This window comes from Lycium ferocissimum, chromosome 8 (genome assembly GCF_029784015.1).
Source record: "Lycium ferocissimum isolate CSIRO_LF1 chromosome 8, AGI_CSIRO_Lferr_CH_V1, whole genome shotgun sequence".
In the NCBI taxonomy this organism is placed as follows: Eukaryota; Viridiplantae; Streptophyta; class Magnoliopsida; order Solanales; family Solanaceae; genus Lycium; species Lycium ferocissimum.
In genome coordinates, this window is record NC_081349.1 from 16,677,532 (window position 1) to 16,956,554 (window position 279,023).

Genomic DNA, 279,023 nt, shown 5'->3' on the forward strand with positions numbered 1-279,023 from the left:
CAGTCCCTTACTAAAGGGCCAATAATATACATGCTATGATGTTATGATTATAAATACCGAGTCCTTACTAAAGGGTCAGACACGTTATATATGTTATATACGTAATGATTATGCTTTGATTATAAAGCATCGTATTGACATCGATATGAGAATATAAACGGCGCATGTTTAAAGGTAAGTTTTATGAAACTCGTTGTTGTATTGAGTCCTATACACCTTGTCTCGTATATGATTCTATTTACTATGTTTCACGCTTTACATACTCAGGGGCACATACATTCGTACCGACCCCTTTTCTTCGGGGGCTGCTTTCATACGCTCTCGCAGTACACACGCTCTGAGATCCGCCGCCTAGGGATATCTACCTGCCTATTCCGCAGTGCTCCTTTGTTCCCGAGCATAGTTTCGTGGGTATAACCTTTTGATATGTATATATATGTTGTTGTTCGTGGCACCCGCCGGCCCCCGTCCCGCCATATGATGTCATGTTGTCACCCAGAGGTCCGTGGGTCACACGCGCGTGTCCCGTGTAGTTGATGTTTGTTGTACGAACATGACTTGTGTTTGGGGCGTTCCCATTTAGGTGCGAGCCTTGCCGGGCTTGTGTAGACATATGTTCATTATATGTACTGTATGCCGAAGGTAGCCTTCTCGCTTGTGTTTTGTCGGACGTTCCCCTATATATATATATATGAGCGCCTTGCCGGGCTCTTACGCGATATTAATCGTTATAGGTCGTAGCTCTTCAGAGATAAGTAGCTTCGACTTACATATGTTTTGCCCTTATACTTATATCCCTCGATCATGCGCGTTGTATGACTATAGATAACAAGTATATACGAGTGGCCCGCCGGCACCGCCATGGTTTACGGGTCGGGGTCGTGACACAATACTTACCGTCACCTATATGTATGTATATATAATTCCGTGACAGCCCCACAAAATTTAAATTTGTATTCCACAAATTCCATCTTCAATTAGTCGACGAGAACTCGATAAAATGTATCAGAAGGCGCTCTCCAACCACCACAGTAAGGAAACAGAGCCCGACAAACATCACAAACTCCTTAGTACTTAATTCACATAATTACCTCCATCTTTATATATTTTTGAGTCGTGAGCGTAACTATTTAATTCCCAACTACTTGTCATACGCTTTATATTTTTCCAATGAGGTGAAACTTAATCAGCCGGACATTTTTGCCCCTTAACATAGGCTTTTCTAAAGCAACGTGTGGTTGGAACATGTTCGGTCCGTTTAAAATGTATTAAGAATTTCCGTTGTCATATATACTTTGAAATAAAAATTTCAAATAAGGATGGTGCTTCTCATTTAATGATATGGAGGGTATCTCTTAAGCCTTTAATCCAACATAATAGATTTACCCTATCGCATTGGCTTTCAAGATATATTAAGAACTTATATCTTATTTTCCTTTATAATTGAAAAAAAAATTTGCGTAGGTTCGTACTTCTTACTATCCCAACACTCGCACGCGTAAATACTAACTATACCGACAGGGTCAACATATATACGTACGTATCATATCGTATCATAGCCACACAAGGCTAATGATTTCAAGTAAAAGTATGAAGATGTCGAGACTTACCTCACATACATAACTCAAACGGCACCGGTGGCATTTTCCTATTTATTTTCCTTTTCGATCTTCAACTTTATATTTCAATCATACTTCAAGTGGTTTCCCCAACATACATATTTCATACCATTGCTTCCCCTCGTGTCTTTGTGTAGCCTAATATCATCGATCCACCGTTCGTCGATACCGTTCTTCAAATCGAAATTAAAGGTTAGTAAAAAGGAATTCATTTCCTACTTGGCTCTATCGCACGATCTAAGATTCAAAGAAAGGTAACGCCCCCAAATGTCCGTAGCCTCCACGTTTATAGATGTGAGTGCACAACACACCGATAAACAAGACTTCTACGAGACACGACTCGTAGACATTCCGAGGACAAACCGCTCGATACCACTTTTGTCACGACCCGGCCCCCGTGGGCGGCCGGTGACTTATTCGGACACCCCAAACGTACGTGCATACCAAATCGTCGTATTTTTAGCGTAAATACGATTTCATATTCATCATTTTAAACGGGCCGAAGCAAATATTATCTTTAAGCGGTCGCACGTACGTAAATATCATATCAAATCAAAAGGGCGGCGGAATACACATCGCCGAATATATACACACATACAACATATGGGCCATCACGGCCGCCATAGCAGACGGGACCGCATTAAGACACAATCACGAATAAAACGAACACGCATAGGACCCACGACCCACATATATGACTACGAGCTCTACAAATCATATCGGAAACATATGACGGGACGGGGTCCGCCGTAACCCAAATAATCAAATATACGAAGCATATGCATGACAAAGGTATATACCAAATGCGGGCTCCGATCGAGGAGCGCTACGTAATAACGAAATGTGTGGCCTCACACCGGCGGATCACGAATCTCGGTACTGCGGGCATGAAACGCACCCCCGAAGAAAGGGGGTCGGTACGAAAGATGTCCGAGTATGTAAAGCATAGAGCAATGTAAATCCAAATCATGACTGGACAAAAGTATAGAGAGAGAAGATACCGAATCGGTGTATCAAAAACATCGAAACCGTATGTATAATGCAACAAAATCATGCATAAGGCTCAGGAACGTGGTCACCACTCCAACGCTGGTGCCACAACACAAGCATACTCCAGAAGGTTTCAAATCTCCGTACACCCCGAACACAGCATATCATATCATCAGAACATATCATAAGCCATATCACAAAGATAACTCCATAAACGGAACCCGGCCCTATGGCGAGCTCTCGGGAACCGTAACACATCATACTCGAATATATCATAGTGCGCACGATCACAAACCGGCCCGGGAACCGGCGAACGATATCATAGTAATAGGCACGAGCAGAGTAGTGCGGAAACCATATGCATATACACAATTAAATTCCAAGACTCGACAAATAAATACACATATATAAATATATATATATGCATATATATTGAGATCAGAAAGTCCAAAATAAGTATCGAGTCTGTCAGAATTAGTATACAAAAAAAATATGAGCCTTTAAATTTACAAAAACTTTCGAAAAATACCTCATAAGCCATTTTCGAAAATTTAGTATCATTCACATTAAGGAGCTTTATAACTTACGTAGGGCAAATCAAACGAGCCTTAGATTCATAGGCAAAATTCCTTTTTATATCATACAAAAATAGATCAAGTAAGATGAATAAAGGAAGTCTCGGGACTAGTGGGCCCACCTCGGGTCAAGTCGAGGTGGCGGACATAAATTACGAACATTAGACTACATGGAGTCATCCATGAAAGTTTCAAATGACGATTCTATCACGTTTGTGCAAGTTATGGATGTTTGGACAGTTTTCCAACAAACATAAGGATTATAGTTCGATTACATTGAATGAATAGTATCCAAATCAAATCTCGGATTTTTATGAACGAATTACCCCCGAGGCTTAAATCCAAACCTAATACACCTAAGACATGCCAAGAGAAGGAAAGGGGTAGCTTTACATACCTTTTCCGCTTCCTACAAATCGTCTCCAAAATCAAGTCTCAAGTTCGCCAAAATCTACGATTTGGTCACAATTACCAAATGTTAATTGTAAGGCTTTAAGATTTCGATCTCAACCAATACTTGTCTACAAAAATTTGGGCAGAATCTCCCCTATACATATAACATCCCGAGATTTAAACTCGGTCAAAATAGCAAAGAACCATACCAACAAAGCAATCTCAACAACATCAACAATCGGCTAGAAATGCATTCTAACGTAAATAGTCTTTTCAAATAATGCTACAACTCCCCAATCTAACTTTGCACTTTCAAATCACTATCAACATTTCCATATTCATACACTAACTTAAGATCATTCAAACATAGGCCAAGAACATTCCAAGCAATCTATACAATATTCAAACAATTGTATAATATCATAAAATCATACTAAAATGACTTAACCTTCTACAACCAATTTCAATGCCAACTTAAACCATTTAACCCTCCATTTACATTATAAGGATCACAACAACACAACTAACATATTAAACAAAAATTAATTCATTTTCATTTCTATCTCCACCCCACACGGCCATAATCCCCACTTCCAACTTCAACCAATTAATTCAACTTTCATTTCCAATATAAAGTCCACCACAACTACAACTAGAATACAACATAAAATTCAACTCATCTTATTTATACAACATTACACACACACGGCCACATGCACACATGCACACCCACTTTGCAAACTTCCATATTTCCATAAATTCTACTCATTTCTACATACTACAACATAAACAAACCTTCATAACATAATAAAAAGGATTAATTCTTACCTTTTCTCCTAAGTTCTTCACTTGTCCAAGGTACTAAATTGATGAAACAAGTGCCCTTTCCTCCGAAATAACCACACTACGTTGTAGAGGACCCCTTGAATTAGTAGGAGTACAACAAGAAAATAATTTTTTGGAACAAGATTTTAAGGGGCTAAAATTTGAAGGGCATGGCCGAATGGCCTCTTTTTGTTTGGTCTTCTTGTTTTTGTTTTCTCTCTTTCTCAATTTGTCTTGAAACTTCTATGTGTTTCATGACAATTAAATGGTCCCTTTTATTTAATTATCACATGGATAATTAAAACTTCATGGGTTGGGGACATGTATGGCCGGCCACCTCCTCACCTTGGGCCTCATTTTTCTCTTATTTTTTTTTAGCCCAATTAATTATGAAGCTTGTTTTGTAATTCCCGAAATAAATTTTCAAAATTCCAATTTTGCCCTTAGCCTTCCTTCGTATTTCCGCATCAATAATTTTCATGAATAACAACATACATCAAATAAAATGAAACATAGCCTTATTTCCCACAAGTCGAGATTATTCCCAATTTTCCAAATGCGCAAAAATGCGGGATATAACACACAGGTTCATTAAAACATTAGTAGGGCCTCAAAGTAGTTCATACTCAGTCGATTCTGCAGAATTTGCACAGAAAATACATAGGTAGCCAGTAAGGGCTTCAAACAAAGATAGATTGGGGGGGGGGGTAAATGACGAACGCATCCGGGTTTCGCGGATATGGATTCCAAAGGCAAGAACGTAGACATCATACTTACCTTTTTTTCAAGTTGAAATTAAGCCACTACGGGTATTCTACTTAGCTCTAAGTGAATTAGGTGCACTAATGAGTCTTTAACGAAAGAAAGTAGTGCTCAGCACAAATGACACATAAAATAATGTTCAAATCAACGTAGACAATAAAGGAAGTGACAGATCTCAGAATAAGGATCACAACCAGTTCTTCCAAGGGGCAGTTTGACCTTATTCTTTAGTCTTTTATACTGGTTTTAATGACTTATGTGAAGCAGGAGACTTCAACCACACTATAGCCTTATACTAGTATAAAAGCATAAGTTATAAATAGCAAGTTCCATGGACAAAAAGTGAGTGAGACACGGGGAAATTTCAGAAATTCAGAGTGAAATGCAGGCAAACCAATTATAGATCTATCTCCAACTTCGCTGTCTCAAATTTTACACATAAAGGCCAAGTTTTTTATAAACTTCTTACCCTTATCCTTTTTGGCAATTCTCAGAAATGAAGGCAACAAACACACACACAAAATCTAGGACACTTAAACTCTTCCAAGATCAAAATTTTAACTGCAAATCTTACAGCTTTCCTATTTTTACTAACTTTCCATCTAGACAGTCTCAAATATATCAAACAGGTTTTAGGAAAGATCACTTTTATCTTCATATACCTACCAAAGTTCAAAATAACAGGGCAAGACAAATAGGCAAGCAAACTAGTGACTAATCTGGTCTCAACCAAAGCAAATAATGTCACATGATTTTTCAGAAAATTCATCTTTTGATCATTCTTAAACTAACTAAATGGAAATGAATCATTTTATTTTCATTTATGTCATAACAAAGTGTCACAGAATCAAGTATCAAGTCTAAAGTTGTGTCTTCTAAATCAATTTTAATTTAAGTAAACTTAGGGTCATATCACAGGTTTGTTGCTATTTTCCAGGCCTCTAAGCTTCTGATTTTAGCCCATTTTTTAAGTCATAGGGGTTTCATCTAATCACTAAAATCATTTTAGTTCAAAGTTAGTTTCATGAAGCATCAACAGGATTCCCAAATGATGGTTTACACTTGGTCTTATTTAGAATTTATATACAAAGGTCCAAAACAAAGTATAGCAATCAGCAGTGGTCTTATTCAGTTACAAAGAGTGATTAAGACAAGATCAAACAAGTTCACAACAATCAGGGGAGCATCAATCTACCCTAAGTGTAAATATGGGTCAGTTAAGGTCACAGTAAGTCATAGACAGAAGGGAATTCACATGGAAACACTTATAAGTTCAGAGAAAACTAAACCATGGTCATAAAGGATCATGATTCTATTCCTAGGTCACAAAACATCACTTAGGCTATACAACATGAGAAAGAGTAAAAACCATATGCACATATGGGTCTGAAATTATAAACAACTAGCAATGCAAGTATAAGCAAGCAAGCACCCTGTTTGTTTTTTTTTTTTTTTTTTTAAAAAAAGCAAATTTTTGTCCTATGTTTTCGCATGATAATAATCTCAACAAGGTTCAAATCTTAATTAACTCATAGCACTATTTTTGGAAAGGAAATTTTAATCAAAGATCAAATCTCCAAGAATCAAGCACATAGAGGGAAAGAACAAGAAACTGAGTGTAACAACTCGTAAAATTTCATGTGCATAGTAAATAGACTAATGCATGGTAAGAAGTATATGATGTTTCTATAAGTAAGAAAGGCTATTCAACGATTCTAATTAAGATACCAAAGACGTTGGAAGTAAGAGGAGAAAGTTCCTTAAGAAAGGCAAAGTATATGTTGTGTCTTGGAAAAGTCCCGCAAAGTACCGAGTTAATGTTGACTTAATGATGTCTTAAAAAAGGGTTATAATGCTCTTTAGATTGGTAATGAAGTGTTAAAGAAGTGCTAAGAAGGTCCCATAAGGATTGGAGATCAAACGAATGGCACAAATAATTTCTGAGAGGTGGGGTTATACGACCGCTTATACGATCCGTATAACATTATACGATCCGTATAAGGGTCCATATAACACCCAACAGGACGATGTTTTCCCTGATGGTGAACCACAGACACTTATACGGATCGTACAATGTTATACGGACCATATAAGTGGTCCGTATAATACCCGACGGGCTGAGTAAGTTGCAAGTATAAATACATGTTCCCACTCTTATTATCTCATTCTTTCCACTTCTCCATCTCTCTCGAGACTTCTATAGGGTTCTTCACATTTCATCTTCAAGAATACAAAGGAATCAAAGGTTCATATCATAAATCCAAGAGAATCAAGTGCAAGAAACTCATTAGGGTTCATCCAAGACAAGAAATCTCATTGGAAGTGGAACTAAGGTTTTGCTCAAGTGAAGTATTTTCACTCAAAGCTTATTCCCACACTATCAAAGGTAAGTTTTATGATCATTTCACATTATTTGGGCTATGGAGGGATTGAAAGACTTGGATTATAGAAGGAAATAGAAAATGGGTTACACACATGAAAATAGTGACCTTGTTGGGTAGTAGCTTAATATGAATCATGATTCTTGAGATGTTGTGATTATAATTACGTAATGAATGATATTAAGAACATGGGAGAAACATTATATGAGGATGAATGCAATGTTGTATTATGGCCATGGTTATGGATGATTTGGAATGGAAATTAAGAAACTTGAATAACGTAGGGCGTATGAAGATTATTAATTATGATATGATGAATGTTATTATTGACATTGGGAGTTGATATATAATATGGAGTAAAGTTGCATAAACAAAGGAGATGCTGCATAATTTTCTCTAGCTTTAGTTCAAACACGCTTATGTTATCGGTTATCTAATATTAGTATGAACACTCTTGAAGGTAGAGACGGGAATATCGAAGAGGAACATTCAAGTGATAGAATAGCTAAACGAAAAGGTATGTAAGGCTAGTCCTTTCTTTCTTAAGGCATGAATCCCATGACATGACCTCTTTTATTCTCCATGACTTTCTTACATTCCGGCAAGTATGAGTCTATGACTATAAAGAGCTTCTTATGAGATAGAGAAAAGAGATATGTTACGAACATGATAACGAAGATGATGAGTTTAAGTCTAAAGAATTCTAAAGCCTATGATATGATGTTTTCATAAAGCTAATGATCCTATTTATGATTCTTTGGTGTTGTTCATTGTGTTACACTCACTTTATTATGTTAGTTCCGTCAAGGTGAGGCAGAATGTTTATGAAACTCCATAATGGAATAGGGGGTTCATGACCTTACGTCACCCCGATAGAGTATAGTCTGTCTTGAGTTCTTATCCATGATTCATGATGAGTATATGATGATGATATTACACCGCGCCTATATGGCCGGGTAGACACCGCTAAGGCGGGCAGCGTATACACCATGTCTAGATGGCATGGGCAGACACCACTAGTGGGCGGCATGAGATGGTTACCCCGGACGCGGGACACCTGGATGCGGGCTAATGATTATCATATCGTACCTATATGGTCGGGCAGCTTATACATATATGCCTACATGATATGATGATGTTTATGAAGTAAGTTAGCATGCATTATTTCAGTTCTTAAGTGACAGTCAGATACAGGTTATGCCATGCTTGATGTCTCCTTGTTTCATTGATACGGTATTATTGTTTATGCCATACATACTCAGTATAATGTTTGTGCGCGTCTACCTTTCGGGCCCAGCGTGTTCATGCCCGCGGGTAGAACGGGGAGATGGTGCGGATCCGTAGGAGCTACCGAGCCCAGTTATAGGAGCACTCCACATTGTTACGGAGGTCTTTATTCTAAGATATTCTTTTGTGTACATACTTGGGCGCGACGGGGTCCTGTCCCGTCCTTATGTCTAGTACTCTAGTAGAGGCTCGTAAATGCGTATGTGTGGGTTGATTACTGAGGTTGTTGCCAGAATCGTGAGGTAGTGATTGCCAAGGTTGTTGCCGGAATCGTAAGGTACATGGACTTCGTGGGTCCCTCATGGGTTGTGCTGCTCAGATGTGATGTTCCATCATCAGAGGACGTGTGTACGGTGCATATGCATTGCATTCTCATTCCATACATTATTGCATTGCATTATACTATGGCTTCTTTTGTGATATTCTTGTGATGTACTTGTGATATACGAATTCGAATTGGATGTATTGAGACTTGGCACAGTTGGGCTTAGTTGCTATAACCATAGGCCATGATCTTGAAATTACTTATGTTTGACACTCGTTGGCTCAGTTGTACATCTTGGGTTTCCTAAATGTAAGCGAATAATGAATATCTAAATGATGAGATGACTTCCCGATACTAAGACAGGATAGTGTAATGGTAGTTGACTTGTGATACTTGAGCCAAATTGTCTATTGTATGTTACATAAGTTAGAAGGGAGTATAATGTAAGTTAGGCAAACGGATCACTAGGAGGAATTGATGAGAATAAGAATCTTTATTTGTTGAGCCTAGCGGTAGGTAATGTGCACTGTCGACCTAGTTTTACCTACCATGCTTATTTGTGAATTCTAATACTGATATGTTAACTTCAACCGTTGTCGACCCTATGATGCCTACTAGTGCTGGTGTAATCGTGATGCTACTCTTGCTACGTCACTTTTTGGGGTGTAGAGTTTTTTCGAAATTGATTGTTGGAGTTTTCCAGAAGATGCACGGTGCCTATCTTGAAGTCCTCCATCATTTTCATTCCGAGATGGAGGTTGGGTCTTAGATTTATTATTGTATTCCAGTTCAATCTTAGTCGCTCTTGTACTAGTTTAGACCAGGTCATGGGAAATTGAGTTTGTGTATTTAGTAAATAGTTGTAAACCCTTCCGCTAATTTATTTGAATATATCGGTTTGATTTCTGTTTTTCGATTATACTATATCTTGAAGATTACCAAAGCTCATTCCTTACTTGTAAATGTTTTGTGTTGGGTTGGGGGTTCATCTACCGAGGTGGGAATGGTAGGTGTCTGCGCGATCCTAAAATGGGTCGTGACAAAAACTCAGTATGTTTACACTCCATAATCAGTTCAGAAATACATGTCTCGGTCGGTCGACCGAGTTCGGCATCGTGTATTACGGTATGATTCTACGTTCACGATTTTAAATTCACGAATGTTGAACACATGTATTTGGCCCCCGAGCGATAGTTTATGCTTTATGCATCTTTGGGCACAGGGCATAGTTATGTATACGTATACTTGGGCCGTAGGGGCGTAACTTTTGCACTTATATATTGGGCCTAAGGCCATAGCTTATTTACTCAGATAAACAGGTGGTTTCTCATTCAGAACGGGGAGTACTTATGTTCAGTTTCAGTTACATTTTCACTTTCAACACTTATTACATGTTTATTGATTCGGGCTGCCCTTTCCCCGAGCACACCACTTACAGTTCTTTCATTCAGTTGTTTTACATACCAGTGCAATTCAAATGTACTGACATCCCTTTCGCCCGGGGCCTGCATCTCACGACGCAGGTAACGGTTTACAAGTTGACGATTGAGAGCGCTAGGACTCTCGTACCAGCTATCTGGTGAGCCCCAATTCTTTCGAGGCATTTTTATTACTTTACAGACTTTTAGTATTTACAGACAGTCAGTGTTTTCAGTACTTTATTAGAGGCTTCATAGACTAGAGTAACAATTAGACAGAGTCGCAGGCTTTTCATGTTAAGCTATATTGGCTACAGTTATGCTTCAGACTTATATTAGTGTTTCCGCACTTTGATTATGTATCATTCAGACTTTCAGTATATCAGCATGTGTTAGTTTATTTTTCGCATTCAGTATGTTATGATACCACATGTTGATTCAGTCAGCCAGTTGGTTTGCTCGGTCACACGTGGTCAGCTATCGGGTGTCGTGTTACGTCCAGGCCTAGGTTCGGGGCTTGACAATAGACTTTACTATATTGTTGCTAAGAGATAAATACAAAGTAAATACAAATAACTACAAACTAGTTTCAATCTTATCCAAATACCCTCCCTCAATCTGAATGGGAGTTTCGAACATGATGATTGGAGAGAAGAAGCTTGAACCGTGATGTATGAGAGCTTTAATAAAAATATCAGGTAACTGTTGAGATGTATGAACATGCGAAATGTTAAGATCACCATGATTAATTTTCTTACGGATAAAATGAAAATCCAAAGCATCATGCTTTGATCTAGAATGAAATACTGGATTATGAGCCAAGTGAATTGCTCCAATATTATCACATTTAGCTACCACATGGGAGGAGAGAACAACACCAAACTTAACAAGAACTCTAACCAAGTCGCTTCAGCTGTGGCAATAGCGAGCGCTCGATACTCGGCTTCTGTATTAGAATGAGCCACAGTTGGTTTCTTCTTAGTAGATCAAGAGATCAAATTGTTACCAAGAAATATGCAAAATCCAGTTGTTGAACACCTACCTGCAGTGCACCCAGCCCAATTAGAGTCGGAAAATATTGCGAGTGTTGAACAGGTTTCCTTCAAAAGTTGTAAACCGAAATCTGAGGTACCTTTGAGATAACAAAGGATTTGTTTTGCAGCTTGGAGATGATGTTGACGAGGCTGAAGGAAATGCGAACACATATTAACCGCAAATTGGATATCTTGTCTCTTAAAAGACAAGTATTTCAGGAAACCAACCATTTGTCAATACATAACAGGATTATCCAACAAGGGTGAAGTAAGGAAATGCTAATCAAACTTACTATGAATAGGTGTAAGAACAGGTTTCACCTGTGTAAGATCAAATTAGATTAGAAGGTCCGAAATTTATTTGTGTTGAAGCAAGAGAAGTCCATTTGAGTTGGGTAACAATTGAAGATCCAAGAAATAACGAAGAGGTCCCAAATATTTCATCGAAAACTCAAATTTCATAGAGGAAATGAAATGGTCAATTAACACTTGCGAAGAACCATATATAACTATGTCATCAACATATATAAGGAGGACCAAAATATTGCTGCCAAACTTATAAATAAAAATCCACGACTTAGCCCGGAGGCCATGACGAAAAATATTAGTTTTAGTTAACCCGATCTGGACTGATAACAATATGTTCATTTTCAACAATATATGGCATCATTTAATAAATTTTACTTTCTATATTTATAATAAATTATAGATATTTCAAAGGAGATATATAAAAATATTGTTCATAATTTTTTTATTCAGTTAAAATTATATTCTTAATTTTTAACTAAAAGGATAATTTAACTAAATTACCTTATATATATATTATTCTCAATTGATATTAATCTGTCTTTCACCACATTAATCTCTCTCTATATTTATAGAGTAAGGGTAAAGGCAAAAAGAACAATTAATTCTATCTTGATTTTCTAACATAACAAATATTTTAGATAAAATAGCCAAAAAGACTAAATAATTTTTTAAACTATATCTGAAAATGATCTTAGCATAAAATGTATATGGATTCATTAAAGTATAAATATAAAGTAAAAGAAATACCTACATGCAAGTTAATGAACTTTCAGAATTCTCAGACTTCATAATACAAATATACAACAATGAACAACAACAACGACGTACCCAGTGAAATCCCACAAAGTACGGTCTGGGGAGGGTAGAGCGTACACAGACCTTACCCCTACCTTGGGCAGGGAGCCTGTTTCCGATAGACCCTCGGCATAAGAAACAAGCAATTCAAAGCAGGATGAAACAGAAATAACGAATATACCATGAAAACAACGTAATAAAACAATCAAAGGACAAGAAACAACAAATAGTAACAGAAATCGAAGGGCAAGAAACTACAAGAGTAGTACTACGACCACTAGTATGGAGGGCTGAGTGAGACAATACTCAACTACCTACTACCCTTTTACTCTAATCTGTGACCTCCAAAACCTCCTATCTACTGTCATGCCCTCAGTAAGCTGGGACTGCGCCATGTCCTATCTAATCACCTCTTCCTAATACTTCTTCAGTCCACCTCTACTTCTTCTCAAACCGTCTATAGCCAACCTCTCACACCTCTCACTGGGTCACCTAGGAATCTCCTCTTCACATGTCCGAACCACCTCATTCTCGCTTCTCGCATCTTGTCCTCCACTGATGCCACCCCTACTGTATCCCGGATATCGTCATTTCTAATCCTATCTCTGCTAGTATAACCACACATCCATCACAAACATCCTCATTTCGGCTACTTTCATCTTCTGAACGCAAGAGTTCTTAACTAGCCAACACTCTGCCCCATATAACATAGTCGATCTAACAACCACTTTGTAGAACTTGCCTTTAAGTTTCGGTGGCCTTTTCTTGTCATCTAAGACTCCTTATGCGAGTCTCCACTTCATAATACAAATATAAAGTAAAAGAAATGCCGAAGTGTCAGAATCTATAACAAACGAACCAACAACATGAGAAAAAAAAATGTTGGAGAATAATAAGCTTCATATGAAAAAGGAGAAAACGAGAGAGCAACAAGAAGCAAGAATATCTAGCAAAAAAAAATGATTGTCTTTTAGATTTATAGATAAGATCAATAAAAGAAAGAAACATGGGAAATAAGGTAGGAGGTCCTACGACTTTTGAAAAGTAGACAATAAGAAAAAAAAGTAAATTTAACTTTAAATAATAAATTTAGGATGTAGAAGTAATTAATTGAAATGTTTGACATTAAATTGGAAACTTTTGAGAGGACTATAAATACTCTTTGATTGTCCCTTATATATAGTAGTAATATATATCAAAAAGACATTTATGATCTTCAATATGTCATGACATTCCTATGAGTGCAAATCACTGACGATATTATGAAAAAATTAAAATTAAAGTCGAATAGCCAAACAAACATTCGTACTTACACCAATTTGTGTTCCTAATCTTTACTCCACGGTATTTTATCAAAATGCCACAACTTAAGTAAAACGCGATTTCACAACAATGTGTTTATAAGATTTGCTATGCACGAAACAAAAGGAGAAAAAAAAAAAAAAAAAGGTAGATAAAAGAAAAGATAGTAGGAAATATGAATAAATAAGAACAGAGAAAAATAATGAAATACAAAACGAGGAGGACGGAGATAAAGGGTTATTGAAAAGTTAGAATTTTAAAAAAAAAAAAAATAACTATGGTGCTTTGGTTAATTTGTGTGTGCCTATTAATATTACGGGTACTTATTACCTTCCTTTAGCGTAAGTATCGAGTAATTTTATTTACTAAAGCTTGAAGATTCAAACAAAATTACCTAATATTTTACTTCACCCGAAACATCATAATTTTCAGTCCTCTTTATTGACTACTAGACCAATTAATACTTGACCCATTTTTGGGGTTTGCTTTTGGCAAAGAATTAAAACACATTTGCTAGTTCTGTTTTATGAAAACGACAATTCTAGGACCAGCCAACCCTTCAACATTTGGCAAACCTTGGATAGGAATAATTATTTAATCACACAGCAACGTAACGTAACGGAGTATTTTAGAATTGCGAGAACCAAACAATAATTAAATGAGACTAAAAAACAAGTTTAATGTCAATTCAGTATCTTCTCACGAAATTAGTGAATCAAACAGAATTATCTTAATTGTAATAAGATATGATGAGCTAGTTTTCATAAATTTCAACGTGAATGTGACAACAACAATGATTACGCTTCAGTCTCAAACAAGTTAAGATCGATCGGCTATATCAATGTTTACTAACCATGTTTCTCCATCCTAAAATGTGAATTGATCATGACTGATTCAATTAAGATATTAGTGTTTGTTCTACTATATAACATAGATCGTATTTTTTCCACTTATCAAATAGTCAAATTCAAAAGAAGAACTAATTTTACAATAAAATCTGATAATTAACGTACTATTACCGGCATCTTATATGTGTATGAATACAAATATTTTCAAAAAAGACTAGCGCTCACTGACCACTTTTCGATCACACCTTTGAAACATAACAACTGTTTTAGTGTTACACACTTATAAATTCCACAAGTAAAACTCGGACCACATTATGAGCTTCACTTATAACATTTAAGATTTTAGGATAATGAGGTACTATTTTTTTAATCACAGGAGTTGAAAAGAGGCTATTTGTTAAAAAAAAAAAAATCCTTTATTTTGACGTGCCTAACGCTGTTCCAGAATGAGTGACACTTTGAAGAATGTCATTGGCTTGGAAGTCCTTTTCCTACTTTTCCCTTTATCTTAAATGATGTTTGAAATCATAGTCTCTGAACTGCACAAATTGCAAACTAGTAGAATAGAGAAGAGGGGGAAAAAGAAAAAAAAAAAGAGATGGGGAATTCAGCAATAATATCAGTGTTATTGATAATTGTTTGCTGCTTAGAAGTTGGATTAAATACACTGAACAAAGCAGCTACAAACAAAGGAATGAGCAATTTTGTCTTTGTTCTTTATTCTAATGCCTTGGCCTTACTTATCCTTGTTCCTGCCACATTCATCTATCACAGGTTAATTCTGTCTACTAATTAGTTTTATCAGTTTTTCAGTTTCTTGAGTTTTTACAAAATTAAACGTTTTTTTTCCATTGCATATGCAGAATAAAGCCATGTGGTATGCTCTCATTTCCTATTCTGTGTAGAATCTTTCTTCTTGCTCTTCTCGGGTAATTATAAAAACTTATGGTCTTTTGTTATACGATTTTCTTGGAATTATGATTCTTCATCTAAATGGTTTTTTTGGTCTTAATTGGGTGATCAAATAAAGCTGTTCTGGGCAAACTTTGTTGTATGTGGGGATACAGTATAGTTCACCAACTTTAGCTTCTGCCATAGTAGATCTTGTTCCAGCTTTCACTTTCATAGTTGCTGTCATTCTTGGGTATGCAACTCTTTCTTTTTGCTCCTGCAATTTTCTGTTACGGTATTCAGTTTTCAAATTAATTTCGCTTATGATCAGGAAGTTTATTCAATATAACAGTAAAGTCACAAAATTATTTTTTGTCACGCTAAAGTAATTGAATTTTGTTTTTATAACAGTAAGTCACTAAAGTTTACCTGCTTTAATAGTAGAATACAAAACTACTTTTTGCCACATTAAAGTAACTAAACTTTGCTCATGATAACAGTAAAGTCACTAAAAATTTTACCCATTGTAACGATAAAACCTTTGTATAAGGTGGTTTTACTATTACAGTGGGTAAAGTTTGTGACTTTACTGACTTTAATGCAACAAATTAATAATTTTGTGACTTTATCGTTATAGTGAATGGAGTTCAGTGAGGACACATTAATAATATTATAGTACGTAAAGTTCAGTTACTTTAATGCTATAAAATAATAATTTTGTGACTTTATTGATAAAACCTATAGGAGATAAAATTCAGTGATCATAAGTGGAATTAACGCTTCAAAGATCCTTTGATTCTCTAAGTTTTTTCAATTGTAAGAAGTTATGTCACAAACTTAGTTCTTGAACAATAGTCGATTTTTCAATTATTAGGATGGAAAAGTTAGCATTGAAAGCAAAGAGCAGTCTGGCAAAGTCTATTGGAACAATGATACTGATAACAGGAGCATTTGTGATGACATTTTACAAAGGACCTGCAATCTTTTCTCATGAATCAGTAGTGTATAATAGAAATATTGATCAGCCCCTTTTGACAACACATGAATCAAATTGGATCATTGGAAGTTCACTCCTTACAACTGCTAGCTTCTTGGTTGGTCTGCTTTACATAGTTCAGGTACCCCTTGCCTTCATTTTGTTGTCCATTTCACTTCTTTCTGCTCGGATCCTTCAAAAATCCCGGAATGTGTGTCGGATCCTCCAAGAATGAATAATACTCCCTCCTTCCCAAATTAATAATCACTTTAGCTCAAAATAATTTTCACTTTAGGAATTCAAGACTAAATTTCGCAATTATTTCCAACTATACCCTTAATGGCACAGTATTTAAGAAGAAGAAATCAATCTAATTTTATTAAATAGGGGCAACTTAGTAAACTATACCTTGTATTTATTGTTTTTCTTAATGGGTGTGAAATGAGCTAATTAAAGCGATAGTTAAAGTGGGACCGAGGGAGTAGCTGAAACATCCGACATAGGTGCAACGGCATTTTTGGAGGATTCAAGCAACATAGAGACTGGCTAGTTTGAGATTAAAGAGAAGTTAATTGATTAACTCACTAATATATGTTTCACTCTACACATATGCATTTTAGAAAATATGTTAAGGAAGATTGAAGAATTCAATAACAGGATATAGCTGAAAAGTAAGATAAAGTGGTGTAAAGTAAAGACAGAAAATTTAAGCTGCAATTTCCCTTTTATTTTGTAACTATTATTTTCTTAAAAAGAGTTATCCTTCTTTAGTTTATCAAGTTGTTCCTTAGTAAAAGTCTACTAAATTCTGCTTCTGTTATTTATTAATGATTTTAGGCATGGATAATGAAGGACTATCCAGAGGAGTTGATGGTAACTGTGATTGCTTGTGGCTTTGTGACTATGTTGTCAGCTGTGGTTGCTTTTATAGCAGAAAAGGATCCAAATGCTTGGAAGATCAGACCAGATATAAAGTTGCTAACCATCTGTTACTCAGTAAGTATCAAGAATGAGCAATTTTGGCTAGGAAAAAACTTATAATTGTCTTGTAATTAGTACTAAGATTAATGAATTGAGGCAATTTTGACAGGGGATTTTGATGGTTAGTGCTAGAAGTTTGGTCCAAACGTGGGCTGTCAAGAAAAAAGGGCCTGTATTTGTGGCAATGTTTATGCCTCTTGGTATGGTTGTTGCAGTTCTAATGGGGGTTGCCTTTCTTCATGACATTGTTTATATTGGAAGGTGAGTTTAAGTTCTTTGCACTGCACAATGATGTTACTTATACAGTAATTACAGATAAAATTTCTATAATGAGCATTAATTGGTAACCTTATATGATATGTTAATTCAACTATGTTGATCGCGTAGCATATATATAACTTAAATTCATAGTACTATTCAGGTAAATATTTACCACACCGGGTGTTTACACCAAATCGATGCAACTTACCCTAGCTAAGAGACTTAATGGAGTGAATGTATACATTAATTAACCATGGTTAAGTGATAGTTGTGTATATTCAAACACATGTCATCCATCCATTCTTGTGGTGTAAACATCCACAATTAAGTTTTTACCGTTTTCCTCCGACAACGACGAAACTTCAATTCTTTTGTTTTAAGTTAAAATCATTTTAGAACAGAGAAAAGAAAAAGAAATGAGAATAAACTCAATCTTAAATTGGTTTGTGAAATTATTTATGGGGTTGCATGAATCAGAATTCACTTATTAGGACAGACAATAATAAAGAAACAAAAGAGTGAAGTATATATATGAGTTTTAAGTAAATAAAGTGATGAAATTGTATTGATTGCAGTGTAATTGGAGCAACCATCATAACATTGGGATTTTATGCTGTCATGTGGGGAAAGGCTTGTGAAGAAAGAGTCATCCAGATTTCAGAAACAAGCTTTAATCAGAACCAACAGAGATTGCCACTTCTGTGCAATAAAAATGACAATGTTTAGAAATTTTGATGGCTGTATATAAAACCTAAGTTGCAATAAAGGGGTTATAAATCTACTTCCTCTATGTTAATTGAAGTCTCTTAGGCCGATTTTTCTTCATAGCGAACATTCAACATGAACTTTGTAAGTTTCAAATTAATATGCATATTAGAACTTGTTTTCCTAGAAAAAAATATTATGATCAATTAAATATGAAAATTTTGAAAAATAATTTCTCAACCGAATCAAACACACCTGAAGTGTTACTCCATTATCTATTACTTAAGGTTGGGTCAGTGACGTTCCATATCTTATAAAGATTTCTACATCTGTGCCAAATATATAGTTGATTTAGGTGCTCTAGCCAAAACCAATACTATTTTGTCTATTACCCTCTCCACTAATATGTTCTTATACGCAGAAATGCCTCTGTTATACATCTGATTTTAATAGTATATTTTATTTGTTCTTCGCCGCTTTGAGTTGTGGGTTTGGGTTGTGGCGTTTACTTACTAGTCCCACTAGGAATAGTACTGACTAGAGTTATAGGTGGTGGGTATGTTGCGAACCAAGCAGACGAAAAGGGCCAATGCGCTAGAAGTGTTAATCTGTTGGAGAGTTTTATTTGGGATCTAGGCCCAATTAGTAATCAGTTAAAAGGGATTAGGGGTTAGATAGAACTGTTTATGCGTATTATGATATTCAGTTATCTCTCATCTCCCTGCTTCATAACTTCCTCATCCCAATTCTGTATCAGTCTAATTCTCATCCCTTTCTTCTTAGGTTCTGTTGGATTTAATTACTATCATGTGTAATTACTTTGTAATCCCAGTTTAGTGTTCAATATAAGCAGTCTATTTTCAGTTTGTTTCATTGGTGCTTTCATCCAGAGGTCTTCAATGGAGGACGAAATATCTCGAACCATCGAAGATTCAATTAAGGTCGTGAAAGATTTGTGGTCGAACGAACTTGCTGAAATTCGTTCAATGTTACAAGAGTTGGTTGGAAACTTTACAACGAATAAACCTACCCCGGTGGAATTCCAACGATTCTGTAGCGAGAATCCAGAGTCGTGGATTTTTCAGGCTGAACGCTTCTTTAAATTCTACGGAATTGCAGAAAGTGAAAAATTATCTCTTGCCTCATTCTATCTCGATGGGGAAGCTTCGGTGTGGTATCAATGGCTTTTCCAGAACAAGCAATTGAAGGATTGGAAACATTTTACTGCGAAAGTGTTGATTCGCTTTCGTAAACAACATCTCGCATCACAGGAAAGTCACTTGGCCAGTCTCCGGCAGATAACCTCCGTGACTGAATGCCCAAGTCATTTTGAAGCTATCTCGTCGGGCTTCACACGCTATGACTACAATAACCAGACCTCTGGCCACAAGGTGTTTGGGGAAAATCCGGATAGGAAAACTGAAAATGTTGTGGATATTGAAACAATGCTACAAACACCGGATGCTATGAAAACAAAGGGTGCGGACAAGGATACATCAGTACAAGTTAAAATTGAGGGTGCTGACAATGAAAAGGATCCCCCGCCTCTTGTTATTGAACTGGCAGATACAAATGGCCAAAGAGATAGAGCGGCCTTGCAATGCCTATCTGAAATTGAGGAATCCACGCAAAATAAGGTAATTACTTCTTTTTTCATAGGCGAGCCATTGCAGATCACAGAAACATGTGCGGAATTTATATAAAACAAGGTGCAAAAGCTGTTTGATATTTATTCTCAGAAAGCCGGGCAACCTTTGGTTGACCATGAAGTGGTCGACTCACTTTGGGAAAGGAGTAATTGATTTTGGATGGAACCAGATTGATGCACAAGCACATATTAATTCATTTTCCATTTGATCTCGGTGAGTCTGTTCCTCCATCCATTATTTTCGAGAGCTTGAATATACATATGGATATATCACACTACTTATCTATCTCACTGTATTCTTGTGTATTTGGCCTTGATGGTACTATGAAAGGTGGCAAGTTGTTTAATGAAATGTTCAGTGGCAAAATGGGTGTACAAATTCAACATCGGCTACCACGACCACTTCCAAAACCACCTTTCTCAGCTTTACTATTGAATTTCCTTGTCCAAGTTGTGCAATCTGTTGAAATAGCCAAGGAATCCGACTTCGATGGGCTTATCATAATTGGTGGGGTTGATTCCAAGACAAATTCTCGTTTTCTCGCTGCAAACTTCAGTGTTAAAACACAACCTTCATCAGCTGCACTAGCTTCCATGTTACAGGAGAGGAAAGTATTAGAATTAAGAAGTGACTACAAGGTGAAGCTTCAAGTTGTGCACCCTACTGGTTACACATTCTATGGTGTCATTGAGACGGTAGATTTGGTTCTGCGGCATAGATTTAGTCATGGATTAGTTGCAATGAAGAGATTTGGTGGAGAGGGAGCTTCTAAAACCATACATCAGTACTTGAAGGTGGATAATTTGAGCTTCGATTGTCTGTATCATATTTCAAGTTCTTCCGAAACTTCTTTTGATCCTAGTAGTACTCTTGATGAAATTCTTTGCATCTCATTATCTGATACTAATACCTATATTTTGGCCTATTATGTGAATATATCATTTGATAGAGAAGGAATTGATGCTAAGCAAGAATGGAGGGAGAAGGGCATTGCAGATCATGTTGGCTATATCCATGAGTTGCTGTTGGCAAATATGACAATTGTTCTTCGTGCTGCTGCATGTAATGCTATGATATATGGAAGTTTGAGTGACATCATTAGGTGCTTTACTCTTTTGGACTCATTTCAAATTATTACACATCTTTTCCATGTTATCTCGTATAAAGTGGTTGTTCAGAAGCTAGGCAAGAATGATGAAGCCAAGTCTGGAATACTCCAAGCTGCGAACCAAATCATGATTAAGTGACTACAGTGAAGCTTCAAGTTGTGCACCCTACTGGTTACACATTCTATGGTGTCATTGAGGCGGTAGATTTGGTTGTGCGGCATAGATTTAGTCATGGATTAGTTGCAATGGAGAGATTTGGCGGAGAGGGATCTTCTAAAACCATACATCAGTACTTGAAGGTGGATAATTTTTAGCTTCGATGAGTCTGAGGGTGTTAAGGAGTATTGTCTGTATCATATTTCAAGTGCTTCCGAAACTTCTTTTGATCCTAGTAGTACTCTTGATTAAATTCTCTGCATCTCATTATCTGATACTAATACCTATATTTTGGCCTATTATGTGAATATATCATTTGATAGAGAAGGAATTGATGCTAAGCAAGAATGGAGTGAGAAGGGCATTGCAGATCATGTTGGCTATATCCATGAGTTGCTGTTGGCAAATATGACATTTGTTCTTCGTGCTGCTGCATGTAATGCTATGATATATGGAAGTTTGAGTGACATCATTAGGTGCTTTACTCTTTTGGACTCATTTCAAATTATTACACATCTTTTCCATGTTAGCTCGTATAAAGTGGTTGTTCAGAAGCTAGGCAAGAATGATGAAGCCAAGTCTGGAATAGTCCAAGCTGCGACCCAAATCATGATATTGTTCCCAAAGGTTTTCGCCCGTTGTAGCCAAGGAATTTATAATACTCCAGGTTGCCGGATGAAGTTTATTGACGTGAACCTTGAGGACAAGGTTCTTTTTGAGGGTGGGAGTATTGTTGTGAACCAAGCGGACGATATAAGGGCCAATGGGCTAGAAGTGTTAAATAGGACTGATCTAGTTGAAATTATTGGGCTAAGTAATCTGTTAGAGAGTTTTATTCGGGATCTAGGCCCAATTAGTAATCAGTTAAAAGGGATTAGGGGTTAGATAGAACGGTTTATGCGTATTATGATATTCAGTTATCTCTCATCTCCCTGCTTCGTAACTTCCTCATCCCAATTCTGTATCAGTCTAATTCTCATCCCTTTCTTCTTAGGTTCTGTTGGATTTAATTACTATCATGTGTAATTACTTTGTAATCCCAGTTTAGTGTTCAATATAAGCAGTCTATTTTTAGTTTGTTTTAGGGTAGGCCGGAAGGTTGCCTCATCTAAGGCCCCGTTTGGACATGGTTTGAAACCATGTTTGGACATGCAATTTGGATATTTTAAGGAGTATTTTCTCTTATAAACATAAAAAACCCACAAGTTGTGAAAACTATCAAAATATTCTCAATTCTTATACAATCTTACCAAATGAGCAAGTCATAGTTCATAACAAAATTAATACGCTAATTCATAACAACCGGCTCAAAATTAATACTAGAAGATCTTTCTAAAAATACAACATCAATTGATCAAATATTAGTTCAACAAATAAAATTGGTAGACATATATAAATTAAAAGGTTGGTAGACATAAATAAAATTTGGTGGAAGTTAATGAGATTGGTAAATGATTGATAGGGGTAATTGTTAAAAATATCTACCAACTTATGGGTCTTTTTTTACAAAATATAAACTTATGGGTTAAACTTTATATTTAAAAAAGTTAAAACCATGGTTTCAAACCCCAAATCATGCCTTTTTGGATGATTTGGGGTTCCAAATCACGACTGAAAACGCATATCCAAACGCTGGTTTGAAACCATGGTTTGAAAATTGATGGCCAAACGCCTACTAAGTAAGTTTAGGGGACTGAAGATCGTATTCCCCGTGCACTACTAAAAAATCACTATTTTCTCATTGAATTTGTCACTGAAAAATGTTCAGTGGAATTTTCCACTAAATGTCTGTGGGAAAAATCTAAATAATAGTTTTTTTCACACAGAAATATTTGGAAATTCTCCAGTGTTTCAATGGGAATCTGCCCACAATTTGTTTTCTTAGTGAGCTGGTTCGGCCGGTAAATCATGTTTTATAGCGCAAATTTGCCACTGAATATTGATGGGAAAAATCTATGTTTCTAGTAGCGGTGCATCAGACACATAGCTTACCAAATTAATCAGTTGTGACACAGATGGAAATGCATGATGCTTCTAATGATAGGGTCGAGTTTGATAAATCAACTGCCTACTCAATAGTCTTGACAAGTCCTCCTTTTAAGGTTGGTAACCTAGCCCAAAACCATGCTCATGGGAAAAAAAAGTATGGGGAAATTAAAAGAGACCTTGATGTCTTCGCCCTAAGCGCATGCCGGAAACTCATTCCTCTCATGATTTCCATGACACGAATCTTACTCTAGGGATCGAAATAAAAGGTAAAAGACTCCTTACTCGTAATTAAACCCACTAATCATCATATCTTTTTTACCATGTTCGATTTGCAGAATGAGGATATTCGAATCCGGTCATATAATTACGACACGAGATGAACCTTAATTATATTTGGTAAATTAAAATTGACCTTAGGCGTAAAAGGACTCCTAGTAGAGTCTTCTTATATTTTTGAAGTGAAGCGGATCAAAACAGTTAGGAACAAGCAGAATGGGATAGTAGTTCCAAAAGGTCGATCCCTTTATTAACTGCAGTGGTGTTCATTATTGTAATAAATAGTCGATTAGGAGAACTTCTATTCCAATAGAGACGCTACCAAGTATGCGAAGAAACATCTAATAATGTGAAAAATAAAAAGGAAAGCCAACATCGCTCTTATCTTAGTAACTTTCTCAACGTCAAATTTTCCAAGTCCAAACGAAAACTAAAATTCAGACATTGGTGTTTCTTAAAGTGATTTATTTACTCCAGAACCAGAATCTCTTTTACCTTGGGAACGAAGTGATGTAATAGTAAAATAGATCAACAAGAAAATCAATAAAATAATTAAAAAGAACAGAGAATAAATGGAGATTAGTACTGCGTTCCTAGTGATGAAACACATTTGAAATATGGTACATTAGATATTATTAACACCCTGTGATCTGTCTCGCTTTGACTATAATACACCTTTCGAATTTATTTGAACCTATTTTAATTAAATCCGCTAAAAATGAATGACCTTTTTCCTAATTTGAAAACAAATTCACTTTTATGAATGATTCTGGTACACAAATTTTAAGAGCTTATTTTTGAACCATAAGTTTCAAAAGTCTTTCCTCTTTCTTAAATGTCGTGTCCAATCAAATGGGTTCAAACAAATTGAAACAGAGGGAGTATTAAAAAACAGTACCCATATCGAAGTAAATAAAATAAAACAAGAAAGTAGGTAAGAAACTAAATTTTTAATCATGTAGACCATCGACAAGTTGATTGAAGCTAACAAAAACAAACCAAAAAATGCACCAAAAAAGTCAATAAAAAAATTGTGCCAATGTTCTTATCAATACGTTCAACCAGCGAGCCAAGAACTGTATTCATTTATTCTTTCAAGAAAAACCAATTGGTCCTTACTGTGACAGTGTGGGCCGAATCCAACCACGTGTTCACAAATTCCACAGAAATCAGAATCATATCTTATTGTAGTATACTATATATATTTGACAAAATATAAATAAAGTTTAAACTCACAGTATCTAAATTTTGAATTCGTTTTAGTTACCGGATAGCTTCACATACATTCATATGTAAAGCATCAAATATCATAGTTGATGGTCATTTAGCGAGAGGTAAAGAAAATGAAGATGGAAAGTGCACTTCCATTTGTAGCAATGGTAATTCAGCAGTTAGCACAGGTTGGATTAATGGTAGCATCTAAAGCTGTTACCTCAGCTGGGCTTACTACCTTCACCTTTACATTCTACTCAAGTGCCCTTTCAACTCTCATTCTTATTCCACTTTCCTTCTTGGTCCACAGGTATATATCATCTTGTCTTCCTTTTTGCTTATAGTATTAGTACAACAACATACCAAGTGTAATCGCACAAGTGAGGTTTGAGGAGAGTAGTGTGTACGTAGACCTTATCCCTCCTTGGGAGATAGAGAGATTGCTTCCAATAGACCCTCTCGGCTCAAGGAGCTTACATTATCAGCCAATTCATTTAATATGTTTTGGTTTCCACCCGGCATTCAATATGTCGCCGAATTCTCACTATAGAAAGTCTATTAGAGGAGAAAGACAGTCTTTCCATACTCAAGACTCAAACTCGAAACATCTTATTAAGGGTGTAGGAATCGTATTTTTTACCAAAATCCTCGGTGGTATTTGTCAAAGAATTCATTTTTGTAGAAAGCAAATTCTTCATTTAACATCTCAACTAGAGTTATGATCTATTGAGCACCTTATGTGGTTGGATATCTGCTTATTCAATAAAATTTCAAAATTTTAATCAATATTGAATTTTAGTAGGCACATTTTGGATAAATATTGAGTGGTTAATAGGCACATTTTGGATAAATGTTCGAATGACCAATAAGTCGGGGCTCAGTTTAAGTGTTTTTTTTTTTTTTTTTTTTTTTTTTGTGGTTGGATTTGCAGATCAGCTCTTCCACCTCTTTGGCCCACTTTTCTCCATGGATTTTTCTTGCTTGGCCTAATGGGGTATGTAAATTAATTTGTGGCTCAACTCAGCAATTAATTAATTCTAATATAAGAAATGACTATTAATGGTGCAATATTGTAGTTTCTTGATGCAAGTGCTTACATTGCAAGGACTTGTATATTCCTCTCCATTGCTTTCCTCAGCAATACTCCAACTAATTCCAGGTTTCACCTTCATTCTTGCCGTTATTCTCAGGTTTAAAATTCACCTTTCTCCTAACTAATAGTTTGTACTCCCTCAGTCCCAATCTATGTGACACTTTTTTTTAGTCTGTCCAGAAAGAATATCATCTTTCTGTAATTAGAAATAACTTCACTTTAAAATTCCTCTTGTACCCCTAATAAAATGACTTATAGTCATACAAATATCTAAGGTTTGTTTTAACTACAAATTTCAAAAGTCTTCTTTCTATTCTTAAATTTTGTACCTAGTCAAACGGTGCCACATAAATTGAACGCTGGGAGTATTAAACTTGTCAAAATTATATATACATATTTTGATTTTGTGCTCTTCACTAATTTTTTCTAGGATGGAAACCTTTGCGTACAAGAGTTTGAGCACAGTGGCTAAAACTATTGGTACCTTGGTATCAATAATAGGTGCACTTGTTGCAACTCTATATAAAGGTCCTGATGTTTTTCAAAGACCATTGAATTCAATATTAGCAACTCCTCATTCGCTCAACCAATCTTTTGCTTGGGTCATTGGAGGGTTGCTTACAATGATTAGCTCTCTAATTGCTTCCGTATTTATCATTTCACAGGTAATTAGAATTGTCAATACATGTTTTTCCAACTTTTTAGACTTGTTTGGTATGATGAAAGTTGAAGGTTGTGGAGGACCGACCGAGGATTAGGTGGGGGAGTTTGACTCCGTCTAGTGCCCTAGAGATGGGGGAGAAGTTGATGGCTATGGGAGCGTGGGATAGTAGGGGGGACGTGAGCAGTATGTGGGAGAGGACGGCCAGCTACATCCGGGAAGCAGCTAGAGAGGTTTTGGGGGTCTCACGAGGCCGCCGTGGTGGGCATCGAAGGGATTGGTGGTGGAATGGAGAAGTCCAAGGGAAGGTAGAAGCAAAAGCGAGGCATATATGAAGGCGGTAGATAGCAAGGATGATGAAGAGAAGCGGACGAACGGGGAAAAGTATAAGATGGCGAGAAAGGAGGCGAAGTTGGCGGTTTCGACGACTAAAACGGCGACCTTTGAACGCCTTTATGCGGAACTAGAGGACGGACGTGGGGATAAGAAGCTATTTAAGCTCGCGAGGAGAGAGAGGAAGGCACGCGACTTGGATCAAGTGAAGTGCGTCGAGGACGAGGATGGCCAAGTGTTGGTACGGGAAGCCGCGTTAGACGAGAGATAGCGATCGTACTTTCGCCGAACTCTTGAACGAAGGAGCGGACGGAGACATTGTGTTGGGAGGCTTGGAGCACTGCGATAGGCGTCGCGACTTTGGTTGTTGTAGGAGTATAAAGGTGGAGGAGGTTAAGGGAGGGCATTCGTAGGATGCGCGGGGGGGAAGAGCGGCGGACTGACGAGATTCTGAAGAATTTTGGAAGAATGCGGGCGAGGGTAGGCTTGGGTGTGACTAGATTGTTTAATGTCATTTTCAAGGCGGCGAAGATCTTAGGAAGAATGGAGATGGAGTACGAATGATTCTAGTGTACAGAACAAGGGAGACATTCAAAGGCCGACAACTATAGAGGTATCGAGTACTTTGCTAAGTCACGCTGTGAAAGTGTGGGAAAGGGTGGTAGAAATGAGGGTGAGGAGAGGTGTGTCTATTTCGGGAGAACCGAGTTTGGATTAAATGCGGGGCGCTCGACTACGAAGCCATTCATATTGTAAGGAGATTTGTGGAGCGGTATAGGGAGCGGAAGAGGGACTTGCGCATGGTATTCATTGACCAGAAAAGGCCTACGACAAGGTACCCGAGATGTCTATGGAGATGCTTGGAGGCTAAAGGTGTACACTGGTGTACATTAGAGCGATAAAGAACATGTATAATGGAGCTAAGACCGGGGTAAGGACGGTAGGAGGAGACTCGGAGCACTTTCTGTTCGATGGGGTTGCGTCGGGGATCGGCTCTTAGCCGTTTCTATTCGCCTTGGTGATGGATGAATTGCCGCGACAAATACAAGGTGAGGTGCCTTGGTGTATGTTGTTCGCAGAGATGACATAGACACGATTGACGAGACCCGCCTTGACGGAGTTAACGATAAGCGGAGGGGTGGAGACGGACGTTGGAGTCTAAAGGATTTAAATTGAGTAGGACCAGACGAGAATACTTGGATGCAAGTTCGGTGGCGTACCCCGAAGACGAGTGATGAGAAAGTGAGGCTTGGTACCCGGGCCGTTCAAAGAAAGGAAGTTTCGAAGTATCTTGGATCTATTATACGGGGAGATGGGGATATCGACGACGATGTTTCACGTCGTATTGGTGCGAGGTGGATGAAATGGAGACTCGCCTCAGATCTTGTGTGATAAGAAAGTGCCCCCAAACTAAAAGGCAAGTTACTACAAAGTGGTGGTTAGACAGACTTTATTGTACGGAGCGGAGTGTTGGCCGATCGAAATGTCACATTCGGAAGATGAAAGTCGCGGAAATGCGAATGCTGCGGTGGATGTGTGGACACACTAGGAGGGATAGAATTAGGAATGAAGATATCCGAGATAAGGTGGGAGTGGCATCGGTGGAGGACAAGATGAGGGAAGCGAGGCTGAGATGGTTTGAGCATGTGAAGAGAAGAGACACGAGATGCTCCGGTCTCGGAGGTGTGAGAGGTTGGCTATGGATGGTTTCGGGAGAGAGGTAAAGGGAGGCCCAGAAGAAGTATTGGGGAGAGGTGATTAGACGGGATATGGCACGGTTGACTCGTCGAGGACATGACCGTAGATAGGAGGTTGTGGAGGACTCGGATTAGGATAGAAGGCTAGGTGGCTTACCTTCACCATAGTAGTTGCGGTTTCGCTCATTTGTTTATTGCCTTTTGGTTTATGCATTTGATTCTTTGCTTATATTTGTTGGTAGTTATACTTGGATTATTTTATTTATCTATGGTAGTTAGTCTTTCCTTCTTTCCAGGACTTCTTACGTGACTTTCTCGCTTTTGGTATTCGTGTTATCATATTGTTTTCCATATGCTTGGACCTATTTGACCTTTTGTCTTGTCTTGTTTTCCTCTTGTCTTCCTCTCTCTTCCTCTAACGGCGAGGTCTTTCGGAAACAATAGCCCCTTTCGAGGTGGGGGTTAGGTACTGCGTACGCTCTCTTGCTCCTCCCGGACCACATGGTGGGATTATACTGGGCTTGTTGTTGTTGTTGTTGGTATGATGAAAGTCATTTTTTCATGATAGACAATATTTTCCGGTGTTTGGTTAGCGAGTGAAAAAATATTTTTTGAAAAAGCAAATATTATATTACCAAATGGGATATATAATGTTCATTGAAATTTTTGAGCATAAAAGATTGATATTGATATTTAAGTATTGGTTGGAGCAAGTGATATGAAATTACGAGTAATATTTAAGATATTCATAAGAAAAAATATTTTCGTTCATACGTGAAGAAAGTCATTTTCTATGTTATGGTGAAACTGTGTTCATTTACGTAACCAAATACTGAAAGAAAAATTTTCTAGAGCAATTATGATCTGGAAATCGGCCAGGGACAAGTGTTCGAATCTATTAATTATGACATAGCCTTGAGGCTCTCAACAGACCTTTTAACCTTTCTCTACCCCTTCTTACACCCTAAAGAAGCAGGGACACCTAATATCTTTAGACTAACCTAGCTCTTCCGTAACATTTTTCTAAAGAATGACATCGTCGGACCAAACGCATAAAAAATCAATGAGAAGATAAAGTGAAATGACCAATTTTCATTTGTTTCATGTTTTGCAGGCATTTGTCCTTAGGAAGTACCCAGCAGAGCTTATTGTAATGCTATTTTATAGCTGTGGTGTTACAGTTCTATGTGTTTCTTTCTCTTTAGCTACTGAAAGAGACTTGAGTTCCTGGATCATAAACTCTCGGAGCGCAATACTGGCTCTCATGTACTCGGTAACTAATTAAGAATGCTTATTTGTAGACTGTAGATAGCAATGGATGATCTAACAGTATAATTTTTTTTAACAATAACAGTGTTAAAAATTAAACTGGTTTTTATTATTTTTTTCCCTTGAAAAACTTCTCTTTTTTGGGTTAGTGCAGGCCGTGTTTGGAAATGTATTCCAAGTGAGTATAAACTCATGGTGTGTGAAGAAAAGAGGACCACTCTTTGTTGTCATGTTTCATCCACTTGGTGTTGTGTTTGCAATGGCTGCCAGCTTATTCATGGGTGAAACTATCCATGTTGGAAGGTAAATCACACATGTTTAATACTATTTCCTTCATTTTTTACTCTTTTTGTGGCATTTTGTGAGTCTTTTCTAGTGACTCAGTCATGTTGAATAATTACCTTCTTTTTAAAGTTATATTTGTCTGACTTATGGACCTTTAGACTATACAAATGAAAAAATTGATGAGAAAATAATAGATCGCGATCTAAAAGTTTGAAGACGTTAGAGGACAATCTAATTTATTTATCAAACCCAAGAGCTATAATTACATTTTTAAAGCTAGGGATAAAATCTAAATGGTGAACTAAAATAGACACATTTGCCTCAATCAGCCAGATAAATCATTGACCATCTTGTACATTATTGTGGTGCAGTTTGGTGGGGTCAGCCATAATTGTACTTGGATTTTACTCGGTGGTATGGGGAAAAGCTAAAGAATGGAAAATGGAAGAGAAGAGGTTGTCACCAAACGGCAACAATATGCCACTATTACAAGACACCGCTGATGATCCTGAGGTTAATCTTTGAAGGCTCACACTTTGCTAGTGGGCCTAACGGAAGATTTGTGCACTTTCTTCCCTATTTTGTGCAGGTCTTTAATTTTTGTCCCTAAATGCAAATAACTTTTCGGGGGAAGAAGTTTATATTTTTGCATCATAATATCCCGACAAATCATGTCCCTCGCTCTTAAAAAACTTATACCCCGCTAGGCATAAGTTCAATTTTGAAGGACAAAACTAAAGACCAGCCCATTTGAAGGGAAACCGTGCAATTTGTTTGGTTTGGTTTGATTCCATCATGGGCCGCTACACTACAAAGATTGCATCTGTATGGAGTCCAAAAAAGATCTATTATATGGATTTCATTCGATTCTTTTTTCTTTTTTTTTGTACGGATTGTCTTTCAAATGTGTTGGTCTTTAATTTTTGTCCCTCAAATTACTGGTCTTTAATTTTTGCTTTTCGCTTAAAAAAATGATCAAAAATACCCCGAGGTTCTGGGTTTAAACCCCCCGCTTAGTAAAAAAAAAAAAAAAATTCGCAAGGCAAAGCTTCGCGAAAATTTAGTTATGTCTTGTGAAATTTCGCAAGATATATTTTTTTTTTTTTTACTTTGCTAGGATTCTACAGAAGTTAGTTAAGCCTTAAGGCCTAACTTTTGCCCGAATAAGCATAATTTGCTACAAAATTCTGCCTTGCTAATTTTTTTTTATACTCTGCTGGGGTTCGAACCCAAAATCTCCGCGGTATTTTCAGTCACTTAAAGTGCCGAAGGGCAAATATTAAAGACCAGCAATTTGAGGGACAAAAATTAAAGACCATCCCCGAATAAGGGCATTTGTGAGAATGACCCTATTCGATTTGTTATTCTTTGGCTGAATTGGGCTTGTTTAGTTCATGCCATCTCCTATCTTTCGCTAAGGATTGAGGTTTGGTTCTATGCCGGCGCCACACAGGAAAATTAAGTGGATATGAGGATTTAACTGAGTAGGAATAAATATGACTTTTTTTAGAGTACAAGGGCAATTACGGCCCTAAAGTTGGATGACTAGGGCAAATATGTTGAAAAAGTATAACGAAGGACAAATATAGCTTATTCGTGAGATTATACCGGCAAATCTGACCCTTTTCTGTTTTAACAAACATGTCAATGACTATTTTCGTATTTAGTATTTTTGTCTAAACATCAAACATTCTATGCTTAAAAACTTGTGAAATTGATATTAATAAGCCATCCACCAAAATAATATTCAGCAAATGTAAATTAACGTATAACATACATAATAATATATACATTTTGTATATTTGGCTAGCGATGGTAATTATTTTTTGCCGACCAGCAAAGTGTAACCTGTCTTTAACCCAAACGTGCAATGAATCGAGTTTACAGCTCGATGGATATCTGTCTAGTAACTATTGCCAAATCGCTTTTAGTATTATTTCTAACACAAGCTTCTTTTTTTTCAAAATTTTGAACAAAACTTTAGTAATCAAATATTGTACGCTCCCTTTTTTTTTTTTTTTTTTGTTATTTTCTTACTAGTATACTTACCCGCGGGATGCGCGGATTGTTTTAAAGAAAAAAAATCCGAGAGAGATAATAAAAACGTGTATGTATATATATATATATACATTGCACAATTAATATTCTCATTTTTTGGTATCAGTGTTGCCTTGGACTAACATTTTATATGTTATGAGAAGTTGCACGCTACTCCTTCATTATTGGCCATTTCTTCAAACAGTACAAATATTTCATACTCCACATGTCAACATCACTCTCAAAGAAAAAGACTCAGTGCTTAATTAAAAACACCATTCAAATCCTAGATGCAAGCCCAACAACGAATCTCATAGCTGCAAGCCCTGTCTATTTTATTGTTTTATTTATGTTCTTAATTTTAGCTTTATCTATTATGATTTTAGTTATGTGATTTTATTCATATTGTATGGCTATTTTCATTATAACTCAAAAACTTTTTCATAAGCATTAAAAACTTCTATGATTGACTCAATTATAGAACGATACACCAAACAAATTGATATTTGATTAATATACTGACAATAAAAAAATAAATTATATTGATATAGTATGTTTAAATTCACGGCTTATCTTTCTTGAAATTTTTCATTTTTCGATTATTAAAATGCGTATTAACTTTATCAAAATACTATGATGTGACTTTATATATATATATTTTTGGTTTTGATTTTGTGTATTAAACCGTCAATTATGCGGTCTTATTAAAATGTGTATCAACTTTATCAAAATACTATTATGTGACTTTTTCTTAAAGCGACTTGACTAAATATCCCACTTATTATCCTTGTAATATTCATAATATCGATTTTATTTTAATATTCAATACATTTGATTTTGGCTTTATATATTGAAATTTTATTACATGGTGTTACCCACAGTAGAATTAATCATATCATAATTCAAGAAATTTTCTGATCTCAAATTTAGATATTTTTACATTCGATTCACAAGTTAAAATTCAAATAATTTTGTCTTTCAGTACAAATCAAAGTTCAATTTTTTTTTATCTCAAGTAAAAATTTCATGTTTCAATTCAAATTCAACTTACTTTTACCTCAACTCCAAAAAAAAAAAATCAATTTAAATATAGATAATTCATCTTTCAATTCAGACTTTAATTAAAAACTTCCAAATGTTTGTATCTTTCGATTCGAATCCATTTTGAATTTAAGTGGTCAAAGTATTTATAAATGAATTTATTTTTTATTTTGTAACTTTGTCGTTTGTTTGGGCAAACCGATTTGTTTATACAGTAATGTAACTCCAAAATATTAGGGCTACATTTTTATAGTTAAATTTTAATTCGTACTTTATATTTCAATCAAATTAGACAAATTATGTATAAAATACTTGACTTTCAATTCAAATTAAATTTTTTAGCTTTCAATTAAACACTTTTCTTATATCAGGATCTTATCTCGTGATATCTTGATATACACATACTAAGTTATGTTTCAGTTCAAGTTTTTACTCACTTCAAAACATTTTTATGTTTCAATTTCAAATTCGACTTTTTTTTAATATCAAATCAAATACATTTATCTTTTTATTCAAATAGTATAATTTTATTATCTCAAACCATTTGATACAATATTTCTCTAGGACTTTTTCAGTAGTTCTTATTGATTATCACTGGTCAACCTAAACACAAGCATATAAAATAGGTATATGTATTAAGATAACCACTTTTAAGTGATATATTTTAGGATCCTCATGTGTAATAGAAAAATAAATTATAATAAGTGAAAATGTGAATTTAGATGAGATATATAGCCATACTCAATAACTTACAGAAACTCAACTATATATCTATAATAAAAAAAAGTTAGTGAGATTAAAACAACTAACTAAACTTGTACATTTACACTAATCTAACTAATACTTAAAGCAAGTAGTCACCAACTGGTACATCATTGCTTGAGATATCGATTCATCACCTTCAATCCTTTTCTGGAGCATAAGTCTTTGAATATAATCTATGAAAATAACTTTTAATTAAGTAATATCATTCAATTATTAACTTTCAATTTATATGTCCTGCAAAATATAAGATATGACAAACTCCATAATATGCTAATTGTATGTTTACATTATCACATAAAGTAGACGTTCTCCATACTACTTTCTGTCATTAGTTAAACTACCACAGCAGATAGTACATTATATTATAAAAAATGAAGATATTTCGAGTCGTATTTTCTTACCATTTGGATCTCTAGGCTTCTCTACTAAAGAGAATTTATTACTCTTGATTAGCTATGTTATACCCTATTTCAACCCAAGTCAAAATAGTTTACAACATCCCGGTAATTCCAGGGTTATTTAAAGTTAAAGAGTCGCCACCTAATTATTTATGGTGAATTAGGACACCTAAAGTTCATTAAAGTTATTATCTAAAGTTGATTTTATTAAAGTCTACGAAACCAAATGATTCTAGATACGGGTTCAACTAACCTAGAGGGAAGGTATTAGGCATCCTCTAAATTCCATTAATAATGGTTAATCCGACCGGACTCAAATTTAATTAGGCTAAGAATGTGAGGATAATATGTTATAATATTTAAGAAAATACTGTTAAAATTTATAGATAGACATATAGTAATGCTACTTAAAATAGGGCGGATGGAAAAAAATAATAATTGGTATAAAATAGCTTAATTAATAAATAAACTGAGAAAGTGCTGGATGTATAACGCTTTGTAAATACTTGAAGAAAATAAATTATAATGACTAACAAATTAGAAGAATCATTATAAGATTGACATCGACAAAGTTTTAAAGTTTTACATTATTAAAATACGACGAAATCGTCGGAAATAAGAGAGAGGATTTTAACGTACAAAAGGGAATGATTCAAGCCTTTACTATTTTAAAATGTTTGAAATCAACATGATTTGTTTGGAAAATGTTATTACCGTTCAGCTTTTAACTCGAAATATGTGGTTACGCTATTTCAAAAATCAATTATTTCTAATGAAAATAAATATTTTAGATATTATGAATGTCTTAACAAAAGGAAGAGAGACAGAAATCTTATAGAATTAATTATGGGTTTCCCTTAAATTAACTACCCAAAACTATACTAAATTCCATACTAATCTACTGATTCCGCTAAGGTTCACCTTGATCTAAGCAAATAAAACAAGTAAAGTGTTAGTCATGCAATACAAATTAAATGCACAAAGTAAAATAAAATGGACGAGTAAATGATTTAACGGGGCTCAGCCCATTGTAAAACTGCTACTGTTCACCGCCATGTTATGGGCCTCAGCCCAGAATTTATCTTCGGCTGCGGGTGGGCTGACTCGACAGGAGGATTTTGTTGGGCTTTGCCCAATACCAAATGCGGGAGGTGACGAGTTGTTCGGACTCACGCGTGGTGGTCATGCAAAAAGACGAAAAGGAAAAGGATTAGTAGACCTCTAAGCGCACAATTTCATCATTTAAACAAAATAAGATGTGCAAATTAGGCAAACACACACGAAATAAACAATCTAGAACAAACGAGCCATATTCTGACCCATACGAAACAAGACTAGACCAAAACAAATACATTTCTTTTAACAGCAAAGCAACAATTGATGGTCAACATACAACAGCGAACAACAAACGATAGTGGTAATAAGCTGTCCCGATGGCGACTGCTAGACAACGGCAAAATGAAATAACAAAGGGCAGCCGTAGGCAGTCATGAGCGACAACACGTATAGCAGTAAATGGCAATATCCTTCCAAACAGAAACCCAACTTTAGTAGCAGTAAATTCCAGCAAAATGCAATGAGTGATTCGTTGAAACATAGCAACTAAAGACACGGCCTACTGCTGGCCAAACAGGGGAACAGGAATTAAAATTTAAAACAAGAGGGAAACTCAATTACCATCCCGAAACTTCCATCTTTGACAGCACAGACAAACAAGTTTCAATTCGAGAAACGATCCATTCTATCTTTACCATTTTTTTTTATTATTTCAACGACGATACGAGGCATTTCAAAGAAAGAGCGAAATAACTCAAAGAAGCATAACGATTCGAGAATACAGAAGAATCAGTTATTAAACAAAGGGCTGTTTGAACTAAACTCCTAGCATTATTCGATTCGTTACACGAAACTCATTTAAACTTCTTTCAAACATCATGCAATTGCTACAATAAGATCTCATAATCTCAGATACTCGACAAGATTAGAGGGGAACAGAGATGTAATACTATAGAAGGGTCCAAACATTCAAGCGAAAACCAATCTTTTAGAAGATGAAACATGCTGGGCATTAAGTGAACCAAATAGACTCATACCAATACCAAGACCTTCAGTTACAAACTAGCACAGAACATTAACAATACCATATTGGCCAGGTTGGACCATTTTATCCCTTAACGTTATTAATCCTATTAGCTAGCCCTTTGAACCATGCTAAGGGTAAGTTTATGTCTAAATAGGTTCAAACCATATACCTAGAGGTTAGTATTTCCATTGGAACAAGGTGAAACGCACAGATAGACTCCTATACTCATAAATTTAGAATAAGTTGACAGTGAACTGGAGCAGCATTTAGCATCCGCAACAAATTATTAACAGCGAACTCAGCAAACTACACCAGTAGACGAATGACCGAATAACACGGCGAACAGAACACACTTAACCATCTGATATCATCACTACTAAACTGAAACCAGACGCAACTAAATCAAAGCACGAGCACATAAATATTATTAACCGAAACTAAATTAACTGAAACGACATAAACATACGCAGATGTTACTGAGCTACTCTACTAGAGCTAAATCAACTAAACAACAAAGCATACGTGAACACATAAGTGCTGCTAAGCTACCTAAACTGAAACTAAAACTAACTAAAAGAGGGATTGTTACCTCTTTCGAGTGCAGCGAACAGGGCTTTAAGTCTCGAATCTACACTTCCGAACCCGATTAAAGTAACTAAAATTTCAGCTCGAAAAATGGAAATAGAGTAATATGTGGCTGTTTTTTTTTTTAGACTGAGGCTGTATTTCGACGATAATTTTCCATCCCAAAATCTTATATTTTTCAGAAGTGTTTCTGATTTAAAAAAAAAGGAAATCGAGACCCGACTAAAAGAAGCTTCAGACCTCCCCTTCGGCTGAAGATTTCAGGCGTATTTATAGGAGAAGGATGTAAGGGTTAGGGTTTTGAAAAATTCAAAACCTGGACCAGAGGAGGGTGATTACGGAATTTGGCTTCAAAAAGAGCCGCTTCAACACTGAACCTCTGCACAAGAATCAAAAGTCCGAAAGTTCATTGGCCTGTTGTGTTGACCGAATCATTGACGATAGAAAAAAGAAGAGTTTTCAGCATCTCATACGCCGAAGTAGGTAAGGAGAAAAACAAAATTTGTACAAAAATGGACGAACCATTACTGTTGGGATGGAGAGAGTCGTCTGTATCTTGTGTAGAATAGGAAAGTTGGAAGAGGACAAGAACGGATGTCTGGAGACTATCTGAAATGGAAAAACAAAAGGTCACTTTTGGGTCAAGGTTTTGGCCAATTTCTGAGAAAGGAAATGGGAAAGGGAGAAATGAAGAAGGAGGCGTGGAGAGAGAGAGAGAGAAGAGAGAAGCGGCTGAAGAGAAAAATGATGAAAACCTAATGTTTTCATCTTGTTTCAACAATCGGGTCGGGTCGGGTGAGTTCGGTTGGGCTGGATCGGGTAGGGGAATGGGTAGTGATAGTGGGCTGAACTGAATTGAAATGGTAGTGGGCTGGTCGGGTTAGTGGGATAATGGGCTGGTCCGTTTGGGCCATTCATTTTGGCTGAAATATGGATCCTTTCTCCTCCATTTTAAATCACTTTTGGGCTTCTAATTTAGTAACTAATATAATATATGCTATGTGAAATTGAATAGTAATTAGTAAGTGTTTTAACAAAGTAAAAATTAATTTAACGAGTACAAATCCTAAATGAACGATGACGAGTCCTTTAAAAAAAAAAAGTGATAAAGTACTGCTAGTAATGTTTGAAAATAAAAGTAGCGAAAATAAAGTATTTAGCTCGTCGATAAATTTAGAAGCCCGAGTATATAAAATTAAATGAAGGAAGGACAAAATTGGGTGTCAACAAGCTACACGCAAATCAACATAAACAAATCGAATCTCGAAATTTAAGAATTCAAAATTTCAATTTATACTACATTCAAGCGAAGAGATAAAACGACAAAACTATAAAAAGAATACACTGAATTATTTCTGAGATAAATATCATTAATTCATTAACATACCACCAAAAGCTACTAAATATCAATAACATGTACTATCAGAATATGTACTATTCATAATTGAGTAACTCAACTTATATGTTGCACGTTTTATTCTCTTTTAAAATTTATAATAAAGAATGAGTCGTAATTTCCTGTTTTGTTATTTGAGTGGAGAGACATGGATTAGTGTTGGCCTATGACTTGGGAGCAATTTTTCAAGAAGACTATAACATGGACGATAAACTACCTCGTAGCAGTTAGAATGCTGATTTTTTTTTTTTTTAATATATTTGAAGATATAGAGAAAATTGAGTTGAACTTATATTTCATTTATTTTAAATTTTTTATTTTTAACTCAAAATTCAAAATTTACCCATAGGTTGTAAGTGTGCATTAGTGATAACTTGATACCGTGTGTTTACACTTTGTTTGGATCGTTGTTACCCATCGTTTCATAATGTACTGTACCGTGCTGTATTGTATCGTACTGTACTGTTTTGTAAATATAATGTTTGGATAGACTGTATCATTTGCTGCTGTATAATAACATTTTTTTTTATTTTTGGATTATTGTATCAAATCTTCAGTATTGTATCGGTAAGTTTACTAAAATGCCCTAAACTATTGTAAGTATTGAATTTATTAATACAATGCGGATGGGTAGCATATGAGAGCGGTTGACAACAATGTTCATATTTTTTTTTTCTATCAATACATGCCCCAAATTTCAGCCAAGATAAGCAATATCATCATTGCCTACAATGTTCATATGTTTGTTGAAGCTGGCAATATGGATCAACAGTACAGTAGGGATAATCCATAATTTCCTTCTACTAACATCAATTTTTTTTAAAAAAACTTTATAGTGAAAATGTATTCAAGAATAATAACCAAACACCGATGGTTTTCATCAGGGAAAACAACAATGTTTCGTCTTATCCTTTTTCTTGGATAAATTTTGTAGAGTCTGTTTTGAAGTCATCAGAAATTGAGTTTGCAAATTTATTTCTTAAAATAAGTAAAGCCAAAACGTAGAAGGAGATAGAAGAAGGAGGAAGATGTAGGGAGCAGATAAACCAAACGTAGAAGGAGACAGAGGAACGTAGAAGACGTAGGGTAGGATATTTGAGTGGAGTTAAATAATATAGGATAAAGGGTAAAATAAAATTATGAAATATTAAGTAAGGACATAATTGGAAAGAGAAATTAGGTAACAATGGGATAATACCAAATCGATTGTTACATAAAATGGGGCTTTTCATTGTTACGTAACGACGAAATTTAACAATACAATACAATGGGTTTTAACTAACAATCAAAACAAACATTGTATTTGTAGTAACGATACAATACAATACGATGGGTAACAACGTTCCAAACATAGTGTTAGGTATATTTCAAGTGCTACTTTATTGAAGAGTGCTCCAACTAAATACCTTGCTTTTGCAGTCTTAAATGCAAATTGCAGTGTTAATGACATGCTTTGAGCTTAGAGTTTAATTAACGCAACACACCTGTAACAAAAAACAAACACAAATACAAATAACACAAATAAGTGATAGATTTACCCTCATTCCATAATCATTTGCAACAAAATGAGAAATTAAAAAAATACATAAAACATAACATACTTTTTTAGAACCAATATCTACCATTCTTAACATATATAGTTTTTTTTTTCCCGGAAACTTTGGGTAAAAAGAAAGAATAAAAAGATGACTTCTGATGATACTAAAGGCAAGATTATGCCTCGACAAACATACACCAATGTACTTACATATAGAAGTCTTTAATTTCCTTGTTGCTGTCATTATATCATAAAATGAAGAGAACATTTTACTTCCTTCACAGTACCTGATATCCATGGCATATGTGACTTGTGCAGAATCAGCGCAGTTGATTTTTCTTTTTCTCTTTTAAATGTGAAATGGCTACATGGATTTGTCAAAGGAACGACATGAAATTTTCTATACTCCAAACAAATTAAAACTGGATCATTGGAAACAATTTTAATTTGAGTGTTGTGCATATATAAATATGGAGAACATGGTTAGAAGAAAAAGGAAAGACGGAGAACGTGGGTTGATTATGCAAGTATTGGAAGTTGTCTTAATTATCAAACGTGCATTAGATGAACACGATTACCACGATTCAATTTAAAACTTTTACAGTGAAAATTTAAAATCTACGTATAAAGGCAGTTAGTTCCAAAAATATACATAACATTTGGCTTCTCTTTGAGATGCCACTTAAAACACAACTGTTCAGTTTTTTTTCCCCATTTTAATCAAGATTGATTCCTTTAAAATATATAAATATTTAATTACCTTTAAATTCAAAAACAATAACTAATGGAGTAACTAATTAATAACCAATCTAACCACTTTTTGTCTTAAAACTATCCTCGATATAGAATATAGATTCCGGAAAATAATTGTCTTAGTCTTTAAGAACGTTTAATTGCCGAACCCCCCAATAATTGCCATGGGAAAATTGATTCCTTCCTCGTCAATGATTAAAGGCCTTTAAGCAGACTGTGTCAGCAACCTAATTTAATTATTTTTATTTGTTTTCTGACGCAATAAACTGACAATAAGAAAATGATAATATAGAATAATTGCCAACTGTCCCGCACCAATATTATCTTTTCTTCTCTTGTGCCCCATTATATTGTGTCGTGCACTCTTAATAAGGTTATTTAATATTTGGTTGAAATTGCAAAAAAATATTTAAGTTAGAAGCTGAAAACTAGTATAAGTTTTATTTGGAGTTGGACATGAATTTCATTTGAAAACAAAATTATTAAAAATTATTATTTCACTTGAAATATGTCAAAGCGTCCCACATCAGTTAATCGAGTGATCTTTTTATATGGCTTGGACAATCCTATTCATTGAACTAGCTTTTGAGTTTGAGTTAGGTCCAAAATTTCATTTGTTTAATAAAATAGTTGTCAAACAAGATTTTGCAAATATTGATGACCAGACGTCAACTTGCAAAAAAAGACTTTAGTAATAAAAAAATACAAAAGAAAGACAAAACCCTGCTAATCACCTTCAATTAATTAACATAACCAGAAATTAAACTCCAACTCAAAGAAATTAGACATTCAGTAGAGGTTGACAAAAATGGGATTAAGGGTGGGATCATCATGGAAGGAGATGTTGATGCCTTCTATGGGAATGGTGCTTGCAATATTAGCCATAGTTACAACAATGATTGTCAGCAAATTGGCTATGTCTAAAGGCCTTAGCAGTTTCATCATTGTTGTCTACTCAAATGCTGCTGCTACTCTCATCCTTTTCCCTGCTTGCATCTTCATCTATGTAGCCAGGTTCTCTTTCATTCATTGATCTACTCTGCTTGTCCACATTTAAAGTTTTCTGTAACTGCTGGGAATCCTTATTTATTTCATGTAACTAGAATTCTTGTTGTATTGATTGGAGTAAATTACCACCGACGGTTGTTATAATGTTATGGAATGGTAAGTACTCATGATGTATTCATTTTTAGTCAGAGATCTCAGGTTCAAGTCATAGGTATGAAATTGCCTTTGGTAAAGACCACTTGATTTATTATCCAAAGTGAGACTTTTTGGCGTGAATTTGAATTAGTCAGGTCCCAAAACAAGTACTAAACACAGAATGAGAAACAAAAAACAAAAATTGAAGTAAATTAATTTAGTCTTTGATTTGTTGAGTGTCTCGCATTGGTTGATAAAGCAATTAGTTTTCTTTTTATATGCCCTTTACCTACAAAGCAGAATTTTTTGGCGCGAATCCAAATTAATCGAGCCCCAAAACATGTACTAACATCGGGTCCAAATAAAAAAAAAATTAGAGGAAGTTAAGGTGTCTTTGTTAGGTATAACTTTATAAGTTCATGAAATAATTAGTTTTGTTATATAGTCTCGGGCAGTTCTTTTAGCTTTAGCGATTAAAAATTAAGTCTAAGATTCACTTTTTTAGTACCGTATCAGAGCCAAACTCATCCTTATCATTATTTATCCAATATTGAGCCCTCACAGCATCAAATGTTCAATCTTAATCGTTTGATAGAGCAAATGTTCATTTTCCTAACAGGCTAATATAATTTTCCTTTGTATGTAGATCAGGGAGCCGGCCATTGACCTTCTCTGTGATTTGGAGAATCCTTCTACTTGCTTTAAACGGGTAATTGGTATTAATTAGAACCAATGTTTCTTTATTCAATTCACTCATAATAGAAGGGATCGTTAATTAAGATCAGAATCTTGTACTTCTTTAATCTTTTAACTAAAAGCTAAGTAATTTATACTTCTTTAATCTTTTAACTAAAAGCTAAGTAATTTAATTTATTAAAGAGTAATTAATCTTATTCTTTGATGTTTAGATGCTTTGGCCAGATATGTGATTACGTTGGTATAAGTTATAGCTCTCCAACACTTGCCACAGCCATGCTCAATCTTATTCCAGGTTTTACTTTCATCCTAGCCATTACTTTCAGGTATAGTTGTAGTATACTCTCTACGCTTTGTCAAGTTTAGTTTCTCGTCTTTTTTCTTTTTTCCTACCAAATATGAAAAAAAAAAAAAAATCATGTACACTTTCATGTTAAACTGTTACTCTCGTTGTTTCAATTTTATGTGAATCTATTTGATTGAGGACATTCTTAAACACGTGAAGGTTTTGTCGCTATAAGTTTTAAAATTTATGGTATTAAACGTGTCAAAAAAAAATATGTTGCTATAAAAGCTTGTGATTAAGAATAAAATAGAAAGCTTAAATTAATTATTCTTAAATTGACTAAAAGTCATTTTTTCCCGAACTAAAATGAAAAAATTATCACCTAAACTGAAACAAAGAGCGTACATATTGTATCTGAAGTAATAGAAGAGGATCTGAAAACTTAAAAAAATACATCATCACAAGTGTTTGTAGATAGTCTGGTCGAAAAGTAAATGCAATGGGGATAATATTTGTTTAAATTACTTGATTAGTAAGGCTTGGTAAAATTCGCCTAACCTGTTCAAATAACTCACTCATTTAGTAACTCTACCAATTTTAATCCGTCCATTGAATAAACTGAATAGATATGTTGATTGCCATTTCATAGGATGGAAGTGATAAATTGGAGAAGTTGGAGTAGCTATGCCAAAGCCTTTGGCACTGCTGTTTCAATATCAGGAGCATTTATTTTAACATTTTATAGGGGCCCTCAAATCATTAACCAACACCTAACTTCTGCTTTCTCATCTCAACAAAACTGGATTCTTGGAGGAGTTATACTTGCTTGTGAATCTCTGTCTACTTCACTATGGTACATTATTCAGGTCTGATTTGATCTATAACAATTTCAAACTCTATTAGGTCCTTAATAATTGATTGTGTTTGCATACTGAGAGTCATTTTTTGAAATAATGAATTTTAAAAATTATATTTGGTTGAGGAGTGGCGAATATTTCTCAGACAACATATCTTAAGAGATTGATAATGATATTTGCAAATCGAGTGTTGTTTTGATAAAAGCTTTTGAATGTTAATATTGATATTAATGTTAAGTGTTATTGACATAGTGATATGAACTTAAGAGTTGAGATAATTGTGAAAGAAAGTGAGCAAAATGATTTTTTTTTTCCCTTTTGGAAATGCTTTTTTTTTTTTTTTTTTTTTTTTTTTACAAAAAAAAAAAAATTATTTCTAAAAAACAAAACGCAAGAAAGTGACTTGATTTCTAAAAGACTGAAAGCCATTTTCCCAAAAATAAATTTAATCATACCAAACACATTCAATATGGATTTGGGGTATGTTTTGATTAACCACGATATTTTTTTTTTTTTTTCTATGGTGTTTCAGGCTTCAATTCTTAAGATATACCAAGAAGAAATTATGATAGTGTGTTTGTACTGCTTCTTCGTGACCATCATATCTGCATTGATATCCCTAGTGGTGGAGAGAAATCCAAGTGCTTGGACGCTATATCCAGACATTCGTCTCATCGCTATACTCTATTCGGTAGGAACAATAAAAACTCCTTTATTTTTCTTTCTATATTTAACCTACAAATAGAAAACAAGAAAGGGATATCGACATCTATATATAGAAGGATTCCAATCGATATTGGTATACTTTTTTCCCCATCAATTAATAGGTTTAGCAACTAAAGCCAAAACAACTTGGCATTGTATAGCCATATCCAACTATAACTAACAAAATAATAAGACTCAATATTTTCTTCCTGATTTCACACTTCAAAATACATATCCCTTAGAAATGGTAAGACATCCATTTCTACCAACTAAGTATCAGTTTGTTAAACCCAGAATCAATAATTATAAGGTTTCGTCCAGGAAAATTACAATTAACGCATCCAACTTTGTTTGTTTTGGTTGTTGGATTGAACAACTATAGTGGGTACGGTTGGAATTGGCCGGAGACACCAGGATGATGCTATATTCCAAATTTGAGGAAGGCTATAGGTGATTTGAACTGGTTTAGATTAAAAAAACAAAACTTAAAACGTCACTACAATGTGTGATATCACATTGTATATCATGAATATCATTATATATCACCCATACATATATTCATGGACGTCACTACGACACATGTATATCATGTATATCCGCATATATATCAAATAGATTTCATGGAGATGTACATATATACATGATATACAGGAGATAAACAAATATATAGTGTGATATACGTTGAAATATACATGGGATACAATAAGGCTACACAAATGGTCATCTTTAACCTCAAGTTTTCAATTTGAAATCTCCGACTTAAATCGTCTTCAAACACTCCAAACTTGATATTCCAGTTCCTTAAGATGTTTCCAACAAAACTCTATATCACCCAATTAAAATCGCAATCCTTAGCTAATGAATATTTGACAAGCTTCTTCGATGCATGCCTCCATCCCATTTTTAATTCGAATTTTCACGAAACAACTCTGAGAAATTCTCCCACTACAATATCTGAAAATTGTACAACTACTTTAACGGATGAAGTTTCAGGTTATAAAATACCAATAGTTTAGCCTGAAACATATCCATGGGCCCCTCTGTGTCAATTTTTATTAAGTTGGGTTTATTTGTGCTGTTTAGCGAACCAAGTTATCATACAGTGTCAAATTTTCCAAAAAAAAAAAAAAGAAGAAGAAGAAGAAGGAGGAGGAGGAGGAGGTAAACTTCTTTTTTTTGCACGGATTTTCCTTCATTTGGGGTGGTCTTTAATTTTTGCCCTTCAAAATGGTGGTCTTTAATTTTTGTGGTTCAAATTGCCCTTCGCCTAATACCCCGAGGTTGTGGGTTCGAACCCCAACTTAGTATAAAAAGAAAAAAAAATTCACAAGGCAGAATTTTGTAAATCTGTCCATGCAAGGCAGAAATTGCAAATGTGCAAATTCTACCTTTAAGGAACAAATTCTACCTGAAGGAGACCACCATTTTGAGGGATAAAAATTAAAGACCACCCCCAGCGATGGGCAATCCTGCAAATTGCTCGGTAAACTTGTCTAATGGGCCTAAAAAAGCAATTGATGAGTGGTAAAGCCAACAAGCGTGACATTTGCATTTAGATTCACACAGCATATTTAATTGGGAAAACAACATAAAATATTTATCCGCTCATGCTCTCTTCTAAATTAATTTCGCTTTTACCCAGCCGGTTGAAAATATTTACCCGAGTACCCTCTCATTCAAAACCCTTCCTTTATGATCTATCTCAGTATATTTATATACCATGATGGAATCATGGAGGATTAAAAGGAGTGTCTCATTGAAGCACTGAAGCAGTCCACCATGATACCACCTCAGCTTATGGTATATATCATGATGGTATCATGAAAGACTGAGGAGTATCTCATTGAAGGATTGAAGTAATCCTCCATGATGCCATCTCACTATAAGCATATAAGATGATGATATCATAGAGGTTTTTTTTTTTTAAAGAAAGTGTGCTTTTTGAATAAATGAACATGATTCTCTATGATGCCCTATTAGTATATTATATATATCATATGGGTTTCATAGAGGGCTAATGAGTGTTTTTAAATAAATGAAAGAAGTCCTCTATGATACCATCATACTATAAAGAAATAGGGTGACACCATGTTGGTATCATAATTTTGGGGGCATTTCGGATAAATAATTTGGCGGCATAATATAAGGGGAATATGAACGGATAATTATTTTGTTTTCAGGGGGAATCGACGTTCTTTCTCCTATTTAATTTGATCAAATTTTAACAAACGAGCTAGTAGAATGTAGGAACAATTATACGGTTACAACATATTGTATAGGAAGAAGAAGAGTATCATTAGATAAAGTCATCAATGGTTGACAACAGGAAATTTTGTTTTTTTGAGACAACAATTTACTTTAAAATTTGTGAATTCAGGGTATAATTGGTATAGCATTCAGGAGTTGCATGACAACATGGTGCCTCAAGAAGACAGATCCTCTCTTTGTTTCGATGTTCAAGCCTTTGGGCGTCGTTTTTGCTGTTGTCATTGGTACCTTTTGCTTCAAAGACGTTTTCTACATTGGAAGGTACTATTTCTTACACTCCTTTTTACCCTAAATATTTAGTGATTTTGTCAAAATGAATTTATTTTAGAATGTTTTAAAAAAACATTTATTAATCCTTACCGCTCCAATGAATAGAGTGTAATTAAGTGAAAAGTTTAAGAAAGATAAGGGTATTTTAGATTCACACAATATTTTTATAATTAAAACTGTCTGATATCGGCCTTTTTAAGGGGTGTACAAACACCTTAAAAGTATATATGGACGAGAGGTAGTAATACTTAAATTATGAACTTGTAACAATAATCTTATTACTTATCCCTCTCTTCTATTTTAGGTGCCACTACTTCCTTACTATAATTCATTGAAAATAAGAACATCACCGTTCTAAATTTAGAAATTAAACTTTAAACTTCAAATTTAAACTTTAATGACATGCTATTATAGATGCAGAGATGTAATGGCATATTTAACATTACTAATGTCATACCCCATTTTAACTGAAGTCAAAATGGTTTACAACATTCTGGTAATTCCGGTGTTAATTAAAATTAAGGAGTCGCCACCTAATTATTTATGGTGAATTAGGGCACCTAAAGTAATTAAAGTAATTATCTAAAGTTGATTTTATTTTAAAGTCTACGAAACCAAAAAGATCTAGGTAAGGGTTCAACTAACCTAGAGGAAAGGTATTAGGCATCCTCTAAGTTCCATTAATAATGGTTAATCCGACCAGACTTAGAGTTAATTAGGCTAAGTGTAGATATAATATTCTAAATGTTTAGACAATAACTTATAAATATTGCTAAAGTTTTTAAAGTAAATGTAATAATGCAATAATGTTATTAAAAATAAGATTTGCCAAAAAAAAGGGAATAATTTGTATAAAAGAGTTTAGTTATAAATAAACTGAAGAAAACCCAAAATGGTGCAATATTTTATAAATATTAAAAAGAAAAATTTACACGGATTAACAAATTAAAACAGGGGTTTGTAAGGTTAATTTTGATAAATGTCTAAAGGTTTTATAGAAAGAATATTAGGTCGATATAAACTGTACAAAAGTTGTTTTAACGAATACGTATTTCAAATGTTGGAAAGGAGTTAAAATGGAACTGTTATCCATGGAAAGTAGTTCGTTTTCCTTATTTCTCAAAATAAGTTAACTTAGTGTAAAATCTATGACGTTTCCAATTTCTAAGATAGTAAAAGTGAATCTTGGTTCTTTTAGCTCAAGATGTGTAGTCAGGCTGTTTGGAAATTAATCACTATAATAAAGAATATTTTAGGTGCTATAAATAATTTATCATATATATTAAAAAAAAAAAAAAAAAAAGATGAAACCTATAGAAATAATTGTTAGTTCTTCTTTTAGATTAACTCTCATCATACTAAACTAACCCGCTAATTTCACTAAGGTTCATTCTAGCTAAGACAAACAAACAGAATGAAATACTAGTTGCACAACACAAATTAAAGGCACAAGAAAATAACTTAGAAGAGTAAATATGATTTAAATGGGCTCAGCCCATTTTTTGACTGTTGCTGTCCCCTGCTGTTGGGCTTCGGCCCAGCGAAATTTTAATAGATTCCGCTGCGAATGGGCTGTTGGGCTGACTCGATAGAGAAATTACGTTGGGCTTTAGCCCGGCATCGGATGTGAAGAGAACGAGTCCCTCGGACTCGTATGCGGTGGTCATGCATAAGAGATGAAAAGAAAAAGGATTAGTAAGCGATCCATAAATAAGACTAAGCATATACAATGTAAATTCAAAAGAGAGAATAGATTTGTATTGTTACGACCAATTCCTCTAATGAAAGAGATCAACTGAAGACACACCACAATTTAGGAAACCAAAACATACATGCGGACAGAATAGACATTATGGCAAAGTCAAGACAAGATGATACTTTAGCAGTTGGTTGATATTAATTCCTACTGAGAATATCGAGAGGGTTGAAGATGCTCTCATTCACACTAAAAGAAGACAATCAAGAACAGCGTACTTGTATATGTAACAACATGATAAATGGGAATTATTATTTTGACCGGCCCTCGCGAGATCGGAACGAAAATGATGGTCAGCCTAAATTTGTCCTTTAATTCTAAATTATCACGTCGCTGATCATACAATTTTCGGATAAAAAATACTAATGACTGCATTCTGCCGAACAGCAACTGTTACCACATTTTCGCTAAGCGAAATTCCAAAATACCACGACGACAGGGGGCAGGATAGAAGCATTTTTACTAAATGGGACAATCCTAACCAAACAAGGAACATGCAATCAAATACTAAAATAGCAGGGCAGAACTAAATTGAACCAGGAAAAGGAAAACAAAACATGATGGTAACAGATTGCAACTTATTTGAAAGAGAAAAGAGGTCCACTTTTAGATGCAGCTGAGACAAAGAGGTATAGTTTTTATTTATGTGGTCTGTCTAATTTCCAGTATAATAGACGTAAGGAATTTAAGGGTTCCAATGTAAACGTATTCGTGAAAATATGATAATATACAGTATGAGCAGATCAAAAACCAGCAAAAGAAGGGAAGCAGTTCAGACCATATATTTTCGACAATAAAGACAAGCTGCCTGATCACACAATGAAGGGAAGGAGCTAAGCTGAGTTAACCAAGGTGTATCAAACATACATGGGTAGTTAGGCATATCAGACAAGACACACTAAAAGACTTCGAGAAGCAGATTGACAGGAAACTTAAACCTTAACAGAATCTCCAGCTCATGGGTGCTAGTACACTCACGCATTTAACAGACTTGCAACGCGAATTTAGACTATTCTATTACATAACGCAGAATAAGGTTTTGACCAGTAAATACACGAAGGGAATGTGAATTAATCTCATAATGCACACGGCAAAATTCTAGAACATATAGAACACTCACAAACATTTGTCGAATACCCATACTTTGGACGATACGCAACCAGAAATATGACCTTGAATCTAAACAAGCGAATATGATTCTTACAACATCCCAGAATACAAATCGCATAAGCAAAACCTCCTCATAACACTTCGACAACATGATTCAAACGTGACAAGAAACAGAATTCCAAATTAACCAAACTAAAGGCAGTAGTCATGTTTCCTCATCGTTTATTTCATATATTCCATTTTTTGCCACAATCTCAAACGGAAGAAAGGGCGAATAAAGAGATTGGGTTTACCTCTTGCGGGTGCAGTGAACGAGGCGTCGACGCCGCGGATCTATCCTCGACTCCAAAGTAAAAGTTGAATTGATAGGCGTAAATGATTTAACACTCCAAAATGAGTGTTTCAAGATGTAATGAAAATAAATGTATTTCGAATGGGGTTTGAGATGACTGATCCAACTCTAACAGAGCAGAATCCTAACAAGTTTAGATTTAGAATAAATAACGAAAAATAGAAAATATTCCGTCCTCCCAAAAATCTCTCCCTTCGGCTGAGCACTTAGCGATGTATTTATAGGCTTAAGGCTGGGGTTTCGATTTTAGCGGGATCTTTTTGAATCGATTCAAAGTTGAGTCGAAAATAGCCCGTTCAAATCTGAACGTTGAAAGTGTTTTTGAGCAGATGGTCACGTGATTCGGCTCAGACATGGTTGAAAAGGCAGAGATTTACGCAGGTATCGTCTTTCACGAAAGTGGGCGAACAAAACCTGAATAGAGAAAGGTGATTAAGGCTTTGCTAAGAAGGGAATGAAGAGGAAAGGAGGCTGCGAATTGCATAAAAATGGCATCTGCTAGCGTCTGCCATGGCTGAAGAAAAAACGATCTTTGTCGAAAGAGGAAACGATGAGAGAGATGAAAGAGAGGGGAAAGGGAAGGAGGAGGAGTGCATGGCTGTTTAATCCGAAAATGGGGATGGCAAAATCTGCCATTGCTAAGGGGCAGTTGGTTCTTAGCTGGAAGAGGGAAAGAGTGAGAGAGATTAGAGAGAGAGAAGGTATCGTTTGTTGAAGAAAGAGAGAGAGAAAAGGAAAGAGGTGCGGCTGAGAGGAGAAGGGATTAGGGAAAGTTTTTAGGAAATAAAGATTGGGTCGGGTCGGATAATGAATGGTCATTTGGGCTGCTCCGAATCACTGAGGGATGTGGGCTGGTCGGTGTTGGTCCGAAAATGGGCTGGTGACGGGTGAGTGGTAATGGGCTACTAAAATTGGGCCATTCATTTGGCTGAAATTTTGTGGCCTTTTCTCCTTCAATTTAATTCTTTTTGGGTTTCTAATTTAGCAACTAGTACAATGAAGACAATTAATAATTAGTATGTAGAAAGTAAAGATTTAATAAAGTATAATTAATTTAACGAGTACAAAATCCGAAAATGAAACGGTGACGAGTCATTTAAAATTTGTGATAAAGTAACGAAAGTAATGTTGATAGAAAATAGTGAAGACGAAAGTAATGATATTAATAGCAGTAAAAATAGTAGCGAAAATAAAATATTTAGATTTAATTAATTGAAAAGCCCAAGGAAATAAATTGGAATAAAGGAGGGACAAAATTGGGTGTCAACAACTAATTCCAAAAGTCTTTCGATCACTGTTTCAAATAATTTATATTCAGTAAAAAAACGTCACATAAATTAAAACGGAGGGGTTACTTTAACATTAGGGCGTGATATGTGTATTAATATGGACATTTCTTGCAGTTTGGTGGGATCGGTAACCACAGTTGTTGGGTTTTATGCTGTGATGTGGGGAAAAGCACAGGAAAAATACTGTGAGAGGAAGAACTCAGAAACACTTGGCGAAAATGTCGCTCTACTGCAAAATGAGGCACAGCAAGTCTAATATTATATAAAGTAATTGTTATGTGAGTTTACTTTAAATAATCTGTGATCCATTTTTAACTTCTTTCGTTTTCTTTTTATTATCACGGTGACCGAGTTAGCTTTTTATGGGCACATCAATTAATTTCACGAGATATCTACTTCCTATCACCAACACAAGTATATAATCAATTCCTTTTGAGAAAAGGAATAATTGTATGCTGTAAAGATAAATAGTGCTGTAAATATATATGAAAAATTGGTGGATATGTATAGGTGAAAATACATTACATTTGTTTCAGGGGAAAATGAGATGAGAATCAATATTCAGATTTTAATATTGAGTGTACCATTACAGTTGTGTTCCACCAATATCCGCACACTACATGATTTTGTGATGTTCTGTAATGGTAATTAACCTTTCTATAGGTTAAAGAGAAAAAATGGTAGTAAGATTATATTGCTCTTTTTTCTCAAATTCATTTTCTAAATCTTTTTCAACACCTAATTTGACCAAAACTAATATTCAAATGTTGGTGTTTCTAAAGTGATCTAATTCTGTAACAAGATTTTTTTTTTCATTTAATTTAGTAGTGTCATAACCTTTGAAAAGAAGTGAGTATAAGATGATCAGTGACATATAGTCCAGGAACACTAAATAACATTCTTTTCCTCTCCAAAAATACAGTAGAAATATTTTATACTAGTAAATAATATTTTTTAAAAAGGCAATAAAGAGAAAAGATAATAATGGAGATTAGTGCTATTGATGACATACTTGAAATATACATGCATTAATACAAACACACTGTGACCTTCCTCAATACTTTTAAATTATTAAAACGCCACGCATGCACATACGGAAGTGAATAATAAAGTAAAATAAGCAAGTAGGCATGATACTAAATTTTAGAATCATGTAGATCATCGTTAATTTGATTAAGAACCTGACAAAAACTAAGCAAAATATACTAAAAAGGACGATCAATAATTAAAAAAATTAGGATGTTCCCTTCAATACTTAGTTTTAACGAGCGAGCCAACAAGGAAGAGATTCCTTTGATTAGAGAACTTCAAGGAAACCCCATTGGTCCAGGCTATGCATCTGAGTTAAAATTTATACTAAATAAATACCCATTGGTCCAGGCTATGCATTTGAGTTAAAATTTATACTAAATAAATACTTCATCAGTCTCAATTTAAGTGTCTTACTTTTTTTTTTGTCTGTCTCAAAAAGTGTGTCTCTTTCTGAATTTAGTAAGTTAACAATTCAAACATCCTACATGGCAGGTTTAAAATCGTAAGATTCAAGGGTACATTTTAGTACATTACATACATTTTTAATTTAGATTAACAAGATTCAAAAGTCTCTTTTTATTCCTTAAATTTTTTGCCCCAATCAAACTAAGACACTTAAATTGAGACCGATGGAGTAAAAGTATATTTTGAGATTTTCAAGATTTGCCGATAAAATTATAAAACATTTTTGTCATAAAACATTTTGTCTTTTAGGAGGAGAACCATGTTGGATTATTTTAGCAGATACAGATAAAAAAGGTTCGGTTTGTGACTTCGAAGATTTGCTGATATTTCAACCTTGAGAAAAGGCCATAAATAGTCCCTGAACTATGGGAGTAGGTCTAAAATGGTCCCTGAACTATACATTTACCGGTTTTAGTCCTTTAACTATTCAAAAACTTATCAAATTTGGTCTCCGTCTATTTTTTTATACAAACAGCGAACAAACTCATAAACCTTCGTGAGTTTATGAGACCGTCGGTTTTTTAAAATGAGACCGTCAATTTTTTAATTTTTTTTTTTAACAAAACCGACCTACTAGGTCGGTTTTCAATCACGGCTTTAACCAACGCATCCGTCGGTTACAAAACGCGAGAGAGATCTTGAGAAAAAAGTTGAGGTTAGAGAACAAACTTGAGGAAAAGGAAGCGAGGAGAGAGAGAATATAGGTGCCGAGGAATGGTTTAACGATTAATCTCACGATGGTTTATGAATTTGTACGTTGTTTGTATAAAAAAATAGACGGAGACCAAATTTAATAAGTTTTTGAATAGTTAAAGGACTAAAACCGGTAAGTGTATAGTTCAGGGACCATTTTAGACCTATTCCCATAGTTCAGGGACTATTTATGGCCTTTTCTCTTTCAACCTTCATATATACTACTTCATGGTCAGTTAGAAGAAGGAAAAGAGAGGTGAAGACTTTGAAGATGGAAATGACTGCAGTGCTTCCATTTATGGCGATGATAGTTCAGCAATTAGCACAAGTTGGATCGGTTGTGGCAGCTAAAGAGGCAATGTCAACTGGGATGACTACTTTCACTTTTACCTTCTATTCAAGTGCCTTTTCAACTCTCCTTCTTATTCCCCTTTCCTTCATCCTCCATAGGTATCATTTTTAATCCAACATCTACTTGACTTCTCTTCTTTCCCTGCTTATATTAGTCATTAGTGTTACAACAACAACGACAACATACCCAGTTAAATCCCACAATGTGAGGTCTGGGGAGGGTAAAGTGTACGCAGACCTTATCATGTGTAGATTAATGAGGATTCAACAATGGTGGATCTAAGAATAGAAAGAGAGAAGAGAGGAGATTGAGGAAGAAGGAGAGGAAATTATATTACTCAACTTAACAAGAATGACACACTGTTGGGGTATTTATAGTCCTTGTCATGATTAATTTAACTACCTAATCATACACTTAATGACTAACTAACTACTTCATAACTATAACTAACTATTACACTGTATTTATAGAATTGCCCTTTACATCATTACTCAACACTCCCCTTCAAACTTGGTGGTATGAAAATGTTGAATACGCCAAGTTTGGAACATAGATATTCATGTTGTACTCTGTTCAAACTCTTGGTTAGTACATCTGCTGGCTAATCATGAGTTGAGATATACTCAGTCTTCATCATCCCTTGTTGTAGTATTTCCCTTATAAAGTGACAGTCTATCTCTATATGCTTTGTCCTTTCATGATAGACTGGGTTGGCAGCAATTTGCAAGGCTGCTTTGCTATCACTGTGTATGCAAGCAGGTAGCTTCACATGAACTCCAAGATCTTTAGTTAAACCAATTAACCATGTTAACTCAGTAACAGTTGAAGCTAAGCTTCTATACTCAGCTTTTGCTAAGCTTCTAGACACAGTAGCTTGCTTCTTTGATTTCCAGGAAATTAATGAATCTCCAAGTTTGATTGCAAAACCTGTAACTGACTTTCTTGAGAAAAGGCATGAGGCCCAATCTGCATCACAATATGCAGTTAGAACATCCTGTCTGTTGCTTGAAAGTAACACTCTTTGGCCTGGTTTTCCTTTGACATATCTGATGATTCTTATAGCTGCATCTAGATGTGACTTCTTAGGTCTTTGAAGAAACTAACTTAATGTTTGTATACTATATGTTATGTCTGGCCTTGTGACAGTGAGATATAATAGTTTTCCTATGATCCTTTGGTATGTGCCTTGATCTGCTATTTCTTCATCATCATTTGACCTTGTGACTTCATTTGAACCTGTGATCTCTTTTTTGTGATCATCATACTTTTTGGTTGTCATTTTTGTACTAGTATCCATGGGAGTATTTGCTGGTTTTGCAGCACTATTCCAAGGAAATATTTCAACTCTCCAAGATCTTTTATCCTAAAGGCTTTATGTAGAGCAATTTTAGTGTCTAATATCTGATCAAGATTGTCACCTGTTATGAGCATGTCATCCACATACACTATGACTATGATTATTCCATTTCCTGTCCTCTTTATGAATAAAGAGTGATTATATTGATTCTGATGAAATTCACACTTCAGTAAGGCCTCACTTAGCTTTGCATTCCATTGTCTTGGTGCTTGTTTCAATCCATACAAGAATTTAGAGAGTCTACATACTTGCTTACACTCCCCTTGCCTCTGAAATCCTTGTGGAAAATCCATATAGATTTCATCATGTAAATCCCCCTGTAAGAATGCATTATATACATCCATTTGGTGAATATGCCATTTCCTTGTTGCTGCAATGGCTAGGACTGTTCTTATAGTAACCATCTTCACTACTGGACTAAAAGTTTCTTGATACTCAATTCCTTCAGTTTAGTTGTATCCTTTTGCAACTAGTTTTGCCTTGAACCTCTCTATTTCTCCTGTGGCCTTGTACTTTACTTTGTAAATCCATTTGCAGCCAATTGGTTTCTTTCTTTGTGGAAGAGGAACTACTTGCCAAGTTTGGTTATTCTGCAATGCTTATATCTCAGCTTGCATAGCATCTATCCATCTTGGGTTCTTGACTGCTTCTACATAAGAGCTAGGTTCAACAATGTTAGAGAAAGCAGCTAGATAAATTTAGTACTTAGGAGACAAATGTTCATAGGATATGTATTTAGACAGTGCATATGGAATATCATCATGAACATTCAAGGTGATGAAATCCTTATCCATCCAGGATGGTGTTTTCCTCTACTGGATTTTCTGGTGTTGATAGTGCTTTGTACAGCTGGTATTTGAGCCTGTTCTACAGGTTGCACTTTTGGTGCTTGAGGTTGGATTCTTGATGCTTCATGTTCCATTATAGGTGGTGGCACATCTGATGCTTGAGATTACTCTATAGGCAATGTTGTTGTTGCTTGATGCTCTACCACTGATTGACTTTGTGTGCTCTCGGAGTGTGGTAAGAATTCATGAAACTAAACTTCAGTGGATATGGACTCATCATCAGTAAAACTCAAATCAGGACTTGTAAACAGACTTGATGACTGATTTGATCCAGATGACATGAATAGGAATATGTTTTCTCTGAAGGATATAACCCTATTGACAAAAAATATCTTATCAGTAATATCATAAAGTTTTTAACCTTTTTTGGTTTCAAAATAGCCCATATGGACTACTTGTTTGGTTCTAGGCATTAGTTTGTCACTGTTTTGGCATGACAAAGACAACCTAAGGTTCTTAAGTGAGTAAGTGAAGGTTTTTTTCCATGTAACTTCTCATAAGGAGATATGTTGCCTATCACAGTAGATGGAATCCTATTTATAAGATAAGTTGCAGCTTTCACACAATGACCCCAAAACCTTAAAGGAATGTTAGCCTGAAATGATATTGCTCTGGTTAATTCCAAAATATGTCTATGTTTCCTTTCAGCTATACCATTTTGTTGAGAAGTATATGAACAAGATGTTTGATGTACAATTACCATATTCTTAAACTAGTCACTACAAGCTGAGTTTAAGAACTCAATTCCATTGTCTGTTCTCACAGTTTTCACACAAGTATCATATTGAGTCTTAACAAAGATCATAAAGCGCTTGAGAACAACAATAACATTAGATTTAAGCTTGAGTAAAACTATCCATGTCATTCTAGAAAAATAATCCACAACAGTTAGAAATGATTTAAAACCATCATAGGTGGTAACCTTATAAGATCCCCACAAATCCATATGAATCAATTCAAATGCTTTTACAGTAGAAGATGAACTACTAGGAAAAGGTAGTCTAGCTTGTCTAGCCTTAGGACACACACTACATTTATTTGTTATGTCAATTACATGAGCTTTATGTCCAGGAGACAGCTCGAGTATGATGTTGGATGGAACATGTCCAAGCCTCCTATGGCACATGCTGATACCTCCTTTATTTAGTCTCATAGTAGCTGATGTAGCAGCATTAGTAGCAGATATATTAAAACTATTTTTCTTAGTTCCAGGTAGCCTTGAGTTGACTAGGAAGTATAATCCATCCCATTCTCTACTAATCTCCTTCCCCTTTCCATTGTAGAGATCCTAAAAAACACAAAAATCAGGAAAAAAATCTAGCAAAACACTGTAATTGTCTAGTAGCTTTTAACACTGAAAGTAGATTGTATTTAAACTGAGGCACATGTAAAACATTTTGTAAAGTGCTTCTAGATGATATATCACTTGTGCCAGTATGAGTGACTTGTGATATATCACCATTAGGTAAGAAAACTTTTCTAGGATTATCAGTTTTGAAAATACTATTTTTGTTTAACAGTTCAACATTTGAAGCCATATGGTTAGTAGCCCCTGTATCAATAATCCAAATACAAGAATTATTGGTTTCAGTCAGGGTACTACTATTACCTGATACATTCACTGAATTAGCAAAAATCATGGTGCCTTGATTCTGCTCCACCATTTTGTAGATCTACTCACACTGTTCTTGTGTAACTTAGGTGGCAAAACAATGCTTCCTGCATTGGTTGGTAAGACTATGTTTCCTGCTTTTGTGTTAGACACATTATGAGCATGCATTTTCCCTTGCTGTATGTTGTAGTTGTTCATTTGTCCTTGTTGACTCTGAGGATATCCACTAGTTTGAGACAGAGTTTGACCATTCCACTCTTCTTCAGCTATCACATTGTGTGCACTAGGACCTGTTCTTCTCTGCTTGTCCCTGTGATCATAGTTTCTACCATCTTGATTCCTATATGTGTACCCTTTGTTGTCATTACCTCCTCTGTGCTCATTGTATCTAGGGAGATCTGGAGGGTACCTTACTAGTTTGTAGCAATCTTTCTTAAAGTGTCCTTTAAGCTTGCAATGATCACAGAAGGCATTTGGGTTGTAGTTAGGATTGTAGTAATTTCTTTTTCCTTTCTGAGGGACAACTTTAGAGTACATAACAATTGAGTCCTGCACACCAGATGGTGCTATACTAAGTAAACCTGCATTGCTCACTACTTGTGCAACTGCCTTTTGGCTCTCATCACTCATAATCATAGAGTATACTTGGTTTACTGAGGGTAATGGTGTCATCATTAAAATATGACTCCTAGCTTGTGCATAAGTATCATTAAGCCCCATTAGAAATTGATACACTTTTAATCTTTGTAAATATATCACAAAATCTTTTGACTTCTCACAGTTACACCCAGGTGAAGGGACCATAGACTCAAACTCAACCCACAAGCCTTTCAACTTTGAGAAATATGTTGACATAGACTCAACATCTTGAGTTAAAGAAGCAATTTAAAGAAACAATTTCTTGATGTAAATTGTATGTCCTAGAACCATCAATTTTGTTAAATCTTTCTTGTAAATCTATCCACAACCCTGCACACCAGATGGTGCTATACCAAGTAAACCTGCATTGCTCACTACTTGTGCAACTGCCTTTTGGCTCTCATCACTCATAATCATAGAGTATACTTGGTTTACTGAGGATAATGGTGTCATCATTAAAATATGACTCCTAGCTTGTGCATAAGCGTCATTAAGCCCCATTAGAAATTGATACACTTTTAATCTTTGTAAATATATCACAAAATCTTTTGACTTCTCACAGTTACACCCAGGTGAAGGGACCATAGACTCAAACTCAACCCACAAGCCTTTCAACTTTGAGAAATATGTTGACATAGACTTAACACCTTGAGTTAAAGAAGCAATTTAAAGAAACAATTTCTTGATGTAAATTGTATGTCCTAGAACCATCAATTTTGTTAAATCTTTCTTGTAAATCTATCCATAACTCATAAGCATCTGTAGCATATGGTATACCAGACATCAAGGTGCTGGAAACAACATTCATTATCCATGACAATACTATAGCATTAACTCTTTCCCACAAATTCCAGTGTTCTTCCGGAAAACTTTCTTTCTTACACAGTCCATCAACAAAACCAATTTTATTCCTTCCTAACAATGCAATTCTCATGGATTTACTCCATGCTACATATTTTTCACTTCCTTTTAATTGAAAAGAGATTATAGTAATACCACTCACATCTGTTGAAGCCAAATAAAGAGGATGATTATGATTCATTGCTTGTGAATTTGTAGCAGGTGCAGCATTGTTCTGCGTATCATGTGTTGATGTTCCATTTGTAGTATTGTTAGTCGAATTGTTCATTGTCATGATTACAAATTGTTTGAAGTTATTAGCAATACTTTGTCAATCACCAATAATTGCTCGAGATTGCAGTTTACGATCGAACTTGGAACCCTAAATTGCCAGAATTGGACTTTGAATTGATTTACAAGATTCGTCAAGAACTTGTCAAGAATTCGGATCGAAATTCTACTAAATTAATTCAGTACGCTCTGATACCGTCTAGATTAATGAGGATTCAAAAATGGTGAATCTAAGAATAGAAAGAGAGATTGAGAAGAAAGGAGATTCAGGAAGAAGGAGCGGAAATTATATTACTCAACTTAACAAGAATGATACACGGTTGGGGTATTTATAGTCCTTCTCATGATTAGTTTAACCAACTAATCATACACTTAATGACTAACTAACTACTTCATAACTATAACTAACTATTACACTGTATTTACATAACTGCTCTTTACTTCATTACTCAACATCATGGCTTTTTTTTCCCGCTTTCGTTAGTTTCATTTTCATACTACTTTGAGAAGACACTTGAATAGAAGGAGAGTTAAGCAGTATGATTAGTCATTAGTGTTAAATCGTGGCAAATTAACGAGTTGAATTGGTTTGGCCCTATCAAAACATGTCCAATTATCATGACACAATTCATCCTAAGTTTGCTTGAGTCAAAATAAATTGAGCCACGATGCATCAAAAAAGGGACCGTAACTCATCCCATCAACATGAGCCAATCTCTCCTCTCTTTTTTTTTTTTTCATTTCTGGAAAACAAAAAAGTGAAAGTTAATGTATTTTTAAAAAAATTATAGGTGTTCCAAAGTTTACATATTTCCCCATTACCAAATTTTGATTTTGTATGTTAAGCTAGGTTCGTGTTTGCATTTTGACCTGTTGGGATGATTTGCACAAAAGGAATAATTTGGGGCCGATAATTTTTTGTCCTTGCTTTTCATGTCTGTGCGGAACTGATAATTTAAGATTTAGTAAATTTAAAGATTGCATGTCTATGTATTCTTCCATTTATTTATGTATTCTCTTTTTGGATATGCAGATCAGCTCTTCCACCTTTTTGGCCTACTTTTCTCTATGGTTTTTTCTTGCTTGGCATAATAGGGTACGTAATGTAAATTTGTGGCCCAATTCAACAATTGTATTAGAGAAGAAATTGACTACTAATATTACTGCAATTTTGTAGTTTCTTGATGCTAGTACTTGGATTTCTAGGACTTCAATATTCCTCTCCATTACTTTCCACAGCAATATTGCAATTAGTTCCAGGTTTCACCTTCATTCTTGCCGTCATTCTCAGGTCTAAAATTAAATCATTTTCTTTACTAACCAAATGTTTCTCTTATATTACACTTGTTATATAATTTGTGAACTTCATTGTTTTTCTTAGGATGGAAAACTTTGAGTACAAGAGTTTGAGCACAATGGCTAAATCTATTGGGACATTAGTATCAATAATAGGTGCAGTTGTTGCAACTCTATATAAAGGCCCTCAAGTTTTTGGAATTAGCTCTTTGAATTCAATATTAACAAGTAACCCTTCTGCTTGGGTCATTGGAGGTTTGCTTACAATGATTAGCTCACTAACTGCTTCTGTATTTATCATTTCACAGGTAATTAGGATTGCCAATAAATAATTTTTTCAGGCAGAAATAACGTGAACCCATGATCATTTTTCCTTTGTTTTATGTTTTGCAGGCATTTGTCCTCAAGAAATACCCTGCAGAGCTGGTTTTAATGTTGTTTTATAGCTGTTGTGTTACGATTCTCTGTGTTGTTTTCTCTTTAATTACTGATAGAGACTTGAATTCTTGGAGCTTAAGCCCTAATAGAAGATTACTAGCTCTCATATACTCGGTAAGACGGTAACTAAGAGATACATATATATATATATATATATATATATATATATATATATATATATATATATATATATATATATTTCTTGACGGGTGATTACTTTAGTCTGTCTAAATGGGGATTCAAGTTTTAAATTTGATGGGTTTAATTTTTAAGGTTTTTAACACTAAACATGTTAGTACTTTTGAATTAATGAGTTCAAAATTTAACATCTGTTGACTAATGCAGGGTTTATTTGGACATGTATTCCAAGTGAGTATAAGCTCATGGTGTGTGAGGAAAAGAGGACCTCTCTTTGTTGTCATGTTTCATCCAATAGGCATTGTGATTGCCATGGCTGCCAGCATATTCATGGGTGAACCTATCCGTGTTGGAAGGTAAATGACATATGTTTAAGCTCCATTTCCTTACTGCTTTTTTTTTTTTTTTTTTGGTTGTATTTTGTGAGTCCTCTAATAAATGCAGATAGAGTCTGATTCAAAATTTTGAATTAGTAAATGCAGTAATCGATGTGACAGTATTCGTTGCTATCGTTGTTAGCAAGAATAATGCAGTTAGCTATGTTCCGTGACCCGAGGGTTGTAGTACAACTTGACACTTTTCTTTGTGACAATTGGTGTATATTAGTATAAAAATTTGTAGCCTTTTACAATTTGTCAACTAAAAAAAAGTAATTGTGCCTCCACTACATGTCGGGAGAAATGGCTTTTTTGCAAAGATAAATCTGCCTCTGATGAATGAAGTAATTAGTGTAATTATTAAATTTTGGTCAAAGAAAAATCATTGACCATCTTGTTAATTGTTTGGTTGCAGTTTGGTGGGATCAGCCATAATTGTAGTTGGCTTTTATTCAGTGATATGGGGAAAAGCTAAAGAATGGAAAATGGGAGACAAGAGCTTGGAATCAAACAGCAACAATATGCCTTTATTACAAAATAAAGCTGATGATCTTGAAGTGAATCCATGATACAAAATCTTTGAAGGTTCAAACTATGCTACTGGGCCTAATGGAAGATATTTTGGGCTGGCCTATTTTTGAACAATTAGATTGCATATTTATGGAGCTCGAAAGATTTCATTCAGGGCCATTTGCACTTTTTTCCTTGTTTTGTGCTGGTCTTTAATTTTTGTCCCTCAAGACAAACAATTTTTCGTGGGGAATAAGTTTATATTTTCGCTTTATAACATCTAACAAGTTATGCTGGATCTCTTAAAAAACTTATATCTCGCTAGGCATAAATTCGATTTTAAAGGACAAAAAAATTAACGAAAAAGGCTCATAAATACCCTAACCTATGGGAAAAGACTCATAAATACCCTCCTTCCACCTTTGGATTTAAAAATACCTTTAAAGTTTATTTTTAGCTCAAAAATACCCCCTCAAACTAAAATTTGACTGTTTAAAAAGACACGTGTCATTTTCTAATTGGTGCCATGTTTTAATTCAAAATAATTAAAATCCACCCAAATTTTAAAACCCAGACCCGTACTGACCGACCCATTTTCACTTTGTAGAACATCGATAAAACAAATTTCAAAGACTCAACGCCTCTACATTCCATTAGCTTCACCAGCCCATCCAAACAAGCAGTAAACGAAGCATAATTCTCAGAAAATATAATTATCACGAATTTCGACTCTTCAACTGCTTTCAAATGCTCCTCTGGAATTGATTTTCCTTTTTTTTAGACTACGATCATCTTTAAAAGTGGTGATTTCTTTCTTTTTTAAAGCTTTGCACAGATGACTAATGAAAGATGGACCTACATCTGTCTCGTTGAAGCTTATATAAGCATCAAAACTGAGGTGTGTTTGGATAGAAGTGGATGATGATGATGAGAAAGATGCCATTTGTTGGTTTGATAGTTGAAAACTCACCGGAAAATCAAGAAATGTAGAGTCACCTAGATCCTACTAATGTCTCGGTTCTGTTATAAGTTGGAGGTGAAAACGGGTCAGCCAGTACGGATTTGGGTTTTAAAACTTGGGTGGACTTTAATTATTTTGAATTAAAACGTGGCACCAATTAGAAAATGACACGTGTCTTTTTAAACAGTCAAATTTTTTCTATTAGTTTGAGGGGTATTTTTGAGCCAAAAATAAACCTTAAAGATATTTTTAAAGGTGGAAGGAAGATATTTATGAGCCTTTTCTGAAAAATTAAAGACCAACTCATTTGAAGGGAAAAAAGTTAAAGACCAGCCCATTTGAAGGAAAATCGTTCAATTTCTTCATTTCCATAGTCATGTTGATGATTGAGCTTAGCGAAAAAGCTCATACTTTCAAGATTACACGATAAACCAGCCGAATGCTTTGGTCCAGTGATAAAAGCAAAAATATATAATATGTGAGTTAGGTGCACGTCCCGAGTTCAAATCTTATTGCACATAAAAGCTTCATAATTAAGTTTAAAAAATTAAAGAACTCATTATGTACTGAGTTTCGCACCGTATGGAGTATATGTTACCGAGCCGTAAAAAGGTTTCTTGATTATCAAAAAAATTTACACTATGAACCAGACAGTGGGATGAAAAAAGTACTGCATACCATGGAGAGACATAGATAGTTGTCTCATTTCATTTGGTTGAGACAACATATTTGAAGTATCACTAGTTTCAAACTAGTAATAATTGTTTCCTAATTAATTTTCTCCTTACCATATTAAATTGACCCCTAAACTATACCCCAAATGTCGATATCACACTTAAACTATATAGGCGACCTATTACACACCTGAACATTTCAAAAGTGAATTTAATACCACCCCGATGCACACATAACCGCCTTACAAGGGGCGTGTAATACACTCGCCCGCCACGTCAGCACCACGTCAGCGCCACATCAGATTTCTTTTAAATTTTAAATTTTAAATTCTTTTTCTTTTCTTTTAGTTAAAATTTTATTTATAACCCCTCAAACCCCCCCCCCCCCCCCCCCTCTTTCTTCTTCATCTTCTCTATCCACCACCGAACCACCACTGTAACACCACCACCACCACTCCTCCAATAATTATATCTTCTGCATTACTAAATAGCCCCACCCACCCCCATCTCTTTTATCCCACCGGAAACACCATATCCTTCCCCACACACCAGTCCATTTGAAGGGCAATTCATGCAATTTCTTCATTGTTGAGCAATTTCTAAATGTTATTTATCCATTCCATTTGAAGGGCAGTTCATGCAATTTCTTCATTGTTGTTCTCCAGTCCATTTGAAGGGCAGTTCGTGTAATTTCTTCATTGTTGTTAAAAGTCCATCTGAAGGGCAATTCGTGCAATTTCTTCATTGTAGTTACGTATTGTTTCTTAAACTTGGACGAATTTGAGTGTAAGTGGGACGAATTTGAGGAGGAATTGGATGATTTGTTCCTCGGTTCGGCTTTTCCGATGGGGTGGTCTTTGGGTGTCGGTGTGGATGGTTGGGGTTGGGGATGAAGAAAAGAAGGCGGAGGAGAAGAGAATTAAGGGGGTGGGAATTAGTTTTTTATTGTAATTAAAATTATTTTTTGCTTTAATTTTATTCTCACTCCCCTATTATTTAATTATAATTTTTTTTTGTGCCACATCAGCTCAGAAGGTGGTATTAAATTCACTTTTGAGATGTTCATGTATGTAATAGGCTGCCTGTATAGTTTAAATGTGATATCGACATTTAGGGTATAGTTTAGGGGTCAATTTATGTCTTTTGCCCATTTCAAATGGTTAAGATTACATATTTGAAGTATCACTAGTTTCAAACTAGTAATAACTGTTTCCTAATTAATTTTCTCCTTACCATATTAATATGTGAAACGAAGGAGAAAAAATATTTATTTAATACTTTAGGGGTCGTTTGGTAGCTGGTTAGACTTTTGCAGATATTAGTAATATATGGATTAATTATGAGGGAATCTATGTATATTTTATATATGTATTAGTTATGCAGGGTTTAGTTATTCATACAATAGTTTTTTCACCTTTTGCCTTGCATAAAATGATACATAGATTCCTTCATAACTTATACATATTAGTTATGCGGGTTTCTAATTAAATTGTCAACCAAATACCATACTAATTTTATAAATGAATGACTTACCTCATAACTAGCTACAAAACACAGTATTACTTATGTAGAATTTTAATACATGAATAACTTACTCTTAACCAGCTACGAAACGACCCCTTAGTGTTGTAAACAAAGGCGGAGCCAGGATTCGAAGCTTGTGGGTTCGGGGTTCTAATTCTTTAAAGTTATTAGGTTCTTAATTAATAATTATACATATTTGACAAAAAATTTAATACTAATATATAATTCGGACAAAAGCTACTGAGTCAAGCCCATGCTCGAAGGGCTAGCTCCGCCCCTGGTTGTAAATGGAAATGTTTTCGTCTAATCAAGAACTATGAGCTTTTGAGATACAAGCAACTATTTATGAAAAATAAAATATACAAACATAATAAGTACGTCCGCGTTTTATATTCATCTTTTAAAACTCAAAGTGTTATTTCAATTGGGATTAACCTCCAAACAGTTTGAGACCAGATTATTTGAAGGATGTTATGAAACAATAAACTAAAGCAAGAATATATGTAGAACAAGAGAGAAGAGAGTTCTTATTTCTTATGAGGGATGAAATACAATGAAGAGAACCTCTCTATTTATAGGAGAGAATTGACTTGGTGCCAAAGTCACAAACCCTAGCAAAACCCTAAAATTCCTCCTAAAGATAGACATCACAATATTATAATAATATTTATAACACTCCCCACTTGATGTCTATTTCGATAGATAATATGCCTCATTAAAACCTTACTAGAAAAAACCCAGTGGGAAAAATTCTAGTGAAGGAAAAAGAGTACATATTTCTAATAATACGCTATTTGGTTGCCTCATTAAAAACCTTACAAGGAAAAACCAATTGGGACAAAAACCTTGAAAGGGAAAAAGAGTACAGCGCGTATTAACTCCCCCTGATGAGAACTTCAATCCAAATATTTGAGTCTTCGCATTCCAATCTTGTGCACCATCTTTTCGAAAGTTGCGGTTGGTAGAGACTTGGTGAACAAATCAGCCATATTATCACTTGAACGAATTTGTTGCACGTTGATATCACCATTCTTTTGGAGCTCGTGTGTGAAGAACAACTTTGGTGAAATGTGCTTTGTCCTATCTCCTTTTATGAATCCTCCCTTCAATTGGGCAATGCATGCTGCATTATCTTCATATAAGATTGTGGGTATTTTATCACATTTCAAACCACACTTTTCTCGAATGAGAGATGTATCATTGACCGCGGCACACAACTTCACGGCTCGCTTCATGAATAGCTATTATCTCGAAAGATGATTTGATGAGGTAGCCACAATAGACTGCTTTGTAGATCGCCAAGATATGGCGGCAAAGACCCCCACAAATAAATACATAGCCTCGTTTGAGATCTAGCTTTGTGTGGGTCGATAAATACCCCGGCATAACCAACAAGATCGGATCGCAATTGCTAGAATAAAATAAGCCCAAATCGATAGTCCCCTTTAGATACCTCAATATGTGTTTAACTCCGTTCCAAGGTCTCAGTGGGAGCACAACTATATCTTGCTAACACATTAACTGAAAATGCTATGTTAGGCCTTGTGGTATTGGCAAGATACATTAGTGCATCAATTGCACTAAGATATGGTACTTCAGGACCAAGAATTTCCTCATTCTTTTCTTGAGGTCGGAACGGATCTTTATTCGCATCAAGTGATCGAACAACCATCGGAGTACTTAATGGATGTGCTTCATCCATATAAAACCGTTTCAACACTTTCTCTGTATAGGCAGATTGATGGATAAAAATGCCATTTGTCAAATGTTCAATTCGCAAACCAAGGCATAATTTTGTCTTTCCAAGATCTTTCATCTCAAATTCCTTCTTTAAATAATCAATTGCCTTTTTGAGCTGCGGCAGAGTTCCAATAAGGTTTATGTCGTCAACATATACAGCAAGTACAACAAACTCCGATATTACTTTCTTTATAAAAACACATGGGCAAATTGCATCATTTGTATAGCCTTCCTTCAACAAATATTCACTAAGGCGGTTATACCACGCGCCGGATTGCTTGGAACACCATATAATGATCTTTGTAATCGATTGAATACATTTCCCGAGACTTTGAACTACATGCTTCGTGCATCTTAAATCCTTCGGGGATTTTCATGTATATTTCATTTTCAAGTGATCCATATAGATAGGTCAGAACCACATCCATCAAATGCATCTCAAGTCTCTCATGGACAACGAACTAATGAGATAACGTAACGTTATTGCATCCATAACAGGGGAGTATGTCTCTTCATAATCAACACCAGGCCTTTGTGAAAATCCTTGTGCAACAAGGCGTGCCTTATATCTTTGTATCTCATTTTTCTCATTTCTTTTTCGCACAAAAACCCATTTATAACCAACAGGTTTAATGCCATTAGGTGTTTGGACTACAGGTCCAAAAACTTCCCGTTTGGTAAGCGAGTTTAACTCAGATTAAATTACCTCTTGCCACTTTGGCCAATCACATCTTTCTTGGCATTCTTTAACAGATTGGGGTTCAAGATCCTCACTATCTTGCATAATTCTTGTTGCAACATTATAGGCAAAGACATAATCCACATTTATTTCCAATCGATTCAAATTAGTCCCAACATTAATTGGATTAATTGATATTTCCTCATTTTCTTGAGTATCAGGCTCATTGATTTCTTCAAGAATATCAGTATTGTTCAAATCTTGAATTTCTTTATGAGGTTCTTTTGTAGTGTCATCTTGACCATTTATTTTTCTTTTTCTAGATTTCGATCCTTAGAACCCAATGGTCTACCACGCTTCGGTGTGCCTTGGACTCATTTGCTATGACACTAGTAGATGTTCCTACGGGGACATCAATCCGAATTGGGACATTCTCTCGGGGATATGTGATTTGGTAATCCTTTTCAAATCAGAAATGCGTACGGCATTTGATTTGCTATTTTACGCAAGTGAATAATCTTTTGAACCTCTTGCTCACAAATAGAAGCACGTGGATCAAGATGAGACAATGATGAATTATTCCACAAAATTTCCCTTTTATTTCATTATTCTCTCCCTAATTTTGGGAAAATTGTCTCATCAAATTGACAATACGCAAATCGAGCGATGAACAAATCTCGGTTAATGGTTCAAGGTAGCGAATAATGGAGGGCGATTCAAACCCAACATATATTCCTAATCTTCTTTGGGGACCCGTCTTGGTGCGATGTGGTGGTGCTACGGGCACATATACGGCACATCCAAAAATTCTTAGATGGGATATATTAGGTTCTTGACCCAAAACCAATTGCAACGGAGAAAATTTATGATAGTTTGTCGGTGCGAGACGAACAAGTGTTGCTGCGTACAAAATGGCGTGACCCCAAACGGTCGTGGGCAACCTCGTTTTCATGAGTAATGGTCTTGCAATCAGCTGAGGCGTTTTATTAATGACTCTGCAAGGCCATTTTGAGTGTGAACATGAGCTACAGGATGTTCAACTCTTATCCCAATTGATAAACAATAGTCATTAAATGTTTGGGATGAAAACTACAAAGATTATCAAGGCGAATAGACTTTATCGGATTATCGAAATTGTGCCCGTAATCGAATTATTTGTGCCAATAATTTCGCAAAACGCCAAAAGTTGAGAGATGACGAGAGGCACGCATGAGACCATCTAGAAGAAGCATCTATTAGGACCATAAAATATCTAAACGACCCACTAGTGGGGTGAATTGGTCCACAAATATCCCCATGTATACGTTCCAAAAATTCAGGGGATTCAAACTCAACCTTTGTAGTGATGGCCTAATAATTAACTTGCCTTGATAACAAGAAGGGCACGAAAATTCATTGTTTAAAAGAATCTTCGGGTTCTTTTAATGGGTGCCCATTTGAATTTTCTATAATTCTGTCTCATCATTATAGATCCGGGGTGTCGGTCGATCATGCCACGGTACAAACGTATTGAGTCGGTAAACTTACGGTTTCACTTACGGAATGTGTCTCAATTACACCAATTTTTGTCCAATATAAGCGGAAGACAAAGCGGAAACTTTTCTATAACAACTTTTTGTCCGAGACATCCTTAGTGATACCAATATATTCAAGATTCATCTCATCCATTGTTTTGATATGGTATCCATTTTGACGGATATCTTTAAAACTTAATAAATTCCTTCGGGACTTAGGAGAGAACATAGCATCGCTTATAATGAGTTTTGTTCCCTTAGGCAAAATTATGGTGGCTCTTCCAGAGCCTTCAATCAAACTAGTACTACCAGATATGGTATTAACATTCGCCTTACCCATAAGTAAATGAAAAAATATTTCTTGTCTTTGAATATCGTGTGTGTAGTAGCGAGAATCAATCAAACAAATATCTTCATTATTGGATTTTTAATCCAAACTTGCTTTGAGAGTTATCCATATCTTCGAATGGAATGACACAAACAAAGCAAAATAAATATTAAATATTAGTGCTTCCAGTGAAAGTAGATACAGACCAAGTACAAACAAATTGAACTTATATCAATACAAAATTTCAATATAATAATCCAAACCAATAATCGTGTAGGATATTTAATTAACTTATATGATCTATATATACTAATTTAATAACATATTACTGTGGATAAATATCTTATACACGAAACAAGGACTCAGTAATTATCATTAAAAGAGTTGCTGTGAATAATTGTACTATACCCATATCACCTTTAGTTTAGGAAAAATAAAGGCTTACAAATTGTAGAGCAAGTAGGATAACATAGAGTACTAGCATACCTATTACTACTAGGCTCGTGTAAAGAGAGAAAAAAAAAATGCATGCATCTTTATTCTTTTATGCAGTAATACTTATTTTCTCTGCAGGCTCATTTTTCCATGCATGTCATTAGCTTTCTTTGTATAGAGAATATTTGGACTTCAAGCAATGGAATTTAAAAGCTTTGCTAAGCTTTTCTACAATTGCAGTAAACGAAAAATCCAACGCCAACCATATCAAGACGAATCAGATTAATATTTTATTAATAACTAACTATAACAAACTGACTAAATCTAGACTAATTAAAAATAGTACTCATGTAAACAACTACTGTTACATGGTCTTTTATTCATCAATTACTACGACTAGCAAAAATTAAACTAAACAACTCAATCATCTCTAATCACAGAACCATCACCAATCAAGTGATCTATCTTTCCTTCAGGGTGCTCAAAGAAATCTGCTACATCCAAGTGTGTGATGTCAATTTGATTTTCGAGAGATAAAATTAACTTGGGATTTTCTCTTTTCTTTTAATTGATGCACGATAAAGCTCAACCAAGTGCTTCGCCGTACGACGGTGCACGTGCCAAAGTGTCCACTTCCACCACATCGATAGCATTTATTTTTCGAGCCACGTGCTTCGGCACTTCATGCCTATCATCCTTCTTTTTCCCCTTTTGGTGGTGATTTTTCTTTGAAGAGTGATTAACACCCGAAAGTAATTTCTTCTTTGACCATTATCACGACCACGACTATTATCACGACCCGACTATTATCATGACCACGGCGGGGCCACGACCTTTTCCACGCACAGGAGTAGTGGGCATACACCTCATTCACTTCGGGGAGTGGTGCGAGCGCCGTAGGTCGATTCTCGTGATTTTTCATCAAAAATCATTATTTTGTTCGGCCCACAAGAAGATGAGCAATCAAATCACAATACTTTGAAACCTTTCTCTCGATATTGTCTTCTGAGCACATTCGAGGCATGAAAAGTGGAGAACGTCTTTTCCAACTTATCGTAATCACTAATTTTTTCTCCACATAGTGTCAATATAGAAGTAATTCTGAACATCTCAGAGTTATACTTCATAACTGATTTGAAATCTTGTAGCCTTAGATTGATCCATTCGTGTCGTGCTTTTGGGAGGAAGACCATCTTCAGGTGGTCATACCTTTCTTTCAAGTTTTTCCATAAAACGAGTGGATCCTTAATAGTAAGATATTCATTTTCGGTCCTCATCAAAGATGATAGCGAGGAATATCATAACCTTGGCATTTTCTTGGTTGGATGCTTTATTATTTTCTTTAATGGTGTCTCCAAGACCCATAGCATCAAAGATGGATTTCGTATCTGCACCCGCTGATAGGTAGTTCTTGCTGAAATATCAAGGGCAACGAACTCGAGTTTTGTAAGGTTAGCCATAAAATAGAGAGAATAAAAATAGTACCTTAGCCTTAAAAAATTTCTTGAGACGGTAGAGTCTCGTCTTGATAACGTGTTATGAAACAATAAATTAAAGCAAGAATATATGTAGAACAAGAGAAGAGAGTTCTTATTTCTTGTGAGGGATCAAATACTGATAAGAAAATCTCTATTTATAGGAGAGAATTGAAAAGTCACATCATGGCCTGTAAACCCTAAAATTCCTCTTAAAGATAGACATCACAATATTATAATAATATTTATAACAAAGGATACTTTTTTGAAGAATTTTGACTAATTTTATTATGACAATTCTGTTGACTGTTATCTACTTCAAGCCCTTAGGACTCTGCACCACCTACATAAAAAGTGATTAAAAGACGATAACAGTTTTTCATTTTCTGTCATTTCCTTTTCAAAGAGAATGAAGAAAGTTAGGGGTAATTTTCAGTTAGGCCTCTTGAAGTTTTGGAAAGTGGTACTTAACCCCTCGAGCATTGAGAAAGTGAGAAATAGATTTCATAGAGATCCAAATGATGATCAAAGATCCAGAGTACTTGGATTGCCCTCTGTATTATGTATGATTTATAGCAAGAATTTACATGAAATGATCATAATAACTTTTGATAAATGATCATAAAAGAATTACATGATGCACTTGGTATTTACATCAAATTCAGTTAAGTTAATGCATGTCATGCATATAACACTTTTATATAATGTATTTTAGTTGATGAATAACACTTGATATTTATATAAACATATAAATAAATAGTTATAAGAGAAATGATAAAAATGGTTGATTTTATTTTGGGAAGGTTCAAAATGGTCACTTAATTATATATTTGAGTAGTTTTGGTTCTTTGAATCTGACAGAAATGAATAGCTTTAGTCTCCATCAAATATTTAATACATTCTGTTGTTAAATTTAATCTAAATTGTGGAACAAAAAAAAGTTCATAATGAGCTCATATTTGAAGGTGCAATTTTTATATTTTTTTGCTTTTTTTTGAAGTCTGATGTTATTTTCTGAGGTACAATTTCTGCTATTTTATCTTTTTCTTGGCATCAGTATAATGATGTTGCGCTTCTTAAAATTTGATGGGACTTTCTTAATGTTTTTGGTAATGTATAATGTTTTATTAAATCTAATAGCTAGAGTTGGTTCAATATTTGATGGAAAATAAAAAAGGATATTCATTTTAACAAACTTAAAGGACTAAACTTATTCAAGAATATACTTAGGGTACCATTTTGCTCCTACCCCCAAAACATAAGGCACCATTCTTTTGAACTTTTTACAAAATGAACTCAAAAAAGATAGCAAAAACTATTACTTTCTAAAATCACAAAAAGATTATTCTTTTTTAATTTGACATAAAGTTTAAAAAATGAGGGAAAATTTTCAAAATATATAATCTAAAATAAATCTTAGATATCTTTATGACTGTAAATGATCTCATAAAATTAAATTATTTTTAAATATAGGAAGATATGAATTATAATAATCTTTTGGACAGAGGGAGTAGATTCCTGTTTCCCTTGTGGCCCCAGTATCCAAACAGTTGACCATACCCACAGCATTCTTGGAAACTGCACTTTTCCACTGGTGAAGTCCAAGTTCAGATACACTTGAAAAAATGGCTATGGAGATGAACATAAAGATGAAGGAAGCTTTGCCATATATAGGAATGGCTTCAACTCAATTTGCACAAGTTGGTCTAATGATAGTTGGCAAAAAAGCCATGTCTACTGGAATGACTAACTTCACTTTTGTCTTCTATTCCAATGCTCTTGCTTCCCTTATTCTCCTCCCTTCTTTCTTCTTCTACAGGTACTGCTCTTTGACTTCAATTTAAAATACCCACAAATAAAGTTGTGATCTTTAATTGATTTGAATTGATTTTGTAGGTCAACTCGTCCTCCACTCAATTTCTCACTCATATCTGGATTTTTCTTGCTTGGAGTTCTTGGGTATGTGATTCTCATATTTCAATTGGCTTATGTGTGAAATATTAGCTGTTTCTTTACAGCTTGTTTGGATGGTTGTTACCTATTGTATTGTGCTGTTAGTTTAAATACAGTGTTTTGTTTTGGTTGTTACTTAATTTTATTGTATCGTATCATTAAATCCATCGTTGCCTAACGACAAAAAGTTCCATTTTGTGTAAAGACTGATTTGGTGTGATCCTGTCGTTACATTATTTTTTCCCTCATTTTTTTATCTTTACTTATTATCTTATAATCTTATTTTATCTTTTACCCTATATTTTTATAGTAGCTCTACCCCATAACCTACTTTCTGGAGGCTTATGCTTCAAATTGTTGATGTGTGACACAATGTAACGATGGAAAATGACACAATCTATTTAAACGTTGTATTCATCAAAACACTACAGTACAATACAACACAATATAGTATAATGCGATACATTATGAAACAATATGTAACAACCATCCAAACAGAGTGTTAATCAGTGACTATTAAAGGTCTAATTTTGGGGTTTATGGGTTTTCATGGTTTTGTAGTTGTTCAGCGCAGCTAACAGGGTATACTGGGATTAATTATACTTCTGCTTCATTTGCCTCAGCAATGCTCAACCTCATCCCAGGTTTTACTTTCATACTTGCCGTCATTTTCAGGTTTTGACCCTCTTCTCACTTTTGCTTTAGTTGATTTTAGAGTAGAAGGAGAACTAATACACCCTTCATCATATGATGGTGTTTGACTGAGTATTAAGTTTAAGAAATAACAAATGCCAAAAGAACTCTTAACACGTGTGGTCTTAAACATAACATGGCATTTTATGGTGAGCATGTCATTAAGGGGTAAAGTGAGAAGTTTAATGTTAAGTAGTTTCCAGATATAAAAATGTGTCATTCCATTTGGAACAAGACTAAAAAGAGAAGAATGCCATATAAAATGGAACAGATGCAGTATTAAGTAAGCCAGTTTATTCAATTTCAAGTATATGTAAACAGATTCCTCTGAACTGGAGTTGTTCGTAATATGCCTTTTCTACTTTGTGTAGTTATCTTTTCGATGTTACAAATGTTGCAGTCAGTGTGTGACTGTTTCCTTCATGGTTTCTTCTTATCAGTAGCTGCATAATTGTTTTCTAATTCGATTGAATGCTTCATTTCCGTCCTTTAGAGATCATGTGAGAACAGAAGAAAATGAGAAGAAAATGTAATGGGATGATTCTCGGGAAGTTCAGGAACCATGAAAGGATAAGAAAGAACAAAAAGATGAAAAGAAAACTATATTGTACAAAACATGAGTTTAGCCATCTATGATTATACATCTGTTAAACTGGAAAATTATACATTGAACTGGAAAAAATGTAACTATACAAAGGTGCATCAATTTCCTTTGTTGGGATGTTGTGTTTTCAAGTTCCTTTCTCTCTGCCTTTTGGGTTCGAAGATTAAAAAAGTATCTATAAAGTAAAAAAGGAAATACGTACACATGCTTAAATAACACAAGCAAGCGCCAAAGTTAATGGGTCATATCATTTTGATAAGCAGATAAACCTGCTAAAGAAGCATAATTGGATACTATCGATCTCTTTGATCACAAGAGACTGGAACAAATAACACAAATACACTTCTTGTTTGCTTTATTTTAGGATGGAGAAATTAGATTGTCGAAGTACAAGTACCCTGATTAAATCTGTTGGAACAATCGTCTCAATTGCCGGAGCATTCACCGCCACTCTTTACAAGGGACCACAAATTTTGTTGACTTCCTCATCTTTGAAGCCTCGAAATTATCTTCATTTCCAGGAAACAGACTGGGTGATTGGAGGACTATATCTTGTCGTGGATTGTGTAGCGGCTTCATTATACTTAATTGTACAGGTATGAGAATAACTCTTTGAAAGCGATGCCTTTATTAGTTGAGAATCAGCACCAGAACTGATATATTTATATTTTTTACAGGCTTCCATCCTTAAGAAATATCCAGTTGAGCTGATTGTGGTCTTCTTTTACTGCTTCTTTTCATCCATTCTATCAGCAATTGTCTCTCTGTTTATGGACAGGAACTTAAATGCCTGGATGCTACAACCTGGTACGAGATTGTTAGCTGTTCTATACTCAGTAAGTAAGTAAATTGTGTGCGTTTACATTCTGTCTGCTCATATCGTGAGTTGGTGACCATGCTAAGATAAACATGGACGAAGTATTTGTAAGGCTCTGTTTGGGTACTTCTATATTAAGGTAGTGGATCTAGGATTTCTAGAACATGGGTGCACTACTAAAGTAAGGAGGAAAAAAATGCATTAAGTGGGAATTGATCCTTGTTACTCTAGGTAAATGACTCAGCTTTCAACCAAATGCACCATTAAGCCTTTTTGTACCATGGTGCCAGCAGGTAATATTATATCAAGTCTAGAAAATATGTACATAAAATACCTAGTTTTGCGGAAAGACCATGTCTCACGTGCACCATAAATTGCATAGTAAATTTGCCCCAATAAGTAGATGATTCCTATTCAACTGAGGCTGGTAAGAATTTATGCAACCTGATTCTAGATCTCCACCTTCTTGGTATCACTTATCAGTAGTAAATTTTAGCTCAATTTGATTCTTTTAGACCTAGACTTTATCATTTGCAAACTAAGGTACATTCCCCTTTTATGTTTCTGCCCTTGCTTAATCTCCAGAATTTTTTTGCAAAGGTGGGATCAAGTTAGGTACTAAACTAGAGCAAGGAGGTTGTTCTAAAGCATGAACCTCAAAGGCTAGAAACAACATAAAGATAAAGAGGGATAAGGGGCCATTATGAGGCTGATATGTACTGATTTTAGTGGCTGTTCCAAGAGTGTTCTGGTTGGAAAGTATGTGTTGAACATTCAGTTAGCATGTATGAGAGGAAAGTGAAAAGGAGAAGAAGATATTGGCAAAGTGATCAATAAGTAAATAAATATTTCTAACTTTTGAAGAGTTTCTTTCTTAATGAAATCTTCTTAAAAGTGAAAGAGGGGGGACCTAAATTTTTTGCCAACAAATTGCTTGAACCGTGAAAACGTCTTGATGTAATGTGCCTTATGAACAAGCACAACTTTCATGGGCCTGGTGCCACATTCAATTGACAAACTACATTGGACAATCATGTTGAACGCTTTAGTGGTGGTTAGAATATATATTTTCTCTGTATAACTGCTCTTTTGACATTGTTTCCTTTTTAGTTTGTTCCAAAAAGCATGACATCTTTCTATATTTGAAATTATTTAACTTTTAAACTTTCCATTTTATCCTTAATGATATGGTACAATGACATTTTGGAAACTTCAATTCTTTTAAATTCTCACAAAGTTTCTCAAAAGAGAACCAAGACAATCAAAACAGTCATCAAAATTACTTGCTAAAACAAAAGATTTGCTTACATAACTTCTAAAGGTATTCATGTGTTAAAACATAAAACCTGCTAAAAAGTAATTATGTTAGCTTTGAATTTGGTTTCTCTTTCTTTTGTTCAGAACATTATTTCAAATTACCTAGGCTAACAGTTGGTCATTTACGTTGGTTTAGCTTTCCACTTCTTCTACTCTAGCTATCAACATTACTTCCCAGCGCTTATCCTCGAGAATACATTTCTTTGTTTTGCTAAGTTGAAGCTTGGCTGATCAGTAATTATAAGAAAGCTATAATCTTTTGAGTTTTGTCAATAGAGAATACTGAATGTATGTTTTCATATTTACTCAGCATCTTGTGGTACGTCAGTTGCATTCTGCATATCTCAAACATCTGGCATGTATTTTGCTTTCCTTAGGGAATTTTTGGCTCAGCATTTCAAGTCAGTGTGATGTTTTGGTGCATTCGTAGAAAGGGACCTCTCTTTGTTGCGATGTTTCATCCTCTGGGAATTGTAATCGCTGTGGCATTGGGTATCATCTTCTTAGGAGATATTTTCTACCTTGGAAGGTATGGTTATATTTTTACTATCTTACATATCTGTCAAGTTGTTGGCAATCCAAATTGAAAAAAAATTCTGTTATGTACTCTTTTCTCTATCTCGATTCATAGTTGTTGTAAAGTACTGTTTGCATGTGCCTAATCATCAACTTTGTTGAGTACAGCTTGGTAGGGTCAATTATAATCGTTGTTGGCTTTTACGCTGTGATGTGGGGAAAAACAAAAGAAGAAAAGGTGGATGAAGACAAGCTCGCAAGAAATATCAGTTCAAAGGCCCCGCTCTTGCAAGTAAAGGATGGTGAGACAAGAATTTAAGCATAAATTATAGGTACGTCTTCCTTTTAGCAGTTAGCCTTTTAAAGCCTATAGGGAATACAATTTATGCATATCTTGTGTGTTGTAACTATACATCTATAGTTAGCTTAGCGAGTATCTCAGTGCAGTGTGCATCACTGGTGAAAGATGGTAAAATGTATGCGTAAATCTCCAAGGTCTTGGTAGCTTATACCGTGTCCAAGACCATTAGGTAATTAGTCCATGCACCTTTATAAACGTTTAGTAGGCGGAGAAAATGATAAAGTTTGGGCTGGTCGGGGTGCGGTTTGGCAGTTGTGACTCTTGCTCCTTCTGCATATGTTTTCTTTGTATAGGGTTAGTTTAGGTGCACCTTCATGGCTCAAGTTGGGTGGGGTGGGGGTTAAACTGGGTCGTACCAAGTTTTTGTCACTCTTAAAATTGGCCTAACTCGACTATAGAATTTGGTTCGTATGAGTATTCAGTTTAGAATACAAAAACAATAAAGTGCGGAAGAGTAAGAACATAGGACTTAACGTGGAAAAACACTATGCTCAAAAGGTACAAAAACCAAGTCCTACCTAGTAGGATTTTACTACAATCTCCACTAAACAAAGCGACGAAAAATTCAGATTACAAATCCTTGCAATCTAATATTTAACTCCAAGCCTTGAAATCAACTACCACCTGATTGCTATAATCTCCTCAAGTCACACTGACTTGAAAACAACAAAAATGTTCTGCATAACAAAACAAACAGCAACCTAACATTACTTCATAAGTAGAAGGTTACAACTCAAAATCTATTACAAGTGAACTGGCATTGACTCAATGAATTGAATTAACGACTCAAGGACCAGAGTCTTCATCCTGGTTCTTTTTTTTTTTTTTTTTGGATAGGTAATTGAAAGAATTTTATTGAAGTAAAGAGGGGGCCAACTTTAAGAAAAAGCTGGATAGAAGTACATCTAAAAGATAAACTTTACAGTGAGTGTGAAGAACTAAGAAACTCAGCCAACGCCTCCAGCTCTAAAACATTTGCCGAGGTTATGCTGCACCAAAAATTAAGCAAAATATACATTTGTGTTTTAGATAAATTACGTTGTCCTTTTTGTTATCAAAAACTCTAGCATTTCTCTCTTTCCATACGACCCACCAAACTACTGCTGGGATAGACTTCCAGATGTAACCCGACGCTTTATGCAAATCCTGTTTGTGCCATGAGAGGAGAAAATCAACCGTCCTCCCAGGCATGCACCATTTGACACCATTTGAGTCTTCATCCTGGTTCTTCACTCTCAGATGATCAGTGTTCGTACTTTCAAGAACGACGGGTGGCTTGAAAGCTCTAAAACTGTTGCTCAATCTCTCAATTTGTGTGAATGTATGATATCCTGCAAAGTAAGAATACAATATATACTATTCACATTAGTAAGCTCGTGAAAAAAGAAACCACTTATTTCAAAGATTCTATCAAGTAAGGAAACCGAATCAATTAGAGTCCTTTATCAAGAAGGATTCTCAAACCGTCTCTTACGAAAAATAACTCCAATTCGGTCATAAACGAAATCCTTTTAGAACTCAGATACTTTTGAAAGATCTTGTGAATATTTAGAATATATTGCATGAATAATAATGAAGATATACAAAAGTATTTTCCCTAAAATATCGCAACATGGTCACACCTTTCAGATCCATCAGCATTAAGGACCTGAGTCTTAACACAATTCCTTCACAGAGTACATTGTGTTTTTTAATCATCAAAATAGATCAATCTCAACATATAGACACACATGTATGGACATCCTTGAATCACATATTATTCTGCAACATGTCAGTCCTTCTCAGTAGAAATGTTGCTGTCTTCTTAAGAAGTTGTAGAATTTTATTTACAGTTTGTAACCTAAAAGCAAGTGCACTGTAGGAATTTTTCCTTTCTGTTATGTCTCTGCTTTTGGCATGTCAATGATTAGTATGATAACCATTCCCCTACTTTTTAGTTCATTCTCAAAAAAAAAAAAAAAAAAAAAAAAAAAAAAACGAATGAATTTGGTTTTGAAGTTGTGACTTTTCATTTGTAAGGGGTTCTCTTCTTGTCTTGTACCAAAAGATAGAAAGATGAAATTCTTACATGGATGAAACGGTGAGGAGGCAATGCTTAAATGCCCATAGGTGCCTTTGGGGATGGCAGAGAGATCAATTAGGGGATTAAAAGTAGATCAATAGTTTGCTATTTTGATTAAACAAATATATAGATCAGTGTTTTAAAAGGCGAGGGCGTAAGGCGGGGCGTTTTACATCTGCCTCAGTGAGGCGTAAGCCCCATGGGGTTTTAATTTTTAGTATTTTATAAAATGATATAATTATAATAAATACTTTTAAATAGGTGAAATAGCGTAAAAAATTGAAAAAAATTATAAATAAGTGATATATATATATATATATATGCTCCACCCCCCCCCCCCCCCCCCAAAAAAAAAAAAAAAAAACTAATTAGAACAATCTATTATACGCTACTTACAAGTACAAGTGACTGCTCGTTACTTTTTTGAGATAGTAGAAGACAAGATAAATAATTGAAAAAGAATATATATATATATATATGCTCCACCCCCACAAAAAAACTAATTAGAACAATCTATTATACGCTACTTACAAGTACAAGTGACTGCTCGTTACTTTTTTGAGATAGTAGAAGACAAGATAAATAATTGGAAAAGAATATATATTAGGCATTCTAGCAATAAAAAAAGGTCTTGACTTTTAAATTTAATGTTTCAGTTCCTTTTTAAAACATTTGAGTAATTACATGTTGACTTTTGAGAATTTGGGCATTAGATTAAGGACTTATTTAACAAATTTCGTTTTAGTTCGAAGAAGTTTTCTGGGCTTACGCCCCAACAAAAAAAACTCGCCCCAAATGCCTGGGCGTACGCCCCAAATGCCTGGGCGTACGCCTTTGGAGACTTTCGCCCCGACCCATCGCCCCGGGGCATTTTTGGTACGCCCCGCCCCAGGGCTCGCCCCGAAAACGCCTTTTAAAACACTGATATAGATTAGGTACTGAGCAGGCTTGGGGGTTTTTGGGGGGTGCGAAAATTATGATCTAAATATGGAAACAGTTCTTCCGGTTACAAATCCAATTATTTTTTAATGTTATATAAGCATTTCCTAGTATATCGGCTACTGCTCTGTGTTTTGGCAGCTTGTAGCATGTTAGCGGCAGCTGAACCAGTCCATTTAGAGTTTGTTTAATTTAGAACTGACGTCCACCATAATTGAATCTCATCATTTTAAGCTGTGTTAATCTTTCTGCGCAAACCCTTCCCGATACAAACTCTATTGACTTCAATCCACTGCGTGAGCTAGGCAAGCTCGCGTATTCAGTATTATACAATGTAACAGGTCATAAGAATAAGATGTCAAAAGATGGGTTGAACAGAAAAGGTCATTTGCCCCACAGTGCAGAATTGGACTTGGTATAGATAGTGCCTGCCATCCCGAGGAATTACTTTATGTTTTTATTAAAATATTATAACTTGTTATAAGTTCCACATATTGGCTTGCAATAATCTTACATGTATGCATATTTTAGGATCTAAATTTAACCCTTGACTTTTTCCGAGCACAATTGGTCTTCAATGTTTGGCACGTCCTTATCTTCTTTTATTTCAAGGATCTGTTCTGTTAGCGGAGGGAGCATCAAGTAAAATGAACTAGCTGTGCTTTACCAAATGGATCACCAATAAATAATATATTTTGGAACAGAATTAAATCAGTTTTTAGCGGACAGACTATTAGTAATCAGAAAGAATATGCGGCTCATAAATCTTTTATCTTGATGGAACTTATGATTAAGCTAATTATAAGAATAGTGCTTTAAATTAAATGGGACGAACAAGAACTGTAGAAGCATATTCTTTCTGATAAATAAATGAATGATAGATACCACAAATTCTTTTATCTATGAAGACAATGAAAACATTTATTCTTTTCTGTGTTTAAAAAGTTGACATTGTTTGTGATAGTGTGGAATATATACATTTTAGTATTTTCGATTATGAATTGAATCTAAATATTGACGTAACATGTAATTGATCTTTCAAAATGCAGTTGTCCTTGACTTTATTGTTTAATAATCTGAATTGAAACAAAGAACTGATAAGAGTCCTTTCCCGTAGAATTGATAGAGCTTGTCTTTTGATATTACTCAAAGCAGCATCGATTATTAGAAAGTCAAACATGTCTGATATATTCAGATCTTCAATCTTTGCCTCTAAAAAGAAAATTCGACAACTCACTGTGAAATGTTCAACGCCTCTTTGGAGGAAGAGGCACTTTAAATGGTTGTATGCCTCTTTTCATGTCAATGAAAGTATTATCATGACTTGTTCACATGTCATTTTCTTTCTAATATCATCTTCTGAAATGTCAATGGAAGTATTTTGTTCTCGATAACTTTCTACATGCATGACTTTGCTTATTTGGGTGATACCAGTGTAAGCTATAAGCTCTGGCCTGACTTTGCATTGGTTTTTTTCAAAGTCATACATGACTGAAATTATAAGATATCTCATTCTTTAGCATAAAAAGCAATTAGATAACTCATTGTGAAATGCTCGACGCCTCTGTGCTGGGGGAGGCACTTTAGATGGTTGTATCCTCTCTTTTCATGTCAACAGAAGTATGATCATGACTTTTTCTCACGTCATTTTCTTTCTAATAACATCATGAAAGTGTAATTAAAAGTCTGTCATTCTCAATAAGTATCTATTTGCATGACTGTGCTGGTGAGAGGTAGCAGGTACTCGTGGACCATTCGAGGTGTGCACAACTGGCACGGATACCACCTTATAAGAAAAATATATTTGCATAACTTTGTTTATTGATAGATGCCGGTGGGACTGACTATAAGCTCTTGCCTGCCTGCAGAATGGAAGAAGTCAAAGCAAGTTGACAGGGCATGTTGTGGAAGTTGCAGACATGGAAGCCACTACCAATTACTGAAATTTGCATATAATTGTTGAAACATTCATACAAATGCTCTCACCATTGCTGTAAATGCAGAGCAGATAAACCTATGAAATGTAAAATAAGTCCCTGTATGACTTGGTTTGCCACTCTTTTAATCAGTGTATATAATTTTATTACTCCGGTCAGCATTGTGATACTATGCTTTGCAAAGATTCTCAAAACTGCAGAGTGATAAGGGAAAGGATGATGTTATTTTTTTTATACAAATGGGATATCGTTTTCTCATTTCTTCCAACTAAAATGCTCTGAATGTGAAATAATTCCCATTCATATGGGTCATATTATAACCATAATAAATAACATAATACGCACCTATCAGAAATGTTATAGTTATCTATATGGTGGGCTAAGGTTATATCCTAAGAAATTAACATGTCTCATCCGGTAGGATTATTAAATTGTTCTATTATAAAAATAAGGAGCTAATGCAGTTTTGAGATTAGCTTAGTCTTACAGATGGCTTTGGCACGTCATTACCAGAGATTTGGAGGTCAAACCAAAAGATATAAAATTAAAGAAAGATGGATTTCATCGAAGATGGGGCTTGTGGATAATACTTAAGCTTAACTGTCCCAAGAGGAAGAGAGAAGAACACCCATCATCAGAAAATAATTAAAAACAAATAACAATAATAATAACCACGATGAGTGAATTTATGAAGTATTTACTGTTAACATTTTATTACCTTAATATCCAAGCTATATTTCAAGAGAAATTCTAGAGAATTGAAAGAAGAACTCACGAAAGAAATTTCTAAAACTATTCTTGATAGTTGATAAGTAATTGGCAAAATGGAGCAATATATTAACCCAACATATGTTGTTTAACAAGAACCTTCAAAATATCGATGTGTACGGTTTTAGTGCTCCAAAAGTAGTGCATTTTTGGAGAATCCAACATGAATGCAGCAATAATTTTAAAGAGTCCGAGTAACATAGATTCAACTACTCCATTTTGGATGCTTCTTACATTACCATCAGGTGATCATTTGAGTTATCTGTAGGTAAGCAAGAAGTGAGAAACAAGTGAAAAGAAAATGAGGCGCTAGATGTAGGTGCTAGAGTGAATGGGGGACGGATAACTTAAGTTTGAGAGTTCGTAAGAATATGATTAGTTTAAGGCGGCCATATTAATTCAAGTTGTTAGCAACCATTTGTATTTAACATGCATTTGGTATCAGAGTCAGGTTAGTCGAGACATGTAACAACTTAGAGGAAATCCTTCAAGTTATTTTCAGATACTACATTGGTTAATACTCTTTATTCAATGGCAAACACTGTAAGCATCCTCAATAGCATTGAGAGCAAAATAACTATGGATCATGAAGCGCGAGATCATGCAAAATTGTTTTTTCAGCTGCGGATTATGGGATATTTTCTGACTACACCACAAATAGACGTTGAAGCAATATGAGGTGGAAGGTTAAGGTCGAGAAAACAAGTGTGTTTCATTGTAAGGGTCGAGGATGATATATAAGCACTGAATAAATTAGAGACACCTAAAGAAACTTTGAGACATATTGACAACAGCTTTTACAAATTAAAGGAGGACGACATAAAATCAAAGCCTCGCAAATCAGCTTCTATTATTCTCACTATCGAACATGAAATAGTAAGCTAAATGAAATATCAAGATCCAGAGGATGTAATAACAGAGACAAAGATGAGGAAAAATTATCATTGTTAATGGTTTAAAGCCAGAGTATAAACTATAAACTAAGGACATGCGTAATACACAACCAACTTTAGTTTAGTTGAAAAATCTACCGAGGTGTATGTTAATAATTCATCACCAACTTAATATATTCTAGATATCGAACTGTCGCATCTAGAATGTTCAAGTATAAGAGTTCGTAAAATCGAAATTAGTCTTTAATTAATTAAATGTTGTAACAGCCACACATCACATTATGGTGTTCAGCATCTTACAAATGCCGGCTGCTTACAGCTTCCTACTTTATTGAAATGAAATATATACTAAGAAATATTATACCACAGCACTCTCTAATTGACTCCAGTTGCCCAAAAAATGCCTTTACGTATACAAGAAAGGTTGCATAAATAGTAGTATGACGCCTTTTAACGAAAAGGGTTTCTTATATTTGTTGAACTTATTTAATTTAATAGTGAAGAGAGATAAGGTAATTTAGAAATAGCAATTGTTAACTGGAGGATAATCTGTTCAACATAATAGAATCCGATAAAGTACTGTAGACTTAAGAGATTATTTAACATCAAATGGTTTTTTTCTTCCTTTGTAGATTAAGAGGACCCTGGAAATGTTTTTCTTTCATGTGGTTGTGTTTTAATAGTAAATCTAAATTATACATTATTATTATAATACTGTTATAATATTAAAGAATGAAAAGTAAGACAACTAATTCCCCCGGTTTTTTCTTTGTCTCGGTGGGTAAATTCTTGAAATTAACCAAATTAATTGTATTATTTTAACTAGCATAAAGTAACTTCACTGGAATTTGTATTGGCAAAGGGTATACAAATAATGAGTTACTTCTGGGCTAAAAGGGCGAAAAGAAGGGGAAAATGAGTTATGTATGATGAATAAACTCCCAACATTAAGACTAGCGCATATTCGCCATATTAACAAATAACCCGAATGACAAAAAAATTAAATATAAAAGAAAAATAAATAAACAACGTTTAAGAAACACCTAAAATAAGGTGTGGACAAACAAACATTTGACAAGTATGAGAAAAGCAGTTGGTCCCAAGACGACAAATGGCTCTCACCTATTTATTTAAAAAAAAAAAAAAAAAAAAGGTCTGCTGACGTTTTACTAATAATAGAGTAATAGTTTTATGTCTTTTTCTTCCACATTTTATTGCTTACGTACTATAATTTAAACACAAATGAAATTGGAATTGCTGATGTCTTAAATTCTTCTAATTTCTTTATCACTTGCTATAGCAACTACCACTTAACGTATCACTACCTGCCAATCAGTGATACCATGTTAACATTAGATTCGTATGCTTGACTGATATTATCTCTATTTTCTTAAAATAGATTATGGAGAAGGACTCAATCTTGATCCTTTTTGTATCTTAGTTTCGATTTTAACAGACTAAAGCACATAACCTCGCTGCCCAAACTAACGATAATTTCAATTTTCAGAAAAAAATAAATTTTAAAAATAAAATGTGTAGTATCCGAAATTGTTCATCGTTTCGTGCCTATATTGGTAGTAAATTTAATGAATACTCAAAGCAAAATTCGATATGGAGCTAGTATATGTGTTATTTACAAATGACTTGGATATTAAAAATGGTACAAAGGTACTTTAGAAACTACTTCAGCTAAAAATATTTCAATTCTTCATAATTTAGCTTGATTTTCACTTTTAGATCGACTAATATTTGTTTAACATATATAGTTGGACGATTTAAGGTGGCATTATCCACGGAAAACTCACGCCAAGCCAAGTTACTATGGCATTAGTTCGATATTTTTCTCTATAGTGGACTATAAGTAAACCTGTTAATCCTTAACTTTAACGAGACCGGAACCTGTTAGGGAACCTACCTGGAGCTTCATTAAAAAACCGGAACCGTTTAACAGGTTCGGCACGGCTTGAAACCTCAAACCGAAACCGGTCCGGTTAAAAACGTTCAAAACCTTTTTTTTTTATTTTTTGTATTATATATATATATTATAGTATTTATTAGTATATTGTAGGTATAAATACATATGTTATACAAGTTTATAAGTAAAGTTTAAATATTTATTAACTAATGCGCTAACAAGAAGTCGAAATACGACGAATATACGTGTATACATATATATATATTAAGTTATATATATATATATACCTAAAATATAGTAAGAATATACTTATATATATATCAATATATGTATCTGTCACGACCCAACTCCGTAGGCCGCGACACGTGCCCTAGTTGGGCACTCATACGTACCTTAGCCTAAATTAGCGAAACATTAAAAGTAAGCAGAAGTACTGGTTTAATGATGTCAAGTGAATATGGCGCACGATGGCCGATAAGGCCGTCACAAAATACGGACAAGCCCTAAGCGTACGCGAAACTCGCAAACATATACAAAACCCACACCACATGTCTACAGACCTCTACAGACCAAAACATAATCATATGACGGGACAGGGCCCCGTCGTACCCAGAATAAATATGTGCATATGAAATAAAAAGTCTATACCAAAATACAGGCTCCGGACAAGGGAGCGCTTCAGACGGGCGAGCGTATAACCTAGGCGTCGAATCGGCCAAATCAAACGTCCGTACTGCGTGGCACGAAACGCGACCCCGAAGCGGGGGTCGGTACGAAAAATGTACCGAATATGTAAAGCGTAGACCCGTACTAAATTAAAATCAAAATCGGAATGCGCGGAGAATGAACAAGGTACATAGGAAATCAAAAATGCATATCAAAAGTCATAAATAATGCATGCGTAAAACATATGCCAAAACCGCCCCGCTATGGGACTCGGTGAACGTAACATGCGCGCCCCGTCTCCGGCGCCATAACACATCATACTTCGCAGTAGGGAATATCTCCGAACCACATCATACATACCAAATGGCCATATCACATCACACCATCGGATATCGGAATATATGTACATGGCACAAGATACTTCCGGACCCATGTACATGTCATACCGCCCCGACACCGAGGCACGGCGAACAATGCAGAGGAAAGCGCTTGATAACAAATCCTGGCCCGGGCTCAGTGAAAGAAGCATTGAAGCATCCACGAGTAGAGTAGTGAGAAACTAAATGCAAAATATAAAATATATACACAGACTCGATCGAATAGTCCAAATGACAAATCATTAGAAATAAGTCGCACGATAACCATAGAACGTACCTTTCAGACATCACGGCGGATTATGTCGGAACAGAATATTCGGATTCGTGGTACATATCAAAACACGTCATAGGACTTAATGGAATATTTCAAACAGTTGACATTTAGGAATTAGAAGAGCAACTCAAAACGTTTCCTTTAAATATTGTTCGAAAACAAATCATTAGCACAATAGTAATGGGTTCGGGAATAGTGGGCCCACCTCGGGTCAAATGAGGTGGCGTACTTAAATCACGCTCGTTGAACTTCATAATATCATTAGTAAGTGTTTTAGAGTGATCGGATTAGATTTGTACAAATTTTAGAAGTCTAAAATCAATTTAGTCAATTGTGGCCTAATTGGGTTCAATACCATTGAATGAAAAAGGCTCAACTTTAGATGTAGATTCCGAGAGATAGGAGCGAGTCCAAGGGTCGAATCCGAAGCTAACACACCTATGTCGTGCCATGAAAAGGAAATAGAAAGCTTTACATACCTTACGGATGACTTGCGCTCGCTTAAACTCAAATCCCGTTTCGTCAGAAATCTGCAAATGGTCACCTTTACCAGTTACTATTCATGAGGCTTGAAAATTCCAACTTTGGTTTAGTATTTGCCTACCGAAATTTCGGCAGCATCTCCCTTATAAATACGACACCCCGAGAATTAAACTCGGCTCAAAACAATCAACAACAACCTAACAACATCAACAATTACAACAAAACACAATATAATACAACTAGCCCACTTTCCAACATAATGCAATAGTTTCCATTCCGACTTCACATTTTCAAATCAATATCAACATGCTCTCATTCATTACGGACCAAGATCATCACAATATAATCCGGAAGCATTTCATAGCATTTCTACAATATATCCTCAAAATATACAAAACGTACAAACTTTCCACCAAAACCATAACTCATCCGACACTTCTAATTATTAGCATACTTATTCATAACATGTTTCCATCTTCTAGTTCCATCAACTATAATCACAATTCACATTCTAACAACTTAGTTTCCATAAGGTCATAAAATCCTACTTAAACAACATAAGCTCCTACATCCCATTTCAATGCAATCTTACTTCATTTTACCTTCATTTACATTACAAGACTCGCAACGACGCAACTAACATGATAAACAAAATAAATTCAACATGTTTCCTCCTACCCTATACCACACGGCCATAGGCCAATTTTCCATCTTATCAAATTTTCATCCACCTTCCACTTCCAACACAAATTCCACAATAGCCACAACTATAATACAACACAAAATTCAACATAACCACACTACATGTATTCGGCCACATGCATACATTCACATTCACCATGCAAACTTCCATATTCTCATAATTTCTACTCATTTACATATACTACTATGCAAACAAACCTTCATAACATAATTAGAAGGGATGAATTCTTACCTTCCTCTTCAAGTTTCTTCACACCACCAAATTATCCAAACGACGAAACCAATGGGTTATCTTCCGAAATAATCGCACCACGTTGTAGAGGGACCTTGAATTGGTATAAATATCACAAGAAAATAATTTTTGGAATCAAAATTTGGAGGGTTGGTTTTCCTTCAACTTGGCCGAATGGCCTTTATGTTGCTCCCAAGTTTTTCTCTTGTTTTCTCCTTCTTGCCTTGTCTTGAAAATTCTAGAGAGCTAATGAATTCTTGCTCCTTTAAACAAGTTGCCACATGACCAAGTCACATGACTAATTAGCTTGGGCTTGGATCTTTTTTTTTCTTTAAATTTCCAAGCATGGCCGGCCACCCTATGGGTTGGGCCAAGCTTGCTCCTTTTATTTTTTTCTCAATTTTCCAAGCCCAATTTCCTTAGCCCATACTTTGGTAATTCATGAAACCATTTTCCAAAATTCCAATTTTGCCCTTAGACTTTTCCAATACTTCCACGTCTAAATTTTCCATAACCAACTTATGAACCAAACAAGATCAATACACTACATTGTCCTTAACTTGTCTCGAAAACCCCGAGATTCCCAAAGGCAAAAAATACGGGTTATAACAGTATCAGTATACTTAGGTTATATAACTTAATATATATAAATATGTTTAAGTTATATATAACTTATATATATGTATAACTTAATATATATATATATATATGTGTGTGTGTGTGTTTAAGTTATATACTATATATACTTATAACTTATATATATATATATATATATATATGTTTAAGTTATATATGTACTATATATTATAAGTATATTCTTAGTATATTTTAGTTATTTTTCAAGTATATAACTTTCTAGTTTTTAATTTAAGTATATTCTTAGTATATTTTAGGTATAGTCCTAACTTTATAAAAGTAAAAATATGAACACAAGTAAATAGAAGAAAGCTCAATGAGCCATATATTTTATTCATTCTTGGATAACATTTATTTGTAAGTTGTAGTTTTTTTTAACTTACAAATAATACATGAGTAGTATAGAAAATTAGAAATAGTCGAATAATAAAATCACCAATTTTGAACCATTTCGTTAATTTCCTCCACATTATATTCGATCATGGAAATATCTTCAAAGTCTTCCATTTGGTCCGGTCCACTAGCTATCAAATCTTCAATTTCTTCCTCTTCGCCTTCCTCCGCTTCTAAGTTTTGGTTGCGTCGCTCCGATCTAATCCAATCGCGAATGCACACTAGTACTTGCAAGCTAAAGCCGGATAATGAATGTCTATGGTCTCCAATTTGCCGTCTTCCTTGGCTAAATGCGCTCTCCGAAGCCACGGTTGATACTTGAACCGTAAGGATATCTCGAGCCATTCTTGAGAGTATCGGATAACTTGCCTTGTACTTCTTCCACCATGCTAAGACGTCCAAGTCATCCGGTTCCTTGATATCCACATTTGGCCGCATCAAATAAAAGTTATATTCATCAAAGTTTGCACTAGAAGAAGAAGTTGGCTGTGAATGTAAAACTTTTAGACCCGACAAGCCCTTTTTGCTACTCTGAGAAGTAGTAGGGCGTGGAGCAACGGGTGTAGCACGTTCTTCCAAACTACAATAATGAGTAAATTTTTTTCTAAACTCATCATCAATAGCGAGTTCGGCTTCAGCTAAAGATGGTTGAACTCCCGCTTCAATTTCTAAAAATGTATAAATTTGACCAACCAAATTTTTAGTATAAGACATTTTTAAACAAGGATTTAAAAGAGAACCCAATATAAATAAAGTTGGGATGGGAAAAAAATACTTCTTAAATTTGATTATCATTTCAAAAATAGACACTTGATAACCGGGTTTATGTTTATACTCTTGTAAAACTCTAGCTATTTCCGCTAAGTAGGCTAAAATTTCGGTTACCGTGGGATAGAATTGTCTAGAAAAAGCAAGAGTTGCATTATAAAAATTTTCTAAGAGCTCAACACATTCTTTAACATCTTCCCAATGCGAAAAATTTAACCAATCATCACTATCAGTATTATATTTGTTGTGAATTTGTTGTATGGGAATCCTATACTCATATGCTTGTTGTAGCATAATGTAAGTGTAGTTCCACCTAGTCTCAATTTCTACTTGAATTTTCCTAGGTCTAAGGTTATTTTCCACACAAGCATTCTTAAAATCTCTAATTCTTCCCCTATTAGCATTACAAAAAGAAACACAACCGCATTTCTAACTTTTTGAATAGAATCGTCAAAAAAGTCAAGACCATCTTTAACAATTAAATTTAAAATGTGACAACTACATCTCACATGAAAAATATTTTTTAGCGGAGGGTTTAATTCTCTCTTTAAAAGACCAATCGCCTTTGTATTATTAGAAGCATTATCTAAAGCATTACAAAGTGTTTTTCTATAAATGTTAAAAAATCTCATAATAGTAGTCATTGAATCCGCTAGAAATTTTCCATCGTGACGACCTTTTCCTTCATCATATAAAAAAGTTATAATTCTTTTTTTGCATAACCCAGTTGCCATCAACCCAATGACATGTAATAGCAAAAAAATCTAACTTGTTAAGACTAAGACCCAAATCAGCGGTAAGACAAACATTACAATTTAAAGAATTAAATACATGGCACAAATAAAATCTATATTTTTTAAACAAATCTATAACATCGGCTCTACAAGTACTTCTAGGAATACCCTCAAATAACGGATTATAACAACGTTGAATGTAAGTAACAAACCCCATACCCGATGGAAAGGAAAATGGTAAACAATCATAAGCTACCATTTTAGCTATTTCTACACGCTCTTTTTTTCTTGTCATACTTAAAATTCCTACGGGTTCGTGGGTCTATCGTCATTTGAATCCCCCCTACATTTGAACCCGTTTGCTCTCCCCAAACATCCATATGTTTGGTTCTCATATGACCATTTAGTGTACCCGTTCCACCATCCTTACCAGCTCCTTGCTTAAAACTAAATACTTGTCCACATAGGGTACATGTAGGTGATTGGTTTTCCTATTCTTAGTCATAAATTTCCAAACTTTAGTGTTGGCTTACGAGGTCTAGGCGGTTTGTCTTGTGTATGTGATTGTGCAGGACATGTATCTCCTATGGGATTTTCGGGGGGTTGTGTTTCATCATCATCATCTAAGTCTTCATTAAAAGTGTCGGTAAAATGTTGTTGCATTGCCTCATGACCTAAAAGTGGATTATTTCCTCCAACATCAATACCTAAATTAGGTGTTTCTTCCACAAATGTTTCCTCATTAAGCCCACGCCTAACAATACCACTACTACTACCGGCACCACGTCTTAATCTCTTTGACATTATTAAATAGAATTAATTTAAATCACAATCAAATAAATCACAACAAATTAAATTGCTAGAATTAAATTGCGAAAAATAAATTGCTAGAATTAAATTGCGAAAAATAAAGATAGAGTTGGAACGAAGGTACCAAATTGTCGGATTAATTTCCAACAAAGTGAAGGCGGCTAGAATTGCAAATCCACCAAAGTTACTTCGGATTGTTGCAAAAATCACCAACTCCACCAACAATATTATAATTGCAAAATTAATAATTGAAACTATAATAAGACTTTAATATTTATTTGAGAGAAATATAAAGTGACTAATTATTGCAAAGTAACTATAATTGAGAGATTGAGATTTGAGAGAAAGAGAAGAGTGAATTGGTGTGAATTAAAATGAAAATGAAGAAGGGTTTATATAGGGGTGAGGGATGGGTTAAAGTGTTAAAAAAAAAAGTTTGGGGGGTTGGGGGGGCCAAAAATTAAGTATTTGACCGTTTGGCAACGGCCATTTTTGCAAATGGACCGTTGCCAACGGTCCAATTTTGCCCAGCCCAACGGCTATTAATTTTTTTTTTTTTTTTTTTTTTAATTTAACCGGTTAAACCGGTCCGGTTCCGGTTTCAAAAAAATGGGAACCGGACCGGTAAAAAAATTAACGGTTAACCGGAACCGGTTAACCGGTTCTACCGGTTCCGGTTTTTACCGGTCCGGTTCCGGTTTTAACCGGTTCAACCGAACCGGTTGACGGGCTTAACTATAAGTAAGTCATAAAGTCAACAACAACATAAAAGAACAATTAATCAGGATTTGAACGCTGTTCTTAGCTACATGTTCACTTCAATTAGGAAGAATGGGAAGATTTTCCATTAACCTACACACCTGATGACTTATGTAGTTGTTCGCATTTCCTCACTAATTCATAATGCAAAAGGAATTTGAAGTTTCAAAAATTTGAAATTATATTTTTAGATTATTTCAAATAAGTGTTTGTTTATCAAAATGATCCATTATTTGAACCTCAAATTTGAATATGATTTTTTTCAAAGACTATTCCCCAAAAAAAGACTATTCCCCAAAGAAACTCTTCTTTAACCATTGCAAAAAAAAAAAAAGAAAAAAAAAAAAGAAAAAGAAAAAACAACAACATTACATTGTATAAATGAGGACAAATGGATTATAAAGTAAAATATATATATTTCTCGATAAATTATTACTACAATCATCATATCCTTTCTCATTCCTGGGTGAAAAAAAGGCTTTGTAATAAAGAATTATGTTGGAATCGTGAGGTGTAACTGAAGATGCCTAATGGAGTTGGGAAAAAATATCTTGTAGGACCATGATTAATGTGAACCACAAAGACAAACCTTGCGGGTCCATAATAACTTTGGACAATATGATCATGGTTTAATACGTGTAAAAATAGTCCACGTAGGACCAATAGCAAGAGACTATAGTATTATTATATTATTAATTGTTGTGTCCTTCATGGGTCACTATTCGAGTTGCTCGTTCCCTTCTAAAGTAGCTTAACCTTTATATGAAACGTTAACTTGTTATGTTTGTATATAGAATAATTCTCATTGCCTTTTCTTCATAAATGAGAGACACCTATAAACACTAATCTAATAAGCTAAATAAATACAGAGAGATAGAGAGAAAGAAGAGGATAAGAGATAATAATATGGGTGTAAAGGCTATAGTAGAAGATATTTTGCCATGCACAGGCATGGTGATAACAGAAATTGTAACTATTTTCTTGACTATTATGGCAAGTACAGCCATGTCAAGATTAGGGATGAGTTCTTTTGTGTTTGTGGTTTATACCAATGCTCTTAGCTCAATTATTCTTCTTCCTTATTCATATCTCTACCATCGAAGAGACAAGTAAGATTTCATCACCATCTTTTTTATTTTTGATGTTATTTCTTCTACAAAGCTAAACACGTTGTAGAGAATATGTATAATTTGTGTTAATTTACTTTTTTACTTGTTGCAGGATACAAGCGCCATTGTTTACTTTCCCGATACTTATCCGGGTATTTCTCCTTGGTCTTGTTGGGTTAGTTCTTCTTTCTTTCTTTCTCTTTTCTCTTTGCTAGGTCAATTATTTTGCATAAGAACTAATTACAATGATTATTATAGTAGAGGCAGATTCAACATTTAAACTTCATGAGTTCAATATTTGAGGACTGAATTTATCGCACTTTTGAAATTATGGACTTTGACGTTAGTTTTTTTTACAAATTTTATGTTTTTTGTGAATGAGCGTGCACATATATATACACATGTATAGTGTCAAAAAGACTCAGGTCAATAACCCATTGTAGAAAGGTGCATCACCATCTGATTAATAACATTACTTACTTTCCGTTTGATCAATTTATGTAGCGTGTTTGAGTGTTTCTGTCTGATCAATTTATGTGGCGTGTTTGAGTGTTCTTCTTATATGGACTTCCTTTCTTTCTGAGTTAGTTTTTAGGGTTAAGTTAGACCCAATTTTTTTTTAATATGATATCAGAGTAGGACCCATCTCAATTATCATTTCTCGATGTTGGGGGCCTCATATTAAAATTGTCCACACGTCAGATGTTCAAAGACTGTGCGTGAGGGGGTGTTTGGAGAGTCCCACATCGGCGTTATAAGGGATAAGTGGTCTCCTTATATGATCTTGACAATCCTCCCCTCGTGAGATAGCTTTTAGGGTTGGGTTGAGTTAGGCCTCAAGATCCATTCTTTACATGGTATCGAGTAGGACCATCTCGATTCTTGTTTACCGATGTTGGGTCCCCCATATTAAACTGTCCACGCTCCAGATGTCCAGCGCTAGATGTGAGGTGGGGTGTTAAGAATCTTACATCGGATGAAAAAGAGTTGTGTGGTCTCCTTATATGAACTTGGACAATCCTTCCCTCATGAGCTAGTTTTTGGGGTTGAGTTAGGCCCTAGACAATGGCGGAGTCAGGATTTTCACTAAGGGGGTTCAAAATATGAAAAAGTAAACACACGAAGAAGTGAAAGGGAGTTCAACGTCTACTATGTATACATAAAATAAAAAATTAACCATGTATAAGCAGTGTAATTTTCCACCAAAGATGAACTCCTTGGCCCTTCCTCCCTCCGCCCCTGGCCCTAGATCCATTTTATTTTATAATTGGACACAAAATTTAAGAAAAAAAAAAGTTTTTTGAAACTTATAATCTAAAACAAGCCTTAAATATTTATGGGGATATAGAAATATTCTCATTAAAGGTAAAAATGGAAAGTTTAAACGTAAATTGTTTCTTAATATAAAAAGTTATTTTTCTTTTAGAAACATAATAACAAAAACATTTCATATAATTAAGTTGGAACATAAGGATTAATATTTAGCCACTTATCTTGATATGTTGAATATAACATCACTTGAATAATGTGATAACAACTTTGATTTACGTTGTGTTTACAGGGTTTCAATTGCTCAGAACCTTGCATTTGCTGGACTAAGTTACAGTTCACCAATTGTAGCATGTGGAGCAGCCAACATGATTCCAGCTTTCACTTTTATTCTCGCTATATTCCTCAGGTTCTTTCTTAAACCTTCTTTATTATTTAATTATTTTATATGGCTTGTGTGGATTGGAATCTTGGAAACTAGATACTAGAGTCTTGGACAAAAGAAAATGATTTGCTCCCACCTTTGTTAATATTTTCTAGTGAGAATATCCTTTAATTTCTTGCCACTTGAAGATGGAAAAAGAATAGGAGAATTGACAAAAGATGATGTAGAAAGAGAGAGAGAGAAAGAAACTTGTGGATGATGTTAGAAGTGGGGCATCAATCGGTTAGATTCAGAAACCGTGTGTGTATATATCTAAGGCGTCAATATATTTGACTCCAACTTGATATATGGGCCATATATATACCAAAGGAGAGAGGGAAATTTGATTTCCCTTCTCTAAAATTGACACTATTCTCTTACTACTATTAGTCTTCAAAAGAATGGGACCTCTTTTTTAAATTTAGAAAAATAATTTAACTTTAACTTCCTATTTTACAATTTTATCATTAATAACATATTTTTATTGTTACAAAACTGTTATGACATATTCAAAATCAAAAGTTTTAAATATTTATAGACACCAAACAAATGTTATGAAAATTTTTCAGGACTATAAAACTTTAATTATTTTTAAAAAATGTTGTGTTCAGTCAAACTAATGTAAATTGAGGGAGTATTATATTTAGAGGTAGCAATTAATTAGTTGATGTAATAGGTTGGTATGACGTGCCGCTAGTTTTGCAGATAGATCCTTCTAAATATTTTTGGCTAGAAATAGAAAAAACACCAATAATTTCAGCCTCTCAATCTCGAAATATTTGGTAGCGTGATTATGATCCACTAGTAAACTCATCATTATTAAATAGATATATGCTAAAAATTTCTTATTCTCCGAAAAAGTCCAGATGTTAGATTGTTGAGAAACTTTTTCAACACCACAGCGCGAACAGACAGGGGCGGACCCATGTATTAATTTTTGGTGCTCGAGCACTTATTAAGCGTAGCAGATACTTTATGTAGACATATAAAAAATATTAAAATTTGATGCAAAATAATAAATAACACTCAGGAAGCAATAAAAGATCTTATTGCTCTGGTTAAAAGGTTGTAGGCTTTAGGCTAAGTCATGAAGGAGCCGAATTTGAATCCTACCCAAAGCAATATATTTTTTATTGATTTTAAGATGAGCATCCAATAAAATTGAATCTTGAGTCTGCCACTGCGAACAAAGTAGATAATATTTCCTAGTAGATGCAAATTGCAATATGTTCTATATCTAAAACATGTGTCCCGTAATATGTCACTACAAACGCTTGGGCGTTGGCCCCATGATTGCAACTAATATATCCTGAAAACGATTTACCGTCTTTAAACGAATTTTAATTATATTATCAGACCAACCAAAAAATATCTATAAGTAGACATCCATAATGAACAGTGAGATAAGTAAATATCTTTTACTTTTTTGCATTCATTCTCCACTTTATATTTTTTGTATCTAAGTTATATGCACCGTTAAGATAATGAATCTACTAGTACTTGTCACTTATTTTAGATTACCAATCAATGTTATTAAATAGAATTTCTCGCTTTTAAGTGATGCGTAAACATTCATTGCATCATCAATATTTGACATTTTTAGGAAATTATACATTATTAATCACTATGCTTAATTAGCAACATCATTTTTTTCAGGAAAACAAGAATTAATTTGAAGAGCCAAGAAAGCCAAGCAAGAATTATTGGAACAGTAATATCAATAATGGGTGGAATGGCAATGACTTACTATAAAGGTCCAGTGGTGAAGCAATACTCCCCCTTATTCCTTCAGCTAGCCAGGCCACGCCTTCTTGTCTTCACTTCAACACATGAGAATTGGGTTCTTGGTTGCTACTTATTTGCAGCAGCTTCATTTACTCTTTGTATATGGAATATTATTCAGGTAATTAATTATACTCTATCATTCTTTAATTTTACTTGTTTTCTTTCCTCATTTTTGCCTATTTCTTTAGCCATCGAATGAAAATTTGTATAGTTATTAGTACGACAAAAGCCATTTTTCAAGAAAATATTTTTTTTCCAGCCGAAAAATTATTTTCTGATGTCTAAATTTTTTTTTTCATTAAGTCGGAGAAAATGACGTTCCTCGCTTATAGGTGGAAGTCATTTTCGGTACAACTATCTAATTAACTTTTAACTTGATAGTACTTGCTTTAATTAACAAATAGATACCATCATTAATCTTTACTGCTCAAATTTTTTATCAAAACACTCTTCGATTTGCTAATAGCATTATAGTATTAATTTTTAATATGTTCTTTTATTGTAAAATATTTTCCACTAACAAACTGAACATTGAATAATATTTTTCGGTAAATTAGTTTCTATAGAACTTGTTTTTGTTTTTATGAAAAAATGACTTCTCGTCATATCAAACACACTTTGTATTGCAGTGTATATTTACTTGTATATATATTTTTTTTGGTCAGGCTGGAACTATCAGAAAGTATCCACAGATGATGAAAATAGTGTTTCTTTATACTTTATTTGGGACGATACAATCAGCAATATTTGCTCTGTGGATGGAAAAAGATCTCAACGCTTGGAGACTCAAGCTTAACACGGAGCTTCTTGTTATTGTTTTAACCGTAAGCTACACAAATTTTCAAAATCTTATGTATTTTTTAGTCAATAACAACCGAGGCTAAACTATAGTATATTAATTACTAACATGCAAGTTCTTTTTCTTCTTAAAAAATAGGCAATTTTCAGCAGTTTAATACGTACCAGCGTCCAGATGTGGTGCACGCGATTGAAAGGACCTTCATATCCTCTATATTTCAAGCCAGTGGGAATTCCAACAGCTAGCACTTGTGGCTGTTTACTTTTTGCTGATACTTTTCACTATGGAAGGCAGGTTTCATCCCTTTTTTCTTGTTCTTTGATTTCCCTCTTTAATTTTATAGTGAAAGAGATAGCAAGAGATTAAATAAAATAGTTTTACTTCTAAGAATTCACACTATCAGGTCATATAAAAGATAATTGCAAGTAATCGTCCATAATAAGTGAGACTAGTAATCTGAATGATAAGACAAGTAATTACCTATTACGAAGCACATGTTAAAAAGACCGTCAAGGAAAAAAGTTAGCATGATTAGTTTACCACCAAGGCCATCTTTAACTATTAATGTTGCAGGTATGAGGTAACATATCTTAAAACAATTAGCATGATCAGTTTACCTGTAGATACCCTTTGGTTGATGTGACTCACTTGTATAAAACTTAAACTCATGTTAAGTTAAACCAAGGATATACAAGCTTGGAAATGGCAAATAAACAATATTATATTATTGTTCTTTCCTAACACGGTTGTAATGATGAATATTGCAGCATGTTTAGTGCAATTGTATGTGGAATGGGTTATTACACTACACTCTGGGGACAACTCAAAGAAGATGAAACAAGTAAAAACATTAAGGGTAGCACGTTACCAACTACAACTTCTGATGAGAAAGTTCCACTTTTGCAAGAAAAAGAAGAGGAAGAAGAAGGAGATTCAAAAGTCTAAGATGAAAATTAAGATGATGAAGATAAATGTAAGTGCATGCTAGGAATTTTAAATTAGTTGTATATATGTGTTGGGAGGATTTATTTTTTCAAGCCTTCCATCGCAAGTTGAACAATGAAATTGTTGTTCAACTATATTAATTTTCTCTCTAGTTAGGGGTTAAGTACGCGCTCTTGTTGATAAGTTTGATTGAGATATTTTGTGTATGTTTTTCTTAAAGAAGTCGTTTGTAAATAGTAAGAATTGATTTTGAGATCAATATTAAGAGTTTGTGATTGTATAAGACTACCTTTTGATCTAACTCTTTTGATCAAGTATGGAAAATAACGATTGCCTGCAGGCAGTGGTGTACGCAGGATTTTTCATAAGTAGTGTCACGATGTAACAACTCAAATCATATTAATAAATTTAGTGTAGAATTAGAGTAGGAAATGATATAGGATTTAAATTAAAATTTGCTTTTAGGATTTAAATTATAAATGTAAGCAAAAAAGTGAGTTTGAGGGAGTTTGAACTTGCGACCTCAGCCCCAAAATTGGAGCACCTAACCAACACATAGCACAACTTTGTGTAGAAGCAGTGTCACTTTATTAATTTGACCTTTAAGTTTGTTTTATTTATTTTTTATATATGGATATCTAGTTAAAAAATTCGACGAAGCAGTATCACGTGACACCCCTCGGACCTACTTAAATCCGCCCCTGCCTGCAGGCTATATTATGTCAAAAGACCAACGTGGAGAAAAAATCTGGCTTGCAACCTCAAGAAAAATTTAGGAAAGTGAAAAAAAAAAACGATGACTAGCTATCATGCAATTTTGTTTGATTACGACAATTCTATTTTCTTCAAAGATAGAAACCAATCAACTTCGGAAGATAAAATCAAAGAAGGCATTAGAGTAATACCATATCATTATATCTTACTTTCTCAAATTAATCAAATGGTGAGTGGTGTCGTCGCATGGCTGAGAAGCTTATAAGCATTTCTTTGACTTATCAACTCATTAATTGTTAAGTACCAAAAGTTCATATAAGTCAAAAGTCCCTAAAAATTCAAAAGTTGGTTACTCTTAACTTATAATTTTTTTTCGCAATCTCAAAAATTGGTTAACTTATATTTTCGTTGCATTTATGCCATTTATCATTTTTCATGTAAAAAAGACTTTCAAATTTATATTTTGCGTAAATAGCTTTTAAGCACTTTTCAATCATTTTAACAGAAAAATTGCTAATTAACGCATTTTACCAAAACACCCAACAGCTTATCAATTTCAACACTTCTATCCAAATATGTAAACACTTGTTTTTGAAATCAGTTCTTGAAATGCTTTTCAACTATTTTCAATGAGCAAATGGACTCATTTTTATCAATATATGATTATATCTATCCAAAACATAAGGCACCATTTTAGTCATTTCTCATTTTTGTTATCAATAAATTATTATACTATTTAAAGAAGGGAAAAGGCGCAAATGTACACTTCAACTTTGCGAATTAGAGCAGATATACTTCTCATTAAAAAAGTGATGCATATATACTCCTGACGTTACACAAATGGTACAAATACATCCTTTTTGCTAACAATTTTTTAAAAAAAATATATTTAACTTATGTTTTAATTTAAAAAATGTCACGTTGCTTTGAAAAAATAAGACTGGCCATTTTTTTGAGTAGATTTATTTGTCTAAGGCCACGTGGTAAATTTTTTTCTGGTGGGTCGGGTCTGGTTCTTTTAAAAAAACTAGGTAGACTTATTTTTTTAAAGTCACAAAATATTTTCACAAACGAACTGGACCAGACCACTAGAAAAGAAAATTACCATGTTGCTTTTAAAAAAAGGAAAAATTACTTGGTATAGCTTATTCTAAGAGGTAATTATTGATAATAACTACCTTTTGCAACAATTACATTTCGTAGCTATGTGATACATCAAGCGTCCGTGGTTGGAGTGGTTATTGGGTGAGGGCTCTGCCCCTGCCCGCGCAAGTTCGAACGCATCTGACCACATTAATTTTCTTACATATTTTTCACAGCTTTTTTTCCTTGTATTTGAGTGTATTTTGTCATATGTATTTGGCTCATGTGTCTTGTATCTCATATGTATTTAGCTTCTTGCCATACATTTAATTAGCATATCTCATATGTATTTGGCTTCTTGTCATACATTCAATTAGCTCAAATACATTCAAATACAGTCAAAATCAAATACAGTCAAAATACATGTTAAAGGTAGTTAATTGCTCCTAAAAGGTAGTTATTTATGTAAGTTGCCCTTAAAAAACTAAGTCTACTAAAAATAAATGGGTAGGCTTATTCTTTTGAAGCCACCTGACATTTTTTTTAATAAAAAATAAGCTAAATATTTTTTTTTGAAAAAAAAATCTTTAGTGAAAAGGGTATATTCGCACTATTTGTATAACGACAGACATATATATGCACCACTTTTTTAACGAGGTGTATATCTGTTCTAAATTGCAAAGTAGAGGGATATATTTGCACCTTTGACCTTCAAAGAATACATTTTTTTTTTTTGGGTTTCCCACCTGGTGTCCGATACCCGCATTGGAGCCCGATTATATCTAGATTGGAGCCGTGTAGGGCCCATTTTGGGGAAGCGCTCATTATTTTCAAGTTGAACTCAAATACATCTTTTAGTTGAACTCAAAATGGTACCGTATATTACGAATGGCAATATTTTGTTTGGGTAAATATTATTTTCTTCCTCCATTATATGTAGGTTCCTACTATTATTGAACAATTAGAAATCCTTGTAGCAATACGCAATTGATATTTAGGTTAATTTCTTCTTCTTAGCAGCAACGGGAACGAATCACTAAAAAGATGTGCAGTTTGAAATTACTACCACAAAAAGATCAAGACTTCAACTTGGAGATGATATAGTATTCGAGATACTCACATGGCTCCCCGCCAAGTCTCTGATGCAATTCAAGTGTGTTCTTAAGGCTTGGAATGCTTTGATACGACACGATGCCAACTTTGTCAAGTCCCACATTGTTCATTCGCATGCCCGCGGTCCCTCAGCCATCCACCTTTTATTTGAACTGTGTGTTGTTCGGACCATTCACCCAAGAGCATGTGAACTAGAATTTTTTTCTTTACAACTCGCGCCTCATCATGATTCAGACACAAGATTGAAGATCAATATCTGCTCAAATCATTGCAACGGCCTTGTTGTTTGTTTTTGTGAAGATATGTCTCAGGTTTACTTGTACAATGTCACCACTGGGGAGACCAAAGCTTTGCCGTCCTCTCTGACAAATTGGTATGGGCACAATCATTATTGGTTTCTCGGATTTGATTCAGTCATGGAAAAATACAAATTGCTTCATGTTTTTAACTTCAGTGGTCGGCTAAAGATGGAGATTCTAACGCTAGGAACCAACTCCTGGAGAGAAATAGAATCAATCCCTCAAACATCTTCTCCCGGTAATTTTAGTAGGGACTGTGTTTCCCTCAATGGGATACTTTATTGGAGGGCAAATTCAATTACCAATTGTATCAAGTACTTCGACTTCATAGAGGAGAAGATTGGGATTAATACAGGAATATTATGAAGCCAGCTACATTGCGGAAAAAGCTGGTTCAGTATTTGCCCTTCGGCGAGAGATATGAAAAGTGCCACTTGAAATCAGATGAGGTCAAAAAGATTTTTATGAAATATAACTCTGATGATCCAAATTCGGAGAAGGTTTCCACCTTGAAAGTTGAAGCAGAAAGGAGTTACAAGAGAGAACATGTAGTGTTAGCAACAACTAGCTTTATTAGTGCCCCATCTACTTTGGTGTTCCCTAATCATTTTATATTAATACATGTTAGCAGTTTTGTTGAGAACATTATCCCATTATCGTTTGTTGATGAGGATTAAGTTTGAAAATCGAATGAAAGAATTAATCGGTATTTTGTTCGTTTGGTGTTCACCAATCTTTTTCGACCGTTTTTATTGTGCATTGATATACATATGTAGACTTATTAACAGAGAAAGATACATGGCTTAAAACAACAAGAAACTTATAGCATAACATAGCAGAACTTGTGGTGATAAATTGTTGTTCCATCCCGACTCTTGAATTTGTAATGAGAAGGGTCTCTTCTATTACAGAGCAAACTCTCAATTACATTCGTGTTTGCAGTTGGAGGCGTCTCTTGTTCTAGTCGTTTCTACGCGGAACTTCAGTGCTAGGCATTGGTTTAAAGGTTCTATTATGAATATTGACAGTTCTAAAACACTACTGTTGAGGTATATCATAATTCTACATTTTTTTATTGGTTGAAATTTGGTGCAAGTTCAACATCACATCCACTTAGCTGATAGTGTAGAGTTGAGAGTCAGTTAGTATTGGTAAGCATTGTCACCTTCCTTTTAGATATAGCCATTTGCTATCATCAAAAGACATAGGATATTATGCAAAATGAGATCCTTTTCCTGTCAAATATTATCATTATCAAGTACTGTATTTTTATAAGATGTTAATTTCCAGAATAACATTGATGAGTGAACTTTTTGCTGTATGAATCAGCAGTTTCGTCTAACGAGTTGATAATTCGGAAGGCGGCCTCTCTCAAAAAAGATGATGCAGTTTCTCTCCTTTCTTTTTGATTTCATACTTTCTTTTCATGGGTCGAGAGGGCTAAAAGGTGGGGGAGAAGGAAGTTGGACCCCTAAGCGACCCGTGAACATAAATAATTATCGGCGTCAAGAGGGATTTTGAGATTATGAAATCGCTTTCATTGAGAAGCAAGTAGCAGCAGAGTTAGAAATTCTACAAGAGATTTTTCTTTTTTTACCAAAAAGCAACCTTTAACAATACACTCGAAGCTTCTCTTATGTCAAGGGGATTTAACAATGTAAAGTGATTATTTTAACCTTATTTATAAGGTGTAACTTTTTAACGAAGGAAATTCAATTGAACCCCTTTCCCCATAAGTAACTCGGAAAGCAAATCAATGATGTCATAAGTTTAACGGACAAGCGGCGCTAGAGTACTTAATTGCACCCGCTGGCAGAGAGTATAACATATTATATAGTAATAAGGTGTTATCCAATTATTGGTAGACGAACTAAATGCCCAGAGGCAACAAAAAGATACGAAAACGCCAAGCATTCTCCACTTGATTAGCATGTGAAATATCATTCTGTATCCATGTGAAACCAAATCCAGGTAAATGAAACACATAATGCCATAACTAGCACCATACTTCCATAGCTGGCTTTTACTTATTTCGATTTGTTACACTTTTTTACTAGAAAAGTAAAGACTACTTAGACTTTCTGCTGGATGAGAACATTCCTGGTTTTATTTAGTAAACTATATAGTATTTGATAATTATGTCTCTCACATCAGGTCTTAATTATGCCCCTATGAGATAAGCATCAAGGTCCTTGAAGTTCTTCACAGCAAAATCTTTGATGATTTGTGGCTCAGGAACTTCATCACTTGCCTTTTCAAATTCACAGCACCACTTCACCAAACTTCCATCTCCCTTTGGAGTTACATTGAGGCTCCCCTTGAAACTCTTGTAGTATTTCATTGTTTCACCATCAATAACAGAGTACTCCAATGTTTTGTTTCCATCATCAACTGACTCAATTTTCTCTTTTGCGTATGTGATCAATGGCGACCCTGTGAAAAAAAAAAATATATATCGAAAGTTAAAAACTGAAAAAAATAACAGAGCTAACATGTCATATCAGTTATTTTCCATGACAAATTTAATTCATGATTCTAGGATGGAATCCATATGGAGTTATGCGGTGGCGAAGCCAGAAACTTGGTTTGGGTGTTTAAGACTTAATATATACGTAGAAGAAGTATTTTTCAATCAGAAGGATAACCGACTGTCCCTAATAGTATATGGCTACGCCACTGGAGTCATGAATGAAAGTTACTATCTCGAAAGGATTTCACTTACTGTGTGAGATAAAGTTACAACCTTTATTTCCGGGTTATTATTTCATACTATAGTCAATGTATAAAACTTAAACTCTTCAGGGATCAATTGTGCTCCTGTCCTTAAAAGTATTTAAGGACTACCTAGAACTTTTGTCCTTAACAACTTTTTAGAGTAAAACAAATGTGAAAAATCTATTGGCACCAAAATATTGTCCCAAACCTGAAATGTAGTCCTAAAATTGTTTTAGGGGCCATAATACTGCTGGTAGCTAAGACCCTTCAAGGGCCAGTTATTAAACCTCATTGCTATTGACTTAGTGGCAGAGCCAATAGACAGGTGGCGACCAGATTTTTTCTGTCGGTATCTTTTAGTGACCGAATTAGACTCTGGGGAATAGTTTTCCGTTGCTAATGACCATTTGAGCACTACATGTAACCATCATAAAGTAAGTTATATGTTACAAAATATTAAAATACACGGAAACAATCTGTGAAGTAGCTTATTTTTTGTTTACCTTCAGCATACTTGATCAAGCGAATAGAGCCAACAGACTTGCCATCACCTTCAACAACTTCAATGCTCTTGTATTGATCAGGAAAAGCCTTAGGGAACAGATTAGTGGAGTCCCTAATGCTATTCCAGAACTTGTCTACTGGAGTTTTCACCTCAATTTCAACATCAATCTTTCCTAAGTTTGATGCCATTCTTTTTAACAAGCTGGAATTAACTAATTTGCAAAGAAATTGAGAGGACTATTGCTTGATGTGATGGAGTAAAAATACTTTCAGAATCAGTTATATATATAGTAAGTGACCTCTCGGTGAACATTGTCTTGTTTTCATTTAAATCTAGCTAGCTACCTTCTGCTACCTGTATTGTGTTGTCCACATTACTACTTGGTTAATTACAAACATACGAATATAGTTGAATGTTAAATGCATTTACGGTGAATTGGAAAGAGGTAGTTGGTGAATGCATTAAACATGGTCTCTCCATTGAAGATGAAGATGTACTAATCAAAATCATTTTCACATGGATTGTTGTTTGTGCCTACTTATGAAAAAGTGGAATACAATACATGATATGAAGGTTTTTTTTTTTTTTTTTTTTTTTCCTTCATTCTGTTTTATATTTCGTCCCGTCATTTATTTACCACCTTAGCCAAAAACGTTGAACCAAAATAATTGCGGCTCTAGAAAACAAATAAGTTATTAATCTTTCTTCCAATTGCACTCTTACTATTCAAGAAGGCATATAACCATTAGTTACTCATTTAAAGGTGAGATAAATTTTGTTAAAATTTTGTTACATATCACTTATGGTATGTCAAAACTTCAAATGACAAATAAAAATGACCAAAGGTGGTGTTACTTTATGGAGCCTCGATGGCTGCAACTGATGAATTTGTTCTACGCTTAGTGTATTTTGGTGGATGTTTGTTGGAACTTTATCATATAAAGGGGTTGGCCATTTTCAATGGGTGGCAGGTTGCTGTTAATGATGCCGTAGAAGCAGTTACAAGTTATTGCCAGTAAATGCGGTAGAATTTTGCAGTTGGAAGGTGTACCCTTTTTATTTTTTATTTTTTATTTTTTTATTTAATTAAAGGATTTATCAAGCAAATCAGTTTTATTCTTTTGATCTATTGCTAACAAGTCACAACTCACAATGATCGTTTGAAGTACCGCCCTCTAATGCGCTAGCCGGTAAAATGTATAGGATTCCTTCATCCATGAATGGAGCCCCGGGTTCAAGTCCTGTGAATGAAAATATTTCTAGTAAGAAGCATCCCCTCCCCTCCCCCCCTTAAATAAGCGTTACTTAAACTGAATTGGTCGGGCCAATGATTGAAAAGTTGGGTGTTTCTAGCGGTAGAAAAAAATTGAGATTTTACACTTTAAACAGAAAAGAACCCCTAATTACCTATTTTAAAGACACTTTACCTTAATTACCAACATAATAACACTTTCAAAAAATTGCAACTTAAGAAAATAGTGTAGGAAAATAGGGGGTCGGCAAAACATCACAGGCGAGTAGACGTGAAACACATCTATACACTTCCTCTCTCTCTCTCCTTCCTTTGTCGTGCCCATCAACTTGTTAGGGCGAAATAGATTTGAACAAATCTGGATAGATCCAACTCCGACAAAACTCTCTTCTTCTCCTTCTCTCTCTCTCTCTCTCTCTTGTTTTGCAATGGAAATGATTTTTGCGTTGTTATAGTGACATGGGTGGTGGTTATGCTAACTTTGTGGTGGTGGTAGTTTGAATGTGGAAATTGATGCATGTATTGTATTTCACGATATGTTTGGTGTTATTATTGGTGTATGTTTGCTATATCCTATATATTGATACACATACAAGATATGCACACGAAAGACAACGAACATACAATTATGTATATCACTATATGCCATGTATATGTTTTGTATATCTTGTGTATGTCAACGTGTATAACTGTATGTCATATGTATACATTAACATATAATTGCATATACTGATATACATGAACATGTAGAAAATAAGTTATGAAAGTCGAGAGAAGTCGGATTAAAAACAAAAATCCCAATCAAGATAAAGATGAACAGAGATTTGATTTTTTGTGAAGCTATTCCCTAGCTAAGCAACGACAGTCGGCAGGTAGCTGCTACCGCCTACAGACGAAGCAGCTAGATTTTGGGTGAAAGAGAAGAGAAAATTTCTAATGTTATGGAATTTCTTGACGGTTTTATATGTTTTGTCAAGAACAATTGCTATGTTTTTAAAATGAAAGAGTATTACTAAGGTCCTATTTCAATACATCTAAGAAATTATCTCCTAAAAGAATAAAAGCCACCAAAAAGTGAGAAATTGATTTCTATCAGTGGTTAATTAACAGAAGCTATTATCCTTTACAAAATATCACGAACTCTTAATTCATGTCACTTAATTTAATTAATACATGGATGTTGTTGTCTAGTTCTAATACTTAAAATCATTTACCAAAGTATTAGGGTTATATTCTATGATTGTACGATTATCACGTTTCACTTACTTTTATATTCAACTAAACAACAAAAACTAATCCAATAAAAATTATTTTACATGATAAAATATTTTTCCTAAATAAACATTTCTTCATATATCAAATGCACTCAAATGAAAAGTCGTTTCTGAAAATCAAACCGAGGAAAGAGAAAATAAAGTATCGAAAAATTCAATTCAATCTCTTCATTGAAATATTCATTCACCTTTGTTGCTGCCCCAAAATTCAAGAGATCTTCATTTTTACATATAAGAGATCTCAAATCATTTTCTTTTATTTAATTTGTAAGTGATTGCAAGAGATCATTTCCCCGATAAAAAAGAGGGATATTGGAATTGAAATGAAGAAATTTCTATATTATGAAATTAATAGAAAAGAGTAAAGTTGGAATTATGACATTTTAGTGAAATTAAATTTATTTTCTTTTTGAAGAAAATATTTCCAAACCGGGGCTCCACATTAGGAAACCATGTAGAAAACAAGAACAACTCTATTCCCTATCCAGTTTCCCCAAAGGGATAAGAAATAAGCCAGGGAAAGGCTCTATCTTCTTCACTTTGCTTTCGTTTCTTCAACAATTTCAAGGATGGCACAAACACTAGCAACTCCTGTACTACCTTCACTTTCCCTTATCTCCAACACTTCTTCCTTCTCCAAGCACAATTCCTTCTCTTTACCCACATCTTTTCCCAAGGTACACTTTACTCCCTTTTCTTTTTCTTGTAATTTTCCAGTAATTAAACTTGGGTTTTTTTGGTAAAGTTTCCACTTTTTTTAACCTTTTTGAAGTTGTAATTATAATGGGTTTTGTTTCTTTTCACCCCTACTTCATTCCCTTTTCTTTTCTTGAAATTTTCTCAGTAGCCAAAGATGAATTTTTTTGCTAAAGTTTCCATTTTTTTGACCTTTTTGGAGTTGTAATTGAAATGGGTTTTGTTCCTTACATTATTTCCTTAAGTAAACTTCATTCATTTTTCTTTTCTTGAAATTTTCTTAGTAACCAAACATGGGGTTTCTGCTAAAGTTTCCATTTTTTTAAAACCTTTTGAGCTGGAATTGAATTGGGTTTGCTGAATTTTCAAAGGACTTGAGTTGTAATTGATTTGGGCTTGCTTAGGTTTCTATTTTTGACCTTTTTGAGCTAGAATTGTACTCCCTCCGTCCATTTTTACTTGTCCGGTATACTAAAAATAGATGTCCACTTTTACTTGTGAAGTTTGGAAAACCAAGAGCTAATTTACCATTTTATACATATTTTACCTTTATTATTAATTATTGGGTTGAAAACTTCAAGGATTTGTTAGTGGTTGCACAGGTTTTAAAGTATATTCAATTGATTTCAATTATTTAGATGATTTATAGTATGATTAGGGGTGATATAGTAAAATTATCATTTTATTTATTGCTCCTTAAGGGGTGTGCCAAGTCAAACACGGACAAGTAAAAATTGACGGAGGGAGTATTGGGTTTGCTGAATTTTCCATTTTTCTGACTGTTTTTTGAGTTTGAACTGAAATGAGTTTTTGTGTAGATTGGAGGTTTGAGTATAAAGTGTGTGCGTGTGGGAGGAGTGGAGGTTCCAAACAACAAAAGGGTTGAGTTTTCTCTGCAATACATTCATGGGATTGGCCGCACGAGCGCAAAGCAGATTTTGGTAGACCTTCAAATGGAGAACAAAGTCATGAAAGACTTATCGGAAGAGGAGCTTATCACTCTTCGTGATGAAGTCTCCAAGTACATGATTGAAGGAGACCTCGTGAGTTTCCTTGCTTTAATTTACACTCTTTGTGTTTGTTTGTTTTCATGCCAATGTGAATATGCTTATTGAAACTTGTATGCTTAGGTAATTTGATTTGGGTTCTCTGTTTCATATTATCTTGGTGGGATTGAAGTCTCTTTGTGCTTTATATTTTGGCTTCTTGTCATTATACCATTTGGGCTTTAGCCTTTAAGTAAGTGGATTTGATTTGTCTCAAGATGGGAATTGAACAGAAAAAAAAAAAAAAGTTTCACTTGAGGGGTAGCTTGAACAAAACCGTTTGGTCCAATTTTTTCATGAAAAGTAGCATATATTGGAGCTGAAAACGATATCTTAAAATTATTTTCATCAGACCAAGTCTTATATTAGTCATCTTGCTTTTAATTGGAGTACATTTTCTTGATACCTTGTACCTAATAGTTTGGTCAACTTTTCAAGGAGTTAGAACATTGCTTCAAGGGGACAATAAGTCCCTATACATTTTTTGAAGCCCAAATTTTAGAAATGTAACTTGTATATAGGAGCTGTAGAACCTAGTTTAACATATTTTTCCTCAAACCAACATTTTGTTGAGAAGTGTCTACTACTTATCCACAGAAAAAGAAAAAAGAACATAAAGTAGCATTGGAGGGAACTGTCTAGCTTGCATGGACTCACTTAGAGGATGGGTCAACTCAATCATCATTATTTGTAACTTCAATCAGATAACGTGGCCATATACTTCTTTGTAAAGGCGCTAATAAATAAAAATTGATTACAAAATATAGCAAAGAATGGATAACAGGTGACTTGCTTTCTTATTATCCAATTGCTCTGGCTTTTCCTCTGGCGGTTTGCTGCTATGATTAGCACGCTTTAAGGTTAACTGATTTAGGAATGCCTCCCTTTATTCAGTGGAAGGATAAGAGCTAAAACTATGAAATGGTGGAAATCTATGAAATGGTGTTTGTCTAAGGCGAATTTTAATGCTTAGTTTTCTATTAGTAGAGATGTTACTTTGTAGTAGTGACTGCCTTCCTAAAGGATCCGTTCAAAAAGGTGTTCTTGAGGAGCTACAATTTCGGTTTCTGTATTCTTGTTATACTTATTTTGCTTAAAAAAATACTAGCGGAAGGATAGTCGTGTAAGTAAAATTGTTTGGTGGGAATGCAAATGTTCTCTTTCACCCTCGCCTGTCCTTTTTCAGATATTTATTGTGTTTCAAATTGTGAAACCTTCTTATCCTTGTATATTTGTGTATTCTTTCCCGTCTTCTATGGTTGGAATTTTACAAATGAAGTTAGTGACGTACTTTGCGTGATATCATTTTGGTGTCTTTATGTAAATGTACTATGTATTTGACAAATGTACTTCGGATATGTAGGATAATGGCCTCTATAGCCACCACCGTACCCCTATTTAAAATAACTCTCATACAAAAACCGTTCTTTTGGAAATATTTGCGCGCACAGAAAGAAATCGATTGCTTATTTTTAGCAATTGACAACGTCCACTGAGATTCTTATGTACTGTATATAGTTGGTTTTTTAATGCTTCCTGATTGAAATGGGAAAATGATTGTATACTTATGGTGTTGGCTTCAGAGGAGATTCAACGCTCTTGCCATTAGGAGATTGAAAGAAATTCAGTGCTACAGAGGAGTAAGGCACATCCAAGGATTGCCATGCAGAGGACAACGAACAAAGAACAATTGCCGTACTTTGAAGGGCAAGAAAGTTGCAATTGCAGGGAAGAAGAAGGCACCTCGTTAAATCAAAGATCAATTTTTCATTTCTTTTGGTAATTAACTTGTAAAAGCTACACCAATGCCTATGGCAAACCATGCATTTGTTTGTTACTGAATAGTATTTCCATTGAAATCATTTTTCTACATTTTGAGATATAGTTTTTTTTCTCCATGGTGTCTTCGATGAGTGTTGATGGTTGTTTTCTGGTTCTTGAGGGAGATGACACATGAAACAAGCATCATCTCTTTCTCAAATCTTGTTAAATATGTTATAATGTGGAGTAATTGCAAATTTACTTTTGATTTCATGATTTGGTTTATAGAAGATAGGGTTGTTAAGTAACGTATTGTCATTATAATTGTTGTTGATCTACCGACCTATGGAATGCAGTCCCTTTCTTTAAGCCTAGGTTGAAGCTCAAATTTAAGGAGATATGCTTCTTAGAGTTCCTTCTTTGCATCTTCCTTTTGTTGATGTGCTTTACATATTTGCATCATTATGATACCTAAGTGATTACAATTTGAGTCATAGTATTATGAGTTTGAATTTAGTGACAAAATCCTTGTTAGGTCTTCCCATGTACACTTGTGCGTTAGTTCTATGCAAACTGTAAATTTTTAAACAAAAATAGTCATTTATATGGTAACTCCAAGTCCAAGGCATGCCTTAATTTGGTAAGAATGGTAAAAAAAAAAAAAAAAAAAAAAAAAGATTTATATCACATGTAAAAATTCATTGATATTATTTACAATATTCACACTTCAATAATGAATATAATTTAATTTTAAATAGGAATATAGATAGTCAAGTCCTACAAGAAAGTCAAATAGAACCTAATATGTCAAATAAGAAATTAAATTTTTACATGAAAATTGTTAAGGCATTGGAAATATTTAACTTTAGGCTAAAGATTGTTTCCAGCTACATCTGTTTTTGACAGATGACTCAGTAACACCCTGAAATAAGTGTAGCCAAACAAAATCCCACTCCCATTTCCTTTACTTTCACGACATGGACATTTTATACACCACTATATCAAGATTTTTAGTATTTCTTGTTGTGGGATTTTAAATTTCTACAAACGGAAACAAGAAGAGGACAATGTCAAATTAACACTTACTCATTAGTGAAACCAGCACCAAGAATTTCCTGATACATAATTTAAGCAAAATTTATTGAGTTCGTCTGAAACCATAGCTAATATATTGACTTGTCTGCCTGGACATAAAATACGTAAAAAAGAAGAAAGAAAAAGGTCAAATAACTTCCTTAAGTCAGTAGATAACGTATAGATCTCTAATGCTCCCGCAAACGGTGATGTCTCGTTTCCCATTGGTCAGTCTGCTATCCGGAACAAAGCTCTTTCTTTTTTAGCAATACAGCCCCTACTATTAGTCGTCCATGGAGATCTGGGATTCGGTATTAAATCAATCCAACATTTCCCTCAATCGCTTCAACAGTCTGTACTTCATTTTGTACTCCGAGATTCTAAGGTTTTTTTATTCTCGTATCATGTCATCATTATTTGTTAACTTTGCTTTTCATTAAACGAGATTTGGCTTGCCTTTTAGCTCACATGCAAGACCATAAAAGATGTGTCCCACTCCTTTAATACACAAGAAGTTCACCTTTCAATCACAGGTCTCTTAAGGTTATGATTTTTTTTAATGAAGGTGGTGTTCGAGTCAGCTTACACACACTTTAACTATATAATACTTGCTAAGTCGCACCAGCTCTAATACCAGGTTAGATTATGCATTTAGCTTAAACAAAACCTTTAATAGAGTTCAAAATCACAACCTCAAAATGAGAGCCCTTTATGTTATCCTTTCTAAGGTTTCTTTAAGGCTATGCATTTATCATAACAATCTTTCGTAGAGTTCCTCATTTTCAAGATCAGGGCCCTCTTAATTTATCCTCTTAACAAAATGATGGCCCCAACAAATTAGATATTGACATTTTTGGCCCTAAACTAATGGAATATCTGTTACCACACAACTTTCTGCAATGTTGATTGCCAAGTTGATTCTCCTTTTGTCATACTTATTGTCCACGCTTTTATCAATACAACAAATTTTGAGCAATATGATTAGGGGTACTAAAAAAGAATTGGAAGTATTTAACTTTTCACAATTATGACTGCTTTGGTTGTATCATTTAGATACGCAACATCTTTGTGAAAAAATGAAAGTTAGAAATAATGTTTTGGATTTTAAAATTCAGACAACCTTTACCTTTCTAAGTATACATAAAACTGAAATAAAACATACCAAACATTCCGAAGTTGCAACTTTTCAGTTTGTAATACTTTCATACAGTCAATGAATATTAATATTTCTTTATCCTAGAGAATTAAGTGACAATATGCTTTGGATAGAAAAGTACTAATAATTCTTTTTGTAGACAATGCAAAAATACAGAATCACCAAGACTACGAAATTGAAAAATACACAGAACGACCAACACTAAAGAATGGAAATATAGTAAAGTAGCAAATGTTTCACCAGCCGTAAAAATAAGAATGAAAACCATACCAAGTTACCAGCAACACAAAATATGGATTCATGAACACTCAAAATTGAAGTGTTACATCAATGAAACAGGGAAACCAGAATTTTCAGGGAAAAAGATTATAGAAATACAAGAAAATGACCACCCAACAAGAGCCTTTTGCAATACAAACAGAAAATGATAAAGAAAAAAGAGAATGTTATGTTAAATTGCAGCTTCTCTATCATTTTCAAGGCATACCCTCACCTACTTCATTTGAAGGTAAGCAACTTTTTTTCCCATCTCTTGCTTTTTCTTACCCTTCAAGTGAGAATGAGAAGCCTTAGGTTGTTGTGTGATAACAGAGCTTAGAGTGTCAAGTATTTGTCATAAGCTAACTTCTCATTTGCTTTATACATACTCCAACAGGATTCTCCTACAACTCTATCTCGTCCTTCCAATATACTTCTATATCTATTTTCTCCTTCTCCTTCTTCAGCTGGTTTTGTGTTTCAACACCTACTATTCTGTAGTATCTGAGTTTGTTTTTATTTTTATCACGAATTTCTCTACAGCTTAGAAAATTGTATACTTTTCTATATTAATGTTTTACTGTTTTATCAAATGTAATACATCATTGAACCCACAAGCAAGCATCTGAATCTATTGAAAGAACAGTCATGCCTTTTGGTTTGGTGTCAGCGTGGAACAAACGTCGGAGAAGCAAGTCCGAGGATCAGCTAAATCCGTGTATGTTTGCTTCCTCTTCTTAACATAGCAGCAATACTTCTCATGCTATTGTGATTGCCTGTGCTGCATCATATTACTTCAGAGAGTTGCATATAGCTTCTGCATGTAATAAAATCCAAAATATGATTGTTTTCAGGGATATATAAACCTGCGGAATATTGGCAAATCGAAGACCAGAAACCACCTGCAGCAAAGAGACGCCATGGATCATCAGTTTTCACACTCAAAGAAATGGAGGAGGCAACAAATTCTTTTAGTGATGAAAATCTACTAGGAAAAGGAGGATTCGGTCGAGTTTATAAGGGCACACTGCGGTCTGGAGAGGTAAGACAAACAATTTAAGGGAGAAAGAATTTCACATTGGTGGTTTATTTTCTTCATAGTTCATGTATCAACTAATATAAAATTTGATTGTATTGTCCGTTGGAAGATTGTCGCAATCAAGAAAATGGATCTACCTTCATTCAAGGAGGCAGAAGGCGAGCGCGAGTTTCGTGTGGAAGTCGATATTTTGAGCAGGCTGGATCATCCAAATCTGGTATCACTAATAGGCTATTGTGCAGACGGGAAGCACAGATTTCTAGTTTATGAATATATGCACAAGGGGAACCTTCAAGATCATTTAAATGGTTGGTTAATAAGCCGAACTTTCCTTTATTCCAAGACTTATATTTGGATAAATTTGGATAGTTAACTATGTCTCGATGAAACTGCAGGGATTGCAGAAGTGAAGATGGATTGGCCCTTAAGGCTAAAGGTAGCTCTTGGGGCAGCAACAGGACTTGCATATCTCCATTCAAGTTCAGCTGTTGGAATTCCTATAATTCATAGGGACTTCAAATCCACCAATATTCTTTTGAACACTAATTATGACGCAAAGGTACTCCAATACTTCATCCATGTTAATTTTCTTCTGATTTCTAATGGGAGGGGATCTCTTCATAGAACTAATATATAATCAATACTCATCCACTGCACAGATATCAGATTTTGGTCTTGCAAAGTTGATGCCAGAAGGCCAGCAATCATGTGTGACATCAAGGGTACTTGGTACTTTTGGCTATTTTGATCCTGAATACACACTGGTAAGTTGCTTGCATATCAAAACTAAGTCTGAAGTTTCTATAAAGTTGGATATCATATTGTTATTTAGTACTATTCATTTTCTTCATTACGACAAACCAACAATGTGCTGTCTAGCTTTCTGACATTTCCCCTCCCAAAGCTCTCTCTGTGAGCAAAGAAAAAGGAGAAAGAGGAAACAAACAAAATAAAGCACTAACACAAGTTCTGACTAGGTAGTGGCTGCTGACTTACAATACTTCTGCTAAGCACATTAAGAAACGCTACGAAAAAATGAGTATATTAGAATAAGCTAAGCAGGAAATCACATACATAATCCATCTTCCCTTTAAATATCTATAGTGCTCTTTGTTCTTCTAGATTCCTTTCACTAAGAATTAAACGTGGCATGCAAAAGAGTTGTCTGAATGTTTTTTCCATTATTCAAGGAGAAAATTTAATGTGGTTTTGTTGTTTCCTTGTATCTAAAATTATAAAGCTCCTAACGATGTTTAGCCGACCATTATAGTTTTGACACTCTGCTACATAAAGAGAAAAAGCAGTTTCAGGTTGAGAACAGAAGATCTTCAATCAAACCATCCTATCCCTATAAGATGCGAATTTCATGTTTATCAAAACTGAATCCACCAGGAGAACTTTAAACAAAGTATGTTCCATTCCAATGGCCACAGAACTGCAATGCAAGATTAGCGATCAAGCTTGAGTAAATCCAACTTGAATGCCTTCTTTTTATTTTATTTAAACTTTAAAGTGAAGGCAATTGCATTTATCTAAGTTAGTCAACATTTCAAACAATCTAACATTGACATATCAACTATTAAGCATTTTTCCTCCATTAACAAAATCTAACTATAATGAAGACATTCTTATTATAGACCCTTGCAAAAATGCAGCGTAAGGCAGCGTACAATAGACCCTCGTGGTCCGGCCCTTCCTTGGACCCTGCGCATAGTGGGAGCTTAGTAGGCCGACCTTTTAATGAAGACATTCTTAGACAGATGTTCACCCCCAAATCAAGAAACTATACTACAGTAAGAGGAGATAATGAATTGATACAGTCCTAATTATTTGGCTCAGAAATTTCTTAGCTCATCCTTTGTTCTTGTGATATAAATATTCAATTGATAGAAAAAAAGAAAAAAAGTTATGGCTCATTAAGCTTTCTTTCAGAAAGACCTTCCTAATACTATTTTCGGACAGACCGGAAAACTCACTCTACAAAGTGATGTTTATGCATTTGGTGTTGTTATGCTGGAGCTTTTAACCGGACGCAGGGCTGTGGACCTCACACTTGGACCAAATGATCAGAATTTAGTACTACAGGTAAGGACCAAAACAATAATCCTAGCATCATATAGGAAAATTGTTCAAAAAATTGAAAAGTGGCTCGAAGATTTTTCACTATGTGAATCCACTGCTTTGAGGATACTGCAGGTGAGGCATATATTGAATGATAAAAAGAAGCTGCGTAAGGTGATTGACCCTGAGATTAGCAGGAGTTCATACACAATGGAGTCTATCAACATGTTTGCTAACCTAGCATCTCGCTGTGTGAGGGCCGACAGTAGCGAAAGACCCTCAATGGTAGACTGCATCAAAGAACTTCAGCTGATCCTCCACACGAATACGAAAGGGCTAAGTATGACTATGCATACATTCAGAATGATCTGAGACCTTCAGAGATTGACATGGATGACACAAAATCTGATCAATATGTGCCAAGAAGGATTCTTTCAATTCAGAAGTTGCAGTATCAGCTAAAAGTTTCAAATGTACATTGGAAAGAGCAATGAGGATGGTAGGATGTTGTAAGTTGTCAAAGTAATAAAAGAACACCCAGGTTCAATCAGAAGATGTCAAGTTTTCTTAATAATTTAATAATAGCCTGGACAAGTCTGAGTAAAACAAGGAGGTATTAAAGATTAGGAAGACAGTATTTTCATGAATGTCTTCTATTAATTTTCTGGCAAGCCTGCTTCTATTCAAACACATTAGTGCAGAGATCTGATTATGTACGCATTTATTTTCCAATTAATAGAATCAATGGTGAGAATTTCTGGTCACTTGAACTGAATTTTATCAGAAAATTACTCAAGTTTCTTGTTAAATTAAGTTGTTATGTATAACCTTCATAATGTTTTGTCCTCACATCATAGAATGAAAACTAAGCCTTCACTTCTGCTTTGCTTTTAAAACAGATATGTTTAAGTTTGACATATTCCCCGGAAAAGTTAATCTCTGACAATACGAAATACATGTGCAGAAAGCTGAAGACAGCTATCACCCTGGTGTGAAAACAGACACATTTTTGCTTAGCATTATGGAAGACTAGTAAGTAATGGTTCATTACAAATACAATAGTAAAGTTTAATTTAAGTTTCAGCTCCAATTCAGGTTATAAAAGGAGAACAGAAGGTTAGATCAAGTTTGATTATGTACATAGACAAGCAAAGCAGAAATCTGAAGACAACTATCACCCTGGTGTTCAAACAGACACGTTTTTGCTTAAGATTATGGAAGTTTAAGAAGTAATGGTTATCAGTTCATCACGAATACAATAGTAAAGTTTAATTTAAATTTCAGCTCCAATTCAGCTTATAAAAAGGAAAACAAAAAAGCTAGATCAAGTTTGATTATGTACATGTACAAACAAAGCGGAACGATAGACTACAGATAGAGCCCAAAGAACACAAATTTCATGTAAAGAGATGAAAAAGGCTTGACAATGGAAAATAATGTACCTCAAAAGTTGTCAATGTTTACACGTGTATCCACTGAAGAAGTACATTCATCAACTTCAAAAGGGCTTTCTGAATCTGGAAGAACTTTGCACATCAAATGCTTGCGTCGCTGCAACGTCAACAAGATAAAAAGGTTGTCTGTCTCAACAATGGTATACCCTGCTTTTTTATACATGTTGAGTGGAGCAGTATCGATCATTCGACAGTGCAAGTAAACCTCTCTAGAAGAACTCATTTGAGAAATTAGTTCCTCGCTTGCTTTCAACAGATGCCAACCTATACCCCTTCTGGAAAATGATAATAACAAACACCAAAACTCAATACTAGTCCAACATCCATTTACTCTTCCAATAAGAATGACATTATATTCATCAACTTTTCCTATATAAGTATACATTTCCATTTATTCAGACTTAGTTATACCTCAAAGTATTTTTATAAGTTACCAAGTATATGTTAAAAGTTCAAACAGAAAATAACATTGGACAGGAGATATATACAGGCGGAGAAGGGAAAGGGTCAAATTTGCCCCTCTACTATACGAAAAGGATCGATTTTACTCTTCGTTATACTATTTCTACAAAAATTACAATCCCCCCTCCCCCCTCCCCCCCCCCCCCACACACACACCCTCCCACACCTTTTTTTAAATGGTTCAAAACCTATCCCCCATTAAGGCTGTCAAAGGTGGACACCCAATCCTACGTGTCATTGACATTTTGATGAGGTGGATGCCACTTGGCAAGCCACTTCAGCGCCCCAACCCATTTTACCCCTCTCCTCCACTTGTTCTTCCACCAATAGCACTTCCATTTGCTTAGTAAAAGAGCAAATCTCTTGCGAATCCAAGTCGAATCTTGAATTGCTTCTACACTCTTACGGCATATAGTTACAAATTAATTACATACATATATAAGAACACACACACAAAAACACACATATCTAACAAGTCAACCACAACTAGTTAGTTGAATAGGTACCCCAGAGTCAGATTTGGCCTTATACCTTACCTCTTGTCTTTTACAACCAACTTGATTAACTATATTTTTCCATCATCAATATGATGATTGGTATAGAGAACTGGACAACAATTGGGGTCTATTTTATCAGTTGAGAATTAACACAAGAAACAAAGTATACTAAGAAAGAAACATTTAGAAACCAAACCTCCTAAGCAGCTTATCTACTGTCATATTGCAAATATATGGAGAGTTCTTGGGTGGAGTAGGTGTAGGAGGATTAGCATTAGCACCCCTTTTATCAAAACACACTTCAACAGTTCCAGCCAATTGCAAATCCACATCTTCACCATTTTCTTTATAGAATCCAAGAAGTGTTGCAGCATGTGGCATCATTGTTCTTCTCTCAATCATGTATTGCTTCACTAAATATGCCAAGAATTTCACATAACCTTTAGGCATCAACATTGACTCAGCAAAAGACTCAGCTAATAACCAAACAGTAACATCCATTTCTTCTTCCTTCATCAAACGAATCCACAATGAACCAGATTCCAGTTCTTGAAAATACCTATATTTCTCTAAAGATTGAAGCTTTTCAAGTTCTTGGTTTGTGAGAAATCTACCTGTTTGAAGTGGGGTTTGAGATGAAGATTGGGAAGTTGAAAGTGGGATAATTAGATTGGAAGTGGGTGATTTTGATGAGATGAGAAAAGGGAATGTATATTTTGGGGTAAAGATTGAAACTTTATGTGAATTGAAGTTCATATTATTATGGTGAAAATGGTGATGGTAAGATTGAGGGTCTAAAGAAAATGATAAAGAAATTGCAGTAGCCATGAAAATGCTTGGTTGAACTGAAAGTTGGGATGTGGTGAAGAGAGTTTTGTGTGTCTTTAAGATTTGGCTTTGAGAAATGGACAGTGTGTGATCATTAACTAAGATATATGTGGAAAGTCAAAAAATGGGTGTATTTTTATATTTTTGTAAATTAGTTAGTCTTTTGTAAAGCCTCCAAGAGAGTTAAAATTTGTTTGAATCTGAGTATTGGGGAAGAAGCTAATGTTTGTCTTCATCTGGTTAAGTTACTTTCATTCTTTGTACCTTTTGATCCATTTTCTATGTTCACTTTCTTTACTTTTTTAGTTTTTTTCTCTATTTTTTGGGGAGGGGTTCATATCTTTTTCTGGTTCGGGTATAGTGAAAAAACAAACTATATAAAGATATTAAAATTGTGTTGGGAGGGGTTCATAATTTCAAATCGTCTTTTTTTGGTATAGTGAAAAAATATATAAAGATATATTAAAGTCGTTCATAAGCAGCATGGTTGAAGTCCGTTTGAAAAAAAAAATTCTATGTTGTAAAAACATTATTCCAAAGTGCATACATCAACATATCCAGTGTAATCCCAGAGTGCATGTATGAGCTAAAATGTGGATATTATGACAAACTACAACACTCTAACTTTTGGGTATTTTAGAGAAATGCTAATTTTGGGGTCGATCTATTAAGAATAAAATTACATGTTTGGCTCTTATATTCTTTATCCATTCTTCTCATTTGAACACTAAAATAGTAATTAAATGTTAATTTAATAGAAAAACACAAACGTTATATCAAATTCTTGATTTAATAAGTTAAATCAATTAAATTTATAAAATGCATAGAAACTACTATATAAATAATGTGGCGATGATTGAATCCGATACTTAAAATGTGTTAAATAGAATCTGCATTGCATGATGATTATAACAGAGAAGTATGTTTTCCAAGAAACTTAAACTATTAAAAAAAGATATTACTCTTATTAATAGAATGTCAATAGAGATTCAGTCAACTGAATAGATGAGTCATATGCATCAAATAACAACAATTGGGAAAAGAAACTTCTCATGAGAAGTCTCCAACTAAAACTGTGTTAAGCAATTATCACGTCTTCATAGATTTGTTTGTATATCCCACGACACTTTTTGCTCCTTATTAAGCATTTCGAATTACTATACTTGTTTTGCATCAGAAATCTGCACGGATTTCAAGTCCTCAGATAAAGTTATTTCTATTTTTATTTTTTTTAGATTTAGACTAGTTGTAATGAGTCGGACAAAATCCATTGCGTGTAAGTAGGACTATATATATATATGTGTGTGAGAGAGAGTCAATGAAGTTGAAAAATAAAGTGTGACATGATAAATGTGACATCAACTCTTTTTTGGGGAATAGTTTCTTTAAAGCGTAGTTGGGGGACAGGGGGAGACCCTTACAATAGTAAAGAAGGTGAGTATAAGGGAAGGAAAAAAAAGAAGAGCAAGAATCCATCTATTTGTCAGGAAAATGGATAAAGTAAGAGGAGTCACCATCCCTAAATAATACAGGCATATTCTTTTTTATTGTTGTTTTAATGGCACTTTTGATTCATTAAATAACTCTAATAAGGTTTTTATTTTGTCATTCTCATCACCATTTTCAAGTTACTCTAGAAGAAAAGGGTTCCCAAATTATATCTTTAAGAATTTGAAGGATAAAGAGGCAACTTACTTCACACTGATACCATTTCCTCCAGCCTCCAATTGGCAAAAACAATGTGTTAAAACTAAGGAATCCAAAACATATGTTCACATTTCTGTCAGCGAAAATTCATAAAACACATTAAGAAATGTAGAGGTCTAAACATATACAAACACCTAATTAGCTAACATAGTAGTATATTATTCAGCAATACAGTGCAACATATCATCAAGATTCAGGTAAAAGCCTGTAATCACATTGTTTCTCTGCTGCCTCAAGAGATAACCTACTGCTCCCATCATTTTCATAAAACCGACAGACGACCAGAAAATAGAAGAAGTTGAGCAAACTCAAAAAAGTAAGTAACCAGAAATAGAAATCCAGGTGACCCCGATTAATATTGCTCGAAAGCCAGCTCATTTTACCTCCAGTTGATGAAAGCCAATCCACCCCCCTCACCAGAACACTTCCAATCAAACCTGACACAGCATTCCCAAGAGTGTACATAGCTGATGCGATGCTGGACATGCTTTTGGGTAAAAGAGAGTAGAAAAACTCAATTTGTCCAACTACATGGGCAGCCTCAGCCACTCCGAGTAACGCATACTGTGGCACAAACCACATAGCAGACATGTTCACTAAAGCACTTGGATCATCCTCATGCCCTTCCTCTATTGCCCTTTGTCGTCTTATGCTTTCTGTTATTGCTGACAATGCCATAGACATACAGGAGACTATTAGGCCAATCCCCATTCGGATTACAGGAGTTAGCCCTCTTGGCTGTCCAGTATATTTTGATAGCAAAGGGACCAAAAGACGATCGTAGAAGATAATCCAGACTGTTAAAGCAATAACCAGGAACACACTGAACGATGCTGCTGGTACTTTGAGTTGAGGGAAGATATGTCTATCCATCGTCCTTGTTTGAAGTACAGAAAATGAGAACTGATTCATGGCCACAAAGATCATAAAACCGGTGGACCACATGGGAAGTACTCTAAAAAGAGCCTTCAGTGATTCAACTTGTCCCAAACTGCAGAGATTCCACGGATTTGAAGCTGATCCATCAGGATTCAAATCTCTTTGAGGATCTTGAATCACACAAGCTCTGTTTAGGCACCTGTAACGTATAGTAATATCTTACGCTAATGAACTGCAATATATTATATAGCACTGGAAAAGGTGAAAGAGTAGCGACAAGAAATTGTAGCTACAGTTCTGTGATTAACAGATCATAAACTTTCAAATCATATCAGATTGTTTTAATCAAAGTGCATGTCATATTGACAATCTCAGTGCCATTGAAGAAAAGATGGAGGCACTGACCTGAAGTCATTCGATGGTGCCAAGAGCTCTGATTCGAGTGGCCAATGATAATAGTTATCACAATCAGTTGATGGAAGATTGGTCTTTCTTTTCCTAAAAGCTGCTACAACTACTTGAAGCAATCCTAGGAACAAGCTTTCTTTAGCTTTCACTTTGGTATAAAGAGGAGACCCCATTAGGAGCATTGAGACAGACAGAAACATGAGGATAACAGGGATACCAAATCCAACTTGCCAACCATAACGATCTTGTATATAAACGATTATGCTGACTGCAAGAATGGTTGAAATCCCTGTGCTAGCATAGTACCAGTTGAAATAGCTATCAATAAGCCTCTGGTTCTCAGGGTTCTCTTTTTTGTCCAATTGATCGGCACCAAATATTATAGAACAAGGTCTAACAAAACCAGTTCCAAGGGACATAAATCCAAAAGATGAAAAAAGAACAGCAAGCTGGAGTGCTGTCGTTCCATTACAAGCATGTTGGAACTGAGAGCAAAGTGAAGATTTGAGTTGTGGAATCATGGCAGTGAGCCAAAGAATAATCATTCCCTGTTGCAGAAGAATGTTAAAACTCAATTATCTTTAACATTATCTTCCCTTTTATTAGTCAAGCACCAAGGTAATTGAGTTTTATGAGAACTCAAGCAGCAGTTACTCACAGCAGAAAGCTAAGGATACAATGCATTAGAATGTTGAAGAGATGAACTTAGAAGCAAATCACATTACCTTGAATGCTAACTGAATGATTATACCAATGCAGATTTAGTTTAGCAAAGAGAAGAAACTGGACTGAGATATTTGTTTCTCCTACAATGACAAACTTTCTGCTAGATGGGTGGAGCAAAGTATTGACACCACTCGAGATCAAATCTTGGCTCAAACACAATTTTTTTCGCCTATATACTTGTATTTTCGCCACTGTTACGCCATTAGTGACCGGTCCGACACGGTATTATCCCTCAGTCGTCATTAAAAATTTTGTCGCCGTGTATGAAGATAATGGTGCCCCCGCTGTCTTAAAATCCTGGGTCCGCCTCTGTCTGCAAAGTCTCCTTCGAATGGTATGATGGGATTACTAGCATAACAAACTTGAACACCCAACCATGCTCCTTTAAAACAGAATCTTTAACACCAATTAAACTTCACCGCTTTCCCCTTTAGAGTCAAATCATGAGTATGCTCCATATAATCCTCTGTCTCATTACTATTAACATCATTTTGGTAAGTGTTTGATCATTATCTACGCAACAAACTGCAGATTTCAACTAACTTCGACTATTTCAGAAGTTTTATGCTTAAAATAAGGTTTCATGTTTTGAACTATGTCAAGAACACTAAATCAAGAAGCTGATAATTTGAAGAAAACAGTAAGCAATGAATTGGTTACTACTTGCAAAGAACTCCCGATGGTATGTACTCTTGCAGCTGTTAGACTGGGCATCTAAGGGGGGGAAAAGTTATTTTTCTGACTCTTTGACTTGTGCATAGTTTCATTTTGATTTTACCTACACTCAAGATGCTAACTCTTATGACAAATTCTCGATTCTCGAACTATCAACATTTGACATTCACAAAGAATTTAATAAGAGAAGACAGGGCCTCACTCTGAATATCTCTTAAGGCATGAATTCATCACTTTCACCTAAGAAGATGCTAATTCGTTTACCTTACAGATTTCCAGTACCATGCAATCACGTGATCTTAACGCACATGTTAATTTCTCATATGGTCACTGAGCTTTACTCACTAAAGTCATCAAACTATTTTTTTTTTTTAACCCACTCTAACATAAGTCACAAAACTATTTTTTGTCACGTTAAAATATAAATTGTTGAAGGGGAGCCTGGCCTAACTGGTAAAGTTGTGCTCCTGTGAGTAGGAGGTCACGTGTTCGAGCCGTGAAAACAGCCTCTTGCAGAAATTCTAGTTAAGGCTAAGTACGATAGATCCTTGTGGTCCAGCCTTTCCTCGGACCCACGCATAGCAAGAGCTAAGTGCACTGCGCTGCCCTTTTTAAAAAAATATAAATTGCTCAGAAAGTACTTTAAAAGAGTTGCAAGATTGGGGATGCAACTCACAATAAGGGTGGAGATGGATCCAAAGGCAACAGCCCTAAACCTTCCCAAGTAAGAATCAGAAACAAAGGCCCCAACAATGGCCAACCCATTTGAAACTGCAGACCATATTCCAACAATGATAGCTCCTGTGGCAGCACTCATATGATAAAATGTCATCAAGTAGATTATCATGTTTGGTTGTAAACCATAACTTGCCACCCTCTCAAATGATTCATTCACTGGAAGAAAAAACAATTTTTTTTTAAAAAAAAAAAATTAGTAATGCATGCAAACAATTTAAAGAAAATAAAATAATTAGTAATGCATGCAAACAATTTAAAGAAAATAAAAGAGCAAAAAATGAAAGAGAAGTAGTACCAATGATGAAAGGCATAGTTCTAAGACCACCCTTTCTTGGGTTCTCTTCAACTTCTGTTTGGGTGCCCATTTCACTTCAACCTTTTTTTTTTTTTTTTTTTTCTTCTTCTTCAGTTCACCCTTTGGCTTAATATAACCAAAAAGAATGAGAGAAGAAAAGTAGAAACATAGGTGAAGTGACCCACGCTATCACTATTCCTCGCCATAAATTCGATGCTTCCAAAATACATGTCGTATTCAGACTTCTCTCTAAATCACTAAAAGCAAAGTTGTGATGAATTTAAGGGCCGTTTGGCAGCTGGTTAGAGTTATGTAAGTATTAGTAATATAATGATTAGTTATGAGGGAATTTATATATTACTTTATGCTGAAATTAGTCAATTCAGGTATTAGTTATTCCATCTTTTATTGTGCATAAACTTATATATGTATTTGTTATGCAGGTTTCTAAATTATAAATCAAACACAGTATTAATTTTATATGAATAACTTACTTCGTAACCAGCTACCAAAGGCAGCTGGTTAGAGTTATGTAAGTACTAGTAATACAATGATTAGTTATGAGGAAATTTATATATTACTTTATACTGAAATTAGTCAATTCAGGTATTAGTTATTCCATCTTTTATCGTGCATAAACTTATATATGTATTTGTTATGCAGGTTTCTAAATTATAAATCAAACACAGTATTAATTTTATATGAATAACTTACTTCGTAACCAGCTACCAAACGCGATATTATTTATGCAGGTTTAGTCTAACTCACCTTCAAATTAAACCAGCTATCAAATGCCCTCTTAGTATTGCCTTATCTTGTTTGGTTATTAATCCTGAGATAAATTATATCAGGATTTTGAACTAGTAATGAGATAATTTATTCGTGCCATGGTGGAATAAAAGTACTGAAATAAGTTATCTCTGGATAAAACAATGAAAATGACAAAAATACCGTTCCTCAAACCCTTTTTCCACAAAATAAGATGGAAGGAAATTTTATAAACAAACATCTTTCTTCTTAGAAATTATGCAATGCATGTTAATAAAAAATAATACTAAAATAACTAATCCCAAAGATAACTTGTCTTCAAACCGTAACACCCCTAATGAAATAAGGTTCACGAATTGTTTGTAATTACACTGTAATTATGTTATAACAAACAAATAGATCGTCGTAATTACTAGGCTGTGTAATTACTAGGCTGTGAAATTACGAACCTAGTAATTACACCAATTCCAATTACCAGATGGCTTTCCAAACAGACCCTTAAGGTTGTTGGTTTGAGTGCCAACTGTTGTCGTTCTTGCCTTTTTAAGACAAAAATTAACTCTGACACTGTAATGTCAACTCAATATCACCACAAGGAACAAACTCATTTACTCAACTAGCTATAGAAAATGACAATGGGACAGGATATAGTGGCTGAGTGGGGGCTAAGTATTTGCTTTTCTGTTATCTTTACATGGAAATAGGTGTTTTTACATGAACAGTGTTACCTTCTTTTGCATTTGCCTTGTTCATTTTTGTTCTTAAATTAGATTTTTCAATACTTAAATTCTTAACTTATTGACGTCAGTTTGAGCTTTATAGATGTAGATCTTTATGATAAATTTCCCACTTGCATCATTAGTCACACTTCTTTATTGGAAAGTCTTCAAATAACATCCAGCAACTTTAATGTATAAAAAACAGTTTTCCAGTTGTAAGAGTGACTAAATAGTACTGTGAGAAATTTTAGTTATTCTAATGATTAAAAAAGATAAGATTCAGTTATTTTATATCTTTAATGGGACAAAATAGACTTGTGATTTTACTGTTATGTATAGGGAATACAGTTCAGGACCATAGCCAAAATTCACTCCGCTAATACATAAAGTAGATAAATGAATATAAAAGGAATAGGCAAGAATCCATCTACTAGGACACTACTAAAAAATCAATATTTTTCCATTGAAATTTCTCAAAAATGTCAGTGGCTATTCCCACAGATATTTTGATTGAATCAGTGAGAGAAAAAATAGCAGTGTTTTCACATGGAAAAATTAAAAATTTCCCAGCGTTTTAGTGGGAACCTATTTCCCACCATGTATTTTCCCAGTGAACTGGTTCGGCAGGAATGAGGTGGGAAAATCATGTTTTATAAAGACAAACTTTTCATTAAATGTCGGTGGTAAAAACCTCTGTTTGTAGTAGTGGGAAAATTGATCATGACAGGAAATTACCATGCCAAAATAATATAGGCATATCCTTATGTATTGTAGTTTTTACAGAACTTCTGATGCATAAATTACTCCAGTAAGATGATTTTCACTTTGCCCCTCTCATCACCATACATTGAAGTTACTCTCTAGAAGAAAACAGTTAAATTAGATCTTTAAGATTTTGAAGGATGAAGCTCTAAAAATTGAATCAAAAAGATTCACCCCTATAGGCTACTTTGACACACTGATACCATTTCGTTAAGCTTCCATTTGACAAAAGAAACTGTGTTAGAACAAAGGAATCCAAATGCATGTTTACATTTTTGTCAACATATAAAACACTTCATAAGCTAACTTAGTAGATCATTCAACAAGGCAGTACAATATATCATCAAGATTCAGGTAAAAGCCTATAATCAGATTGTTTTTCTTCTGCCTCATGAGATAACCTACTGCTCCCATCATAAAACCGGCACACGGCCAGGAAATAGAAGAAGTTGAGCAAACTCAAAAAAGTAAGTAGCCAGTAATAGTAATCCAGGTGGCCCTTATTAATGTTGCTCGAAAGCCAGCTCGTTTTACCTCTGGTTGATGAAAGCCAATCCACCCCGCTCACCAGAACACTTGCAGCCAAACACGACACAGCAGTCCCAGTTGTTGACATAGCCGATGCAATGCTGGACATGCTGTTGGGTAACAGAGAATAGAAGAACTCAATCTGTCCAACTGAATGTGCTGCCTCCGCCAGCCCTAGTAGTGCATATTGTGGCACGAACCACATAGCAGACATGTTCACTATAGCACTTGGGTTGTCCTCATGACCTTCCTCTATTGCCCTTTGTCGTCTTATGCTTTCTGTTATTGCTGACAATGCCATAGACACACAGGAGACTATTAAGCCAATCCCCATTCGGACAACAGGACTAAGCCCTCTTGGCCGTCCAGTATAGTTTGATAGCAAAGGGACCAAAACACGATCATAGAAGATAATCCAGATTGTTAAAGCAATAACCAGGAACACACTGAACGATGCTGCTGGTACTTCGACTCGAGGGAAGATATGTCTATCCATGGTCCTTGTTTGAAGTACGGAAAATGGGAATTGACGCGTCATCACAAAGATCACAATACCAGTGGACCACATTGGAAGTACTCTAAGAAGAGCCTTCAATGATTCCACCTGTTCCACACTACAAAGACTCCACGGATTTGAAGCTGATCCATCTGGATTTAAATCACGTTGAGGATCTTGAATCAGGCAAGCTCTATTTAAACACCTATAACATACACTGAAATTTTACGCCAATGAACTGTGATATCATTTAGCACAGGAAAAGGTGAAAGAGTTGTCACAAAAAATTATAGTGACAGTTCTCTGATCAACACAATCATAAAGCTTCTTGAACTCATATTTGATTGTTTTACACAAATTGCATCTGCGCATGACATATTCGAGGAATACTGACAACCGCAGTGCCATTGAGGAAAAGATGGAAGCATGCACTGACCTGAAGTCATTTGACGGTGCCATGAGCTCTGATTCATGTGGCTGATAATAGCAGTCATCAATATATATCAATGGAATATTGCTAAATCTTTTCCTAAAAGCTGCTACAACTGCTTGAACCAATCCTATGAACAAGCTTTCATTAGCTTCGACTTTGACATAAAGGGGAGAACCGATTAGGAACATCAAGACAGAGAAAAACATGAGGATAACAGGGATGCCAAAGCCGACTTGCCAACCGTAACGATCTTGAATATAAATGATAACGGTAACTGCAAAAATAGTTGAAATCCCTATGCTAGCATAGTACCAGTTGAAATAGCTATCAATAAGCCTCTGGTTCTCAGGGTTCTCTCTTTTTTTCAATTGATCGGCACCAAATATTATTGAACAAGGTCTAACAAAACCAGCTCCAAGGGACATAAACCCAAAACATGAAAATAGAACGGCAAGTTGGAATGCTGTTGGTCCATTACAAACATGTCGGAACTGAGAGCAGGGTGAAGATGTGAGTTGCGGAATCATGGCAGTGAGCCAAAGAATAATCATTCCCTGTTGAAAAGGAATGTTAAGCTCTCTTGAAATGTACTAGAAAGAGAACGAAGAGATGCTAATAGTCAAGCACCAACATAATTGAATTTATGAGGATTCGTACAACTGGTAGTCGCAACAGAAAACAAAGGATATATACAATGCACAAGAAATTGCAGAATAAACTTAGGAACAAATGACATCATCTTGAATGTTGACTGATTAATAATGATTATTGCAGTTTAACGAACTAGATGGACTGCAACTTAGAGATAGATACTCGTTTCCCCAAACTTGCTGCTAGATGGATGGAGCAAAGTGTTACAAATACAGATACAGGAATGAAAATGCTGACCAAGGAATCTTTATTTGTTTGTCAAGGGGAAACCAGATCCTATGTAGCAACCAATGATAGAGAAAACTACAATTTAATACGATGGTACCAGACGAGTCTTTTTTTCTAATCAGTAGAAGCAGGAAATGACAAAAATATTTAGAATGTGCAACATTTACTTGGAACTAGAGGTCAAGTCCTGAAATGAAGACAGTTGTTAGATGTTCGAAAGTGCACATGGTCAGGTAACAGTTTGTCAAAGTGACATAACTTAGAAAGTAACAGTTAGAAGAACTTCAAATGGCAAACATAAGAGAAATAGTAAGCAGGGACCATTGGCTAGTACTTGGAAAGAAATCCTGATGGTCTTTACTCTTAGAAGCTAGCTGGAATCTAAGGGGGGAAAAGCATTTTTGGACTTCTTTCGCTTGTGCATAATGTCATTTTGATTCTACCTACTTCCAGTAGGCTCCCTGCTATGACAAATTTTCTAACTGTCAACATTTGACTTCACAAAGAGCTTTCTTAGGGAAAGGACTCAATCTAAATATCTTTAAGACATGAATCCGTCTCTTTCGCCTAGAAGGTGCTAATTCACTTACCATTGCAGATGGGCTGCTTCGTACCTTCAGTGAAGGGTGGTCAGTTGACCACTTCCTCATAGAAATACAGTGTATGTCCGTCAAATATTATTTTTATACGTATATATTGAATCTTGAACACCCTTAGTGAAATTCCTCGCTTCGCACCAATGTTTGTGATACTCAAACTAACTACACTCTCCGTCCCAATTAAGTGTTTTACTTTCCTTTTTTGTCTGTCTCAAAAAGAGTGCCTCTTTCTATATTTAGTAAGTTGACAATTCAAACATCCTAGATGGCAAGCTATGTTGCTAGGACTCAGGTGCGGGTGTCGGATACAGGTACGGATCTAGAGGTCGGATTCGTCATGATTTAAATTTTAAGATTCGTGGATACGGATACGGGTGCGAGGATTCGGTAAAAATTAATTCAAAATACTAAAAATAGAGTTATAAACCCTAACTTATAAGATATTATGTGGAAATCGGAAAACTTGAGGAGAAAATATTGATTAAGAGGAGAATCTTGGAAGGAGATAAAGGAAAAGGAGTGATATAGAAATTTCTATATACAAGATATCCCATTTTCTTCAATTTCACCGTAGCTTTTGTTTTGATTACATAAATCATTGGACCTGTATTTCTCCCTCGATTTTGGTCAAAGTATCCAAAATTGGTTGACCGGATCGGGTATGGATCCCACACCCTTGTCGTGTCGACACGGGTGCGGCACCGAAAGTGAAGCGTCCGAACAACATAGATGATAAGTTTTCAAAGGGCATTTTAGTATATTATAAACATCTTTAAGTTACGACCACAAGATTAAAAAATGTCTCTTTATTTCTTAAACCTCATGCCTAGTCAAACTAAGACTCCGCCTCTGCTAAATAGAACAATTGAAGCAAAACATATACTACTAAAATAAATCTTGAACACCCTTAACGGCATTCCTGGCTTTGCATTGTTACGTGAAACTCAAATCAACTACTAACTAGAACATCTGTAGCAAAACGTATATGTTAAATCTTGAACACCCTTAGCGAAATTCCTAGCTTCGCACCATTGTTAGGTGAAGCTCAAACCAACTACTACTAAATAGAACAACTGAAACAAAATGTGTATATTAAATCTTGAATACCCTTAGCGCAATTCCTGATTCTGCCGCTGCAATGGTGTTACGCGGAACTCAAACCAACTACTAACTACACCAACTGAAGCTAACAATGAAATCCAGATCAATTTCAACTGGTGAACAATTTAGTATATATTCCAAACAAATCACAGTATTGAAATTATGAAATGGCAGGATTTAACATGCAACTTACTATAAGGGTGGATATGGATCCAATGGCAACAACCCTGAACCGACCCAAGTAAGAATCAGCAACGGAGGCCCCAACAATGGCCAGCCCATTTGAAAGTGCATTCCATATTCCAAGAATGCTAGCTCCAGTGGCAGCACTCATTTGATAAAATGTCATCAAATAGATTATCATGTTGGGCTGTAAACCGAAACTTGCCACCTTCTCAAATGATTCATTCACTGGAAGAAAAAGAAAACAAAATAGTTAGTAATGCATGCAAACAATTTAAAGAAAATAATAGAAAAACATGAAAAAGAAGTAGTACCAATTATGAAAGGCATGGTTTTTAGACCACCCTTTCTTGATTTCTCTTCAACTTCTGTTTCTGTCACCATTTTTACTAACATACTGTTTGTTTCTTCTTCAGTTCACTTTTTGACTTAATATGAACAAAAAGAAAGGGAAAGAGTATATATAAACGTTAACCCCATGTTACCTTAATTCTCTCGCATTAAATTCGATACTTCCAAAATCTAATAAATTATTCAGTAAATTAATGTGCTACTCTACTATTAGTTCAGTTGTTGACTTCTATTCAACATTGATAATCTTTCCTTTCAAATTTAATATATTTTCTATAGTTACTGCTGAAATAGTATACATTATCTTAATTGCTTAAACCCTTACACTTCTCTTAAATTAGTAGTAACTGCAAAATTGTGAGATTCCTAATTAGGAAGGAAAATTAAACAATTAGCAGAGGCAGAGCTAGAATTTTAAATTACGTGTTCTAAATTCTACCAAAAGAAAGTTACTAAGTTCTTAATAAATTATTCGAATTTACTACTATATAAGCCAAAGCTACTGAATTCTGCTAACTCATAAGGGAAGGTAGCTCCGCTCCTAAAGCAAGATTAGTTTTCTTGTACTAGGAAGTTGTAGTTAGTTTTTTTACAGTTATTTAATTTAAAGTGATTAAACATTCATGATCAAAGTAGAAACAGAGTATGAAATTCATTTTTTGAAGACAAAAATATCGTTATCAATAATTTTTATTTAAAAAATTACCTTTTTATTTCAAAAGAGAAGTCAACAATTAGATCATTGTCCCTCTTTCTTCTTTATCAGGCCTTTTTCTCCATTATCTCCCAACTCTTTCTTTTCAAATATGTCGCCAAATTTCAAGCAAAAGATTAATTTTTTTAATTAAATAAAATTTGATTAAAGTTTTAATGATATTTTTTTTAAAACAATATTACTTGTATAGTGTATAGCAAAAATGTGTACATATTCTTTTCATAATTTGATGCTAAAAACGCTTTTTTTTTAAAAAGATTAATCGAATACAAATGATTGGCCAAACATAAACTCTTAAAGGACCAATTAAGCGCCCTCCACTTTCAATCCGAATATTGCGAGTTCGAGCCACCAAGGGAGCAAAGGGGAGCTCCTGGGGGAAGGGTTAGAAGAAGAAAAAAAATAAGAAGAAGAAGAGAAGAAAATAAAAATGTTATACCCCATGTTACACACTTAAGAAGATCGATTCGAAAAGACCTCATACGTCGTAGATTAAGGATATGACTTCTATTTTTCTCCTTTTTTTTTTTTTTTTCCTCGTAAGTTTGAAGTTAAGAAAATGACCTCTATCGACCAAGGAGATTGAAGTAATCATGGTCTGATAAACGATCAAGAAGAAGATGGATTATAGTCAATAACGTGATACTCGACATAATTGATAATCGACCGAGAAGGAGGTTGAAAATGACTCCATTGACCAAAAAGGAGATTGATTAGCAACCATGGATTAATAAACCACCAAGAAAAAGGTTGATTATGGAAACGAGGAAAGAAAAAAGAACAAAACAAAAGATTATTTTAAAAAAATCTTTAATCTAATTAAAGGGTTCCTCCCAAGAATAAATAACTTACGATCATTTACCTAATTGAAAACATAATAGGTCCATTAATTAAAGGCCCCACGTTACTTCTTATTTGTTTAAATTAAACGGTTAAAGATATTTAACATGATGTGATATTATCGCTTTAGGCTCAAGCCCTCGCACGGTTTTCCCAAAAGACCTCACATCATTAAGAGTATCCAACTCCTTATAAGTAGTTTTTTTCTTTTCTTTTCAGCTACCAATGTGGTACTTTGTTCGCACACCCAACATTATTCCCCTGCCTTAAATGCGATACTTCCATAACACTTCACGTAATTATATCCAGTAAATTAAATATACTAGTTCATCTACTGAGTTTCTATTGAGGAATCTTGTGACTCAAATTAAATGTATTTTCTAGTTCTTGCTGTGCTAATATCCATAGTCAGAAATGAAAATCTGTCAAATCTATTTTGGTAAAAGTAACACTGCACTAGCAACATTTCTAAATCTAGATCTGATCCGAATATTATGGGGACTATAGGATCTCAATTCAAATCATACCTATAAGTCATATATGACTATATCAACATATATACATGTTCAAAACACAATTTAGATTGTAAATGTGCAAAGCAAGCATCGACTTATATACCATAAGACCAATTGAGTTATATAAGATTATAGTATTTTGAGCTAATTCCGATGACATGTTCTCTCTAAAACGTATCCTAAAGAAATAATAGAAAAAACAACACAGAGAACACGACGAATCAATATTAAATATTTGCTGGCCTCGTTGTTAATAGAATTCAACTGAAAACAATAAAAATAAATTGGGTGGATAGTTTCTTTAGGGATAGTTGGAGGAGGTTGTTAATTAATCATTTTCACGTATAGCCACTTAATTTTACTAACTCTAACCGTAAAGTCATAAATTATCTTTTGTTACTTAAAAGTAACACACCATTATAACATCAAAGTCACAAAATTACTCTTATCACATTAAAATAACTAAACTTTACCCATTATATAACAGTAAAATCGCTAAACTTTACCCCTCATAACTTTAAAATTTACTGTAAAAATAATAATTTTGTGACTTTATTCTTGTAGTAGGGTAAAAGTTAGCGACTACACTATTGTAGTGGATAAAGTCGAATTGTTTTTTAAAAAAAAAAAAAGAATTTTATGGATAAAATTCAATATTTTTATGTAAAATTCACTCGGCCTTTAGAAAAAATAAATTAATATAAAACAAGAATCCATCTACTTTCTATCAAAACAAATCACGTCAGAGGAACCATGCCAAAATAACTGATACATGTATTTTCTTATATGGATTGTGGTTTTTACAGCATTAGGCATAAATTCTTGCAAGAAGATGATTTTAACTTCCCATTCTTATGTAAAGTTACTCTCTATACGAAAAGAGGAAAAAAAAAAAAAAAATAGGATTCCTAGAATTAATACTTAAGAATTTGAAGAATACTATGAAAAGATCCAAAAGGTTCATTCCTGCAGGATATTTCTACAAACTGATGCCAATATACCATTTCCTCAAGCCTCCATTTGCCAAAGACAATGTGTTTGAACTAAGTAGTCCAAAACCCATATTCACATTTTTGTGGAGAAAATTCATAAAATACATTAAGAAATGTAGAGGTATATAATTATTAACACACTTGATTGGCTAACTTAGTAGTGTATTATTCAACAATGCAGTACAACAAATCATCAAGATTCAGGTAAAAGCCTATAATCACATTCTTAGTACTGCATTATTCAACAATGCATCACAACATATCATCAAGATTCTGGTAAAAGTCTATATTCACATTCTTTCCCTTCTACCTTGTGAGATGACCTACTGATCCCATCATTGCCAGGTTCATAAAACCGGCAGACAACCAGAAAATATAAGAAGTTGAGTGAACTCAAAAAAGTAAGTAGCCAGAAATAGTAATCCAGGTGACCTGTATTTATGTTGCTCGAAAGCCAGCTCGTTTTACCTCCAGTTGATGAAAGCCAATCTACCCCACTCACCAGAAGACTGGCAGCCAAACATGACACAGCAGTCCCGATTGTGGACATAGCTGATGCAATGCTGGACATGCTTTTTGGTAACAGAGAGTAGAAGAACTCGATATGTCCAACTGAATGCGCACCCTGAGCCACTCCAAGTACAACATACTGTGGCACGAGCCACATAGCGGACATGTTCACTAAAGCACTTGGGTCGTCCTTGTGCCCTTCCAATGTTACCCTTTGTCGTCTTATGCTTTCAGTTATTGCTGACAATGCCATAGACATACAGGAGACAATTAAGCCAAACCCCATTCGGATGACAGGGCTTAGCCCTCTTGGCCGTCCAGTATATTTTGAAAGTAAAGGCACCAAAACACGATCGTAGAAGATAATCCAGATTGTCATTGCAATGACCATGAACACACTAAATGATGCTGCTGGTACTTCGAACTGAGGGAAGATATGTCTATCCATGGTTTTTGCTTGAAGTACGGAAAATGAGAATTGACGCGTGGTCAGAAAGATCATAATACCAGTCGACCACATTGGAAGTACTCGGAGAAGAGCCTTCAATGATTCTAACTGTTCCACACTGCAGAGACTCCACGGATTTGAAGCTGATCCGTCTGGATTCAGATCTCTTTGAGGATCTTGAATCATGCAAGCTCTATTTAAACACCTATAACATACAACGAAATCTTACGCCAATGAATTGAAATATCATTTAGCACTAGAAAAGGTGAAAGAATTGTGACAAAAATTTATAGCTAACAGTTTTGTGATTAAATCATAAAGTCTTCAAATCATATTTGACTGTTTTACACAATGTGCGTGTCAAATTGAGGAAATAATGGAGGCTTGCACGGACCTGAAGTCATTTGACGGTGCCAAGATCTCTGATTCATGTGGCTGATGATAGCAGTCATCACAATCAGTCGATGGAAGACTGGTATTTCTTTTCCTAAAAGCTGCTACAACTGCTTGAAGCAATCCTATGAACAAGCTTTCTTTAGCTTTCACTTTGATATAAAAGGGAGACCCCATTAGGAACATCAAGACAGACAAAAACATGAGGATAACAGGGATGCCAAAGCCGACTTGCCAACCATAACGATCTTGAATATAAATGACAACGGTAACTGCAAGAATACTTGAAATCCCTATGCTAGCATAGTACCAGTTGAAATAGCTATCAATAAGCCTCTGGTTCTCAGGGTTCTCTTTTTTGTCCAATTGATCAGCACCAAATATTATAGAACAAGGTCTAATAAAACCAGCTCCAAGGGAGATAAACCCAAAAGATGAAAATAGAACAGCAAGTTGAACAGATGTTGGTCCATTACAAATATGTTGGAACTGAGAGCAGGGTGAAGATTTGAGTTGTGGAATCATGGCAGTGAGCCAAAGAATAATCATTCCCTGTTGAAGAAGAATTTAAACTCTCTAACCATATAAGTCTAATAAGAGAAGGAAACTTACGAGGTGCTATTAGTGAAGCACCAACATTTGAGTTTTGTACGAATTCAAACAGTACTTGCTCGCAGCAGAAAGCCAAGGATAAAATGCAAATGAAATGAACTTAGAGACAAATTACATAATCTTGAATGCTGACCGAAAGATTACAGTCTTTGCACATTGAGGTTAACAAAGAGACATTAGGACTTAGAGATAGTCGTTTCTCCAACAAAGATAAAATTTGATCAAATTAGCAAGAAATGACATAAATATTTAGAAGTGTCAATTGAACTAGAGGTCAAGTCCTAAAATGAAAATAGCTGCTGGATTTTCGAGAACCAACATGGGCATCTAACAGTTAACCAAAGTGGCATACTTAATAAAGCGACAGTTCTAGAGGCAAACATCCTATCTGATATAGAACCAAAAATACAATAGTAAGCAGGGACCAGTTGTTTACAACTTGCAAACAACTCGTGATGGTTTGTACCTTTAGCAACTCCTAGACTGGCATCTAAGGGGAAACAAAAAGTATTTTCTAACTTTTTTCACTTGCCCAATATTTCATTTTGATTCTAATTATTTTCAAGGCCTATCTCTTATCAGAGGCAGACCCAAATGGGTGGGTGGGAGTGCACTCCTGAAAAAATTATGTGTATATATATATATATGTGTGTGTGTGTGTGTGTGTCTGTGTATATATCTTGATAAATTAGTATATATTTAAGCAATTTTTCACTCTAACAAATGAAATTGTCTTTGGGGCACGTTGGTTGCAACTGTTGCTTCCTTTACATGTCCCCCCAGATCGAACCCGAATGTCACTTTTAATTATTTTTTTGAGCCTATTTTTAGGAAAACAATAAGCGTTAAATGAGCTCACCCAGATTCGAATCTGCACTGTCACCACATGTTGCACAGCCTTAGCCACTGAGGTATCTCTTTCATTTGCTTCACTATGTTAAATTTTATTTATTACACATATTTGACCTATATACTTCTATTTTCGCCACTGCTACGCTATTAATGACTAGTCCGATACGGTATTATCCCTCAGTCGTCATTATTTTTATTTTTTTGGAGTTTATGTCAAGATAATGGTGCCCCCGCTGTCTTAAAATCCTGAGTCCGCCTCTGTCTCTTATTACAATTTTTTTCTTGTAACATTTGACATTGACAAAAGTTTGATTAGAGAGATGACTCACTCTAAATATCTCTAAGATATGAATCCATCTCTTACACCTAAGAAGGCGCTATCAAGAATTTCAACAAATAGTTTAAATCTTGAACTCATAATTTCAAAAGTGCAATAGCTTCAATAGTTATAACTTAATGGTTGAGTCTTTCAAGATGATGTGATAATTAAAACACAACGACAACAACAACATACCCAGTGTAATCTCACAAGTGGGGTTTGGGGAGAGTAGAGTATATGCAAACCTTACCCCTATCTTTGCAAGTAGAGAGGTTGTTTCCGATGATAATTAAAATACCCAAAATCTAAAAGATGGCCTTCCCTTTTTGACAAACTCAAACCAACTGGTGGAACAATTACTAGTATTTCAAACAAAAGCATTAATTTGTGTAGAAACTATGAAGAAGCAAACTTACTGTAAGGGTGAAGAAGGATCCAATTGCAACAACCCTGAACCTGCCCAAGTAAGAATCAGCAATAATGGCCCCTAAAATAGCCAAACCATTTGAAAGTGCAGTCCATATTCCAAGAATGCTACTTCCTGTGGCAGCACTCATATGATAAAATGTCATCAAGTAGATAATCATGTTTGGTTCTAAACCATAACTTGACAGCCTCTCAAATGATTCATTCACTGAAAAAAAAAAAACCAAAAAACAAAAAAAAAAAAGAAGAAGAAACAAACCAATTGAGCATTATAAACAATTTAAAGAAAAGAAAAGAAAAAATATGAAAGATAAGTAGTACCAATAATGAAAGGCATGGTTCTAAGACCACCCTTTCTTAGGTTCTCTTTAACTTCTATTTCTGTGCCCATTTTTGCTATCTGTGTGTGTTTTTCCTCTTCAGTTCACTCTTTGGCTTAATATGACCAAAGAGGAGAAGAAAAGTGTATAAAGGAAATACTCCATCAAACTACTACTAGCCACAAACTTGTGCTTGGACTTTAATGTTGTTTGTCCCATCTTTGATTTGATGAAATTAAATATTCATATTGGAAAAAAAAAAGGTGGAGGAAGTTTGTGTTATTATATGTTGTCTCAAGTATGAAAAGCTTCAATCGATTCCTTTATTTTAAAACAATATTTCCAACTTGCAAGTTGTGTTCCAATGCCTACTAGATATATAAATAGCAGGCAGTCATGCGCATGTAAATGTCAGTCAGTTTCCAAGTTGAAATGGTAAAGATTTCTCCATACTTTATTCTTGAGCTTAATTTTTTAAAATAAAATTCTTTTTAATGAGGAGCACTATGTTGAAAAAATAAACTTGTTCACATTATATTTAATTTAGTTCATGAACTAGTAGATTAATGTATTAGGAGATACGTGAATTGGTGGAAAATTAAGATTAGTCTAGTGAGTACTTATTCATGTATCTTGGAGGATGTGAAGTGTGAAATTATTAATAGTGATACGTATCTTTAAGCTAGATACGTGGATGAATTCACTATAAATAGTCATGTAATCTAGCCATTTGAATAGAAAATTATCTTTCTTCCATTTCTCTTAGTGAGTTTTGAGTATTATTTGTGTTGTCTTGCTCTCCCAAATTTTCAACATTTGGTATCGAAGTAGGTGTGTTTGAGAGACAACAAAATGTAGAGAGAAAATGAGTAACACCGTGGAACTCCATTCCAAGTTCGATGCTCGCTAAAGAAAATTATGGAAGTTGGTGCATCCGAATGAAGGCTTTGCTTGGAGCCTATGATGTATGGGAAATTGTGGAGAGTGACGTTGATGAAGAAGATGATGCGGCGTACGACAAAGAAGAAAGACCAAAAGGCACTCACACTCATCCATCAAAGTTTGGATGAAAAAATGTTCGAGAAGGTTGCAAATGCAACCAACTCCAAGCAAGCATGGGATATTCTTCAAACTTCCTTTAAAGGTTTGGACAAGGTGAAAAAGGTTCGTCTCCAAACCTTAAATGGAGAATTTGAATCACTGCAAATGAAGGAATTCGGATCAGTTTCGGATTATATTTCAAGAGTCTTGGCGGCTGTCAATTAAATGAAGAGATATGGTGAAGAGTTGAATGATGATAGGGTCGTTGCAAAAATATTACGATCCCTAGATTCCAAAATTTAATTATATTGTTGTTGCCATTGAAGAGTCCAAGGACTTGGACACCATGACCATAGAAGAACTCACGGGTTCTTTGCAAGCACATGAAGAAAAGTTGAAGAAACTGAAACAAGAGTCAGTTGAACAAGCTTTGCAAGCAAAACTTTCTTCGAAGGAGAAAGATGAAAGGAGTGGCTCACAACAAAGAGGTCGTGGGCATGGAAGAGGTCGTGGTAGAGGAGGAATCGGTGGTAGTCAACCTCCGACCAAAGAAAATAGAAGTCAAGACTCCAACCAAGGAAGAGGCCGCGAAAGAGGTAGAGGATGGAGGTCAAATCAAGGAAGGTATGACAAATCAAATATTGAATGTTATACTTGTCATAAATGTTAGAACCCGTATTTTGTACATTGGAATAATCTGGATTAATTATGATAAGTTAAGGACAAAAACTATTTCGGGATACAAAGTCGGGATTCTTGACTTTCGATTTTATTTTAAGATATAAGTTGTGCGTGAATTTATTGGTATGGAACAATTAGGAAAATTTGGGACCAAAAGTGATAAAATTGGAAGTGAAAAATCATCCACAAATTCCATGTGGGCCGTGCATAGTGGATTGTGGTGCCCATACAATTTGTGTCATCTTTTGAGTGGAACAACTCTTTAATGTGGGCCAAGGGACAATTGTGCAATTCATTAAGTGATAAAAAGATGACCACAATTCATTTACTTCATTCTCCACTTGAACAAAAAAAAAAAAAAAAAAAAAAAGTGAAGCTCACGGCCAAGAAGGCCAAAAATCATCCCCTCTTTTTAGCTCTTCTAAAATTATTCCATTGATGTAAACCCACTATATTGAGGTCCCTAAGTAGCGTGGAAGCATCGTTGGAGCGATCAACCCATTATTTTCATCTTTTGGAAACCACTAGGCTATTGGAAAGTTGAAGAAGAAAGGTAAGCATTCATTATGTTTTTGTGTTATGAAGGTTATATTCATGTTGTAGTATCTTATAATGGTTGGAAATCATGAAATATAGTATGATTGGAAGTGGGTTGTGTGATGGGTGTGCTAGTAGTGTAAATGGGTATTGTGATTGGGTTGTTGAGTAAACATCTTGTAGCATGTTAATTGTTGTAGTGTGTGGGATGGCTAAGAATCATTAATACATGTCTATGTGTAGTGATAGATGATTATGGGTCACATTACATGACAACGAACAAATGAATATCGCTTATTGTTTTAGTCGTCGTCGCTATGAATTCTATGTTGGAAATGAAAGTTTATTGACTCAAATTGATGTCGTAAATGTTGCGGACTGATTTGGAGGTTGTTGTACATTTAATGTAAATTGTTTATTGATGAGAATACCATTGTTAGAATGTGAATTGTGGATTCAAATCATGATTTAAAAATGAAGAAAAAAAAAGCTAAAGGGCTCGGTTGGGGGCATTTTCGGCCAAGATGGAGAAAAATTTGGATTGTTGGAAATGTTGTATGAATTGCTTAGAATGTCCTTAAATATCGTTGGTAGGGGTTTGGGTTAGTATGTGAATGTATAAGCGTCGATTTTGGCTTGAAGGTAAGTCGTCGAATTGAATTTATGTAAGTTGTTGAATAATGGAAAAGAAAGCTATTATTGTTGTTTTGTCTTTCGGATTGGTTGTTGATGTTGTTAGGTTGGTCGTTGTTGTTGTTGTTGATTGATATGGCCGAGTTAGATTCTCGGGGTAGCCTATTTACAGGGGAAATGCTTTGCGAATTTACGTAGAATTAAGGGCAAATTTGGAATCTAATGCCCAAAAGTCTTTAGCTAATATTTGGCATTTTATGGCTTGTTTATAGATCGTGGGCAGCCCGAATCATAGATTGGATTAGCTTGAGTTTGGATCATTTTGGAGAGCGTTTGAGGTATGTAAAGTAACCTTCCTTTTTGGCATGTCTTAGTTAAATTAGGCTATGATTCAAGCCTCGAGGAAACTCTATTCTCGCAATCCGAGCTTGTATATGATTTGCACTTGTTTCCTTGGTATCCTTGTGCTAATATGCCATAACGTTGATCCTTATACCCTTGTAATTAATAATTTGCAAAGGCTACTTAAAAGCTGATTTTTTTTTAAGAACTTATTCATTAGCGATTCAAAAACTACAAACGCTCATAACTTTCTCAGAAAAGCTCGGAATGCTTTGAAACTTTCGTAGGAGTTTGTATGATATATAATGAGTATGTTTTTCATAGGCGGGCTCAGTTCGGGTCTATACTCGTCCGTGGGTCCCGCGACGCCCTTTATGTGAATTCGATAACCTTTGAAACAAAAGTGATAATTATTATTCCGATTTCGAATATGACTATTTTACTTATCTTTTGGATTTATGATAACGATTTTATGCATATGATTACTCACTACTCCGCTCGTGCCTACTATGATATCGTTCGCCGGTTCCGGGCCGGTTACTGTTGTCGTGCGCATTATGATACATTCGGTGTTATGTTGTGATTATGGTTCACGAGCTCTCGCTCGAGGGCCGGGTTCCACTTATGTTTGGCGTTATCTTGTGTGTATGGCGATATCTTGTGTGTGATATGTGACGGAGATTCGGAGATTTGAAACCTTCGGTGTTATCTTGTGTTATGGCGCCGTCGACGGGCGGGCGACCATATTTCACATGCCTATGCATGACTTATATGTTGAAGTAACATTTGATATTTTGGAAATGCATTTACTTTACGTACCTCTATTTCGATTTGATCTCGGATTGTACATTACATTTTACGCTTTGCATACTCGGTACATATTTCGTGCGACCCCCTTTCTTCGGGGTTACGTTTCGTGCCGCGAGTACGGACGCCGGTTTGGTGATCCACACATTTAGGACACCCCCCGCCTGCTACTTGAGTGCTCCCTCATTAGGAGCTTATATTTTTGGTATATATATATGCTCGTACATTTGCTTTTGTATATATTGTTCATGGGTACGGCGGGGCCTGTTCCGCCGTATGATTACGTTTGTCATTTAGAGGTACGTGGACATGTTTTGTGGGTCGTGCCTACCTCTGCTGCTCGGTTGTGTTTGTATACGTTGTGTTTGGGCGATCCCGTTCGCCGCGGCGGCCGATCCGCGTATGTACATATGATGTTTTGTTGGTCTGTGTGGCCTCTTGTTGGTATTTTACGTACGCGGGGTTATTTTGGATAGTCGGTAAAACAAAGGAAACTCTGTAAAATTTTTTGAAAAATTATCTAACTTTGAAACACCGCCTTGTCGGCTTTTGATATTCTTGGATGCGTTTGATATAATTCGAGGTAGCGTACGATAGGTGTGTATGGGTGCCCGATTAGGGCACCGGTCACGGCTACGGGGTTGGGTCGTGACGAAGTGGTATCGAGCGGTTTGTCCTCGGAGTGTCCACGAATCGTGTCTAGTAGAGTCTTGTTTATCGGTGTGTTGTGCACCACGTCTATAAACGGAGGCTACGGGACATTTAGGATGTTGTCTTTTCTTCGATCTTAGATCGTGCGATAGAGGCTGTGCTATTAGGATGACTACGTTCGATCGGTTGTTGTGTTTTCTTTCGGTGATGCCTCGAAAAAGGCGGCAGTACGCCGGAAGGGCAAGTCGATGGCGGCGGAGAGACGAGTCGGGCTCGAAAAGGGTACTCGGACCCTTGCTCAGATGATGCGTGATATTGCGTCCCGGCCAACAGACTCTACTACGTCTTCTTCATCAGAGGAGTCTGGAGCACCAGTACCTGTACCTCCAGTTCCCCAGCCAGGGGCGGACGATGGTACCCTGCGAGAGGCAGTTCAGTTGTTGACTCGGTTAGTAGCAGGGCAGGTCCCCAGACAGGGAGCAGGAGATGGTCGCGCGGACAGGCGCGACAGTTCGAGGGCAAGTGATTTTCGACTGTGGCCCACGAGTTTTCGGGTCCCGAAGCCCGCGAGAGGACCCTTATGAGTTTATCAGACGGATGCGGCGGACCTGCCGGCGGTTGGTGCTTCGGATACGAGTCGGTAGAGATGGCGTCGTCACGGGTTGCACGATGTGGCGACTAGCGGTATGGTCGTGGATGCGTCCGAGAGGTGAGGGTGCCCCTCCCGGCCGGGGCGAGTTCAACGAGGCTTTTCGGCCCCGTTTTACGCCTCCGAGGTGAGGCGCGCCGGGGGTAGACCGATTCTGCATTTGAAGCGGCGGGGCGAGCCGATTCGGGAGTACGGCTTAGAGTTTGATTCCTTTGGCCGTATGCGCCCACGTATGTAGTACCATGGTGACGGATGCATAGGTATATAGTGGGGGGGTGGATCGTGCCCGTTGATAGTTGCTTGGTGTTAGCGACGGAGCCGGCATGGATATTGCCGTATACGAGGCTCGCGCCCGAGGCATGGAGGACGAACGCGAGAGGGCGCCGGCTGATGGGGGTTGATGACGGGGGCCAGCCAAAGGGCTAGATCATGCGGGTACTACGGGATTCCGAGACGAGACGGCCTCGTCGGCGGCGAAACGGATATCCTTCTCGGTCATCACGAGGTACACCCCACGGTTCTGGCGGAGATCGAGAGGGTGCCGGATATTCGGGGAGCGGCCGAGCTCCCGAGGTTTCGAGCTCACGAGTTGGACGGAAGGCTCCGGCGGTCGGATGAGACCACCCGGACCTCCGTGTTCCTGCGTGGGAGACGACACCGGGAGAGTGTTTTCGTGCCACTGGCGCGTGCTTTACTTGCGGCCGTCGGGGCCACCGGATGAGAAGGCGCTCCGGTTAGGGGTGGTACGGCCGGTTCGACTCCGTCTCGGGGTCGGCGGGGGTTCGTCTTCGTCCTCGGTAGCTATGCGCCCTGCGGGCGAGGCACACCGGCGCCGGCAGGCGGGAACGAGGGGTCGTGGTGGAGTTCTGGTTCTATCGGTCCTTCGAACCGCATATATGCATTAGCCGGCCGACGAGGACCGGAGGCGTCGCCTAATGTGTCGTCACGGGTATATTCTTGGTTTCTCTCGAGATGTGTATGCATTGATTGATCACAGTTCTACATTATCGTATATTTCTCCACTTGTTGCTAATAAAATTGGGATAGAATGCGAGTCGATAGAGCCTTTTGAGGTAGCTACACCGATGGGGATTACGTTATAGCCGGTCGGTTATGAGGCTTTCGGTATTTATATGTAGCCGTTGTACTAAGGCCGATTTGGTAGAGTTAGATATGACTGAGTTTGATGTGATTATGGGTATGGATTGGCTAGCTTCTTGTTTCCAGGGGAGTCAGTCATAGAGTGGGCAGGTAATACAGCATCGCCGAGGGGTAAGTTTATTTCATACCTCAAGGCAAGGAAGATGATCAGAAAGGGTTATATTTATCATCTGGTCCGTGTTCATGATTTAGAGGCAGAGGCATCGACTCTTCAGTCAGTCCCAGTGGTTAATGAATTTGTAGATGTATTCCCAGATGAGCTTCCAGGTCTTCCTCCCGAGCGGGAGATAGAGTTTGCTATCGACTTGTTGCCGGGACACTCGGCTATTTCTATTTCTCCGTACGGAGAATGGCACCGGCGGGGTTGAAAGAATTGAAAGAGAAGGTCGAGAGATCTATTGGAGAAGGGTTTCATTCGGCCGAGTACATCGCCGCAGGGAGCGCGGTATTATTTGTGAGAAAGAAAGACGGCTCGCTACGGATGTGCATTGATTACGAGCGAGTTGAATAAGGTAACGATAAAGAATAAATATCCCTCCCCGGGATTGACGATTTGTTTGATCGGTACACGGGGTGCCGGGTGTTTCTCGAAGATAGGCCAAGGCGGTGAGGCTATCATCAGGTACGGGTACGAGAGACTGATATTCCCAAGACAGCATTCAGGACCCGGTATGGGCACTATGAATTCAGAGTTATGTCTTTTGGGCTGACGAATGCCCCAGCGGTATTTATGGACCTGATGAATCGGGTATTCAGACCGTTCCTGGATATGTTTGTGATCGTATTTATCGATGATATTCTGGTTTATTCTGTCGAGAAGCGGATCATACGGACCATTTGAGGGACGGTACTTGGCACACTTCGGCAACAGAGGTTGTATGCTAAATTATCCAATTGTGAATTTATCTTCAGTGGCATTTCTGGGACATATTATTGGGGCTGATGGCGTCCGGGTGGATACTCAGAAGATTGAGGCCGTTAAGAATTGGCCTAGGCCTACGACGCCGACAGAGGTGCGTAGTTTTCTGGATTGGCTGGTTATTATCGGAGATTTGAGAGAAATTTATTTCCGTTTCGGCGCCTTTGACAAGGTGACTCGGAAAGGGGGAGCGAAATTTGGGTGGTCGTAAAGCTTGTGAGCGTAACTTCCGATTCTTGAAAGAGAAATTGACTACGGCTCCGGTTCCGACACTTCCGAGGGCCCGGATGGGTATGTGATTTATTGTGATGCTTGGTATTGGTTTGGGGTGTGTGTTGATGCGGCACGGCGGGGTGATAGCTTATGCTTCTCGGCGGCTCGAGAAAACATGAAAAGAATTATCCTACTCACGATTTGGAGTTGGCGCGGTTATTCAATGCTTTGAAGATGTGGAGACATTACTTATATGGAGTTCACGTTGATATTTATACGGATCATAAGAGCCTCAGGTACATCTTTAGCGAAGGAGGGCGAACTTGCGACGAGAGGAGGTGGTTAGAGTTGTTAAAAGATTATGATGTTGATATTCTCTACCATCCGGGGAAAGCTAATGTTGTGGCAGATGCGCTTAGTCGCAAGTCTATGGGCAGCCTAGCAGATGTGCCATCAGAGAGTAAAGCAATGGTTCGCGATATTCATCAGTTCGCGATATCTGTGCCATCAGATCCTTCTCTTTATTGATGATTATTCTCAAAAAACTTGGGTATATTTTTTGAAGGAAAAATCTGAGGTGTTTGAAAACTTCAAGAATTTTAAGAGCATGGTGGAGAAACAAAGTGGCTACCAAATAAAGTCAACGGTCCGATAATGGTGGAGAATTCACTTCAAATGAATTCAAGGCTTTTTGTGGAAAAAATGGAATACGTCATTTTTTGACCGTTCCAAGATCGCCTCAACAAAATGGCGTGGTGGAGAGGAAGAATCAAACTATTCTCAACACGGCAAGAAGTATGTTGAATAGCAAAAATATGCCAAAGAGTTTTGGGCTGAAGCAGTTGCTTGTGCGGTGCGGCGTATTTATCAAATCGGCGTCACACCAAAAGTGTTTGTGGCAAAACACCGCAAGAGGCTTGGAGTGGTTTCAAAAGTTGCTCACTTGCGAGTGTTTGGAAGCATTGCTTATGCACATGTGCCGGATGAGAAGAGATCTCAGCTTGATGAAAAAAGTGAGAGGTATGTTTTCATTGGTTATGCGCAAAGATCTAAAGGTTATAAGTTATATAACCCAAGAAATGTCAAGGTTACCATAAGCAGAGATGTTGAAGTTGATGAAGATAGTGCTTGGGAATGGAAATCTAAAGAGCAAGATTACTCTTTTAGTCCATTCCTTGATGATGAACATGATGAAGAAGTTATGGAGCAGCCTACTACAACACCTCCACCTCAAGTTCAAGAAGTTGGGGAATCAAGTTCAAGTAGTGTGCCTCGAAAGTCTAGAAGTCTTCGAGACTTGTATGACGCAACGGAAGAAGTAACGAAAAATTTAAGTGATTTAATTCACTTTTGTTTATTGGTGGATAGCGAGCACCGTAAGTTATGAAGATGCGCCGATAATCCAAAATGGAGAGATGCGATGGATGAAGAAATTAGGGCAATCAAGAAGAATGACACTTGGGAGTTGGCAAAACTTCCAAAAGGAAAAAGCACCATTAGAGTCAAATGGGTTTACAAGATAAAGAAAAATTCCAACGGAGAAGTAGAAAGGTACAAAGCAAGATTGGTAGCAAAGGGGTACAAGCAAAAGGCCGGTATTGATTATGATGAGGTGTTTGCACTAGTTGCTCGTTTGGAGACAATCCGCTTGATTATTTCTTTGGCAGCTTAGAACCAGTGGAAAATTCATCAAATGGATGTGAAGTCGGCTTTCTTGAATGGGATTTTGGAGGAAGAAGTATACATTGATCAACCTTTGGGCTATAAGGTTGAAGGAGATGAAGATAAAGTGTTGAAATTGAAGAAGGCTCTTTATGGTTTGAAACAAGCTCCACGCGCTTGGAATTGTAGAATTGACAAATACTTCCAAGCAAATGGTTTTTTAAAGTGTCCACATGAGCATGCACTTTATGTAAAAATTAATGAAGATGGTGACACATTACTTGTTTGTTTTTATGTGAATGATTTGATCTTGACAGGAAATAATCCAAAGATGTTTGAAGAATTCAAGAAATCAAGAACCAGAGAATTTGAGATGACGGACATTGGCCTAATGTCATACTATCTTGGCATTAAAGTGGAGTAGAAGAACGATGGCATCTTTATTTCTCAGAGAATATGCAAAGGAGATTTTCAAGAAATTTGAGATGGAGAATTGCAAGCCTATTAGCACCCTCGTGGATTGTGGAGTTAAACTGTCCAAGCGTGAAGATGGAGAAAATATCAATCCCACATATTTCAAGAGTCTTCTTTGGAAGCTTAAGGTATTTAACTTGTACGAGACCCGATATTCTTTTTGGTGTTGGACTTGTCGGTAAGCTTTATGGAAACTCCAACAACTTCTCATTTAAAAGCAGCCAAAAGAATACTCCAGTACATCAAAGGTACACTTGATTATGGAATTTTTTTATTCATCTTCCAAGGACTTCAAGCTTGTTGGTTATTGTGATAGTAATTGGGCTGGTGATGTTGATGACTGGAAAAGTACTACCGGGTTTGTTTTCCTTTTTGGAAATTCTGCATTTACATGGAATTCCTAGAAGCAACCAATTGTGACTTTGTCAACATGTGAAGCAGAGTATGTAGCAGCTTCTTCTTGCGTTTGTCATGCAATTTGGCTAAGGAGCTTGTTGAAAGAACTTCACCAACCATAAGAAGATGCAACTAAGATTTGGATTGATAACAAATCGGCCATTGCATTGGCCAAGAACCCGGTGTTTCATGAAAGGAGCAAACATATTGATACGAAGTATCATTTCATTAGAGATTGCATATCGAAGAAGGAGGTAGAGCTTGAGTTTGTGAAATCTCAAGACCAAGTTGCGGACATATTTTCACCAAGCCGTTGAAGATTGATATTTTTCGGTCATGATGGCTCTTGGAGTAGTGAATCAAGTTTAAGGGGGGATGTTGAAAAATAAACTTGTTCACATTATTTAATTTGTTCACATTATATTTAATTTAGTTCATGAACTAGTAGATTAATGTATTAGGAGATACATGAATTGGTGAAAAATTCTATATTAGTCTAGTGAGTACTTATTCATGTACTTAGAGGATGTGAAGTGTGAAATTATTAATAGTGATACATGTATGCTAGGCTAGATACATGGATGAATTCAGCTATAAATAGTCATGTAATCTAGCCATTTGAATCAAGCCAAGTTGAATAGAAAATTATCTTTCCTCCATTTCTCTTCTAGTGAGTTTTGAATATTATTTGTGTTGTCTTGCTCTCCCAAATTTCCAACACACTAAATTATGAACATTATAAGATCGAATTCGAATTAATTAAGTCAGTAAAGTTTGTACACGAAATAATTATATAAAAATGTCAGATGCATGACAGGTATACAAGCTTAGCATCTACACCATGGTAAATAAATTTGCTGAAGCTCACCCACCACCCCACAAGGAACGAGTTCTTTTAATCATGTTAAATTCAAAGACGAGATCCAGTTATCTTAAGCCTCAACGAACAAGTCTACTGTCATTATTTATAACAAAATTCACTGGAAAGATACAGTAAAATGTGTTTATGATTTTGTACTAAGCAATTTCAAATCAATAAGTCGTTATGCTCGAGGCACGCATATGTAGAATGCACGCCGTCACCGTTATCTAGACATCCACTTCAATATGGGAAATGGTTTACAAATACTCTTCATCTACCTATTGATCTAAAAATACGCTTAACCCATTTAGTGGGTTTAGCGTCAACCTAAATGGGTTTGGATTTAAAAAGTGGGTTTAATTTCTAAATTAGAAAATAATATATCTGACCAATCATAATAAGTCATTTGGCTATTTTAATTTGCAAAAAACCATCAGATTTGGGGCGTTAGTTTTAGGAGTATTCTTGAGCCAAAATAATAGGTTAAGCGTATTTTTTGACCAATAGGTAGATGAAGAGTATTTGTGAACCATTTCTCATACGTTAGGAGTATTTTCTGCCCTTTTCTGTTTATTTTATTTATAACTAGTTAATTGACCCACACTTCGCGCGGTCATTAAAAAATTTGTCATGTTATTCTTACAAAGCTATGAGATAGCAGAGGTTATGCCGACATCTCACTACAACAAATTTCACTATCTGTGACAAATTATTTTGTCACTTAAAAGTCATATTTCGTCACAAAAAACTTTTTGTGACGAAAAAAAATTCGTCAATCTTTCGTCCCTAAACCATGGGTCACTAAAAGTATACAGAGACAACTTAGTGATTCGTCGCTAAATAACGTTATATTAACTACAAATTAAAATTCGTCCCTAAATAAGTAGTATTTATGACGAACTTATTTGTCATAAATAGCGTAAAGTTTTTGTAGCTAAAAATATTATTACGTCGCTAAAAAGATGTTTATTACCAACAAATCGAATTTGTCACTAATTATAATTTTAATTAGTGACGACGTTGATTGTCTTTAAAGCTATACATAATTTGTAGTTAAAAGGTATGTGCTTTGTGTACGAAAGAAAATTTTCGTCTCTAAATATATAAATTAGCGACAAATTTGTTTGTCGAGGAAAGTCAACAATTTCGTCGTTGAAAATTATTTGTGCATCGGAAATGGTGCTATTACTGACAAGACTAATTCGTCACTATATGTTATCTTAATTAATGATAATTTCAATGTCATCAAATTTTAAGTTAATTTGTAGTTAAAATATAATTATGTTATTAATATAAAGGCCATTTTGGGATAAATTATTTTTTTCACTTAATGTAATCAAGTTGAGACGAATTTAGCAATACAATTTACTTTCTATAGTTAAATATTTTTTGTCAGTAATTACATGTACATTTCAACATTTAAAAGTAGCTTATGTAAATAAAAGAATACCAAAATAAAAGAGACGTGTAATATCAATAATACACACAAAATCATATACTAATTACATCTATATTATTCTGAGATAGCATCTGATTACAAATTCATTGAGTAAATAAAGTAAAATCACTCAAACATAAAAAGTCTAATTGAGATACATGAACAATGATAAATTAAAAAAAGTATTTTGCTTCCTCATGTGCCAATATAACGTCCTTTATCTAGAAACTTCACTCCTTTTGCACCTTCATGTACCTGTGTGAAAAGAAAGAATATATAATTTTAGTATACTTTTTTATATCAAAATATATCTTCAACTGTAATAATGAAACTAACATTGATTAGTGAAGCAAGTAATAGAAAGAGAAAGAAATAGTAACTTCTCTACTAAATTGTCAACTATTCGATTATCACATGCAATAAAAACTTACATCCTTATTAAAAAGATGGCAAGAATTCTTCCATTAAGATGAACTCTTTGTAGGAGTCGAATAATTACCGTAAAATAATTGCTCCTTGTGCTAAAAACAAATATTCAACTCCTCATAGAGCATTGGCAAATGTTGTTAGGAACTTTTATTAGGTAGAGATATTGATGAGTTATAATCAAACAAGAGAGAGGCAGAGTTAATGTAACTGTATGGTGGATAACCATCAATTGGGAAAAGAAGAAAATATATACGAGGAATTCTCTTCTGATTTGGAGTATAAGTATTTGCATTCGAGTGGGCTACTTAAACTTTATATGAGTAGGTAAACTGATCGTGGTTTACAGGGAGGCAAAATAGGGAATGGTTGGGAGAGGGAATTTTGCACGAAAATATTGGAGGGAAATAAAATAATTGAAAGTCAAGTTTTGTTATTTTACCCTCCCTCCAATATTTTAGTGTAAAATTTCCATACTTATGACTTGTTTTTACTTCATGACTTACCATTAAATATTAAAATTATATTTCTATCTTTGATTTTTGTATTATGGATGATTCAACACTTTTTACTTCACAATTTTTATTTGGACAAAATGTGAAACACTTTAACAATAATTTTGTATATGATCGATATTATGTGTGTACATGAGCAGGCTTAGTATTAGGATAATTGTACATAGGGTGTCAATGGTTTTTAGAAAATCGATTTAACCGACCGAACCGAACCGTATTAAACCGATTTTTAGGTTTCTTTTAATAAAATCGATGGTTTTTATATAAATTTATAACCGTATCGAAGAATTAGGAAGGTTTTTAATTTTATTAAAATAAACCGAAAATATACCGATTGTACCGAATAAATTTATATGTGTAAAATATATTTTATATATTAAGTTTAAGAATAATAATATATTAAAATTTTCACCTTGCCCCTGGATGATGAAAACAATTACGAGCCCATAACATAATTAACACTCAAAGTCCCAAGTTTGAAACTTATTATACTACTCCTATTGAAATTAAATTAGTTATAGCATCTCAAGTAGTAACTTGTAAGCTACAACGTATTCCGACGATTTTGGGTAGCAACCTACAAGATATTAGATATCTTTCATCTCGTGTGATTTAACTTTCCCTTAATGGATACTTAATCTTATAGTAGACTCAGTTCTTGGGTCTCATCTTGATTGATTTCTTCCCTCACGCCATCTAAATTGTATTTTTGTCTTTGCTTAACATTGTTTTACACTACTGTAAAATAGTGGGATGAATCTCTATTCTTGTCGTCTTTTATGTTTTCTTGATTTATCACCTTTTTAAATAGTAAAACTGTCTAGAGAGTTTTGTCAAAATCCTACAAAATTATGCATGGTATTGTGTCCTAAATTCTGCTAGTGATTCTTACATGATATTTTTTCCAAAACAAGGTACGGAAAATAACCTAACCGTATCGATACTGAAGAGAAACCGAGATGACGGGACTATTTGGAAAACTCTAATTTTGGTTATATGAAATGAAATTATTGAAAATTCAGTATGGTATAAATTTTAAAAAATAACCGCCTGAACCGTACCATTGACACCCCTAATTGTAAATATTAATTGTAAGGTCCCACAAATTTTTATATTTAAACTAGATTAATTACAAGTTTAATGATGCAATTAAAGTAAATTTGTTGTGTGCAACCCACACACGACAAAATATAATTGGATTATGATACCATGAATATGGGGAAAGTTTAAAGCATTGAGTGTGGTCGCGATTAAATAAGATGATGTTCACGGGTCTAGTTTGGTTTAAAATTTTAAAAAATGGATAAGTTTTGTTTGGTTTGGTTTTTAGTAAAAATAAAAGTAATATCCGTTGTATGCAACCCACACACGACAAAATATAATTGGAATATGATATCATGAATATGGGGAAAGTTTAAGGCATTGAAGATCTAACCAAATCGATTAAATAAGATGATATTTGTTTGGGTTTGGGTCTAGTTTGGTTTTAAAATTTTAAAAATTGATAAGTTTTGTTTGGTTTGGTTTTTAGTAAAAATAAACCGAAGAAAAGTTCGAACCAAACCGTCAAATTATATACACAAATTTTATAATTGTATATATCAATATATTAATTTTTATAAGTAATTTTAATTACTTTGTATACTTTTCATCAAAATATAATTCATCTCTAATAGGTTAATGAACTTACACCTTAAAGCTCATTTCTTAAAAGAAGGCCATGAATCCAATTAATTCAATTATTTAAAGAAACAACTATAAGATTTGCTTATATTTTTATTTTGTATTTCTTCTAAACTTTATTCACTTGATTAAAGCTTATACATTTTAAAACATTTTCTCCGTATTCCAAATAAATTATAGCTATCACAATAAAAGAGTAATAACGGGTTATAAGTTGTAAAATAATGAAAAATTCTTTCCTAAATTGTAGGTGGGGAAATGAGAAAGAGAAAACATTAGGTTTCTTAAAAATCGAAAAATCGAACCAAACAGAAAACAAACTGACAACAACCAAACTGATTGATATATATTATATTTGATTTGGTTTGATTTTAATAATTACAAAATGGAATAAATTGATTTGGTTTTAATTTTAGCCAAGAACCGACCCAAATCATACTATGAATACCCCTAGTTGCGGACATTAATAGTGAAGAATCTCAAATTTATAAAAATAAAAAATGATTGAGATAAATTGTTTATTGCAATAATTCTTACCAAATACCGTGCCAAAATTATGGCTAAATTCTTTGAAAAAATAATACTACAAAATTATGTGATAGAGCTACGACAAAAAATTATTGTAAAAGCTTTTCATAAAATAATTATATTAACTATTGCAATGAATTAGTGATAGATTTTCCATTACTAATATAACTAGTCACTAAAGATGTGCAGTGCGCTATCACTACAAAAATTATATTTAAATATTACAAATTCTTACTGATTTCTTATGAAGTAGAAATTAAAAAATATCAAACATCTAATGGCATACAACATTTTTCAAAATATTTTACTGTATCTAATATTAATTATGCATGTATATTGTATTTCTATTGAATGTTATAAAATTAATGAAGGTAAAATAATGAGAGACATATTTCATATCTTTAAAAATATATATTGTTTTAAAAAAAATGTAATTATATTGTTATCTATGAATCTTTGCGCTCTTCGTATGTTAGATGGCGTATCATTTTTAAAGCTTCTTCTTTCATCTAAACTACTAAAATATTTAAAATCAAAGAAAATTATGCTTGTGTGGTACATGTTCATTGACCGATAAAACTCTCATTTTTATTTTATTTAGATCAAGATGTCCTATCATTGGTGATCTTTTGACATATACAAAAAAAAAAAAAAAAAAAAAAAAAAAAAGTAGCCAATAATTGCACTATTCAGTGACGAAATTTAAGTCGTAGCCATTTAAAAATTGTATTTTTTTGTGACAAATTTCGTTGTGACTAAATTGCAGGTTAAATAAAGACAATAATACAAGTGTCACTAATTGTGTGAACTAGTAGTGACAAAAGGTAAGGTCACAATTAAATATAAAATTTTGTGGCTAAATTTTACAATGATTAGCTACGAATTCTAATTTGACGCTATTGTATCAACATATTTTTTGTGACGAAAGTTTTTTGTGTCCAAAATGTAACTAGTTTTAGGACAAAAAATGGTTCGTCACAAATTGGGTACATCATTAGTGACAAAATAATGTGTCAGTAATAATTTTAAATTCGTACCTAATAGTACTTAATAATTTGCGCCAACCCATTTTTTGGTGGGAAACTTTAGTGGACAAAAATTTGCTACGAAATATTATGTTTCATCCCTAAAAGTATGCGCCTCATGTATTTAAACACGAAATATAATTTTCGTCACGAAAAATGAACAATTGGTGACAAATTTCATGCCGTAGCTAATAATTTCGTAGCTATATATCACATTTGTTGTAGTGTCTATTTGAAGAACAATAATATTAAAGTCAAGATCGAGAAAGTAAGTCAGAGCAAGCTCAATATATTCTCTACAACTCTATATATAATGTACAAAAGCACATCATGAATGTGAATATTCTCCTGAAAAATGTACTGCAGGGTATACCTCTCACTGTAGCTCGACACCGAGCCCAATAATACGTTTACTTCCTAACGGAAAAGATTTGCCAAATTTATCTTTGGCCATTTGAGTAAATATCCTATCCAAATGAAGACACCAAAATAAACTTCAAGCTTAACAAAATGTGCGAACAAACAATAGTACGTAAGTTTGCCAACCAATCCAAACCCGACGACTCTCCTATAACATGAAACTTGGCAAATTATCCAAAACACTATTTAAGCACATGCCTACTTGGAAAGTTTAATCCAACAATTCAATTTGTAGGTTTCGTTGTTTTGCACTAATAAATACTTATAAACAAAGTCAGAAGGAAACTCAATGTCATTTTGATAACTGTCTAACTAACATTATAATCTTCTTTCAAGAAATAGTTAAAAGTGACTGCTATTGCGTTCAAGTGTCTGCGCGGAAAGAATAAGCAACTTTTAAATTACTTTATTGGAAAATATGGTGAAAAGCATAATTCAAAGAAACACTAGGAGCCACAAGTTAGTAGTAAATGTGAAGCAACATACAAGTAGAATGTCATTCATTTGAAAAAGAAAATTCAACAGAAGTTGAGTTAGAGTGCTGAAAATGGACACATATACCACAAAATATCTTCTTCTTCAAATAAATGGAAGTGATTCACTATGCATAAATTGTTGTCACAGTAGGAAAAAACTAATTTTATCCACAAATTCCGTCCTCTTCAAATAAATTTGTCGTCATATTAATAGTATGTACATGTCCTTTGACTTAAATATGATGTTATTTCTCCTTTTCTGTATCACATTGTAGGGAACAAATTCTTGTAAAACACACCCATAATCTGTTAAGAAAGTCTTCCTACCTGCAAAAACAATAGCAAGATATTAAGATATTAATACATATTGCGTATATTTTTTTTGTTTCGCGAATTGACATATCATATATGTGTAGTTATATAAAAATTTATATCTTTTATATAAAAAGTACTATGCCCTCTGCATTAACAATGAAAAATCTCACTAACTATGAATTCTCTAAGTAATAACATTACGATCTTAGAAAAGATAAAAAAGAAATACTGTATTTTTTTCACGAACAGAACGAATTAAGATGATGTGTAGGCCATAATTCATTCAGAGAACGTACTATTTCAAAAAGGAAAAGAAAATGAATATCTTCACCAAGCAGGTTATTCTATTTAATAGTAACTTACATAAGAAAGATTCTCAAACACCATTAGGTTTGTGCGATGTGTTCTTTCAAAACCTGGTAAGTGAAAGCTTATGTTTGACAGAAATCATCGGTGAAGAGGACGATCCTTGAAGCATATATTTGGATCACTTTTGTTGTAAAGACAAAAAGATGTCTCTCTCTCATTCGGTAATATTTTCAAGAGTCTTTTATTTATTTATAACAAAATGACTTTCGTCATTATCAAAAGGAAGAAGAAACCGCAATAAGTGGGCCGTGTCATTTCAATAAAATGTTTCGCTTTTGTTATAATTAATAAAATTAATGGTTAACAAATCAAAGAGCAAACCTGATCAAGTGATGAGAAATTATATGAAATATAGTGATACTTGCTCTTCGTGATGCGACATTTCTCACAAGCCAGTATTTGTATTTATCTATTTTCTCCTTTTTTTTGGCCATTTTCTCCTTTAATCATACTAAAAAAAACCTCAAACAAAAAAGTGTTATATGTGATACTACCAACAGTCGCTTCCTTCATAAATTTCCAGTAACTGAAAAGAAACGCTCCTTGCGAAAACCTCCTGCTTCTTCGCCTCTTTTTTACCTTTCCCCTTTTCCATTTGATTGTTCCATCTACTTTTCTCTTCCTGTTGGTTGTTCCCATGTTCTGATTATATATGCATACTTGATTCTTTGGATTTAGGGTATACGTGGGCTTTCTCTGTAAACGTTAGCTTTCGAGAATTTATTTATTTCAAAGTTCAATGTTTTCTTTTGCGTAGGTGTTGTTGGAAATTATCCAGAATATAGTGATACTTGCTCTACTTATTCTGCTTCATCTTGTCCGTTTCATTTCTGCAGTTAGTGAAAGTCATCTTCGTATTAACATAAACCGAATAGGAAGAGTAATCTCTCACCGGAATAGAACAAAAATTATCACTTATAGGGGAGATAGGGGAGTCAAAGGAGACGAAAGATGGCTACCAATTTCTTTTTCTTCTACAAGTGCCAGAAGTACAGTTATCAGTTGAACCATTACGATGCTCTGTTTAAGAAATGAAAAATTGAAAATGTGACTGCGTTTTATGTTAATTTTCTCTTTGATTTGAGTGAAGTTGTGAAATTTGGGGGCCCTTTGAAATGTCACTCTTAGACGAAGAGTTGTGAGTGGTTAAAGGAGATAAGGAAGGGAATCAAATCCAAGGAGGTGTTTTTTGGATGAACATTGTCACACATGGAATACAAAAAACGGCTAAGAAGGAAAAGTGGTAATATTAAGGGAAATTGAACAGTCACTATTTGCATCTGGAAATGCATCTTTTCTTAAAAATGAGGTGATTGTTGGTTTTTTTTAAGCATATTACTTAAATTTTTAAAAATAGAGAAAATCCCAAAAAATTGAGGAAAAAGATAAATGAGAATACTTGCCTGTCAGTACAACACGTAAGCGTGCCTAAGTCTCTGCTTCATAAATAGACTAGTAATATTACCCAAAACATCAATAAACTTAAAATTAACATTTTTATATACTTTTAGTCTAGATAAAATTTTCAAACATATGAGTATAAATTTTGAAATATATTAATTAAATCACAAATAAAACATCTCCATTAGTATTAGGGCATACATTCAACTACATTTTTCACTGTCAAAATTTGTATAAGAAATAATTTTGAAGAAAATTTTCACTTTTATATATGTGTCTGATGGGGTTTAACACATAATCATATTAATTTAATTATATAAATAAGTAATTTTTCTTTTAGATTTATGTTTATAAGATAGTAAAGTAGATGTTTTTTAAAAAACTTTTTCTATTCAAATAACAAAAGCATGGAACCAAAAGTAAATAATTCAAAAAACAAAAAAGAAAATGAAATAAGTGGCAATACCAACAATTGCATAGGTTGTCCATTGACTTCTGTTATGTATTTATGTTCCTAAAAAAAAAAAAAAAATCTCTTTTCATTTTTTCTTTTTAATGCTGTTTTTCTCGTCTTTTTTTTTTTGTTTTTCAAACTTCCTCTCAATCATCCTCCCCAATACTTTATTGCCTTTTCTTTCCCTTTTGCCCCACTTACAACTACTTAATTATTTTGTTATATGCACCATTTAGATATAAAAGTTGGGGGAAAATAAATATTTACCTTGTTAAAGAAGATGTAGCGCCTCTAAAGGAATGATGAAAAATTAGAGGATTGGGAATATTACGACAATTGATTAGTTATGCCTGATAGTAAGAGTCTCAACTCCATTGCGATTTGGCGGAGTGTAAGAGTAGTAAAAGAATTTTAATTTTCAAATGTTATCTGGTTTTTTGGTACGTTTGCATGGCAAAAGTTTAAAATTATCACTATTTTTTGGTGATGGTATATTGAGTAGATTTGAATGATTTCCATGCGTATTTGGTGCTTGGAGTTTGACGTTCTTTTAATAAGAAGAAGCCAACGGTTAGTGGAGAGATTTGTCACTAATTAGGACACAACCTTTCCAAAGAGTTTCCATATTTTTAAGCTTTTGTTTCAATTTTTAAATAGAGATAAAGGGTGAAAATTAAAGGAAAAAGATAAATATGTATTAAGTGCTTAGAGAGTGCCACGTTACGCCTATGTCTCTCTTATATATATATATATAGATAGATATATATATATATATATATATATATATATATATATAGATAGATTTCCGGATAGATATCATGTACTCCCTTCGTCCATATTACTTGTCCGCTTTTCTTTTTGTAAAAGTCAAATTATATAAATTTTGACCAACATTTTATTTTTTTACCATATTGATATGAAAAGAATTGCAACTTGTAGTACTTTTCGTGTAATTTTTTAATATCTTTATATTTTTAAAATTTTAAATTAATCTAATCCAATTTAGCTCCAAAGATTGGTCAACTTTAACTCTCGAAAAGCAAAACAGAACAACTAATATGGGACAGAGGGAGTATTTCATAATTAACCATACTTTTTACTCTTATATATATATATATATATATATATATATATATATATATATATATATATATATATATATATATATATATATATATATATATATAGATATCATGTACTCCCTTCGTCCATATTACTTGTCCACTTTTCTTTTTGTAAAAGTCAAATTATATAAATTTTGACCAACATTTTATTTTTTCACCATATTGATACGAAAAGAATTGCAACTTGTAGTACTTTTCGTGTAATTTTTTAATATCTTTATATTTTTAAAATTTTAAATTAATCTAATCCAATTTAGCTCCAAAGATTGGTCAACTTTAACTCTCGAAAAGCAAAACAGAACAACTAATATGGGACAGAGGGAGTATTTCATAATTAACCATACGGTTTACGCCGAAATAGAGCCATTTGATCTGACTCTGAGAAGAAAAAAAGTTTGTTTAGGTTCCCGCATAATTAGAATTATTCTTAAAACTTAATGAAATTAAGACGTAGTCGATTGACACATATAAGTTATTTGTGATTTTTTTTATTTTTTTTGTTATTTAAAGGTGGAAGGTAGGATTCAATATGGACCATACCCAGTCCCACTGGGTGGACTAACAGCAAAATTCAGGAAAGAATCTATTACCTCAACCTAAAGGCATTGAGCAGCAAAAATGGCTCTTCTGATTTGCATATCTCTAGTGATTTCATCAATATTATCCCATGTTGTTGCTCATCTCAAAGAAACCCCATGTTGTTGGATATAGCAAAGATCGAAGCTAAGGGCCCAGCTGATAGAGCTGGCCCATTCCAATTGTAATAGTCTAGTTTCATTTTATGTTCAGACTCGGCCCACTACAATGTAAATATATAAGGTCATTTATTCTTTTTTCTTTACTCAATTAAAACATTTTAGACTTTCTACATAAATAAATCCTCTTTCTCTCTCTTTTTTTTTCTTCTCCCAAAGTTAGGGTTTCATTGTTCTCTTTTCTTCAATTCATTGTCTATATCAAAGCTAACATGGTATCAGAGCAAAGCGTTGGATAGATCTTGTTTTAAGCTTTTGTCCGGTATTACCCGTGAAGAAAATCTCGAATTTTCCAATGAGATTTTGTTCGAGTCTGTTGAGTTCATATTCGCAAAATCTAGGGTTTATTTGATCTTGCGTGTGATTTTTTTGGTGAGAAGATTTTATTTTCTTCAATTATGAAGAAATCGGGTAACATCCTTCCAATTCTCGTTTTTCAAGTTCAAATTAGGGTTAAATTTGACGATTGTGCACATTCATTAGGTTTTGTTTGATTTGTGTTTCATTTGAGTTGATTTTGAATTTTCCATGATCCAAATCTGTTTAGATTGAGTTGTATTTGAGCTTCCGCACTTCAAATTCAATTTTAGGCTGTTTCAATCACCTATACTGTATAATTGGATTGTTTGTTAGTTCTTTTTACTTTGTCTAGATGGGTAGTACTGTCTTTTGGAAATCGTAATCTTTGAAATATGAATCTTTGCGTCTGATTCTAATGGTTTTGATGAGTTCACTGTAGAACCTACTCATCCTTTTTACATACATCCATCAGACAGCCCGGGTTTCCAACTTGTATGTGTTCCTTTCAATGGAATTGGGTATGCTATCTGGAGAAATGGAATGATCACTTCTTTATCTGCTAAAAACAAACTTAGTATAGTTAATGGTAAGACACCTCAACCTGAAGATAACTCTCCCCTTTATTCCTTCTGGGAGAGATGTAATCATATGGTCAAGGCCTGGATCACTAATTCTTTGACTAGGGAAATAGCTATCAGTATGTGTCGTGGTACTGCAAAAGAAGTTTGGGATGACATAAATGATAGGTTTGGGCAGTCTAATGGGTCTATATATATACAACTTCAAAAGGAAATTAGCTTAACAAGTCAAGAGGTATCTGATATAGCAAAGTACTTTACTAGGATGAGAAGCCTTTGGGATGAGCTGAATTCAACATATGTGGGCCCAAACTGTACTTGTGGGGCCTTGCCCAAGTTCATTGAGGATCAACAACTATACCAATTCCTAAGTGGACTGAATGACACTTACTCTTCTGTTAAGAGCAACATCCTGACGATGACCCCATTACCATCAATTAGCAAAGCTTATTCCCTTATCCAACAAGATGAAAGTCAGAGAGAGGCACACTCTAGTGCACCTAATTTCTCAAATGACTCTGTGTCTTTTTCTGCATCTTCTGCTCACATGCACAACAACAGACCTTCCCAGCAGAAGGTCAATTTTAATTTCAACCCTAAGAAACCTCTCAACTATGATCCATCTAAGGTCACTTGCACGTATTGTAAGAGAGGTGGCCATACCATTGATGACTGTCATAGGTGACATGGTTACCCACCTGACTTCAAGTTCACAAAGAATAAGAAGTTTGTGGCTTGTACTCAAGTAGAAGGTGCTTCTGGTTCTGTCAGCTCTATGGTCCCTCCTATCCCAAGATCCTCTACACCCTCTCCTAGTCCAAGGCCTACTCCTGAATATTCTTCGCATGGATTCACTCCTGCACAAGTTGATCATCTTATGTCTATGTTCCAGACACATCTTCCCAATAACTTTCTTGGAGTGAACTCACCTACTGAGCCATCTAGTTTTGCAAACTTTGCTGGTTCCCCATTTGCAAGTGTGTGTTGTGGGTCTGTTTTTAGTTCAAATGGTTATATTGTATGTGCTTCATCCCAGATAGATAAAAATCCTTGAATCCTAGACTTAGGAGCCACTAATCATATGACACCACACAAACATCTATTACATGATCACAAGCCTTTATCTTTTCCTTTCTTAATCACCCTACCTAATGGCTATAAAGTAAAGGTAATGTCAACAGGTTCTTTCTATCTAAGAGAGGACGTGATTTTACACAATGTTCTTTTAGTCCCTTCTTTTCATTTCAATCTAATTTTTGTTTATCAATTACTTAAACAATTTCAGTGTTATGCCATCCTGACCATTACTGCTTGTTATTTACAGGGCCCTTCTCTGAAGAGGCCACTAGAAATTGGTAGGGCAGCCAATGGTCTGTACTATTTCCATCCCCACTTACTATGGATAGTACTCACCCATCAAGTACATCAAATTTGAATCCTACTGCTAGCATTGTCTCTCAATTTGTTTCTTCTCCATACAATGCTATTACTGCATCTACTTCCCATTGTATTCCTTGTAATTCACATGATGTTGTTAATAAAACTGATTTACTTTGGCATCAAAGATTGGGGCACATGCCTTTTCATAGAATGAAATCTATTCCTTTTTTAGCTTCTAAAATATCAGCTATACAATCTTTTATGTGTCCAATTTGCCTTATGGCAAGACAGTAGAGACTTCCATTTGCTGACAGCCACACATATACAACTGTCCCTTTTCAGTTGGTCCACATTGACATCTGGAGGCCCTATCACACTAGAACTTACAATGGTTTTAGGTATTTTTTAACCCTGGTAGATGATTTTACCAGAGTCATTTGGACACATCTCTTATCATGCAAAAGCAATGCCCTATCTGTTCTTAGAGCTTTTGTTTCCATGGTTAAAATACATTTTCACAGTTCTGTCCAATCTTTTAGATCAGATAATGCCTTTGAGCTAGGTGCTAGTTCTGAAGCTTTTTTTTCTTTTTCTTCTGAGAATGGTATCCTTCACCAAACTACAATTCTACATACCCCTCAACAAAATGGGGTAGTTGAGAGAAAACACAAACACTTGTTAGAAACCTCAAGAGCCCTTCTATTCCAATCCAAATTACCTACCAAGTATTGGGGGGACTGTGTCTTGACTGCCACCTATCTCATTAATAGACTCCCTTCCATTGTTTTACACCATCTATCTCCTTTTGAAAAATTACATGATCATCCTCCCACCTATGAACATCTTAGGTCCTTTGGCTGTTTCTGTTATGCCACAACACCTAAGATTAGTAAGGATAAATTTCACTGTAGAGCAATTCCAAGTGTATTCTTAGGGTATCTCTATGGCAAGAAAGACTACAAACTTGTCCACTCATGCCATTTTTTTCTCTAGAGATGTAGTTTTTCATGAGTCACATTTCCCTTACTCTTGCTCTGCTACTGCCATCTTCTCTCCTCCTCCTCCTTTCTTTCATGAGGATGTTGTTCCACAATCTGTAACATCTCCTTCTCAATCTCCACCTCATAACCCTGGTCCTCACACTCCACCTACTCCTGTTCAAGCAATTCCTCCTAACCTTGGTCCTCCCACTCCACCTGAACCTGTTCCTGTTCCAGTTATCCCTCCCCCACCTGCAATCCCTCTAAGGCAATCATCTAGACCTCATTCCAGACCAGCTCATCTAGATGATTACATATGCACATTTGTCCTGTCCACCCCTTCTTCTCAACCCTTCAAGGTTTCTTCTGTTGATTTGCACATACATGAACCCTAATCATTTCAATAGGTACGCTTCACAGCCTGTTTGGCAGGATGCCATGCTTAAGGAGTTTGCAGCTCTTGAGGCTAATAACACAAAAGATATTGTGCCTCTACCATCTCATAAAAAGCCTATATCATGCAAGTGGGTGTATAAAATTAAACAGAAGTCTGATGGGTCTATTGAAAGGTATAAAGCTAGGCTAGTCATTAGAGGTGACACACAGAAAGAGGGAATAGATTATACTGAGACCTTTTCTCCAGTTGTCAAGTTTACTACAATTAAATGTCTCATTTCCATTGCTGCTAAAAGAGGTTGGACCATCTATCAGCTGGATGTGAACAATGCCTTCCTTCATGGTGATCTACATGAGGAGGTATACATGAAAGTTCCACCTGGTTTTCAGTTTTCTCCCACTTCTTCAGTCTCCTCCACAGCCCTGGTCTGCAAGTTGAAGAAGTCCCTATATGGTCCGAAACAGGCTTCTAGATAGTGGTTCTCTAAACTGTCTGAAGCCTTGACTTCTAAAGGCTACACATCCAGTAAAAATGACTACTCCCTATTTACCAAAGTTTCTAGGTCTTCTTTGACTGTATTAGTAGTATATCTTGATGACATACTTTTAGCTAGAGATGATATCTCTGAACTGGACTCTCTGAAGTCTTTTCTGGATGCCACTTTCAAGATTAAGTACCTGGGTGATCTTCACTATTTTTTGGGTTTGGAGGTCAGTAAAGTACCTCAAGGTTACCTCATGAGTCAGAAGAAGTTTACTCTTGATCTCTTGCAAGAATTCAAATGTGACCATTTTTCTCCTGTTGTGGCACCACTTGAGTCTTCAGTGAAGCTTCTTGTTGACATGGGAGCTCCTTTAACTGATGCTTCCACATATAGGAGAATAGTTGGTAAGCTCAACTTCTTTCAGCATACAAGATCAAATATTGCTTTCTCAGTCCAATATCTTAGTCAATTCCTTCAGTCTCCCCAGGTTCCTCACATGATGGTACGCTTTACATGTTTTGAGATACCTGTTAAATGCTCCGGATCAGGGTATTCTCCTTTCTAATTCACCTGATTTCTCTTTGGCTGCATTCTCTGATTCTGATTAGGAAGCTTGTGCCCAGTCCAGAAAATCTGTTATTGGGTATTACATCACACTTGGTTCATGTCCTGTGTCCTGGAAAAGTAAGAAACAGGCTACCATTTCCTTGTCATCGGCTGAGACTGAATATAGGGCTTTGAGAAAGGTTGTAGCAGAGGTGTCTTGGTTGGTGCGCCTACTTGGTGATCTTGGTTTGTTGATTACTGATCATGTTCCTATATTTTGTGATAGCCAGGCTGCTATTCACATTGCCAAGAACCCAGTTTTTCATGAACGCACAAAACACATCAACATTGACTGTCATTTTGTGCGAGATAGTTTGCAGTCTGGGCTGATTTCTCTGCACTTTGTGGCTACAAATGAGCAATTGGCAGATATCTTCACCAAGTCTTTGCCTGGTCCTCTTTATCATACTATGCTTGGCAAGCTTGGAGTGCAAACCCCCTCCAACTTGAGGGGGTGTGTTGGATATAGCAAAGATGCGCTTAAGGGCCCAGTTGATAGATCTGGCCCATTTTAATTGTAATAGTCTAGTTTCATTTTATGTTCAGACCCGGCCCACTACAATGTAAATATATAAGGCCATTTATTCTTTTTTCTTTACTCAATTAAAACATTTTAGACTTTCTACAGAAATAAATCCTCTTTCTCTCTCTTCGTTTTTCTTCTCCCAAAGTTAGGGTTTCATTGTTCTCTTTTCTTCAATTCATTGTCTATATCAAATCTATCACATAACCTCCATCTTTTACCCTGTAAAATTTGACGATCCACATTAATCAGTCACATAAACTTGTACTTTATTCTTTAATGTATAATTATTTATTTAAAATTTTATTTTGATAATATTGATATTATTTTTTAAAAACCGTGTACTATATGACTACATGTACATTCAACTGGACATTGATATGCCTTTTTCTGAAGGCTGCAACTGCTACTTGAAACAATCCAGTGAACAAACTGCCTCTAGCTTTTGCTTTGATATAAAGAGGAGATCCGATCAAGAAAACGGAAACAGATAAAACCATGAGCAAAGCAGGGACACCAAACCCAACTTGCCAACCAAAATGGTCTTGGATATAAACAATTACAGTACTTCCAAGAACAATTGAAACTCCTACACTGGCATAGAACCAGTTGAAATAGCTATCCATAACCCTCTCATTATCTGGATTTTCTTTGTTCTCCAATTGGTCGGCACCCAATGCTATGGAACAAGGTCTAACAAAACCAGCACCAAGGGAAATAAGCCCAAAAGAACACACAAATACAGCAAGTTGAGCTGCTGTTGTTCCATTACAGCCGTGTTGATACTGACCGCACGGTAAAGGCCTGAGTCGTGGAATTATTGTGGTGAACCAAAGAAGAGATGTTCCCTGTTGAGAAAAAAGGAATAAACCTCTAAACTAAACTAGGTCAAAAGATGAAAACAGTAATAAGTCACATACTCTTGTATTCTGCAAGAAAATAGCTCTGATGAGTAATTGAGCACTATAACATTCTTAAGAAATCTTACCTACAATAGTTATAATATTTGCAATCAAAGGGATGGACCAAATATAAGAACATGGCATAAAAGTGGCAGTTTGTGCTAGTTTCATTTTTTGTATCCTATAGGCTAATCTGCCTCAACCAGGTCTTTTGCACCGAAACTTTTAAGATCACCAAATCTTAATTCAGCTAGTAGAGAAATCTTCCATTTATGGGCTATCAGCAACCCGATTGGTGATACAAAAGAAGATAGCTTGAAGTATGTGAGCATTTCTGATATTTATAACTTGACCACGTCCACATAACAGTAAGAAATAATTGACAAAGTTCAGAAAGAAACTATATCCATCCTAAGCGAAAAATTGGTAGGCAAATTGTGCTGCACACAGAACCAAATGAATTGGTAAGCAAGGACATATTCACTATTACTGCACAAAATATCAGCTCGTTTCTGTTTACACGGAAAATAGGTAGACATGGTCAATGACACGTGGATCAATGTAACCAAAATTATGAAATAGCAAGTAATAATTAATAAGACAATTGAAAGTAAAACATAAGCTAGATGTGTAGCCTGGGCCTTAGAGAAGCTTTGAGCTAGAGTCTCCGAGCAAGCGAACAATCAGAACTTTGCTTAATTGAATAAGAGCAATTAGGAACTAAGAGCAAAATAAGAGCAAGATGCTTCTTGTATATATTTTCAGTATCCGTTACAATGGAATGAAAAGCTCTATTTATACTTGAGCTATGGCGTACAAGTTCCATGAATCATGTGCCCCTTTATTACCAATTTTAATGCTGCAATAAGAGGTAATTAAGAGGAGATAAAGGCTGGAAGAATCTTGGGGGTCTCCTGTAATGGTTGTGCATTGAATAATGTTTGACCGGTGAGTTGGCACACTCCGCCAGACCCTTTGTAGTTTCTGTCTCCAGTAGCGATTACCAAATTACTTCTCCGGAACGTTGTATGTTTCCCTGAGCCCCTCGCTTGCTGACTCGAATCTGACCTGTCACCATCGCCACGTGTCATTTTTTTATACGTCCACTTGGAGTATACGGATTTCACCCTATACAGTTGCTACTATTGCCCTATTTTTGTAATTATAAGTGAACTCCTGATGCTCTCCACTTCAACAATCCGCACGCTATTGACTCTCAACAGCAACATCTAAACTAGTTCTTAAAGGCAAAAAACCAGTTTCTTGGAACAAACAGCATTATTTTTCTTTAAATTATGTTTACACCTACATTGGAACTTTCTTGTTTTAACTAGACATTCTCATGCAATAAATTATAGAATTTTCTTAACATGCTGCATTACAAAGCTATAAGATTTCTTCTCATCTATCTAAACATTGTGGAAGTGTTACCGTGCAACTATGCTGGTGAAAGATAGCATGTATCTAGTGTACCAATAGAGGTGCATGCAAGTTGCCCTAGACGCCACCGTTGTTCAGGAAAAAAATAAAAATAAGCACCAAATGAAGCACACAATGTTGTCCAAATTGAGTTACCCTGCTACTAAACTTCTAAAATATTAGGAATTGAGAAAAGAGCATGTTAATTCAATAATGAAATAGCAAAGCTTGTGCTAAGCTAAACAGAGCAAATTGAAAACAAGAACAGACAAAATTAGGTGTGACTTACAATTAGACTGACTGGAGATGGTTCCAATAGCAACAGCCCTAAACCTTCCCAAGTAAGAATCAGAAACAAAGGCCCCTAAAATAGCCAATCCATTTGAAAGTGATGACTATAATCCAAGTAACACTGAAGCAGGAGCAGCTTCCATGTGATAAAATGTTGTGATGTAGATTATCATGTTTGGGAGCAACCCGAAACCTGCCAATCTCTCACATGATTCATTCACTACAAAAAAAGTTCAAAAAGAACAACATGCAACACAAAGAAACAATTAAAGATGAAACAAAAAGAACAAGGAAACGAGAAGAAAAAAAAAAAAGATAGACACATACAAATGATAAAAGGCATGGTTTTTAGACCACCCTTTCTTGAATTATGTGAGTGGTTGAGTAAGTACTCTTCTTGTTCTGGTTGTTGCCCATTTTTTTCCATCTTCAAAGTTTTGCCTACTCCAAGTAGAGTGAAAAGAAAGAGAGAGCAGAAAAGGCCAAACCTTTTAGTCTGAGACTCTGAATAGAACTTGATCAGGTAACTCATAAGTCCAAATATTTGAAATACTTCCTCTGTTAATTTTTACTTGTCCTAGAATTTGCACCCTTTAAAAAATAATAAATAAAGTACAAAATTTATCATAATATTCGTATTAATTAGTGTATATTTTTAATAGACTTGAAAAATGATTTAAAATAAGTAATTGATACTATAAGTAAAATGGAAAAAAGATATTATTTTTTCTTAATATGCTAAAAGTAACAATTAGAAGTGAAAATTTATTTTTAAAATATTGAACAAGTAAAAATAAACGGAAGGGAGTATTAGCTTTCTGCACTGTGTTTAATGTCAACATTGCTGCTCCCCAGTATGAAAGAATTTAGGGTCTATTGGAAAGCCACCTAGTAATTGGAATTGGTGTAATTTCTAGGGTAGTAATTACACAGCCTACTCATTACGCAGTATGATAACTATGATGGCCTGTTTGTTTGTCATAATGTAACTATAGTGTAATTACAAGCGAACTGTTTGATTGCACAAGTGTAATTACACAGTTTGATTGAATTTTAAAAATAAAAATTAATCATCAAAAATTAAAAGTTAATATTTGACAAATATGTGCCTTTATAAATGATACTAAATTAAATATTTAAAATACATACCGTTTCTTAAAAATATATTAATTAACAATTATATACTTGTAACTAATATTGTAAAAAATAATTGATATATATTTTTTCATATTAATAATATTTAATTTAATTAATTATAAAAACTAAAAGCATACATTTTGTAATACTATCATGGATGCATATACCAAAACATATCAATTCTAATTGAAAAATGAAGGGCATGCAACATGAAATAACAAGTCAATGCTACTAAAACAAATAAATTGAAACCGAAAATATAACATAAAATTTAAAATTCAAACTTTTTTGTTAAATATAATACTCTATGTCAAATTCCAACTCGATATAAAATAAGTTTCACCATAATTTAAATAAATATAATTTAAAAAAAAAAATATATATATATATATATATATATATATATATATAAAAGCCTGTAACCTCATTCAACAGGGAAATTATACTTTAATACATCAGTCGTTAGTCGTTATACGCCAATTAGGTAGCATCTAATTGAAACTTTGAAGATAAGCAGATCGAGATAGACAGGAGATTTGGTGTAGGTTTCATCGTAGAAGCTCAGAGCAATTTAATGCTCCGTCTAACACGTAATGTTCATGCTTTTTTTTTTTTTTTTTTTTTTTTCCTATATTATAAAAGAGTACTAAACAATCGTTTTAAATTCTTTCATAATCTACATGGCACAAATCTACCATGCGAAGAACTTCATATCTAATAAGTGCATCTTTCTTCGACATATCTAGACTTTCATTTATACAAAAAAAAATTGGTCCCTCCAACATGTGTAAACTATTTTTATTTTTTTGGGTTAAATAGACATTATTGATATATATTAGCCAATATCTACAGAAACTACATTGGAGTTTATGGCATTAGAGCCATTAGGTTGTCCAGAATTTGCACCCTTATGGGTGTTACAGCACAAAAAATTTACATTCCGATCATAAACAGTTTCAACCCTGTCCGCCCAAAAAACTTTCCTAACAAACATTGGTGGAACTGCCAGGATTTCCATTCCTTCAAAAAGATGCTGCTTCCCACCCTCCTCAGCCGAAAGGTCTGCAACCTTGTTTTGCTCTCGATAACTATGCTTTAGCACCGGATGTGCTAGCTTTCTCATCAAGCATCTGCAATCAGAAATAATAGAATTGTAAGACAAATGTCCCTCATTGATCATTTTAATTACCTCAGTTGAATCAGTGTTGATCTCTAGAGGCATTAGATTGTGTTCCATAGCAAGTTTGAGTCCCTGCATGATAGCTGTTAATTCCACAAGATTATTAGTGGTATGTGGGAGTCTCTTCATGTAGCCCAAGACCCAGTTCCCACTTCTATCCCGAATTACTCCTCTTATTCCTCTTACCCCAGAATTGCCTTGACAGGCTCTATCACTGTTGAGCTTATAGGGGGTGAGCTCCGGGGGTTCCCACTTAATGGAGATTGTGGTCCTAGCCATAGGTGTTATAGTGTAGTGGCATACCTGGATATATTCTATGGCCTGGCAATATATATATATGAGAAAAAGTGGGGTACTCATGCTTGTGGTTGAAAAGATTACTATTCCTATTCAACCAAATTCCCCAAAAACAGAATGGCATGAGGCTAGTCCAGTGGATGAGATGATCAAAATCCTCTTTCCTAAGTCTATTCCAAGTGTCGATCCTATTTTCAGTGTTTTGGAAGGAAGAGGTGGTGATTCAATTTGAAGTGCAACAAGTGTAAACTATGATTAGCTTCGAACATATATTTATAATCTTTGATAATAACTCTGAGGGGACGAAACAGTATGTCTTCTTTGGTGATAAGCTTTACAATCAATAGGGATTTTGTTTCCACTTTCAATTTATTATAAACTTTGTCTTTTGCTAATTTGACTTGTTTGATAATCAATACCCCTAATTTTGCTTCTTGTTTTTTGTCTAATTGGACTTGTTTGATGATGACTACTCACTAATCTTGTTTGATATAACCGAAGTAATTATTAAGAAAAATGCTTGTCTAAAATATATGTTTTCATGAAAATATTTTTTAATGTTCTATTAATAATAATGTTTAAATCGGAGAGTGTTTTGACGAAGTTTTTGAGTGCTAAAGATTTATAATACATATAATCATTTGACGGAACAAGTAATATGAAATTGAAAATAGTTCTAAGGAAAAAATGTAAGGGAAGTTTACAATAAAATTTGTGAAGTCGAAGAAACGTGAATTTTTTGCCGGATAACTGTTTGGTAATAACTTTCTTTTTTATTTCACTTACAATTTATGGACCTTTTAGATCACGATTTAAAGATTTGAGCAAACTACGATCTAAAATTTGCAAGTAATTATAAATGCTAGACAACAGTCTAATGTCTATTTGTAAGATTGAATAATATATATGAGCAAATATTATATCTGAATCTAACAATTTTTGGAAGAATAATTTTTCTAAGAGATATGTTACACACTTCTAAAAATAAGAATAACATCTAAATGGTGATTAAAAAAAAAAATCGTGTAAATCAGCTAGAAGAAACTCATAGGCCATAAACTGAAAAGAATTACTAAGCCCAAGTATCTTTTAGGGCTGAAGTACTAAAGAAGTTAGTGTGATACTAGTTGCGTCTAACCCCTCCAAGAATTGGGATATGAAAATATTGGTTCTGCTTTTGGGGAACTAACTTTGATCAAGTAGTCTACTTTATTTAAAATTTATGATGTTTGGAGTTGAAAATGAAATTGTGTTTGAGTATACTTTTTGCAAAGGAGAGAAGAGAATATTTATTTGGAATTTATGAAGATGGGGTATAGGTTTGGAGCACTTTTACAAACTTGAAAATCCGACTCCAAGTTTGATTCGAAAATTTTATAAAAAAAACACAATTTTGAAATAAAGTGAAAAATTATTTCTAAAAAAAATGAATAATTTTCATGGAACCATAATGTCAGTTTAATAGAATAGGTAGGTGTACAAAAACTCTTATTTACCACTTCTTGCTACAGGTTCATCACACGTTGTCTCGCCATATGTTAATTCATCACAAGTCACTTAAAAATTCCCTCTAGGATAATAAGGTGGACTTCACGGTGTTCAACCCTTTTGAAGAGACAGATCTGAACCCTAGCTTCCCAACGGGTAGACGATGCACTTTCCTCCAAATCAAGATGTAAGTTGATTTTTTTGAAGGACCGAAAATGAAGCGCTATGTTGTGGGGGGTGGGGGGGGGGGGGCTGAGGATAGTAAAAGGAACGGCCCGAACAAAAAAATTAACGCTCTTAATGCTTCTCCACATTCAATGAGATGTGACATATGATTTATTCGCATTCTATATTAATCCAATTTAATTTAATCTTCTTCATTCAGCTACTCATTTTAACTTACTTTTGAATATATGAGATCAAATGATCCAAGCACAAAATGCCATAAGGTAAAAGTAGATACAAGCAAGAAGCAGGTTCAGAAAAATTCTGTCTTCTTTTTAATTACTAACTAGTATTCGTACTAGTGCGATGCGCGGTCAATATTTAAAAAAATGAATTATGTAAAATTCTTAGCTTGTTTGTTTGAGAACATTAACCTAATTGTTTTAATAAAATTAGAATTATAATTTTACTTCCTATTCGATGTAAAAATAATAAAAGCAAACATAATAACATAACACAAAATAAGCTTTTATTTGCGCAGTGCTCCTAAGATATTGAATAATGTCAAATGAATTATTTTTACATTTACAATATATTCAGTCATTCCTTGCACAAATGATCTGATAAAACTCTTTTATATCATTCGGTTGTCCATCGCATTTGTACATCATATCTATGAAAACGCCAGACTCCTTAGTTAAATCTGTGACAAAAGATAAATGTGTGATGTTAAATTGTAACAAAAATAAAATAATAATAAAAGTTATATCAAGCCTGGGAATATACCTTGACCATTTGATAAAACTCCTTTATATGTTTCGATTCTCCATTGTGCTTGTTTATTTTATAGATATTCATATAGCATTTGTGAGATATTTGTATATATCCTATCAATGCAAACTTCATATTCCATGGTTACATCGGTAACAAAAGACAAATGTAATGTTAATAGTAAACAAAAAATAAAATAATAATAATAAAGTTAAATAAAGCATAAAATATACCTTGATAGTTAATTCGGAGGATTTGATGTGCATAACCTATAATTTCTTTATTCATTGTAGAAAACCTATACGACAACATAAAATATGATATAAGATATAAGCATACGAAAGCTATAATCACATACTCATAGACATTATTCAGGTAGACATGTACATATGAAGCGATTAGTTATTTAAAATTTAAATTTACATTTTAAAAACATGGATCCTAAGATCTATTTTGAGTAAATTAAAAATTGTATGAGAAAATGTTAGATCATGGTCTAAAATTTTGTATGTTATTCAAACATTAGATGATAATCTAATATTTTGTCTGACGTTACACGGAAGGGTAATCTTTATAATTATATTTGTACAAATTTTAAAGATAGGGACAAAATCTAATTGGTGACGTAAAGAAGAGATATTTGTGTAAATCGGCTGGAATTCTTTTTACCTTGAGATTGAAAAGTAGACTTTTCAAATTCAAAATGAATTCGTCGGAAATGTTATCTAAATTTCAATTTTGTTGATAGGTATTTTGAGATCACGAACCTGCAAAGTTTTGAATCAACAAAGTACATAAAATTTATTTTTCAATTCGAAATACAAATTAACCACATTTAGTTAAAAGTATTATATTTCAATTTAAACTAAATAATTTTACATGACATAATAATGGGTTATACTGAGCCATTTACTATCAATTATTTTACTCCCTTTGTAAAGTAACCAATAAACTATCCGCAAATATGAAGTATTTGATGGGTTTTAAACCTTTAAACTGGTATTATAAACCTTTTAATGTCAAAGTCCTATAATTGCTTCCTTTAAACGTGATATTGTTTCGAGATTAATATCCTAGTAAATAGGTTAATGCATATTTATTTAGACTTTCAAAGTTTTTATTTTTATCTTTTATCTTTTTTCGTTTTCATCTCCGATAAATACCGACCGTATGTTGGGATCGAAATAATATGGTGCCATGCGGAAGCTAATAATTGCAAACTTTGACGACGATAAATCAGATGACAAAGAAAATTATATCAAAAGAAGCATATTATTCTAATATGGTTTGGTCAATTGACCTACATATGAAAAACTAATATAAAAGCATAAAATCCTATTGGGAGAATAATCTCACCCTAAATAAGACTCTTTAAACGACTACATTGTGGATCATATTGTGTTCTAGTTGTGGAAGGATGTCTTCAATTTATAGATGTTCAAAACTTTTCTCCCAAGATAAGGAATAACCAACTATGGAAGATAATTATATTTTTTGAAAAGTAAAAGCAATTATAGTAATACTTTGACTTTTCTTCTAGAGAAAAGTAAAACTCAAATTTGGTAAGAAAACCAGGACAAAAACCCTAACACCGTATAGGTGAATGCATGTCAGTTTTAACTTTTGAAGTTTCAATTTTATCCCTCATATTTTTCGATCATCTTCTCCATAATCTCAATTCTCAAGTGTTGTAATGATTATTTTATCTTGAAACATATGTTGAGGGGTTAAGCAACCTTTATCAAATATGTTTGATTCACTTGAATTCTATTTTGTCCTTTCTATTAATTCAAAGAGCATACACCTTCAAATAGGGACGGAACTATCAGTCGAGTTAGAGATTCGGCCGAATTAAGTAACTTTAGCCGAAATCTTATACTTAAATTTAAATATTTATTTAATATATCTAAATAATTTATTCAAAACCTAGTCAAGAAAAAAAAAAAAATTGTGATCCAAAATCCTTAAATTAAAAATCCTGACTCTGCCACTTTCTTCAAATAATAATTCTGATCAAGCCAATATAACTTCATATGAGCACAAAAATATAACTTCATATGAGCACAAAATATTCTTTCAGCCCACTTTTTAGCTTTAAATTCATAGTTTCGAATTTTAAATTTGCCGATTCAAGAATTAGCTCATGGGCATATGAGCACGTTTGGATCGAACCTCCCTACTTCAAGAGCTTTTGGCTCTTCACAAGAAAACACCTGGTAACATCAAAGATGGGCACACATGAATACATATATATTAAAAGAATAGGGACAGTGTGGACCGACATTATTGAGGTTCAGCACCCATTATTTTTACTCGAATACGATATTTTTGTATTGAAAACTAATAATAATATACAAAAGTATTGACCGAACACCGAAACTTAGAAAATTTATATATATATATATATATAAAAGGAGAGCATTTAACTTAATATTGCCCAAGTTTATTAATAAAAATAAGCAATCGACAACAAATTCTATTTGCATTAATTATAAAAGAAGTTATTAATTGTAGTTCAAAATATTACCTAATTTAGTAATCTACTACTACTACTACTACTACTACTAATAATAATAATAATAATAATAATAATAATAATTAATAATAATAATGAACTCACGTAATATACTCATACGATATTATCAACACATAGTAGTAGTAGTTGTTAATAATAATAATGAACTCACCTAATAGAATCATACGATATTATCAACACCTAAATGAACTCACCTAATTTAGTGTACTTGATTGGAGAAATATAATTAATTAATATTCTTGGATTCTATATATTTATATATATAAAAGGAGAGTAGTCTAGCTTAATATTAAGCCAAGTGGCGTAATAAGAACAAGCCACTTGGCAACAAATTCCATTTGCATTAATTATAAAAGAAATTATTAATTGTAGTTCAAAATATTACCTAATTTAGTAATCTACTACTACTACTACTAATAATAATAATAATTAATAATAATAATGAACTCACGCAATATACTCATACGATATTATCAACACATAGTAGTAGTAGTTGTTAATAATAATAATGAACTCACCTAATATAATCATACGATATTATCAACACCTAAATTAACTCACCTAATTTAGTGTACTTGATTGGAGAAATATAATTAATTAATATTCTTGGATCTAATTTATAGTCGAAAATAGTCCTTTAATGGTAAGATATAATTAATTTTTTTTAAAAAAAAAAAACTTAAAAAAGGGTACAAAATTGAAACGTACAGTATTGCTTTGGCAATACAACAACAATAATTAATAGTAATAAATGCATTAAATCATATTAAATATACTCACCTAATTGGGTGTATGTGAAATGAAAAAATATAGTTAATTGATATTATTAAATCTAATTTATAGTCAAGAATACTCTTCTAAATGGTAATATATAACATTATCCTTTGTTACTTACTGCAATTAAGGGAAAGTCAAACTCATATGAAGAGTACACAATATTAATAGTAATAAATGCATTAAATCTTATTAAATATACTCAAGTAATTTGGTGTATTTGATTGGAGAAATATAATTAATAGATACTTTTGGATCTAATTTATAGTCAAGAATATCCTTTTAAATGGTAACATATAATAGTACATGATATAATTCCAAAAAATACAAAATTTAACGAAAGTTCTTAATAAAAAATATTAGAATACTGCATAGCAGATATCAATTACACGACATGCTTATTATTCAATATCATATTTAATAAGATTTTAGTGTGAAGGACTTTCATTTGTTAATAGTTATTATACATTAATTTTTTAACTGAAAATAATAGTTTAAATTTTGACTTTAAAGCTAATGGTACTAATCCATATTTAGCAATTGAACTGCATACGGATTATGTATTGCTAAGATAAATGTGATATTAACCAATTATCACAATTAATTCAAATTAAAAGTGAAAGAAGAAAACTTAAACGTACATTCATTATTTAAATTTGAAACGACCAGGTCCTATATGTATCTTGGTTTAATATTTTAATTGAAAGATAAAAGTATAGGAATTGAAATGATATAACCCTTATATGGTAATTTTTGTAAAGAACTAATTTTTTATAGGTAACAAAATAACGAGGGAATAAAATTATACCAATCCAAATTGATCACTTCCTTATTTTAGCTTATAAATATTCTACTATTTCTACCTAAACAATTTTTTCCTAATTTTTCGCTGAAGAATCGTAATTTCCTAACAAATTATAATTCCTATTGATTCCCTTCCAGGCGTGGACTCTTTTGAATTGAAAATTAGAGTACTCAAATTTTTTAACCATATGGTAAAACTTTTGAATTAAGAAAACTCCCATAATCTCCTGCCTATATATATTTAAAGTTTCTAATGCCATTAGCCATTATCGCACAAATCAGTTTGGTAGAGGTAATTTAATTTTTTTTTTTTTAATTATAGACTCACTCTCAAAGATTTAGTCTGTGTCTATTTCAACGAAAACAAAATTATGTGATCAGCGATTCTTGCTTTAATCACATACAAAGTCGCTTTCAAGAAAAAATGACTCATTTGAATGAAATATCTTTAATAACATCTTTGGTTATGTTGTTTCATTATGTTCCTTAAGAATAGGTTTTACCAGTCATTAAAGCACGGATGATGTATCAACTTTTCTAAAGGTAATTTAATTCTCTTCATGTATGTTATTTCTATTGGGTTTTTTTTTTTTATGACATGGGAACCCGCCCGCAGCCGCTACCCTTCGGGTGCGCACAGGGTAAAACTGGGCCTCGTGCACCCCATTTAGACCGGGTTAAATTAGGTACAACATATTGGAGATTCCTATTTTACTTTATTTTAGGAGTCGCCACCTAATTGATTTTAAGGTGAATTAGGGCACCTAATTATTAACTAAGGTAAAGCTAACTAAACCTCCGTTAATGGTCTGCTTAATTTTCAATTCTAGGTAAGCGTTCTAATCATCCTAAAGCGAAGGGGTTAGGCATCCTTCAAAATCCGCTAATTACGATTACCAGCCAAACTTAGGTTAATATTAGAAATTAGGCTAATAGAATTAATATCTTATAAATAATTTAAGAAAAAGGTATTTCATAAAAGTATATAAATAATTAAAATAGAGGACTTTGCAAATAAATAAAATAATGCATTTCTAGACTTAAATAAAGAAATAGCTATTTTCAAAAAAAACTCGAAAATCATTTTTATAAATCATATATCTTAGTGTCACTTATTTTCAAATAAAATATCTCGTATACATTTTAAAGAGGTTGTGCATAAATAACTTTAAAGAAACTTAAGACCTTTTTAGTTTTAAAAAAAAGAAAAACTTGGTTAATAACTTTTGACAACTTAGGATGAAATGCCACTTTTATTTAAAGGGAGTTAAGTAAAGTGATAATTTTTGGTTCACAAAAGGGTTGTTCGATTAAATTAAAAAACTTAAAGTTATTATCCAAAAGTTATTGTTAATGCTCAAAGACATTTCTTTATTTAAAATTTAGTTTGTGTGACTGAGTAAAACAAAATTGCTATTGATCTAAAGTATAGTTAGAGATAAACTTCTAAAAATTAATAACTTAAAAAAAACATCTTAACCTATGAAAATATATTAAATTAATAAACTCTTTAAGAGTCATTTCAAAATCTATTGAACTCTAATCTATCATCTCTAAACTACCCCCATAAGATTAACTATTGAAGTACTCTTAACTTAACAAGACCTATGAAGTAAAATACTCTAGCAAATCAAAGGCCTATAAAAATATATAAAGCATGAGATTTATTGACGCAGTGGGAGGGGAATTCCGTTGTTTCTTCCCCTCCGTTGTGTTCTATTTGGGTATGTTTTTGAGAGCATGAGAGGTGCCGCTGGAGATGTAAAAGCAAGTCTTGGATTTAATGGCGGCAAACATTAATCTCAACGAGATTGCTTGCGGCGGTGAGAGTCTTTTATGAAGACCCCATTTTGCTTTTTTGATGCGGCGAACGGGGCTTTTGTCGATATATTCAAACGGAACCGCCATCCGTCGAATTAACCAAGTCTCAAACCAAAAAATTAAAATGAAGACGAACTTTCTTGACTATTTTTTGCTTTCTTTTTTTTTTTTTTTTTGTAAAGAAATTATATCCTTTTTTTTTGGAGAGTAGATGAGATTATCGCCGATTTTTCGTCCCTTCAAATGGACTCAAAACGAACTATTTATAGTGACGAACTAGGGTTTTAGGGGTAACATTTGGGCGGGATTTCATCAAAGGTTAGATTTTTGCATTTCAAAATCGTTTTTGAAAATCATTCAAAATCGTGACGTAGATTTGATCTTTCCGCCATCCTTTTCCATCTTTGAACGTTGCCTATTCAAAAGGACATAAAGGATTCGTTGATATTGAAACAAGCCAAAGCTTGCACGAAAATGGAGTAGAACAAATCTGGGATGAGAGACGTTATGTTGATTCCATTGAGAATGTTTTTTCTTGAAAAGAAGAAAGGAAGAAGGCAAGTGCGAAAAAAGGAGTAGTTGGATGAAAAATAAAAGACCTTTTGAAAAGATTTAGTCAATGATTGTATAGACGTGAATAAATTATGCAATGCAAAGTAATATTGGGATCTATATTTGGGCTGGCATGAAGACTATGCACATAATTTGGCTATTTTTATAAGGGGCTAAAAGGGTAAATGCTATTGTCTAATTGTATAAAATAAATTGGGTTCGCATTAATAAGTTAAAAAAAAAAAAGCGACTATATATATATATATATATGTAATGACTCAAATAAAGTGATTAAAGACAATTTTATTTATTATATATTTATAAAATATTGCTTAATATAAAAAATATATAATTAGCCTAAAAAAAAATAAAATTATATGATATATAAAGTAATAGTTGTCGATAATATTTATAATAAATAAATGCCATTATAATAATTGTAAAATAAATGCGATGCATTTTAATAAGATAATAATAATAATAATAATAATAATATTATAATAATATAATAATAATAATAATAATAATAATAATAATAATAATAATAATAATAATAATAATAATAATAATAATAATAATAATAATAATAATAATAAATAATATTAATAATATAATATAATATAATAATAATAATAATAATAATAATAATAATAATAATAATAATAATAATAATAATAATAATAATAATAATAATAATAATAATAATAATAATAATAATAATAATAATAATAATAATAATAATAATAATAATAATAATAATAATAATAATAATAATAATAATAATAATAATAGGTGATGACTATATATAAATAATATTAATAGAAAACAAATAATTGTGGTAAATATACATAACTATTTGCAAATAAATATTTTGGAAAAAGGGGCGGGACAAAATCGGGTGTCAACAACTTGTCCCTCTTTGACCGGTAATGATGAAAGAATTTTCGGGCAAAGACGTTGACTTAGTAGCCTATTTTGTCCCGACTACAAGAAAATGGGAGACTATAAGGATAAAGAAAATTTGAGAGAATTGCGGCCGAACTCCGGTCTCCGAGTTGCCTACATATCTCGGGTTGCACGAGAATCAGGCCGTGTGTAGTTCTAGGATGACTACGACACCTACGAATAACAGGTCACGATTGGTGCGAATCTTTGAAAAATATTGTCCCAGTGTCGAATTATGATGACACTGGGTATTATGACTATGATCACGTGCGAATTCGATGATCGGGTTATGGATGGGAACGGAATATTTGGGGGGTAGAGACGAGCGTTCGAGGTAGACCCTTGACCTTTGTCGGGAGGTCTGATTACCCTTCCCAACAAATTGCCCCAGCATCGTCGAAGAAATAGTTCCACGTTGCGCTAAAGCTCTGCGAAACTTAAACTAGATAAAATAGTTAGTAAATAAATATCGAAAGTAAAGCGACGTAAAATAGCCTTAGCTAAAGGCTAAATGCAAATGAGGTCTTAGGCCGATGATTCATGAGAATGATGCCTTTGGCGATGATTAATGACAATGAGGCCTAAACCAGATATGAAGATGAGGCTATTTAAGCCAAATGATTTTATGAAAATGAGACTGTCTAAGCCGGCATAATGAGGTTTTCTTTAAAACCCAATGATTGATGAAAATGAGGTTTTCATGACTCATGGTGTAAAGCGTTTGTGCAATAAATTTTAAAGCATTTGTGTGGTGCATGCGCGTTTGAAAGCATTTACGCGAAGCAATTTAAAATATTTATGCAGTGCGTGTGCAGTGTTTCTTAAAGCAGGCATGCAAAGCATTTGAAAGTAAGTAGTGTATTTGAACGCGGCAGTGCAGTGCATTTGAGAGCATTTGTGCGGAGCAGATGAAAGCATTTGGGCAGTGCGTGTGCAGTGTATTTAAAGCATTTATGCGGAGCAGATGAAAGCATTTGTGCAGTGCGTGTGCAGTGCATTTAAAGCATTTATGCGGAGCAAATGAAAGCATTTGTGCAGTGCGTGTGCAGTGCATTTAAAAGCATTTATGCGGAGCAAATGAAAGCATTGGTGCGATGCATGTGCAGTGCATTTGAAAGCATTTGTGCAGAGCATTTGAAAACGGTAATGCGTTTGAAAATAGTAGTGCGATTCATGTGCAGTGCGTTTGAAAGCATTTATGCGGCAGCATTTCGAAAGCATTTGTGTGGATGTGCTGCATTTGAAAGCATTTATGCAGAGCATTTGAAAGTAGTAGAAAACATTTGTGCATCGATATATTTGAAATTTTTTGTAAGACTTAAGAATTAATTTATCGTAAATTGCGAGAATTATTGGCACTTGAGAGGCATAATTCCTCCTAAATGTTATAAGAAAAATTCAAACCGTTCGATGCCTAGTCCTTGCAAGGCCGTAAACATTATAGATTTTCACCTTTCGCAACTCTGCAAACCTGCACTCAAAGAAAATTTGTAAGTTTTGGGGGGGAGGTTGACTCGTGTTGACTTTGAAGATCCAGTTCTTGATGCTTCGTGCTTCCAGCTTTGTATGGACTTGTAACCTCCGCCTATTTCTAAGTCTTGGCCAACTAATAAAACCATTTGATTAAAAATCATATTATTATAAAAGGAAATATGCATAAATTTATGGTAAATATGTATATAGTGATAAATAATTTCTGCCGAACTTTGAACCGTGACACGTTGTGAAACAAAGCGAACGTCCTTTCTCCAAAGTCTTTCCTTTGTCTGATGACTCAGTTGACCTTATCTCTCAATGTCATCTTGCAATGATGCCCTTAAAAATTGTCCCAGTTTCTGGCATAGGAGGATATTGAACTTTTAACACGACGAGACCGAGCCTTATATAGGCTGCCTACGTATCCCGTAGTTCAAAACATACAAGGCAAAATAAAATTAAAATTTTCTAATAATGTGACCGAAGCCTATGTAGGCCGCCTACGTATCCCACCGTGGGAATCAGGTCAGGCGTAGTTCAAAACATACAAGGAAAATAAAATTAAAATTTTCTAATAATGTGACCGAAGCCTATGTAGGCCGCCTACGTATCCCACCACGGGAATCAGGTCAGGCGTAGTTCATATTACAAGCAAATGGAAATTTTAGAAATTTCTATCTTAAAGAGACCAAACCCGATATGGGTTTCCTACATATCCCGCCGAGGAAATGTAGTTTCATTACATAGAAAGACATTACAAAACATTACATATAAAATAAATGAAAAGCTCCTAGACGTAGTATCTCTTGACGGCATCTGCATTGATAGCTTTCGGCCACACTTCGCCATCCATTTCTGCTAAAATTAGTGCTCCTCCAGTTAGTACTCGGTGAACCATGTAAGGCCCTTGCCGCTTAGGTGCAAATTTTCCCTTAGCTTCATTTTGGTGTGGGAATATACGCTTCAACACCAATTGCCCCGGTTTGAATTGTCTCGGTCTCACTTTCTTGTTGAAAGCTTTGGCCATTCTGTTCTGATAAAGTTGTCCATGACAAACTGCATTCATCCTCTTTTCATCAATGAGCATCAATTGTTCATATCGATTTTGTATCCATTTGGCATCACTCAACTCAGCTTCTTGGATAATCCTCAAGGATGGTATCTCTACCTCTGCAGGTAACACAACCTCTGTTCCATAGACCAAAAGATAAGGCGTTGCCCCAGTTGAAGTCCTAACAGTGGTGCGATAACCGAGAAGGGCCAATGGCAATTTTTCGTGCCATTGTCTGTAATTATCAATCATCTTCCGCAATATTCTCTTGATGTTTTTGTTGGCTGCTTCAACCGCTCCATTCATCTGAGGTCGATAAGGGGTGGAATTGCGGTGAGTAATCTTAAATGTTTCGCAAATCTCCCGCATCAGACCACTATTAAGATTAGCTCCATTATCTGTTATAATTGACTCAGGGATTCCGAATCGACAAATGATGTTATTGCGAACAAAGTCTACCACTACCTTCTTCGTCACTGACTTGTACGAAGATGCTTCTACCCATTTTGTGAAATAGTCGATGGCTACCAAAATGAACCTATGTCCATTTGACGCGGCCGGCTCGATAGGACCAATAACATCCATGCCCCAAGCTGCAAATGGCCAAGGAGAACTCGTCACATTTAACTCATTTGGTGGGACGCGAATCAAATCACCATGAATCTGACATTGGTGACATTTTTGCACAAAACGAATGCAATTTGTTTCCATAGTCATCCAGAAATAGCCGGCTCGTAGAATTTTCTTAGCCAGAGTAAAACCATTCATATGAGGTCCCACATGTACCGCCATGCACTTCTTCAATCAACTTGACCGCTTCTTTGGCATCAACACACCTTAGCAATCCTAAATCTGAGTCCTCCTATAAAGGATTTCTCCATTTAGGAAAAAGTGGTTTGCTAATCTTCGAAGTGTTCTCTTCGAACACCGGTTATGCCTTCTGGATAGTCTCCCGCCTTGAGATACTTCTTAATGTCATAGTACCAAGGTTCTCCATCAGGTTCTTCATCTACATGGAAACAATAGGCTTGCTGATCTTGCACATTCACCTTGATAGGATCTATGTAATTCTTGTCCGGTGTCTTGAATCATAGAGGACAAGGTTGCCAAAGCATCAGCGAACTCATTTTGAGCCCTCGGGACATGTTTGAATTCCACCTTGATGAACCTCTTACACAAATCTTTCACACAATGCAAGTACGGAAGTATCTTCACGTTCTTAGTGGTCCACTCGCCTTGTACTTGATGAACCAATAAGTCAGAATCACCTATAACCAATAATTCTTGTATGTTCATATCAACGGCCATTCTGAGTCCAAGAATACAAGCCTCATATTCTGCCATATTGTTGGTGCACGGAAACCTGAGCTTTGCTGAAATTGGATAATGCTGGCCTGACTCCGAAACTAAAACTGCTCCAATGCCAACTCCTTTGGAGTTTGCAGCCCCATCAAAGAACATTCTCCACCCTGGATATTCCTCTGAGATATCTTCTCCGACAAACAACACCTCTTCATCGGGGAAATAAGTTTTAAGAGGCATGTATTCTTCATCTACGGGATGTTCAAAGAAAGATGATCCGCTATTGCCCGCCCTTTGATAGCCTTTTGGGTAACATATACAATATCGAACTCACTTAGCAAAATTTGCCATTTGGCTAACTTCCCAGTAGGCATGGGCTTCTGAAAGATATACTTGAGTGGATCCATCCTTGAGATGAGATAAGTAGTATATGCAGACAGGTAATGTCTCAACTTTTGTGCAACCCAAGTCAAAGAACAGCAGGTGCGTTCCAACAAAGTATAACGGGCCTCATAAGGCGTGAACTTCTTGCTCAAATAGTATATTGCTTGCTCCTTCTTTCCTGTTTCATCATGTTGTCCCAACACGCATCCAAATGCATTTGCTGACACAGACAAATATAATAACAAAGGTCTTCCGGCTTCTGGAGGCACCAAAACAGGCGGATTAGACAAATACTCCTTGATTTTATCAAAAGCTCGTTGGCAATCTTCCGTCCATTTGGTAGCAGCATCTTTCCTCAATAGCTTGATTATTGGCTCACATATTACTGTCGATTGTGCTATGAACCGGCTAATGTAGTTGAGTCGACCGAGGAAACTCATCACGTCCTTTCGACTCTTTGGGGCAGGCAACTCTTGAATAGCCTTTATCTTTGAAGGATCCAATTCTATGCCCCTCCTGCTCACAATAAAACCTAACAGCTTCCCAGCAGAACACCAAATGCACACTTTGCGGGATTTAATTTCAAATTGTATCGCCTCAACCTCGTCAAAGAACTTCTTCAAATCCGTCAAGTGATCCGAACTCTTTCGTGACTTGATGATGATATCATCCACATAGACTTCAATCTCCTTGTGGATCATGTCATGAAAAATAGTAGTCATGGCTCTCATATAGGTGGCACCGCATTCTTGAGTCCAAAAGGCATCACTCGATAATAGTATACTCCCCAAGGTGTGACGAATGCCGTTTTCTCGATCTTCTTCATCCATCAGAATTTGGTGGTATCCTGCGAAGCAATCAACGAATGACTGCAACTCATGCTTCGCACAGTTATCAATAAGTATGTGAATATTTGGGAGGGGAAAGTCATCTTTCGGGCTAGCCTTGTTGAGATCCCGATAATCCACGCATACCCTAACTTTGCCATCCTTCTTTGGTACACGATATTGGCTAGCCAAGTGGGATACCTCGCAGCTCGAATAACCTTTGCATCAAATTGCTTGGAGACTTCTTCCTTGACTTTTAAACTCAAATCCGGTTTAATATTTCTTTTCTTTTGTTTCACTGGAGGACAAGATGGATCAATAGGCAACTTATGCGAAACAATGTCTGTGCTTAAACCCGACATATCATCGTAAGACCAAGCGAACACGTCTATATATTGTCTCAAAAGGTTGATCAATTCTTCCCTTTGTGACGGAGTTAAATGGACACTAATTCTTGTTTCCCTCACTATTTCTGAATCTCCCAAATTTATGGTCTCTGTTTCATCCAAATTTGGTTTTGGCTTATTCTCAAAATGTTCAAAATCTTTAGTTAACTCTTCAGGTTGCATGTCCTCTTCATATTCTTCAGAATCTTGTTCGGCATTTAGAATTGGTTCGCTTGTTTCATTACGTGTCATATTCACAGTATCGGCAGATTTACTAGTTTGATTGCTGAAAAAGAACAGAGAAATTAATTAAATGAAGACAAAAATTAAAATAGAAAATTATAGTTTGGATTTGGCATTTAAGCTTTCAAAAGGTGGAGGCAAAACATAACAAAAGTATAAACACGATTCAGGCCTCAAATTTGAATCGCGTTGTTTCATCAAATACTAATACAAATCATCTACCAAGACTCCCGAGAGAACCGGGGGCGGGGTACAAGTCCAATTGTTTAAAGCATCTCCAGGCTCGATCCCGTATAGTTGGAGTTTCGGGCAATCGTTCGTAATCACATTGCATTCAACTTCTTCCTCGGCAATGAATAGATTCTTGAGACCTTCCACGAGGTTGTCTTCAGCAGCTTCTCTGGTACTTGGGTGACAGACGCCTTGAAAAATGACTGATTCAGGAGAGGGACAGGCTTTGGCAAGGGAATATCACCTTTCCTTTTGAGACTAGCCAATGAGATTTCTTCAAGAGTGGGCTCGTATCCAAGACCAAAAGTATCCTTCTGACCGGGTAATTGAATTGGTTCTACTATTCCATCCAAGTTCACTCCAAGACCCCGACCAGGCTTAAAACCATTCTTCAACATTTCCCAAGCCACCATCATAAGCACACGTGGCAACTTTACCCTTTCAGCTCGAGTAGTACACATGGTTTCCTTAATATGGAAAACAGATCCATCTAGCCTTTCTACACTTTCAATAACAGGAATTGAATTTTCGGGATAAATCGAATTGTTGCCCTCTCCATGGATCACAATTTCTTGATGATTCCAGACAAATTTCAAATTTTGGTGCAAGGTAGAAGGGACTGCACCAGCCATATGGATCCATGGCCTTCCTATCACAAGTTGTAGCTAGCGGATATATCCATCACTTGGAATTCGACCGTAAACTCCACGGGTCCAATCTCCAATATCAAGTCAATTTCCCCTACGACACCCCTTTGAGCTCCATCAAAACCTTTGACTCTCACGTGACTATCACGAAGTTTCCCGATATCAATTCCTAAAGCTCGGAGAGTAATGATAGGACATATGTTAACAAATTTGAACCCCCATCAATCAACACTTTAGAAATGAATTTATCTCTCGCATTTGATCGTGATATTCAATGCCTTGTTGTGCCCCAAACCTTCGGTGGCAACTCATCGTCATGAAAAGAGACTTTGTGGGCTTCGAGAATTTCTCCAACCATGGCTGAAAATTTCTCGCTAGAGGTCTCACCGGAACATAAGCTTCATTAGTACCTTCACTAAAGCGCTCCTATGGGTTTCGAACTCATCAACAATGACAATAAAGAAATTTGGGCTGGTGTTTTCTTTAGTTGTTCTACCACGAATATTCCTTAGTTGGCATCTTCCTCCGAATTCTTCTACTTCACCTTCGGTCACATGCCTTTCTTTTGGTTGTTTTCCTTACTCGGTGCTCCTCGCGTTACCTCTTCGGCGGCATAACACCGCCCAGATCTTGTCATCCCGGCAACAACGGTTTCTACAACCAATTTTGCCTTTCCTTTGTTCCTTTCATCAGCCGAGTAATTCCAAGGAACTGCTTTGGTGTTGAAAGAAGGTGCCTGAGCAACTAAGGCTGTGATCTTAGGCCTGGGAGTGAGTACTTCCACTTCAATCGGTGCCCTCACTTGAACTGTAATTACGGGAGCGATAAAGGCTGATGATTCAACCTTTTCCTCTTTTTTGACTGGTACAATAGTCCCTTCCAGGTTACAGTCTTCATCAATGGCGATCATGTTCACATTTGCATCACCATGATTGGGTAGAGGGTTGTCGTTTATATTTGGGGGAGCCCCTTTGAGCTGGATGATTCCTTCTTTGATCAACGCCTCAATTTTATCTTTGAGAGTAAGGCAATTTTCAGTATCATGTCCGGCAACTCCTGAGTGATACGCACAATGTTTAGTCCCATCATACCATCCAGGAAGGGGGTTAGGAACTCTTCCTTGAATCGGTTGGAGTATCCCTGCAGTTCTCAATCTTTCATATAATTGGGCTAAGGGTTCGGCTAATGGTGTATAAGTTTTAGTTGGTTTTCTTTCAAAGTTTGGGCGAGGTCTGGGTGTATTTTGTGGACGGTTTTGTGGTTGGTATTGGGGTTGAGGCGAGTAGGTTGGTTGGTATCGTGATGGGCTTTGATAGGCGGGTGCTCGAGGTGGACAATATGTTGGCTGGGTGTGGTAAACAGGGTGAGGGAGCGGGTGGAGGTTGGTAATAAGGCCGAGGGGGGTTTGGGTGTATTGGCTGTAATATGCGGGCTGGGATGAAGGGTATTGGTAGGTTAACATCCGGTTTGGTCTACGTTCCTGGATGGTCATGACCGCGGACACTCCGTCCTTCTTCTTCTTAATCGCTCCCCCAATTGAATCTGATTGAATTGCCTTACTTGTTGCTTGCAAGGCGCCAAATTTGTGATTCTTCCTATCTTGATACCTTCTTCTATGAAATCTCCCATCCTGATAACTTCAAAAAAACTTTTGCCCGATGACACTTATCAACCTTTCATAGTATGTTGCATCTTTTAGAGATTGTACAAAAAGCGTCGTCATCTCACTTTCCGCCATCGGGGGCTGGACCTTTGCGGCTTCTGCTCTCCACCGCATAGCATACTCTCTGAAAGTTTCTGTTGACTTCCTTTCCAACTTCATCAAATAGAATCTGTCTGGGACGGTTTCAGTGTTAAACCTGAACCTATCCATGAATTCTTGCGCCATCTCTCCCCAACTACGCCATTTCTGCGGATCTTGGCATGTGTACCAATCAAGTGCTTCTCCCGTCAAGCTCCTTATAAACAGCTTCATCCTAATGGCTTGATCTTTCCCTACTCCAACAAGCTTGTCACAGTACGATCTCAAATGAGCCCGAGGATTTCCTTTTCCATCAAACATATCAAATTTTGGCACCTTATATCCAGCAGGCAACTCAATATCGGGATGAATACACAGATCCTCGTATTCAAGTCCTTCACATCCCTTGTGGGTTTGGATGCTTCTAAATGCTTCCTTCAGACTACGAATCTCCTTTGCAACGTTCTCTTCCGCTCTTGCCCTAGCTTCCCTTTCCATCTCCTCATAAGGATCAGCCTCTGGCTGCTGCACGGCTTGTAATGGGGTAGTGAAGGGTTGAGCTTCCGCTACATATACCGGTGGCACATACTGCGTGTTATGGTTAGCGGCGTGTGCCAAAGGTATGTGTTGGGTTGCTTGGTAGCTTTGGGTAAGTGGGGTAGTCTGGTTGAGTGGGATAGTTTGGATAACTACAGGCCGAGGAAACATATGGAGTGGTGAAGGGTAACGGATTGGCTTGTTGAAAGTTAACTTGTATGGGGTGAAGGGTAACAGATTGGCTTGTTGAAAGTTAACTTGTTGTGGGTTAGCTTGTTGTGGTTGGCTTGTTGCGGGTTGGCTTGTTGCGGGTTATTTTGTTGAGGGATGGCTTGTTGTGGGTTAGTTGTTTGTGGGGTGGCTTGTTGTGGATTAGATTGTTGAGAGATGGTTTGTTGTAGATTAGTTTGTTGTGGGATGGGGGGCGAATTAGTAGCGTTTGGATTGATTGTGTGAAGTGGAGGGTTTGAGGGAAATGGTTGAGGGCGGGCGAGTCGAGTCAACGGGCGAAAAGGATGGCGGGATTGCCGCACTTGTTCTCTATTCATGAGGAGGAGTGTTGAGGGTAATGGACAGGTTGGTGAGATTTCGCAGTCGCTCAATTTCACTTTGCATGATGGCCATTTGTTGCATTAATTGGGCGATGAGTTCATCACCATTCCTTCCCTCTGAAGGCTCAGGCTCGTCTCTCGGAACGGTGATAAGTCCCAAGCCATTCTGTTCGGATGCCCCTGAATCATTCATGTTGTCGGATGCTCGTGCTTTTGATCTTGTGAAGTATGGGTGATCCGCCAGTTCGCAGTCAACACGAATCAACCTTTGGGGAAATAATCAAAATAAAAGAAAACCTTCAAAAATGAAGAAAACTGCGTTAGTATAGTGCGAGTAATTGCTATTTTGATAAAATACTATTAACATAAGCAATTAATGTTGAAAGAAACATATATCGCATAGCAAACAAATCACATAGCAAAAGAAAAATCATATAGCAAAAGAAAAATCATAGCGCGACCTATTATGCATGGGACCTCTTTTGTGCCAGAGGTAGGCCTAGCGAAGGTTTGAAGGATAAAACATGTAATTATATGTCATCCCAACGTGCCATTAATTGAAGACCCCAAAAACATACATTGTTCGAAAATTAAAACCTTAGTACAGAATAATAAAGGAAATTATTACAACAAAACTTGACTTTCAATGAGCTAATTAAAATGAAGAAGGCCCTTCATCGTTCTTGAGCCTCTTGGTTGCTTGAATTGATTGATCAATCTTCCGGCGATTCTGGATAAGGTATGACATAGCCAGAACCCCTCCTGTCTTGATATCTTCTTTGATGCAAGTTTCTCCTTGCTGAGCTAGAAGTGTATCTAGTTCTTGCATGCTTTGCTCGTAACTAAGTGCCTGTTGCTTCCATTTCTCTGCCTCCCTTTCCTTTTCCTCAAGTTGTGCATGGTGCTCAGCTTCACTAATTAACTTAAGATTTTTCTTACGCAATACAAGATGTGTTGCAAGATTCTCGCTTCTCCAAGATCAAGATTTTTTCTTACGCTTAATTTCTTTTTCCTCAAGCCCGAAGATTTTTCTAAGATGTGTGCTTGCTTCGATTGATCCTTAATTCGTCCCTTCAAGCTAACTCCGGTGTGATTGATCCTTCCAAGTTAGCGGTCAACCACTCCGTATAGTTATCATCGCATCCTTTGGTATCTGTTTGGCTCAATTGACTCTGCTTTCATGGTCTCCCTCGATTTCCACATGCTTAGAACTTCTTTCGCAAAAGGAATTTTCCCCTCTTTGTAGTCGGCTCGATAATGATCCATGTCTGCCACTAAGGGTATGTTTTGCTTCCTTCCAGATTGTCTTAAAACTCTCAGCGGGGCATAAGGTTGCAAGCCCCGAAGTCCCATCAAAACTAAAAATGGCACGATCTTCGTACGAAACACCAAACCCTCAGATGGAAACCAACCGAACATCCATTGAATTGAATCATCGTTCAAACGGCTAAGAAGTCTTACCCACCCCTCTACACAATTTGGCTTTTCAAATGATCGATTAGTCAAAATAGCCCCTGGAACATGTCCAAGAATGTGATTTTCTCCCGTCGGCTTTCGAAATGCTAGACTTCTGTCGACCTTTTGGAGATGTTCCATTAGCCAAATTTGTAGAAGCAAATTGCATCCCTCAAAATGCTTGTATCCATGCTTGCAACGCCCCAACGCTCGATAGATATCTGCCACGACCATAGGAACCACAGTGTAGTATTTCCCTTCAATGCCACCAAATAAGGCTTCTGTTACAATAATGAGTCGGGTGTGAATATCTCTCGTCGCCCCTTTAGGAAATACCATAGTTCCCAAAAAACACACTGAGAAAGCGAAGCACCGTTTTTGTTTCCAAGAGTCATACGAGAAAAATTCATCTTGATGATTGGTGAAACTTTGCTGGTAGCCAAATCTGTGATACAAGTAGTCAAATGGTATCGCAGACCCTTGTAAACATTCTACGCCTTTACCCTTCCTGAATCCGAAACTGTCAACAAATTCTTTTGGGGAAGGTTCTTTTGGAATAATCATGCCACAATTCTGCCATTTTTTCTTCTTATGTAATAAAGCTACATTTTCCACGTAGCCACCTATTTCCTCTAACAAAGGAGTCATTTCATTGTTGCCGAATCTAAACACGGCTCTCTTCTCATCCCAAAACACAGTTGCCGCCTCGATGATGTCTCTACACGGCTGGATATCCATTAAAGACGGTAAATGCCCAAGTGCTCCACGTACCACCCTCTGTCCGTAGTCTCCCAAATCAATCCACCATGCTTTTAGTTGAGGAGGGGTGCTCAAAACCATGCCGAACCTTGGGTAAGTATTGTACTGACTCATGATTACCTGCGTTCACAAATGGTTAGTTCTACCCACTACCCTAAATAGCACATGGTCCACATAATGACATGTTTATCCTTCAAACAAAATGCACATAACGTGATAATCGTCACTCGGGGTCGTACACCCGCTCGGACATTTGGACGAGGTTGACTAATGGACTTAATACACCTTGGGTATTAAGCCGCCTAGGTTTATATGATGCATGTCCCTAAAGAGAGGTTTTGGTTGAGCTCTATCCTAGGCTGACTAAGAGTTGGTTTTCTATGACACAAGGTTCCCCCAAGCGGACAACTTGGGAGTGGAAAGTCCGTGGCCGTCGACTGCACCGCCGATCGACTAAATCCACAAGATCGATCCAATCTAAAGGGTGTTTTAGTAGTGCACGGCCGCGAACCGCGAAACCGCTTGAGTGTGTGAATTTGTGTGAATTTTCCAGGAGTGGAGGAAATATGAACGGAACACATTATTACATGAAAAAATAATAATTACAATATTACATCACAAATTGCACAATATTACATCACATAAAAACTTACATCACCTAAAAACAAATTGCACATAAGGAAAATGACTTAAAAAAAAATAGCAACCAAACGTCCACAATTTAATTATACCTAAGTTTGTTATGGTTAGAACCTAATATCCCCAGCGGAGTCGCCAAGCTGTTATACCCCATTTAGATCGGGTTAAATTAGAGTACAACATATTGGAGATTTCTATTTTTTGCTTATTTTAGGAGTCGCCACCTAATTGATTTTAAGATGAATTAGGGCACCTAATTACTAACTAAGGTAAAGCTAAACTAAACCTCCGTTTAATGGTCTTACTTAATTTTCAATTCTAGGTAAGGGTTCTAATTATCCTAAAGGGAAGGGGTTAGGCAAATTCGTTTTCAAATAAAAGTTAAAATAATTCGACTATACATTTGAGAAAATTGTTTGATAAAAACTAAACTTGACCTTTTGTTTTTAAAAAAATGTTTACAACTTAAGGATGAAATGCCACTTTTATTTAAGGGGAGTTAAGTAAAGTGATAACTTTTAGTTCACAAAAGGGTTGCTCGATTAAATTAAAAAACGTAAAGTTATTATCCAAAATTTGCTATTAATGCTCAAAGCCATTTCTTTACTTAAACTTCAGTTGGTGTGACTGAATTAAAAATCACTATTGATCCAAAGTATAGTTAGAGACAAACTTCTATAAAATTAATAACTTAAAAAAAATCCTTAACCTATGAAAATAGATTAAATTAACAAACTCTTTAAGACGTCATTTCAAAATCTATTGAACTCTAATCCATCATCTCTAAACTACCCCATAAGATTAACTATTTTAAAGTACTCTTAACTTAACAAGACCTATGGAGTAAAATAATCTAGCAAATCAAAAGATCTATAAAAAATATATATAAAGCATAAAATTGAGTGACGCAATGGGAGGGGAATTCCGTTGTTTCTTCCCCTCCGTTGTGTTCTATTTGGGTATGTTTTCGAGAGCATGAGAGGCGTCACTGGAGATGTAAAAGCAAGTCTTGGATTTAACGGTGGCAAACATTAATCTCAACGAGATTGCTTGCGGCGGTGAGAGTCTTTTATGAAGACCCCATTTTGCTTTTCCGGGTGCAGCGAACAGGGGCGTCGATCTCGGGCCACGTCGTTTACGCCTCGTCTCAAGCCAAAGCAAAAACGCTTCTGCTTGGTTTTAACAGCAAGTGGAAACAAAAGAAATTTCTTGATTTTCCTTGGAAAGAAAATTTTTTTTTTGTAGAACTTTTTTTTTTAAGCAAGGGCCGATTTTTCAATCGTCCCCTCAAATGGACTCCGAACTTTGGTATTTATAGTGACGAACTAGGGTTTTAGGGGTAACATTTGGGCGGATTTCGAAAGGTTAGATTTTTTGCATTTCAAAATCGTTTTGGATCATTCAAAATCGTGACGTTTAAAGAAAATCTAAAAATCCTCATCTTTGAACGTTGCCTATTCAAAAGGACATAAAGGATTCTGACAATATTGAAACAAGCCAAAGCTTGCACGAAAATGGAGTAGCCAAACTCTGTTCATGTTGATTCCATTGGAATGTTTTTCTTGAAGAAGAAAAGGGGTCGTGCGGCGCTGAGTTAGAGCAAAAAATAAAAGACCTAATTTGACTCTAGGGCTGTGGAATAGGAGGCTGAATATGGGCTGAAGGCTGGGCGATTTTGGGCTCTATATTTGGCTGATGAAGACACTAATTTGGGCTATTTCAACGTGGGCTATTGGGTTTAAAGAGCTGATGGTTTTTTTTTTATTCTAATTCAGCCATTGGGTTCCTTTGCATTAATAAGTTAAAAAAAAAAAAATATATATATATATATATGTAATGACCACACTATTAGTGATTAAAGACAATTTTTATTTAGTTATATATTTACGCGTGCCAAAATATTGCTTAATATAAAAAATATACTTATTAGTACTCAAATAAAAATAAAATTATATGATATCGTAATAGTTGCGCGATGAAGTTTAAAAGTAAATAAATGCCATTATCTAATTGTATAAAATAAATGCGATGCGTTTTACATAGGAGGGTAAAAAATGTTAAAAGCGCCTATCGCGATTATAATATTAGGTGCTCGCAGTATGATGAAAAAATAATAATAATAATAATAATAATAATAATAATAATAATAATAATAATAATAATAGTAATGAATATAGAATAATAAAGATAATAATAATACTAATAATGATAATAATAAAATAATAATAATAATAATAATAATAATAATAATAGTAGTAGTAGTAATAATAATAATAATAATAATGATAATAAGTGATGGCTATAGTTGGACAGTGAAAAACGACTATATTAATAGAAGCAAATAATTGTGGTGAAATATACATGACTATTCGCAAATAAAAATTTCGGAAAAGGGGCGGGACAAAATCGGGTGTCAACACCTCTATCTATTTCTAGGTTTAGTGTATGAACTGTTTGCATATTGTGTTCTATCATACTTAATCTTATGAAGATATAGTATTGAGATTTCTTCTTTCTTTTTTTCAATACAAGCTTCGTGCAAACTCACACAAATTTAAGTTGCCTAACATGAGGTTCACCTGAACTTCTATTGAGTTATAAAATATATCATGAAGTCCATTAATATGTTAAGGATTCTTTTCACAAAAAAAAAAAAATGTATTTAAATGTATTTTCAACCTTGATCTCTATTATTCTTATAGATCAAATGCAGTAGTCTCAGAGACAAGATGACATGGAAGCAGACAAGCTTGAAAAACAAAATTCAAATGCATACTTTGTTTGATTTCAAGTCATAGTTTAGTTTTAAATATGATATTAGTTTACCTAAATAAAATTTGAAACTTAAAATACAAAATGATATTTTTTGGATTATAGGTAAAACGCTAAATGAGAAAAGCTAATTAGAATATTATTGTAGAAAACAGAATGTAAAAAAAAAATAAAAAAAAAATAAAAAAAAATAAAAAAAAAGAATAGAGTTATAGTGTGAAAGCTTATACTTGGGTTAATTTTTTTTAAAACAATAATACCAAAAAAGCTTGATTGATAAATTTAAAAAATGAACAACGAATGAATTATGGGAAATGGAATAAAAGTCTAGACACAAATTAAATTCCAAGAGTAAGAAAAAATATTATACACATTATATTAATTGGTGAATAATAATTAAGACCATTAGATAAAGTGGCAAGCTATTGAAAAGTCATGTAATAATGTAAAAATATTAAGTAATGCATCCTACAATGTCTATAAGCAAGGACAAAAGGAGGAAAAAATTACAAATTATAGAGTAAAAATTTAGAAGGGCACGACTTTTTTTTAGATGAGAAAATATTTTTAGTTATGACAACAAAAGTCGTAAAATGAATAATATCATGTAACTAAAATTCCAATAAAATTAAGAGTGATTTAAGGGGAAATTAATGAAGAGAGATTTGAGTGGAAGTTACAAAAATGATGATGCGGCACATAAATAAGGTATGAAATAATAGAATATCAATCAATAATGATACATAATTATGGTACATTTATTTTTGTACAGATTATTGAGCAAAAAATAGTGATAAATGTTTGGAGTCACTCCATTTATGCCATCAACCAATTCTGCAACATCCTCCCTGCTTTTGCTTTTCATTCCTTCAAAATTTTCAGTATTATAATTTGTATTACATGTGTAGTTTCTTGATTTTATGTTCTTTTGCATAATTATGATATAAAGGTGATTGCCTTTCTTGATCTCTTTTTTTTTTTTTTTTAAATCCTCTTAACACCAGGTTTCGATAGAGTAGGAGATCAAACAGTTGTGAGACATTTTCTCAAGGACATCATTAATTCAAAATAAGAGCTAATGGAGATTGAACGCTGAGTTCACAACGTATGTTTGGAACAAGAAAATTATTTGTCAAAAACTATTTGAATTATTCACAGCGTTGAAAGTTGGTAAGATTGGTGAATGCTTTATTTGGATACAAAAGTGTATACTCCATCTGCCCCAATTTATATACTTTTCGCTTTCTGAGATTCAAACTGTATGAATTTTGACCATCATTTTAAGATGATTTTTTCCACCACATTGATATGATAAAAGTTACAACTTATAATATTTTCATGTAGTTTTCAGATATGTAAATTTAAATTTTAAATATGCAAAAATTAATCTAATCCAATTTAGGTTCAAAGTTTAGTCAAATTTATCACATAAATTGACATGGGGGAAGTAAATGACATGCAAGACAATTTTATTCTCAGAAAGTAATTATATTGATCAGACAAATATGTCAAAATCGTGTAATTACAAATATAATTAAATTTATGAAATAGGCAATTTCATAATAACTTATTGCATGTAATACAAAAATAATAATTATTAAATTATTGATAGATTTTATAATAAAAGAATATAAAAAATTAAGTTTATACTAAATGAAAAAACTAACTAAAATATGATATTAGAAAAATAATTTATAAATAAAAGGACTAAAGACGTCTGTTCTTGAATTTATTTAAAAGATAAAACAAAGTAGCAATACTCAATATTAATATTATTATTGACAAATTTATATACTAATGAAATTCTGAGAAATAGAACAAAAGTGTACGATAAAATAAAATTTCAGGAGTAAGAAAAATCATATTTATCTTTTTATATATTATTACAATTGAAGTAATAAATAATAATATAAGTCAAATGACAAGCTAATATAAAACTATTGGGTAAAGTAATAACACGGGAGATATAATGCAATAATGATAAATAAGGAATAAAAAAATATATCTTAAAATAAAAAATTCAATGTAGAATATAAATGAATAAGAATTATTATATATGAAATATTTTAATGTAAAAATAATTAACACCCTCCGCGCATCGCGCGGGTACGAATACTACTACTACTACTAATAATAATAATAATCAATCTATTTTTCCTTATAATAAAAGGATGGTAGTCTAGCTTGATATTAAGCCAAGTGGCGTAATATGAACAAGCCACTCGGCAACAAATTCTATTTGATTGGATTTTTAAAAAAGTTATTAATTGCAGTTGAAATATTACCATATGAAGAATCATGTCATTTAATTTTAAAAATATTCATATAATATTATTCCTTATAAGGAATTTAGAATATTTGCAATTCAAAAATTACCATATGAGGAATAATATTATATGGCAAAAAATATGCAGACAATATTTTTCCTTATAAGGAAATTAGAAAATTTTCAATTCAAATATTAGGATATTATCAATACATAATAATAATAATAATAATAATAATAATAATAATAATAATAATAATAATAATAATAATAATAATTTATAAGGAAGGTAATTGCATTAATGTTACACCAAGTGGTAATATATTAATAGGCCAGAAAAATTATAAGACTATTAATAAAGTTATACCTAGACTTTTACAATCAATTAAAAAGTTAGAGAAAGAATAAGAAAAATTGTAAAACGACATAGTCTAAGATAACTCATGACTATTTGAGATAAATTAAAATATAAAATAAATAAATGAATTTACTTAAGATATTAATTACGGCTTTGAAATTCAAAGTATTCCAAGCAGTAAACAAGATCTTAAATAAAATAACTATATTATATATAAGTAAGAAAATAACTCTTTATGCTCGGAAAAAAAGATCTAGATTTGGGCTATTAATTGCCGTTGAAATATTACCATATGAAGAATCATGTCATATAATTTTAAAAATATTTGTATAATATTATTCCTTATATGGACTTTAGAATATTTGCAATTCAAAAATTACCATATAAGAAATAATATTATATGACAAAAAATATACAGACAATATTTTTCCTTATAAGGAAATTAGAAAATTTTCAATTCAAATACTAGGATATTATCAAGATATAATAATAACAACAAAGAATAATAATAATAATAATAATAATAATAATAATAATAATAATAATAATAATTTATAAGGAAGGTAATTGCATTAAGGTTACACCATGTGGTAATATATTAATAGACCAGAAAAATTATAAGACTATTAATAAAGTTATACGTAGACTTTTACAATCAATTAAAAAGTTAGAGAAAGAAAAATAAAAATTGTAAAACGACATTGTATGAGAAATGATGAAGATATAATTTTTTTTGTGTGTGAGCTGATTGAATAATCTTTTTTAGTTTTGTTTTCAAATGAATGATCTTATGTGGCTTTATCTTGTGATGTAGCATTTTATGATCTAATTTGCATTATTTCTCTACCATTTTGTTGCATAAGTTACTTTCATGTTCTTAATTTTCATCAATATTTCCAGAGAATTTATATCGTTAGTGTTCTTATTTGAAAATCTTTTATGTCAATGCAGGTCATATTGCATACTTATTTTCATATCATATTAGCAAAAAAGAAAAAAAGAAACTTTATTATAAGCATTTAATTTTCTTAGTTGCTTTTTGAATTTTAGAACATCTCATAATACTTTGGATTATAGAAGGTATTAATTTATTTTTGTAGTGTTTTGAACTTGGATGGAGGAGTAGGAATTGGCAACGGCAGTGCTTAATTTTTGTCGTAATTTCAAGCTATTATTTGATCTTTTGGTTGATTTTATGTTTTTTATTATTTTTTAATGATGGTGATAAGTTATCTATTAATCCAATTTGGAGAGAAATATGATTGGATTAAGTAATGTATAATGCAATAACAATAGACAAAATAGTAGAAGAAAACATAAATTTTCTAAAATTATCTTCTTATAGTGTAGATATATTTGGACAAGATTTTATTTGAATATGAGATGAAAAATCATTTGAATTATCATTAGAAAAGTTATATTATGGATAAAGTCACGTAACTGAAATCATAACAGATAAGTTAAAAATAAGAAATATTGAACAACAAAAGAATTTCAAGCTTTGGCAATGTAATGATACTAAGTAATAAATATAATACCTATACGATAAATAAGGAATACAAACATAAAAAACTTTAATGTAGAAATATAGAGGAATATGACTTAAGAATATATAAAAAGATTTAGCATAAAATTAAATAGTTTATATTCACCGCGCATCGCGCGGGTACGTACACTAGTAATTCTAATTTAAAGGCAGTCGAGCAATCACAGCTTAAAATTTTCTTAATCTGCCACCGAATAGGGACAAGGTAACTTGTAACCTTGTACTTATTTATTGGGAAAGACCAAATTATTTTTAACCTTTTGACGATTAACTAGCTAGAACTATATTACATAATGGAATGTACATGCTACTTAGCATAATTGTTTTCCAGGCGGGCCAAAATATTATAAGTCCCAGCTGAAATAATTCTTAACATAAGTTGTTCCACTTTCATCTGCTTTTAAACTAGGTAAAGCAAATAAGGGTTAAAAAAAAAAATAAGGCCAGGTACGTGGAACTGATAGGAACACAAAAATAAAAGAATTTGCCCTCTTGATTCCTTCCTTTGCAAGTAGTTCTGCCACAATTCCATGTTAATGATATCTTAATTAGAACAAAACGAGTCCGGACCCAAAATGGCATTTTTTTGCAGCCATTAGCCCAAAATAGGCTGCCTTTTTTTTTTTTAATACCACAATGGGTATTTCGTTGGATATCCAACGAAATACCCACACAACACTGTTCGGTGCCTCACTAATGTAGCGAAATGCAACAAATTTTTTTTATTATTATTTTTTTATATTTCGTGAATTTGAACGAAACTAATTGATTTTTTTTTTTTTTTTGTATTTCGTGAATTAATTCACGAAATATAACTGATTTTTTTTTTTGTATTTCGTGAATTAATTCACGAAATATAAGTGTTTTTTTTTTGTATTTCGTGAATTAATTCACGAAATGTAATTGTTTTTTTTTTTTTTTTTTTTTTTGCATTTCGTGAATAAAAAAACGAAATATGGAAAATATAATTTTTATTTCGTTCATCTAAAAACGAAATTGGAATATATATATATATATATTTTGCATTTCGTTGGTAGATCAACGAAATAGGATAAAATATTTTTTTTTATTTCGTTGGTATACCAACGAAATAGGAAATTATAATTTTTTTCCATTTCGTGTATTAGAAAACGAAATAGGATAAAAAAAATTTATATATTTTTTATTTCGTTTGTATAAAAAAATAGGAAAATAATTTTATTTTCATTTCGTTTATATAAAAACGAAATAGGAATATAATTTTATTTTCATTTCGTTTATATAAAAATGAAATATATATATATATATATATATGTGTGTGTGTGTTTGTGTGTGTGTGTGTGTGTGTGTATTTTATTTTTTTATTTCATTCATATACCAATGAAATAGGATGAATATATATATATATTTTTTTGTATTTCATTTATATAAAAACGAAATAGGAAAATAATTTTTTTTTTTGGTTTATATACCAACGAAATGTTTTGTTCTATTTCGTAGGTATATAACGAACCACCCCCCCCCCCTTTTACCGTTTTTCTGCTCTCCATATCGCTATGGTTTTAATTTTATTTTTTTTGTTCATTTCTGTTGGTTCAATCAGTTTTAGACGAGCATTGAATAGTTTTCAAAATAATATCTTTTACATTTCGTGACTTAATTTGCGAAATTTTTTACTTTTCTCCGTTTATAAATATTGTCCTATCTATATTTGCCAACCTTATTTTTTGCAACACTTAGTGTTTTTTTTCATACTTTGACCAATGATTAGTCGTGTGTCAAGATTCCGAAACGTCAATATTTTATATAGAATCTGATATTTTTTCTGCGTACAATAATGTAGGCCCAGTACATCAGGATATGTTTGGAAACTTTAGGGTGTTTTATTTTTTAAGATTTTGATTTAAGCGTGTTATTTTTTAATCAAGACATAACTTTATTTTGAATATAAATATAATTCTAAAAAATATAGGGAGAAAAACTAGTTGTAAAGTCGTCAAACTTTAGATGGTCAAACCGCCCGAAGTCGTAAAAATCTCGGGGTAACGTAGCTGTGAATGTCAATTTCACTTCTGCGGTTTCAATTTTTGAAAATAAAGCTGATTAATTTTCTCGACATATAAAGTTGACTAAAATAACCTTATAGTCAAACACTAAGTTTTTTCAAACAAAACTTACTTCGGGCACCTTTTCAACCCCTAAAATGACGATCCGAATGTCTACGTATCCTTGATGTATTGGGCCTATTTCATAGGTATATATATATATATATATATATATGTATTCCTATTTCGTTGGTATATCAACGAAATAAAAAAAAATATTTTATCCTATTTCGTTGATCTACCAACGAAATGCAAAATATATATATATATATATATATATATATATATATATATATATATATATATATATATATATATATATCCAATTTCGTTTTTAGATGAACGAAATAAAAAAAAAATTCATATATATTTTTCAATTTCGTTTTTAGATGAAATAAAAAAAAAATTGTATTTTCCATATTTCGTTTTTTTATTCACGAAGTACAAAAAAAAAATCATTTATATTTCGTGAATTAATTCACGAAATGCAAAAAAAAAAGGTTATATTTCGTGAATTAATTCACGAAATACCCAAAAAAAAAAAAAAATTAAACCAGTTTTGTTCAAATTCACGAAATATAAAAAAAAAAAAAAAAAAAAAAAAAAAAAAACCTATTTCGTTCTAAGATTCACGAAATGCAAAAAAAAAAAAAAAAAAAAATATTTGTTGCATTTCGCTACACTTGTAGCGAAATGCAACTTATCAGTGAAGCACAGGAACAGTGTTGTTGGGTATTTCGTTGGTTATCCAACGAAATACCCATTGTGGTATAAAAAAAAAAAGGCAGCCTATTTTGGACTAATGGCTGCAAAAATATGCCATTTTTTTCAGCTGAACAAATACATATATTAGCATTGCATCTAGCTATGAGAGCAAGTATAAATGTCTTGGAATAAAGCGTGATTTTGCAGGGGCACTTTGCATAATGTTAAAATTCAACTTTTTTAATGTTAAAATTCAACTTTTCTTTGTTCTTTACGTGATGCAAAGTATTTCAATTGGCATTAGATCTGCTTTTGTGTATTTTAAACTCCATAAGAACCCCACCATTTCTCTGAAAATACAAATAGAAGAAAGATAAACATGTCGGAAAATAATACTCCACTTTCTTCTTCAAAGGCACTGCATTACAACGACAAATTCGCTCTTTTTTCCCTCCAGACATTAACATTACTTCCCTATTTGAAGAAAATTCATTTCTAATCAAACTATAATTTCAATAATCAACGTAAGATATTTTCTTTCTCGCTATTCTATTTCTCTTTGTAATTTGTTTTTTCTTGTATCGCTCATTGTGTTATATATTCACTTCTTTAAATGTCGATATTTTTAAAGTTAGGGAGTCAAAATTTTATATTAATATAATGTTTAATTTTTATCTCTAACCATTTGTGGATGACAGTATGGTTTGTATAGTAAAGGCACGTCTACTTTGAGGTATTAGGGAAATTAATTAGGGTACGAAAGTTTGCATTGTTTGATTCAGTGTTTGGTTGTCATTTTTAAATTCGAAGTAGTTTATCACGACATAAGCTATATACTTCCTCCGTCTCAAGTTATTTGTCGTAATTATTAAAAATAGTTGTTTCAAATTGTCGTTTTAGGAATTTAAGGCATAATTAATTAATTTGTTCCCGTTTTACCCTTAGTAGAATTTTAGCATTAATGAAGATAAGACATAAAAAGAGTAAACATTTAATGGTGAGAGATTATAACCTGGACATAAATAAGGGTAAAGTTAGTCAAATACTCACGCTAATTAATGTTTCTTAAGGGGCGTGTAAAAAAAAAAAAAAAAAAAAAAAAAAAAAAAAAGAGAGAGAAATGATCTGAGACGGAGGAAGTAGTAATCTTGGTGTTATTTTATACCGGATTTTATATGGTGTAACAATACGTGGATTAATTCTACCTGTATTAAACATTCAAAACGACACAAGTAACTTTCTCCCAAAATTCTTTCAGTATATAAGAAATGAACAACAGAATCTGCATGAGTCCACATGAACATGATAAGTTTGATTTTAATTTATACATATTACAAAGGATTAACCCTTTTTCGTAAAATCATGTTGTAAGTCTGAATGTTAAGTCCGCTGCCTTTAAATCCTACTATTGTTGATAGGCTATATCACAAATAGGGTGGCAAATAAGCAGATTGGGTTGAATTTGGGCGGGTTAAAAGTTATTTGAGGTGAATTAGCTAGGTTGGGCTGAAATGAGCTAAAAACGGATCATAATCCAACTCACCCAATTTTTACAAAGTTTTAATTCCTTTGTTAAGTACCTAATAATTTTTTTTATTATGACTATTTATAACATATCAAACCAAAAGATATTTTGACAAAGTTTCTCATATGTAGGTTACATATCAGCCCAACTTTTAAATGAGTTGAATTGAGCGGATCAAAACGAACTAAACTAGATGATCTGGCCAAACTTAAACGAATTAGATGAATCATTTTCATAGGCTAATTTTAACCCTTAATCACAAACATATAAAGTGTGTACATTCATGGAGAGCCACTTCAAGCTACATTTTGAGCTAAAAAGAGAATTTAAAAAGAATAAAAAGATCAAAGCTAGCTAGATATGCTTGCAAAAATTCAGAAGGGACATGAATAATTAATGAATTATGTCCTTTCCTTTTTTCCTCTCTTTACTTTGTGTGATTCGAAACTGTGTGCTTTTATGTTAAGCAAATGGACATGAAATATGTAAAGAGAAAAAAAATAGACTTGAAACTTTGATCATTCATATGGGAAAAATAGATTAAAGAGATTATCGGTAAAATGTATGTTAAAGTACAATTTTAACAAGTGACATGCATATTCAAATACTATCATTTTTCCACTTCAACTCTTAATACTAATTTTGTTAAAAATCTCACTCTATCTATATCCAAACGCCCATTTAATTATTAGGAGTAAAAGTTGTAAACTCTTTTGGAAATGACAAAAACCGTTCGATTTTTGGCTAAAAGAAGATTTTTGCAATGGCAAAGTGCAGTGTGACTGAAAAGAGCACTAAGGGCCTGTTTGGAAAGCCACCCAGGTAATTGGAATTGGGTGTAATTACACAAATTTACTGCTTTGTTGTTTGACCAAGTAATTACACAGTTAGGTGGGAATTGAGTGTAATTGACAGGGTGTAATTACACTCTCCAATTCTCAAGGGGGGCTGAGAATTGGGTGTAATTACACCCTGTAATTATAGGGTTACTTTTTAGTTTGTTTATTTTTTTTACTTTAATTTATTTTATTTCTATTATTTTAATTTTTTTGATTTTTAATATTTTTTTATTTCTATTATTTTTCTTTTTTATTTTTACTTTTTTATTATTTTTATTTTTTAAAATGTATTTTTCTTTTTATATTATTTATTTTTCATTTTCTTTTTTTTTCATTCCCAACCTTTACTTCTTGTGATTCCATGTAATTGCTCGTATTTTTTTATTTTTTTATTTTATTCATTTAGCATAACCATGTTATTATTCTAATATTTAAAACTACACCTCTTAATATTGGAAAGAATGAGTTATTAACAAACTTGACATATAACGGGTGACGTTATTAAAGTAGAATTTCATTGTGAATGGGGTTATAGACTTATATTTTTCGTTTCTTTTGAATTATTTACTTAAGCTACGTTGGAACTTACTTATGTAATATTGGAATTTGACATAAGAGTATTATGTTGAACTTTTTCTTTTGGATTTTGAATTTAGGTTCTATTTTCAATTTTAAGTTATTTGCTTTCCCATTGCATGTTGTTTATTTTTCACTTACATTTGATGAATTTTTTGTGTCAAACATTTGAATAATGTTATGGCATTATATTTATTAATATTATTTTTTTGTCAAACATCCAATCCATTACGTTCTCACAAAAAAAAGTCTTCTTTTAAGTTTTATAATTAATTAAAATTAAATATTAATTTGAAAAATATATATCAATTATTTTTGTTACAATATTAGTTACAAATATATGATTATTAATTAATATGTTTTCAAGAAACAATGTGTCATTAAATAACTAATTTAATATCATTTATAAAGGAAATATTTTTTAAATATTAATTTTAAATTTTTTATAATTAAATTTTATTTTAAATTAAACTGAATGTGTAATTACACTTGTGCAACCAAACAGCACGCTTGTAATTACACTGTAATTACGTTATGACAAACAAACAGGTCGTTGTAATTACACTACTGTGTAATTACTAGGCTGTGTAATTACTACCCTAGTAATTACACCAATTCCAATTACCAGGTGGCTTTCCAAACAGGCCCTAACTAGTCATTATTTACTGTGGTGGTGAAAAAGTATGACAGAAAAAGTTTTTTCAGCTTTCTCAGAGAGACCTATGAAAAATTAATTCTGGCACTTTCATCCATAGAAATATTGACACGTCTTAAATTCTGGTAGATGAATAACATGGCTGTGACAGTGTAACTTTAATTACCATTGTAGCATTCGCGGATTAAAACCCACGGTAAAAAGAAATAAAGTAGTATTATGAATATTAAATGGTTAGTAATGTAAAATTTAAATCAAACTTTACAAAAGAGCTTATGTCAATTTAATACGGCTTTTATGTGAGCACTTTTTTATATCACTCACCTAAGTACTTTACAGATAATTTAAGGTGTGTTATATTAAAATATAAATAGAGAGTAATTGCCAACAAAAATATATAAATAGAGAGTATGTTTCTTAAATCTACCTCTATTTTTTATTTTATTTTTGTATTACGTATATTGAATATATATTTTAAAATTCATCTGCAATATAATTATTGTAACGTTCCTGAGTATTACGTCCTCGTTCAAGCTTTAAGTTAGGCATATGGGTGTTCGAAAAGTGTTGAAGGTGTATAACACCTAAATTTCATGTTTGGAAGGTTGTATGAATGTTAACCAGAGGAAGAGAGAGTTTGAACAAGTTTAAAATGTTTAAGAGAAGAAGATGATCATAGACGCACATGTCCTAACTTCAGACGATCATATCTCCTAGTGTATAATGAATTACCCTAGGAGCTATATATCACATTAAATCGCTTAAAGTCTAGTTTACAGCATTTTAAATTATCATAATTTTTACATTCCAACAAAAGTTATGAGCATTTTACTGAAGGCTGACATGTTAGAATATTTGTGTCGCAACGCACGAGAATGGCATAGGCACCAGCATGTGCTGTAGACATGTGGTGCGCAAGAAACACCAGGGGGACTATATATCAAATTAAATCGCTTAAAGTCTAGTTTACAGCATTTTAAAATATCATAATTTTTACATTCCAACAAAAAGTTATGAGCATTTTACTGAAGGCTGACATGTTAGAAAATTTGTGTCGCGACGCACAAGTAAGGCATAGGCAAGCAACATGCGCTGTAGACATGTGGTGCGCAAGAAACACCAGGGGGACTTCTCCGCGTTAGTTGTGTGGGCCATGGGGTATTTCAGGACCCATAGGCTATATAGACCTAAGGGGAGTCAGGGAGAGAAATTTATAACACTTTGACACGTTTTAAAGAGCGCTTTTGGAGGAGAAAACACACCTAGGTTCATCACCTAACTCCAACGTAAGATTTCTACCATAGATTCGCGTTGAATTCGATAAATTGATATTATTTAACACCCATTAGTTCCTAAATAATAGGATTTTCCTAAAGATTTAAAAGACTCTTCAAGAACCCAAAACCCAAGGTTTGTGAAAACGTCAAATCAAGTAATTTCTGTTGTTTCAATTATTGAAGTTAGAACGTTCTTCGATGTATTACGATTGTTGAATGCAAGATTGGTGGAGTTTAAGGGTGGAAATAATGATAAGCCCTAAATGACTATGTTAGAATTTTATGGAGAAGTTTAGTAGGTTGAATTACAGTAAATTACCAAATTGTTGAATTTCAGCAATTACGTCGAAGATTCATTGAAAGAGAAAATAGGCAGTCGCTTGAGGTATATTAAAGCAATATTATCTTAGATTAAGAACCGAAGAAAAAATGCATAAAATAGAATTGTTGAATTGCTTAAGTAGGAGATTTAGCTCGTAAATTCGTGAATTCTATTAATGCACTTATTATATTATATGATTTAATCTACTAGTTTTATGTCTCAAAATATATTTCAAAAAGTAACAAGCTTTGCGTGCTTATCTAGTTGATCAAATTATTAGAAAAGCAATTAAATTGTATGCTTATCTACTAAATTTGATTGCGTGTATTTTTCAAATTCAGGTCAGATTCAGATATCGTGATCACATATAACTTGAAAGAAGTGGTCATCCCTCAAGTGTGAATGTTGCCAAAGTTAGGGGTAGGCCAATTATCTCCACACTTGCAGGTGTCATAGTTTGTTAAACCTTATGCAATTGTTAATGTTGCTTAAATTCGATTAAAATTTAGATTAAAACAATTATATTCGGTGTGAAGAAAAGTAGCCAGCCCCCAAAGTGTGTGTCAAAGAGGCTAAGACTAGCTACCCCACATTTACAGGTATAACGCGTTTATATTTAAGCTTGGAAGAAGTGGTAACCTCCCCAAACGTGAATGTCGCCCGAGCTAAGTGTAGGTCAGTTTTCCCCACACTTTCACGCGTCAATGTTTTATACCTCAGACCGTTGAGACATATGACCAATATCCCCAAGTGCAAATAGCATTGTTATAAAACCTTTTCAGAATAAATGTTTATAGTTACATTCAAAATAAGTGCACATCTCATATTTATGATTTAGTTTCAACAGATAGATTTCAAATTAATTATATGAATTGCTTATTTCACTTCACTATATTTTATTATAGTTATTTAGCCCAAACTAATCTTGTTCCTCTATTTGTGGGGTGGGGTTATAAACGAGATTAATTACTAGCGACAATACCAGTGGTACATAGATCACTTAAACATGCTACGCCGGGTGATAGGTGTTGAGGACATAGGTGACGAGGTACATAGTTAGAGGCAAACTTTGTACTTTTTAGATCTAGTTGGTGAGCTTTGTTGATTCTTTCTAGCAGTAGCTAGACTTCGTTCAACTTGCTTTACTTTTAGATATTTCATATTTTTCCCGGAGAATATCTCGGAGGCCATGTATATAAATTTTTAGTTTCTTACAGGCTCATAATTATTGGTGATATATGTTTTACATGTTATTGCAATAAGCACATTATCAGTTATAGACATGGTTAAATAATTACTTTATTAGCTATTCATTAATTGCTTAATTCTGACATTATTTTTAGTTAGTTAGAATGTGATTCATTCAACGGGCAAAGTAGATTGGGTGCCAATCACGTTTCACCTCAATTTGGAAGTGTGGCAATAAATCTTTTGGGATATTTTAAATAATCTTCCTCTATTTATTTTTTTATTTTTTTTTGTATTACGTGTATTGAATATTAAAAAATTTACTCTCTTTTATTATCAATCATGTAAATATTTGAGCTTTGGTTACTACTAAAATTACCGATACGAGTATATTTTATAGTCTAAAATTATTTATTGTGGTCATTTCTTTCATTTTTCCAACGATATTATCTTATATATGCTGCTTATTATATTTCACTTCTTTAACTTCAGAAATAAAATTTGCACCTATTTGTTTCCTTGGATTTATCTGTTCTTTTAGGCTTTTGTAAACACTAGCAGTTGAGGAGGGTATTGAATTAATTTGGAGAAGCTTTTCCCACTTAATGAAACAAACCAGTTTAACAATTGTTATATTTAATATTTGAGAAATTTTTTAGATGTTTCCGAAAAAGCTTTAGAAATGTTATTAACCAAAACTTTTATAAGTTTTTTGTACAAACAATTACTACGCCACGACGAAATAATTTATTTGCATCCAATAATGAATTACATCGAAATAATAAATATAACGTATATATCATATGTTATCATTAAAATAAAATCATTTGATCTAGTGTAAACAAATAAGTATAAATATTTTCCACTTAAAACTGTTATGTTCGAACGGAAAGATATATGTCAATGAAGCCGAGTAGCTTTCAATGAAAAGGTCGGAAAGAGGACTTGAAATCCCGTTAGTCCACAGATTTGGTTTCAAAATTTAAAATAGTATTATTCAAAAAAAGTGTAAACTGAACCATTATTTGAGTTTGAAATTTGAAAATTTAAAGTTATAAGTTGTTCAAGTTTTTACTAGCAAAATTTCAACCGTATTTTCATGTCCAAACACAACTTCATCTAGTAATTATTCTTTTTTTTACTTAACTTCAAATACTACATTTTTTTGAGGTATCAATTAATTAATACCCAAACAAAACAACAACAACAACAACAACAACATACCCAGTATAGTCCCACAAGTGGGGTCTAGGGAGGGTAGAGTGTACGCAGACCTTATCCTATCTTGGGAGGTAGGGAGGTTGTTTCCGATAGACCCTTAGCTCAAGAGAAGGTGTCAAGACAACAATAATAATAGCGAATAGCAACATATAATAAGATAAATGAAGTTAAAGAAAGAAAGACAGAAACAAGCAAGCTATATTAGAGATCTAAAAAATAAGCGAGTGAACAAAGATGATAATACTCCTAGTACGGAAGAGAAATCCTCGCGCCCCCCTACTAGCCCTCTACCCTGATACTCGACCTCCACATTCTCCTATCACGAGTCATGTCCTCGGTAAGCTGAAGTTGCGCCATATCCTGCCGAATCACCTCTCCCCAAGACTTCTCAGGCCTACCCCTTCCCTTCTTCAGGTCCACCACTGCCAACCTCTCACGCCTCCTCACTGGCGCCTCAACGCATCTCCACTGCACATGGCCAAACCATCTCAACCTTCCTTTCCCCATCTTGTCCACCACTAGGGCCACAACCACCTTGTCCCGAATCACTTCATTCTGAATCATATCTCTCCTGGTATGCCTGCACATCCATCTCAGCATCCGCATCTTTGCTACCTTCATCTTCTGGACATGAGCTTTCTTAACTGGCCAAAGACTCCATCCCATATAACATAGTCGGTCTAGCCACCACTTTGTAGAACTTTCCCTTTAGTTTAGGCGACACCTTCTTATTGCACAACACACCTGATGCGAGCTTCCATTTCATCCATCTCACTCCAATATTGTTAGAGCCCGTATATTGTACGTTTGGAAATTCCCAGGGTCGTCGTGGAAAGTTAAGGGCGAGACCATTTTCAAAAATTATTTTAATGGACGAGTTGTTATAAATATTATTTATGACTATTATTAGTATGGAAATATTGGGAAAGATTAAGGGCAAAAAGGGAAATTTGCAAATGGTATCATGGTAATTTTGCGGAAAGGCTAAGGGTAAAATGGGAATTTATGATGTTCTAGAAAAATTCATGGAATGGCCATGTTGGCCGAAAATGTAGCATATGTAGGTGTATGCTCACTTTTTTTTTATGAGGGCTAAAGTGTACATAGGAAGACAATTAAGTCTTCTTTGTTATTTCAAGAAATTTCTAGAAAAATGAAATGAAAATGATGACAAAAAAATAAGTCATCTTTGCCATGGAAAATAAGAAAATTCTAGAAATAAAGAAAAGAAAAATCTAGAGAGGGGGCATGTGCCCCTCACATGCATGCAATATGTATATATATAAGAAAGGGGTGGTCATATTTTATCAAGAAAGAAAGAAAGAAAAAGAAAAGAGAAGGGAGGGAAGTTTCGGCCATGGCTAGCAAAATCTAGCCATGGAAAATTGATGAGAAAAAAATTATTCCCTCCTAATATTCTAGCTCATTTGGTGGTCCTCTATAACATGGAGTGGTTGTGGGAGTAAGAAAAACATTGGTTATGTAAGTTGGAAACTCTAGCCAAGTGAGAAGACAAGTGGAGGAAGGTAAGATTCCATCTTCTTTTATATGTTATGAATGGTTATGCATGTTGTAGTATGTAAAAAGGGGTGAAATTCATGAGAATATGGATGTTGTGTGTTGGCCGTGTGTATGCATGTTGTGGCCGTATGGTTGTTGCATGATGTGGAAGACAATGAATTAATTGTTCTTAGTACTGGTTGTTGTCGTAATGTATAGAAATAGATGAAAAATTCATGAAAACTTGTTGGTAGTTGTTGTGGCCGAAAATGATGGAAGGTTGACAAGTTATGGTGAATTAATTCTAGTTAATGTGATATTGGCTTGAATTCTTACATTGCATGGATAATGTTGTTAATGTAAATTGATATTATTGGATATTCTAGTTGTCGCCGTTATGAATTATGTGATGAAGATGGAAGGTTGTTGTTGAAGTTAGTATACATGAATGATGATGAAATGTATAGTTGTTGTGAATTGGAAGGTTTCGGTAAAGTAATATGTTAATTGAGTTGTTAGAAGATTATGTGAATTGAATTGAAGTGAATTGAATTGAATTGAATTGAATTGAATATGAATGGAATGTTGTTAGTAAGATTGTTGGCATTGTTGTTGGTTTGGCCGAGTTGAATTCTCGGATTGTTGTTAATGGATGAATTGGGCCGAGCCATATTCTCGGGACGGTGTATTTACGGGGAGATGTCAAATTTCGATTATAAGTAAATGTATTTGAAGGGTTAAGAGAGGCATATGATAATGAACCTAACAATTGCGTTAATCGCCTTGAATGTAGACTAACGGCAACAAGTTTGGACGAATAAGTTTAGCTAGTAAGGCGCGAGCGCGGTATGTTAAGGCTCGTCCCTTTTCTTTCTATGGCATGATTCGTATGTAAGATTTTATAAATGCTTCCATAACGTTCTCATTTCCAAAAGTTAGAAGTAATGGTTCCAAGGTATAATTTCCTTCTTAAAAGTTTATAAATGTTTTCCAAAATATTCATTTTTCTCCAAAATCCAAGTTTGATGATTTTGAAAGCTTTTATGACTAAAACGACGAACATGATTTTATGATGACAATGATGATGCCAGATATGAGAAAACGTCTATGATGAATATGTCAAGGATATGTTCGTACCATGAATACGACGATATGAAATGTTAAGCTATTTTTGGATAATGACTATTTTAAAGGTTTCATAATATATGAAATGATGTGTTATGTCCCTGTTTTATGTTTTCCCGTGATGTTATCCTTGATCGATGGTCTCGCTTTATAATTGTTCCTTCAAAGTGAGACAAGCGCCCATGATTATTCCATAAAGTAGTCGGAGGCTGCCGACCTTATGTCACTCCGATGGATACATGACTTTCTTTGGGCTCTCCTGCATGCTTATATGACATAGGTATATGAGATATGTATATGCACATGGGGTGGGGGGAAGGGATGGGGAATGGGAAGGAAACATGTTTCATTGCCACCTGGTCGAGTGGTTTATCATCCCGGACGCGGATACCCGACGCGGATTATATGGGCGAGCGAAAGTATTTCAGCGCAATGGGCGAGCCGACGCTATTTGTTCGGTGCTATGATACTACATGATATACTATGACTTGATATGATATAACACGACATGATATGATATGATATGATACTATATGTTAAGACATGATATGACATAAGTTCTATTTTCTACGTCTATGAAAAGAAATGTTTTTTTTCTAAAAAGGAAAGACAACGTACATGGTATCCGGCCAAAAAGACATTCACGTATCAAAGTTATCCTCTTATCTCATCACATGTACTATGATCCCATGGTATTGTTGTCCATACCTATGTTCCTGTTTGTATTATTTTTCATGCCTTACATACTCGCATTGCTCGATCGACCCCTTCTTTAGGGGGTTGCGTTTCATGCCGCGTTACCACCCGGATGAGGTACCGAATCTAGCATAGAGGATGTTCCAGCAGAGTTGGTAGGCTCCACTTGTCCCGAGTCTTTGCCGAGTCGAGTATAGATGCTATGATGCTTTGTTCGAAGTTAGAGACTTTGCGGCAGTCGTGGGTATTGGGTTGTCGGTCGTAAGTTTTTCGGCCAAGTAATTGACATGTTATTATGTTTCGTGTCACGAGTCTTATGTGATGTTAGATTTTACTTATGGAAAAAAAAATTCTATGTATTCATTTCTAACTGATTCATAAGTTCATATGTGTAATAAGAGTCAGCGGGTTCGCTCGGCTCCGAATATGGGGTCGGGTGCCCATCACACCCTAGTAAGGTCGGGGTGTGACAAATATGATGTATGACAACATCGTCAATCTCACCATTCCTTTAGATGATCGACCCGAGGTATTTAAAACGTTCTTTCTTGGGGATGACCTGAGTATCAAGCCGCACGTCCTCTACCTGTATCACGTCACTGAACTTGCGCTCCAAGTAATCTGTCTTAGTCCTGCTCAACTTGAAACCTTTCGACTCCAGGGTCTGTCTCCAAACCTCCAGCCTCACGTTAACACCGCTCTGCGACTAGTCAATAAGCACAATGTCATCTACAAACAACATGCACCACGGCACCTCTCCTTGAATGTGGCGCGTTGGTGCGTCCATCGTCAACGCAAACAAAAAGGGGCTAAGAGCGGACCCTTTTTGCATACCCATCGTGACCGGGAACTATTCTGAGTCACCTCCAACTGTCCTCACCCGGGTCTTGGCTCCATCATACATGTGCTTAATTGCTCTAATGTATGCTACAGGAACACCTTTAGCTTCCAGACATCTCCATAGCACCTCTCTTGGACTTTGTCGTAAGCTTTTTCTAAGTCAACAAACACCATGTGCAAGTCTCTCTTCTTCTCCCTATACTACTCCACCAACCTCCTCACAAGGTGAATGGCTTCTGTAGTCGAATGCCCCAGCATGAATCCGAACTGGTTCTCCAAAATAGACACTATCTTCCTCATCCTCGCTTCCACCACTCTCTCCCAAACTTTTATCGTATGGCTCAATAGCTTGATACCCCTGTAGTTGTTGCAATTTTGGATAGCCCCCTTGTTCTTGTACAATGGGATCATGGTACTCCATCTCCACTCTTCAAGCATCTTTGACGTCCTTAAAATAACATTCAACAACCGCATAAGCCACTTCAAGCCTCCTCTGCTCGCATTCTTCCAAAATTCTATCGGGATTTCATCTGGCCCGGTCGCTCTTCCCTTGCTCATCTTATGTATAACCCCCTTAACCTCCTCAATCTTAACCAGTCTACAGTACCCAAAATCGCAGCGACTCTCGGAGAGCAACCATTCGCCTAGTACGATATTCCGGTCCCTCTCTTCGTTCAAGAGTTTATGAAAGTAAGTCTGCCACCTTCATCTAATATAGGCATCTTCCACCAAAACTTCGCCTCTCTCGTGTTTGATACACTTCACTTAATCTAAGTCCAGAGCCTTCCCCGCCCTCGCTTTGGCTAGCCTGTACAGCTTCTTGTCCAACCTTTTCCCCTAGTTCTTCGTACAAGCGTCCAAACGCAGCAGTCTTAGATGTCATAACCGCTAACTTTGCCTTCTTTCTTGCCTTCTTATATTGCTCCCTGTTAGTCCTCTTCTCCTCCTCGCCTATGCTCTCAACTAGCTTTAAATACAATGCTTTCTTAGCTTCCACTTTACCCTGGACCTCTCCGTTCCACCACCAGCTCCTCTGTGTCTGCCAGAGTAACCCTTCGAGACCCCTAGCACCTCTTTTGCTGTTTCCCTGATGTTAGCCGCCGTCATGGTCCACATACTACTCGCGTCCCCGCTATTCCTCCAGGTTCCCAACGCCCTCAACCGCTCCCCCAACTCCTGGGCATTGTCCTTGTTCAAAGCATCCCACCTAATCTTCGGTTGACCATACACAACCCTCACTTACAAATAGTTTAGTTTTTGAAAATGGCAAACATTATATGGATGATTAAAGCTTCGTGTAAAATTCCAAACACTACATTTTTTTTTTTTTGCGCATATTGATTTTATAGCTGAAACCCTTCCTTCAAATCACGTTAATAACATAAACCCTTTCTTCAGAGAAAGCAAAAGGGATTTATTTTGTTATTGAAATTTAGACAAAAAACCATTATGTGATGATCAACCTTATATCTAGAAATCACCAAGGATGTGGTGTAGTAGATGAGGTTGATCCTCCCTTTATTTCAGGTTCACGCCATGGATATGAAAAAATCTTTGATAGAGAATGCTTTCCCCGAATGGGCCCTACGCGGCACGAATTAGGATTAATTGGGTTCCAATGCAGGTACCGAACATTGGATGGAAATAAAATAAAAGGGGAAAGAACGTCCCTGGCCCCTGAAAATAAACCCATACCCCTCTTACTTTCATGTCCCGAAACTATTTACTCGAAATGCTACCAAAATTATGATACCAACATGGTATATAGATATATTTAGACGGTTTATTCAAAAGACACTTTTTTCAGAAAAACCTTTATGATATCATCATATTATATACATATACTGTGATTGTACCGTAGAGGACTGCTTCATTTTTTCAATGAGACACTCCTCAGTCCTCCGTGATACCATCATGGTACATACATATACAAAGACGATATCATGGAGGACTGCTTCAGTCCTTCTCTTAGTCCTCCATGATACCATCATGATATATAAATATATTGCAATGGTATCATGGAGAAAGGGTTTTTGGGCGAGGGGTTACTTGGGTAAATATTTTTGGCCGGTTGAATAAGAAACGAAATTAATTTAAGAGAGGGTATGGGCAGATAAATATTTTACAATTTAAGGGTAGTTTGTGTTGTTTTGAAAGAAAAAAAAAACCTTTATATTTAAGCACTTGTGGCCTTGTCAACCTTCTATCTTCCTTTTCTCCCAAGTATACTGATTCTTTGACTATTAGTAGGGGTGTACAAAGTAAACCGATAAACCGCACCAAATCGATAAACCGAGTCAAACCAAGAAAAAAACCCGACTAGTGGTTTGGTTTGACTTGGTTTGGTGTTAAAAAAAAAACCGACCACAATTAGTTTGGTTTGGTTTGGTTTTAGCTAAAAAAAGTCAAACCGAACCAAACCAACCCGACATTACATGTATTCAATTTTTAAAATATTTTATACATAAAAATATTTATTTGTAATGTAATTTATAAATATTTCTTAAATTTTTTCGTAGTTTTTCATCTATTATCATATTATTCAAGCTTGAACTTAGAATTTTGAATATGAATAAGTTTTATATCCTATGGATGTTAGTAACTCATATAAAGTCCAAACCAAAACCAACTCAACAAAGAATACTAACAAAAGAAATTCAATTTACTACTAGGAATGACAATAATGTTGGATATCTATTTTTTAGTTTTGCATAATTGGTTTAGAGAGTGAAGATACATAACTTAAGTTTTTTTTTTCTTGTCATGTAATTAATACTACTTATTAGCCGTACTCATTTTAGCATGACTTATTATTTTTAGATTATGGTCATTTTCTTTATGGCTTATTAATTAGCAATATTTATTTTAACTGATTTTATTATCTTTTGTTGAATATTTTAATACAATGTCATCACTCTTCTCACATTTTGTATTATTTTCTTATGAAACACCTTAATTACATAGTTGTATTTTGCTAGGACTAAAGAAATATTTGAAGTAAAAGTTATATGTTTTGTATCAAGACTATTTCGAAAAAAAACCCGAATAACCCGAGAAAATCCGAGGTTGAAAAATTCGAATTTTATTGGTTTGGTTTGGTGTATAAATTTAAAAACCCGACGCAATTGGTTTGGTTTGGTGTTTAAAAAATCCCAATCAACCCGGTTCATGTATACCCCTAACTATTAGTATGAAGAGAGAGTGCATTAAACTATTCATGTTATGCTTATTAAGAGCTTAGGAACCAAGAAATAGGTCAAAGAACCATAAGAATAAAAAAGGAAATAGGTCAAAGAACCAAATTGGTCGGTCCTAGATCTTAGAATCCAATAAAGTTAAAGGCATATTTTTAACACATTAATAACTTATTTACGAGTTACAAGTTACAGATGAACATTTTCATCAAAATAAAGGTGACAAATCTATAAAGATTTGTACTTGAAAATTTACTATGTCTACAAGTCTTCTCTAAAAATCTTTTGAATATTCAACTCAAAACTAAATATTACTAATAAGTAATATATAATGAGAATTTTATTAAAATTATGGAGCCGTGGGAGTGAGAGAGATATATTTATTACAAATGAGTTAGTCAATCGGACGGGACAGTATAAACCTTCATTCTCATAGCACAGAACTTTATAATTGAAATGACAAATTTTGGAATGATATATAAAGTGAGCAGTAAGATACAAGTGAGATAAAAATATAAATTATGGCAATATAATTTTTTTTAATAACAACTTTCTTACGTGGCATCTACTTAGTGGCAAAATAATGATATGGCGATAACATGTTATTTTTTTAGTACTGAAAATTTGTTTTTTCGGTGATTTGTATTTTCTGGGCAACTAACATAGTTTGATAATTTTTATTGCTACAAAAAGCTAATTATGTCGACTTTAAAGTTACAAACATTTAATTTTCTTAATTTTATTATTATAAAAGGTAGTTTTATATTCCTTTTATCCCAATTTATATGACTATTTATTTTTCGAGATTCAAATTATGTAAACTTCGATCAACGTTTTATAATATATTTTTTCATCACATTGACATATGAAAAATTGCAACTTATAACACTGTCATATAGCTTTTCAATATTTAAATTGTAATTCTCAAAAAGCAAAAAGTGTCATGGACTGAGTAATTTTTGGGACCATCAATTAAATTGAGCTGAAGTTTGTTAGGTCCATTTTTCACAATAAAAATTAGTAGTGGTCAATGTGGTGTCCATGCAGCAAAAAGAGGGGTAAACGCAAACACAAATATTGTACAAAGCTCAATCCAAATTGTCATGCAAAACTCCTGAGCAAAACTACAAATCAGAGATAGCAGACAAGTTACCAGAATTTAACTTTTCTCTACAAATTTTGTTGATACATCAGAAGAAAAAGGGAAAAAGACTAATCAGACCTTGAAAATCTGTCTCCCTAATAATCAATTCTATTTTTTGACCCTTCACATTTTTTCTGTAACTGCCCTTTTGTCTTCACAATAAAGAAAAAAAACTGCCTAGGTAGAATAAAACTTTGGCTACTCTTTTGTCATTTTCATTCCTTACTTCTCCTGGAAAATTTCAAATAGAATAAACTCTATACATAAAAGGGTATTACTATAATGTTACAAAGAACAAAAAAAGCAACTTCAAAAAAAGCAACTTCTTTTTATTCTTTTACATTTCAAATTTGAAATGTATATTCATGTTCAAGAGGTAAAGTTGGAGAAGCAGAGACGCTTTTTAACTTTATCTTTAGCGTGTGAGAAGAAACCCCAAATGTTTAAAAATCAATTACTAGTACTCCCACCTTTCTAATTTACTTGTCTTATTTTCTTTTTGATCTGTTTCAAAAAGTTTAGTAAGTTAACAATTAAAACATCTTACATGACAAGTTTAAAATCCCAAGATTCAAAAGATAATTAGTATAATACACACGTATTTGATTTAGAACCACAAGATTTAAAAGTCTTTCTTTATTTCTTAAACTCCGTACATAATCAAACTAAGACATTTAGGATCTGTTGGCCATGAGAATGTTTCACTTTTTTCGTATATTTTTTCACTTTATTTGAAAATCAGTAGTGTTTGGAAAATTTCAAATACAGCTTGAAGTTATATTTAAAATTTGAAAAATACTTATAATCCTTTTTTCACTTTCAGTACATTGAAACGATCAAATATTAATTACAAAAACTATACCAAACACAACCTCATCTTCAATTCCAATTTCAAAATTATAAATAAAACGAAAAAATATTTAATTTTCATGATCATTTGCCTACTTAAATTGGAACGAGGGAGTAATTCTTTTGAAGTTAGAGAAAAAAAGATTCTCTCGGGAGTGTTGCTGAGACTACTTTGGTTTCTTTTCTCACTTTTGATTTTCTTTGTACCCTGTCTCTCTCTCTGTCTTTTTCTTTATTTCTTGTTTGCTTAACATAAGTCATCTTCACATTTAACTTTATTTTTTCTAAGTTTTCTTGAAGAGGATATTTAGTATTTTGGGTTGTGTAACACAATATCAACCTGGGGTTGCCCTTTTCTTTCTTGTTTCTTCAGTGAAACATAAAAAAAGCTGAAATCTTTACAACATTATTATAGTTTTACTATAGTTTCATGTATTTCTGCATTCAAAAGAAGCTACATTTTTCTAGTAAGTTCTTGAATAGGGTCTGTTAACAGCTAGCTGGTTTTGTGTTGGTTTTTTGGGGATTGTGATATCTTGGTTTAGAGGGTTTGTGGGATTTTGGGTTTTGTGCGGAAATTTGCACAGCATTGTGAAGAAGCAGAGTTATGGCAGGACGTGCAGCAGCACCAAAACAAGATGAGAATGTACCACACCCTGTGAAAGATCAGCTTCCAAATGTTTCTTACTGCATTACTAGTCCTCCTCCTTGGCGTGAGTTTCTGTCAACTTTCTTGCAAACACATTCTGTGTTTCATGCATATTTTAAAGAATATATGGGTGTGCTGGGTATGAAGGAAAATGTTTTCCGCGAAAATAAATGAGTTTCTTGCTTATTTTCTTGTGTTGAACATGTAGCAAAAATATTAATTTAAAAGTATTTGTATATAATCTAGACAAATACTGGTCGGGGTGGGGTAGTAGTGTCGGGTGGTGGGGGTGGAGTGAAAATGAGTTGTGTTGGAGGATGTGGGGTACACAAATGGAATGTCATTTGTGAACTTAGTTTTCCTTAACAGGGAAGTCATTTTTCTCATTTTTAAGGAATTTGTTTTTCTTAAAGAAAATATTTTTCAAAATTTTTGACCAACCGAACATGGGATTCATACTGAACACACCCTATATTTTGTTTCATTTGCCAGACACTGAGTTTCTCTTAAAATAATGTATTGTATATGTGATGATTGTCTCTGTAAAAATCTTAGAATTAATGGTTTTAATTTGTTGTTCTTCGCATGCATTCTGGCAGTGTATGATTTACAAATTGTCATTCTATTAGTTACAGAGTAGCTAGTTGTTGCTTCAGTTTTTATTTCTTGAATCAAAGACCTTTCAGGTCAAAGATATTCAGTGGGCGTTTGGACATAAAAATGTGAAATTTGGAAAAAAAATATGAAAAATAGTACATTTGGATATTGAAGTTGTGTTTGGACATGAATACAGCTTGGAAAAATGTTGATTTTTTTGTGAGTGAAAAAATGTGAAAACAGGTATTTGGAGTTTTTCGAATTCCGGAAAAATTGTAACAATTCTATGTTCAAACATGATTCCGGAATACAATTCCGGAGAAAAGTGAAAATTATCCATGGCCAAACGGGCCCTTAGTCTACTGCATGTTATTTTCTGCATGTTATTTTCTCCTACCCCTCTCCTAATTTTTTGGGTTTTTCCGTCTTTTGTTGTGGATTTAATGCCTCTATGTTTGATTAATGGACATGTTTAACCAAAATGAAGAAGATATGTTTAATTTCTTGTTGCAGCTGAGGCCATATTACTTGGATTTCAGCACTATATTGTTATGCTTGGCACAACTGTACTAATCCCTTCAACTCTGGTTCCCCAAATGGGGGGTGGAAAAGTAAGAATTACCATCATATTCAAATTCTTGTTATAGTTTCTTTTAGGAACTTATGGCTTTAATTATCTCTCAACTTGGGTTCCATATTATCCATGTTTTACTGGCCAGGAAGAGAAAGCGAAGGTGATTCAGACATTGCTCTTTGTTGCTGGTTTGAATACACTGACTCAGACTTTGTTTGGTACAAGACTACCTGCTGTTATTGGAGGCTCTTATACTTTTGTGCCAACAACACTCTCGATTGTCCTGGCTGCTCGATATAACGATGCTTTGAACCCTCAGGAGGTCAGCTAATTAGAATCTGTGTCAATTTGCTGCATTCCTACTGATGTTGATGCTATGATTTGAATTGGTCTTTTCTCTTACATAAATAGAAATTTGAGAGGATAATGCGAGGGATTCAGGGAGCCATGATTGTAGCTTCAACTCTTCAGATTGTTATTGGCTTTAGTGGCCTATGGCGGAATGTGACAAGGTGAGTTAAATGATTCCCCAAGTATATGACCACAAAGACGAAGAAATAAAAAGAATTAGAAGACTGATTCTGATAAATACTTCTTGATTCCATTTTTTTCTTTATTTTTTTCTATGTAATGTCAAAGACTTAAGGTTAACTAGTTAGACCTGCTTCCCATTTCAAAATTTCAGGCTCATCAGTCCACTCTCCGCAATTCCATTGGTAGCTCTATCAGGATTTGGATTATACGAATTTGGTTTTCCTCTGGTAATATGTTTGTGTTATATCTGTAGAAATTAGATTATGTCTGAAATGATAAGCTTGATAACTGACTCTTTTTGCGTATAGGTAGCAAAATGTGCTGAAATTGGATTGCCGCAGCTTATCGTTCTCATAATCTTTTCACAGGTGCATTTGGTCACAAATTTCCTAGATGGTTCTAGTTCACTTAATGGACTTCAAATAATATTGCTCTTGATCTTTTTTTATTGCTCTTGATCTGACTTTTACAAGTTCAACTAACATTTTACCAAATGTTTCTGCACTTTATGCAGTACATACCCCATTTGATGAAAGGGGATAAGCATGTCTTCGATCGGTTTGCTGTTATATTCTCTGTTGTGATTGTATGGGTTTATGCTCACATTCTCACTGTTGCTGGTACTTACAAAAATGCACCAATGAAGACTCAACTTAGCTGCAGAACTGATCGTGCTGGAATTATCAGTGGATCTCCGTGGTAAGGGCTATTATCCCCCCAATATACAGACACTGAGTAGGCAATCACACATAATTGTTGGATATGCCTCACATAATGTCAAACAGGTTATGTAAGTAGTAAAAAGAGGTATACTGTTAACCATGAACAGTTAGCTAAGCCTTCCACTTATATATCTTGGACAGGATTAGAGTTCCATATCCATTTCAATGGGGAGCTCCCACATTTGATGCTGGAGAAGCATTTGCAATGATGGCAGCTTCATTTGTTGCGCTTGTTGAGGTTAGTTAATTTCAATGTGTTTCTCACATGTTATACTCCATCTGATTCTGATTCTCTTCCATGTGTTTGAAGTTTACTTATTAGCTACTTGAAAGGTTCCCTGACTGATACAAAATTCTCTTCATGTTTTGACTGTCAACAGTCTACTGGTACTTTTTTTGCCGTGTCAAGGTATGCCAGTGCAACTCCTATACCTCCTTCTGTCCTTAGCCGTGGTGTAGGTTGGCAGGTAAATCTACTAAATCACTGCACGGCCAATTCTATATCTCCTCAAATGTAGATATTTTCATCTCTCATAGCTTAAACTCCAAATGTCATTTTATGTTTACCTATGTTATAAAATGAATGTTATCTCAATTCACCTATTGTTCAAGGTTATTCTCATTTAATTGACTGTGGCTCTAAAATTAGTTTTCCTTGTCTCTTTAAGGGTGTTGGCATATTGTTCTCAGGAATATTTGGAACCGGAAATGGCTCAACTGTATCTCCGTAAGACTCTTGTCAAGCACTACCAAAAATGAAATTTTGCCACTAGTGTGCAAGCATAGTCCTTACTTTCATCACAAAGAACCTTACCTTTTCCTTTCTATTCAATAGGGAAAATGCTGGCCTGCTGGCATTAACCCGTGTTGGGAGCAGGAGGGTTGTTCAAATATCTGCTGGTTTCATGATCTTCTTCTCGATTCTTGGTAAGTTGTTTGCTGCATGTAGTTGTTTAAGACAGATGAATTCTTGGAAAAATATTACTCCGCTACATTCTTTAGCACAGCGTATTTCGTTCATGGTTAAACTTGTGTTTATCCAGGGAAATTTGGAGCTGTCTTTGCGTCAATCCCTGCACCAATAGTTGCAGCATTGTATTGTCTCTTCTTTGCCTATGTTGGTATGTATCATCAGTTAATGTCTTTGGTGACAAAAAAGATATTGCAATGACAACTATAGCATGAAAATGTTTGGCCTTAATGTGTTTGCAGGTTCAGCTGGTCTCAGTTTTCTCCAGTTCTGCAACTTAAATAGCTTTAGAACAAAGTTCATTCTAGGATTCTCAGTTTTCATGGGCTTATCCATTCCACAGTACTTCAATGAATATACAGCAATAAATGGATATGGTCCTGTTCATACTAGAGCTAGATGGGTAAGTAACCTTCGCAATTCCCTTTCCATTTACTGTCAACATAATATCACAATTTTATCCTCCATCATACTTTGGGGTCATTCTTACCCTCGTTGTTAGCAAATCATCTTGAATTGCTTTTGTCCCTGATGGAGCTCCAGCATGGCCCTAACCAAAGTATACTAGAGGGTAATTTTAAACCAAGCTCAAAAGTTGAAGAGTAACTTTTTCCGAATGTATTTTGACACGTGGAGTCAACCCCGTCTATATTGGAGTTCCATTACGATCAAAGACAGATATGAGAAGTTTCTCTAACAACAAGGGTATGAATGGTGTCAAAGTATAACGATAGTTAATAAGTAAAACTTAGACATTTTCCCTTGTCAGTACTTTAATTTTTCTTCTTTTACCCTGCTTGATTTCCTGCATTTTGTTCTTTTTACCAGTTCAACGACATGATTAACGTGCCCTTCTCGTCGGAACCATTTGTTGCTGGTTCATTGGCATTATTCCTGGATGTATCGCTGCACCGAAAAGACGCTGCAACAAGGAAGGACAGGGGCATGCCATGGTGGGATAAATTCAAGTCATTCAAAACAGATACAAGAAGTGAAGAATTCTATTCATTGCCCTTCAATCTCAACAAGTTTTTCCCATCTGTATGATTGAAGGAATATATAGATAATCCAAACTTTATAGTCCCTCAATAACTCATTGTGGGTATCAATTTATTAACCAAACATTTTGTATTGCCCCTTAATCTTCTTGTTTCCAGTAAAGTTTAAGCATCAGTCTGAATGAGTGACTTGTTTACTGAACAATACACTCCTAATGCTGTTTGTTACAGAGGTAATGCACCAAGTATATGCCTATCAATTAAAATTCGTACAAAAAGGTAGCTTTATTATGAGTTCTCTGCGTTTTGCACCCCTAATGTATACAATATTTTTTGATTTGCACTATCTTTTGTTTCCTACAATTTTCCCCTTGATAAATTCATTTCTTTACAATATCCTAGTTTCTGTTTGATTTGGAATGAGCATGTGTGCATTAAATCATATTTTTGCGTTGCCATCTTTTGGGGTGGTCTTTAGATTTTGTCCCTCATCTTTGTGGGCTATAAATTTTGCCCTTTGCGTAGAAACCCTGAGGTTCTAAGTTCGAACTCCCGTTCAGGCATAAAATAAAAGATAATTCTCAAGGCAAGATTTGGGAAAGTCATGCCGGAGCCGGCATACGCGTGCTTAAGTTAGGGGTAGGCCAATTATCTCCACACTTGCAGGTGTCATAATTTGTTAAACCTTATGCAATTGTTAATGTTGCTTAGATTCAATTAAAATTTAGATGAAAATCATTATATTCGCTGTGAAGAAAAGTAGCCAACCCCCAAAGTGTGTGTGTCAAAGAGGCCAAGACTAGCTACCCACATTTACAGGTGTAACGCGTTTATATTTAAGCTTTGGAGAAGTGGTAACCTCCCCAAACGTTAATGTCGCCTGAGCTAAGGGTAGGTCAGTTGTCCCCACGCTTTCACGTGTCAATGTTTTATACCTCAGACCGTTGAGGCATATGACCAATCTCCCCAAGTGCAAATAGCTAGTGGTAAGCGTGCTATCCTGAAACTTGGAAGTGCCATTGTTATAAAACCTTTTCAGAATAAATGTTTATAGTTACATTCAAAATAAGTGCACATCTCATATTTATGATTTAGTTTCAATAGATAGATTTCAAATTTAATTATATGAATTGCTTATTTCACTTCACTATATTTTATTATAGTTATTTAGCTCAAACTAATCTTGTTCCTCTATTTGTGGGGTTATAAACGAGACTAATTACTAGCGACAATAATAGTGGTACTTAGCCCACTTTAATCCTTGTGTTCCTCATTTGGCTTGCATATGGCATTTGTGGAAAAATGTGACAAAGAAATACAAGTCGAATGATGAAGTATTCAGTCCTGTGTTTTATTCACTTACCAAGGCATACACACGGGATGAGTTCGATAAACTGATGGAAAAGATCGAGAATGTTGATATACGGGTAAAGGAATATTTGGATGATGCTGGAAGGGAGAAATGGGCTGGGCTGTATTCACCTGTTAACAGAGGATGGACGATGACTTAGAATATAGCGGAATGTATCAATGTAAAACTAGTAGCGGCAAGAGAGCTGCCTGTTTTTGATGTACTTGAAGAAGTTAGGAGGATGTTTGGGAGATGGAATTGCACAAATAGGAAAAATGGTACATACACATTCTCAACACTTTAGAGACGATACCAGAAAATGCTCTGAATGAATGAGTATAAATCGTTACGTATGAGGGTAAGTTTTATCTTAAACACAAATCTGGTTTCAGTCTGTGGATCTATTTCTCTGTATTTATATGTATTTCGTTGTATTTAAGTAACTGCTCTTGAGTTTCATTTTTAATTTATGGAAGCTAATATACAATGTATTTGTGTTGTTGAATGTACATGGTTCTTAGGTTGAAGCATCAATTGAATATGTTTATACGGTGAATGATGGACCGAGGCGTTTCATAATTGATTTGAAGAAGAAAAATTGCAATTGCAGGGTGTTCCAAATGGACGAAATACCATGTTCACATGCCTAGGCTGTATTAAAGAGTAAAAATCTAACGGCTGATGCATATTGCTCAGAATTATTTAAGCCAAGTACAGTGGTGGACACGTATGATGTGTCGGTTGATCCACTTCCCGACGAGAGAGAGTGGAATGTTCCAATACACATATTGGATGAAGTTGTTCTGCCACCAAGATACAAGAGACATCCTGGGAGGCCAAAAAAGAAGAGGGATAAGCCATTAACGGAGCTGATGATTGACAAACGTAGGAATGCTTGTAGTACATGTGGACGTCTTGGTCATAACAGGCGTTCATGTGGTAATGAGCCCCTTAAAAAGAAGAAATAAATGTCTAGTCTTTATTTGTGTTGATTTGTTAGGACACTTGTCCGATGATGTCAAATAAAAATGAATCCATCTTGAATTCGTTGTTTCTTTAATGTGATGTATTTCACTGTGTTATATTCGAGTAATGAACTGATATGTTCAAATAAAAATTTCAATGAAATACATTGTTCAATACTTGAACCTTATATATGATTTTATGTGTGCAATGATTGTTGTGGGAATACATTAGATTGATACTGAAAAAATTGGCACAATTAATACAATGGAAATACATTAGACTATTTTGTACTTTTTGTATTTCTTTGTATTTCTCTGTAATTCACTGTATTTTCTTGTATTTCAATATAGTCTGAGTGTTGTGGAATACATTTTACAGAAAACATGAACTTATGGATCAATAATAAATACACTGAAATATAGAGAAAGTACAGACAGATTAATTTCTTATATGATGGCTTAAGTTGGCACTACAAATTACTAAAATAAGAATGAGGTAAAAAAATAAAACTTGAAGAATTGAGCTGTTGATCCCATCTAGTATGCATATTTGTATGTTGTTGTTGTTCTTGTCAACCAAATTGTGTCCCAAGTTTGATCCCTTAGTGCACAAATTAGCCAACAGTCCATGTATATCAGCAAAATACTTATGTGTATCAGTCCTTACTATCCTGCAAAAGCTCAGGACTTAGCACTGAAGTTGTTCTTGATATGCCGCAACACTGCATCAGTGCATGAAGCTGGTTCCATCCTTTGAATTCACTTGCAGCTGCCTTGGTTGTTGCATTTCTGGTTTTCCCAAAAAAACATACCAGATATACAATGAAGAACAAAATGAAATGCGTACTTATAAAAAACAAACACTAAAAACTGCAGACAAACTACGATTGTATTATCTAACATATGAGATCACTAAAAAAAAGAATACACCATACTTGTTGTATTCTTAACGAAAAAAATATTGTCTAAAAGTAACACTAACTAATCCAAACACTGATGTCAACATAAAAAACACATAAAAAAGGTCTTTAACTAAATAACACCTACTCTACCCAACATCTACTCTACGTCATCTACTATATTAACTGCAGCGTAATCAACTAAAGGTCTTGATGGTTGCACGTTATCACTTAATGCATTTTGGTTTGCCTTCCCCCATGCATAGTCGCATAGAAGTGCGCCATATCTCTGACGGTGAAACTTTGCATCAATTTCAGCTGGAATGCCTTCACCGGCACTCAAGTATTCAGCAAAAGCTGCCACATACACACCACAATCCCTGAAAAAATTTGAAGAAAATATTATTCGTGATTTACTAAATGTTTAGAAAAAGAAAAATGGTATTGAATCTGTATTTCAAAAATGAAAAAATATACATGCTGCCAGAGGCTTGTTACGGTAGGTCGTCTATATTAACAACACCAAAATTGTCATTTTGTGCTCTGTTTTTGTAAGACGAGTGATTTTGAAAATCTATTCCTTCTTCTTTTCATAAAAATCAGAAATTTGTAGATAATGTGGCACAAGGGCAGCCAACATGCTCACTTCTTTCCTAATGACAGCATCATGCCCTGCAACTCGATATGAGTTGTACACATATAGGCACCTACACGTAATCAGAAAAATCTAAGAAAACAACAAAAGGATACATTGTAAAAATGTATTTCATTTTCTAAAGTGTATGTTTAAGAACAAATAAACACCTGTCAATGAATGATATTACAACCAAAATTCAGTGACTTTCCTCTTTGACATTGACAGGGATGAATACGTTGTCAATTGTATGCCATGGTACATTAGCCATCAACCTGTACCCGTTTATGTACTCACATACATCAGATCCCTTACTGGCAATACTTGTGGATGATTCTGGATTTTCCCAAGCACGCTAAATCTCACCGATTATGGTATGTAATATATAGCTCACAGTGGTAAATTTGTATCTGTTATTATTGTCATACTTGCCTTTCTTCCGGAGGTAGTAAAAAATGACATCAAGATGCTGCAAAAACAGTTAGGGGCAGTCAGTATTATCTGTGGATACTACATTAAATACAGTGAAATATATTGACAAGACATAGTTAAAACTACTGAAATACATAGAAATATAACACAATCTTATGAAGAAAAAAAATATATAACAGTAAGAAAGATACATAGGTAAATACAGTGAAATATATGGTAAAAGAAAGATACATAGGTAAATACAGTGAAATATATGGTAAGAGTTAGTGATATACATATTTTCAAATAGAGTGAAATATATGGTAAGAGGCAGTGAAATACATATATAGAATACAGTGAAATATATGATAAGAGTCAGTGAAATACACGAGTGAAAAACAGTGAAATTAAGGAAGATATAATGAAATACATTAAGTAGAAACAGTGAAGCACACCAGGGGAAAAAAAAATTTGTAAAAAATCGAACCTTGTCATTCCAAAGTTTCCCTTCCATTGGTAACAAGTAGAACCAGTTTTTGTCTTTAACATATGTGACGCCTAACTTGAGTGACTTATCGGCGTCTTCCGGATCCACTAATTCCTTGTTCTTTCTATAGTAGTTTTCCTTATCTTTTTTATATATCAACAGTCAAAAGAAATATACGGTAAGTCATTTATTTAAAAAATTATACTTTAAAAAAAATAACCGTAAAAATATTTACTTTTTATCGTGCCTTAATAACAGATCCTTCTCGAGCCAATTTTGATATTCTTGAAAAGACGCCGTGTCCAACAGGGCATTGATAGGATGTTCTACAAAAGGATGCTTCTTTTCAAATGTAATAAGGAAAGAAGACCTTGCAGAAGATCCTGGTGAGTTGTAATTTGGCATGAAAGGGGACACGGTATATTTGCTGGGTTTCCTATCTCGGACAATGCCTGGATGAACTATCATTCGACATTCAGTATTCTGGATTGAATGTTGTCCTGCTTCATCAGTTGAACTTTGCCCCGCTGTTAGTTGTACTCCAAGTTGGCTGGGTAATTGATCATCAGGAATTAGCCACTGAGAATTTGGTACAACGTTCTCAACTTTGTTGTTCTGAGGCGTCTTTATAATAGAGGGATCAGCTTGATCATTAACTTGTATTTCAGGAGGACCAAGTGGAATAACTGTGGTGAGAGGACATTGGATTAGCAACTCTGCTACCATTTCCTCTGATGCAGTAAATTCTGCATTGTCATTTACCCCATCTTGTATTTTTTGTCCAGCCTGCTACCAATATCAAAATGGATACGCAAATCTCAGTTATAGGTTGCTTCAAAAATAAAATTTGATTGACGCTAAAAATATATTTTTCAGTATCTCAGATTACAAATGTACTGCTGATACTAGCTCTCCACCTTTTTTTCATCACTTGTATCTCCAATATGTTGGCCTGTATTCACAGCCGAAACCGGCACGTGTCTATGCACCATGACTGCTTGACCCTATACAAATAAAAATATTGTATGAAACTGCAAAATATAATTCACAGTGATGTAAAACATCACTGGAATATATAGTAGAAAATAAGTATAGTATAAAATATACAGTAAATACACTGGAATACAAAGATGTGATCTACAGGACTGTACAATTGAAAAATACAATGAAATGCAATAGAATAGAATGGGAAAATACATTGAACTACATGACAGTACTGTTTTAGAAATACAGTGAAATAGACTAAAAAGGTTATGTGAATACAAGTAAACACATGTATGTCACATCATTTTATAAAACAAAATTGGGATTCTGAAAAAAAACAATTAAATACATATTTTGGTCTTGTGTACCTCTGGTTGTGTTCGCTTCGGGGGTGTTTCACCGCTACCTTGAATCTCTTTAGTTGAAGCCTTTAATGTATCCCTACTTTGTGTACATCGGGGCATTCCAACACCAAAAACATCGCCAGGTAACATCATGCCTGCAACCTTCATTTTTTCCCCCAAAAGTATATTTTTTGTGAATTTCTATATGTATATCAAAACAAAGTACAAAATACATGACAGTAATCTGCATTTTTACCTTATTTTCATCAATACCATCTTTGACAATTGATGTCTCTTTGGCAGAATGTTGTCGTTGATTGAATTTATGCGTGTATTGTATGCTAATCTCATATTGATGTAACGGAGCTTCACTATCGGCAGCCTTCAAAAAATATATATGTTATTTAGAAAAGAGGGGAAACTTGATTTTGATGTAAAATCTGTATCTTGTGAATATCATCAATTTTAGTTTGAAATTACCTTTTTTGATGTTTGATTCCCCTTTATTGCCTCAACCACCTTTTTGAAGTTGTCATCCATGCACTTGCGAATATCATCCATGGACTTGAGAAGATCAGTAAACTCAGCAGATACCTACGTGTTTTGACACAAGAATACGTCAAATTTGTTAACACCCTTACCAAAGCAATATAGTAAAAAAAAAAAAAAAAAAAAAAAAAAAAACTTACATCTTTCTTAAAAACTTGAAACTCTTGTCTAAACAAAGGTCACCTCATCAGTTTTGGTGGCCGTTTGGACATCACGATGCCTTGATATTTGTGCCTGTCTTTTGATTTGTTCCCTAACCTTTGGTGAAGCAAACTTTTGTACAACCCTTTGGACAGTCGAAGTGTCCTTCGGGGTTGTGATTGGTTCATTCCGGGCTGGTTATTTCCTAACAGGAGAAGCTGGAACTGAAACCTGTCTGCGTTTCTTATGAGGCGGGGAATCAGATACGGCGGACCATTGTTGCTATTTACCCCTAACAATGTGTGGTGGTGTGGTACTGAAATCATCATAGTCATCATCAACCATCTTGGTGCCTTCTGCAACTTCGTCTCCATATGTTGGGTTGGGGATGTCTAGTGAAACAATAGGAGGCAAATTAAGTTGTTCCAACTCACCAGTGTTGGAACAACATCCTTAAAAGTACAAATCTGTGAAGAAAAAAAAATTAGAAATAGTGAATAATACATTAAGTATATGAAAAAAATTGAATGAAATATACTTCTATAAATACATCTAATGGTATCAATCAAAATACATGGAAAATACATTAAGGAAATACATTTGTAACAATTGGGGATTATAATGAGAAAATACAGTGATATACTGGACCGAATCAATGAAAAATACAGTGAAATACAGTAGATTACACTAGAAAATATGATGATCTACATGACATTATAATTGAATCAGAAATATATTAAAATACAAGAAAGTATATTTGGAAAATACACATGATATATAATGGGATGCAAATGAGAAATCTTTGATTTAAATACAGTGAAAATACAAAAAGGAATACATGTGTAAAAATTTACCGGGTGTGTGTCGTCTCTAAACATCCCTTCCATCAAAGCATCGAATTTCGGTTTTTCTTCAACAGTCCGCCAATTCAAGATTCTTGGAATTAAATTCCCCGACTTAACTGCAATATTGGATAGGACTTTTGAACAAGATTCGTACAGCCAAACTTGCATGGAAATTGGCAGCCCGTGAATCCTGTAATATTGCTTAAAGTCGACATATTTCTGACTGATGCTTGTAACCAACACTTTGAAGGACTCTTTGCCCCAAGGATAATCAACATATCCCCCGTCCTCTACAACATCAAAATGTACCCTAGGTATGTTTGAACGAATAGGCTCACCGCAGTATATGAATGTATTTATAAAATAAAATATGACCCATCTTGACTGCGTCCTCACCTTTGTCCTCCCAATCGGTATTGTTGAAGCACTCTATCAGCTGCCTTCTTTTAATGTGATCAGATGTTCCATCTAAAAGTTCATCCATAAGCCTATTTCTTTTCGTCTTATCATATACAAACTCATTTGCGTCGGAGACACAATTCAACCCACTGATTAGTGCAAATTCTCTAATGCTAAAACACAATACTTTTCCATTAATTTCAAATATAAAGCACTCGTATGTACTTCCCTTAAGATCTTTAACCATGAAGCACCTAAAAAACGGTGCTTGTACATCCATAAGCTGCATTTTGAGATATTTCTCAAAAATGGAGTCTGCAAACATGTCCATCTGTCCAAAGACCTTTTAGTTTACCCCTAATGTCACTGATTACATTGACGTTCGTGTATCTTTGCATAGATGGAGCCACAGCAGCCTGCTTCATGACCAAAAATCTAGAATGCTGGAAAAAATATGTAAAGAAAAAAACATTTAGACACTGAAATGTTATGTATTCTCACATAAATACACCTAAACACACAGAACAATACATTGAAAGCACTTAGAACTGTCAAAAAACAAATTAAACACAAAAAAATGTCAAAAAAAAAAAACAGTGAAATTCACTAAGAAACTATCAAAACCAAAATTACACACACGGTGTATTTTGAAATACACTAAAATATAATGAAAAGTATACTGAGAAACTGTCACAACCAAATTACAAACAAAAAAATAACAAAAATACCAGGTCATTGAATATGTAAAACATAGTAAAGAAACACATAATATTTGAAAAATCAAAAGAAATACGAAAAAAAATTACACTTAAATACATGGAAATACAGATCTGGTGAATTGAAATACATTTGTCAAAAAAGAAAAATACCTCTCCATTATCTTCCTCAGCAACTGAAGGTTTTTTCCGAACTACTTTTTTGCCCTTGCTTGCAGAAACAGGCTTCGTAACCTTTCTCTTCTTCTGTAGCGGCACTTGAGAAACTTAAACTTTTTTTACTGGCACTGACTATTTCCTCTTTGTTCCTTTATCAACATGAAAATCATGATATTATTGCGTCCTTCTTGGATCATTAATTTTTTTGCTACGCGTCTCAGTATAAGATGAACCTCCTGCAATGGCGTTTTCGTGTTGAGTAATTCCCAAAGAGAAACTAGGACCATCTATTATATTTTCTATACCTCGAGTTTTCATGCCCGGAGAGCCAATTTCAAAGAATTGAAATTGAATCTGTGAATCTTCAGCAAAAATAACACTAAGAATAGAGGATTTATATGTCAGAGAATGATGAAATTAAAGCAACAGTGAATTTTACAACAAAAAAAAAAATTCAGCAAACAACATGAATTTGGCAAAAAAAATACACTAAAATACAATGGAAAAAATCAAAAATGAATAAAAAATCTTACCTATTTTTGGTAAATTTTTTACTGTGAAACTGTAAAAATAACGAGAAGTTATGGGAGAGTGAAAGACGGAAGTGATAATGGAAAATGTGATAGAAATTGATTTGAATTATGGAAGAAATGTGGGGAATTGGGAGTTAATTGCGTGTATTTAAGAAGAGAGAGTATATTTAGGAAATAGATAAAGCTGTATGCGTGTAAGTAGGGATATGGGGCTGCACGATTAATTAGTAAAAAGTGGGTAGCTATGAATTGTAACATTTGAAAAATATAACTATGAATCTTAAATATTAGAAAGGATAGTTACTATCCATAAATAAGTTTTAGGGTAGCTACACCAAGTAAATTTTGCAAAAATTAAAGACCACCCCAAAAGAAGGGCAATCCCGCATTAAATAGGGTTGGCGTAACAAACATCTGGATCTATGATTTTGGGTTCAGTTTGTGATTGACAAGATGGGCCTATTCTAAAGTGGACTTCTTTCTCGTTTGGCCCACTAACTTTCGAATAAGACCACCTTACACTTAGTTAGTTACGTCATTTTTTATTTTTTATTTTTGGTCCCATCGTAACCACGAGTAAATCAATAATACACTTTGTATAACAGAAAATGTTACTAACATTAACGATAACAACTTTTCCTTTTCCAGTATAGCGAGCTAATATTTATTTTGTTCTCTATAAATGCACAAGTTAGACATGAGACCACATGATTTTTCAACAACTTCAGGTCCTTTCTTTTTGGTCTTTGTATGTTGTATAAACCTAAGACAATTAATTTGGAATTTTGCAGTATTATTTGTCTTCCCTGCATTATTATGGCATGCTGAGTGCACTCAGAAAGGACCTGCGAAATTCTGCTTTTATACAAAATCCATACTCATGGTTAAAAATTAGTTGTAGTGTAGCAATATTCTACACTCGCTAAGTTAAAATCTTATATTCGCCACTGGGACGTCAATGAATATAAATTATAGCTGAAAATAATAATGAAAAGAGTTCCCTAAACCAAATAAATTGCCCTATCTAAAAACGTCTTTAGTTAGACAAAATTTGGTGCTTTCCATATCTACACATGACTATGACTCATGGATAAGCTCATGTGCAAAATATTCTTGAGCAAAAGGAAAATGCCAAGTTTAATGAGTGGGAAATGATCAAACTAATTTCCCCTTTTGTACTAGACCAGGTGCTAGTGGAAGAAATGCAAATATTGACAAATTAGTGTTAAACCTAGAAAAAAGGAGATTATGCTTTCGGATCATATAATAACTGTAATTAATAATTAGGTACGTCTTAAGTTTAAGCAAGCTGGCCTCGATCATATAAATTCTCACTGTCTTATCTATGTAGCTCCATTTATATTCCTTTCAATCTAATATTGCTTTAAATCATAAAGAATCAGAAAAACATGCCAAGGCATGCAATGCAGGCCAAACAGTACTCCTTAGCCATATTTAATTTTTTTTTTTGAAGTCCTTAAGCGTATATAGTTGAATGATGGAAATTAAATTGGATAGGTTATGGTCGAAAATTCACAATATTCTAAGCACTTCTCTTTTTCCTCTTTTCCGCAACTTTTGCCAACAGACAAACACCACACGAGTGGTAACAGTAAATACTGAAAAGAACAACTTTTGTTATTGGCCTTTCACTTTCAGATAACATCAATTAATACAATTAAAATTATTAGCAATCTTTATCCATATCTCTATCTATATTCGTATGTACTCTATACAAAAGTGTCATGTTTTCTTTCGATCGTTCGTCTTTTTTCTTTTTTCTTTTTATAGAAACTAAACATGTGTTGATATATAGATAGCTGAAACCTCTCCTTACACCTTGTGACAACTGTTGAAATTACTTGTTACCAAGTAAATGAATAAAACAAGCGGGCGCGGTGGAATATTTTCTTCAAAGGTAATTTTCTTCTATTGAGAAAGAAAAAAAAAGAGGCAGTTATGACGTGTCACTAAAAATGAGCATTATCATTCAACAAGGTATTTTATAAACACATTGATCAGGGTGGCTCAAGTGTGAGGCTAGTGACGCCTTTGCTTAAGGCCCCCCGACTTTTGAGGCCTCAAAATTTTTTAAGCATTAATTTTATGAATTTTTTTAGACAATATTGAAGATGTAAAAAGAAGTACAAAATTTATATAATAAAAGAAAAAAGAAAGACTATCTATTTTTAAGAGAATAATTTAGGACTTTGGATTGAACTATTCAAATCTTCATATTATTAAATAATTTTTTACAACAATATCCAAGGTAATGTATTTAAAATACATGGCTAAGGTCTTATTAACTTGAATTCATCCTTACTATTGTAAATATTAATGTTAGTATATCAAGTAAAAGGCAACAAGTATGCAAAAATAAAAAAGAAACACTATATTTTTTATGAATGTGTATATACTTAAGGCCACAGATTAAAATATGACTTTAGGCCACTAACTTTATTGAGACGCTCTTGACATCGATATATATGTTGAGTTTTATAATATAATACTTGTTCTAAAATGCAATTCTGTTATTAGATTTTTACGGAACATTATAATTAACATCAAACAAATATTTCTATTTGGCCTTAAATGATACTTTCAATTCGAATATTATATAAGATAAAATATTACCTTGGTGGTCTTACTTAGGTACGATATTGACATGCATGACATAGTAAAATAAAAGAGGATGTAACATATAGTCCAACAAACTGTCAGGTAGCTACAAACAGGTTAATGAAAAGGCAAAGACAATAATAGCATTTTATAAAGGCAAACCAGATTAGATACCAATCACTAACATGTTTCTATTGTGGCTATAAAAAATTTCCATAATTATCGGTTAATGTTTGTAATTATAGATGCAGCCCAGGTAATTGATGATATATCAACCTCAAAATTATGAAACAAGGTGACATTTCATAACTTTGATGTACCAATTTCTTTCGACTTTTTTATTTTTTTTTATATAATTATCTGACATTTAAAATTTACTAACAGATTAATTCAAATTCGTGTGGTTCATTAATCACTCCTTACTAGAAATTCCTCCATTTTCGTGACTCAAACCTAACTCTTCCTTCTTTTACAAATTAAAATGTTTTTGCTTATCTATTCATAATGTATTTTATGTCCCATGCAAATGAAAAATCGTAATCATGCAACGTAAAGTGATCGAAAGTGGATTGCTTTTAAATTATTTCCCTTTTTGAAGCCTAATGTTCATGCATGATTATGTGTTTTAATTTTTTCTATATTCCTTGAAAGACATGGCAGAGTGATGGACCTTTACGTGTCAAATGTTCGGTGAAAGACATTAATTCGAATTCCTTTTCTAATATGGTCAATTCGTGATATCATCATTGGTAGGTGCATGGAACATTAATGCTATCTCATTGACATTTAGAAGAAAAATCATTCAAACAATTAATAGAAATATATATTTCATTTTTTTGCAAGAGAATCAAAATTACATTATTCCTTCTCTTTTCATGGGATTGTTGGGAGAACGTTACGAGGGGCTTGATGATCACAACTGAAACCTTCTTATTATTGCCCATCACAATATAGTTTCTAAATACTAGATAAATGGTAGATCTCCAAAGATATGACAGATCATTTTTTTTTAAGCAACTAAAGTTTATGATTGATTTCATACTAGAAAAACTAGCGGGAAATCATTTCCATATATTGATTTGCAATGAAACGAAAAATAAGGAGAATTAATTTAGTAGCAGATAGACTACAGGTAAAACCTTTCTGGATAATTGCATTTTTTTTGTCCCTCATTATTGATAAGTTCTAGTTTTTTATCATTGTAATATTTGACTAAGTTCATCTAACCTTCAATTAACTAAAAGGTGTACTTTTGATTTATTTATAGAGCAAACATATACTTAATATTTAGACTGCTTTTAGAACTATGTTACCTTGAAATATGGAATAAGAGCCAAACATTACCATAACACATTGATAGTTGAATGTTTCAACACTTAAGTATAGTAATTCATTAAATTTGTGTAGACTTATCGTCAGAGGGATCAAAGTAACACACATCAATTAATTTAGGGTTAAATATGATTAACCAAAAATTAGAATTTATTGATATTTGAGGGACTACAACTGTTAATTTCCCCAAAACAAAACAAATAACAAGGATTAACACGATATAATTGAGAAAACTTTTTAGGGCACAAGGACTAGTTTCCACTTGCTGTTACAATTATTTTACTAGTACAATAATTTTCTGTTAAGGATGAAATAATGAAATTTCTCGGGGTTATCTTCCTATAATACAAAAGTCAATAATTACAAATGACGATGAAAGATTCTTCTTAAAAAGCACAATAATTTTATAAACATTATTCTTTAAAAGTAGTATCTACTATTAACAATTGATTACAATCGCATTGCCCATTATTTAAAAGATTTTTCTCGAGCTACTCGCCAAAGGATTGACCAATCTCTCTACTCATTGCAGAGTTATTCCAACAGGCATGGTGGGATGAATAAGGTTCACTATTTTCAATCAAAAATTTTGGGTTCGAATCTTGAGAATGAAAAAATTTCTTCTTAGAGTAACATTTTTTTCCTTAAACGAACTCTACGCGACACGATTCTAAATTAATCGAGCTTGTAGATTTCAGATACCATATGGTACAGTTAAACGAAAAAGGAAAAACCTAAAACATCACTAGTATAATATTTTAATTTGCTTTTCATTTTTATGATTTTACTAAACATTTTTAAATAATGTTCATCCCTATCTTTTGATTAGATGACTGTTAGCTTTTCTTTCTAATAGTAAGTCCCCATCGGCTTGTAAAGGATTGATTCTTTTTAGGTTAAAGTATATTCATTTTTCCACTTGGAAAAATGTAGTGAAGATGCTGCATTATCGAGATCGAAAGACCATTATGAGATCTTAGAGAATATAGTTGATATCAATGACAATCATTTTGCTTTTCTAACATTGATAATTAATTAATTAATTACATGTGCTTTCAAAGACTTCGTTCTAACACAAAAACAGTCTCCAACTTCATCTACCTGGTGACATTGCTATTATTTTGCGATGATTAATAAAAGGTTGACAACATGATTCAATTTATTCTTTCCTAATTACCAAGGGAGATGGAACACAATTATATTGCAGAACAATAGATACTACGAGATATTGAGAATATTATTCAAACTGTTGAAACTTAAAGGTGGGTGTAGCTCTAATTAATTGATGATTTAGCTAGACCCAATATTTTCGATATAAAACATAAATTTGTACGTGAAACAATGAAAATTTCAAAAAAAACTTTAGACTTGAAACATAACTGATTATATCAAAGAAGAAAAACTAAAAGTTCGCTTATTTAGAAGTCATTTCTTGCTATAGAGGTGGCAGAGATGACTTTTGGGTGAAACCACTAAAGCCAAGACTTTAGACCCCTCATTTTTGTGAGCCCACTTTTCATCAATATAGATTATATATATTTATATATTTTGAAAAAACTATTGTGAGTACTATTTGTAGTAAAAGGAAATAATTAACAAGTTGACGGAAAAGAAGGCCCTTAAATCAGTAAGTACTGTATATTAGAACAATATAATTTAAGGTCCCTCATTGAAGCTTATTTAGGCCGGCTTTAAAGAATTGAGCATTTGCTGAGCGGAGGCTAAAATTTTGAGTTTATGAATTTTTTATTTTGGAGGACGCAAATTATTGAATTCTTGATTATTTACTTAAACATATTAAATTCATTTTTAAATATAAATATAAAATTTGAGCCAAAACCATTGAGTTGTACCGAACCCATAGCCCCTAGGCTAAGCTTTAATTAGCTCCTCCCATCCCTCCTCTTTTTTAAATAAAACTTCTCTACTTTATGGATAAAATTAAAGCTATAGCTCAAGGAATTTGACAAAGAAACTGAGAGAACCTTGGTCTTATTAATAACAGTACATATTTTGAGCAGAACACCAAAGATATGTTAAAAAATTTGTAACACTCCTATTAAAATTTAGAAATATTATAGATCTCTTCTCAATAATAGCCCGACATCCCTATTGTTATACCAAACCTTATTCTAAATGGCTTAAAGATATGCTAGTTAAGTGGGTTCATATATTTTCAATGGATCAAGACTTGAATTGTCATTAATTAATCATTATCCTACTATAAAGTTTCTCATACATGCATGTCTAATTCAGCATAATTGACTCGATTTATATTTTAGCTACCCCTTAAGGATTAATAATTTTCCTTTTTCTTGTGACCTTCCACGCCAAGGATCGAGAGTTGAAGGGATCGATCTCAATAGCCATTCGTGAGGAGAAAGACCCATTTTCTATAGCCGTAAATTTCTTCTTGTGATTACTAATATAGGATGTTCTTTTTATTTAGTCTTTAATCATCTTGAGACCTTGTCATCAGTTCTTTCACAATGATATATATCACTTGATTAAGAATTTGCATATATATAATATATACACACATTGTAAAATCTATTTAAAAACATGTATTTCAGAGTACACTTCCAATAATTTGGTTGATCAATATAGGACTATATAATAAACAAGTATATAGCACTCACCTCTCTTCTTGATCTTATTTTCTTAATTTAATCTTTTCCTATATATGATTCATCCCTTTTGGTTCAAAGCTTAATTAATTAGTTTACACTTCACAAAATCTTTCATGTGTACTTTACATTAGTACGGCAACTTGCTCCTAATTCATTGAATTTTCTCTGAATTATGTTCGAAACTTGTCCTAATACTCACAGCACTTTTCATGTGTCATAATTAGGACCTTTCACATCTTCAAACATTTTCTGACACACTACTTGACAAACATTCTAAAAATTAAAGTTAAATGTCTTCTTTGTTTCTGAAACACATCAGTAAACTTGAGGACATGTTTCTTTTCTTATCCCTCTAATGTCTTTAATGATGTTAAACACCAGAAAGTTTATTATCCCTTTTGCTCTCTCACACATTTTGTATCAGATACATTGCATTGAAACTAATGCGTTATATGATATATTGTAAGTATTAAGAGTGTCCCCTATATATCCTTAATTTTTATTTTCAATCAAAGAGGAAAAACTTAGTGGTCGTTTGGTTCAAGGTATAAGGTGGGTTATCCCAGCGCTAATTTTTATACCACGTTTGGTATAAGGTATAAAATAATCTCGGAATAAATTTATACCTTGTACCAAACGTGATATAAAAAATAATGACTAATAACATACCTTATCTTATACTTAACTTATCTTGGGATTATTTTATCAATCTTTTAGATGGTATAAAATAATCCCACTATATGGGATAAATTAGTCCCGGGATTATAATCCCGGGACTATTTCGACTAGCAACCAAACGACCCCTTATAGTATAGTTTTCAGAGTTAATTAATTTTGCATCTGGTCACTGAACTTTATCCATTGTAACAGTAAAGTTATAAAACTACTTGTTATCACTTTAAGGTGACTGAACTTTACTCACTATATGAATACCGTCACTAAATTAACTTTATTTTGCCTTTTAATAGTTGCAGATCTGAGACCTTGTGTTGTCAACTTCTTTTGCAGAAATATCACTTGATTCAGCATCAGATGGCAGTGTATATTTATTTACTGTTAAAATTGAATCAAATCTATATAACTAAAAACATGTAGTTCAAGTCCTCTTACAATAATTAGGTTGATCAATATATAGGAACAACAGACAAGGAAGTCTAGCTACTCTTAACTCTTTTTTTTTTTATCTGTATTTTATCTTTCTATATATGCAAACTCATCCCATTTGGCTCAAAGCATCACTTTTTTTTTTTTAATGACCGAAAAATTTATCTGGAGTCAACTTTTAGGACTATCGTAGCCAGAGATAATGTGTCCTTCCCTCGACCCCTCTCCACTTAAATACAACCTTAGTTAAGTATCTAAAAATCAGATTAGTTTCTAAGAAGATCTCCCTAAGTTGTACTCTACACTAGTACGGCAACTTGCTCCTAATTCATTGAATTTTCTCTAAATCTTGTTCACTTGATCTACCTTTTAATATAGAAAGGACCTTTCATATTTCATAATTTATTAGAACCCTTCACATCTTCAAAACATTTACTGCCACACTTGACAAACATTCTCAAAAAGTTCAACATCTTTAACCTTGTTAATGAAACACATAAAAGAAGTAAACTTGACATGTTTCTTCTCCTATCCCTTTATTGTCTTAATAATCTTAAACATCCAAATATTAATTAACCCTTTTTCTCTTGGACATTATCTAAGATACACCAAATCAAAATTAAATTAAAGTTCAAATGATCTGTTGTATAATGGAAGAAAATTAAAGAATGTGGAGAAAGCAACTTTTGAAATCATTAATTTATCTTCCACAAACAAGTAAAGAGAAGAACCCCACTTACAATAAACTGAAGTTTGTTCGGTTCAGGTATTTTTTTATGGCAAGACAATTAGAATGTTTTACTCCCTCTGTTCCAAAAAGATTGTCCTTCTTTCCTTTTTAGTCTATCTCAAAAAGATTGTCCCATTTCTATATTTAGAAACAATTTAACTTTATGAGATGATTCTGTGCCACACAAATATTTAAGGCTTGTTTTGATACATATTTCAAAAGTCTTATTTTATTTATTAAAAACTTTGTAAATCAAAATCGAAAACGATTTTTTGGGACGGTGGGAGTAATTAATAGCCCAGATACAGACATCGCCATGACCTAACAGTGTTGCCCCACTAGCCATGACCTAACAGTGTTGCCCCCACATGAGTACAATCTAAGAACAAAGAAAAAGGTTTTCATTTTCTTCTTTAATTTGAATTCCCACCAGTTGAATGCATTTAAAGTTGTCCCAAATAGTAGAATAATAACATTCTCAACTCATAATGTTTGGAATTAAATCATATACCCTAACATTATAAACCAATTTTATACTGTACTATGTCCAAGTTTTTATTCTATTCTCTAGTTTTACCCTGTCATTTTTTGGTATAGTACTGGAAATTGACAATTAAGTCTTTTAAAAACTTTCATAAGCCACACGACTCAAATCGATATGAAAAATTCATTCTTCTTTAGCATATTCTTCCAGATTATCAAATATTCATCGTGTTTGTGATCTTCATTCGTCTAAAAGATCTACACATTGATTCGCGTTTCTTTCTAAATATATTTAATAGTGTATCCTGTTGGCTTCCAGCAAATACTTACCATCTTTAATAAAACAACTTAAGATATAAAAAATGTATACATTATCTAAGACACATCATTTAAACCATTCAATATTGATGGCTCTCCTTAACAAGTTAAAAGAGCACTTCAATTTAATAAAATTAGTAGGTTTGTAGCCCCCTACACAGGTCATGTTTGAACATGAAATAGTCCAGTCTGCATTAAATGTTGGAAACCAAGATCCCCCCAACATCTCACATGGCTTACATAGACTGACAATTAATCAACTAGAGGTATTTTTTTTTTTCACACCATGTGAAACATTGTTCAATATTTTCCCAGCAATTGTTTTCTAGTTGGAATAGTTTAAAGGGGTGAATCTGATTTACATGAGTCAAAGATCTTCAGGGTAGTAGATTAATGTCATCCCCTGTTTCTTTTTACATTTTCATTGAGAATTTGAGAGTTCAGTTTTTTCTCCCTCCGACTCAAATTAGTTGTCATGTTTCGCTTCTCGAGAGTCAATTTGATTAATCTTCCAAGCTAAATTTGATTAGATTAACTCAATAATACAAGTTGCAATTCTTCTCATGTCATTATGATGAAAAATATATTTTAAAATATTAATCAAAGTTCACATTATTTGACTATCGAAATGAAACATGACAAGTAATTTGGGACGGAGGGAGTATACCACAGTTTAAAAAATATTTACACATGAATCCAGTCATTATCAGGTAGTTAAAATAGATTGGTAGTGGGCTAGTTGCTATGACCTTTTCCTTTTTTAAAAAAAAAATAATAATAATTGCATGTAAATTTATGTAATTAACATAATGAGTAAGCAATTTGATAAAATGACACTCCCTACGTCCCATTTTATACGAAGGTGCTTGAATTGACACAAAATTTAAGAAATAAAGAAAGACATTTGAAATTTGTGGTCTAAAATAAACCGTAGAAATTTGTGTGGTCAGAAATCACTTATTAAAAGTAAAAAGGTAAATTTAAAGTTGAATTGTTCCGAAATATATGAAGCTTTCTTTCTTTTTGGGTCGACTAAAAAAACAAGAGTGTCATATAATTTGGATGGAGGGAGTAACTAACTTGGTATGATAATTAAGTGAAGCATACTGATACTCAGGGGCGGATGTAGTAAAGGCTTAGGGTGTTCGCCTAAATATCCTGGACAAAAAATTACAGTGTATATTTAGGGTAAATTTTCTGTATTTATGTACATATATTGACTTTTGAACACTCTGAACAAATGCAAAAGTTGGTTCAGTTATTTTTCCGAACACCCTGATTGAAAATTCTGGATCCGCCACTGCTGATACTGCAGCAGCGGAATTAGAATTTTAAGGTTATGGATTTAAGATTTTAGAAAAATAGCTTACTAATTAAATAAATAATTTATACATATTAAGTGAATTTTTTTTAAAAATACGTAATTTGGGTCAAAATACTAATTTTTAATTTTGCTGAACCCGATAAAACTGTCGCTCCACTCCTAAATGAGACGGCAAAAAAATCTTTACACTAGATGTACATTTAAATCCTAATTTATGCTTCAACCTTGTCAATGGATTGCGATGGTGAACAAGTTATTAATGACTCAAGTTACTTTTCGTCTAAGTATTCTTTTATGATCTCTAAGATCTAGGTTAAGTTTGACATTTTTGTCTAAAAATATGCTAGTTTTGGGAACTTGTAAAATGTGGACATCGTTAGCACCGGCCACATCCTTAGGAAAATACCCCATTTTTTTTTCATTAAGAAAACTATTTTAATCAAGTATTTTCGATTAAATAATCACTTCCTGTATACTCAACAGTGACTTTAATCAATTCTTTTCTTGTTTCTTCAATCGGTTCGCTATCTGTATTAGGCCTCGATTACATCCATATCTGCGTCGGGGAATCTCACATCGGCTGTCACGACCCAATCGGTGAGCCGTGACGGGAGTCTGACCTCTAGCGACCAAACATCCCTATACTCGTATCTGAAATATACTGAACATCAAAGGCCCATGAATGGCACAACTAATCTCATAAAAAGGAAACATCGGAGCTACTGTACAATACGCATACATATATACACAATCATGCGGAAGAATAGTGCAAGCCGGCTAGACTGCTACATATACGTACACGACGAGAATAGAAGCGACAAGGCTACGTCATCGACTAATACATACAATGTTGTCTACGGACCTCTCGGAATAAAAGTTGCGAAAGGATGGGACGGAGGGCTCCGTCGTACCCGTATGCATATACGTCTCAAAAGGGCATGCAGCGGCGGCGCTCTCGGATCGAATGGAGCGTGCGGCCGGCCAAGCTAAATCTAGGGGTCTGCGGGGGGACCACACAGTCGTCTCCTTGTGCTGCGGGCGTGAACGCGGCCCCGAACGACGGGAAGTCGGTACGGATAATGTGCGAGCATGTAAAACATGAAACAACATCATATTATATATATATATATATATATATATATATATACACATAGGGAATCATGGATAAGATACGAACTCATAAGCGAAATAGCGTTGTACGTACTTGTATGAATTGAGTATCTGCGTACGTACTTGTATGAACTAGTATCTGCATAAATCTGTATATCTAACAATGCCTTTGTGGGCGCATAATATGCATGCTCATGCCTATCAATGAAGGTCATACATCTGTATATATAGGTGCGTATATAACACCTGATATATGCGCGTATATAACGCCTGTCTCTTTTCTCATATCATATCGGCCTTTCTGCGGCCATTATCATATACATTGCTGCGATACTTACAACTTTGATTCTCATATCATCATAATAGTGCACCGAAACGATCGGTGAAAATGCGTATATAACGCACAACTCCTTTCCATACCCGTATACATATAATACTTGCGTATATAGCGCATACAGTCACGGCTCAACATATATATATATATATATATATATAATGAATGTAATGCATGGATAATTATACATAAAGCGGGACCCGTGAACGAAGGAATAATCATAAAGGGGGTACATGAACATCAAGGAAAAATACTCCTAATACTTCTAGAGTAGAGTAATATAAAATCTCGCTTCCTCGCTTGTTGGATCACGTTATAGGATCATGCCAAAAGAAGGAAAGGATAGCCTTAACATACCTTGACGTATATCAAATCGTCCACTCCTACTTCTCGACTTGTAAATCTACAATTAAGATAACATAGACTTCGTTAGACCATGTATGCTCACTTGCTAACCTCCTTTAGATGCATAGAGAGCTTAACGAATCATGGACAACATTTCTCTCATAAGCTTAACAACTCTTCAACTTCTCATTCACTTTAATACCAACCATAACCACAATAACAACACTTATATATCAAAATATATTCCAATCCATTCCCAATCATCTTTCCAAATAACCCTAAGCTACCATTTTGTCTTTCATCAACTTACCACTTTCACAATTACCCCCTCTTTACTTAGAATCACTAAAACTCTTGATACTCAACTTAAATACAAGGGTAGAAATCATTCCCAAGAATTACTTCACTTTAACTCCCTAAGCTCCACAACTTGAAGAAACCCTAGGAGCAACCTTTCTTCTTCACCATCTCGGATTTACGGGGTCCGGGTCTTGTCAAATCTTCACTAATATGATGAAAAATATTAGGAGGAAATATTGTAGGGTTTTCTGATTTTTGGAAGGAGAAAAATATGAAATGAAGTCGTGACCCACATATTTATACTTGGAGAATTAATTGCTTCAGTGGTCCAGTTCGACGAGCGGGTCGACGACCTGCCGCCGTGTCGACGGTCCGTCGACGTGCTCATCGACCTGCGCCTGCAGAATGCAAGGTTGCGGAACCACCGACGCCGCACAACGATGGCCCGTTGACAGGTTCGACGACCCGTCGATCATGACTGGTGTCTGCAGACTTTTTCAATTCAATTCAGATCGCGTCGATTCGATTCGTTCAACTTCTAATCCTGTGAATCACCAGGAATACCTGCTAGTACCATTGCATACGGGGTAGGACACTTTCTATCTCCAGAAACTCGGGCTCGGGTCTCAATTCCTAATGCCTACCCAACTAGGAATTCATAAGTTCTACCACTACGAAAACGAGGGGTGTAACATTCTCCCCCCCCTTAGGAACATTCGTCCTTGAATGTTCGAACAATCCTAGATTTTAAAAATTTTCGACAGAGTTTCCCCTGTACTTATATCAATCCGTCTTGTACACAACAACCCAAAATAATGCCTCACAGGGCCACACACTGCAACACACAATACCATGGCCTCACACGACCAAATCACGATAACTTAAATGAAAACAGTACCTGGGGAAAGTGATGTCTCCGACTGCACCTCCTGTATTGCTGGGAACAAATGAGAGTACTTAATCTTCATCGCTTCTTCCGCTTCCCATGTCACTTCTTCAACATTCTTATTCTTCCACAAGACTTTAACGGAGGCTACATCTTTGGTTCGCAACCGACGGACCTGCCTGTCCAATATAGCCACCGGAACCTTTTTGTACGATAACTGCTCGATCACCTAGACATCATTCACTGATACAATTCTTGAAGGATCTCCGATACACTTACGAAGCATTGATACATGAAATACTGGATGTACCGATTCTAACTCAGAAGGCAATTCTAGTTCATATGCCACTGTACCCACTACACGAATGATCTTATATGGCCCAATATATCGAGGGTTCAGCTTACCCTTCTTACCAAACCTCATCACTCCCTTCATAGACGAAACTTTCAGGAACACCCAGTCACCCATTTTGAACTCCAGCTTACGTCGCCGATTATCCGCATAAGATTTTTGTCGGCTCTGGGGGGTTAGCAACCTCTCTCTAATTACCTTCACCTTATTAGCGCTTTGTGAATTAAGTACGGGCCTAGCAGAATGATTCTCCCCAATATCAAACCATCCTATGGGGCGATCTATACCTCCGCCCATATAAGGCCTCATAAGGAGCCATTTGAATATTTGGAATGGTAACGTTGTTATACGCGAACTCGATAAGAGGCAAATGATCCTCCCAACTGCCCTGAAAGTCAAGCACACAAGCTCTAAGCATATACTTAAGGGTCTGTATAGTACACTCTGCTTGCCCATCTGTCTGCGGGTGGAATGCGGTGCTAAGACTCACCTGAGTCCCTAATCCCCGCTGAAAAGACTTCCAGAATTTGGTCGTGTTGTGCCCCCTATACGAAATAATGGTGAAGGAACACCGTGGAGTCGTACAATCTCCTTAAGATAAAGCCTCTCATAATCCTCGAAAAGATAAGTAGTCCTGACAGGCAGAAAGTGAGCTACTTTGTGAGCCTATCAACTATGACCCATATCGAATCACACTTCCACTGAGTACGGGGCAACCCTGTAATAAAGTCCATATTAATTACCTCCCACTTCCATGTCGGGATCTCCATAGTTTGCAATAGACCTCCAGGCTTCTGGTGTTCCATTTTGACTTGCTGACAATTTAAACATTGAGCAACAAATTTTGCTATATCTCTTTTCATACCATCCCACCAATAAACTCCCTTGAGATCATAGTACATTTTTGTTGAGCCTGGATGAATAGAATAGCGGGAGTAATGTCCTCCCCCATAACCTGCTGATGGAGTCCTGCAACACTAGGGACACACAATCTACCTCGATAACTGAGTACTCCATCACCTGTGATCACAAAGGGTGTCTTTTCTTTTGACGTCTTTGTATCTCGGTAATGAACTAGAGCGGATCTTCATATGCGACGCTCCTTTATCTCAACTACCGGGGATGATACCGGCGTGTCTTGAACAATAACCCTGCCGCATCACACGAATCTATCAATCGAACCCCGAGGCTAGCTAATCGATGAACCTCACGGACCGTTTCTCTTCTCTGCAGCGACACGTGCGATAAGCTACCCGTAGATTTACGGCCCCGAGAGCATCGAGTACACTACGTTAGCCTTCCCGGATGATACGGAATATCCACATCATAATCTTTTAACCTCTCCAACCATCGCCTCGACGCAAGTTCAAATCCTTCGTAAAAATGTCTTGGAGACTCTTATGATCGGTATAAATATCAACATGGACACCATATAAATAGTGCCTCCATATCTTCAAGGCATGAATCACTGCCGCTAACTCAAGATTATGGGTTGGATAATTCTTTTCGTGCTTCTTTATCTGTCTAGAAGCATAAGCGACAACCTTACCGTCTTTGCATCATACACGGCCCCAATCGACACCTAAAGCATCACAATATACCACGCATAGCCATCTGCTCGCTTGGAAGAGTCAAAGCTGTCTTGAAGTTAGCTTATCCTTCAACGTCTGAAAACTCTGCTCAAAAGCATCTGCCTATTGGAACTTAGTTGATTTTTGAGTCAATTTGGTCAATCGGGTTGAAAGAGAGGAAAATCCTTCTACAAACCTTCTATAGTAACCTGCCAAGCCCAAGAAACTACGTATCTCCGTTGGTGCCGTGGGCCTTGGCCAATTCTTCACAACTTCAATCTTTTGGGCATCCACTCTAACGCCTTCCTCAGAAATAATGTGACCCAGAAAAATCACAGAGTTCAACCAGAACTCACACTTAGAAAACTTGGCATACCACTCTTTACCCCGAAGAATTCCAACCACCGTCCCGGATGTTACTGCGTGATCGGCCTACGACGGTAAATAAACCAAAATATCATCTATAAACACAATCACGAACAAATCTAGAAAGGGTTCGAATACACGATTTATCAAATCCATGAATACGAATTTAGGGCATTAGTTAGCCCGAACGACATAACACGGAATTCATAATGGCCGTATCTAGTCGAATCTTTGCGCTTCGGAATGTCTTCTTCCTTCAATCTAACCTGGTGGTATCCTGACCTCAAGTCTATCTTCGAGAAATACTTGGCGCCTTGCAACTTATCAAATAAATCATCAATCCTTGGAAACGGATACTTATTCTTTATGGTCACTTTATTCAACTGTCTATAATCAATACACATTCGCAAAGAGCCATCCTTCTTCTTACAAATAACACTGGGGCTCCCCAGGCCAATGTACTAGGCCTAATAAAGCCCCTCTCAAGCAAATCTTTCAACTGCTCCTTCAATTCCTTCAACTCCGCAGGTGCCATCCTATAAGGAGGAATAGATATTGGCTAAGTGTCTGGCAATAGGTCAATAGCAAAATCGATCTCCTATGGGGAAATGCTGGAAGCTCGTCTAGAAACACTCACGGGAACTCGTTAACCACGGGGACGGAGCGAAGAGTCGGCGACTTTGCTTGCACGTCTTGAACTCGAACTAGATGAAAAATATACCCTTTTCGATCATCTTCTCTTGCCTTAAGGTAGGAAATAAACCTACTCTGGCGAAGCGACATTGCCCTTCCACTCCCAGGGTCGGCTCGCACAGGCGAAATCGAACCATCTTTGCTCTACAATCAACATTAGCATAACAAGAAGCTAACTAGTCCACGCCCATAATAATATCAAAATCAATCATATCTAACTCAATCAAATCTACCACAGTGTGGCGATCATAAACTATAACAACACAGTCCCGGTATACTCACCTAGCTATAACCGGATCACCGACTGGCGTGGACACCTCGAAAGGTTTGATCAACTCAGGCTCTACCCTAAATTTGCCAGCAACAAATGGTGTAACATATGATAAAGTGGAACCTGGATCAATCAGTGCATAAACATCATGGGAGGAAACCGATAATATACCTGTAACAACATCAGGAGACGTCTCGCGATCCTGTGTACCAACCAATGCATACATGCGGTGCTGAGGACCGCTCGAGCTGGACGGTCTACTCCTCCCTCTACCTCGCCCCGCCGCATCTCGAAAACTTGCTGCCCGCAATACGAAGAAGAGCCGGCCGCGGACACCCCGTAGCCGAACCACACCCGTACCAATCCTCATCGGGCACTCTCTCGCTCTGGGCGGCCCGGCCACAAGCATAACAACCATCCGATCCCGGTCGAACACCGATGTGTAACTTGCCACCTCGGGGCACATCGCGGCAAGGGGTCTCGTCGGCTCGACACCGTCCGTACCGAGAGCGATGCTCTTGAACTCGGCTGCTCACGGAATAAGGAGACCCGTCGAATCTCGAACTCAAAAATCGCGGAGATGCACTCCTGTCGAATGGAAAGGATATCGGGATGCCACGTCTTCGTCCTCCTCTGGCTCACCCCCTGTCAAAAGATTTGGACCTCTTACCATGGCCGGCCACGATCACGGTCTGTCCTCCTGCAGCGCTTGCGATCCTCCAAATTTCGCGCATATGCTGTGTATAAGGAGATATCCATGCACACTTTTGTAATGCGGCGATCGTACAAGCATCAATCAAATGTGGTCCTGGACCGGCACAAAATGATGAACTCTATCTTCCGCTCGGCCATGGTCGGAGCATACACAGCCATAGAATCAAAATACACGCAATACTCCCGGACACTCATCTTCCTGCTGCTCAATACGTAAGAATCTATCTCGCTCGGCTCGCGACCTCGAGAGGCAAATAATGGCGGATAAAAGCATGCGAACTCTTGCCACACGGTGGAGGGGCATTCTCTCCCTAGATAACTCCTGTGCGATACCACTGTACTGCAATATCACGCAGCCTATACAAAGCCAACTCTACGGACTCGACCATCCACATGCATAACTTTCAAAATCCTCTGCATACCATCAATGAAATCCTGGGGGTCTATATTTTGCGCCTACCACGGAAAACTGCGAGGGACCCCCAACCTGAGGAGGTCTTAACCTCGAACTACCGGTCCGTCGCACCGGTCAACATCGACTCCTCGCCGCCGAGCACAGGGCGGCTACTAATACGGTCAACAACCGTGCGGCATCCCGCGTCCCGGCCGGTACATCGGGCTGAGGAATTGGGCGAGTGCCTTTGGGCGGTGTATGCGATGTCTCGAACGCCCTCACTCCGAATCTCATCACAGGCTATCGTGGCACCGCCGAGTGCGGCTAGTGGCCTCGGCTTGTGGCTTTCTTGCCGCCCGAGCATTGTTGCTTTCTTAGGAGGCATCGCTGAAATCATAACAATTTATCAGAAGGGAGCGCCTAACACATGGCTCTATCGCACAATCTAGGAGAGAAAGAATGACATCATCCTAAATATCTTGTAGCCTCTTGTTTATAAGTATGGGGCACAACTCGCCCATAAACAAGACTATACTAGACACGGTCTGTAGACAACCCTAGAACGGAACTGCTCTGATACCACTTCTGTCATGACCCAACCGGTGAGCCGTGACGGGAGTCTAACCTCTAGCGACCAAACACCCCTATACTCGTATCTGAAATATATTGGACATCAAAGGCTCATGAATGGCACAACTAATCTCATAAAAAGAAAACATCGAACTACGTACAATAATCGCATACACATATATACACAATCATGCGGAAGAACGAAGGTGCGACCTAGGTCGCTACATATGTTGTACACAAAAAAATAGAAGCCGACAAGATTACATCGTCTGACTAATACATACAACTTCCTACAGACCTGCGAATAAAAGCTGCAGAAAGGACGGGACAGGGCCCCGTCATACCCATATGCATATACATCTCAAAAAGCGGGCATACCAAAATCGACCGTAGCTCCGGATCGAATGGAGCGTGCGACCCCAGCTGTTGCTAAATCTGGGGTCCTGCCGAACCGGACCACCTCGTCTATCTCCCCGTACCGCGGCATGAACGCAACTCCCCGAGCAACCGCGGGGTCGGTACGGATAATGTACGAGTATGTAAAGCATAAGAGCAACATCATATATATATATATATACACGTAGGAATCATGGATAAGATACGAACGCATAATTTGAAATGATCGACGTACGTACTTGTATGAACTAATATACTGCATAAATACGTATATCTAACAATGCCTCGCGGGCGCATAATATATGCGTACTCGTACCTATCAATGAAGATCATACATCTGTATATAGGTGCACATATAACGCCTGATATATGTGTGTATATAACGCTTGTCTCTTTCCTCATATCATGTCGGCCTCTCTGCGGCCATCATCATATACATTGTTGCGATACTTGCGGCTCGATTCTCATATCATTATAATAGTGCGCCCACCGATCGGTGGAAATGCGTATATAACGCACGCTCCTTTCCATACCCCATATACATATAATACTTGCGTATATAACGCCTTCGGTCACGGTCAACATACATACATATATATATATATATATATATATATATATATATATATATATATATATATATATATATATATAAATGAATGTAATTCAATCATAAAGGGGGTACATGAACATCAAGGATCGAAATACTCCTAATACTTCTAAGAGTAGAGTAATATAAAATCTCGCTTACTCGCTTGTTGGATCACATCATAGGATCATGCCAAAAGAAGGAAAGGATAGCCTTAACATACCTTGACGTATATCAAATCGTCCAACTCCTACTTCTCAACTTATAAATCTACAATTACGATAACGTAGACTTCATTAGACTATGTATGTTATATCCCGTATTTTTATACGACGGATTATTTGTAAGCTAATTGACATAAATCCAAGGACAAGATTATTTTTGGATATGAGACAAGGACTTTTAATCCCCGATTTTAATTAGTGCACGAATTACTTATAAATTTTAATTGGTGTAGAAATATTGGTGGAGATTAGGGATTAATTAACCATGATTATATTATTAAGTGGGGATTAGTGATTAATTATGATTAATTAGCCTAATTAGACCACTAAAATTGGGCCTCACCAAGACAAGTGGTCGAATACTCGATTGGTGTTTGGCATAATGGGACACATGTCATTGTGGTTGGACATGTGTCGCCATTATAGGCAGCATATATTAGTGAAGTTAATGACTAAGATCAGTTCATATTCATCTTCCAAGTTGAACTTAGAGAGAGAGGCTCTCATCTTTACCAAGTGAAGAAGAGAGAGAGCCACGACCAGCCATGGCAGCTCCACCAAGCACGGCCAGCCCTTTCTTTTCTTAACACCATTAAAGCCCTAAAGTGTTCTACATATTCATTTTCATGTTCCAATGGAAAGAGGAACCACAAATGTGCCATTTGCTTTCTTGTAAGCTCACGACCATAGGTACATTTTTAAAGAGGATTATGATCTTGATCAAAAATATATTTTCAAGGTATTCCAACCAATTGAAGGTCGTAGAAACGTGGATTAATTGTTTGGGGGCAAAGAAGAATGTTTGTAATTAAATTCACCAAATTTCAGCAAATTAAGGAGCCAAGTTGTTAAGGTAAGATTCAATCCTTTTCTACATGTTTTAGAATAAGTTTGGACGTGTTGTAAGTTTGTAGATGTGAATTGGATGTATGAAATTATGTATGTTGATGTTGGAATGTTGTTGAAGGCGTGAAGGGGGCTGTTGGTGTTAGAATTGGTGAATTAATTTTAAGTAACATTTTGGTTGTTGTTGTTATGGATTATGTGATGAGAATGAAGGAATTAAATGGTTAAAATTGAAGTTGTATTTGTTTTGTGGTACATTGTAGAACTTGTGATGATATTAATGTAGTTTTCTTGCATATAAATGAATGTTGTTGTTGTCGTGTGTGACAATGGGTATATAATTCACGAATTTGGATGAAAAGAGTATATGAGATAATGTATGAGAAGCGTATGTGGTTTACTTGGTGTATTTGTAGACGTTCGTGAGATTATCGGGCATCTTTATGTTGTTAGTTAGGGGCTGTTTTGAGTATGATGTTGTTCTTGTTGAGTTGAAAGATTAAGTATGACTAAGGTTCTACGTTATGTTATTATATTGGTTGGGCTGTTATAGGGATGTTTAGATGAAAATATTATGACTATGGATCATTAAGAATAACTTGAATATGTCGTAGTCGTATGTGGCTTATTATCGAATGTTGTAAATGTGGGCTGTTTGGAATGTTGTGCGGGCTGTTGGGAGTGTTCTTGGATCTTGTCTTGATTGGTCTCGATCTAGTACTTGAACGTGTGGTTATTGATGTTGGCTTAGTTGTTATGTATTTGGTTTGAATATAAGGGAAACGTCGTCTAATTTTCTAGAAAGGAGCTACTAACGCTGAAATACGTTTTGAACCTTCCCGTAGCTTAACCACAGTTCTTGACGTCTAATATAGGTTGAGACGCTTCGGGCAGCATATACGTATTGTGTCACGGATAAGCGTTAAAGGTATGTGAAGCTATCTCTTCTTTCTTTTGGCATGTCTTAGATATAAGTAACGTACGATATGAGCTTTGGGGTAATTCTATTCATAAGTTCCGAGTGTGATTCATGATTCTTATTCACTTCTTGATGTTAGAACTCTTAAGGTAATTGAGCTATCGCCCTCGAGTCTTCTATACGTTGGATAGTAGTTGGTATGTAAAAGTTCCTATTCTTAAAGACTCTCTGTTAATGACACTTGACTTCCATAAGCTATTTCATGTTATCTTGATACGTGTCTATGATTCCTGGGGCTCTATTTGATATAGTTCATAGTGACATTCAAAGAGTACTTAATATGACTATCGCCTTTGATACTCAAGTGCAAGTTTATTCTATTTATTCTATTGAGTCTCAGATGATGATTTAATTTGCATATGGTTGCTTTCACTACTCGCTCGTGCATCGTTATTACATCTTTCACCGTGTCCCGGGCCGGGTATGTTATCATGCACGGTTTCCTTTGCATTGTTCACCGAGTCCCCCATTCGTAGGGGCGGTACGTATATGTATATATATATATATGATATGATGATATGATGATGGCACCGAGTCCCATGATGGGCCGGGCATGATATACATGTATACGATAGATTCACCGAGTCCATAATGGGCTGGATATGGTATATGATATAGTCATGCATGATTTTATTTCATAAGGCACGAATACGATGATTTCTTGATTATCATACTTGTCTCTGGAATCTACTTCGATTATGATCTTTCTTATTGTATTTCATGCTTTATATACTCGGTACGCTATCTCGTCTTGACCCCTTTCTTCGGGGTCGCGTTTCATGCCAACGGTACGGATACTCGATTTGATCCTCGACAGGACCTACTCGGTTTGTCTTGGAGTGCTCCGTTGTTCGGAGCCTAGACTTTGGCACGAGATCTTTTGATATATGTATATGTTTATCCGTGGGGTACGGCGGGGCCCACGTCCCGTCGCTACGTCATTGTTGATACTCTTGCAGGTCCGTAGACATATGTGAGGGTTGTATATGGATGTTGGGACGACCGTGTTAGTATGACTTATGTTTTGGGACGTTCCCCTTTCGTAGTGGCAGCCTTGTCGGCTTGCATGTGTATATTTTGGGATGTTATATGTAGTGGCAGCCTTGTCGGCTTGCGTATATGTTTGGGGATGTTCCCGTACGTTGTGACAGCCTTATCGGCTCGTGTATTATGATATCTTTTGATTAGTTGCAACTCCTCAGGAGACAGGTTACCATGATATATGTATGTGACGTTTTGAGATGACGTATGTTTTCACAAAGTTTTTATATGATGTTCATCTTCAGTTTGATTATGTCTAACAGATATGTATACGAGTGTCCAGTTCGGGCACTAGTCACGGCCTACGGGGTTGGATTGTGATAATGTACTCCACTTGCTAACCTCCTTTAGATGCATAGAGAGCTTAACGAATCATGGACAACATTTCTCTCATAAGCTTAACAACTCTTCAACTTCTCATTCACTTTAATGCCAACCATAACCACAATAACAACACTTATATATCAAAATATATTCCAATCCATTCCCAATCATCTTTCCAAATAATCCTAAGCTACCATTTTGTCTTTCATTAACTTACCACTTTCACAATTACCCCCTCTTTACTTAGAATCACTAAAACTCTTGATACTCAACTTAAATACAAGGTAGAAATCATTTACATACCTTGAGGGGTCTAGAATCCCAAGAATTACTTCACTTTAACTTCCTAAGCTCCACAACTTGAAGAAACCCTAGAGCAACCTTTCTTTTCACCATCTCGGGTTTACGGGTCCGGTCTTGTCAAAATCTTCACTAATATGATGAAAAATATTGGGAGGAAATATTTTAGGGTTTTCTCGATTTTGGAAGGAGGAAAATATGAAAATAAGTCGTGACCCACATATTTATACTTGGAGAATTAATCTGCTGGGTGGTCCGATTCGAAGAGAGGGCCGACGACCCGCCGACGTGTCAACGGTCCGTCGACGTGCTCATCAACCTGCGCCTGCAGAATGCAGGGCTGCGGAACCCTGTCGACGCCGCACAACGACGGCCCGTCGACAGGTTCATGACCCATCGATCATGACTGGTGTCCCAGACTTTTCCAATTCGCCGTATCGCGTCGATTCGATTCGTTCAACTTCTAATCCTGTGAATCACCAGGAATACCTACTGGTACCATTGCACACGGGGTAGGACACTTTCTATCTCTAAAAACTCGGGCTCGGGTCTCAATTCCCAAGGCCTATCCAACTACGAAATCTTAAGTTCTACCACTACGAAAATGAGGGGTGTAACATCGGGGGTGGGGGGAGTGTAAACCGCTTCTTAATAAAAACGACCTCATACCTGGGACTCGAACTTGGGACCTATGATTAAAGATGAAGAAGTACTTACCACTTTACCTCAACCCTTGTTGGTGACTATAACCAACTTCCTAGTACTGCTTCATACTCCCTCCGGATCAAAAAAATAGTCTACTTAGCCATTTGCACACCCCTTAAGAAAATACTAACTCCTAGACAAAAATAGGTAATTTGACTAAACTACCCCTAATTAAATAGGCATTGGGATTTGATCATATAGCACTTAATAGGGGCAAATATGGAAAAACAAGGTTAATTCTTTCTTGATTTGCTAAGTGAACTCTTTTTTTGATCCAAGAAAAAAAGGCTAAGTAGACTCTTTTTTTTATCCGGAGGGAGTAGGTACTTAATTAGAGCATCTTCACCAAAAATTAAAGCCTTCTTTTTCCCTTTACGGTGGTGGAAGCCACTTTTTAGTTCATCAGAGAATCAGATTGTAGTAGCTTTTAATTAAAGAAAAAGTTATGCTTTTTATATGTTTTAAAATCTTGGTAGATGGTGGTGTACTTTAATTATGAGGTTCACTTTATTTATGATTTTGGCCACAACCTTGAAGTTCATTGAGTTTAAGACTTGAGAGATCGTGAAGTTTAAACATCAACTACACGAATATACGTGCCCACTTTACCAAACATTAATTTGTCTATGTCTGCTGATAATGTTTCAATAATTGATTAATGGCTTGACACATTATTATTCCATTTTACAGATAATAATCACATTTATGACACCTTTAAAGAGAGTATCATGATAACGAAATTTATGGAAAGCCGGCAGAAATAGATTGAATTGAAATAAAGTGATTACATAAACTTGGCTCGAATCGTAGTGAAAAAGAATAGTTATGGAATCTTACTTCAGTTGAAAATGTATATGTAGCCTCTTCATTTAGGCCCTGTTTGGAGAGCAACCCAAGTAATTGGAATTACGTGTAATTGGGTATAATCACACAATTTGATCTGTTTGTTTGACCAAGTTATGACGCTTGTAATTCCAGGGTTACTTTTTAGTTTCTTTTTTTTTTCTTTTGCTTTATTTTAATTTCTTTTCCTTTTAATTTTTTTTATTTCCATTATTTTTATTTTTTTATTTTTACTTTTTAATTATGTTTATTTTTTAAAATATATTTTTCTTTTTATATAATTTATTTTTCATTTCCTTTCTTCTCAATCCCAACCTCTACTTCTTGTGGTTTCATGTAATTGCTCATACTTTTTTTTGTTTTATTTTATTAATTTAGCATAACCGTGCTATTATTCTAATTTTTTAAACTACACCTCTTAATATTAGAAAGAATGAGTCATTAACAAACTTACATATAATGAGTGACAGTATTATAGTAGAATTTCTTTACGAATGAGGTTATAGACTTTTTTTTTCTTTTAAATTATATTTACTTAAGTCACATTGGAACTTACTTATTTAATGTTGGAATTTGACATAAGAGTATTATGTTAAACTTTTTCTTTTGGATTTTGAATTTAGGTTATATTTTCGATTTTAATTTATTTGGTTTAGTACTATTGACTTGTTATTTCATATTGCAGGTTGTTTATTTTTCACTTACAGTTGATAGATTTTTTTTTGTCAAACATTTTATTAATGTTACAGCATTATAATTTATAAATATTCTTTTTTATCAAACGTCCCATCCATGATATTCTCACAAAAAAAGTCTGCTTTTAAGTTTTATAATTAATTAAAATTAAAATATTATTAATTTGATAAATATATATATATATATATATATATATATATATATATATATATATATATATATATATATATATCAATTATTTTTTTACAATATTAGTTACGAATATATGATTATTAATTAATATATTTTCAAGAAACAATGTGTTATGAAATAACTAATTTAATATCATTTATAAAGGCACATATTTTTAATATTAATTTTAAATTTTTGATAATTAAATTTTATTTTTAAATTAAACAAACTGTGTAAACACTTGTGCAACCAAACAAAGACGTTTCTAATTACACTGTAATTATATTATGACAAACAAACAGGTCATTGTAATTACAATACTGTGTAATTACAAGGCTGTGTAATTACTATCCTAGTAAGGGCACGACAGCCCGTTCACTAAGCTCGTCTGGGCAAGGGCCGGACCACAAGTGTCTATTCTACGCAGCCTTACCTTGCATTTTTGCAAGAGGCTATTTCCACGGCTCGAACCCGTGACCTCCTGGTCACATGGCAGCAACTTTACCAGTTACGTCAAGGCTCCCCTTCTACTCTAATAATTACACCAATTCCAATTACCAAGTGGCTTTCCAAACAGACCCTTGAAAGTGTTAAAAGGTACTTTCCCGTTCCAGATGAAGTTACATATTTTTTAGGCAGTAAAATGAATGACATACTTTTAAATTGAAAATAATGAACTTTACACTTATGATTTTATCTTTAATGAGAAGTTTTATAAACACACTAAAAGTTATGGTCAGTATTTTAAAAATGATAATAGCCAAGATAATCTTTAAAATGAAATCTTCACCCACTTCATCATCATCTCCATCTATTAGACCTCCCACCCTCAACTAATATTTGCACTGATTTTTATTTATATATTTCAAAGGAGAAGGGTATAAAAGTGTAAGAGCAATGACAAAAATTTGATAAACTAAGAGCAATGACAAAAATTTGATAAAGTTACATCAGAAACATAGTACTATGAAATCTCATCCTACCAATTTCTACATAATCATGCAAAAAAAACTATTTATGGCAGTGTTATTTTCTATGAGGGTTATTTTATTTATTTATATATTTTAGGAAAAATCAATACAACATGATAACATGAAGATTATATATATATATATATATATATATATATATATATATATATATATATATATTAGTCTAGCTTAATATTAAGCCAAGTGGCGTAATATAAACAAGCCACTTGGCAACAAATTCTATTTGCATTAATTATAAAAGAAGTTATTAATTTTAGTTCAAAATATTACTTAATTTAATAATCTACTACTACTACTATTACTACTACTACTAATAATAATTAATAATAATAATAATAATAATAATAATAATAATGAACTCATGTAATATACTCATACGATATTATCAACACCATATCCACATATATAAATAACGATTTTGGGGTAAAAATGTATTGATTAGCCATGGTACTTGATGTGGAAACTTATGGGGAGAAAAGTCAATGCTCAACAAGGAGTGCATTAGCATTATACAACAAAATTGAATTATATAGTAAGTTAATGTCGGGGGTATTCGGAAATGATTTGAATTATTTACAATGTTGAAAGTTGGTAAGTTTGGTGAATGCTTTATTTGGATACAAAAATTTATACTCCCTCTGTCACAATTTATGTATACTTTTCGTTTTTCGAGATTCAAACTGCATGAATTTTGACCATCATTTTAAGATGTCCTTTTTTTCCCCACCAAATTGATATAATAAAAGTTACAACTTATAATATTTTTCATGTAGTTTTTAAATATATAAATTTTAATTTTAAAATATTGAGTTAATCTAATTCAATTTAGCTTCAAAATTTAGTCAAATTAACTCTCGAAAAGTGAGAAGTATCACATAAATTGAGATGAAGGAAATAACTGACATGCAAGGCAATAAGAGATTTAAAAAAAGGTAAGTTAATAATTAAGAAAAATCATCGCCGTTAGGTAGTAATTTATAAAATAGTACCACACGAGGTCAATATACAGAAGCGATAAAGAAAATGCAAGGAGTGTTAACGAAATAGAGAATATGATTATTGTAGAGATTATGGGAACTGATTTTTAGGAATACAATATGGATCTTGCTTAAGTTTAATAGGTTCTGTTTGTTTTAAAACAATTTAAATATTTCTCTGACAATGTTTATCTCTTTTTTCTTAATTTAGGTTACCTTTTGGATCCTATTTTTGGGTTGAATGTGAAAGTTACAACTGGTGTAACTAGGAAGGTTAATATATTTGTTCTTAATAAGAGATGCTTTTATTTGTCTATAAAAATTGGTTCCCAGTTGTATTAAGGAAAAAAAAAAAAATTGATTCAGAGAATGATGTGGTTCGTTGGTTTTCCAGGATAGGTTTATTTGTATTTGATAATCGCAGTGACAGGGGAAGTATTATACTTTGTAAATATCAAGAATTACTTGAACACTAAATTGGCTACCACATAAATCACATTTTAAATGATTAATATTCTTATAATTTTGTCTGCGCATCTCGAGGGTATGTATACTAGTTATGCCCATAATAAAAAATCATAATCTATAGCAAAAATATTTTTAAAACAATAAAATCAAATTTAATGCTCGGGGCATACGCTTTTACTCCCGGGGGTTGCACTTTTGAGCCCGAGACTTACACCCCAAATTCTAGGATGTACGCTCTATGGATCTACACCTTTCATTTGCGCCCCAGAGCGTTTTTGGTGTGCCCCAGAGCGTTTTGGTACGGCCCGCCCCTGGACTCGCCTCAAAAATGCCTTTGCAAACACATTTAAGATCATAAATTTCAAAAGTTTTATAGTCGCACAAATGTTATGTTATTCTATGTTACATAAATTGGAACGAAAAATATACATGACGAAATTATTAATTGTAAGGAAATATTCAGGGGCCAAAGTTCACCCACCAAATTATAAATAAATCATAATATCACAAGTTTGAATTTCTTTTTCTTCTTAACTATGTGAGAAAAATGCCTTTCTAGTCAAGGATTTTCTCAATTCTATACGCCTCTTTATAGTTTATTCTACTTTCTCCGTCTCTTTTGCAATTAATTTCTTCATGTGTAGGAAGGAGAAAATTCATCTTTGACTAGTCTAGCTTTTATGACAAATACTAAATAATTATGTTTAAGTTCTTCCAGCAAATGTAGAAGGCATGGGTAGAAGACAGTCACTCCATAATAGATATTTTTCTTTTAAATGATTTATTAGGTTCAAGGGACAAGAGAAAAAAAACACTACGAAAGGATTAGAAAGACAAAAAAAAGATATTTTCCTTGTCAGAAGAAAATAATTTCTTGAGTGCATGAATCGAAAATATTAATTCCCATTGCCAAAATCTGACTCACTTCCTATCTTAATTAATGAGACCTTAGTGAAACACAGGAAACATGAATAAAAATGGGTTAAATATCTTTTGAAGTTGGACAAAAATTAAAGAATGTGACACTATATATACACGTATTGTTTAAATCGATATTGACATTTCAAAGCTGAATTTTCTTTGACAAGTAAAATCACTAGTAAGGATAACTTTACTGGAAAATATATGTAAGTCCAAAAAATAGGGGAAGTACTATAAGGCTAGATGGGGTGACAATAGAATCTCAGGTACACACCTTGATTTGTTTTTCTCAATTATTTTCATTGATATCTAGGCATTGACCTGTAAATATCATTATTATTCATGTTACTATCTATCTATTTGTTTATTTATTTATCTTTCTTTTTTTTTTCTTTTTTTGTGGTTGATGATGGAAAACTTGTCCCTTGTTAAAATTCAAATCTTGACCCCGTCGGCACCGCCGGCGTTGAGCCACGTGGCTATCCCACCTGCATTCTAGGACGCTGCCGGCATCTACTGTTGATGACGTCATGTTGATAAAATTTGTTAAATATATTTTTTAGTTTTTGAGATATAATAATATACTTAATGCAATTTGAGATTTTATAAGTTACTACTCCTAATAAACTGATCACCTAACAAAAGTTTGAGTTGGGCTCCTGGGATTTGGAAGAGGTATAATATAGAAGACCAGTGTAAAATTGAATGTGACATGTAATAATAAAAGTAGTAGTAATAATTTTTTATATTGATAATACAAATAAATATTATACGAGTAGGTTATCTAAAGGTCGACTCTTACCTATATAAATTTCGTAAGAAGCACAATTATTCTAAAGCTCAAATAAAGGAGGATAGTTGTAGTAAATTGACGACTAGCGTGAAAAAGGTCTAACATGGTAATTCTTCTGAATACTAGAGGATTAATATAACTGACTCCCAACTCATTTTAAGTTGAGAATTAGTAGATTGATCAATATATTAAGGTTACATCCCTTTTGTTTTCACAGTTCGCTATACGAAATTCATATGAAATTACATTCAATAATTTTGTAAATGGGTGGTCTTGAACTTTCGACTTCCATTTGCTCCATGGGAAAACCTTAAAGGTTAACAGTCAAAACTGAAGCTTTATCCATGGGGCAAGCGGAGTCAAAAGTTCAAGATCATCCACCACTAAGGCCATTTTTTGTCAATCACCCTGAAATTTATTGGCTCGATGTATGACCTATTAAAAGTGAAACCAACCGCTCCTTATCAAGAGTTCTTCATTTACATGACACGAACGCAAACATCTCGAATATCCCATAAACTTTTTGGTAATCACAAAGAGATTAAAGACATCAGGTATTATTTTTCTCAAAGCGGAAGTGATCAAGAGATGTTCTTACCCAAAACGACTCAAAATATTGAAGAATTGCTCAACATTCTTGGCGGATCAAATATATCACAAGGAGATTCAAATCATCCTACGTTAGAGAGATACGCTACTAAAGGCGCTCGAATCACATAAAAGATTTAAGAGGCGAGGGAATACACAAAATTGTCCTCACATCTTGACAAATAAGATCACAGTTTTTACTAAAAAATAAAAAATAAAAAACAAAGGGAGGATATATCTCATCCATCCCACTAAACTTGACAGTAATTAAGGTCACTTAATAGCAAAATCCAGTTAACTGGGTACAATAATGATGATTTAGTAAACTGAAAAAGTGAGCATCCTTGATTAATGTCTCTGTAGATAGCTGAAATTTAAAAAAAAAAAAAAAAAATTTGGGTGGCATATATAACTATATAAGTTAGTTGGGAGGGGACTGCTGTGCTAGCTTGAGTGAGACCTATTTTACCATATACACAAAGGAGGTGGGCGCTGCCTGGAAAGAGACTCTTGTCTATTACATATCCTCCTTCCTTCCTTCTTCCTTCTTCCTTCTTATCTATCTTCTTTTCTCTCCATCTTCATCTTCTTCTTCTTCTGAGGAATCAAACATCATTGAGAAAGTGAATTAGAATAATGGGGAATTGCCAGGCTGTGGATGCAGCTGCACTAGTAATACAACATCCTAGTGGAAAGATAGATAGGATGTATTGGCCTATGACTGCTAGTGAGGTTATGAAAATGAACCCTGGTCACTATGTTTCTCTCATCATTCCTCTTCCTCTTTCCCCCTCCGATGAGAAGTCCGATGAAAAAACCGTTCGATTCACCCGTGTTAAGCTTCTCCGGCCAACGGATACTTTAGTTCTTGGCAGAGCTTATAGACTTGTTACAACTCAAGGTATATTTGTGATTCTTTGTGCAAGTTCACAACTTTTATTTGCTACTTTTTGTAATCAGAGAAGTTTTGTAATACTAATTCTTTTTTCCTGGTACAGAGGTGATGAAGGTATTGAGAGCTAAGAAACATGCAAAGATGAAGAAGAATCAGCCAGAGTTGCAAGAAAATCAGAGGTCAAGCTGTGAAGTTGAAGGTGGAAATTCTGAATCAGATAAGAACAAGGTAACACTTTTGAACCAATCACTTGTATGCTTAATTTTGCTTTGTCTTTTTCTTAGAATCATCTACTTAAAAACAGAACCACAGGAGGAAAAAGGATAGCACAACAACCATTGCTTCAATTCTTTTTAGTGATGTACTTTTTACCGTTAAAGATTCTCTATAACATTAAAGAACAATCAACAAGGAGAAAAAGTCAAATGCATGGTGAATTAGCACTTCTGTATATATAACAACTTATATCTGTGTCTTTTAAGATAATTCTCTATTCATTTAAAGAAACTTAAGGATGGGATATAAAACTAGATGAAAAACAATTCCAAGATATCAATAACTGATAGGGGAGTTGAGAACCTGAGAGTTGACTAATATAAGATGGTATTCAGGTTTACTAATTACACAGAGTTGATCATTTGCAGGCTACGAGACATGAAGGGCAGAGACAAAGGCCTGGTACAGCAAACTTAGCTGCTGCAGCAAACTTAGCTGCTGCAGCAAGGTCCAAATCATGGCGTCCCACTTTACAGAGTATATCCGAGTCCAATAGCTAATCGAGGTTGCAACTCGATCACTGCTATTGAGGACTTATAAAATCATGGAAGATATGCACAAGGAACTCACACAAGTTGGTGGTTGTCATTCACAAATCTAGTCCATGTGGGATGTTGAGCAATAATGCTTTTGTATAGATTAGAAATGGAACTAACTCCACTTGATAGAAAGAACATCCTATAATGGAAATACATATTCTCCAGAATTCTAGCATTGTTTTTTATGAGCCGAAGCTGGACTAGTATCAATTTTTTTTTTTTTTGTAACTGCACGCACGTTGACTATTCCACCGGATACCTGTTATCGTTTACCAACACAGGTACTGGATAACTTTGAAGATTAACCATGACTATGGATCCATGTGAGCCGGAAAATGACCCTTTTGATTATTTCAGTTGTTTTGAGTTCCAAGTCTCCCAATCTTGATCAACATAATTTTGAGCCCATAATAGTGATGCTCGTGCAGCCGATGCCGCTCCTGGAAGTTTCATCTCTTTGACAGTTACCATCATATCAGTAAAAGGCTCCACTAATAATGTCCCGGGTCCTCCATAGTCTCTGTGCAAGAATTCATTAAAAATCTGATTTAACAAAAGATGGTACTTTAAACTTTAAAGCTAGGGAATAGGAAGCCAACTGTATACTTTAAATACTCATAAAAGTAAAAAAGCATCATATAATAAGTGTTTATTCTAGAAAATGCCAGTGTTGGTGGCACAAAAAGCCAAGTCCAGCGATATAAACTGTTCATCCAGAGCTGCTATGTTTCTATTTGTATAACAAGTTCACAAGTTGGAGTACCAGATATTACTTTCAAATGTCAATCATTGTACTATTTCCAGGTCAGAAACAAGTCAGATTGTCAGTACAAATGAACATGATAATATATTGAACAAGATCTTGTAGTCCAGCAGATGACCATTGGATCAAGAATAGTGTGCTAGCTAAATATGTCAGTACAATTATATCACTAGAAAACACCATAATGGTTAGGTGGTAGTGTTTATGTGGTAATTCACTCCAAGTTGTCAAACTGAAGTTGGAAGAGGACAAGCAAATGTTTATGATAGTCTGGAACATTTCTGAAAAACTGAGGAAAGGCAGTTTCCTTAACACCCCCCCCCCCCCCCCAAAACCAAAACCCCCAAAGTACTATCTTCTCAAGAGGACTGCATCTACAACTTAAGAAAGTAAGAACAGCAGCTTTCAATTTTTCACACAATCTTCCCAGTCCAAGCACAGAATATTAAAATGCAAAGAGAGCAGGCCATCCAAGGTTGTTCATGGTATATTGGTATGGTACGGTATGGTTTTGAAATTTTTATTTGGTAATTTCGGTTTTTAAAAATGTTTTATCACACATACTGAATTAATTTGGTGCGGTTCTGTATTTTAAATTCAATTTCGGTTTGTGGGGTATGGTAAGCTAGTAACCACACGGTTTGTTCAACCTTGACTTACATACTGTTGGTTTTTAAATAAAGAAACTTAGGAAATAACAGAGAAAAAATACTGCAATGCAGTCAAAGGGAATTATATTATTTAGCTATGTTTAGCTCAGCATTTATAGGGAAAAAATAATAAAAAGATAATCATAAACTAGTCTAAAATATCTCTGTAGAGTATATCTTTAACTAACCAACCTAGCCTAGAATATCTCTGCAGAATATATTTCTAACTAATTAATTACTAACAGTAAAACAAAGTTTATTCAAAAGCAGTAAAATAAAGTTACTCCAGTCGAAAAGCAAATATTCTAACACATACAATGCAGAATTATGACTTTAACAATGATTGGAACTCTTTCATTCTTGAAATAAGTAAAAATTTTCTAGTGTTGGCTAGAAAAGACACCAACGTTTGAGTAATCTGTATTGTATATAATCATTTGATATTAAGTATTTAGTTCGATATTTTTTTATGAACACCGAATATCATACCGATTACCAAATTTCTCTAAATGCATAATGAATACCGTACTCCGAAGTGCCGAAAATTTGCTGACTTTGATCAGTTTTGCTTTCTCCCGATCCAATCAAAGTCAATACATTTTAAGTAGTGCATTCAATATTGAGAAAGGTTGTCAGCATATCAATCTACTGCTTCCAAGCCAAACTATAACAAAAAAGTCAAATTATGTTGACAATATCGAATTTTCTTTCATTCTCATGTCCATTACCTAATTGGCTGTTGGCACTATTTCTTTATAAGTCCAATTACCAATATAATACCCGCTTCATTAATGAAACATCTAATAGCCTCTTTGGCCAGGCTTATTTTTTCCCCAAGAGTACTTATTTTTTCAATAAGTGCTTATTTCAAAAAAAGTGGGGTGTTTGGCCAAGCTTTTGGGAGAAAATAAGTATTTTTGAAGAGTAAGGCGAGTTTTTGAAAAGCTGAAAAAACAAATTTTCTAAAAGACTTTTTTTTGAAAAGTACTTTTGAAAAATACAAACAAGTATTTTTAAAAGTTTCACAAAACACTAATCGTTCAAAAGTGTTTTTTTAATTAATTGGTCAAACACAACCGCTTTTCACCAAAAGATTTTTTGAAAGATTTTTTTAAATAAAAATTAAAGTTGGCCCAAACAGGCTATAAGTCTTAACATACAATGTGTTCAAACCAAATAAATGATAAACGAAAAAGGAATTCATACACCTAATCATATTTGGTTGAGTAAAGTCATCCTCATCCTAAGGAACTAGTCCGTGAAACCAAAAAAAAAATGGTTTCTTACACTAGTACTCTTAACGTAGTTATAGGTAAGAAAACAGTTTACTACCTCTTAGAAAAAGGAAAATGAAATAGTGTTTTGACATGTTCTGTAACGTAAACTTGGCGAAGTTGCATCTAACTTAGATTGCAGCGTTTATTTTCTTCCAGAGCATCATTTCCTTGTCAAATTAAAATCTATCCTAAAAGACCATTAGATGCTCTTAAATTGGCCAACTAATACCAGTCACTAGTGACCAGTGATGAGTCTATTTTTGACAATGTCTGTTGTATATTCCTCTTGTACTCTCCACATAGCATTAACCATACCCAAATTTTTATCAAATGAGGACTATATACTGCAAGTACATGAATTCTGTTTTTTAATCTTCAAGAAATCCACAAAAACAGCTATGAACATCAGTATTCTAGCATCGATTGGAAGACAGCTTTATGATCCCTACAGACTTAACTGGACAAACTCCCTACACTCAAATCCCATTCAATTTCCAGTATGCCAAGCAGAACTTACTGCATCTGTTCAGCTGGCTTAAAATGCACTTATCTTCTAATATCCGAACCAAAACTGTAAAAATTGTTCTTTTCTATGCAATAAGCTCCGATTCTGTCCCTTGAAAGTAAACGATCCAGGGCTGTACGTTCAAAATTAAGAATTATAGTAAAACTACGATAGATTTGCCAAGGGCTCACTTCCAGCTTATTGCATCTTATTATTAATGAATTTTAAGTTTAGGCCATGTTTAATGAAATCAGTTCCTTTTCCATCGGTTTCCTATGCTCTTCCCTTCATCCTACATGAAACTATCAAGAAGTAGAGGGAGGAAGCAGGTATCTTGAAACATAAGCAACCATGATCAGCAGAAACCTCAAATGAAAATCCGCTCTGAGCTATAACAACCCCATAACTCTTCTCCGCCATGAGCAACAGTTACCTATTAATCAACAATTTAATCTTTTATATGCATTCTATCCAAATTTCTCGGAATTCTCATGTGTGAAAGCCAGTACGCTAGAGAAACACTATGAAATTCAGTTGTCCTATTTAATCGACCTAGAATTTACATATTAGTCAATGAAACATGCTTACTTCGCAACATTGTGATCTCTTCATCGATAAGTATACTAATTCAAATGTTGGAGTGCAAAGCCAGGACTGGAATGCATCTTTACATATTCAATGATGGTTCTACATACATGCCTCAATTTTCTATATCTAGTACTCCCTCCAGTCCCCTTTTTATCTGTCAATTTAGCTAAAAGAATTTTGGTCCAAAGTATTTCACTTTAGCATACCAAGAAGGCATTCATTTATTTTTTTCAATTCCATCCCTACTATCCTAGAAGGCATATAATCATTACTAATTAAAAGAAGAGAAAAGAGTAATTTAGCTGAATACCCCTTATGATTAATACAATCTTATATCTAGCTATATGTTCACATAGACATTTGATTGAACAAATCATGAGGTATCTAATTCCCATTCTGTTACCACCATATAGAAAAAAGTGTTCTTCCTAATTAGGCACGGGGGTTTTGGGTTTCTCCAGACCAAATCAAAGTCAGCACATTTTAATTAGAGCATTCAATATTGAGAGAGGTTGTTAGCATATCAATCTACTGCTTCGAAGCCAAACTATCACAAAAAAGTCAAATTATGTTGACATTATTGAATTCTCTTTCACTCTCATGCCATTTACCCAATTGGCAGTTGGCACTATTTCTTTTATAAGTCCAGTTACCAATATACTACATGCTTCATTAAATAAAACATCTAAGTCTTGACATACTATGATTTCAAACCAAATAACTGATGAAGGAAAAAGAAATTCAAACTAATAAGTCAGTCACAACTAATCATATTTGGTGAAGTAAAGCCATCCTCATCCCAGGGTCTAATCCTCCATAAAAAGTAAGAAATTCCACATACTTTGACCAATTCAAGGAGAAAAATGGGGTCGCTCCCTTGATGGGATATAGGAACTGCAACAACAACAACAACAACAAGCCCAGTATAATCCCACCATGTGGGTCTGGGGAGGGTAGAGTGTACGCAGACCTAACCCCCACCTTGAAAGGTAGGGCGGCTGTTTCCGAAAGACCCTCGGCTGATGGGATATAGGAACTAATCCATGAAAACCAAATAACAAGAAAATAAGTTTCTTACACCAGCAATCTTAACGTAAATATAGCTAGCAAAAGAGTTCACAACTTCTAGGAAAAGGAAAATGCTACAAGTGTTTCCACAGGTCCTGTAATGTAAACTTGGCGAAGTTGCATTAAGTTAGATGGCAGGATTTATTTTCTGCTGGAGCATCATTTCCATGTCAACTAAAATCTATCCTTATAGACCATTTGCTGCTTTTAAATAAGCCAGCTAACACTAGTGACCATTGACGAATGTACTTTGACTATGTCTGTTGTACATTCCTCTTGTTCTCTGCACATAGCGTTAACCAAACCAACAACAACAACAACATACCCAGCGTTAACCAAACCGAACTTTTAATAAAATAAAGAGTGAGGACTATATACTATAGGTATATGAATTCTATTTTTTAATCTTCAAGAAATCCACAAAAACATCTATGAACATCAGTGTTGTAGCATCGATTCGGAAGAGAGCTTTATGATCCCCTACAAGACTATAACTGAACGAACTCCCTACGTCAAGCAGAACTTACTGCATCTGTTCAACCAGCTTAAAATGCCCTTATCTTCTAGACTAATGCCATAAGCTCCGATTCCATCCCTTCAAAGTAAAAGATCCAGGGTTCTGCGTTCAAATGAAAACAACCTCTAGCAGAAATGCAGGGTAAGGCTGCGTAGAATAGACCCTTGTGATCCGGCCCTTCCCTGGACCCCGCTCATAGCGGAAGCTTAGTGCACCAGGCTGCCTTTTTTTTAAAACAAAAGTAAAACTACGGATAGAACTGCCAAGCAATCACTTCCAGTTTATTGCATCTTATTATTAATGAATTTTAAGTGAGCCATGTTTAATGATATCGGTTCCTTTTCCAACAGTTTCATATGCTCTTCTCTTCATCCAACATGAAAGTATCAAGAAGTAGAAGGACTAAGCAGATATCTTGGAACATAAGCAGCTATGTTCAGTAGAAACCCCAAAACCACGATTAAAACGAAAATCCACTTTGAGATGTAACAACCCCAGAACTCTTCTCGGCAATAAGCAGCATTTACCTATTAATCAACCATTAAATCTTATATAGGCAATCCTATCCAAATTTATTGGAATTCTCTAGTCTGAAAGCCAGGACACTAGAGAAAAACTATGAAATTCAGTTGTGCTATTTAATCAACCTAGAATTACACATTAGTCAATAAAACATACATGCAAAGACTGGAATGCATCTTTACATATTCATCCAATGATGGTTCCACATGCATGCCTCAGTTTTCTACATTTAGTACTCCCTCCGGTCCTTTTTTATCTGTCACGTTAGCTATAAAAAAATTGATCCAATAAATTGTTACTTTAGAAAACCTAGAAGGTATTTATCTTTTTCCAATTGCATCCCTACTACTCATAGAAGGCATATAGTTGTTAATTACTCATTAAAAGAAGAGAAAAGAGTAATTTAGTTAAATACTCCTTATGATTAATACTATCTAAATAAATCTAGCTATATGTTCACCTAGACATTTGATCGAACAAATCATGAAGTTTCCAATTCCCATTCTGTTACCACCATATAGAAAAAGGGTCTTTCCTAATTAACACTCAGAACTAACTGCCACTCTAAAGCCTTACCTCAGCACAAACACTAACAACATCATCAAGCTCATCTCCAAAAGTCTCCTTTTCCTTGGACAGTTTCTTCAAGAGCTCGGCCCTGAACTTCTGCGTCTCCTACATTTCACAAATAAATAAATCAATATTAGACTATAACTACAAACTATGTCACAATACAAAACTAGTTATGTCAAACTATAACAACAACAACAACATACCCAATTGAATCCCACAATGTGGGGTCTGGGGAGGGTAAAGTGTACGCAGACCTTACCCCCACCTTGGAAGGTAGGGAGGCTGTTTCCGAAAGACCCGGCTGAAAACAAGGAAAACAAGGAAACAAGGGAAAAGAGTCGATACGGACAAGCAATCAAAACAATGCGAAATGAGAAATAGCAAGAGCAACGAAGTCATGATAAAACAAAGAAAGAGAGACAAGACCCAACACATAAGGATAAAAATACTCCTAATACGAGAAAGGAAACCTCGCGGCCCCCCACTAGCCCTCTACCCTGATACTTGACCTCCACCCCTCCTATCACCGGTCATGTCCTCGTTGTCTGGTAGCGCGCGTGTCCTGCCGAATCGCCTCTCCCCAGTCCTTCTTTGGCCTACCCCTCCCTCTCTTCAGGCCCACCACTGCCATCCTCTCACACCTCCTCACTGGCGCATCAGCACATCTCCGCTGCACATGGCCGAACCACCTCAACCTCCCTTCCCGCATCTTATCCACCACAGGGGCCACACCCACCTTATCCCGAATCACTTCATTCCGAATCCTAGCTCTCCTGGTAGTTATGTCAGACTATATGAATACTTAATTCATTCCAATATTGATAAAGAACTAATCTTTTAAAGGCAAACAGGAGTTCACAATTCTATTAATTAATCAATATCAGTAAAAAAAAAAAAGAAAAAAAATCTATTTGGGCTAATTTCATTTCCCTTCAAAAAACTATAAACACAATCCTAAACTAATTAGGTTCACCTATATGAATCATTTTCATTTACTCTACTGTATACTTTATTCCAATACTGGTAAACAAATTAGGGGTCGTTCAGCTGGTTTGGAGGTGAGTTATGCAGGTATTAAATTCTACATAAGTAATACTATGTTTGACAGCTGATTAGAAGGTAAGTTATTCATGAATAAAATTAATCTAGTTTGCAATTTAGAAACATGCATAACTAATACATGTACTTCAATTTGTTTGTTTGGTTTTGACTTGACACATAGTTTAAGAAAATAAAGAAGACTTTTGACTCTTGTGATATTAAACTTAAGATATATTGAATGTACCAAGATATTCTTTAATCTTGTGTCAAATATCTAATGTGGAAAGTTAGAATTAAAGAGTTGCAAGCAAAGGAAAAAAAAAATCTTTTAAACGACTAAAAAGGACGGTAAGACAAATAAATTAAAACCGAGAGAGTAGTAGATTTTGTCATAACTAATCATTATATTACTAATACCGTTGGCCCCTTCATGATTAAATCAAACAAACCGCAAATTCGTTTACAACAATAAGTACTTATTACTATTCTTGTAGTTAAAGGGTTAATTTAAGTTATAAAAAAGAGTGATGAAGGAATGAGTTACAGCAACCGCAAATTCAGGGATTGGGTCAGGATACACGTATTTTTCAGGATGTATTGCGCTGTGAGGAACTGACAAGTGTTTTCTTGAGATGGGTTTTGGGAAATGAAGCTGAAAAGAGTGTTTGGGTTGGATTGGATGATTCAAGATTGGAATTTTGGAGGGAATTGCAACTGCTAAATTGGTGAAGGTTGAAATGTATAGCGCCATTTTTTAGATTTCTTGAGGAAAGGATATTGTAAGTTTGTAACAACAATATTGAAGCAAATGAATATAGGGAATTTGGCACAATGTACCAAGTGTTAGACTAATTTGGCATATATTAGCCAATTTTTATTAAGTTAGCATAAAAAGGTCAATATATATATTTTGGGTCAAATATTTTAGCACAACGTGACTCATAACCTTTTGAGAAAAAATAGCTCCCATCTTCTCATTCTCTCTCTACTTTGTTCTCTTTATACGTTGGTTTCTCCATTTCTTTTGTCCACTTTATTTTCTTAGTTTCTCATTCTCTCTCCAACATTCCCCCCACCACTTTCTTCTCCTAAACCCGCCACTTTCTTCTCCTAAAATCATTTAATTAGAACTCCCATTACAATTAGAACTTCGACTACAAGAATCTTGTTTAAAAAAAAAATGGATTTAGTGGGGTTCAAGAGTCGGGCTTCTGTTTCTGATTTTGAACATTCCAATTTAAAAAATTCCGATTTCAAAAATTCTGATGGATAATTCTGAATCTGAAGATTCTGATTTCAAAGATTCTGATATGAATAATTCTGATTCTGAATCTGTTTGATAGAATTTGTGCATTGGATGATGAATGCAATTTTGAGTTGTACACACCTAATGTATACATATGTTTGGGTTCTTTTTTTTTTTTTTTTTTTTTTTTTTTTTTATCGCATCACTATTTTGTATACATATATTTTATACACCTTCTAGTTTTTTTTTTTCTTCAGGTTGTTATAGTCACCTAATGTATACATGTGTTTGATTATTGTATTTTGTTGAATCTGTAAAAAACATATATTGTATGCACCTTTTGGTTATATAAAAGAAATGCATACACATGCTGGGTTTTATTGCATATGCTTGTATACATCTATTGTATACACGTGCTTGTTTGTTGAATACAGTTGGTTTATTGTTTGATTTTAGTTGGGTTTGCATAGACATATTGTACACACCTTTCTTCGATTTGGATACATATGGTTGTGCACATAACAAATTGAACTCGTTTTTTCTAAATTATACAAGAATACATGAATTAAATGTATACATCAAGTATTTTATTCAGACGACTACATGTATACATAAATTATTCTTGAAAAGGAAAACAACTTATTTTTTATTTTGTACATCAAATGTATACGTAAACTATTCTCTGTAATCAAATTCATGTTACTTCACAATATATATCCTAATGTATACATGATACTTCATAGTATACATCAATATGTATACATGGTACTTCACAATATATATATATATATATATATATATATATATATATATATATATATATATATATATATATATATATATACCATAATGTATACATGGTACTTTATAATATATTATGATAGATTTTCGATTTTGATCGGAGAAATTTAAGAACATGGAAGAAAAGAGAGTGAAAAAAATTAATGAGATATACACATAATGGAGAGATAGAAGAAATAAGATGAGAAAACATTAAAGAGATTTCTTTATCGGAATTTTCTATTTGTTAAGGTTCCTGGATCTCTAATTTTTTAGGGATATCACGTAACAAAATAAATGGAAAAATTGTATTCCTAATTTTAAGGATACAATAATTTGAAATAAGGAATTATCTTTATTTGAATACCCTTTACTAACAACTCTCCACTTTTTGAGTGTATAATAATTGGGTAAAAAATCTAATTAATATCTGAAATTGGTATCCATTTGTGACATCTTCTTCAGTTGCATTTTTTTAAAAATTATTGTTAATATTGATAGGAGTTTTTAATCAAATATATAAAAAGACATCCATTACCCTATTTTTGGGTGAATAGCGTGAGATTAGGGGGGAAATATTCCTTCCCCTATTTTTGAGCCGGCATAAGACAAATGGCTACTCAATGCCATTTCTTTTAGGTTTCATTTGCTAAATAAAATATTTGGTTAAAAATATGCCAATTTTATTTAAGAGTTGTATATTTATGTCAATTCCCCATGAATATAGGCCCACGTTTCGAAATGGACTAATGATTTGTTATGGATGGCCGATTTACACAAACGTCCCGTTTTAGGCCACCATTTAGTGGCATTTTGGACACAAGAATTGTGAAAATTGAAGAAAAAATAGGAGTACAAATTGGAGTTGTTTTAAATGGCATTTGGAAATTGGAGTTATAGTTTGGACATGAATACAAATCGGAATTGTTTTTTAATTTTATGAGTGATTTGAAGTGAAAATTGTGAAAACAACTTTTTGGAGTTTTTCGAATTCCGGAAAGTTGAATTGCAAAAAATTTTAACAATTTTATGTCCAAACAGTTTTCGAAATAAAATTCTTAAAAAAAAGAAAAAAAAAGTGAAAACTATTTGCCCAAAAAGGCACCTAGATTTTGTCCCTATTTTTAAAAGTTATGCAAGTATAAGCCGAAAAAATTATCAGTTAAGATGATAGACTCGCTCATATGTTTCTCAATCTTATTGACCAAATATTAGACTGTCGTCTAATGTTTAAATAATTTATAAATTTTCTCATGTGATTTTCAATTTACTTGAAAGAAATTTTTAAACTGTTGTCTAAAAAGTCAATAAGTTATTAAAAAAAAAAAAAAGGCCATTTGTTAAACGACTGTCCAAAAAGACAGAACTGATGATGATTTCTCCCTTTTTTTTGCGCGGAGTGCCCTTCTTTTGGGCTGGTCTTTATATTTTGCCCCTCATTTATGCCTTTTTAATTTTTGCCCCCGCCCGTTTTTAATGAAAGTTTTTTGACGAAATTACCCTTATCCCATTAAAACC

At 34.7% G+C, this 279,023-nt stretch overlaps 18 protein-coding genes across 25 annotated transcripts; 10 read left to right on the top strand and 8 right to left on the bottom strand.

Moving 5' to 3' along the window:
- The first annotated feature begins 15,307 nt into the window (after window positions 1-15,307).
- LOC132067372 (WAT1-related protein At3g28050-like) lies at window positions 15,308-18,693 on the top strand. Its single transcript, XM_059460576.1, has 7 exons — window positions 15,308-15,577; window positions 15,667-15,732; window positions 15,834-15,947; window positions 16,569-16,812; window positions 17,508-17,666; window positions 17,761-17,912; window positions 18,488-18,693. Exons 1-7 carry the CDS (start codon window positions 15,402-15,404, stop codon window positions 18,636-18,638), a joined length of 1,062 nt encoding a protein of 353 aa, XP_059316559.1. The 5' UTR covers window positions 15,308-15,401; the 3' UTR covers window positions 18,639-18,693.
- Window positions 18,694-24,906: 6,213 nt separating this feature from the next.
- LOC132067373 (WAT1-related protein At5g40240-like) lies at window positions 24,907-31,213 on the top strand. Its single transcript, XM_059460577.1, has 7 exons — window positions 24,907-25,318; window positions 25,940-26,002; window positions 26,085-26,198; window positions 26,532-26,766; window positions 29,907-30,065; window positions 30,216-30,364; window positions 30,718-31,213. The coding sequence occupies exons 1-7, from the start codon at window positions 25,140-25,142 to the stop codon at window positions 30,869-30,871; spliced, it is 1,053 nt and encodes a 350-aa protein (XP_059316560.1). The 5' UTR covers window positions 24,907-25,139; the 3' UTR covers window positions 30,872-31,213.
- Window positions 31,214-41,615: 10,402 nt separating this feature from the next.
- LOC132067374 (WAT1-related protein At3g28050-like) lies at window positions 41,616-52,034 on the top strand. Of its 2 annotated transcripts, XM_059460578.1 has the most exons (7): window positions 41,616-41,955; window positions 42,731-42,793; window positions 42,993-43,106; window positions 43,716-43,932; window positions 44,456-44,614; window positions 47,006-47,157; window positions 51,788-52,034. In XM_059460578.1, the coding sequence occupies exons 1-7, from the start codon at window positions 41,750-41,752 to the stop codon at window positions 51,927-51,929; spliced, it is 1,053 nt and encodes a 350-aa protein (XP_059316561.1). In that variant the 5' UTR covers window positions 41,616-41,749; the 3' UTR covers window positions 51,930-52,034. The 2 variants fall into 2 exon arrangements, with proteins under 2 accessions (XP_059316561.1, XP_059316562.1); XM_059460579.1 differs by lacking the exon at window positions 44,456-44,614 and having other exon boundaries at window positions 41,619-41,955.
- A 2,038-nt stretch (window positions 52,035-54,072) lies between these two features.
- LOC132067375 (WAT1-related protein At5g40240-like) lies at window positions 54,073-62,859 on the top strand. Its single transcript, XM_059460580.1, has 7 exons — window positions 54,073-54,313; window positions 60,836-60,898; window positions 60,980-61,093; window positions 61,184-61,406; window positions 61,492-61,650; window positions 61,882-62,030; window positions 62,467-62,859. The coding sequence occupies exons 1-7, from the start codon at window positions 54,135-54,137 to the stop codon at window positions 62,618-62,620; spliced, it is 1,041 nt and encodes a 346-aa protein (XP_059316563.1). The 5' UTR covers window positions 54,073-54,134; the 3' UTR covers window positions 62,621-62,859.
- Window positions 62,860-73,417: 10,558 nt separating this feature from the next.
- Window positions 73,418-83,320, top strand: LOC132067377 (WAT1-related protein At3g28050-like). 2 transcript variants are annotated; one of them, XM_059460583.1, is made up of 8 exons: window positions 73,418-73,710; window positions 73,788-73,850; window positions 74,406-74,519; window positions 75,506-75,737; window positions 75,819-75,977; window positions 77,653-77,804; window positions 77,960-78,123; window positions 83,022-83,320. In XM_059460583.1, the coding sequence occupies exons 1-7, from the start codon at window positions 73,517-73,519 to the stop codon at window positions 78,108-78,110; spliced, it is 1,065 nt and encodes a 354-aa protein (XP_059316566.1). In that variant the 5' UTR covers window positions 73,418-73,516; the 3' UTR covers window positions 78,111-78,123; window positions 83,022-83,320. The 2 variants fall into 2 exon arrangements, with proteins under 2 accessions (XP_059316566.1, XP_059316567.1); XM_059460584.1 differs by lacking the exon at window positions 74,406-74,519.
- A 10,968-nt stretch (window positions 83,321-94,288) lies between these two features.
- On the top strand, window positions 94,289-100,127 carry LOC132067376 (WAT1-related protein At1g70260-like). Of its 2 annotated transcripts, none has more exons than XM_059460581.1 (7): window positions 94,289-94,609; window positions 94,722-94,784; window positions 96,171-96,287; window positions 97,959-98,205; window positions 98,753-98,911; window positions 99,025-99,176; window positions 99,654-100,127. In XM_059460581.1, exons 1-7 carry the CDS (start codon window positions 94,407-94,409, stop codon window positions 99,829-99,831), a joined length of 1,119 nt encoding a protein of 372 aa, XP_059316564.1. In that variant the 5' UTR covers window positions 94,289-94,406; the 3' UTR covers window positions 99,832-100,127. The 2 variants fall into 2 exon arrangements, with proteins under 2 accessions (XP_059316564.1, XP_059316565.1); XM_059460582.1 differs by having other exon boundaries at window positions 94,412-94,609; window positions 94,722-94,761.
- Window positions 100,128-105,012: 4,885 nt separating this feature from the next.
- Window positions 105,013-106,526, bottom strand: LOC132067379 (MLP-like protein 423). The gene is made up of 2 exons (XM_059460585.1): window positions 106,259-106,526; window positions 105,013-105,473 (listed from the first exon to the last, which is right to left on the bottom strand). Exons 1-2 carry the CDS (start codon window positions 106,446-106,448, stop codon window positions 105,202-105,204), a joined length of 462 nt encoding a protein of 153 aa, XP_059316568.1. The 5' UTR covers window positions 106,449-106,526; the 3' UTR covers window positions 105,013-105,201.
- Window positions 106,527-109,264: 2,738 nt separating this feature from the next.
- On the top strand, window positions 109,265-112,424 carry LOC132067380 (small ribosomal subunit protein uS13c). The gene is made up of 3 exons (XM_059460586.1): window positions 109,265-109,463; window positions 110,301-110,525; window positions 112,112-112,424. Exons 1-3 carry the CDS (start codon window positions 109,356-109,358, stop codon window positions 112,277-112,279), a joined length of 501 nt encoding a protein of 166 aa, XP_059316569.1. The 5' UTR covers window positions 109,265-109,355; the 3' UTR covers window positions 112,280-112,424.
- A 2,426-nt stretch (window positions 112,425-114,850) lies between these two features.
- Window positions 114,851-121,344, bottom strand: LOC132067383 (GCN5-related N-acetyltransferase 5, chloroplastic). 2 transcript variants are annotated; one of them, XM_059460589.1, is made up of 3 exons: window positions 120,487-121,338; window positions 119,320-119,606; window positions 114,851-115,679 (listed from the first exon to the last, which is right to left on the bottom strand). In XM_059460589.1, the coding sequence occupies exons 1-2, from the start codon at window positions 121,116-121,118 to the stop codon at window positions 119,321-119,323; spliced, it is 918 nt and encodes a 305-aa protein (XP_059316572.1). In that variant the 5' UTR covers window positions 121,119-121,338; the 3' UTR covers window positions 114,851-115,679; window position 119,320. The 2 variants fall into 2 exon arrangements, with proteins under 2 accessions (XP_059316572.1, XP_059316573.1); XM_059460590.1 differs by lacking the exon at window positions 114,851-115,679 and adding an exon at window positions 116,896-117,142 and having other exon boundaries at window positions 119,303-119,606; window positions 120,487-121,344.
- On the top strand, window positions 115,364-118,641 carry LOC132067382 (probable serine/threonine-protein kinase PBL28). Its single transcript, XM_059460588.1, has 7 exons — window positions 115,364-115,495; window positions 115,632-115,819; window positions 115,926-116,124; window positions 116,212-116,375; window positions 116,476-116,580; window positions 117,779-117,901; window positions 118,013-118,641. The coding sequence occupies exons 1-7, from the start codon at window positions 115,426-115,428 to the stop codon at window positions 118,247-118,249; spliced, it is 1,086 nt and encodes a 361-aa protein (XP_059316571.1). The 5' UTR covers window positions 115,364-115,425; the 3' UTR covers window positions 118,250-118,641.
- A 1,529-nt stretch (window positions 121,345-122,873) lies between the features above and the next one.
- Window positions 122,874-126,696, bottom strand: LOC132067381 (protein NRT1/ PTR FAMILY 1.2-like). The gene is made up of 4 exons (XM_059460587.1): window positions 126,547-126,696; window positions 126,190-126,407; window positions 124,110-124,660; window positions 122,874-123,903 (listed from the first exon to the last, which is right to left on the bottom strand). Exons 1-4 carry the CDS (start codon window positions 126,614-126,616, stop codon window positions 123,012-123,014), a joined length of 1,731 nt encoding a protein of 576 aa, XP_059316570.1. The 5' UTR covers window positions 126,617-126,696; the 3' UTR covers window positions 122,874-123,011.
- Window positions 126,697-128,922: 2,226 nt separating this feature from the next.
- Window positions 128,923-133,561, bottom strand: LOC132067384 (protein NRT1/ PTR FAMILY 1.2-like). Its single transcript, XM_059460591.1, has 4 exons — window positions 133,329-133,561; window positions 133,025-133,242; window positions 130,256-130,806; window positions 128,923-130,024 (listed from the first exon to the last, which is right to left on the bottom strand). The coding sequence occupies exons 1-4, from the start codon at window positions 133,408-133,410 to the stop codon at window positions 129,139-129,141; spliced, it is 1,737 nt and encodes a 578-aa protein (XP_059316574.1). The 5' UTR covers window positions 133,411-133,561; the 3' UTR covers window positions 128,923-129,138.
- Window positions 133,562-136,411: 2,850 nt separating this feature from the next.
- On the bottom strand, window positions 136,412-140,636 carry LOC132067385 (protein NRT1/ PTR FAMILY 1.2-like). Its single transcript, XM_059460592.1, has 4 exons — window positions 140,309-140,636; window positions 139,978-140,195; window positions 137,780-138,330; window positions 136,412-137,590 (listed from the first exon to the last, which is right to left on the bottom strand). Exons 1-4 carry the CDS (start codon window positions 140,376-140,378, stop codon window positions 136,693-136,695), a joined length of 1,737 nt encoding a protein of 578 aa, XP_059316575.1. The 5' UTR covers window positions 140,379-140,636; the 3' UTR covers window positions 136,412-136,692.
- A 31,460-nt stretch (window positions 140,637-172,096) lies between these two features.
- Window positions 172,097-172,720, bottom strand: LOC132066074 (uncharacterized). The gene has a single exon (XM_059459463.1). The coding sequence runs from the start codon at window positions 172,718-172,720 to the stop codon at window positions 172,097-172,099; it is 624 nt and encodes a 207-aa protein (XP_059315446.1).
- A 13,954-nt stretch (window positions 172,721-186,674) lies between these two features.
- LOC132066075 (uncharacterized) lies at window positions 186,675-189,126 on the bottom strand. The gene is made up of 3 exons (XM_059459464.1): window positions 188,591-189,126; window positions 187,853-188,306; window positions 186,675-187,676 (listed from the first exon to the last, which is right to left on the bottom strand). Exons 1-3 carry the CDS (start codon window positions 189,124-189,126, stop codon window positions 186,675-186,677), a joined length of 1,992 nt encoding a protein of 663 aa, XP_059315447.1.
- Window positions 189,127-221,680: 32,554 nt separating this feature from the next.
- Window positions 221,681-226,862, top strand: LOC132067386 (nucleobase-ascorbate transporter 7-like). The gene is made up of 14 exons (XM_059460593.1): window positions 221,681-222,218; window positions 223,265-223,362; window positions 223,471-223,647; window positions 223,737-223,837; window positions 224,011-224,086; window positions 224,168-224,227; window positions 224,374-224,558; window positions 224,723-224,819; window positions 224,962-225,048; window positions 225,250-225,308; window positions 225,417-225,508; window positions 225,625-225,702; window positions 225,794-225,954; window positions 226,380-226,862. Exons 1-14 carry the CDS (start codon window positions 222,113-222,115, stop codon window positions 226,596-226,598), a joined length of 1,596 nt encoding a protein of 531 aa, XP_059316576.1. The 5' UTR covers window positions 221,681-222,112; the 3' UTR covers window positions 226,599-226,862.
- A 39,837-nt stretch (window positions 226,863-266,699) lies between these two features.
- LOC132067387 (uncharacterized) lies at window positions 266,700-268,142 on the top strand. Its single transcript, XM_059460594.1, has 3 exons — window positions 266,700-267,166; window positions 267,264-267,388; window positions 267,805-268,142. The coding sequence occupies exons 1-3, from the start codon at window positions 266,902-266,904 to the stop codon at window positions 267,934-267,936; spliced, it is 522 nt and encodes a 173-aa protein (XP_059316577.1). The 5' UTR covers window positions 266,700-266,901; the 3' UTR covers window positions 267,937-268,142.
- Window positions 267,623-276,259, bottom strand: LOC132067388 (protein PLASTID REDOX INSENSITIVE 2, chloroplastic-like). Of its 4 annotated transcripts, XR_009417138.1 has the most exons (4): window positions 276,024-276,259; window positions 274,442-274,540; window positions 269,918-270,052; window positions 268,390-268,518 (listed from the first exon to the last, which is right to left on the bottom strand). XR_009417138.1 is itself a non-coding variant. In XM_059460595.1 (3 exons), exons 1-3 carry the CDS (start codon window positions 276,228-276,230, stop codon window positions 268,324-268,326), a joined length of 501 nt encoding a protein of 166 aa, XP_059316578.1. In that variant the 5' UTR covers window positions 276,231-276,259; the 3' UTR covers window positions 267,623-268,323. The 4 variants fall into 4 exon arrangements, 3 of the variants coding, with proteins under 3 accessions (XP_059316578.1, XP_059316579.1, XP_059316580.1); XM_059460595.1 differs by lacking the exon at window positions 269,918-270,052 and having other exon boundaries at window positions 267,623-268,518; XM_059460596.1 differs by lacking the exons at window positions 268,390-268,518; window positions 269,918-270,052 and adding an exon at window positions 270,581-271,603.
- Between the last annotated feature and the right edge of the window lie 2,764 nt (window positions 276,260-279,023).

Bases quoted from the DNA above. Each gene is read 5' to 3' on its own strand.
- LOC132067375 (XM_059460580.1), top strand. From the start codon at position 54,135: ATGGAAATGACTGCAGTGCTTCCATTTATGGCGATGATAGTTCAGCAA. The intron at 60,899-60,979 runs GTACGTAATGTA...GCAATTTTGTAG, and splicing joins TTCTTGCTTGGCATAATAGG to TTTCTTGATGCTAGTACTTG. The intron at 61,094-61,183 runs GTCTAAAATTAA...TGTTTTTCTTAG, and splicing joins ATTCTTGCCGTCATTCTCAG to GATGGAAAACTTTGAGTACA.
- LOC132067386 (XM_059460593.1), top strand. From the start codon at position 222,113: ATGGCAGGACGTGCAGCAGCACCAAAACAAGATGAGAATGTACCACAC. The intron at 224,087-224,167 runs GTAATATGTTTG...TTTTGCGTATAG, and splicing joins ACGAATTTGGTTTTCCTCTG to GTAGCAAAATGTGCTGAAAT. The intron at 224,228-224,373 runs GTGCATTTGGTC...CACTTTATGCAG, and splicing joins TTCTCATAATCTTTTCACAG to TACATACCCCATTTGATGAA.
- LOC132067384 (XM_059460591.1), bottom strand. From the start codon at position 133,410: ATGTTAGTAAAAATGGTGACAGAAACAGAAGTTGAAGAGAAATCAAGA. The intron at 133,243-133,328 runs GTACTACTTCTT...TTTTTCTTCCAG, and splicing joins AACCATGCCTTTCATAATTG to TGAATGAATCATTTGAGAAG. The intron at 130,025-130,255 runs GTCAGTGCATGC...TGTATGTTATAG, and splicing joins GCACCGTCAAATGACTTCAG to GTGTTTAAATAGAGCTTGCC.
- LOC132067387 (XM_059460594.1), top strand. From the start codon at position 266,902: ATGGGGAATTGCCAGGCTGTGGATGCAGCTGCACTAGTAATACAACAT. The intron at 267,167-267,263 runs GTATATTTGTGA...TTCCTGGTACAG, and splicing joins TAGACTTGTTACAACTCAAG to AGGTGATGAAGGTATTGAGA. The intron at 267,389-267,804 runs GTAACACTTTTG...GATCATTTGCAG, and splicing joins CTGAATCAGATAAGAACAAG to GCTACGAGACATGAAGGGCA.
- LOC132067385 (XM_059460592.1), bottom strand. From the start codon at position 140,378: ATGGGCACAGAAATAGAAGTTAAAGAGAACCTAAGAAAGGGTGGTCTT. The intron at 140,196-140,308 runs GTACTACTTATC...TTTTTTTTTCAG, and splicing joins AACCATGCCTTTCATTATTG to TGAATGAATCATTTGAGAGG. The intron at 138,331-139,977 runs GTAAGTTTGCTT...CTTCTTCAACAG, and splicing joins GATCCTTCTTCACCCTTACA to GGAATGATTATTCTTTGGCT.
- LOC132067373 (XM_059460577.1), top strand. From the start codon at position 25,140: ATGAAGATGGAAAGTGCACTTCCATTTGTAGCAATGGTAATTCAGCAG. The intron at 26,003-26,084 runs GTATGTAAATTA...GCAATATTGTAG, and splicing joins TTCTTGCTTGGCCTAATGGG to TTTCTTGATGCAAGTGCTTA. The intron at 26,199-26,531 runs GTTTAAAATTCA...AATTTTTTCTAG, and splicing joins ATTCTTGCCGTTATTCTCAG to GATGGAAACCTTTGCGTACA.
- LOC132067382 (XM_059460588.1), top strand. From the start codon at position 115,426: ATGCCTTTTGGTTTGGTGTCAGCGTGGAACAAACGTCGGAGAAGCAAG. The intron at 116,125-116,211 runs GTTGGTTAATAA...ATGAAACTGCAG, and splicing joins CCTTCAAGATCATTTAAATG to GGATTGCAGAAGTGAAGATG. The intron at 116,376-116,475 runs GTACTCCAATAC...TCCACTGCACAG, and splicing joins ACACTAATTATGACGCAAAG to ATATCAGATTTTGGTCTTGC.
- LOC132067381 (XM_059460587.1), bottom strand. From the start codon at position 126,616: ATGGGCACCCAAACAGAAGTTGAAGAGAACCCAAGAAAGGGTGGTCTT. The intron at 126,408-126,546 runs GTACTACTTCTC...TTTTTCTTCCAG, and splicing joins AACTATGCCTTTCATCATTG to TGAATGAATCATTTGAGAGG. The intron at 124,661-126,189 runs GTGAGTTGCATC...CTTCTGCAACAG, and splicing joins GATCCATCTCCACCCTTATT to GGAATGATTATTCTTTGGCT.
- LOC132067379 (XM_059460585.1), bottom strand. From the start codon at position 106,448: ATGGCATCAAACTTAGGAAAGATTGATGTTGAAATTGAGGTGAAAACT. The intron at 105,474-106,258 runs GTAAACAAAAAA...TTTTTTTCACAG, and splicing joins CTTGATCAAGTATGCTGAAG to GGTCGCCATTGATCACATAC.
- LOC132067372 (XM_059460576.1), top strand. From the start codon at position 15,402: ATGGGGAATTCAGCAATAATATCAGTGTTATTGATAATTGTTTGCTGC. The intron at 15,733-15,833 runs GTAATTATAAAA...GATCAAATAAAG, and splicing joins TTTCTTCTTGCTCTTCTCGG to CTGTTCTGGGCAAACTTTGT. The intron at 17,667-17,760 runs GTAAGTATCAAG...CAATTTTGACAG, and splicing joins TGCTAACCATCTGTTACTCA to GGGATTTTGATGGTTAGTGC.
- LOC132067380 (XM_059460586.1), top strand. From the start codon at position 109,356: ATGGCACAAACACTAGCAACTCCTGTACTACCTTCACTTTCCCTTATC. The intron at 109,464-110,300 runs GTACACTTTACT...GTTTTTGTGTAG, and splicing joins TACCCACATCTTTTCCCAAG to ATTGGAGGTTTGAGTATAAA. The intron at 110,526-112,111 runs GTGAGTTTCCTT...TGTTGGCTTCAG, and splicing joins ACATGATTGAAGGAGACCTC to AGGAGATTCAACGCTCTTGC.
- LOC132067376 (XM_059460581.1), top strand. From the start codon at position 94,407: ATGGGTGTAAAGGCTATAGTAGAAGATATTTTGCCATGCACAGGCATG. The intron at 96,288-97,958 runs GTTCTTTCTTAA...CATTTTTTTCAG, and splicing joins ATTCTCGCTATATTCCTCAG to GAAAACAAGAATTAATTTGA. The intron at 98,912-99,024 runs GTAAGCTACACA...CTTAAAAAATAG, and splicing joins TTCTTGTTATTGTTTTAACC to GCAATTTTCAGCAGTTTAAT.
- LOC132067377 (XM_059460583.1), top strand. From the start codon at position 73,517: ATGGCTATGGAGATGAACATAAAGATGAAGGAAGCTTTGCCATATATA. The intron at 73,851-74,405 runs GTATGTGATTCT...ATGGTTTTGTAG, and splicing joins TTCTTGCTTGGAGTTCTTGG to TTGTTCAGCGCAGCTAACAG. The intron at 75,978-77,652 runs GTAAGTAAGTAA...TGCTTTCCTTAG, and splicing joins TGTTAGCTGTTCTATACTCA to GGAATTTTTGGCTCAGCATT.
- LOC132067374 (XM_059460578.1), top strand. From the start codon at position 41,750: ATGGGATTAAGGGTGGGATCATCATGGAAGGAGATGTTGATGCCTTCT. The intron at 41,956-42,730 runs GTTCTCTTTCAT...CTTTGTATGTAG, and splicing joins ATCTTCATCTATGTAGCCAG to ATCAGGGAGCCGGCCATTGA. The intron at 44,615-47,005 runs GTAGGAACAATA...TTGTGAATTCAG, and splicing joins TCATCGCTATACTCTATTCG to GGTATAATTGGTATAGCATT.
- LOC132067383 (XM_059460589.1), bottom strand. From the start codon at position 121,118: ATGGCTACTGCAATTTCTTTATCATTTTCTTTAGACCCTCAATCTTAC. The intron at 119,607-120,486 runs GTTTGGTTTCTA...ATCATTTTCCAG, and splicing joins GTAGATAAGCTGCTTAGGAG to AAGGGGTATAGGTTGGCATC.
- LOC132066074 (XM_059459463.1), bottom strand. From the start codon at position 172,720: ATGGCTAGGACCACAATCTCCATTAAGTGGGAACCCCCGGAGCTCACC.
- LOC132066075 (XM_059459464.1), bottom strand. From the start codon at position 189,126: ATGGCTGGTGCAGTCCCTTCTACCTTGCACCAAAATTTGAAATTTGTC. The intron at 188,307-188,590 runs GTGATTACGAAC...GTTCTTTTTCAG, and splicing joins AGGAAGAAGTTGAATGCAAT to CAATCAAACTAGTAAATCTG. The intron at 187,677-187,852 runs GTTATTCGAGCT...CATGAGTTGCAG, and splicing joins CCAAGCAATTTGATGCAAAG to TCATTCGTTGATTGCTTCGC.
- LOC132067388 (XM_059460595.1), bottom strand. From the start codon at position 276,230: ATGGCGCTATACATTTCAACCTTCACCAATTTAGCAGTTGCAATTCCC. The intron at 274,541-276,023 runs GTAACTCATTCC...TGTGAAATGTAG, and splicing joins TCCCTGAATTTGCGGTTGCT to GAGACGCAGAAGTTCAGGGC. The intron at 268,519-274,441 runs GTAAGGCTTTAG...TTGTTAAATCAG, and splicing joins TTGTTAGTGTTTGTGCTGAG to ATTTTTAATGAATTCTTGCA.